At 42.5% G+C, this 288,358-nt stretch overlaps 5 protein-coding genes across 17 annotated transcripts; 4 read left to right on the top strand and 1 right to left on the bottom strand.

Moving 5' to 3' along the window:
- Positions 1–6,002: 6,002 nt before the first annotated feature.
- NPS (neuropeptide S) lies at positions 6,003–21,239 on the top strand. 2 transcript variants are annotated; one of them, XM_027655270.1, is made up of 6 exons: positions 6,003–6,283; positions 12,004–12,138; positions 14,750–14,814; positions 16,084–16,267; positions 17,275–17,356; positions 19,505–21,239. In XM_027655270.1, exons 4-6 carry the CDS (start codon positions 16,185–16,187, stop codon positions 19,712–19,714), a joined length of 375 nt encoding a protein of 124 aa, XP_027511071.1. In that variant the 5' UTR covers positions 6,003–6,283; positions 12,004–12,138; positions 14,750–14,814; positions 16,084–16,184; the 3' UTR covers positions 19,715–21,239. The 2 variants fall into 2 exon arrangements, with proteins under 2 accessions (XP_027511071.1, XP_027511072.1); XM_027655271.1 differs by lacking the exons at positions 6,003–6,283; positions 12,004–12,138; positions 14,750–14,814; positions 16,084–16,267 and adding an exon at positions 17,082–17,148 and having other exon boundaries at positions 17,284–17,356.
- A 41,926-nt stretch (positions 21,240–63,165) lies between these two features.
- On the top strand, positions 63,166–66,782 carry FOXI2 (forkhead box I2). Its single transcript, XM_027655194.1, has 3 exons — positions 63,166–63,625; positions 64,051–64,315; positions 66,436–66,782. The coding sequence occupies exons 1-2, from the start codon at positions 63,166–63,168 to the stop codon at positions 64,245–64,247; spliced, it is 657 nt and encodes a 218-aa protein (XP_027510995.1). The 3' UTR covers positions 64,248–64,315; positions 66,436–66,782.
- Positions 66,783–92,704: 25,922 nt separating this feature from the next.
- CLRN3 (clarin 3) lies at positions 92,705–103,029 on the bottom strand. The gene is made up of 3 exons (XM_027655342.1): positions 102,681–103,029; positions 95,944–96,123; positions 92,705–94,131 (listed from the first exon to the last, which is right to left on the bottom strand). Exons 1-3 carry the CDS (start codon positions 102,907–102,909, stop codon positions 93,857–93,859), a joined length of 684 nt encoding a protein of 227 aa, XP_027511143.1. The 5' UTR covers positions 102,910–103,029; the 3' UTR covers positions 92,705–93,856.
- Positions 103,030–111,958: 8,929 nt separating this feature from the next.
- On the top strand, positions 111,959–211,604 carry PTPRE (protein tyrosine phosphatase, receptor type E). 8 transcript variants are annotated; one of them, XM_027655291.1, is made up of 20 exons: positions 111,959–111,978; positions 176,755–176,864; positions 184,123–184,225; positions 184,470–184,543; positions 185,921–186,057; positions 190,419–190,509; positions 190,767–190,843; positions 190,945–190,981; positions 192,087–192,184; positions 193,286–193,405; positions 194,336–194,496; positions 197,641–197,776; positions 198,274–198,423; positions 200,205–200,298; positions 200,717–200,793; positions 202,026–202,160; positions 202,930–203,055; positions 203,951–204,111; positions 206,948–207,083; positions 208,914–211,604. In XM_027655291.1, exons 2-20 carry the CDS (start codon positions 176,762–176,764, stop codon positions 208,986–208,988), a joined length of 2,091 nt encoding a protein of 696 aa, XP_027511092.1. In that variant the 5' UTR covers positions 111,959–111,978; positions 176,755–176,761; the 3' UTR covers positions 208,989–211,604. The 8 variants fall into 8 exon arrangements, with proteins under 8 accessions (XP_027511092.1, XP_027511088.1, XP_027511087.1 ...); XM_027655287.1 differs by lacking the exon at positions 111,959–111,978 and adding an exon at positions 121,450–121,569; XM_027655286.1 differs by lacking the exon at positions 111,959–111,978 and adding an exon at positions 121,450–121,573.
- Positions 211,605–217,119: 5,515 nt separating this feature from the next.
- On the top strand, positions 217,120–236,243 carry MKI67 (marker of proliferation Ki-67). Of its 5 annotated transcripts, XM_027655304.1 has the most exons (17): positions 217,379–217,483; positions 218,316–218,429; positions 219,777–219,858; positions 219,940–220,055; positions 220,508–220,577; positions 221,118–221,196; positions 221,974–223,440; positions 223,757–223,995; positions 225,097–225,499; positions 226,701–226,816; positions 228,170–228,341; positions 228,426–228,560; positions 229,718–230,120; positions 230,181–230,634; positions 231,306–231,372; positions 231,805–234,816; positions 235,609–236,243. In XM_027655304.1, the coding sequence occupies exons 2-17, from the start codon at positions 218,338–218,340 to the stop codon at positions 235,746–235,748; spliced, it is 7,047 nt and encodes a 2,348-aa protein (XP_027511105.1). In that variant the 5' UTR covers positions 217,379–217,483; positions 218,316–218,337; the 3' UTR covers positions 235,749–236,243. The 5 variants fall into 5 exon arrangements, with proteins under 5 accessions (XP_027511102.1, XP_027511105.1, XP_027511104.1 ...); XM_027655301.1 differs by lacking the exon at positions 217,379–217,483 and adding an exon at positions 217,120–217,248 and having other exon boundaries at positions 229,718–230,634; XM_027655303.1 differs by having other exon boundaries at positions 221,136–221,196; positions 229,718–230,634.
- The last annotated feature ends 52,115 nt before the right edge of the window (positions 236,244–288,358 follow it).

Here is a 288,358-nt window from a genome sequence, read left to right as displayed (position 1 = left end):
ATTAACTGCAGATCTCGGATCCACCTGCTCTGGTACTGCAAAAACACCACTTTTGGAAGTTATTTTTGAAAACCAGTGACTGTAAGTGCTCTGGTAGAGGCAGGGAAAGGGCATTTTAATGATTATATTTCATAACCATCACTGATGTCACCTAAAATCTGCGCTCTTTTCCATCACCTTGAAATTAATGGTACATATTAAAGTAGCTTTAGTGGTCCTGGAGTGGCCCAGGGTTGTACCAAATGTGTCACAGAATCATTAAGGTCGGAAAAGGCTGCTAAGCTCCAGTGCAACTGTTCCCCCAGCACTGCCAAGGCCACCACTAACCCATGTCACCAAATGCCAGATCCACTAGTTTTTTGAACAAAACTTGTACAAAGGCAGCAACTGATTGCGGAGGGAAAGCAGGAGAGTGGGGAAAAAAAGAAATGAATTGGAGTTTTAAGCATTCAAGGCCAGGTTGGAGCAAGCTGGTGTAGTGTAAGGTGGGGAATGAGATGGTCTGTGAGGTCTCTTCCAACACAAACCATTCTGTGAACCCATGATTTTCCATCCCAGACCCATTTCTAGTGGTTTTGGACTGAAATGCTGCCCTAGAAAACATAGGGAGATATGGGAAAGCATTATCCAGTCGGGAAAGATAGTAGTGGAGAGTTGTAAAGCAACAGATGCTTCAGCAGCAGAAGGTGAGCTGTCCTGGAGGAGGGCTGGGCAGCAGGGGTGGTGGGTCCATCACACAGACATCAGGAGGGGAAGCTTGCCTGGGTGCAGAACCCAGTATAAATCCAACTGTGAAATTTTGACTGATTGGGCTTCTTCCTTGTTGTGGGAAGTCTGGATGAAGAAGATTTATCTCTTCAGTGAGATTTAGTTCCTTTTCTGTCTTCATTCACGATGTCCCCTGGCACTTCACTCACTGCTGGTGAGAGGTGTCCCCCAGGAAGGGAGATGCTGTCACACAGACATGAGCTACACTGGGTTTGTTGTGACCCCTGGTGAAATCTGTCAGGAGAAGGACCACTGTCCCCAGTTGTCTGATGTTAAATACATTCCTCTTCCAGCTGCAAAAGAATTATCATTATGATCAATGTTCATGCAGTGCTTTGTGGCTGAGGACACCTGTTTTTTGGCAGGTGCTTTCTTAGGATTGCGTGCTGAAGATCTCCTCTGAAAAATTTGAGGGCAGCCAGGGACACTGTTTCTTATTTGTTAGAATGCAAAGTGCAGCCTCCCCTCTTCCCTGATTGGGATGAACTGCAGAACAATACAAGTTTAGCTTTGCCTGATAGTGCCTCACACAATTATTTCATCCATCATTTCTGTCTTCACTGTTCTCCACGTCTCAGAGAGTAATTCTGGAAGGGTTGAAATTCCACGTTGCAGTCTCTGCTTTGTTGTTTCTCCTCTTTTTCCCTGTTTGCCATGTGAATTGGCCACAGACAGCAATTAAGACCTTTGGACACTTCCAGACAAACTCCTGTTACTACAACAAACAGCTGGCAGTAGTTCCGTCTCCTGGAAAGCTGGAAGGCTCATTGCAGTGTCTGTGAATGGCCACAGACTTTTGTATATCAGCAGCTTTTGCAGAGCCAAGTTCTTGCAAACAAGTTGTGGAAGCAGATATTTGGCAAAGCAATTAAAATTTGTGAGAACTTTATGACTGTCAGTCCAGGTGTTGGGCTATTTGACTCTTTTGTCCAGTCCTAGTGGGAAATGCCTTCATTTTCCAGTGCTTCCAAGAATAATTGATGTTACTGTTCCTGATCAGTTTTGAAATCTTTCTTTATGGATGTTATTATGCACAATTTTTTCCATTCTTTTCTGTGAAAAGTAGTGTATTCAGTACAGTCTCATGCTCAGGCTGTTGATATAATTTACCTAAAGAAATGCAAAACAAGTTGCTGGAAATCACAGAATCATATTTTAAAGGACATCACTGCCATTGCTTTACCCAAGTGTGGGACAAAGCACCCTTTACTTCTCATCTGAGAACGTTTTTTAATGTCAATGCCTTTTCTAACCGGCTTCTCATTGTAATGATTTCTCCTAAATTATTTGACAGGCAATGAAAATCCACCACTGCTGAAATCCTAGAATTTTCCATCATCACTGAACCTTCAGCCAGCTAAACATCACCTCAAAAGTCGTGGGCTCCCACCCCTGCTCCTATCACAGAAGTTTTCTACTCTCTGTCCCTGAAGAAAACTGAAGACTGAAAAACTGTATTTTCCAAGGTAATTTCTTTAATATGTACTTTTCTGGCTGCAATTTCAGGCAGAAAAGATGTCCATCCCCATTTCTGTGGGCAGAGGAAATGCATTAGGGATGGACAGGGATGGATGGGAATGGTCAATACCTGCTTGCTGCAGACAAATGGAGTCCTTCATGGGACTTGGTCTAGGAATAAGTTGAAATTGCTTTTCTGAGGACATCTTACTATTAAAAGTGAGGAGCTGAAGTCTTTGGGAGAGTGTTTTTCCAGTTCTCTGCCACTGCAGGACAGAGCTGTGTAAAACACAGTTGTACTGGCTCGAAGAAGTTTTGTTTAAAGAGATGCAAAGGTCACAATTAAACTCAAAACATTGCAATGATCCTAATTATGGAAATAAATGTAGGCTCTGGTAAGAGGGATGTACCACTGCAAAAATCAATGATGGAGTGCAGGATAAATCACACAGTCCTAGAAGCAAGTACAAAGGACTCTGTAATAGAGACACCCTGTTTGAAATTATAATCTCAAATAATTTAGGCACCTCATTTGCAATTGCATATTGTTTTCAGGCACTTCCAAAAATTCCTGAAGCTCTCAGCTCTTTCACAAAGGAATGTGCTTCATAAAGTGTCTGTGACACACACAGCCCATATGTTTGTTGACATATGGACTCTGGCTATCAAATTTAAACCCTTTTTAGGGCTAAACACAGGACTGTGATGTGCACAATAAATATTGATTTCTGTTTTTCACTTAACACAGAATAAAATAATTGCATAAAGCCCTAAGGCCTAGAGCACTGATGGATTTTTCCACAGGCAAAGGCAGACAAAAGAACACACAGAGTTTTCCGGCAGCACCCCCAAGGCAGCAACATCACCTTTTTTTTTTTCCATGGAGGTTTCAGTCCAGGCATTCTCTGCTTTATGTGCAGAAGAACAGGAAAAAGGAACAGTTGATGTGATGTGAAGAAAACCTGTGATTTTTTTAGGGGTTTTAACCAGCATCCTGAATTCTCCCTAGAAAATCCTGATGTCTTTGACCTGCTAACCCTGGAAATGTGCACAGGCTGCTTCTCCAATGCTGTGTGATTTTCCAGTGCATTGCTCTCCCTAAAACATGTGTAGGGATGTTTATTTGCAGAAAGACTATGAACAAAAATGTAATTATAAAAAAAAAACCCAACAACAAAACACCTATTGTTTGTCCAACAATATGTGAAAGTCTTATTTGATTACTTTCCATTCTGTTTGTTTACTTGCTTGGCTTCATCATAAAGTATTTCCTACCAAAACTACAGAATTTCTGTTCAGATCTATTTTTTTAATTATCTTTTTTTCTCTTTGACATGGGCTCTGATACTCCAAACACTAATTTTCTACTGTCTGCATTGAAAAACTGTTCTCATGGAGCTTTCTAGTGAGATCCTCTCTGCTGATGGTGTGGAGCTCTCGCGGGGTATTTCAGCTTTTGCTTTCAGTAGGAAAAAAAAAAGAAGGTAAAAGTGAATTTCAGGCCTCTGCTATGGCTGTTCTGGCACAGTGATTTTCGCTGTATTACCTGATTTATTGCATGTTCCCCTTGCATTGCTTTGGCAGTGCTGGGTTGTTTGCTCAGAGTGCCCAAACACATGGAAAAAGACAGATATAGGTCCTGGTTTGGTGGCATCACTGGCATTGCTGCATCACTACAGTATTTTGAAGCTGTATTTGTTTTTAAAGTGAGTCTCCAGAGCAGGTTGGATATCCAGGCACTGCTGCTGGATGTGGATTCCCTCCCTGCAGGCAGTGGATGCAGCTCCATTCCCTCCCTGCAGGCAGTGGATGCAACTCCCAGCCCGTGGTGATTCTGGTGCTTCCCTGCCCAGTCTGAAATAGTTTTTCCTGCAGGGAAGAAATCCACGTTGCAGGACACCATCTCTCTAATTTGACAGCCTTATTGGCAGCCCTTGCTGTAAGGCCAAGGAGTTATATGAGCAGGGATGTTGGAATTGCCATCCCAGCCCCTGGAAGTCTCCCTTCGGTTCACTGGGAGCGCGTTGGCAGCAAGGGCTGGAGCAGCTCCATCAGCCTCTGCTGGGTGTCTGTCAGAGTGGAGCCAGGCCTAATAAACCTGCTCAAAGCTAATGCTAGACCAGAAGAAAATGTGCAAAATAGAACCTTGCCTTGCTTTGTCTTGCCTTCCCTTTTTCCTCCATGTTTTCTTTCCTCCTTTCCTTTTTCGTTTCCCTTTTTCCCTTTGCCATACAAAGAGGCCAGTTGGTAACAGGGCCCATAAAGTCCTGTGTTCTCCCCAGTATCACCAGCTGTGAACTAAAATATGTGGCACCTTCCCCCTGGGATGTGATTAATTATTCTTCATTAGCTATTATTATTTTCTCCTGAAAATCTCAATCAAATCAAGCCAGAACTGAAATACTAGGAAAAAAATAAAAGGAGATGCAGTTACACTTGAAATTTATGTCAGGAATCAGTTGGATACAGATTCCTGGAAGTTTAATTTGGTTCGTGCAGTGTTGAAGGACCTGACTGTGTTTTTAGCAGCATTTTGGGTCAGCTGGATGGAACAATCCCTGCCCAGGCCTTGTGATGACTCAGCAGAAACCCCAGGGCTGCCTTGTAAGGCTGCTCTGCTCATCTAAGACTCCAGAGGATTTTTGGATGTTCAAAAATTTAGGCACATACATTTTGGCAATATAAACAAACCCAGCCCACCATTAGGAATGGAAGACTCAATTATATTTTACTGTTATATTTAACAAGAAAGATGCCATATAAATTAGTAAGAATGTGTATATACACAGTTTAATAAAGTTATTCACACCCCCAGAATGTGGAGTTTATAGCCTTGTGCAATGTAATTATGTTTATATGAGTATGAGCATCATAAACTGCAGAGAGTCACATGGCACTGACTGCTGAGGCTGTGTGTAACTCTGCTGATGCACAGGACCACAGCTGAAACACTGAACATCACCCTGCAACTGTGTCACAGGGACCAGAGGGGAAGGTGGTTTGGGTTGTTCATATTTTTGAAGTGTAGAACTGGAAAAAAAAAAACAACACAAGAAGCTTCCAGACTGGTACTGCCCCGACCTGCTGTTTAATCATGGAATCCTGGAATGGTTTGGGTTGAAAGGGACCTTGAAGATCATTTTGTTCCACCCCTTGCCATGGGCAGGGACACCTCCCACTAGCCCAGGTTGCTCCAAGCCCCATCCAACCTGGCCTTGGACACTTGCAGAGATGGGGCAGCCACAGCTTCTCTGGGCAACCTGTGCCAGGGCCTCACCACCCTCACAGGGGAGAACTTTTTCCTGATATCTCATCTAAATCTATTCTCTTTCAGTGGGAAGCCATTCCCTCTTGTCCTTTCACTAGCTGCCCCAGTGAAAATTCCCTCTTCAGCTCTCCTGGAGCCCCTTTAGGCACTGGTAGGGGCTCTAAAGTCTCCCTGGAGCCTTCTCTTCTCCAGATGAACACCCCCAGCTCTCCCAGCCTTTCACCTTTTTCTTCCATTAAACACTTTTCTCCTTCATTTTTTCCATCCACGTGAACTGAATGATCCCAATGATTCCTTCAACATCCCTATTTGTTTCTTTTTGTCCCTGGCAGAGGAGAGGAGCTGGAAATGGGGCTCTCCCAGTGCCTCACTGGGCTTTCTCCTGCCGCTCTCCAGGCTGCCCACAGCGTATGAGCCAGTCAAAGAGCAGAACAGGCTCTTTCCTGACCTCAAAAACCAGTCAAACAACCTCAGAGACTGAAGACAGACCCCAGTAAAGGCCTGGTAACCCAGGTTTTGAATCCTGTAGGGATTTCAGACTTGTTTGGCTTCAAGACTTGGCTCTTTCCCAGCAGAGCAGCGGCTGCAGTTGATGCCCCGGGAGCCTTGAGCACAGGATGGGGTTTTTTAGCCTCTATTGCAAAGCCTGAAATTTCTCTCTATTTCCTTGTGTTGCTTCTCTGCCCGTGACCTAAATTATGAGGAGAGGATATTAAGCCTGGATTTTAACTTAAGAGCTGACTACACCCACAGGAGGAATTAAAGACCAGTGTTGTTCTTTGGTTGAAGGTAAGCAAGCAGTGAAATTGTACTGGATTCCTTGTTTAAACTGCTGCCAGAAATAGGAAATTTTGAGCAATATTTTGCTCTTCTTTATTGCTCTTTGTTCTCTAAAACTGGTCCAATACCCCCACCATATTTCCATGGCAAGGGGTTGGAATGAGATGATCTTTAAGGTCCCTTCTACTCAAACCATTCTATGAATCTGTGATATTTAGGCACAACACAGTCCTCATTTGACTTGTCGGTTTGTTATTTTGTAATAAAATGTCATCTAACCTTAAATTCTTCCCCCTTCCTGCTTGCTATTAAACCTGATTTCCCCCAAACCAGCATTTACCAGTCCTTACTGGAATTCCTTCACCTTTAAGTCTGTGGGGTTTTGTGTGCAATGTCACTATTGTGGTACCAGAGAAAACCTTGGGAAAGGAATGTGGCAGAGCTCCAACATCTTGGATGAGTCCTGAATTGCTCATTGCTGTGAGAAAGTGCAAACAGAGATTTTACCCCACCATCCATCTGGGCCTGGCTCGTGGCTACCTGGTGGCTACCAGTGCTCCTCCTGTAATTACTGAATGTATTCTTCCTTAAAATAGGTAAAAAATATCCAAATTTAAAAACATTGAATCTAAATAAATACTCTCAGTCCTTGAATAACCCCATCTCCTTTGATTATAGATCTTTTCTCTCTACTCAGACAATTCTTCCACCTGCTAGTAATAGGCTAATGGATTTAAACCTTGTGTCCTTGGCTGAGGAGTGAGGTGCTTTAATGCTCTGTGACCCACCTTTACTCTTGCAGGGCACATTTGGTTGGTGTTGGACCGTGAGTCACTTTATATTGGATTTATCTGTGAAAAGAGTTATTTGATTCCTGCAGGTTCCAGCCTGAGTTTATCCCGTGTCAGGATTTTCTCCTGACACTGCTCATGGACAAGGTGATAATCTTGTATCTGAAGGCAAACATATAGAATACATTTCAGTGATCCCATGGAGTGGTTTCCCAGGCAACTGTAACGTCTTCATCCCCAGCAGGGTGCAGGCCTTGCCTGGCCAGCTTCCCTCCGTGCTGGAGAGCCTGCACTCCACAGACGCGCCTCGCCGAGCTTCCCGGAGGCTGGAAAAGCAAATGTGCTTTGGATGAGTTTGGGATATTCCATCTCCAAGTTAACGTCATTCATGGGGCTGGTATTGTCCAGAATAAACTGCTCAAGACACGTAGCCTGGGCTACAACCTGCTGGAGTGGGTGATGGATTCTGTGAACACAGAGAAAAACTGCTCTCAGGGGGCAGAGACAGGCAGGTGAACCAGGAGCTGCCCCTCTCTAAAGAGAAATATTAGTGAGACAAGAGACAAAAACCCCACATGGCTGAAATTGGGAAGGGGAGAGGAGAAGGTCCCCTGAAGAACTGTCTGGGATGTCTTATTGTGGCCTGTCAGTACCTAAAGAGGCTCTGAGAGAGCTGGAGAGGGAATTTTCACTAGGGCAGGTAGTGAAAGGACAGGGGGGAATTGCTTTAAACTCAAAACCAGTGGGTTTAGATTAGATAGTGGGAAGAAGTTCTTCCCTGTGAGGGTTGGGAGGCACAGGTTGCCCAGAGAAGCTGTGGCTGCCCCATCCCTGCAAGTGTCCAAGGCCAGGTTGGATGGGGCTTGGAGCAACGTGGGCTAGTGAAAGGTGTCCCTGCTCGTGGCAGGGGGTGGAAGGAGATGATCTTCAAGGTCCCCTTAAAACCCCAAACCATTCTGGGATTCTATGAAAACATCACTTTATGCAGCAGAAGAAAACCATAGTAAATACATTTTGTTTTGGTTCTGAGTCCATTCATGTGGAAAACAGGACTAAGCACAGAAGGACAGTGGAGAACATGACACTGCATGAACACAGTGTGCTCCTCTTCAAAACCCCTCCCCAGCACCTGTTTGGCTACACCACCCCAAATGTGTCAGTGGGGCTTCGGGGGAGGTTCTAAGTTAGAAAATAGCCCTGGGAGATGCAAAGTTCTCAGAGTCTGTGTCTCCCATCCCTGACATGTGGAACAGAAACATCCAGTTTAGAGCTTGTGAACTGCAGGGACTGTAAAGCGACTTGATGTGGCTTGAGAACATAGTTTGGCACTGAAAAAGGAGAGGTTGACTCTGAGATACACCAAGAAACCACAGCAGGGCTGAGCTGTGAATTGTTCCAGGGGAATGGGAAAACTTTGGGCTGAGCCTCTTGGCCACGTTATTATCGGTGTCAGGCCCGTGGTGCAGACTCGCCCCGAGGGCACACACTGCAACACTTCCACAGAGCACATGTTAAGAGACTTTGCCTTCCCATCGGGGGCCTGCAATGAGTTGGATCAGAGTATTTTTAGCTCTTGTCCTGTTGGCTCAGGCAATGCTGATATTATGGAGTTTGGCAAGGCAGGGAACTGTGGGGTTATTTGAGTTTCAAGGGATCTCTTACGTGTAATGTGGTCATGTCGTTCCGGCTGTGGTAACTGGGACTGTGGGAGCTTCTCTTCCTCAGCTGCTCATTCATAATTTGTTGTGCTAGTTGGAGCATCTCTGATCTCTTGAGGCAACGAGGAAGGGCAGGAGCCCTGGGCAGAGATCCCTGAGCTGGTGGACCTGGTGCTTATGAAGCACCAGGGAAAGCATCACCTTGTCCCTGGGGCACATCCTTATCCCCATAAACTCTGGGGTCCCACCACACCCCTTCAGTGCTGAGGCCCAGCTGAGTGGAGCACATGGTGCTTCCACAGAGTGTTAACTCAGCTGTGCTCCTTGCCTGCTGCAGAGCCAAGTCCTCCAGCTCCTGCTGCTTCTTAGTTTTAAAATGATGCCCTCAGCCCTTTGAAAGTGCTGCCCTGTCTCTCCTCACCCCTCACAGCTGGGACACGCTCAGACTTCGTTGAGAAGTGCAATATTGAAGTCCAGCATGTCACTTTTGCAGTGTACTTGTGAGCTGGGAATTGGGCTTAAAAGCGTGAACCTTCCGTGCTCAAATGAAAGCAGGGGCTGTCAGCAGGAAGGGGCTTGGGAAGGAAGAAAGAGGCACAGGGTTTTTGAGCACTATATGTTTGCTCTTGGCAGTCAGAGCAGTGCCAGGCTGAATGGAGAGCTGCTCCTTTTCATGTACTGTGCCTTCAGAGCTTTTCCTGGGAGACCAGAGCAGTGAAACTCTGTGGTGAGTAGCTGGAGAATATCCACTGTCCTGTCACAGGGAACAATCCTGATCCTCAGCATCTGTGGCCTTTCTGTTCCTCAGAGAGTAGGTTATATGAGTTTTTCTAATATTGGATTTTGTGTTTATTCCTACTAATCTGTACTCTTGATTAAGAAGCTGATTGCCTCCAAAGTTGGCAGCTGTGGGGAGGGGTAAAAACCCTGAAGACCCTGATGCTAAAAGGGGAATTCAGGTGGTGGAGAGAGGAGGAGAGATTAGGTTTGCAATTTAGGTATTGATGCAAGTAATAGAAGAATAAGAGAGGTAGACATCAAAGCATCATAGAATCACAGAATGGTTAGAGGTGGAAGGGACCTTAAAGACCATGTCATTCCACCCCCTGCCATGGGCAGGGACACCTCCCACTAGCCCAGGTTGCTCCAAGCCCCGTCCAACCTGGCCTTGGACACTTGCAGGGATGGGGCAGCCACAGCTTCTCTGGGCAACCTGTGCCAGGGCCTCACCACCCTCACAGGGAAGGATTCCTTCCCAATATCTAATCTAAACCTACTCTCTTTAAGTTTGAAGCCATTTCCCCTTATCCTGTCCCTCCAGGCCCTCGTTAAAAGTCTCTTTCCAGATACAACTTCTTGAGGAGTTACATCACACACCAAAACATAATTGGGCACGAAGAAATCCTTGCACAGAGCAAGAAAAATCCAGTCAGCTGCAAGAGACTTTCAGTGAGGAAACTGCAACTTCTGTCTTTTGGTGTGTGATATTTTTGGATGAAGCCTTTTCTAAGGGGGAGAGAACACGAGGGAAAATCAGGCTCCTTGGTCGCTGGTGTTCAGACAAAAGGCACGTCAGCCTGGGCACCGAAATGTTTGACAGCCACATTACCTCTGCTGCTTGAGGACCTTTATAAGCAGTGATAGTCGCCAAGAAATCATCCAGACCTGGCATTTTCAGAGGCTACAGAACAAGGCAGGCTCAGAGTTTGATTTTATCTTCCTACTAGCAAATTTTAAAACTCGACATGACTCTTGCTTTAGGGCTGGGTGCCTGTTTGTTTTCTACTTGGTGGGTCATTATGGAGAAGATCCCTCCTTTCAAAAGGCTTTTGTGGGAAAGAACGACTCCTTCAAAGAGCCTGCAGTATCCTTGTTTATTTAAGTGGCACAGACAAAGAGAAAGAAAACAGCAATGAGCTAAAAGAGCATGAAGGACAGATGGAAAACGCTCTGCATTTTGGAGGAAAAGAAGGTGTGTCCTCTCACCTCCTCCAAATGATGAGAGCTGTTCCAGATGCAGCCACTTATTTCCTAAAGGTACTTTAGGTCTCGTGTCACAAATTCAAAGTGGCATCTTACCCTTCTCCAGAAATGCCAACAGCTAATCTGGGGAACAGCTGAGATTTCTCCCTCACAAATGTTTGCCTGTTCAGAAGGAAATTGAGTCACCTCTGAGTTGTGATTTGGAGATTTTTCTCATAATTCTCTGCCAAATGAGAGGTAACTTCGCTTCCAACCCAGCTGATCAGGACTGTTTGTGGAGGCAATGAGCCTGTTGACAGATGTTTTGCATCCAGCTGACCTGTTTTCCATCCTGAAGGTCACTCTGGATTGCATAAAATCCTGCTCAGGTGGGAGCAATTCCCCCCTTTATGTGCAGCCTGTAGGTGCTCAGTATCCGGATGAGCTTTCAGGATCCTCTGTGTCCCTTTCTGCCCTTGCAGTTGTTATGGGTCTGCGGGTTTGTGTCCCACATTTTGCCTCCCCACATAATTCCTGGGATAGCAGTACTGCCAGCTCTGGCTTTTGCCCCTTCTTTCCATTCATAATTGACAAAGTGTTGTTGCTGTGACATCCCAAGGACTTAGAGAGCAGGAAAAAATGGTTTTGTACTGAGATTCTGTAGGTGAAAATACACAAACTTGCTTGAGACAGAATATTCTGCTGGCATCTTAGCATAATAGAAAATACTGGGTATGTTTTCCTTGTCTTCCTTAGCCTTATCCATGAGAGAACCTTGAGATACAGAGCAATAACACACATAAAAAATTGCGCCCTTCAAAGCCACCCAGCTCTTCCTCCCTATTCCTTACTATTTATAATATTTATGTTAGTTTTCCTTGACTCCTTTAAAGTTTGATCCCTTTAAAGTTTGATCTTTCCTTCTAAAGTCACATCAGACTTTCCTACATCCTTTTCTCCTCACTCTCCTCAAAAAACTTTTGCTTTTTCTTGTCTATTTGGGCTCTTTTCTCTTTCTGCCTTCTACTTCAACAGCTATTCAGACTGTCTCAGATCATCGAGATCTTTGTTGCATCTGAACAGAAATTGGGGTTTGGCTTTGACAGGTGTCTTTTTAGCTCAGCACTGACATCTTTTCTTAGGCAGCAACTTCCTGCAGGATCTATTTGAGACGTTTCTGAGTGCATAAATTACATTGGCATGTACAAATCAGCGCAGCAAAAATGTTAATTACTGCCACTTTTCCCTTGCTGAGCCTCCCCTTAACGGTTTGAGCAACTTTTGTCTGCTCTGCTCTTTTATTTTTTTGTCCCTCCAGATAAAGTATCAAATGGCTTTAACACTTGGTGATGGTGCAGAGAGAGCAAGGAGAGCCTGTTTTTCATGTTGTACTTCATGCAGATTGTTTCTCTGAAGGCGTGTGAAGGAACCTGACCAAGAACGCAGGAGATCTGTAAGTCTATAAATTGCTGCTGTGTTTAAATACATTTTTGCCAAAAACCTTATTCTTGCCATTCCACGTGGGATGTGGCACGAGTGTGGTGGCATCAGCAGGAGTGGCGTGGATGTTTGTGGCCTGGCAGAGGGTCTGTGAGGTGCCACGTGCTGTGGGATGTAAGAGCCGATGACGTTTGGCATCACTTCCCATCATCAGTGTTTGACATCAGCAGCAGCTCTGCCCCATGCTGGGAGAGGGATAAGGAAACTCAAGCTGTCTCTGCCCACACCATCTCTGTGTATGTTGTAACCAAGAAAAGGAATATATATAATTAGAGAGGATGATTTAGATTTTCAGATCCTGAGGATGGTGACTATGACACAGTGACAATTCCTGGATGAGATGGGATCAGAAACGTGACTTTAGAGCTTATTTCTCCTCCTGGCATGGGGAGGATCCAGCTGCAGCTCCATCCCCTTTGCTGTGACAGTGACATGCACAGCCCTCATGATGCTGAAGTGCTTTGAAATGAGGTGGAAAAAGGGATCCTGACGTTCACAGGATCGGTATGTCCACAAATCTTGGACCTGTTCCTCATACAGCCCTTGCTGCTCCCCTCGTGCCTGCTGAGCATCCATCCAGGAAACCCAGGCACTGCTGTGGATGGGGAGGCAGCACTGGCAGTGCCTTTCCTGCCTTTAATGCCTTCTGATTTTCTTCCTCTCCTGGATCAAACCTGTGAGTCAGAAGGTGCATTGCTGGAGCCTTGACCACTGCAAGCTCAGGCTTAGAGGGGAGTGATGTCTGAGTGGGATTGCATTAAAAGTAGGTTTTAAAAAGGAGCCATGTATCTTTTAAGCGAGGGCTAAGTGCCACGGCTCAGTTAGGAGCTGTCCCTGCCTGCAGGAGCTCGAGCAGTGTGTCCCTGACAGGACTGTGCTCTGTGGGCAGCAGCTTTAGCAGCCAACATGACATTCGATAAATGTGTCCCTCCTTCTGGAGAACTTCTGAAGCTGAAGCAGGAGCACAAAGCTGGTTATCTACACCAGCCAACACAGGCCTCAGTGGACTGGGAAAATATGCACCTGACCTTTGATGAGACTGTTGTGTCCTCCACAGAGAGCACGTGGTGAGAACACCTGGATGGCACAGGAGCCAAGGAAATGGCATGGGAGCCAAGGAAATGGCAGAGAGGACAGTTCCAGGCCACAGGCACGAGTGCCACGTGCCTGGGGACTAGTCAGAGATGGTCAGGCACCACCTGTCAAATATCCAAGAGCAGGAGGGAGGCAAGAGCTGTGTCCACCACAGCTGCACTATTAGACATTAGAACCCCTTGCCCCTGTCAGCAAGGGCTGGGCTCTGTCTGGATCAGGGAATGGTTGGGTTGGAAGAGACCTTAAAGATCATCTAATCCCACCCCTACCATGGGCAGGGACATCTTCCACTATCCCAGGTTGCTCCAAGCCCTGTCCAGCCTGGCCTTGGACACTTCCGGGGTGGAGCAACCACATCAAAACTGAGTTTAAGGGGAATTAGAGGCAATGCACAGAAACAGTCAAGTGTGCACCTCCAGCAGCTCCTCAGCTCCTTTGTGCCTCTGCAGATGAGATCCCAGTGGTGCAAGCAGAGGTTTGGTCATGTCCCCTCACTGGCAGTCAGAACACAGCAATAATGACCAAAGGAATAAACCTGCTTCTGACTCCTGTTTTTCTTCTGTCTTCATGTCTTGCTGAGATCTTCTATTATCACTGAGCCAGGAACAGATTTATATGCTGGGAGCATGATTAGTTTCCATCTTGCACCTTGCAATGGTCTCAAAACAAATGGTTTCTCAATGTTCTTGAAAGCAACAAAAAAATTGAGCTCAGAGCAAAATGTCCTGGAGGCTTTCTCCAGAAAAGCCATGCTGAGGTTTCACTGGGACCATCCCAGAGGAAAACAACAAGATTTCACACCTTGCCCTTATCCAGAGCATGAGCCTGCTGTTCATGTTTGGGGTTATACCAATGGACCACAGGTTTTGGTGTGTTCATCAATTTTGATTGTTTTGTTCCCTTAGCAAAGTTAATTTAAACATTTAATTAACATTAAAAATTTAATTTAGGTTGACTGCTGTGATGGGGGAAGGACATATCATGTTCTAAAGCTTATAGACCTGTTAAGCTCATTAAGTTGCAAGATTTGAGAGGCTCATCAGCAATTTTTTTATTGTTCCATACATTTTTTTGTGGGAAAACCAGAGGAAAGCAGTAACAAGGTTCAATACACTGTTCCTTTAACAAAGAAGCAGGAGGGAAGAGGTGATGCCATGGGCTTTGCAGGCAAGTGGAAGATATTGCTGCTAATTTATTCTCCTAAAATGCAAATTTTATGGATGCTGGGAGTTTTTATTATGGTTCTTAATGATTCCCATGACCTGTGATACCTGCCAGTGAACCTTAACTGGGAGCAAAGCCTCCACCTGGGTGCCCTGCAGACAGAGGAGAAGCCAGAAATGTCAATTGCCACTTGTTCTGTTAAACCTGATTTCCTCCAAACCTGAAGTGGGAATATATAGAATGTATCTGAATCTCCATATACACTTTCTGCATGCAAATCACAGTTGTGGTGTGTTAAACTGCAGCCTGAAGAGCCAGGAAAAATAAACTGAAAGAAGGGAGAAGCAAATATGAGGGATTGAATCTTCAGGTAAAACCACTTCTGTGTGTCTGAGGGGTGGGCAAACCCCTTGAGCCCCATTCTGGGGCGGTGATGTCTCAATAATTCTTACTTGTCTAAGTGCCATCTGCATCACCAAGGAGATTTAGGTTGGATATTAGGGAAAATTTCTTCCCAAAAATTATTGTCCAGCCCTGGCACAGCTGCCCAGGGCAGTGGTGGAGTCCCCATCCCTGGAGGGATTTAAAAAGCCTGTAGATGTGGCACTTGGGGACATGGGTTAGTGGTGGCCTTGGCAGTGCTTGGGACTTGGTGGTCTTGGGAGCTTTTCCAAACTAAACTCTTCCATCTTTTTATGTTTTTTTTTCATGCGAAAGCTGTTTGTGGTTGGTCAAAGCCTTTGAAAAGGTGGAATCTTCTCTTGGATTTCATGGGGGGAAAAACCCAAACATTACTTGGCTGTCTCCTATAAGAGCCAAGTCCTCTGGACCACATGAAACATCCCTAAGGAGCGTAACCATCATCTTTTTTCCTTCCTCAGAAAGTCACACAGGAGCTCTCTTCCCACGATGTTTGAAGTTTCCATAACATGCTGCTTTGCTCCAGGTTCTACAAAGCTTCATCCTTTCTGAGGTCTCCCTGGAATCCCCTGGGAGCTGCTTGGTGGCCTCACTTGGTTGTCCTCCCATCACCTCCAGCTCATGCTGGAGGTGCCTATGGAGAGTTTCTGTGCACCTCTCAAGCTTGTGAGCCAGAAATGTGGCCCAATCCTCTTTTTTAGAGGGATGTGATAAAGCTGAGCACAGGAGGTGCTGACCAGGCACAGTGGAGGGTCACCAGGAGCTCAAACAACTCATGATTTAAAAAAACTAAGTTAGCAATGCACACCAAAGTTTACCTGGAGAGTCTAAGGCTGAACATGGAAATCCTGAACTTCTATCACAAGCCTGTTCTTGTCTCTCATCTTCACAAGCAGAGTTGTGTGAAGGTTAATTTTATATGAAAATGGAGTTAAACTAAATGCAGATGCAGTGAAAGCTGACACCAAACTAAGCTGGAGCAGAATCCGACCCAAAGTGCTTTTCTTTGCAGCAGAAACACGGACTAATCCTCTTATCCTTGGAGTTGGAGGTCCTGTAGAGTGGGAACGGGAGGCTCGATTCAAACCAGAGGATTTTCTCTCTGAATAAGAGGACACAGACTGAATATGCAAATAGTGAAATGTTCTCCTGATGGGTTTTCTTAAGGGATTGCTGAATGCAAGGTTTAAATGAGGCTAATTTATCCCTGTTTCTATAGCCCTGCTGGTCCTGAAGGATCCTGAAGTACTTCACCAGCAACTACAAGCATGTCCTTTTTAAAAGTCATTGAAGAGTCATTGGATTATATCAACCACTGACATGATCAGCACCACCCTGGACAGTGGGGAACAAATTGTCAATCACAACCTGGGATCACACCATGAATTTTTCTATGAAAACTGGTAAAGACCCTTACATGCCTTTCTCCCAATCTTACCTGAAGATCTTCCAGCTCTGTGCCTCCTGGAATTAGGTGCATCTACATCAGGAGATGGACTCTGTACAGAGAAACCACACAACCCCCTAAAATGTCACAATTAAATTTGTCGCAGTAACAAATTATGCTCTCAGACAGCAAACATTTGCTGCATTGGAAATTAACACCATTTATTAATCCTACAGAAGATTTGATTGAATAAACTTAATGTCAGCTAAGATATGTCTGCATGTAACAGAAGAAATAAGTGTCCACAGGACTTTAGTTCAAAGAAAAACACTTTAAATTTGGGTGCATTAGAAACCATGCATGTAAATAAAAAAAAGGGAGGAGAAAAAGAAAAAATTATATATATATATATTGTTCTATATTGTGGCTGGTCTGAGTATAATAAGATTCTTTAAGGAACTTTCTACTTAAAGTGCAGTTTTAGTGTTTCTCCCTCGCTGCCAGGCTTTCCAAGGTCTTAACCTGATCTATTGGAAGTGGTAACAAACTCTCAGAATGTATTTTTGAAATCCTTAGACCTTTGCCCAGGTTTGCTGTGATGATCCAGACGTAACAATAAACCCTCCTGAGAGACATTTAATGGGACACTTTAAATGAAATCACTCGGTGGTTCCGTAATGGCAGCTGAACGTGTGTTCTTGCCATTTGCCCATTTAACAAGAAGAAAAGGCCAAACAAGGGCCAATTAGTCATAATAAAATCAGCTTTGATGACATTTTCACTCCTGAACTCTGGTATAAAATGGTCATCTAAGAAAGAACTGAAGGGATGTGTGAGGAATTTGGTAGTAGGACTGCATGTACATACAACACGCTCTCCTGAGTGAAAAATGAGCAGGTAAAGACACTGCTGGTTACTTGGTTTATGGAGAAAATATGCTGGGTTTCTGTGTTTTTCTCTGTATTCACCTAGTTTTGCTTGATTTTGGTTCAAATTTTAATTAATCTCATCTTTTCTTTGGAGTCTATGCAGGTTAAACTTTGTTTTCCTTCTTTGGATCTCAATGACATTCGTGTGCTCGGGTTACCCCATTGGCCCTTCCAAGGTAAGTCACACTCCCTGCTTACTCCAAGATGAGATGCTTCATTTATTTTAAATTACTATTTTATTTAAATTAGTTTTGTTTATTTGAGTGCTTCTTTGTTGTTGTGTTTTTTTAATGAAATGAAAGAAGTTCCTTGTATTAAAGCTATTGGTTAATTATCATTACCTAATTTCCCTGGAGTATAACCCAATTTTTGCTTTAGTTATTAATAAAATATGCAAGCCTCTAAAATAATCATGTGAGAGATCCAGTGCATATTTAATGTGGAGTGTGGGGAGCTGAAATATTGTATGGAAGAGAAAAAAACATAAATCTCTTCATTTCATCTAAATTCCTCATCTATATCAAATAGGTACAATTAGATACATGTATTAATTTGACTTGTTTATAAAAAAGTTAATTTATTTGTCAGTGGGTAGGTAAAGTTGTAATTCCTATATGAAGCTATGGAGAATTATTGCATAGAATCAGGAGCAGAAAGTTGATTGAACTACGAGAGAAAGTAGAACAGTCTGTAAAGCTGAAGTGAGCAGGTTAGTTAAATATTAATATCCTTTCCATGACAAATTGCTGGCCAAACCACCCAGACACTATCCAAGACTTTCCCAATGTGGAATGAGATATTTTATTTCTAATGATGACCAATTTCCCTCCTTTGGACAAAGCCTTCCCTAGATCCCTGTGTTTTATTGCTGTAAATCACCTCTAGGAGCCACAGTTCATATTTCTGTGTTTCCTCTGGTGTGTTTTGCATCATTATCTTTTCATTAAGGTGATCTGCTGTTGTCAGAATTTCTGGCTACTGGTTATTTTATGGATGTGAAATCCCTGTTATCCTTAAAGTATCCATTGCCTGGCTCATCTCTCTGTTTTACTTTTGTAAATGCTGAATCATCTTTCATTTCTGATCATGGATAGTTTGGGCACAGCTTGATCTGAGCAGCCACTTGTCCTCCTGGATCTCTTTATGGCACTGATATCATAGGTAAAATTGAGTTTAATTACTGCAATTCATTGAATTTATTTATTTGATTTCAAGATAACAGTCATTTCCTCAGTAAGGGAAGTCTAGGGAGGTAGCAGCTAAAAATTCAAAGGGGAATTTCTCTGTGCCTGGGTTGTTTTTTTATAAAAAAGTGTTTCTTCTTGTTAGGGAGAAAATTCAGTCTGGGGAAACTCCTCATCTGTGACAGAAGGGGCTGGGACTTGCTCTTGGTTGTTAAGAATCATTAAACAAACAAAAAATACAAAGTACTAAACAATATTAAATAAAAGCAGTAGAATACTGAATTAAAGCTAGTAAATCTAAATTTTATTCCAGTGAAGGTAAGGGTTAATTCTGAGGCTTTGCATGGAACTTTTAGAGATGGAAGAGTATTGGTTTTAGATATATAATCAACCAGCTGGGAGATCAGCATATGGTGAAAGATGCACACAACCACTATAGACATGCCAGGAAATGTTTTGCTTTTATAATTCAATGATAATTCAAATGCAATTTAATGTAAGGGTAGTTTAAATCTGGAAAAGTTTCTATGTTATCCTGTAAAGTGCAGGTAGAAGGAATGTGTCCAGAAACCTACAAGGATTTTTATCCAGAATTTTTAAAATTCCTATTACTAGATTTTCATTATTAAACTTTACTACTACCACAACCACTCATACCTACTGGAAACCTTCCTCTCCCAGATTTCTGCTTTACAGATATTTTTGTTTTCTCTTACCTGTCATTTAAGCTACATAACTTCACACAAGCTACGACAAGATTCCATTTCATTGTTCACTGAAAAAATCTCATTTTACAGCAATAAACACGGATGCCATTCCAGGGAAACTGTGTCACATGTCACAAGTGGTCACCATCACAGAAAACAATTCATATAATACTGTGAATGTGATTGTATCAGTATTTTATACCAGAAATGCAGTGAAGATTTCTGGAAAACGATGAAAAAAATCTGATTTTCAGTTTGAGAAATCCTTAGCAAATAACAGTTCATCCTTGTCTTAAACAATAAATTGTTTCTGTGTTTCTACTTTGCTTTTCATAGCGAACAAGCCCTGGCAAATACACAGATCCATAATTTTACCTTGTCTTATCTGTCTTTTTTTTTTTTCCCCCTTGTTTGCTTGGTTTTTAATCTCCAGAGCAACAATCCTTTTTATTTGAATTGCCAGCTGTATGGAAAATCTGATTATTGCCTGCTCCTGCTGAACAGCTGCTTAGCCAAGGTGGGCAGGGATGAAGAACTGGCTCTTTTAAAGCCTCACCTGGAGACACCTCTCGACAAAAGGTCCTTTCGCAACGGCGTGGGATCGGGAATTAAAAAAACTTCCTTTCGAAGAGCAAAGTCATGAACAAGTGCCCGCAACCACGGCTCCCATTTTGACATCTGATGTTTAATTTTGTGCTTAAAGAGTTATTTTGATGCTTTTCTAGGATCAGACCAGCCCATGTCCTCAGCTTGTAACCGGGTGTTTGTTCCCGAGCGCTCGAGCCGAGCAGAGCAGATGGGATTGCTCGGAACGGGCTTTGTTCCCAAAGTTACAGTGTCATAAAGTTTTGTCTTGGAATGAATGTTTTCAGTTGGTTAATTCCCCTTCTTTGTAGAGCTACAGATTTAATCAAGTTGCTTTTGATTAATACCAAGATAATCCTATGCTATGAGTAGATGTGTGTTCGCAGCCTGTGGGGAGGACGGAGAATATTATTCCCAAAATCCCTCCTCTCTGCCATACAGACAAACACAAGGCAATCCTCTGCTTTCCTGTCCCAAATCACATTTACTTGAAGGCAACTACTCTGGCAACTTTAATACACATTTAAAGTACATTTTATTTCAGATTTCCAAAGATATGAAGGGCCACTGATGAAAGGCAGAATCAGGCTCTACTTGTAACTTCCACTGGCTTTTTAATATAGTTATTTAAAATGACTTTAACAGGGAATAATCTCTGGAGACGTGTCAGCTCATTTCCAGAAGGGTCCTGGGAAATCACTGTAAGGCAGGGTATCAGCACTGCTCCCTGTGCCTCAGTTAATTGACTTCAGTAGGCAACACACAGCTGAGGAAATGTGCCAAATGTGGGATTTTTTTAAATTTCCTGTTAAAAAAAAAAAAAAAGAAAAAGGTAATTTTGTCTGAAAATAGGTAAATGCGGGATGTAAGAAAGGTCATCTGCTGAGTTACACATGTGTGAGTTCTACCTTGTGGCTGTTTCCTCCAAGTGCTGTGATGCTGGCTTGAAACGTGGCAGAGTGTCCATGCAATTCCTTTTGCATTCAAAGCTAAGATACTACTAATAAATCAATAGATAGATGGATGTTTTCTAATATTTCCCTGTTAAAGATAATAACCCAGGAGATCATTATTAACCCTACAAAATGGTGGTTTGGTATCATCACCTCCATGGTGCCCGATCCTGCGTTTTGTGCCTCTGAGCCCGTGGGGAAAAGTGACCCGATCGTGGAGCTCTTTTGGTGGGATATCAGGTTTCTGGATGATTCCTGGCTGATTCAGGGAGATTAAACACACTCCTGTCTGTGTTTGTCCAAATTGAAAGGTTTAATGCTTCATATTTTTTAGAGCTGCTTAAAAATTTGGGCTCCTTTGGGGTAGTGCTGGTCTCTAGGTTTCTTAGCTCTTGCATCTCTTTGTCGAGCGTCTCCTAGAAAACATTAAAAATTTATAAGGAAAATGTCAGATATTTGTTATTCTCATGAACTCTGTCTTCTGTACTGTGAAATGAGCAGGAAAAAAGCAGTGACAAAGGAATTCCACTGCAGCAGGACATTTGTCCTGTTCCACTCTTGGCTGCTGTGATTTTGGCCACAGCAGTCTCTTGCAAATACAATTGTCCAACTCCAGCAGCATCCAGGTCTCTCCAGAACTGCTCAAGAAGCTGTGGCTGCCTCATCCCTGGAAGAGTCCAGGGCCATGTTGGGTGGGGCTTGGAGCAACCTGGGCTAGTGGAAGGTGTCCCTGCCCATGGCAGGGGGTGGAACGGGGTGATCTTTAAGATCTATTCCAACTCAAAACATTCTGGGATCCTGTGATTCCATGATTCCATGATTCTGTTCTGCATCTGTGCACAGCTGTGAGGATGGAGATGTTTTGCCACAGTGCAGCTTCCTGGCGTGGTTCTGTCCTGCTCCTTGCAGCTCACATCCCACCCAACTTAATTTTCAGGAAATAAAAAAAACTGGGACAAATTCAGATTTACGTTTTTCTTGCCTTTCACATCCATTTTTGTTAACATTTTTCTACATAATCAAATACATTCCTGCCTTGGTAACCTGGGATGAGCAAGGTTGTCTGGAAGTCAACAGAGCTCTACATGGAGCTTGGAAAATCAGCCTCTTCCCTTTCACTTATTGTGCAGGATGAAAGTAACTCGTTTAGTGTTTGGCATTTGCCCTGGAGCAGGGAAGGGATGCAGAGCCAGGATCCTGCTTGCACAGACCTTCATCCCCTTTTATTGAAAGGATGGGCTGCAAGAAAAAACAGCTTCTTGGCTGCAGGAAAAAGCTCATTATTTATGATTTAGCCATTCCCTGACAAGCCACTCCACCTTGAGGGATCTGCATAGACAAAAAGATCATAGGAGGAGGCCACCAAGAGCCATAAGTCTTGTACTCACCTAAATCACACTGAGCAAGCCTGGAAAATGCAGATCATGCAGCTGACTTGCAGGAGTGGTTCTGTCACTGCTGGGCTGATCTTGCCATCACCACCCACTGAAAACTCAGGGCTGCCACTGATGAAATGCTGAACTCTTCCCTGAACTTTAAAGGTGGCTTTATTTTGAAAGAACAGAGAGTAACATCAGTGATCTCTGTCAGAAAATAAGGATCTAAGGGTGCTATTGCTGAGCACATTAATTTTTATGCTGACAGAAACTGGAAATATGGCATAAGATGTCTCTTTTTTCAGTAAAAAGAGGACATAGGGCTGGCTATAGGGATGCCAACCTACAGCATAATAAATGTACTGCCAGGAATTATATTCCTTTCTGGAGAACAGGGATTCATTACACTGTGAAAAGATATTTTGTTGACTTTCTTTACTATTTTTCTTAGTTAACCTAAAAGAAGGAGAGAAAATAAGAGAAACAGAGGGTGGGAAGAATAATACTTTGTCTAGCGATTGAGGAGAAAATTGGGAAGTTGGGAATGGCCTGGCCAGTCTTGGCCTTTGATAATAATTCAGTCTGTGACATCAGACAAATAATTTATACTGAATTTCTGCTACTGAAAAATAAGAAACTGTCTCCATCAAGCCATCTTGAGCAAGCAGTGTCATGACTGATGGATTTGGGAAGGGCTTTGGAGATGTTGGGGCAGAGAAGGGTGGTTTCCACAGCTGGAGGGGCTGGGAGAGAGGTGTGAGCTCTGCTTCACCATCAGTGTCACCTCCAGCCTCCCCTTCAGCATGGGACCAAGCACCCTCTGCCCATGTCCATTTTGTAACTCCCAGGGAGCCCTGTGGATCCCACATCCAAGCCAATTCCCAGGTTCACGGCCTCTTTTCAGCAGCACTGTCCATTACTCCAGCTCCAGCCGAATAAATGGAGGAGATGCTCAATCCCCACCAAGGCTGAGAGAGAGGCATCCTCTACCCCTGCACCTTCAGAGAGCAGCTGCTGCAGTTTGTTCCATCTTGAGCAAGTAATCCATGTATTTTCTTAATTTTTGACAGTGCATCCTTTGGTAAAACAGATTAAAATGCATTTAAAGGACATCCAGAATCCATAAGGATTTTTTTTACCTTACTTTGCTCTAACTTGTATCCACCTTTGGAGGCTTTGGACATACATTTCCACTAATAATTGCCTGTCTGTGGGCTGTGGGAGCCACCACTGAGCTCAGCAATCACTACTTTGAGCAGCCCCTGTGTCCTGAGCCCTGGGGTTGGGATGAAGCTGCCCTGTGGCTGTCGGAGCTGCATCCCCATCCCATCTCCACACCTGGAATGGCTCCTTGCAAAGAGCTGGACATGTTATTGCCTGTTTCCTGCTCCCTAAAAATGATCTGTGCCTCTGAAGGAGGCAGCTGAGGTTCCCAGTAGGTGAAACTCAGAACAACAAATCCAATAAAACGTGAACGAGCAAAATCTGCCCGAAGACAAGAAGAGGAATTAACATTTTTTTTCTTCTTCACAGATTATTGGCAAGAAAGGCAATTAAATAGCCTGATGTAATAGCATCTAATTAACTTGCAAGACTGAAAATTCCTTGTTGTAATGACATACCAATACTTGGTTTTCTGATTACCAAGCACATATTGAAGTATATATATCACACTGAGATTTCCTAATTTGCTATTATTTGCCTGTAAATGGTAATTTATTACCTTAAAATACTGAAAATGAGAAAGGAAGAAGTCTCTTGCTGCTTTTAGCTCTGGATATAATTTTGACCTTAAGAAAGAACAAGACAGATATGAGAGAGTATATTAGATGCTATTATTACCCTAATAAAATAGAGATAAAAATCATAGTGCAGAAAGACTCTGAGACAACTATTAACTATTTGTCATAGAAAGAAAATCAAAATTTAACTTATCAGATAGTCTGGCACTTTAAAGATTCATCATGAAAAATTACTTCTAACAGTGAAGCATTTATGCAATATGTCACTGATGAGCTGTCTGCTTAAATGTTTAAAGAGTTTGGGAAAAGACTGAAAAAATGTCAAAGATACGCTTTTTATTAGTCTGGCAGAGAGCTTCACTGTATTTAAATTTATTTTTAAGAGTGAAACACTATGGCATTACATTTTTCTTTGAGAAAACAAGCTGAGCTCATTGTTCTACCCCAATGTGAGATGGTTGGTGAGCACAGCCGAAGTGAGGATGGAGCTTTTTCCCTGAAAAAATGACGCAGCTGTACATCAGACATCACCCCAGAGCCCGGGGAAATTTTGCTGCCTTTGTGGCAATAGAAAGACTTTTTCTCCTAATCCCCTCCTGGATTTGAAGTCACTGGGTTGATTATGCTGGAAATGAGGCATATCTTAACAGCTTGATCAGCTGAGCCCCATCTCCTCGAATCCTTCGGTGTGAACCTTTCAGGAGACATAAAAGGGCTCAGTGTGAGCAGAAATGAGCTGTCAAGTGCTGCTCTCGAGGTATCACCCACAACTCATTGGGGGCAGCCGAGAGAGGCTGAGCTCCTCGACGGGCTTTGGCTCAGGCGTTCAGGGGGAGGGAATGTTTTGTGTTCGCTCCTCACGGCCGGTCCAAGGAGCCCGGAGAATCTCTATGGCAACCCTTGAGCACCTCACAGCAGCTCTGTGCTCTAACAGATTCCTCTGCCCACAAAACACCCTCACTGATCCCTGTGGTTTGTGCCCACTGTCTGCTCTAACCCACCAGGTCTCGATTCAGGCACCAGAGCTCAGCTGGCACTTCCAAACCGCAGCCAAATGCGGAGCTGGAGCTCCACGAGGAGCCATGGCCACTGTGGTTGGCTCTGTGTCTTCATTAGCATCTTAATTAGCAGCATGACACTTGGATGAACCGAAGGAACTGGGGAAATTTATTGTTGAACACCGAGATGTAAATACAGGAGTCAGTATTCCGGAGTCATTCCAGTCCTCCCCCCACTACTTTGCTGTTTGTTTTAACTAAAAACTACACTAGCAAGGAGATGGTGGTTATGCATTTGCAGAGGTTGCTTTTTTTCCCCCCCTTTATTTTCAAGTAAAAATCATAAATTAAATGAAAAGAATAAATGGATCTCAACTCATAGAGGGAGATTATATACAAATAAAATGACCACTGGGGGGGGGGAATAATTTCCATTTAGTGGTATTTGCTCTTTTTCACTGACTATTTCATGGATAATCCTCCACAGTACTGTTTTAGAATACTTTTATAGTAAATGAAGACCCAGGGTCATGATATATTTTGGTAGGAGCCATCTCCTTTGGTAGGAAGCATCTCCTTTCAGGTCATAACTTTAGTTGTCTTAATTTTGAACTGTCACACTGATTATATTAATGCTTTTTTTTTTTGTGGCAACTGAATAGCAGTTGGGGTGACCTTCCCCACTCTCAGAAATTGTGAGAGATATCAAATGTTCCTGGTTTGAAGGCATAAGGGCTTCTGCCTCACTCCTACATATTTTGGATTAAAGAACCTGGCTTCTTGGACCACCTTTGGGTTCCCATTGTTGTGACAAGGGATGTGTTTGGCTCCGCTGGTCTTTCTGCTTTGTAGTTTTAGTCAGGTCTTCAAATTAATTATTCCTTCCTGTTGAGAATGTGGATCTCATTATCCTCCTGGATGATGGGAGCGGCACAGTCACGAGCATATTTTGTGCTCCTCAGCGATGCCTGGCAAAGTACACCCTGTGAAATGCCACTTGGTTTCATGTTTCTCAGTTTTTAATTCATTTTCACGTGGCAAAATATGGCAGAAATAATTGTTGCATGAGACACCATGGCATGTCAGGAAGGATGGTAAGCCATCCATCTAATTAGGCAGCAATTGGTGCTGGCTGGAGTGGCCATAATGTGAGGAAGCCATGTGGAAGTCAAGGGGAGAAGTTGTTTGACTGCTCATTATTGACTCTGTGTCATGTTTGGCATCAGAAATCATGCAGAAAGGGGGTTAATCCTGAGTGCTGGAATCGAGCTGCTCTCATATGTCTGCCCTCAAGATGTGCAAGACAATCGAAAATCCTTTATTTCTGTATCTGTCAACAAAATAGCTCAATTGCAAGAAAGCAAACTTAATGCAATATTTGTATTGTCTTGTAAAGACTCAGAGAATGGTTTGGGTTGGAAGGGGTTCATCCCACCCCCTGCCATGGGCAGGGACGTTTTCCACTATCCCAAGTTGCTCCAAGCCCCATCTAACCTGGCCTTGGACACTTCCAGGGATGGGGTAGCCACAGCTTCTCTGGGCAACCTGTGCCAGGGCCTCACCACCCTCATGTCAATTTAATAATAAAATTTAATAATTACAGCCACTTGAGGCAATGTAGGAAAATTGGCTGGAGGAGCCTTTGGAGTGATTTAAGGCCAAATTCTGATTGCTGGACTTCATGAATTAGGCCAACTGATGCATGGAGATCCTGTTGATTACTTTACACAACCTTAAAAGAAAGAAGACAAATGACCCATGTGGGTAGAACTGGGATATAAAAAGGTGAAAAAATAAATTTCTTTTCCCACTTGCAAAAGTGGGTTGGTTTTATACTTTATTTGCTTTTCTGCAGAGGCCTGCAATAATGTAACTGGCTTTCTCATAGAATATTCTGAGCTGGAAGGGATTCACTGGAAGGGTCCAGCTCCTGAAAGAAGCATCCTCATGGATGTTTCCATCTTCCAGCAGCTGGGCAAGCTCCTGTGTCAGAGCACAATCTCCACTTCAAATAGATGCAACTCAACACCACTAAAGCTTTCAGCAGCCCAACCAGTTTCTCTATTTTTGTGTCAAGCTGGCCTTTTTCCAAGCTTTTGCCACCAAACTATTGCTTCTGGAGCCCAGGTGCTTTGTGATGCACTGCTGGAACTTCACATTTTCCCAGTGTGAGGAAGGTGTGTGAGGATGAGCTCTGCAGCAGGATCAGCTCTGCTCTGTGGTGCTTTACTCTTTTGCATGTCAAGCATGGTGCCAATTTGCATATTTGGGTACTTGAACTTTACAGATCACTCCTTATGATCAACAAATAAGGTGTCATTTACGTGCTTGTGTTAAGGAAATGAGTTACATTTCTCTTCACAGTGTTCTCAGGATGAAGTCAGATGTTTTGGCACAGTGCAAGCTCTCATCCCCGGCTCGTGCTGTTTACCTGTCACTGAGATTCTACCTCTGAGCCTGTAACTGCTTAATTAATGATCCCATAGATGCTATAGGCTTAAAAAACTGGATGTTTGGGTCACTAGCTGAAGGTGATATTTTGCTAAGCCATATTCAATTATTTAGTTTTTTATTTATGTAAAATACCTTGTATTTTAGATTAATATAGTCATATAGCATTAAAAAAGGCAACAGAATTTTTAAGGATCTCATGGCTGAAGACAGTTCCATTTGAGAAATTAGAAGAAAAGTGCTTGTTTCAGTGGTTGCAGTTAGTGGTGGAGTATATGATGTAGTTGTTCCTTAATGGTTATTAATATATGAGGGTGGTGAGGCCCTGGCACAGGTTGCCCAGAGAAGCTGCGGCTGCCCCATCCCTGCAAGTGTCCAAGGCCAGGTTGGACAGGACTTGGAGCAACCTGGGCTAGTGGGAGGTGTCCCTGCCCGTGGCAGGGGGTGGAATGAGATGATCCTTAATGTCCCTTCCAACCCAAGCCATTCTGGGATTCTGTGATGCCACCACACCATCTGCATTAGCTTATTAAAGCTCCTCCCCTGCAGCACAGATAGGGCAGGGAGAAGGTCCTGGCCCCTGGCACCTATAGGACAACATTTCACTTCATAAGAATTCCCCAATGCACATCCTTTTCCACATGAGCCACCTTGATGTCCATATGTCTCTGACAGGACCAGAATCTTCCTTTTCAGCTGTTGCCAGTAGCTTTTATCTATGGCAATAATTTTTTTTCTGTGTTTCCAGCAAATGGAGAGATTTTATTTTGTGCAAACTTTGAAAGAAATTAATCCTCCTCATTATCATGGAATCATGGAATGGCTTGGGTTGGAAGGGTTCCCATGTGTTTCATACCATTAAAGCACGTACACCTGACATGGAGCCATTAAAAAATGGGCCCATTTCTCCTTTCTTTTTGGTAGGAAACTTTTCCACACCTCCTGTGTCACCTTGGGCAGGTTACTGAGTATTTCTGCACTTGGGTCTTGAAGGAAAAAATTATGAACTTCTCCTTTTTCCCTTCCTTTGTCCCATTGATGAGATTTTCTGCTCCCAGGGCTAGTAGACACTTTCCACTTGGAATTTGTGTGGCATCCAGGAAGACCAAATTAATTAAGAGCAAATAAGTGGTGTGTCAGCACTACTGTAGTGCAAACAATAACTAATTGTGGGAATTATGTGATGGCATGATGGAGGAGATTTACAGAGGAGAGAGGAGGGTCTAAATCTGGATCTCTGAGTAAATCCCATATTTTGGAGATGTATTTTGTCCTGCAACTTGCCTAAGAAAAAAGTTACCAGAGAGGAAAAAGTCCATGACATCTCTATACTTTAATTTTTCTTCATTTCTTCATGATCATGAGCTAAGTTTTTTTCATTTCGTGGGTCTAGGGATGGGAGATGTGGCACTTTTTTCCCCTGAAATTGCTGGGGGTTAGCATTCCATAATTATTTTTGTCATAAAGATGAATCTCATCCTAAAAAAGTTGGAAGCTAACAGCACCTCAGCTTTGATATATGAATATTACCACTTTGAATGTGGGAATGGTTTATGGTTTTATGACTATGAGACATTTCTTAGTCTCTGATTCAGAAACACATTTCCTACACATTTTAAAGCAACTTTTGGTCTTTGACTTTTTTTTCCTATTTTTTTTTTTTTGGCTCGCCTTTGATTTCAAAGTGAGTTTAAGAGATTGTAGGATTTTAGAGATATTCATCACAAAATGAGTTGTCACTTTTAGCCACTTCTAGTTTAATACCCTGCAGTGTCAAGGAAGGGCTGCATCGCATTAATTCCCACAAATTCCAGCTCAGAAATCATGGAGCAGCTGCAATGTGAAATAGTTAATGTGTGTTAGGAGTTTTTTTAAATCTACCCTTCTAGATGTACAAAGATCATGCAAATGCCGTCTTTGAGAGAAGATATTCACAGAACTGTAGTAGTTTCTGAAATGAAAATAGTATTGTTTTATTTGGAACGTGTTTCTGATCTCACCCCCAGCCTCCCAAAGCGCTGGTGGCTCCGCGCATTGCAATGAGCTGGTTAAAACACGCTGGGAAAAAAAGGCAGGAAAATGGAAGACTGCCCTCTAACGTCAACAAAACCAAGCAAAGGGGACTGCAAAGGCAGCACAAGGAAGGGGGGGGAGGAAGGGGGGGGGGTTAGGATTAGCTGCAACTGCTCTGGATAAACAGCATTTTAAGTAGAAAAGTAAAGGAACGTTTGAAAATGTGGGTATTTCAAAAGCATCAAGTGCAGTTGAGATGGCAGGACCCAGAAAAAGCCAAATCAGAGCCTCAAATGCTGTTTGTTTAGCAAATCCTCCCCCAGATGAGGCTCCAGCCATTTCCTCACTGCCTTTCACAGGATGCAGATTTGGTGTGATTGGGTCTGTGAGGGGAGGGCTTATGGGCAAGTGGGTTCATTTTAGCAGCAAAATCAGCTGGCACTGGGTGGCACAGAACGACCTGGAGCTGCTCTGTGGTGTCAGTGGGGCAGTGAATAGCTCAGAAAAGAGGGCCCATGGTTTTCTGGTGTTGAACACACAAGGAAACCCATCAGATGATGCAGAACCTTGAGGAATGTGGCTGTGAAAACATCTCAGCAACAGCATAACCTCACATTTGTGGGACAGGAGTTGTCCTTTAGGGGACAGGAGCTGTCACTCAGACTAACCAGGGTCCAGCAGAAGGTTTCTTTAAGACCAGGCTTGAGAGGGCTCTAAGCAACCTTCCAGTGGAAGGTGTCTCTGTCCATGGTGAGGGTTTGGAACCAGATGGTCTTTAAAGTCTCTTCCAACCCAAACCAGTCTATGGTTCTGTGAGTCTGATTTTAGAGCAGTAAAGTTACACCATCCCATTGCTGTCAGCTCCTCCAGCTGCCTCTGTTCTTACAGAAGATACTTCAGGAGGAAAAAAAAAAAAAAAAAGTACCATCAGCAAGAAAAACTTCAAGTGTTAATTTATGGTTGTCTGAAAAGCTGAGCAGGGAGGTTGGACCTGATGATCCACTGTGATCCCTTCCAACCTTACCCATTTCTGTTCTTCATGGAAAGGCAGACTCTAAATCTAAAATATTTCATGATATAATAGCAGTTGTCAAAACACACAGATTATAAAATAAACATGTAGTGGATCTGTTACCACTTTTTATTGCAAAAAATGTACTATAAAAATGCTGAAGATACCCCAAAGAAATGAAAAATCAACAGTTGCATTATGAATCAAAGATTATCGAACACAGGGCATGAGTTGGGTGTGAGGTCTTGCTCTACTTATACACACACATTTTTCCTGCCCTTCTGTGATTTCTACACCACCATATTTTTGGAGTTGTTTTTCCATTGCTGACCAGGAGCAGATTTCTTGGTTGTTTATGGTATTTCTGATTTCACACGCTGGTTTCCCACCCACTGCTACTTATCCACAGAGAAGGGTTTGGGGAATAAACATGAAACGTGTTTCCACAAACCCTCCAGAGTGCAATGCTTAATTTTATGATCATTCAGCCAGCTCATAGGAATATACACAGGGGAAGAACACCAAGGTGGATGTAAATTCAAACATGATTGAAACATCAATCACTTACTCACTGAGAAATATTTACAGTGGGTTTTTAACTTGACAAAGGAATAATGAAACATGCATCCTAGGGGGTTTTATGGGCAAATTTTAGTCCAAACATTTACAATTTATGCAGGAACTGTTTGCTCATCAAGTATTGAAAAAGGCCAGGAATGAAACAAAACCCCAAAGGGGCTTGAAAATGGTCTGGCCAGAAATATTCTCCAAACAGTTTTCCATTGGAAAATGCCAGATCATAAAAGATGAAGCGATCTGTGGAAATCAATCAATCCTGACAAGTCACAGCAGGGAAGATTTCCTGCCAGCTGTCAAACTCCCTGCTCCTCTCTCTTTTAAGTGTCAGATCAATGATGTTCACCCACCTGAGCACCTGGACAGGTGGTTGGGAGCTGCCACATCCCATGTCCTGTGTCTCCCCAACCCTGGAAGCCATGAGGAGCTTCAGAGCCATTGCAGTCAAGTGTCACTTCGACCTTTCTGTGAAGCTGAATGACAGATTTCCTCTTTTGAAGTGACATACGCAGGCGTGTTTGGTTTTTCCCATTTATTAATGTGTATTTTTAATGTCAGGAATCCTTGCACTGGTGTTTCTCTTGTGCAAGAAAGGAGAGGAAAATCCAAGCTGAAAACTGTGGCATAACCCAGAGAAAAGATCTCCCGGATTCACAAAGCATTTGGACTCTAAAAGACCAACCTGGCTCTAAAAGACCAGCACATTTCTTGAAGTCAATAAGTGTTTATTCCTTGTTTTTCAGTGGTTCTCAGATAATCCAAAGCAAGCTGAGCCCTCCTGGTGCTAAAAAGAGAGAGAAGTGCCAGCCTTGGAGAGCTGCCACATGGATTGCCATTCCCAAACTGCAGTGCAGGTACTCAGGGTGGGTCAGGAGGCTTTCCTAAACCTCATTATATCCTCCATGGAGGGATTAGCCCTGCAGCTCCTGCACCTGCACTAATTTAGGGGCGATGGGGGGGATACAACAGTTGGGATCCACAGTTAATGACCCTGCTGGCTCTGCACCCAAGATGCCGGAGGTGTTTCTGGAATATAAGAAGCACTTTGTTGTTTGTGGTTTTTTTTTTTTTTTCATTTTAGCTATAGCATGGTGTGTTTCCCAGACATAAAGGAGGTGTTCCAACGCAACTTGGCATCAGTTTTGGGTACATATGTGTAGGCTTAAGATGCCCGTTAGCAGATGGAGCTGGTGCAGATGGCACGGCTGTCACATATGGGGAGGAGTGTTTGAGTCCTTGGAGTAGGAGTGTGATGTTATTCTCAATCAGAGGGGTCAGAGTAGCTTTCACTTGTCACTCAGGATTCTTGGTACCTGTTATTTCAGGCTGGAAAACTCCGTAAATATCACATGTCAGGGCTCATTGCTGGAAGCTGGAGAGGGATGGGATTGTGAGAGGCGTTTCCAGCTAAGGCAGCCTGTGTTCTGTAAGTTATTCCTGATAAATGCTGACTAATTGTTATCTCTTTTTTAATAAATCCCATAAGGAGAGATGCAGCTCCCCTCCACACAGCTATAGGCTGGTTTAAATTAAGATTCAGGAGTGATGGGAACATGCCATTACTGAGTGTGTGGGGAGAGCAAGGAAATACTGCCGTGCTCTCGCTTCCCAGAAGCAATTTCTAACCTCTCTTTCCAAACACAAAACCCACTAGTGGGCAGAAACCAATATTAAATCTGTCATGTTTTTATTTCCTTCCAACATCTCTGTTTGAAATCTAAACTAGCTTGCAGAGAAAAGCAAGGAGCCCTCTAACACAGCAGAAACAACAAAAGGCAATAAAACATCTCTGTGCTCTCCTGACATTCCATAACCTGTTAAAAGCAGAGTATTCCGCGGAAGTGACTGAGGGGGTTTATGTCTTGTATGGATTTTCTTCGAATTTAAAGGAAGGAAACCAAATAACAAGGAAGATTCTTCCACTTTAATAGCTGAAAGAGTGAATTCTCTGGGAAACGAGTGGGATAACTTTTATCTTTTCCTAATGAAAACACTGCCACCAGCTGGTTAATAAATGGTTTTGACTAGAGCTTTACATAGAAAGAAGTATATTGAATTTTTAAAGTCGATGTGATATTTTAGGTCAATATGTTTTCAGAATAGAAAGTAATTAATTATCTGTATGCTCCATTAGTCAAATAAAAGTACATGATAATAAAGCAATTAATGTTTTTTTTACCTTAAGTAAATAAATAAACAAAAGTGGCCACTACATGAGATACCTTTAACATTTTCCATCTTCATGGACTGGTGTGACCATCTCAGACTCCACCACGGCTCAGACACCTCCAGGTTTCATAACAGACTATTTTTAAATTATTAGTGAAATTATTTGAATCAAGGCCACTTGAAATCTCTTAAAATGAATTTGCTTTTTCAGATTCATGTGTTTTTTACTGATGCCCAGCGTTCTGTCGAGTTGGAGCTGCCATTGGAGCTGCCATAAACCCTGACAGCTCTGTGCTATGATGGCAGCATATGGTGCAGTCATGGGTCTTGGTGCCAAGACTTTTTGGGTGGTGCCACAAAAGCCATCAACTCTTGACTCCTGATTTTGCTAAAACATCAGCAGTGGCTTCGTTCAGCAGCGCTGACATTTCAATTGCCGTGTTTTTACTCCCACATTTGAGACAATTCATGTGTTCAAAATGATCATTTCAGGTTTTCTGCAGAAAAATGCAGTTCAGCTTTTTTAAAGTTGCCATAACAATCACAGGGAAGAGAAATCTTGTAAGTAGAGGTTCAGGCTTGGAGGAGTGATTCTGTGCTGAGGAGGGATTCCCAATTGATCTTGTGTCGGAGAGAAAGTGGATATATTGGATATATTGCAGTTCCAGACATTGCCAGGCCAGCAGTAGATGTGTTTCATACTGGAGAGCATCATTTTCCTTGCAAGTGATGATCTACATTGGCCCCAGACTCAGGTAGTGACTATTTGTGTTTGTGGTTTGTTTGTTTGTTTTGTTTAGGTTTTATGGGATTTTTTTTAAATCTCTTTCAGCAAGTTGAAGCCATGAGGAATTTCAGGGCCCCAAATTTTGACCTGAGGAGATATTTGTTAGCCACCAAACCTGAGTTATCACAGAATCATTTAGGCTGAAAAAGACCTAAATGATCAAACCCACCCTGTGCCTGATCCCCACCTTGTCCCCCAGCCCAGAGCACTGAGTGCCACGTCCAGTCCTTCTTGGGACACTTCCAGGGATGGGGACTCCACCACCTCCCTGGGCAGCCCCTTCCAATGCCTGAACACCCTTTCTATGAAGAAATTCCTTCTGATGTCCAACCTGAATCTCCCCTGGCACAACTTGAGGCCGTTTTCTCTCATCCTGTCCCTTATTCCCTGGGGCATAAGGGAATAAGTTCCAAATTCCCAGATGTTCCAAATTCCCAGATGCTTCCAGTCAGTTTTCTTACATTTCTTTAACTTTTCACTTTATTAGCACTAAATCCTAATGAATTTTTTTTCTAATTTGTAGCAAAGCCATAAACTTTTCATTTTAAAATTAAGAAGAAAAATGGCATTTGTTTTACATGGCAGCATTTGAACTGAGCTATAAAATAATAATATAATAATAATAATATAATAACATAGCCACGTAACCGTCTCTGATGTGCAACAGAAGCACCACTGGAAGCTGTATGGGATGGATGGCATCTGCAGGTTACACAGTATTTCTCCTCCCAGATGCTTTAGCCAAGAAGGAGGACCCCCAGTCTAGCACAGCCTCCTGCAGAGAGGTTGTTCCAGGCACAGGGCTCCTGCCACTGAGGGAAAACTCTCCACTTTAATGGAATTTTTCCTAATTCTTTCAGGACTTTGAAAAATACAGTGGGAAAATATCAACAGGCCCATGGGATGTACGAGTACTTGCATCACTCCTATTTAAAAGCTGATTTTTCCACCTTAAATTAAATGAACCTTTTAATTTCCTCCTGTGTGTTTAGCACTGTCACACAGCATCACCTTATCCATAATTAAGGCTGAATTAATATTCCCACTGAAGCCAGCCTGAAGTCCTCACATCACACATTTAAACAGTGGATTCTTCCTCCTGCTTTAGCACAGGGAATATTTAAAGGAGCAGTTGGGTTTTCTTTTAAAATATTAAAAGAAATGTTTACTACTTTGCGCAGGGTTTTGTTCTGGGCTTGTTGCTGGCTGTGTTGTAGGATACCCATCAGGGATCTGCAGAGGATTGTTGGAGGGCACCCAGGAATTCCTGCTTGTTGAACTCCCCTTTCCCACTCATATCAGCGTGTTCCTCTCACACTGTGGGGAGCCTCTTGAAGCTGCTCTGTTACCTTCACAAATGAAACAAAAATTCAATTACTGGAAAGATCAGCATCCATTGCTTTGGTGCAGCCAACCAGTGGAAGAGTTTTTATTGATTTCTTCAGAATGTCAATATCACAGTAGAAACATTGCAAGAGAAACAACCTTTTCTTTTCTCTTAACGTGCATACAAGCATACAATTGAAAATAAACCCTCAGACCTCCTGTTTTGAAATAGAACTTTCAGCAGTGTGTACTCAGAACAGAGAGGTGATGCCAATCCTCAGTCAGATGCTCCTGGAGATGACTTAAAGCTTTCCATCCATGGATGAAAGTTCACCTGTTGATGAAATCTGTCTAATATTTGAAGTCAAAGATCCAGAACACCTGGGGGGTGGAATGAGATGGTCTTTAATGTCACTTCCAACCCAATCCATGTGATGATTCTCTGATATGTTGATCTTAAAATCTCTTAGAGTCCCTTTATTAATAATTAAATTGTGATTACTTGTTACCCCTTAAGGATAAAGTCTTAATGAGGAGCAGAGCAGATCTCTGACTGTGATACCAAAAACTTAGTTGGCAATTACAGATCTTGGTTTCTATCAGAGTTGAGGTTTGTTCTTAACATATGAGATGGGCATGATTGTCTTGAGAGCTCATTAGGCCTAAACTAATACCCCTTGCCATCAGCAGAAAGCTGAGTTGGCTGAGAACTGGGTCAGATCTTCATCCATGTAAGTCCCTCCACTGAACTCTTTGCAGATATTTTCTTTACTTAAAAGTAATTCCAAGTTTGCATTAAAAATATTTACTTCTTGTACTCCTAGGCTGTGATCTTTATGTTCTATTTGTATGTATCCTTTATTTTAGGTAAAATCTTCCATTAGTAAAGGTAAGAACCAAGACAATAAAGGAATTTAAAACTCAGAACTTTTAAAGCTAATTAGATTATCTTGGGGAAATCAACATAATGCATTTTTTTCCTGCATAGACTACAGGTTTCTGCCAAGTTTTACTCTTACCTTAATACTACCAAGTCTTAAATTAATTTATGTTATTACTTTTAAAGGTGATAAAACTTTAAATGACTCCAAGTCTTCCATGAGCCCCGTGGTTTCCAGCCATAGGAAACCTGGGAGCTCCTTGTGGTGTATTATTCTCCCTAAAAAAAAACATGTGCTGCAACCTTCCGTGATGTGAGACCAAATTAATTGCTTCTGTTTTCCTTGGAAACAAACATTTCTCTAATGATCCAATATCTCATTAGGCAGCACGAAATTACTGTTTTTGCTGAAGAGTAGTTTGCCCAGGGAGGACCTCCTCAGCACCTGCTTTGTCGTGAACTGATGGTAGGTATGGTGCCTTAAAACATCAGAAAACTGAAATTATTTTGCTGTGCACCTTCCACACTCTAGATCTCTCCTATTCTTCATATCCACTGACATGCCTGAGTGGGATATCACTGTTCAGCAATAACAACAAACAGATTCAAGTCCATCAGCTGCAAAAGGTTTCCTCTGGGACGGAATTCAGGACATAAAACATTTCACAGCACCGGTGCAGATTATGTGATGTTCTCCCAATAGACCAATTAATTTCAATAGACCTCTTGAAAAATAAGGTAGTGCCAGTGGAGAGAAAAAGGGAGTCATCCCCATGAGTTCACAGAATCACAGAACATGCTGAGTTGGAAGGGACCCACAAGGATCATCAAGTCCAACCCTCAGCCCTGCACAGGACCATCCCCAAGAGTCACACCATGTGCCTGAGAGCATCATCCAAACACTCCTTGAGCTCTGTCAGCCTTGGTGCTGTGCCCACTGCCCTGGGGAGCCTGTTCAGTGCCCAGCCACTCTCTGAGGGAGGAACCTTTTTTCAATATCCAACCTAAACCTCCCCTGACACAACTTCACCATTGCAAGGCGAGTGTAAGAGTTAAATCCCGTTAAACTCCCGTATGGAAACTCTCCTCTGGGAGGAGAAATTTCTCTCTTCACTGTACTGTAATCCTGCCTTAGAGGGGAGGATTAGAGGAGGATTAAGCTACAGTGAACCAAGGTCACTCTATTCCCCAGTGACAGAGTTCACACAGAGATTTAGTACAATTTGGAAGGCACCCATTGACTTCCTGCGGCCTCATGGGTTTATTCCATCCTCCTGAGCCTGCCTGCATAGACTCCACCTGGGAGTTTCAGAAACATGGCTTTAGGGGATGATCCTTAAACTTTCTGATCTCTAAGGGCATTGCTCTTGGGATGGCCACAGGAGAGGCAGGATCTCAGCTGGCTGCAGGCAGCTCTTTCCCTGCTCTGCTGGTAACCAGAGGGAGGATGGAGCTGTAGGTGCAAACACAGACACCTCGGGAAGGACGAATGGCAGTTTCACCGAAAACCTCTTCGTTTTACTGATTTCACGCTTTGATTTCTTTTTTTTCCTATTGTCGGGGTCTATTTTAAGGAGGCTCAGGGGGGACCTTCTCACTCTCTGCAACTCCCTGACAGGAGAGGGGAGCTGGGGGGGGGGGTGTCGGGCTCTGCTCCCAGGGAACAAGGAACAGGATGAGAGGAAATGGCCTCAAGCTGTGTCAGAGGAAGTTCAGGTTGGACATCAGGAGGAATTTCTTCGTGGGAAGGGTTACCAGCCATTGGAAGGGGCTGCCCAGGGAGGTGATGGAGTCCCCACCCCTGGAGGTGTCCCAGGAAGGACTGGATGTGGCCCTCAGTGCTCTGGGCTGGGGAACAAGGTGGGGATCAGGCACAGGTTGGACTCCATGGTCTGGGAGGTCTTTTCCAACCTCAGAGATTCCCTGATTTTGGAATCTGATACATAAGTCAAAATATATTGCCTGCAGCAAATAAAGATCCAGATCTCATTCTGAAATTTAAATTATTCCACAAGGAACTAAAAAACTTGTCTTTTCAGTGTAAAATTCGTTCTGGGGAGATATTTAGACACCTGCCTAGATCATTCCAGAGTCTAATGTTACCACTCAATTAGAGAGTTTCTTATCAACAAAAAGTAATTGAATATTTGAAGTCAATTAAACAGATGAAGTCTAACTCAGGATATGAAATGGCCAAATCTAAACTGAAAATGTGCTTGTATATATGAGGCAGATAAGTGCATTTTGCTGGTTTGAATTACCTGGTAACTTGTGAAGTGTCTCAGGGTAATTACACTTTAAAATTGATGCTGGTGTCTCTGACAGGCTGGGTATATATATCTTCTAAAGTACAGATTACCAGCACATTGGAGAACTCTGTGTTTTACCATAGTTTATTAGGAGCTACACAGTAATACTAATTGCAGTTATAATTGCCATGAAGTCTGGCAGAAGAAATAGAGCATTCAAGGCATGGATTGCAATTGTTCAGCGGACACAGAAACGAGTGGGGACAGATTTTGTATTACAGAAAAGCTGGTGTGGCCCAGGAGGACACATCCTGGCTGGAGCTGCTCATGTGGGCTGGGAATGGTGCTTGGGGCTGGTGCAGCCACCTCCAACCCTTCACTTCAATCTCAGTCAGCCCAGAAACCATCCACGTATATGGGGCTGAACCCATTTTTGGATTGAGCGTGTTGTTGATCCTTCAGTTGATCCCAGCAGAACTTTGGATCAGATCCCCGGGGCAGCAACATGAGTTGCGCAATATGGACTGTTTAATATTCATGTTTCTCTACAGATCTCATTAACTGTCCTCACATTAACTCCCTGATGGACAGGGTAATTGGATACTTTTCATTTTACAAAGAGAATATGTTGACCTTCAGTCAAATTCAAACAGACACTTTAGGGGAAGATTTAGAGTGTTCCTCTTGGAAAATGAAAATTGTAGTGTGTCAGGCATTGCAAATATCTTTATTTTCTCTCAGTTGTTTCTGAGGCTTGACTTCTGATTCAGCACATTAACACCTGCAAGAAAAGCTGCTTTCCCAATGTTCTTGGCAGATTTCTGCTCAGGATTATTTCAGATTGCAATGTTTTGCTTGCTGATAAAATGTTAATAAACCCATAGGCTCCTATTCCCCTTTGATAAAGGAATTAATAGAATAAAAGATGAAATACTCTCTCTTAAAAGATGTTTGCATACATTACACAGTTGTGAAGCTTTCTGAAGGTTGTTCATACAAAACTGAAAACAAAGCAATGCTCACTGATGGTTTGTGTTGTATTTTAGCAGATTATCAGCTAAGCATCACGTTATGAGTTGGCTTCTTTTCCCAAGTCCTCCTTATGGATACCTGGTCAATTTTAAATACAGAACAAGACTACATCTCCACATTTAGAAAAAACAGTGGGCTAAAAGCCCATCTGACAAGCAGCAGAAATGACAGTAGTGTTTAGCAGAGGCTTCTCCAAACAAAGCTGTTACTCCTACAAAAAATTCCTGACAAGCCCAGAACAAATATTCTCACAGCGAATTGACTTCTGAGTTACATGAACCAAACACTTTGAAAAATGCTGTGTGTTGACTCAGTCAAAGGTTTTCTCCACTGTTAATAAACTTGGCTTTTTCAGTCCTCAAAAGAGCTATTTCTGTGTTCTTCTGTGTGTCCTTTGTGTTTTCATTGCAGGAATTTGTTAATATAGGAGTAATCAGTAAACTCTTACATATTTCACCAATGAAAAGCCTTTCCAAGACTACAATGGGCTTTGGAGCAGCACCTTAAAATGATACCTTAGGAATGAAAATGTTTTCCCTTCAGACATCATTCCAGATCTCCCAGGCTAACAACCCCCACTGGCTTCTGTCATGTTTCCCATGGTAACATGAGCTTTTAGAAGAGGGAAAGAACTATCCTGAGGGGGAAAAATAACAAGAAGAATGGAAAATACAGGCTTGTGAAACCACTTGTTTCCCAGTGACTAAACAGAGAGGGTGTATTTCCATTATGTCTTTCTAATCCAGGCCAGGAGAGGCTGCAGGCTTCCATGTGTCATCACACACGTCGTGCTTCAAAAGAGGTTTCTGCTTCTTCTCCCGAGTGACTCCTGCCTGACACACAACAGCAATAAATGAACAAATATGGGGGGTTTGATGTTATGAGTCAGAAAAATAAAATCCTCCAAAAGAAAAGCTGAAAGAGGCTCCAGAGAAGGTTTAGCCGCAGATCTTGTGTTGCCTCCAAGCAAAAACACATTCTTCTAAATACCAAGTTAGACAACCATCCTGCTGTGGCAGCAGCCAAAAGCAGTGCTCAGGACTGGAAATGAGGAGGTCTGGTCTGTCTAGACAGCTCCTGGAAGATCAATTAGGAATTCTCAACATGTCTCTTGTTGGTCTCATTTTGCCTCATTGTCAACGGACAAGAAGTGGTTGGTGGTTTATCCCCCTGAAACAGCCTCCCTTAGTCATCTCTTATGTTAAACAAAATCAAATCTTTCAGCTTTTTCACAAAAGGCATGTTTTTTTGGAGGGCTGTTAGGTGTCCCTGCTGTCCTCCAACCCCTACAGCTCATCTCTGACCTTTCTTAATTATCTCTTAAATTACCTCTTAAACATCTCTTTTGTGGCAGTCACAATCCTGGCTCATATTTCATATCCTCTCTCCTCCAGTAGGTCTTGAAGTATCACTGCATGGAAAGCTACTGCCCACCTGAATTTCACCTCTCTGAATGTTTCCGATTTCCTCCCTTCCCTACAGTAATCTTCAGTTCTGGTTGGTTGAGTTCTTTTATATTTTGTAACATCAAAATTTTTACATCCAAGTCATAAATGAAAATACCGAAGAAAATTAGGTAAAGAAGAGATTCCTGAGGATGCACATTGAATATTTCCAAGTGTAAAAGAAGAACCACAGCATAGTTAGGGCTGGAAGGGATCTCTGGAGCTCCTCTAGTCCAATCCCATTGATGAGTTATTTTCTCAGGGTAGAAAATGGCATTTTTTTCCAACAAAACCCCAAATAATGGGAGTCCTGCCATTACTGCCAAAGATCCTGTAGAGCTGGAGTTATTCACTATTCACTCAATGAGTTGTTTACATGAATGTTGTTCCACATCACCAGTGCTCCTCTGCTTGCTGAGTTCCTGTCGCCTTCATGAATGTTTGAGAATCCATGGAAATGATGCTGTGCTGATCTCAGCACTCAGACACGTCTGTCTGTGCAGGGAATTCCATAAATAGCACATTTTGGGTGAGCAGCTCCAGTGCAGCCCAAGACAAGAGGCTGACACAGACTTTTCCAGCTGGGTTGGAATTGATTGGTGGCAGAAGCTCCAGGCTTTCCAGCTCATGCACAAGCAGCACAAACATGATCATTGTGTGGATGGTCAGCCTGGGGTGAAATGAGTCCAACCTTCATTGCTCACCCTTCAATCCCAGACTTTGTACAATCCAACACATTTCCTTATGGATGGACACGACACTTTTGTTTGGTTGGTTTATTAACTCCCACAAGAGCTTATTACAATGGTCAGCAAATGACACTGGAGGATAAACAATTTCACTTCCAAATGAGAGTCCAAAGGAGGACAACCAAGATGGTGAAGGGCCTTGATTTGAAGCCATGTGAGGACACTGAGGGCACTTGGTGTGTCCAGCTGGAGAAGAGGAGACTGAGGGGAGACCTCATTGCAGGTACAACTTCCTCAGGAGGGGCAGAGGAGGGGCAGGCACTGAGCTCTGCTCTGTGGGGATCAGGGACAGGACCCCAGGGAATGGCCTCAAGTTGTGTCAGGGCAGGTTTAGGTTGGATATCAGAGAAAGGTTCTTCCCCCAGAGGGTGGTTGGGCGCTGAACAGATTCCCAAGGGCAGTGGGCACAGCACCAAGGCTGACAGAGCTCAAGGAGTGTTTGGATGATACTCTCAGGCACAGTGTGACTCTTGGGGATGGTCCTGTGCAGGGCTGAGGGTTGGACTGGATGATCCTTGTGGGTCCCTTCCAACTCAGTGATTGTGTCCCTTCTGTGATTCTGTGATTCTGTGCTGCTTCAAAACAACAAGACATGAACCATCATTAGCTTTGTTTTTGTCTTCTTCTCTTTCTACTTTTTAAAGCTTTTGCACGTAAAGCAGCCAGAATCACTCCCATATTTTGAGGCAGGTGACATTTCTCTATCAGATGTTCTAGTCATTGATGACTCCAGTAATGCTCTAATTATGTGTAGTGAGTTGTCTCTAAGTGCTGTATGAAAACACTCCCTGCATCATTACCCACCTTGTTGTTTACTAAATGTCTTTTATAATCCTACAGGGGCCCAAATGAAGGTTGTGTCAGTGATTGCAATCGGAATTTCTATTTTTAGGGACTTATAATTCAACCATTTATTTTCACTTCAGGCTGAAATTTGCCATACTGATTCTCAACTGAGACTAAACTTAATTACTAAATTTAACAGAAAAGTTCAGTGTGGCTTATAGAGCTCGAGTGTGGCTTTTTTAACATTAAAGGAGGCAACATTTTCCAATACCTTTTCTTTTTAGCAGACTAGAAGACTTAAAGGAAAGATCTTAAATCCTGAGGTGCAGATTTTAGTCTAGATCACAGAATCATAGAATGGTTTGGGTTGGAAGGGACCATTAAAGGCCATCTAGTTCAATCTCCCTGCAATGAGCAGGGGCATCTTCAACTAGACCAGGTTTCTGGTCTTCTACATGTGTGGACAAGAGAAGGGGTGTGGACATCATCTATCTGGACTTTTGGAAGGTGTTTGACATGGTCCATGGTGGGTTTTTTTGCCACAAATCTGAAATTCCCACTAATATTTACAAAGTATTCCAATACACTCATTTTGAGGGGAATAACACAATGTTGCTTTGGGTCCTCAGGAATTATTTCATTTGTGGTACGTGTTGCTGGGCTTTTTGCAAAGTGATTGCAATTGAAAGCCTTTAGTTGCTCAGAATGATGTTTACTTTGGTTGTCTCCCATGAAGGTATAAAAGAAAGAAAAGGGAATTTCTAGAATAGAGTGTCATTTTCACACTGTGCACAGATCACAAGCTTAACTGTGAGCCAAAATTATTTTAAAAAAATGACTGTATTAAACATTCTGGTTGTTTTTTTTTTTAAAACCCAATTTTGAAAAATCCCTAAATAGATGGAAACTTCAATTAAACTTGTGCTGGGATTAAAAGTTTTATTATAGCCCTACTCCAGCTCCACAGCAAATCTAAAATAAATTTACAATTTAAACATAACACAAAGAAGTTATTGGTTTTTTTACAGGCATGCACAAATGTGATTGGCTGCAAAAGGATGTGTGTTGCTGGTGGAGTAATTAGAGTGGCAATTTGACACATTGGCAATGTCTAATATTAGTAATATTTGGTCAAGTGTTATAAACAAACTAGAAATAGTCTGGAAGGATCATGTAGTGGCTGACTCAGCTGGTGCTTCCCAGAACATTTCTCATCAGTACATGACTACAGAGTCATTTTTTGGAAAACTTGATGTAATTTCTCATAATTTTGCAAAGGAATTGTGAGGTGGAGGATTTCCACTCGTAAAGCACTGCTGTGGTGACCCGGTGGGAGCCATTTCACATGGGGAAGAACAACAACATGTGCTGAATCCCATGGAATGAGAGTGCTCTGGAGAATTATCCAAGACCGGAGACCAGTAGGATCTCTCCATGACAGTTCAGTGACCTTTGGAATCCACTCTGCCATTCAAAGAAAGCCATGGCTGGTGATTTCACGTGGGAAGAGATAATAAATATAATAGGAAAAGGAAAAGGCACAGGTTACCCAGAGAACCTGTGGCTGCTCCATCCCTGGAAATGTCCAAGGCCTGGCTTGACAGGACTTGGAGCAACTTGGGCTAGTGGAAGGTGTCCCTGCCCATGTTATCATCTGAACTGGATGATATTTAAGGTCCCTTCCCACCCAAACCATTCCATGATTCTATTAAAGAGCTACTATAGTTTTATTAAGAGTTTTCAGTAAGTCAGTTAAATTACATACCAGATTAAATAATTTATTTAATTATCCATCTTAAATTTTAACCAGAACTTTCAGTCATAGCCCTCACATTTAAGCAGTGCCCTTCTCATCCTCCCCTCCCCCCTGAATTATGCAGGTTTAGTTTTCTCCAGTGACTTGAGTAATAACATGGTAGTACATTTTACAACAAGCCTTCCATTATCTCTTTGTTTGTTTCAAAATAGATTTATAAAAATGTTTTTCTGAGTGTTTCCAATTACAAGAGAAATCTGTACATCGTGTGGATGCCTCACATAATTCACCCAATAATCTCAGCAGTCAATTAAATTTTAAATGTTTCTCCATTAAATACTTATTTTACCACAGTAAATAATTTAATGTGTTTTCATTTAAAAGTGTCTCACATCACAAAGTTTTCAATCTTCTTTTTTTTTTTTTTTTTTTAATAAAGTCACACCATCCTACTTCTTGAAACTGAAATAAAAGAACTTCTGCTGAAGGATTTTTTGGCTGGTGCATTTGCTGCTGTAACTCTGCACATGGATTTGCATTTGCCATCTGAGTAATATGGAAAAATAGAAGGAAAATAAATTAAAAAGCAACCCCTCAAACCTGAGATCAATACATAGAACTGAAATGCACTGACATTTTAACAAAACCCTGAATCAATTCCTATCCTGAGTTCCTATCCAAAATATGTATCTACTTTTTGTCACAATTGGTTACAACCAATATAATTCAAATCATGGAATTCCTCTGATGGACTTGGATAATTATCCAGACCCATCTCCTTCAGTGGTGAATCTTTCTATGCTTGTTCTTACCAAATAATGCTCTTAACTTTCTGTTGACTTTGTAAAAGAGAACTTCATTGTAAAAAAAATATAATTTAAAAATCACTGATCCCTGGGAGTTTCCTTTTATAAACAGACTGAAAGCTGAGGTTTCTGCAACCAGAAATCTGCCAGGTGACTTTGGTGACAAAGTGGGAATGGATGAGAAAAATATTTAGGGAAGGGTTGGAAGGATATTTTTATCATAGGATTCTATAATGACTATAAAATATGACATTTTAGAGTGAAAAGACAGTACTGCATATCTGGTATCATGGACAGCATTTCTTTAGCAACTGAATAAGTTGGTCTTAAATAAATGATGCATGTTTGGGTGTGTCTACAACAGGATGGGGCAATGCCAGCACAGAGGATTGTCCTTGTCTGGAGCACATCAGAGAATCCCAAAATGGTTTGGATTGGAAGGGACATTAAATATCATCCAGTTCTGATGATGCCATGGGCAGGGACACTTTCCACTAGCCCAGGTTGCTCCAAGCCCCGTCCAACCTGGCCTTGGACACTTCTAGAGATGGGGCAGCCACAGCTTCTCTGGGCAACCTGTGCCAGGGCCTCCCCACCCTCACAGAATTCCTCCCCAACACCCAATCCAAACCTACCCTCTTTCAGCTGTTCAGGATAACCACTTTTATCACCACCAGCTTTGCCCGTTGCATGGCTCCAGGACAAATACAAATATTTCTCTCTCCTTTTTTCTCTTTTGTGCATCTGATCTAGACCACTGGAAACCTAGACAATGCAGGACTGCAAAAATTCAAACACATATCCCTCTATTTGCTTGGAATTGATTTTGGCACATGGAACAAGACCCTGCCCATTAAGATGTCTTTAAATATCCATAGGCCTTGGCCAACATAAAACTTACAAGTCAGGGTGGGAAAGGTCAACACCAAAAAGTTACTGGTGCTAATTGTTAACAGACTTTTGCAGTTAGGTAAAATGGACTAGAAAATATTTTGCAGTCAAATATGTGCTGGGAATTAATCTCATGCATTTATCTCATTAATTTCATAGCATGAGTTATATTTTCTGAACATCATTCTTGGGTATAAAGTGCTTATCCCTCCATCATAGTCTTCTCATCCCCTTTTTTGTCACAGGCCTCACTGGCCTGGATTACCATAAACTCTTTGGAGCTGGGATAAGTGTTTGGACAGCATCCAGCATGGTGGGACTGCTCTGGATTGGAGCATTGTCACTGTGAAAACAATACTCCATAGCAATCATGTGCAACACATGGAAGATTATGATAAGAATGTCTTTAAAGCCCTTTAATGAGACAGGATTAGGAATAAACTGTTGTCCTGCAGAAAACGTTATCGAAACTTCATGGATATTGGAGCAACTTAAAGGAAATTGCTTATTTCTAATTAGCTTGTATTAACTGAAAGCTTTTCATAAGCTAGTGCTACATTAAAGGAAAATCTTTATGTTGCCATTCATAGCCGTTGTCCTTAGGCTTTCTCCTATGGAATAACTGCAGAGGTTTAGAAAGCATCGTTTCGAAAAACTTACTTTAAAAATATTTGGACTTAAAAATAAAACAATGTTCCCTGTAGATAAAGCAGAGGAATTGATTAACAGGGATGAAAGGACGTTTCTGGACAAGGTCCCACTCTTTCAGCAGAAGGGTGTTTGGGGAGAGGATTATGTCCCTGTCTAACCCAAAAAACCAATGCTGGGCAGAACTTTGGAATTTCAGGCTTGATGATGTGCATCAAGCAGCAGATTATTCTCTTACACTTTCTACACTTAGTAAACACTTTGCAGTGCTCCAGGTGGAGGAACACAAAGACATCAGCAATATTTTTGAAAAAAACCTTTATTTATTTATATTTTTCTTCAGATTTTATTGGTGTTGGCCAAAGAACCACTTTGGAAATGGACAGGTTGTCTGACTGGATCATATCCTTTTGTGTTTGCTCGCCCTTTGGTATCTTTTTAAATCTAGAGACCTTGGCACTGTGGTTGAAGATTCCAAGGTTAATTTTCACTTGGTTGGTGGACATCAGAATTTCAGTTCACCCAGGAATACTCTCGGAGTGAAGGTTGTGGCTGGGATATTTTTCCAATATATTTTTCCAATATATTTCCTGCTTTTCTCACTGCTTTGGCTGTAGGGGGGGAGTTCTGCACAAATGGGAAAGCTCATTTTATTCTCCTCTCACACAACCAAAAATGACCTTGCATGGTGGAAAATGTAGCTGAGGAGTGAAAAAAGGGCAGACTGAGGAAGCAGCTTGTGACAGATGATGCTTCTGTAAAGACTGAAACAAACTGAGGTTTGAGGTTGCTCAGAAAGTAGAGCTGATGAGTAAACACTGCTAATAAGTAAAGTAAATAAGTATTTGGCTGTATGGGAGTAAATAAGCTTTACAGGATAATCCCAGACAAGATTTTAATAGTTTCTGTGTGCAGTTTGGTATGCAAGAGGGAAACAGGAGAGAGCTGGTCTAAACACAGCTCCTGATTCACAACACTGTGTCCTCACAGCTCCCAGGCATCTCCACCCTCGATGGAAGCTCTTGCACAGACCATCCCATGTAGTGACAACATGTTTTCTTCAGCCATTTCTCTTCATTTCTCCTGTGTCCTGGCTGGAACACCTGCCCAGGCTTCCCCCAGGTGTCACAGTGGCATGGGACAGGCAGAGATGTCCATGTCCCTCTCTCTGTGTTGTGTCAGGGGCACATAAAACAACCTGATGGAACCCTGGTGTCACTTGTCTTGAGAATTCACTTCTTGGCCATGAACCTCCCTGTTTTGGTGGAGAGATGAACTGAGGGCACGGGAGGAGGCTGTGTCCTTCCTGTGGGTTAAGCCAACAGAGCAGGGCAGTAAATCTGTTCCAGCGTATGAGAAATGTGTATTAACTGCTTGATTTCAGCATCTCTGAACTCCAGCTCTGCACTGCACCATGTCCATGACTGAGATCTGAGCAAGAGGAGTGCCATCCTGTGCTGGCAGGGGTTTGTCCCCTCCACCCTCCTGCAGAGGTCCTGAGAAGCAGGACCTGAGGAGCTCCAGCCCAAGGCAGCTCCTTCCTTACATCAGTCACCTTGCTGTTTCTCTTTCCCAGCAGTGCCAAGTCGCCTCTATTAGATCCTGAGTGCCAGAACCGATTTTGGGAAGTTTTCCATCTCTCTAATTAGTTAAAAACAACTTCTGCAACACTGGTGTTGGGCCTGTGTTTGCTCATGATAAAAGCCAACCATTGTCTCTTGAGTGTTAAAATGGAAAGTGTAGGTGTTCAAATGAGCTTATCATGGAATGGTTGGGTTGGAAGGGACCTTGAAGATCATTTTGTTCCACCCCTTGCCATGGGCAGGGACACCTTCCACTAGCCCAGGTTGCTCCAAGCCCCATCCAACCTGACCTTGGACACTTCCAGGGATGGGGCAGCCACAGCTTCTCTGGGCAACTTGTGCCAGGGCCTCCCCACCCTCACAGTGAATTTATTCCTTACATCTAACCTAGATCTATCCTCTTTTAATTTAAAACCAATCCCCCTTATCCTGTCACAACAGTTTGGTAACCAAGGCCACACAGTGTTTTTAGAGCAGGGAGACGACCTTGGTTGGGCTTTCTAAAGAATCCCTTACCTTAGTGAGCAGCACATTTGGTTTGGTGGAATAAAGTAGTATACACAAAAATCAAGCAAAAGACAAAGAGATCCCACAATGAACAAGAGGAAATATGACACAAAAGTGAAGTTGTGAGTGCACAAAACAGGTCTCTTCCAGTTGTTTTCAAAATGCTCTGAATATAAATACAGGAGCACCACAGGGCACCTCCAAACCAAGTAAAACCTCACAGAGGGTGTTAAATTAAAAGCAAACATGAGCTATAAGCCCTTTAGCTGAGCATGGAGAAGTGGAAGCTCCTGCTCTGGACTGCAGCCAACAGGCACGAGGGGCGTTGGTCCATGTGCTGTCCATGGAATTGCAGAACACACCATGGAGAGCAAGTGGGTCACTGCTGCATAAACTTTCATGCATCCATTTCATGTGCTTTCCTTCCTGTGCCTGCCTTCACATAGAGCCCATTAAGTGACGAAAACTGTGGATTTAGGATTTTGCTGGTTTGGGTTTAGTGTTTTGGGGCTTTTTAATTTTCTTTTTGCTTACACATAAAATAATTGTAATAGTCCTTAAAAGCTGGTTTTCTCCTCTTTAGCCAACTGCTGTAACAAGCATGTTTCAAATGCAATATTTTCTTTAAGAATAGCAACCTCACTGTTCAGGAGGTTTTGGCTGTGCAGCTGGAGTGCTGAATTTCTGCTCCTGTGAACCCTTCATGGTTATAAGATTTTATTTAATGTTTGTTCAAACAACCAGAATAGAATGATCAGCTCCAAACTTAGTGTTTTTTTCTTCATTATCCTGTACATAAGGGAAAAAAAAAACAATCAAGAGACCAGAATTGAACTTTTTGGGGAAAAACTTCTCGGCAGAGACTTCCTACCTGTCTCACTCCAGTGGCAGTGTCATGATTGATAATGAATAAGTTATAAATTCCATAAATACTTAAATTTTTATACAGCACAGTCATACTACAAGCAAAAGGAATGATTTATTTCTATTCCTGGGTGCTGCTGCCCTGTGGATTCCCAGTGAAACAGGGTCTGAGGCTGTGGTTTGTGCTGCCAAGAAGTGAGCAAAGTGCTGAGCTCTCTTCCATCTCACGTCCTTGATGCAGGTGGCCACATCCTTGTTTCTTTCATCTTTCATAACACAAAAGGGAATGCCGTGGGAACACACTGGCTGCCTTCCAGTGTGGGAGATCTTGCACTGAATTTACAAAGAAGACTTTGGAGAGAAGATTTTGTGTTTGCTTTGTCATGTCCTGCCTGGGTTGGCCCTTCCTCTAAAAGGTTCTGCTCTGTTCTTCTCCCACAAGGTTCAGAAAACAGGAAGTTATTGTTATTCAAATCACTGCCATTCAAATCTCTTTCTTGACATTAAGAAATTACATTTGGATATTCTGCTGAAGTAAATCTTAGATCACAGAATCACTGAGGTCGGAAAAGACCTCTGAGATGGTCAGGTCCACCCTGTGCCTGATCCCCACCTTGTCACCCAGCCCAGAGCACTGAGGGCCATGTCCAGTCCTTCCTTGGACACCTCCAGGGATGGGGACTCCACCACCTCCCTGGGCACCCCCTTCCAATGCCTGAACACCTTTTCCATGAAGAAATTCCTCCTGATGTCCAACCTGACTCTCCCCTGGCACAGCTTGAGGCCGTTTTCTCTCATCCTCTCCCTTGTTCCCAGGGAGCAAAGCTCGGCTCCCTCCTCCTGTCAGGGAGTCGCAGAGAGGGAGAAGGTCCCCCCTGAACCTCCTTTTCTCCAGACTGAGCCCCCCCAGCCCCCAGTGTCTGCATTACTCTGATGTAGGATGGGAATCTCCATCCCTCCAGGCCTCCTCTACAGCTGTGACCCAACAGGTCACCTCCCAGCTGGGAGGAGCAGAGGGGGTCGGGGTGGGCTCACCAGGGCATTTGCTTTATCACACTGTGCCCCATCATCCCTACAGGCACATTATGATTCTCAGCAGCTACTCAGTTTTATGACAAGGAGAATTTGTGGAAGAAGGTCAAAGAAGATTAATAAGGGACAAGGTATCTAATAACTACACAATAGTAGACAAAAATAGGAGAATGATCACTGCTCATACTGTGCTGTTTGATCTTATTACCCTGCATTAGCAGAACTCATAATTTAAAACTTTAATAAACTCCCAGCCTCTTTGGGCCAAGATATATGTTGCTGCTGGTTTTATTAGCTACATAATAGGAAGAAGCTTTATGCAAAGTAATTACCTTGCATAAGCAAACACCTAATCACTCCAGGAAAATTCTTATGAGGAACTAAAAGGGACAAAATCAGACAAACTGCAACCTTGAGACAATATGTTTTCACCTTCAGGTTTATTGCTGTAGGGTGGAGGTCACACTCTGTCTTGGAACAGATGTCAAGGAAATAGAAGACTCCAAATATCAAAGTTCAAATATCATGGAACCGTGGAATGGTTTGGGTTGGAGGGGACCTTAAAGATCCTCCCATTCCAACTCCCTGCCATGGACAGGGGCACCTTCCACTAATCCAGGTTTCTCCAAGACCCATCCAAACACAGGGCAGACATCACTCAAAAGCTGAGAGAGGTCATAATCTACTGAACTCTCTTTTTCTCTTTGTTCCTTTATGTTTCCTACAGCTTATTAACTCCTGATTATTGCCTTAAGGTGCAGTAGGTTATTAATTAATCCATGAATACCTGGCAATTTTCTCTCCTATTACACAGCATTTATGTTTCTTAATATCCCTTTTCATGTCCCCCAAGCTAAAGCTCAGGTGTTGGATACACCAAACATCTCCTCCCCACTGCAGGTGCTGCTTGGCTGGGACAGGTATGGTAGAGAGGCACAGCTGTGACAGCTCCTCTGCCTTTGGCACCTATAGACAGCAGCTCCTTCCCTCTTTCCCATCTTATCTCATCGAATTTGGGGTTCTTTTTGCCCCAGATTTTGCCCCACAGCTCCTTCTCTCCCAAATAGTGCAGGTGAAGGGGATAAGGAGTGATCAGCTGGGGCTTGAGAAATATGCTCTGAACCAGCTGTGGGGTTGGGTTTGATTTCCCTGTAGCCTCTCTCAGCACCAGGGGAGTGGGAGGCAGGCAGGTAGGCAGCAGGTACATCTTTTCTGCTTCCAACTTGGCTGTGGGAGAGGGACATGGCAGAGGATTCAAATCCCAAAGGGCAGGCAGTGAGCCTCAGTGCCAACCTGGCTGTGCAGGGAGGCAGAGCTGGAACCATCAGGTTTGGAGCCAAAGCCAGTGAGTACCTTTACTGGAGGCAGAGGGAAGGATACACAGCATGATTTTATGTTAAATCTGCAAAGCTTTAGCTGGAACAATCATTCCCTTGTTAGCAGAATTTGCCTGTGCTGGGTAATGCTCCTGTGTGCTGGTAGAGAAGAGACTGGCTGGTTTGTGCTGGCTGACAAATCCACCTGGATTTAAGGATAACGAAGGGGGGTCAGCAAAGACTATAAAATGATCATATTATTCAGTTTATAAAAGAAAAGTGGGTGGCAGATGCTTGTCATGTCAAGAATGCTGCTGCCCTGACATGCATTGAGAACAGCTGGGTAGATCAGCAAGGAGGGGTTATGCAAAAAGTGTGGAGTTCAATTTCCATGCATTGTTTAAGTTACTGAAGCTAATTCACTTTTCCACCTGCTACTTAATTTAATTTTCATGCATATCATGGCTGGAATACAGCACCATCCTGCCAGAGGTCAGGTGAATATCTGAAAAATAAAATTACAGAGAACACTGATTGCTTTATTACAGGTTTTACCTTTGTTTAAAAAAAAGAATAACTGTTGAGGGGATTGTTGATGATTTAAAATGTTTTCACACTTTTAGAATAACAGAGCTGGTATCATGATACAAGACAACCATAACCTCTGTGTGTCCTTGCAGAATTTCAGTGTTTAATTGGGGACTAGCAGAGCAATAAAAATTAGGAAAAGGTAAATCCTTTGCACTGACTCATATCATGCAAATATTTTCCTTTTGAGGCTTGAGCTACTCTGGGTTTAGGTTTTACCAGAAATCTGGATTATGTTTTTGTTACATATGGTGACGGTTTGGTTTTGTGTGTGTGAAAAGGAAAGTTTTAGAGAATCTATTATTTTTTTTTTTTAAGTCTTGTTTTGTAAACTTTGGGGGAAACACACCAATTAAGATATTCTTAGTCTTTTAGATGTAAAGATATACTTTTCCCAGTTCAAAAGTTAGCTGCCACGTTTCTCACCCTGAGGTGTTCTGACACAGCTAAGAAAATGAAAGAATGATGAACAACACCACAGAGCTTTTAACAAGGAAACGTAAACTAGTTAATGGTAAGTAATGCAAAAGTCTTACACTGTGATAATAGTCAGTAAAATGTTTGACTAATCCTTGAAGTGAGTGGGTTAGACTGGGTTTGCACCGTGGTTTGAGCACCCAGAATATGTGCAGTAAGAGATTGTAAAAAAAATACCTGGAGTTTTGGCTTTAGTTCCATATCTCCCATAAAATGAGAGATTATTTTTGTTGGTTTAGCTATGGTGAGTGATCTGATGTATTTGCACAGGTGGTATCTGTGCACAGACACTGTCTCTCAGTTTCTTGGTGCTTAAGATAGTGTGGTTCTGAAGGTCATGGAATCACAGGTTGGTTTGGGTTGGGAGGGACATGGAAGATCATCTTGTTCCACCCCCTGCCATGAGCAGGGACACCTTCCACTAGCCCAGGTTGCTCCAAGCCCCGTCCAACCTGGCCTTGGACACTTCCAGGGATGGGGCAGCCACAGCTTCTCTGGGCAACCTGTGCCAGGGCCTCACCACCCTCACAGGGAGGAATTTCTTCTTAATATCCCATGTAAATCTCCCTTCCTTCAGCCTAAACCCATTCCCCCTTGTCCTATCACTACGTGACCTTGTGAAAAGTCCCTCTCCAGCCTTCTTGTAAGCCCCCTTTAGGCACAGGAGGTAATCAAAGCAAGAATTTTCTCCCCTTAATTCAGTTTTTGCAGGCACTCAGCACCAGCCCCGTGTCCTCCCTCCTTGGTAGCCCAGGTGTGTCTTGGGGGACTCCAAATCAGTCCAGGGCCCCCATCCTCCCTCACTGGGAATGTAAAGCAGCCCATAAGTTCTCAAGCATCACCCCAGGGTTGCTCACTGCAGGCTACCCTGTCTCTGGGGAGATGGATCACCTCTCCATGACACCCCATCCCATCCATCAGCACAAGAGCCCAGGCATTCCTGAGTGTGCTGGAGCTCTCACACCACGTTACACCAATCCATCACCACTCCAAGCTGGTGCCCTAATGATATATTAGTGTAATAATCTGAGCAAGGCAGCCCAGTGATCTATTACTCAAAAGATGGCACCATTTATGGGAGGAAGGTTCCAGGAAGATATTCAGTATAATTACAGCCTGCTGGCTGACTTTTACCAGTAAGAAAGTCAGCCAATGTTCCCAGTGGATAATGGGAGCTACTTTCTGAGCCCAGCTTGGAAATGCTGTTATTGAAAGGAGGTTTTTGTTAGTGCAGTGATTGTTCACTCCTGGCCCATTTTTAATTTGATCATTTGGTGGAAAAATCTATATATCAGTCCCTCTAGAGGCTGCCATGGGTTCCTTAAAGTGATTTATTTTTTTAGGGCCATATTTCTATTTCTGCTATTTTATGCATGTTCTTCCTCAGTTTTCTAACCTGCATTACAACAATACATATAATAATTATTTTATGTTATAAAAATAAATATTTATAATCATAAATATTACTTGTAACCCATCCTCAGAAACAGCCCTCATTTGTTTCACTCCCAGGCTGTTCTGTGGCACTTTGGTACCTTCCTGGTGCAGTGTCATATGAGTCAGTAAAAATTAAAATAATTTTGCTCTCTCATTTTTTCATTGGTTGGAAGTCTTCTCATTACAGGAAGAAAATAATATTTCATATTTATAATGAGCACTATACTTTTGCACAGTACAATTTGCCCTGTTAAATCCCAGCTTTGTGAATCTCAGCTCATCTCACCTTTTTAGAACCACAAATTATTTGTATCTCATGAGGACAAATTTAAAACATTTCAATGAAGAAAAACTGCAGGTTGTAGAAAAATTAGAAATAGAAATTAGCCAGTGAACAATAGTTCTTTTTATCTCTCTGACTTCTGTGAGTCAGTGAATCCCATTTCTGACGTGGCTAGGAGAGGCTGGAATACTGCAGTGTGAGGAGAAAAATAGAGCTGAGGCATCACCTAGACACTGAAGGGCAATAAAATAATTAACCAGCCTGGGGGTGGTTTTAGTCCCTTTCATTATGAAAGTTTTTTTCCAAAGAAATGTATGAAATGATGTTTAACATTGTAATATCTATAACAATAATTAATATCACCGGTGCTTCTGTCCAAGGCCTGGCCGTGACTTTACAGGCAATTAATTCCATGAGGTTGGAAGTGTTAGTGCCATCCTTTATGCAGAGATCCAAGGAAAAGGGGGCTTAATTGGCTGAACCAAATCCATTAAATAAGTGGGAGGTGGGATCTGTGATTTTGAACTGTGTTTTAGGGACTGGTACAAGATGATGGAGCAGGAGCTGCCCAGCAGGACACGGATCACACCCTGTGATGCCCCTCTCCAGAGTGTCCATCCCTCCATCCCACCTTTGTGCCGGGATCTGAAGCAGCACAACAAATGTCTTGTACAAAGATGGGTGGGAAGAGTGTGAATTTGTCACTGTGGGGAAGAGAAGGTGGTGCTTTGAAGGGAAAAAATAGCCCTTGGGGAGTTTAGGAGTGAGAACTTGGGCTTTGTGTAGCATCAGGAACTTACTGCACCTGATGCACAAATATTTTTCTTAGTGATAACATCCTTCATTCCTTTGCTGTAAAAAAGGTTTCACTGAACAACTCATTTTGTATTTTCCTACCAGTTATTCTGGATACAGCAAAACATGGTCTAAAATAAATAAATCTGTTGTGCCAGAAAGCATGAATTCTCCTCAGAGTGAAATCACAGACCTGCTGAACCATGAATAGGATTTCAAGTTGATTTTGTATCACTGGATTATTTGCAGGAATTACTGTATTTGTGTTACAATGTGCCTTGAATCAACATTATTTGTTATTTACTTTTTTATTTGTATTTGTACTTTTGAACTGAAGTGCAAAAGGTGTCTTTAAAAAAAAAGGCTGTGAAGAGAAAAGACTTTTTTTGGGATTATCAGCAAATTCTGTGATGTACAGTTAAAATACTGCTGGTTTGGTCCTTGTGCTCAAAGTGTGACCGTGATTTATGATGATAATATATGAGGAATACATCAACAGAACAGGAAACTCCAATCTTGACTGCAAACCTTCTCTTTTCTAGATAATTTTCCTGTATGATACAGAAATTTCCTGTGTACATTTTTTGTAATGATATAATTACATTTTCATTTACATTCATGATATAAATACAAGATTTCTTCATGATATAAGTGTTTATCAGTTATATCAGTTGCCTGTTACAGCTTTTCTACTTTCAGATCCTCAGATTAGGCAGCAATAGCTCTTTAAAACAAGTGCAAAATGTTATGTCAAAATTTCTCTGAGGCTTTGTTAAGGGTCAAATACCTTTGCAGAGCAGCAAAGACAGTTTTGCAAGGAAGCAAATCCCTCTTATCCTGTAACAAATGCAAGGAAGCCACCAGCAGAAGGTCATGAACTGAACAATATTAGCAATACTCTGTGCCAATGAAATGAGGTTGGATTTATTGCAACTGTTGATTTGTTTTTACACCTCTTGAAAAATCACAGAATCATAGAATGGTTTGGGTTGGAAGGGACCTTAATGATCATCTTGTTCCAATTGCTATGAAGGGTTAAATGAAGAGTTGAAGGTGAGTGGCTGAAAGTACAAACACTGCAAGCAGAATTTTTTTTAAAGCTCTCAGGTGGTCAGTAAAATTCTCATGAAATTTGACTCAGTCTTGAGGAAATGGGTTAGTTTGGGCTTGAAACAACTGCCAGAGATGGTAAATCCAAATACAATTGCATGGTAGTAATGAAAGTGGAGAAACTACCAGAAACTGGAACTCTCTCCCATTTTTTAGCTCTCAAAAGAAAGCCAAGAGTCTCCAACCTTCTGTGAACTCTTCTCCCTCCAAGTGACCAGAGTGGTGTTTCCATGTGATGGCAACAGCCCCGGGAATGTTGGTGCAGACTCATCTCTGCTGTAGTTTCCCTCTGTTGTCCTTCAGCACATAGCGCAAACTTCTGGACAGATCCTGCCTGCAGAGGGGAGCACAGCAGCAGGAAAAGGATGAAGAGCCAAGGATGCTCCAGCCTTTGGTGGGGTTTGGTAACCCCACCCTTTGCCTCCAGATACTTCCTGAGCACCAGCTGCAGGAATGAGGTTGGACTGTGTACATAACACCACCAAAAAGATTTTTTTTCCCATTACTTCAGTGAAATTTGGGTGGAAATCAGGAATGTGGACAAGCTGGCATCCCTGGCTGAGCAGATATCCAGCTCTCCACTCTGCCCAGCTCCCAGCTGGCAACCTGAATCCCTCTTCCACTCTTTGATGGATGGGCTTCCTGGCTGGAGAAACAAATGGGTTTTGTCCATGGTCCAGCACAGCAAGACTCAGCCAATCTGAGAATAAATCACTGAGTGTGACGTAAACACTCATAAAAGCCTCTCAGAACCAAAGCAGCTCCTCGAGGAGACATTCCCTGCTCTGTCTTTCCATTAAACAGGCATTTTGCAGTAATGAATAACCTACTTAATAACAAATGGAAAACACCAGCCCTGCAGAATCAATAATGGGGTTGCTTTGGGATCTGTTGCAGCACCAGATGATGCTCCCTGGACACTTCCCTCTCTGCTGTAGGACTCCCAGTGTGTGGTAATTTCCTCTGGGAAAACCACCAAGACAGGGACCCAGAGGAAGTGGTTGGGAATTTTGTGACAAATGTGATGTTTTCACTAAAGATGATGAAGAAATCTTTCATTTTCTTTGTACTCACAAACACATGGAGTGTCCCGTTCTACAGCCCTCAAAAACCCTACCCCTGAGCTGTGATTTTCATTTAGGTACTGACTTCTGAAAGGTTTGTACTATTATTTGGGCCACATAGTCATAAACAAGCACCTTATTTTACATATAATAAATTAATTAATTTCCATTAAATTAATACAATATTTTTTCTTTATGCTTTTCCTCAATAAAAGCAGATAGAATCCTGTTATGTCTGAAAAAGTTATTTTAAGTGGTTTTAGATATTTGTGAAAGGTGATAACCATAATTTAGGGGTGTTTTTTGAGGTCACAGTATTAAAGCTGGCTGGAGTTTTAGGTGGAAATAGGTGAAACACAGTACCAGTAACATATTAAACACTCTGGTCTGAAAAATATACAGCACATGCAGAGCATAAAATCACAGATTTTGCTAAACAACTCAACTCTCTGGAATGGAAGAAAAAAGTATTTAATTTAAAAGAAGGTAAATAAATCAATGCATTTTCCACTTCTTTTTTTTTTTTAATATAGATTTTCCTGGCTGGCTCTTTATACTCCAGACATTAGGGAAGGCAGGGAGAGCTTGCTGGAGCTGCCTCCTGGAATATTGCTCCTCTTCAAATTGCTGGTGAGTGATTGGGATCACCTTTGCTCCTTAATGAGGCTGCAGGGAATTTGTTTTTCAATACAGCTCCTTCTGGATTCCAGGTCTTGATCTCTGATCATTTTAATGAGAAAGAAAAAAAATAAATGACCAAAGTCTGAGCAGTGGGAAGGAAAACTTAATGAAGAAATGTATGATCTTGTCATGGTGTGAGGATATTAATACTATTTTGTGCTTGTGCTTGTCAAGCTGGAATATTTTACCTAGAAAGGAGCAAAACTAAGCTATATTTTTTTATATAAAAGCATCAATTTGTATGTGCAGCTTATAAATTTACAAGGGACAATTTATATATGTCTTTGGTAAACTTCAGAAATGTTAAAACAAAATATTGCTGGTGGCTCCTCATTTTGTAATTTCTTTTTTTTTTTTTTAATAAATTCCTGCTTTTCTTAAGCAGAGATTAATTCTTTCTCAGGTGAGAAAAGAAGGAGCTGCTTACTGAGGAATTAAACACACTCATTTAAGAAGATAGATGGATGTTATATGCAGTCTTTGTTGCTACAGGCCATGTCTTCTCTTTTCTGTGCTCATCACGTGCCCAAAAGTTAATTTTCTGTAGTTGCAGCTCCTTTGCTGTTTTCAAAAGTAATTTTTACATCTGCTCATAAAAAATAGAAAAGGGTTTTAGGTGTTAAATATGAACTGAAATATGAGAAATTTCTTGCAGACCATTTGTGAGCAACCTGGGGTAGTGGAAGGTGGCCCTGCCCACGGCAGGGGGGTGGAATTAGAAGATTAAATCACTTATATGTGGTAAATATCTGAGCTGTTCTAGTGAGTTTTATAATTTGACATCTGCTGATGCTAAAACCTTCTGTATTTAGAACCATGGAATCATTTAGGTTGGAAAAGAGCATCGACTCCAACCATTAAAGCACTTCCAAGGCCACCACTAACCCATGTCCTCCAGTGCCACATCCAGGTCTGTTAAATCTCTCCAAGGATGGTGATTTCCATGGGCAGTGTTTGAGAACCCTTCCAGTGAATAAATTTTTCCTGATATCCAACCTAACTTTGAAAAGCCTTGGGTGGTAAAGTTTATGGAAAACCAGGGAGGAGCCTCTCTCACCCTAAATTCCCATTAATTGCAGAACATGAGAACTGATACAAAGTTACAAAGGCTGTAATGTCTCTTCTCCATCCAAGGTAAGCAAGTGAAATCCAAATTACTTATTGGTTTTTTTTCAATAAATGAAGGAGAAAAGCTTAGTTTTCATATTGAAAAAAAAATAAATTAGAAACTTTTTAGAAGTTTCTAAAAGAACACTAGAGTTTCAAACCTTTTCATTAATTAAGAATTGCTCTTACAGCTTTTGTTGATAGATGGGCAGGAAGAAAATGAACTGATTGCATTGAATGTCAAAAGGCAAACTTTGATAAAGGTAGAAAAAAAAAAAAAGGTATGAAATCCAAGCCATAAATGCTCATGAACAATCAGAACATCAAACAAATGAAACAATTTAGCCATGTAAAGAATATGAATTCAAATAATCAGAACACAACACCTCAAGATTTGAATTCAATGCCAAAACCTTTGGTCTATGCAAATTCTATTATTTTGAGACACAAAAGACTGAAATAGGTATGTAACATTTCTCTTCTTGAAGCCATTCTTAACACAGGGTCATGAAAAGGGGCTCCCTCACCTGTCAGGAGTTACATATCAAAATAAATGAGAATACAGTGTGAAATTTAAATATGGCAAACTAGTGGATTTGTCTGTCTTATTGGTTTCTTTTGAAGAGCAGTATTTCAGGATTAAACCATAATTGCTGACATTATATAAATTTTAATTTTATAATTAATTTGATTAATTGCCACAGACTGATTGACCTGGAAAATGTCCATTTTTTACCTAATTATTGTCATTATTGACCTGAAAACTGTAGCTAATATTTATTTATTTGCTAATAATTATCATACCAAGTGAGCATGGTTGTATTGAAGTCAAAATAATATTTAGATTTCTATTTATGATGTTTTCTTTCTGTTTTGATAAACTCTGAATGCTTCATTTCAGATGACTTGGTTGTTCTTTCTCATCATGTGTTTGTATTTCACCCTCTCCACTTCTTATTTGAAATGAGAGGAGTTTATTCTAACATCTGGTGTTTCCAGAGAAATCAAAGTGACACTTTTGGTGCAAAACACCCACATTTCAATCAGCTTCATCAGGAAAGTATTGAAGGCTTTGTTGAGGTGAATTATTGTATTTAAATCTCCCAACCAGCCTCTGTAAACTCCACTCCTTCAGGTTTACTGTAACTATTTTAGTAGAGGAAAAAACAGGGAATTTATTCCCATAATGCAGAGGAGCTAATCCATGAGGGATGGTGCTATGAGGAGGAACTGTGCTGCCTGGAATTCCTTTTCTTTGCCAGGACTTTACAAAAAATGTAAGGTCTCAGATAGACTTGTAGTGATAAATAATTGAGGCTGGAGATAATTGAAAGCTGGAGAGACTTTTGACAAGGACATGTAGGGACAGGACAAACGGGAATGGCTTGGAACTGACAGGTAGATGGGATATTGGGAAGAAATTCTTCCCTGTGAGGGTGGTGAGGCCCTGGCACAGGTTGCCCAGAGAAGCTGTGGCTGCCCCATCCCTGGAAGTGTCCAAGGCCAGGTTGGACAGGGCTTGGAGCAACCTGGGCTAGCGGAATGTGTCCCTGCCCATGGCAGGGTGGTGGGACTGGATGGGCTTTGAAGTCCCTTCCAACCCAATATCGGTTAGAAATCCGCCTGTCTTTCCTGCTGGGTCGCTAACGCACCCCAGTTTTTGGGCTTTGTGGCACAGAAGGGCAGGATGGGTGCCCGCAGCAGGAGGAGGGGGGCGGACACCCCGCAGCTCTCGGAGCCGGTCCCGGTGCCACTAGATGGCATCGCCGGCCCACGATTGACCAAACCCGCCTGCTTTTCCCTGGGAATGATGCCGGGATAAGTCAGCGGCGCTCCCTGAGCTCCAAATCCCGCTCCTTAGACGACTCGCGCATTTTGTCGGGCGTCGCTGGGAACGAGCGCGTCGCCCGGGAGATGAAGGACGCGAGGACGGAAAAGTGCTGGAAAAGGTCCCGTTAAGCGACGGCAGCGTTTAAAAAGTGTATCAGAGACTTGCCAAAGACACAGCAGAGCTTGTGCCCAGAATCAGAGAATATCCCGAGCTGGAAAGGACCCACAAGGATCATCGAGTCCAACCTTCAGCCCTGCACAGGACCATCCCTAAGAGTCACACCATGTGCCTGAGAGCATCATCCAAACATCCCTTGAGCTCTGTCAGCCTTGGTGCTGTGCCCACTGCCCTGGGGAGCCTGTTCAGTGCCCAACCACCCTCTGGGGGAAGAACCTTTTTCTAATACCCAACCTAAACCTGCCCTGACACAACTTGAGGCCATTTCCTGGGTCCTGTCCCTGGTCCCCACAGAGCAGAGATCAGTGCCTGCCCCTCCTCTGCCCCTCCCGAGGAAGTTGTAACTGTGATGAGGTCTCCCCTGACGCCACCTTGACATGCTCCTTACCCTGTCAATCCAGGTGAAATGCTAAAGAAATGGAAAAAAGGTTGTAAAAAGCTCCACATTCTGTAACAAGAAGTATTTTTTTCCTGTGGGTTAGAATATCATCAAGGAGCTAAATTATGTTTGGGTGTTTACCAGGGATTGCTGCTTCCTAGTAAACGGTTTCCTGCAAAGCAAAAAGAAGTCAGCATTAACAAATATGTGGTTTTGTGTCCTCGGGTGTCAGCTCAGCTGAGAAGGGGACAATTTAATGAGCTCTCTGTGGGCTTGTAAATTGGTATGTTTGGAAAATATATGAAACAAAATCCTCTTGTTTGCATGGTAGATGTCTACAACTTACACAAAAATTCAGCCAACCGACATGAAGTTTGCCACGAGGCACTAGACTAACACAAATAATATCACTCTGCTGCTCTGCTTCAACATGATGGATACAAACACAAGTTACACCTTTCCCTGACACACAGACAAGCAATGCAATGGAAAACAAAACAGCAACATCCACAGGCAGCCATTCTGGTGATACCTGGAGGTCAATTTGCTGCTGGATGTCTCCGGGTAATCACTGACAGCAGGGAAATTAAATAACTTTAATGTTAGGGGTCAGGTTGTTTCCTGAGTTATTTTCATTGAAATGGAAGGAATATTGCCCCTCACACTTTTGAGATTTGAAGGCAGATCTTCTATAAATATGCCTGAAGTAACTGATATTCAGATGAATGCCTTGCCAATGGTATGAAGGCTCTTTTTAATTCTGCAACGTGCATATGTGCTTGCTTACCTTTATCCCTTTTCCTGACTTGCTGGTAATTTCCTTGCTACATGATGAGGCTCTTGGGGTTATGAGATTTTGTTCATTCAATTGGAAGAATATAGAAGGTGGGGTCAGATGGCTCTGATTTTCCCAAATTTAGGGAATCATAGAATCCTAGAATAGTTTGGGTTTGAAGGGATCTTAAGATCACGTTGCTCCACTCCTTGTCATAGGAAGTGATACCTTCCACTAGCCCAGGTTGCTCCAAGCCCCGTCCAGCCTGGCCTCGGACACTTCCAGGGATTGGGCAGCCACAGCTTCTCTGGGCAACCTGTGCCAGGGCCTCACCACCCTCACAGGGAAGAATATCTTCACAATATCCTATATAAACCTACTCTTTGGCAGTGTGAAGCCATTCCCCCTTGTAGTTTCTCCCCATCTTTCTTGTGGGCTTGTTTCAGGTCCTGGAAGGCCACAGTTGGGTCACCCCAAAACCTTCTCTATTCCGGGCTGAACAATACCAGTTCTCTCTCACAGCAGAGCTGCTCCATCCCTCTGATCATCTCGGTGCCTCCTCCGGACTTGCTCCAACAGGTGCACATCCCTCCTGTGTTCAGGTCCCACCCACCTGTTACTCCCAAATCCTCGCCGTTTCCCCAGGAACCCCCACCCTCCCTCCATCTCCCCATCCCCCGTGTGCTCCGATCCCGCTGCCCCCGCACCGGCCCGGCTCTGCGGGGCGGGGCGGGCCGTGCTGGGGCGGAGGGGCGGGAGGGGGTCCCTCGGGGGGTCCGGCGGCGGCGGGCGGTCCTTAAGCGGTCTTCAGGAGGTACTTAAGCGGGGGTCGGTCGGGCCCCACGCTGCCCCCGTACAATGCACCCCTTCGGGCCGCCCGGGCCGCCGCCGCCGCTCGCCCGGGACCTGCTGGATGCCGCGGGATGCTCCGCTCCCTTCCCGGCGCCCCGGCCCCCCGCGCATCCCGCCGCCAGCCCGTCCCTGTGGCCGGGCGGCCCCTGCTCCCCGTGCCCGCCCGCCGGGGCGGTGCTGCCGCCGGGCCCCGCGGGTGCGGGCCGAGGGTGGCCGGGGGTGTCCCCGCTATCCCCGCTGTCCCCGCTGTCCCCGGCCCGGCCGCCCTACTCGTACTCGGCGCTGATCGCCATGGCCCTGCACAGCGCGCCCGGCCGCCGCCGCACCCTCAGCCAGATCTACCAGTTCGTGGCGGAGAACTTCCCCTTCTACCGGCGCGGCAGGGCCGGCTGGCAGAACTCCATCCGACACAACCTCTCCCTCAACGACTGCTTCAGGAAGGTGCCGCGGGACCAGGACGACCCGGGTAAGCACAAGAGGGCACAGGCTTAGGACAAGAGGGCACGGGCTTAAGCTGCGCCAGAGAAGGTTCAGGTCAGGCATTAGGAAGAAATTCTTTGCAAAGAGAGTGTTTGGACATTGGAAGGGGAAGTGATGGATGATTGCCCCGGGAGGTGATGGGGTCACTGTCCCTGGAGGTGTCCAAGGAACGACTGGACGTGGCACTCAGCGCTCTGGGCTGGGTGGCAAGGTGGGCATCGGGCACAGGGTGTACTTGACGATGCTTGGTTGTGGCACTCAGTGCCACGGTTTAGTAGACAAGGTGGTGTCGGGTCAGAGGTTGGGCTCGATGATCTCAGAGGTCTCTTCCAACCTCGTGGATTCTGTGATTCTGTGAAGGGCAACCCCGGACGGCGGGAGCCCCGATGGATCCTCCTCTCTGCTTTGCAGGCAAAGGCAACTACTGGACCCTCGACCCCAACTGCGAGAAGATGTTCGATAACGGGAATTTCAGGAGGAGGAGGAGGCGGCGGGCGGAGGGGGCCGGAGCGGCGGAGGCGGCCGGGGGCGGCGGCGGGGGCGCGGGGGTGGCGTGTCCCCCTGGCCCCGATGCCACCCTGTATGGCCGCGCCGGGGGCCAGCCCTGACTGGAGCCCCCCGGGCGCACCCAGGTGCACTGAGGCACGAGAGAGGAGTATTTTTGTAACGTGTAAATGTAAGTTTTTATATAAAATCGATAATTACAGGGAGGTGCGGGAGGACGGGAGGGGTGTGGGTGCTGCCTGCAGGGCTGGCTGTGGATGCTGCTTTCCCTCCTTTTTTCACTGTCTCTTCCCACCACCTTGGAGAGGCTTTAAACTCCTGCCATGCAGGTGTCCAGTGTGGTTTTCTCACCTTTCCATGGCCAGGATTAAAGCAGAGTTCCCTGCCAGTCATAGCCCTCCTGGCTTGGTTCAGGAAGGTAAGTGATGGGTTTCAAGCCTGGATGTCCCAGATATGCCGGGAGATGCTCCACAGAGACAGGCTGAGAGGGCTGGAATTGTTCAGCCTGGAGACAAGAAGGATCCAGGGACACCTTAGAGCCCCTTCCAGTGCCTGAAGTGGTGCCAAGAGAGCTGGAGAGGGACTTGGGACAAGGGCCTGGAGGGGAAGGACAAGGGGAAATGACTTCACACTGTCACAGGGCAGGGATAGACGGGAAGGAATTCTTGGCTGTGCGGGTGGGGAGGCCCTGGCACAAGTTGCCCAGAGAAGCTGTGGCTGCCCCATCCCTGAAAGTGTCCAAGGCCTGGTTGTTCAAGGCTTGGAGCAACCTGGTCTAGTGGAAGGTGTCCTTGCCCATGGCAGGGGGTGGGACTGGATGGGCTTTGAGGTCACTTCCAGCATAATCATTCTGTGACTCTCTGGTTCTATGACAGAGCCAGAGGGATGTGCCCTCACCCCAGCCCCTGCTCCCAGGGAATATGAGGCTGGCATACAGCTCACCCAGCCCCATCCCCTGCAGCGCTCCTAAATAAACCCCCTTTTTTTCCCCAAAAACACAAGCTCATCTTTGTGTCAGCCTGTGGAGCTGACAGAACTTGTACAAAGAATTCCAGATTTAATCAAGCATCTCAAATTAAGGCAGGTCCCTGCTGAGGAGCTCCTTAATTGCTGGTTTTCCTGCTCATACCTTTGCCCATCTCCCGTGGGGAGCTGGTGGCCTGTGGTGTGGCTGTTTTGGTGCCACCCGATCTCTGCCCCCAGCACAGCCCCTCACACACCCTATGGCTTCCCGAGGCACCTGTGCTTGAGGCTGCCATGGAAAACACCTCGGATTTATGCACAGCATTTCATAGAAGTACTTTTTAGGAAGCTTTGGGAAAATGCAACATGGCACCAATGGGCTGCAGCCACGGTGGTGACGTCTGAGCTTTTTATTTAATAGTTCAAATGGGAGGATTTTGGTCAAACCCCCCCTTTGCTTATTAATACCTGGTGCCTGCTCCCTGCTTTTGTTTTCCTCTTGTTTTTTGAAGAAAACAAATACAAACTCTTGCCTTTCCTTCCAGGCTCTCTGTTTCTTCCCGCCTCTTCCTCATTTATGACCAAAATACATTTTTCTTAAATAAAAAGCTAAAAATATTATTGTTGTTTCTTACAAGAAAATAACCCCACATAGAAACCTGTATAATTCAATTTTTTTTGTGCATTATAATGGGGCCGTGCCAACAAAAAATGCTACATAAACTGTCTAAGAACCTAAAGCATTTCAGAGATTCAAGCTCCTGATGGAAGTGAAGATTCAGCTGTACAGGCCAAGTTTTTCTTGGCCCCAAATGTAATACAGTGTATTACAAAGTATCTGGTTTACAAATACCCAACTTTAGTAGATCTGGAGTGAAGGAAAGAGCAAACTGAACTTATCAATCAATATCCTGTATAGGTTTATGTAGATAAATTTATTGTTTATTAATTCCCTTTTTGAAAGAAAATCTTCATACAAAAAAAAAATCACTTTGACATAAGAGAAATCACTATCGTGAACCACCCTTTAAAGTATTTCAGACAGAATCTCTTTGTCCATGTTATTATTTTCCAGGGGTATCGAGTAAGAAGAGATTTAAATTATAACTGTTGTTTCTTTTTTAAAGTGAGTAGGATCCTATCAGAGGGGTCAAGCTGCCTTTGGATGTGATATTCATTCTCCAAGGCATGGGCACACACTTTTACATAGGAAGGATGGAGAAAACCCTGGAAGAGCCAGAGGAGCCTTTCCAAAACACAGTGAAGACACTGAACCTCAGAGCTGGGCAAGAAATTATTTCACTCAACCCACATTTTCTTCTGCTTCAGGATACGAAGTTCTAGATGCAACTTTTTGGGCTGAGCTCTGTATTTTCACCTTGAGACTGTTTCTCCTGGGACAATATCCCATTGCAGGACCCTGGAAATGCAGGAAAACACAAAAATGAGAAGCCCAGGAGGCTGCAGGTGCTTCAAGCTTTCCCAGAAAAGCCTTTGTTAGTTCACCTGGGTCCTGCTTTGGGGAAATCCATGGACAGCTCAGTGAAAGGATCCCACTCCACTGCCAGAACCTTTCTTCAGAGACTGTTTAAGGTGATGATTCAATGTGTACATGGAGGCCATCATTTGTATTTCTTTGTGCTCCTTTTGTTCTCTAATTCTACTTTTGTGTCTTGAAAAAAAAAGGAGATTTTTTTAAATAAATCAGTCAAATGGAGCAGGGAAGTTGTAATCCCTGTAAGAAAAACATGGCTTGAGGGAAGAACTGCCTCAGGTAATGAGGCTCTGGGCTAATCGGGCAGTGAAGGCTTTAGTGGAAAAGGGTGATGGGATGCTGGGATGGGTGGGATCTGTGGTCCAGCCTTGCTTGGACCAGATTCCCATGGAAGCCCAGAAACAGCCTCATCAGGGTGGATTCCTCAGGAGGGTGTCTGAGAACAAGGAGCCAACTCAGGATCTCGGATAAGGCTCCAAGGAAACCTGTCCACTTTGGAAATGCAGAAGGGCTGAGGAGCTGGGCCTTTTCACTTGGGGAGTTAAGTCAGATGTCAAAAATGAAGTGTCCCTAAGAGTACAATGCCCCAACAACCTGTGACACACACCCCTGCTGCCACCCACACCCTTGCTGTCACCCACACATTTACTGCCACCGACACCCTGGATGACTTGCCACTGTTATTCCGTGTCTGTGTGAGCTCAAGGAGTCAAACGTGTAAGAGCACAGGATGCTCTTGCATTTAGATATAATTTCTGATATCTCCTGTTCTTAGATACATTAGAAATCCAGTGGAGTGATTCTTGGTGTGTGCTGTGTAGGGCCAGGAGTTGGACTCGATGATTCTGATGGGTCCCTTCCATCTCAGCATATTCTCTGACTCTATCCTATAACTCTTGCTGGAGTTTAGAACATATTGGTTCCTCCTGTGGTGTCAACTGCAGGGATGGGTGTAGCATCAAGGAAACAGCATCTTTTCACCATTTCCCCCAACAATAAACTGTAAGCAGGGTTGAAAAGGCTTCACTAGTTGAGAGACTACCCAAAGAGACCAATAAATTGTGTTCATGGTTCATTTCACTGGAGAATTGGACTTATATTTAATGCATTATGGAAAAGCTCAGGAAATAACATAATAACATAACAGCACTCTATGCTGTGCTTGTCACAGGGGAAGCTGCAGCACTGGCAAGAAAACAACAGCCTTGGTTCAATATTCAAGGATGAACCCATGGAAATGAGGATCTAGGCTGTTCCTTTATCCAGCATGATAATTTTGATGATTTCTTTACTCTAGACTAACACGGTGGCCTATACAAGAAAGAGAAGGGGCTGGCAAGCACTCATAAGTCATGTTTTTGGGAGAAGGCAGTGATGCCCAGAGTGCAAGGTTAATCCATGATGGGTGGTTGGCAGGTGATGTGCTGAACATTTAATTCTTGGGCCATGGCTTGAGCCCAGCTTTAGGTCTGAAGCCAAGCAGGTTGGATGGTTCACTTCTACTCTTAGCACACAATAACTGTCTTCACAAAAAACAACCACTCATCTCTCACCATCCCTGGCAGATTTTCCTCCCAAAAAGGGTTGGACAAAGCTTGGCAGTGCAGACTGGCCTCTGGCTCACAGGGGTGAAGGGGATTTTCATTGCGTGCAAACAGTGCCTGTGGGGTGTCTGCTGAATTAACTTGGAGGAACGGAAAAGAAGTCTAAAGGCACATTCCCAAAAAAAACACGGGGTCTGTCCTTGCAATGCTCACTGGCTGGGCAGGGAAAGGCAGACAGTGGCTGGAAAGGAGAGATGGAAGTTTCATTTCTTAAGAAATTAGTCTGTGCATTATTTTACTGGTTTTAATTCCTTATATTTTAGTCTTAGTTATATTCAAATCTAGTTGCAAAAGCAATAAATCTCTATTTTTAGAGTGATTATCACTTAGGAGGAGCCCATAATAAATGCAAACAGGATGTGATAAATCAAATTTATTTCTACTTTTGATTCAATTTTCCATCCACTCCAATACTTGCATGTGATTCATCCTTGTTAAGCACCATGACTTTCCTGTGCTTTACTTGATGACAACACTGCTTCCCAGGATTTTTTTTGTTGGCAAGACAGAACAGGGACTATTAAATTTTCTACAGCTGTACTGTGTGGGGAAAATCAATACATAATAAGGTTTCCACATTCCAGTCACTGTCTTGGAGTCAGCAGGGCAAGGGCTGAAGGGAAAGCAAGGTGTCTGTACTTGTTACATAAAAAATAACAGGAAACTCATGTTTTTCAGGAGTTGTCTAGAATTCCATGCTGCAGGACGTGGCAATTCTAGTCCTGTAGAAAAAAACAGGGACAAATATGGAGTGGAAGCAGGTTGAACGTGAATGACTCGTCTTGTACATTGTAGCAAATCACCTCTGTCTGGTGTATCTGCTTCCTTGGAATTGTGTCCTGATTCCTTTGGTGTCCTGGTGTGTCCTGATTCCTTCAGTGCCCTGGCAGCACCTAGAGGCCAAATTCTGCTTCTGGCCAACACCATCTCATCTCCGTGTGCTCCCTGGGTGACATCAAGGTCCTGAATTTCCCTGATGAGGGTCCTGGATCTGCTGCTTTTGGGATGGCAAGAAGTGCCACTTATATGGCACAAGAGAACCCCCAGTGTGAATTTGAGGTGTTTATCCTGCTCCAGACATTCAGCTCTGGGATTTCTTCCCTGTGAGGGTGCTGAGGCCTGGCACAGGTTGCCCAGAGAAGCTGTGGCTGCCCCATCCCTGGAAGTGTCCAAGGCCAAGGTTGGACGGGGCTTGGAGCAACCTGGGCTAGTGGAAGGTGTGGAACTGGATGATCTGTAAGGTCCCTTCCAACCCAAGCCATTCTGGGATGCAGGCACCCAAATTTGCCAAGCCCAGGTGTCCTTCCCATTCTGCTCAGGGGCCCTTTGAGGTGCTGAGCTGCTCTGAACAATGCTCTCAGCTTCCTCCAAGAGCAGGAAACTTGTGGAGGGGACCAGTTTCAGTGAATGCTGAATGAAATACTGCAAAACTAGGGATAGTAGAGGAGAAATGGTATCATGAAGTAGGGGAAAAATTGAATTATAATAAAAACACTCCCTGGTATTGGCTCCAAGATCATATGGCTGCAATAGGGACCAAAACCACTCTAATCCTGCCTGCAGCAGTAGCATTTAAAAGTCCAACTCATGTCTACCAAAAAGGATTAACATGTTTTTTTCACTGATTTTTCTTTCAAAATGGCAACACAAATTAGCAACATTTTTCCTTCTTTTAAGGAAAATACTTATCACCTGTACAACCACATGGAAAAAAGGAAAATTTCTTATTTCAGGGTGATTTCTCCTGGGTTTGCTGAAGGATTTCATACTATTATCTCTGTTAACAGCTTATTTCGTTCGCACCTGTCAAGTTTTGAGAGAACTCTTATTTTATTTTATTTTATTTTATTTTTTATTTTAATTTAATTTAATTTCATTATGAGCTAAGCTTACAAAGTGTTGCTGCTCATGCTGAGCCCAAAGACACTTAAGGCTTGTGAGTTTTCCAGCATTTTGTTAAGATGAACTTATGAATATTTCTTCAGACTGAGAAAAACCAATGCAAAACCATTCCATGTGAAGGCAATTAATCACTAGTGAGGCTTTCTGACATCTTCACAGCAGATGATCAGCATAGACTGCTTTTAAAATAAACTTAGTTTTTTGCTGTTCATTTCTAGCTGGGATTTTCTTACCTTGAAGTGTGTGGTGAAAGATCAATATATTTTATCAAGCATTTTATGAAATCCACCCTGGAGCTTCTCCTTTATATTAAGACAATTTTCCTACAGTTTGAATGTAATTAATGGCTATTTAAAAGCTCTTTACAGTGCCCATGTGTTTAGGTGAGATTTCTGTAAAAGGGACTTGCTCAGACCTTGTAACATGTAAAACAGGAGCAAAAAGAACTGACAGCTCAACTTCAGCCCCTTTTTCCTCTCTGTAGTGTCTGAAAGAAAAGCACTATCAAACAAACAAAAAATCACACATGGAAGTTGTTTGGGGAAAAAATGCCCTTTCCTGTAAGTGTGTCTCCAGGCAATATAAAAGCTGTGTTGGTTCAAAAATGTGTGTTATATCCACACTGAGATGCACAGACATTGCTGACAAGGAGATAAATTGATTCTTCAATCATCTGGTCCTTATCTTTTTTTTTTTTGTAGCCCCTCCAGGTTTTGGTTTGCACTCAGTTTTTGTCCAAAGCCATTTATCTCAGTGTTTGACTCCTGCCTGATCCCTGCTCCAGTGGCTGGGGCTGCCCAAGGCGCCCATTAACCCCCCATTCCCAACCCCTTCCATGCTCTGCTACCTGGGAACCTCCTCCCTGATAGGCCTTGGGGCTGCCCATGGAAAGAGAAACAGCTTTAAGAAGGAAGAAGAGGTTTTAATACCATAATTGAAGGTTTCAGATTCATATGAGCCCTTTAAAATGACAGGCTTCCTTTTTTTTTTTTTTTTAAGTTACACATCCCATCCCTTCAGGTTCCTCTTGTAAACTTGCCAGGGATCACAGCATTCCCTTAATTTTTTTTTCCCTCACTTTGGTTTCTATAACAAGATAAGCTTCTCATGGTTTGTTAAGCTAAAATACATGAAAGAGGATTTTAAAGCTGTTGATTCAGGATAGGAGAGCAGGTAATCACAGTTTCTTACTCCTTGTTACATGTAGGCTTAGAGGAGAGATTTTGGCCTATTTTAGAGGAGGATATTGTTGAGGAAATCACACCTGTTAAGAATAACATGTGCTTAAATTAATTCCCACTGAAGCTGTGAGATTTCACAGAATCACAGGATGGTTTGAGTTGGAAGGGACCTTAAAGATCATCTCATTCCAACCTCCTGCCATGGGCAGGGACACCTTCCCCTAGAAAAATATCCAGTATTTAAAGTCAAAGAGTTGCTGAAAGCAATTTCCCTGAATGAAGTTATACTGTGAGTAGGTGCATTGGATTCATCACAAAAATTAAAAACTGTGAAAATCCTCACAGAAAAAAAGCTTTAAAACTGCTCCAATGCAAGGAGGTGAACAAGATACTGCCCTAGAACCCTTCAACTCCATTGCTGCTCCCTTTTAAGAGTACTCAGGGCTTTTATTTTAAGTAATGGCTGTTATTCAATGAATTTTTCTTTCAGCCATCAAGTACCAGCCATTGGCAAGACTGTGGTAAAGGAGAAGAAATTTTCAGGCAATCCTCCTTTTTAAAGACAAATCTATATGTGCAGAAGTCAAGGCTGCTGGCAGGAAAAGGCCAGTGTGAGTGTGGGCTCTAGGAAGCTCCTTGCCCCAGTCCCCTTAAACTGTACACAGTTGACCTCCTTATGTCAAAATTTATTAATGGAAAGGCACATGCAAGGGAGTGGGAATTGTTTTCTGTGAAGGATAAAAGCTTAAACTCTTCTGGTGTCCTCTGTTTGCTCTCAGCTGTTCCTCTGCTCATGGTCCAGCCCAAGTTCTCCAGACCTGAACCACAAAGGACATCCCAGATGAGGAGTGGTGTCAATACTATGATATCCACTGGACATGCAAATAGACTGGAGATTTCCTCTCCTCCTGGGCCACAGACATCATCCAGTTGGCCTCATATCTCAGGTCCCTCTCACATGTCGAAGTCCTCAATGTCCCATTGATGAATGAGTTGAGAGTGCAGAGGAGGCCATGTAGATGCTCCAAGAGCTGGAGCCCCTCTACCATGGAGCCAGGCTGGCAGAGCTGGGGGTGTTCACCTGGGGAAGAGAAGGCTCCAGGGAGACCTTAGAGCCCCTTCCAGTGCCTAAAGGGGCTCCAAGAGAGCTGGAGAGGGACTTGGGACAAGGGCCTGGAGGGACAGGACAAGCAGGAATGGCTTTCCCATTGCTAGAGGGCAGGGTTAGATGGGATATTGGGAAGAAATTGTTCCCTGTGAGGGTGGTGAGGCCCTGGCACAAGTTGCCCAGAGAAGCTGTGGCTGCCCCATCCCTGGAAGTGTCCAAGGCCTGGTTGGATGGGACTTGGAGCAACCTGGGCTAGTGGAAGGTGCCCCTGCTCATGGTGGAACGAGATGAGCTTTAAGGTCCCTTCTAACCCAAACCATTTGATAATGATGATGGAGTTTGACTGAGTTTCAATACTTGGAGTCAAAGATAAATTGATGTAGCTCAGGCTTTTCCTGTCATTGCAAATTGGGGCACAATGTGTATAAATTCACAATAGATTTTTTTAATTTGCATAGGTACAGTCCAGAAAAAATTCTAAACACTGTAAATGAAGAAAAGCAAACAAGAAAAATAAAAGAAAGCCAACTTCACACTATTACAGACACCAACTCACATTTTTTTCTGGGGAAAATGGAACCTGAAGTCTGGATCCATGTCTGTCCTCAAGTAGAGTTTTCTTGGGTTTGCCAATACTGCGGGATGAGACAACTGCAATTTGTAAATCCACCTTTTACAGTGCAGTGAAAGACCAACCTGCTAATCCCAAATAGTCAGAAAATTGCACATTTGGCACACATTACATTAAAGTATTTCTTTGTTCTTAGCTTTGCAAAGGGTTTCCTTGAAACACTGAGTCAGAGCCATGGGTACAGGGGAAAGGTGGTTGAACTGCTGAGACACAAAGTGCAGCTTTAAAAACAGGAAATTTTGAGGATGCAACCTTAATCTTTGCTTTAAAAACATAAATCCATTTTAATAATGTACCTCACTTTTAATAATTACATATCTTTAAAAACAACATCACTTGTGGGTTTTATCCACCTAAATTTAAATGGAAAGTTCTAACAGGGATTTAGTGACAAAGTGATGTTAACACTTCATTTTAGCACTCAAACCCAGGGATATTAAGGATACAAAATAAACTGGCATTTTCTATCTGTATGACTCATTAACACTTCAAGTTTCTACTCTTAGGATATAATCCTTTGTTTCATAATGATACATAAGTGAAAAATTTTGATACTTTAATACACTATTCTCTTCTTTAACAACTAATTACTACAATTAGCTTCTTGTGTAGTTAATTCCTTCTCCTCCCATCTTCCAGCTACATACTGTGAGAACAAGCAAAATACTGAAAAAATATTTGTGCTTTTTCCTTTCAGTCCTTGAAAGGGGGTTGCAGAGGAACAACCCTTAGCTTTGTAACCGGGAGGATTATTTAGACTTAAAACTGACTTAAAATTTGTCTGGGAACTATGAGGAACAAAGGCTGACGGGGTTCAGTGAAAACCCCTTTTTGTTGCCCAGACTGTGGGTGTGAGGACAAAGCTTCACCGCTGTGGGGAGGAAAATGGGATGGATGTTCCTAAAAAGCTAAAAAGGATGAAATGCATCACCTGATATCTGAGTCCAACAGTTCTCTACAACCCTGGCATAATTTCACCAGCCTCAGGTGACAGTAGCACTCATTTTTCAGGGGGCCTAGTGGAGCTGCAGAGCTGCACACCTTTGGCCAGGTCACTGCAACTGAGCTCCTTCTGCTTTTGTTTCCTTGCTCTTTGAGTTTCTGTACTACTTTGTAATGTGACTCAGCAAGACACTTTTGTTTTCTGGGGATAATTCCTGTGTTGCATCTTGATTCCTGCCAGATCCTGGTCTGCCCAATCCTGCACACATTTTTAGGCTTATTTTTTCTCTCCTACATAAAGTCACAGTAAAGTTGTATTGTTATTCAAACTGAAAGAAGCTAGATTTAGATGAGATATTAGGAAGAAATTCTTCTCTGTGAGGGTGGAACTGGCACAGGTTGCCCAGAGAAGCTGTGGATGCCCAATCTCAGGGGCTGTGGTCCATCATTTCCAGTCTTCCTAAGGTTGTTTCCATTCTGGGAATTTGTCAAGGACTTAATGGCATTAATAGGCTCGGCAATCCCTTGTCCTCTCAGAGGTCTGATGTGGTGCAGCTCAGGGGGCTGGAGGTCTCCTTCATAGAATTATAGAACCATAGGATGGTTTGGGTTGGAAGGGACCCTAAAGTCCATCCAGTTTCACCCCTTGCCATGGGCAGGGACACCTCCCACTAGCCCAGGTTGCTCCAAGCCCTGTCCAACCTGGCCTTGGACACTTCCAGGGATGGGGCAGCCACAGCTTCTCTGGGCAACAAGGGGGAAGAGGTTTTCATGAGTATGAAACTTTTCACTCCTTTGAGCTTGACACAAATTCTGTATTTGCAGTTTCCTTTTTTTTCTGAGCATCTAAAAAAAGAATTTGTCTCTCCAAGGTTTCCCACCTGTACGTTTTGGAAAGTTTAATATGATTTTGTAGCCTCAGAATTGGGTGGGAAGACTGCAGAGCCTTAACCTCGTCCCTGCAGTGGGTGTCAGGAGTGTCACAGTGTCCCTCCTTCTGGTGACACATCTGACCAGGACACCCCACCGGGTGTCTGCACTTCTCATCGCTGGGGTATAAACTTACAGACAGATATTTTTGGGGTTAGATGTTCCCTAAATGCATCACATATCATTCAGGTGTGACATTTATCATGCTGCGTTCTGGAAACAGTTCATAGCCAAGAGTACAATGATGACTTTTATAATTCAAAGTGACCCGAATCATGACAATATCTTTTACCAGTAGCCATCAATTTTCACTTCCAACAGCTTTCTACTGCTGTCTATAAAATAACTCAACAAAGGGGGTGAGATATTTCATCCCTCTGAAATTTTATCACACTCTGGAGATCCTGAAAATAATCCACATTCTCCATATTTTTCACTGCAAATGACAGCAGAAACTCATTAATTCATCTTGTAAAGAAATACAGGTAAAACTATATTCACTCCTTCTGCTCAGAGACATGATGTGATGCAGGAGACTGGAATGACTCTTGAAATCCAAGCTACTTTTCATTGCATTTATATTTTACTGACATAACTAAAGTTGCTTAAATGAATACCTGTTGCTGCTTATGCCACAACCATTGAGATTTTGGTCTTCTGTGTCACATCCCTTAAGGCAAAACAGTTCTTTTCACAGAATCATTTGGGTTGGGAAAGTCCTCTGAGATCATCAAGTCCAACCTGTGCCCAATCCCCACCTTGTCACCCAGCCCAGAGCACTGAGTGCCACAGCCAGTCCTTCCTTGGGCACCTCCAGGGATGGGGACTCCACACCAAGGCAGAACCTTTGAATGACTGTGTCTTACCCAGAAGATATTTCCAGTACGTATCAGTGAAACCAAAACCCAGGAACCCTGAAGCAAAGAGTAAAAGCTGTCTCTTAAAATAAAAATAAAAAAAAATAAAATAAAAAAAAAAAATTAGACTGCTGGGAGTAGAGAAGTGGTAAGGAAAAAATCACCCAAAAGCACCTGGCTGTGAAATCAAAATCAAGCCAGGAAAGGCTCATTAGTAATTGTGGTACCAGGGTGGTCCCATTAGAGGTATGATGTTTTGATCTTGATGCATTTTTGTGGAAGAAAAATTATTCAGCAGCAAGGGTGGAATTCCTAATGCAATATTTCATTAGGTCCCCTTAATGAAAGGGATTGGAAAACAGCAGAGTGAAAAAGGTCTGTAGAAATACAAATATGTAATGAGGAGCTGACTCCTGCCCTGGAAATGAAAAGGTGATGGTGGAATCGAGAGCACTGTCAGCTTAAATGAGGCAGTAATGGCTTTGGCTGGTACCTCCAGGGCTTCAGAGAGACTCTCTCAAGATAATTCACTGTTAATTAACTTTCTCTTTCCCCAGAGGATCTCAGTGCCCAGTTGTTTTTAGACTTACCTAGATAATTGGGTTTAATTCTCTTTCCTGAGTTAAAAGTCACAAGTGGGAGGTGAGGGAGAGAGCTAGGATTTCTCTGCAACAATGTGGGCAAGAGTAGGTTGTAAGGGAATTTCTGGGAATAGAAAGGAGCTTGTGCTATTCTACAGTGATTCAAAACAAAAGTCTAATAACACAACAGACTTACATTCCTCAGAGTGTTACCTTTTTCTTTTTCTTTTCCTTGGCTGTAGTACTTCAGGTTTCTTTAAATGATGTTAAAGTCTTGTTTGAGGAACACCCTTTTGGGAACACTTCGTGAGACGGGTGCCCAAAGCTGAGCCCTGGGGATTTGCTGTTTCACATTTCCTTTTCTGTTGGAAATACATTTTGTTTTTTTGAGGGTTTTTTGCTTTTTTCTTCATTACACCATAAGAAATGATGTAATTGACATGGATTTTTAGGAAACAGTTCTGCTTTGTCCATATTTTGAATAGGATTCATCTCAACAGCTGAATTAGGCTCATTGCTGAGGCTGAGACAAGATGCTTGGGGTCACCTCTGCCCTCTAAATGTCTTGTTCCTGAAGTTTATTGTATCTTCAGGATGGGCAGTGTCAGGTAGGCTGAAATTTTAGACCTGACTGAGGATATCAACCTGCTACAGGACAATTTCACGTGGCCTTCCAGGGGACACCCATATTTTCACCAACTTACTGTCACCATGAAAACAATATGTCAAGGTCTACACTGCCACAGATTGTACAGAATGAAATAAAGTCTTATTAAAAGACTGTGCCACCTATTGCAGGGCACCTAGTGAGGTCCAGCTTCCCTTAAAAATACCATATAGCTGGAAAATTTCAGGCAAAATCCTGACAGCTTGCTTTGCTGCTTGGTGTTCTGGAATGATTTAAAGCCTGGAATGCGTCTTGCCTGGTGGAGAGCAGTATTTGATTAAAAATGTCCTGCAGCACTGGTTCATGACTGTTATTGATAGTGCCATGTAAACAGTCCTTTGTTTTTTCCTCTTGTCAGAATTACATGCCATGTTGGAATTTTCTTGTGACAACATAACAAAATACTGGCACTTGTTCTTTATAGCCCAAAACAACAACAAAAAAGGCTAATAGAGGGCCCTGCACATGTCTGCATCCTTCCAGAAGGACTCCTGAAAGGCAAAGTTGGTATGAGTGACGTTATTTTAGCACCACTGTTTTTTCATAGAATCATTGATGGTTTGGGTTGGAAAGAACCTTCAAGACCATCCAATTCTGATGATGCCATGGGCAGGGACACCTTCCACTAGCCCAGCTTCCTCTAACCTGGCTTTGGACACTCCCAGGGATGGGGCAGCCACAGCTTCTCTGGGCAACCTGTGCCAGGGCCTCCCCACCCTCACAACCAACAATTTCTTCCCAATATCCCGTCTAAACCTAATCCTTTTCAGTTTAAAGCCATAATAGCAGTGGTATTGATCTGTATCTCTTGTTCTCTAATATTTTGACTCTAAATCAATGCTAAGCCTGACTAACTGAAATCAGCCTTGTGGTGCCTCTGTGGAGAGACAAAGGAATGTGACAGCCAGACACTGTCCTGCCTCAGGTGAGGAGGAGGGTAAAGCAGGGCTATTTGAATTTACCTTTTTTTCACAGCAAAACAGCAAGTGCTGGTTTGCTCTGGGAGGTGGAAGGGGGATTCATCCCTGTCTCCTCCTCTTCCAACATAATTCTTAGTGCTCAAACAGATCATGTTTGCTGTAACTCACAGTAAAGATTTATCACTTCTTTATCACCTATTCTAGAGGAGATGTTTTTGCTATTTTGAACCCATTTTGCCCTGTATCCTCTGTTACAACTGGCTGTTTATAGCAGAAGGATGGTGCTGCCTGTTGTGCTCCTGCCATTCCCAAGCAATCACACATTTTTACCTCGTGCTCTGAAGGTATCACTTGCTGTAAACATTTAGACATAAAAATCTTGTTTGGGTATTTTCCACAGTTGTAAAACCCATCAAGATTCCTGTACTCCCTCCCAGTGTAACAGCTGAAACAGCTTCAGACTGTTTACTGTCAATATAATCCCATGTAATAATATTTTGCTGCCTTTTCACCTCTGGCCCAGGCACCAAAATACAGAAACATCACAAATGGTGAAGGAGTTCGTAGTGCTGAAATGTTACTTTCCTTTTTCTGCTTCAGGACTCTTGATTTTTTGATGGAAAACAGATCTCTGGCTGAGGGGAAGCACTTGGGAGGGAGAATTTGGTTTGGTTTGCTTTACTTCAGCCCAGGTGTGTTGTAAATCTGTGTGTGGGCTCCTGAGGCTCAGCTCACTCAGCTAGGTGATGCCTGGTGGCATTTACTCTGATTTCCTCCAGATGTACCAGACTTGTGGGCTCCTTTACATCCTACATGACATCCTGGGTGGATATTTGATACCTGGGTAAATCAGATGGCATCAGACAGCAATATCTGCCCAACAGAACTGACCCCAATAAAGCTTAGATTAGTAGCATAGGCCTAAAATGAAAACCTGCTTTCCCCAGGGTGGAGTATTGGTTGGGGTTTGAACTTCCTGAATCTCTGATGTTGAGGTGAGATGAAAGACAATCTGGAAAGCTCTGAAGTGACTCTGAGGGCACTGAAGAAGGAAAATGACACATCTGAAAAGTGGTTTTAAGCTGAAGGAGGGTAGATTTAGATGGGATATTAGGAAGGAATTCCTCCCTGTGTGGATGAGGAGGCCCTGGCACAGGTTGCCCAGAGAAGCTGTGGCTGCCTCATCCCTGGAAGTGTCCAAGACCAGGTTGGATGGGGCTTGGAGCAACCTGGGCTAGTGGAAGGTGTCCCTGCCCATGGCAGGGGGTGGGACTGGGTGGGCTTTAAGGTTCCTTCCAACCTAGACCATTCTAGAACTCCATGAAAATGAGAGATCTGGAAAATAATTGGAGATCTGGCTGCTACCTTCTTTTGCTCCCACACAGGCCTTCATGTGTGATCACTCCTCACAGTTCCTTGACTCATTTCTTTTTTGTCTGAGACAGGAATTACTTGACGCTTTAAACTATTGATAATGTGGCTGGAGCCAAGGTGAAAGAGCTGGAAGGTGGTAACAAATGACTGTCATAAAAGAGCTATTTAATTTACCTTTACTCAGAAAATTCCTCTACCTTCTGGTTTTCCAGTTTCCTTAGAAACTAGGATTTCTGGAGATTTTGGTACTGATTAGAAAAAGAATGACAGTATTTCTCTGATTTTCTGCCTACTGAATGCAATGCATTGATATGGAGGTCAGGACCTTGCTTCATTCTATCAAAAATATTGCAGTGCTCAGAAGTTCCTTGTTTGATCTTTTAGTTCAGTTGCTGAAGTGAGTTTCAGAATAGGGGAAGAAAATTTCTATATTGGTAATGAAGAAAATCTGTTTTACAGGACTGGAAAGTCAAGTTTAAAACAGTTCCCTCTTACAGATGGGGATATAAAAGGGATATTTTTTATTTCCATGGAAATATTTCTACAGTTACTTCTATAAAGCTGCTACCTCAGGGTAATTTTCTCTTTATTGAATTCATATTTTTATATCCCCAGAATGTTTTATTTCATAGTGGGAAGCTGAGAGCAAGTAGGAGTGTGCACATGTCTGTGGGCTGTGACAGCAACGTCCTTCCCATGTCTCACCTGCAAAAATAGGGAAAATAGCTAATCTTGATGCAAAATGCTGAGTAAGTTAAAGCCAGAGTGGATGAGAACTTGAAAAGGCTTTAAATAGCTCTGAGTTTCAAACACATTAATTGAAAATCACAGTATATTCCCATTCTGGTAGAAAAGATCATCCACCTCCTGGAAGTGCAGTGTTATATTGCTGATTTCTCAGAAGTGCAGTGATGTGTCATGTCCTGTCAGATACAATAATACTCCTCACATAAAGCCCAGTGCTAACTGGGTACAGTTCTGGGCTGTTGTTCCCAGCTCCTGTACTTTCCAGAAGCCCTGGAAGTGCGGGAAGGGAACCTGGCAGGGATTTCACAGCCTTGGGAGGCCAACCCTATCCTTCTTCCCCAACATCTGGAACTGGCTCCAGTGAAAGTGCCCAGCTGATAGAGCAAGAGGAAACAGGCCTCAAGCTGCTCCAGGAGAGGTCTGGGTTGGATATTAGGGAAAATTTTATCATGGAAAGGGTTGTCCAGTCCTGGCAGGGATTTAAAATGGAGTCCTCGTGCCTGGAGGGATTTAAAAGCCGTGTGGATGTGGCACTTGGGGACATGGGTTAGTGGGGGCCTTGGCAGTGCTTTAATGGTTGTATTCAATTACCTCAGAGGGCTTTTCCAACCTGAAGGATTCTGGGACTGCAGGAGAGAGGACAAGACACACCTGACTCAAGGCTATGTGGGACTGAGCAGCACAGATGCTGGAGACTGAGGGAGTCCCCAAGGCCCAGCTCCTTATTCACAACACTATTTTCCTGCCACAAGTGTAATATTTTGGTAAAGAAGCTTGGAGGCTTTGTCTAAAAAACTTAAAAGTTTTTTAGATACTTGGCTTTCTTCTGTCTGCATAAGTAGACATTTCTGTTAGCTGATGATATGGAGAGGAGTGAATTTCTGTGGCAGGAACATACAAGTGCAACATCTAGAACATCTGGAAGTGTTGATCTGGCAGAGAGACTGGACAGCAGGGGCAGGGTGTATGTTCCTGCAGAGATAACAGGTTCTTCAGGGATACAAGATTCCTGCAGAGAGACCCCCTGGGCTCTGAGTATCACCCCATGTGAGGGGATGCAGCTGGAGTGGTCCCAAAATCCACTATTCGTCTGTGTGTTGCTCAGGTTTGTTAACACACTTTGTCATGAAACAAAATCATATTTGTTGTGCCTCTTAATCGAGTCTAATCCAAACCTGCAATTATACTTTGTTATGAAGTATTTTAAGAGAATATTAGCAGACAACTGTACCCCCTTTTCAGGGTTAAGAAACACTTGTTTGCTTTGGTGGGGGGAAGGAGCAGCTCTGGAGGAAACATCTTTGTTCAGCCCCCTTTGCACACCTGTTCAATTACTTGTCACTCAAGGAGAAGAGAAAACTTCAGATCTGAAGTCACATAATCACTGCAAAAACCTGTGGGGAGAAACCAAATACCTTGGGAAGAGTTGCTGCTGGCCTCTTGTAGGGTTTGAAGTGTTGAGAAGTGTCTGAGAGAGGTGTCAGTGCCAAGATTAAGAGGAAGTTTCCTGAGGCAAAATACTTGTGGGTCTTAAAATGTTTTCTTTTGCTTTCAGAAAGTACACTTGTCCAAATGTTTCCCACATGGGCTGAAATTCTAGTTTCTCTAGGACAGTATAATTTCATACCTGGCACCAGAGGGTGAAACACATTTTGTAGATGGGCAGGAGGAGGGGGAAGTGAACCTTGGAGTCAGGGGGTCTATAAATCCTGATGTTTTAGCTCAGAAACCATTCTGACTTTATGCTCCAGTGAGCACTATTTTCAGAACCTTTACTTACTTGTTTTCCTCTTTACCTTTGCTTGTTTGAAGTGCCATTATATCCACTTCAGCTCAGTGGATCCTTTGTCACTGCAGTAATATCAAAACAGAAGTGCCAATCTCAGATAAACAGAGGAGAGGTTTTCAGCCAAATTGCTGCTACTGAAACTCTTCTTTATTTTTATTTTTCTGACTGTCATTTGGACAGGCTATATCCTGGAGGGGTGAAAAAAGCAAGGTGTTTTTCTCCATGTGATCTTAGGGACCAGCAAACCCTGAATGGGAATGTCAGGTGCATTTTCCCACTCCCTGGATGGGCTGCAGAGGTGTGTGCAGTACCCAAGCCCCTCTTAACTCAGGCAACACCAGGGCTGCCACTGCCTGCATAAAACAAAGCTTTGCATGGCTTGCAGAGGAGCTTTGGTTCCCCAACACACCATGGTTTTGTTGTAGGATTCTTTGTTTTAAGATCTGCTGGGGAGTTTTGGGTAGTGTAGTATACTACAGCATAGCTTGCTAAAGAAAAATAAGAAAGAAAAAAAATACAGAGAAAAATACAGCCTGTGGGTTAATGAAACTTCCAATCCTTGTGAGAGCCTCTGGCAGTGCATATTTAAAGTGCTTAAGCCAGCCACTGGAAGCAGAGCTCTGCTGGGCAGCACTTGCTGGGCTGATTCTTGAGTCCTGACCTTACAGCATTCCTCCATCCTTCTACTCCCTTCCAGAATTTCCTGTGCTCTTTCACCCCTTTCCTGGACCTCAGTGACCTTTACTGTTTCTTTATTCTTCATTTCACACTCTTGTGTTCATCAGAGGCTCCTGTAAGCACCAGAGTTTAAACTTTACACCCTCTTGTTCTGGAGTGCTCTCGCACTTACCTGAGTCTCCTACTGGTGGGTAAATTCTTTATTATACACTTTTAAACACACTGGAGACTTTTTAAAAAATTTAGTCACAGAATTTCTGAACTCTTAAGCATCCAAGGGCACTGACATGGGTGATGCTGTTCCATTACACTCCTGAAATGAGTCTGCTCTCTGAAGAGCTGCTCCCAAGTACACTGTGGCTCTTGGGGTCAGTGTGAGAATCCATTTATCCCCTTAAAACTATGTGGATGATTTTTCAGGGGCATCCAGCTCCTCTGGGAGTTATGGCCAAGATGTCTTGGATGTATAATGAGGTTTTTCTAACAGTATCACTGTCTTTGAGTGCCTTTAATACTCTTTTTTTGTTTGATATGAGCTATTTGGGTTTTGTGCCTCATTTCAGCTGATTGATGGCTTAGCTGATAAATTTTGTGTGGTTTTTGTTTGTGACATTTATCTGTGAACTAAAGAAAAACTCTTCTGAGTCAATTTTATAATAAGGCTGAAGCAGATTCAATGTCTCTTAACAAGACATCCAGGATGGGAAAATCAGCAGGAGTCCTCCTAATTTTTTCATGCCTATACACAGGAACTATAAAAGTGGTATAAAATGCAACAATGGGCTTGCAAAAGCCAACTGTTCAGTTGCCTGGATTTACAGGAGAAACCTGAGTGTTCTTCAGCTCACTGGGATGTGAAATAACAGTCAAGTTGTGGGGATCTGGCTGGTGATCTGATCAAACACTGCCCAACCTCCAGACAGGAACATCACCAGGGGATACAGAACCTCCCATGGACCCAACGTGCTCAGGGTGGGCTGGGAAACAACTCAGCAGTGAAACTCTGAGGACAGGGGGCAGTTAGTCCAGGAGAATGGTAAATCCTTGCTGATTTACCATGGAATGGTTTGGGTTGGAAGGGACCTTAAAGTCCATCCAGTCCTACCCCCTGCCATGGGCAGGGACACCTTCCACTAGCCCATGTTGCTCCAAGCCCCATTCAACCTGGCCTTGGACACTTCCAGGGATGGGGCAGCCACAGCTTCTCTGGGCAACCTGTGCCAGTGCCTCACCACCCTCACAGGGAAGGATTCCTTCCCAATATCCCATCTATCCCTACCCTCTGGCAGTGGGAAGCCATTCCTGCTTGTCCTGTCCCTCCAGGCCCTTGTCCAAAGTCCCCCTCCAACTCTCTTGGAGCCCCTTAGAGCCCCTTCCAGTGTCTAAAGGTCTCCCTGGATCCTTCTCTTCTCCAAGCTGAACAATCTCAATTTTGCCTACAAGTCTTGAGCTTGGAATTTTGGGAAAACCAGAATTAAACCCAAACTCTTCTGTTGGAGTTGTACTCCATTTACAAGTTCATAAACAAGTTAGAAATATTTAATACTGTCTATCACATTATTCAGAGCACATTTTTCATATCTTGGCCTACACCCTTTCCATCTGGTCATATCTTGGCACCATGAGGTGCTGGGAGGAAAAAAGATCCCTGTCCCATCCTGACACTGACAGATTGAGTCCTTTTATTTGCTAGACTTTCAGTGTAAGACCCACCTGACATTTCCATGAAGGAATGTACTGGCTTCAATATCTTCCTCTAAAAAGGATTTGGAGGAAGCAGCTCCCTGCAGGCAAATTCCCCATCCCTGAGCAGCACCTGCCACTGGGGGAGGAGGAGATCTTGCCTCTGCACAAAAGCATCACCTAAACCTCTTTACATTCATAAATATGTCCCACATTTACTTGTGTCTTAGTTTGATGTGCTATGAAAACTCACTAAGTGTTGAAAATAGAGGGGTTTATTTTTTTTCAGCCATAATTAAATCAACTCCACAATGTTTTCACATCAGAGGGATCTTCTTTTCTTTAATGAAATAAAGAAATAAAACCATCCTTGGCTTCAAGCTGTTCCACAGCTGAGAATGAGAGTGCTCTTAGCCTTAATGAATGCTAACAAGCACCTACAGCTGCTTGAGATTTCCAAGAGAGGAAAATCTCACAGACTAAATCCTCCTTCAAGATGCTTTATGACTTTCAGATGAACATATTTGCCTTGAAATTCATCTTGGGCACCACTCCATGTACACAAAGTATGTTTGTCTATACTATTTTTGCTTTCAGAATTACCAGAGAATATTTTATATATGAAGAAGAGGGTTTCTACATCCCTTCCAGTGTGTGGTTGGCACTTCTGTGTTTCCTAGAGAAAAAAAATTTGCTATTTAAATTATTTTGGACACATGTAATAAATCAATATAAATGATGAAATAAAACTCTGGGCTTTATTCTTGCAAGTCCATGCCAAGGAACATTTTCTTGGAGTAAGTGATGACAACCTCTTTAGAGAGAAGAGGGATGAAGAGTATAATTTACAGAAGGGGTCAGGGTTCTGTTCCCTGACTCTCCTTTATTGAGGAAAACCAGAAGGTTCTACCCTGTTCAGGTCCTTTCTATACCTGACTGTATTTACCTGGTGCACCCCCTTTGATTAAGGACTTTGATACTCTCTTGTATCCTGTAGTGTCCTCTCGGCCTCACCTGTGCTGCTCAGCAATGAACTGCCTAAAAGCATTTTCAACTTGCATATCTTTAAAAAATGGTTGAATAGTCACCCCAGAATTCACCAGAAGCCACAGATCCTTTTCAATAACCTTTTCCTTTGGTTTAAATAGTGGAAATTATTTCCAAATTAAAAGTACTCACCCTCTGGCTGTTGAAAAATAATTTGAATGCACCCTCGCTCGCAGGATCCTTTCCCATCTGTGGGCATATTTCATTCATTATCTCATATTAAACCCAGAGCTGCCATTAAAATCTAATATACTGCACAACATTTTGGCTCTGCAGGGAGCACTGGGACAGTTGTAACAGAAGCGACCTAAAATGGCTTTTAACACTTGACTGGTGTGTCCATTTAAATGTGGGTTTGAATGATATCCCTTTGTGTTGTTTTCTCTCCTGTGCTAAGTTTCATTTCCAGAGGGATGAAGAGTCAGGGGAGAGAGGGGGATGAGTAACTACCAAGATGGTATCAGTGAGCAAAGTTTAGTGCTGAGAGATGGGGCCCTCTCACCTTCTCATATTCACAAATGACAAATGAAGATGGATTATTATGGATTATCAGTTCTCTTCCCTCTACTGCTTTATTACATCTAACATACCATGCCTGGAAAATAGCAACTTATGGGCTGAGAAATGTTATAAGTTAAACTGTTCCTTGAGAGGTATGTTTTCCAAGTTGCTCCAGCTTTACAGACACTACAGGTTTGTTTTTGTGGGCCCTTCAGTGTTGTTTCTTTCTAGTTTTCTTGGGGATTTTACAGCAGCCTCAAGGCCAACACATAACTTGTGTTATACACCATGACCCTTTTCATTTATCCTCTTTTGCTGTTGTTTCCTCCCTGCAGACAGACTGTGAAATCTGATAAATACAGGGGTTTGTTCTTAAAAGCTTATTTCTTAAATTCAGGTGGTAAAACATCCATTTAAAATACTGTGTGAAGGCTGCAGCCCCACTGGCCCAGACAAGTGTCACATCCCTTGGATTGACCTTAACCCAGTTACCTGGGTGGGGTGTGTTGAGGGACAGGTGAGGACCTGCTGCTTTACACAGTTCATAGAATCCCAGAATGGTCTGGGCTGGAAGGAACCTTAAAGATCACCCAGTTCCACTCCTGAATGGGCAGGGACACCTTCCCCTATCCCAGGTTGTTCCAAGCCCCGTCCAACCTGGCCTTGGACACTTCCAGAGATGGGGCAACCACAGCTTCTCTGGGCAGCCTATAAAAATATAACAACCCTCAGGGTTACACAGCACTTTGATACCACTTCCCAGAGCTGTTGGGACATTTTGCAGACAAGGTTCACTAGGGCAGCTTGATGAGGACAACTGGTCTTCATGCATAACATCTCTGTTGAGCTTGGTCCTGCCAGGATCTTCTAATTAAATAGGTCCTTTTTGTGTAGTTTCAGTGTATTTATAATGCAACAGTGATCTAGATCTGGTAATAAGTGAGTTTATATACAAATATTAGTGAGGATCTTGACCATGGGTAATTTGAAGTGTTTATAACTTGGCTCATGTGTTTCTTAAGACTGGTCTATATTCCCTTAGGACAAGGAGAAATGGCTTCAAGTTGCACCAGGGGAGGTTCACACTGGATATTAGGCAGAACTGATGCACTGAAGAAGTGGTTAAACATTGAAACAAGCTCCTCGGGGCAGTGGTGGATTCCCCATCCCTGGGAGTGTTCAAAAATTAGTGAATGTGGCACTTTGTGATGTGTTTTAGTGGGTATGGTGGGATTTGGTCAAAGGTTTGACTTGATGATCTTGGAAGCCTTTTCAAACCTTAATGATTCTATGATAGCCGACTTTTTAATTACTGTGTTTAAGCACTTGTGGGTTTTTTGTTCAGCAGTATATCAGTATGGCAGGAACAATCTGAGGTGATGCAAATGCAAAGGTGTCTATTCTCAGTATTTTTATATTAGTTCAATTTAGGTAGCACTGGATTTGTTTTAATTTTGTTTACTTCTCCCCAAAAGCTGCAAAAGTATCTGGAGAACTTGGCAGTTGAAGCAAAAATTGCTCTTGACTCTCTCCAATCCCTGTAATCTTCTCTTTAAATGGAGGTGGGGAAGGGAAGTTGAGATTAGTGGGGATATTTTGATCCCCATCTGTTTCCCCTTAGAGGATAAACATGAAAGATCCTCATTATTGTCATGTTAATCTGTTCACAGCTCAATCCAAATCCCACTCAAGTCAATGAAAGTTCCTGTTCTTTCCTCTTTCCCCTTACTTTCCATAAAACTGGAAGAATGTTATTCCCAACACAGAAAGATACAGCAGGAAAGCAAGTTTTCAGTCACTATGCTGGACATGCTTCTGCTGGAAAGAGTCAAAAATCACTGAAAAGCTTGGGAAGAGGCTTGAAAAGTCAGACTAAAATTCTGGGAAGTGATTAATTGAGCTACTGCAAAGTTAAGATCATGTGGGGGCAGGAGGTTCCCACCTGGGCATTAGAGATGTGCCTACTCTGTGTCATCCCTGTGTCATCACTGTGTTTTTACCAAATTGTTCAGTTGCCAGAGCAAATTTTCTTTTTTTTTATTGACGAGTTGGATCGTGGAATCTTTGAAAAGTTCATTTGTTGCCTTAGCAACAAATTTGAAGTTGTCTTTTTCTTGCATTGAACATGTGCTAACAGAAAGAAGGAATTTTCCTCTTGATTTGCTCCAGCACAGGTTGTTGAAGTATTTCCTGCACCAAATAATGGTGTGCAGAGACCAACAGAATTTGCATTTATGACCCAGCTGTGATTATTTGGCACTTTATATGAAATTATTTTCTTCTCCTTGCCCTGACATTTCGTATATGAAACCCTCAGATCTGTAAGGGGGCCACAGGCAGATGGTGTCCAGGCTGGACCCCAAAGTCCTTAGGAAATCAAGCTGTGGTTTTATTATAATTAATATTTTTCTTTGAAGTTCCTGTACTTAGGAACTGGTTTTATTGGCACTGGCAGCTTCCTCGGGCACATCAGCACATTGATGCATCACCCTGTTTTCCAAAAGTCTGGGATCACTTCCCATCATCTCAGTTCCTCTTCACTGGGTGACACCTGTCTTCTCAAATAATCCCATTTAGCAGATGGGAGATGAGTCTGATCCTTAATATGTGAAAACACACAGGAAAGTAGCCAAAATAACCTGGAATTTTTTTTGTGACCAGTGCAGGCTCTCCAAGGGAAAGATCACTCAGCAGAAGCTGAGAATCTTAAATATAAGAAAGTTTTCCTGAAAAGTCTCCTTTAATAAATAATGGTTTTTTACTGTTCCTTTAAGTATATTTTCCATATGGTTTTTGTTTTGTTTTGTTGTTGTTTTGGAAATTTACCTCTTTTAATACTGGGAATTAACCAAAAAACCTTTTCCAGTGCATGTACAATTAACCCATCACTCTGCTGCACCCCCTGTGCTCATTCCCAGGGCACCCACAGAGTTGGGGTGTCAATTAGAGCCTTAAAATTAATGTATAATTTGGGTAATGTTTTTTATTCGTTTGGCTCTTTATTTTATTTTTTTCCTGTATCTCAAAAGAAGGAGGGGAAATATAACATTTCTTTGCACATAGAGTTAGGACAGGTCTCCCTGTCCTTCCCTCTCTGTTTCACTGTCCCATTCACAGGAAAATAAAACAGAAAAGCAAAGCCAAGGCTGGCAATGAATCCTAGGAAGGAGCCTGCTGCCCTCTCATGGCTCCCGAGGCAAACAGCCTCAGGAAAATGGGAACAAACACCGGAGAGGATCCCCCTTATTTTCCTAGAAAAATTCTCCTTTAGGCACAGGAGCAGAACCCAGATGTTCACCTGAACAGGAAGGGATAACTCAATGTCCTGAATTATTGCAGCAAATGCTGTTTTGTGGGGTTTTATTTCCTATATTTCTCATTCTTCCAAGAGGTTTTGATGTGGTTTGGTACCTGCTTCTCCAGTAGAAGCCCATTAATACCTGGAGTTCATGGCCCTGAGAGAACTGGGTGATTCAGGATTGTTTGTGTGTCTAAGCCTGGGTTGGATGGGATTTGGAGCAACCTGGTCTGTGATGATGAGATTAAAAGGTCACTTTTCAGGTAAGTGGCTTCCATGGCTTTGGAAGCACCTTTTCCAAATTACAAAATAGAAGAGTTCTGGAATTATCCATCTCCTGAGGAGAGAGCAGGTGGACCATCCAGGACAGAGCTGGTCCTGCAAGGGAAATACGTGAGATGAACAACAGCAAGCAAAGTCCAGGTATCTCTTGGCTGAATTAAAAGCTCAGGAGAAGGGATTGTGCATCCTCCCATCAGAAGAAATAAAAAAGAGGAAAATACAAAAAAGAAAGGATGCAACCTAATCCAACCTTGCATTAGGTTTTAGGATATCAAAAAAGAATTGGGCTGGCTCTTGCCAACCAGGCAGCCTTTGGAATGAATGGAGCTGTGTTCAGTGCACTTATCCTCCTAATGAGGACAAATTCTGGCAGTTTCCCCTCAGGTGAAAAGGGAAAAGCTTGCACTGTCAGCCTGATGCACTCCTGAAAGAAAAATCAAGCTCTCATCTTATCTAAACCCGGGGTAATTTTACACATTCATCACTTGCCAGTAGCTGAGTGTTGCTTTTCAGCAGGAGCTGTGTCTGAGCAGGTCAAGGGAAGGATCCTGGCTGAAAGATGAATCCCTGCTCCAACATCAGATTCCAGCTCCCAGCTCAATGGGGCCAAGGCAGGGTGTGACCAACGTGCTCCTTGCCTTGTGCCCCAGGTTTGAAGGTGGCTCAGAAAAATGCCAAAAGCTGAGCTTGAGTGGAGAGGAACAAGAGGTGGATTATCCAGCAAGGCAAACAGTGGCTCCCACCTGCTTCCCTTTCTTCCTTCTTTTTCTCCTCAAAGGAAAAATCCAAGGCAGTCCCTTACTCCCAATCCGTGCTGACATATCCACAGTGGTTACTCTGATTAAATAAGTGACTTATTTTTCTCTGGCTAAATAAATCCCTTGAATGCATCTATGATCATTATTGCACTACAGGCTTTAAAATAATCAAATATAACATGAACTTGATAATACATTCTCACCTTGCTTTCTGTAGGGGAATAGGATAAGGAGGGATGGTTTTAAACTGAATAGGAAAGATTTAAGTTAATCAGGAAGAATTTCTCCCCTGTGAGGGTGGTGAGGCCCTGGCACAGGTTGCCCAGAGAAGCTGTGGCTGCCCCATCCCTGGAAGTGTCCAAGGCCAGGCTGGACGGGGTTGGAGCAACCTGAGATAGGGGAAGGTGTCCCTGCCCATGGTAGGGAGTGGAACGAGATGAGCTTTAAGATCCCTTCCAACCCAAACCATCCTGTCACTCTTTTTATGCAAGATCTACTTTAGCTTTTTGGTTCACTCTAAAAGTTTCACACTAGATAAAAGTTACACCAAATGCAGAAACAGTAGAAATGCAGAATAAAGGCAGCTTTTCCTTTGAAACCACAGAAGATCCGCAATACCCAGTAAATTATCAGTCACCTTAATGTTTAGCAGCAGCTGAAAACATTTAATAAGACACATTGCAAGCCTCACAGCAGGCAAATGCAATAATTTCTGATGTAGGCACAGCTACTTGACAGCACAGCAGAGGCTGCTTAACTTCACAATTACAGAAAAAAAGAGACAGCGCAGCTTTGCTGTTACCCACAGGCAAAGAGACTCAGTCAATAAAACCAATCCCTGTCCCCCAGGAGCAATTCTGCTAAAGAGTCATCCAGCTCCTGCTATTTAAAAATCTCAGCTGGTAGGAGAACTGCCAGAATTAACAATCAATGTTCTAAATCAAGCACAGGATCGCCAACACAGTAATGATTTTTACTACAGAGAATTAAAAATAAATATTCCCCTTGCAGCCCTGAGGCAGGTTTAGGTGGTGGGTGAAAGGGAGGAGAGCCTGAAACTAGAATGACCAGGAAAGTATTTCATCAAATCCCAGAATGGTTTGGGTCGGAAGGGACCTTAAAGCCCATCTTGTTCCACCCCCTGCCATGGGCAGGGACACCTTCCACTAGCCCAGGTTGCTCCAAGCCCCATCCAAACTGGATGGAGATGCAAAATCCAGAGGCACCAGGAAGCCAAAGGTGAGATGGACACGTAACTCTTCCAGCAAGTCAAACCACTACTCCTTAACTATGGGAATTTCTTATGTTTCAATTGATATTTAATACTTATAAAACTTTCAGGGTATTTCTGAGTAGATTTGGGTGGAAGGGACCTTAAAGCTCATCTTGTTACACTCCTCTGCCATGGGCAGGGACACCTTCCTCTATCACAGGTTGCTCCAACCTTGTCCAACCTGGCCTTGGACACTTCCAGGGATGGGGCAGCCACAGCTTCTCTGGGTGACCCATAAATTATAACACCCCCCACTGCACACAGCCCTTTGCTGTGACTTTGCACATGTTGGGGCATTTTAGGGAAATGCAGGGTGAAAAGCTGGTGGTGGGTCTGTGTGTTCCCTTCTCCTCACGTGCCTCGTGCTCCCCCAGCCGAGGTTGGGTGAGTTCAGCCATGCAGGGATGTGCAGCCCCTCCCGGGGGCACCACGGGGAGCTCTCACCTTCCTTGGCCTCATCCCCCCCTGCTCCATCTCCATCAGCAGCATCTGCCACGCTGACACCCTGGCACGAGGCAGAAAGGGGGGTGGCAAAGGGCTGAGAGGATAATTTTGAGCTTGAGAAGGGAAATCCTGTCCTTAGTTTGAAGTAAAACATTCAGAGAGAGAATCTCAAGGCAGCTTTGTTAGCCACTTACAACTTCAACTCCTATTTAAATCAGATTTTTTAGTATTGTGATGACTTTGATCTGCAGTTCACATCAAAGCAGGGGAGTTCTTGTTATCCAGTGACTTTACAGTGCCACGTTTCCCCCCCACCTCACATCTGCAAATATCTGTATGCAAACAGGAGACCTCCAGGCTGATTTTTAACAGAGCCTCTTGCTTCAAACAGGCACACAAAAGTAGGATTTATTTTGTTTTTCGGCTCTTTCATAGGTATTAGTGCTTCAGTGCAACAGAAATTCCCAGGCAGTGGTAAACCACTGCTTTCTAAAGCAGGAATTCTTGCTCCTCCAGTGTTATGATTTTATTTCTCCATGAGGGCTGCTCTGAATGTGAGTGTGCTGTGAGATGGATGCTGGCTGGGCCCAACAGTGACAGCTGAACGCTGAAACTGTGTGAAAATTTTTGCAGCCAAAGCAAAACTGGCAAATCTTTGGCTTTTTGCCACTGCAGCACCCAACTGTTTCACTGCAATGTTTAAAGCTCTCACAGGCAGGGCTCTGTCAGCACTGCAGAGTAGGTAACATCCCTGACTTTGCTGACCTCAAGTTTTAGAAACCCTCTTTTATTTCTAATTTTTTTCCCCCATTCTGCCCTCATCACTCTTTCAGCCAAATGCATAAGAGAGATGAAAAATCCCCCTGCTTTGATTCCTTCGATAGAGCACAGCTGCACCAAGTGTTGTGTGCTTTCATCTTGAAACTTTATTTTTTGAGATAAATAGTGAGAAGTCACCTCTTGTGTCTTCTCATCTCCTCTTCAAAATGCTTTTTTATCTCCACGAGCACCTCTGGTATCAGAGGACAGATACCACACAGGGCAGTGAAAATCGTAATATGAAGGAAAATGAGTCTTTTTTTTTCCTTTTTAAAGGAACAAAACCAGCTCTCCCAGTTGAAGAGGAGCAGAAGGTGCTGGCCAGTTTTGCACAGTGAACTTCTCCTGGGACACGTGCTCCAAACATGGTTTTGCACTGTGACATCTGTCCCAAGGTCACATTCATCTGCTCACTGTCCCCTGAGGGAACAGGAAGGGAGATCCCTCACTTCTGTGGAGTTCTATAGTTGTGTGTCTTTATGTGCATATTAAATACTAATTAAACCAGGCATGGGGATGATCCTGGCTGTAAATCATCACTAATAAACCCCCTTGTTGAGACGCTATGTCAGGGCAAGGTGACGGCCTGGGTCGTGTGTAGGTGAGGGGACAGGCACACCTGCCCAAGGTGTGGTTTTGCCCTTTGCTCTTGGCAGGAATCAAAGGTCTATAAACAGCCAGAAACAGGATTTTCCTAACGTTTCTACAAATTAATAACTTGTTGATATTAGACTGCTGTGCTGTCACAGAATTATAGAATTGTTTAGGTTGGAAAAGCCCTCCAACCATTCCCCCAGCTCTGCCAAGGCCACCACTAACCCATGTCCCCAAGTGCCACATCCACATGGCTTTTAAATCCTTCCAGGGATGGAGAATCCACCACTGTCTTCTGTGGACTTTGTCCACAAGTGCTCACACTCCTGCCCATGAACAGGAGCCTCCCTGAGTTCCTGTGGTCACCTGGGCAGCTCCACAGGGACTTGCAGGAGAAGATCCTTAAGAAGAGAAAGGACAAAATGAAGCACCAACACCTTAGTGACCATTTCTCATCATCTCAAGGGATATTTCTGCCCCTTGAGAACTCAAAGGGTGAAGCAGAAGGCAGCTAAAAACAAAGTGGACCACTGTGTCTTCAAACCAATTTGTTAATTGAACTGCACACACAGTTCAGTTTGAATGGAAATCAGTTGTCCACATTAAATAGTCATTTTCCTTTGCACCCTCTGTTCTGTGGTGTCCTTAAAACAGAATGACATCTTTTGGTGCATTTTCAATGGGTCTTTCCTGCTCTTTCTTCTTAGAATATCTTGCATGGTCATAGAAATATATGATGATGAGAGAAGCAATGTTCAGGAAAAGGACGAGCAGCATGATCCAGTAGGAATATCCATAACTGTGCTGAGATTTGATGTGCCTCTGCAGAGAGGTGGAACATCCATGGGCCAGTTCTTCAGACAGGCTGTGTGCTTCTACGTTCACAGGGAAAAGTATCATGGCTATAAGTATGAGGATTCCTAGAAAATAGAAATACAAATATTAGAGGTGAAACCATAGTGATATTTAAGTAGCTGTTCGTAAAGAGTCTACTTAAATTGGTTAAATACCTGCACTAGGACAAAATATTTTCCACTAGTAAATTATAAGGGTATTTATAGAATTTTTGTCTGACCTAATATCATCTGCCAGGTGTGTTGAAATAGGTAATGATACCATCTTTTAAAATTACTGGATTCTCATTGATTATTCTTAGACAAGGCCATTTAATTTAACTTTTTTTCACTGAATTTAATGCTGATGAGTATAATGTATTCATAGATTGTCTATTTGATATGACCCCAAATCCATGTGGTGGGCAGTATCACAGCTGGATAAACCCTGGTCTGGGTTCAGGGTTGGCCCAGCTTTGCTCAAGAGCTTAAATTTAGAGACCTCATGTTGTCTCCAACTCAAATTATTTGATGACTCTGTTAGGAGCCAAAATTCAAGGTCTTCTTATATCTGTATCTATTTCTTACAGCCTTCCAAGTGTTAAATGAATTCAGTTACTTTGACATTTAGCTAAATAATATTTTTACATTCCTGCTTTCATTGTGCTCTGAACGTTGGTGGAAATAGTTCCATTCCTTTCCTCCAGGTACATCATCCTACAAAAGTTCAGGCTTAAACATGTTCAGTTTTTTTCCAGGAGGACTTTCAGGCCATCTGGTAAGAGAGTTAGGAACCTCCAAGATAACCTCCCACATCAAATGATGTGTGATTGTTCATAAAAATACACCCACAGCAAAATAGGCTTCCAGGTCACAGCACTCACAGGACTGTACAAAGGAACCACAACCCTCAGCCAGAATGGGGGTTTATTTTCTCACCAATATTTATTTTTGCAAGTCCATGGTCCTTTCATTTCAGGTCAGAGCTTGCAGGTTCAGGGTGCTCAGGAGAGGAATAACCTCCTCATGCGACAAGACAATGATCTGCTTGCCTCAAAAGTGAGTAATTGTCTGATTTAGGCATTTGTTCCCTTTTCTTACTGCATTTCACAGCTGTTTCTGCACCTATCTTTATGTGATGTGTTAAAAAAGAGGGGAGTTTCATACCCCCACCCGTACTTGCTATGATTAAATTTATCTATACAATTCCCTTTCCACCAAGGTCTGATTTTGATGATGGTGCTGCTGGGGACACACCTCCCTCCCATCTGCAGACCTGAAGAGCTTTTGAAGGGTAAAATGCTCTTGTTGAAGTACCCTGTAATCAGATGTCTTAAAAGGAAATTATTCAAGTGCAAACCTATTATCAGAGGAACACATAATCCTCTTGAGACAAATTGAGTGTGAGAGCTGGAATCATTGCCAGTGCATGACCAGGAGGGCAGGAGGGTGTGTGGGGAGCAGCCAACCAGGTGAACATGGGCTTGCACCTTCAGGGAGCCCTTTGTCAGGGTTCAGGCTCTAATGACTCAGTGTCTCTACCTTTTTTTTTATGCTTAGGGAATGTTAAAACTTACTTTGATCTGCAAAAGTGTCTTTTAGAGAGGGGAATAAAGTTTGCCGTGGCTCAGTCCTTCTAACTGCTGCTCCCCATACATACTATTATATAAATATAATTTTACTACTATATGATACAATTTTACTGGTACTTAAAAGGTAGTTTTCAGGTGTCCCAGAAGACACAGGTAAAAACTAAACCTACTGAACAAAATGCTTTTCCAAGTGTTTCCTTTTCCAGATATGTATTTCTTAACCTTGGAATCAAGGTATTCATCCAAAGGTTGACAGGAAGTGGGATGGGATGGGATGGGATGGGATGGGATAGGATGTGTTACTCACCACATATGGAATTCCAGGTGTAGACTCCAATGGGTCCCAGAAATGTCTGGTAGGGATTGCTGACAGCATTGGTGCAGGTGAATCCAGAGCTCAGAAGGGAAGTCAGTAAACTGAGAACCAGAATCACAATAATGGCAACGTTGGTGCTTCTTGTCTTGGTGCTGCTCAGGGAATCTGCAACTGAAACACAGGGGCTCAGCATGGAGAAGGGACAGGAGGAGAGCACACAGCCTCAACTTGTGCCAGGGGATGTTTAGATTGGATATTAGGGAAAATTTATTCACTGGAAAGGGTGGTCAGGCACTGGAAAAGGCTACCAGGACAGTGGTGGAGTCCCCATCCCTGGAAGTGTTCAAAAGACACGTGGATGTGGCACCTGGAGACATGGGTTATTAGTGCTGGGTTAAAGGTTGGGATTAATGTTCTTAGAGGTGTTCTTCAATCTTAATGATTTTATGATAATCAGCCTTCCCCTCATGGTCTGGTGGACTCTGACAAGTCTATGACTTACTGATGTGGTTGTAATTAAAAGCTGATAAACAGAGACTTGATTGATCTGTAGAGATCAGGATGTAAAGGAACACAGCAAGGCACAGCACATGAACCCAAAGCCCACATGGGGTGAAGGTACACAGGGCAGAAAAAAGTGCATGTCTGCTACTCCTGCAGGCACAAAAACCTCCTGGGCATTGGCTGGATAGGAAACTTCTCTTCCTTAATAATTCTGTAAAAATTTCCTCTTGACATGGTCAGACAGAAATTTTATGCTTAACTGGACCAGAAAACCAGGTGTTCCTCTGCCCACGTCTGGTAAATTCCATAATTATTTAAAACTGTTCCAATTGCAGGTTATTCTCTCTTAGTATGGCATCAGTTTCCCTCCCATGGAATAAATTTGACAAGAGGAACAGCTTCTAAGGGAATAAAACTCTCTCAGGAAGGGCCAGGTGGATTTGCAGGAATAATGTAGCTAAGCACGGTCATACATGGACAGGTGAGGAGGGTTGAGCTCATACCCTGAGTGGATCTGTCTCTATGTCCTGCAAAAAAAAAAAAAAAAAATGGTGGAGGCAGGCCTTGCCTCCTTCTTTTAAAAGAAAGGAGCAACTCCTACTTTGGAGATGTTTTTGGATGCCCTGAGACTCCTGACCCCGCAGCTCATCATCAGATCTGCTGCACCGTCCATCCTTTACTGCAGCTTCACTGTGGTAATGTTCCTTTTCCCACTTCCATTGCTCTTCCACCCCTAAATCCTCTGAATTTTAAAATTAATTTCTTAATTTGGGACGAGCTGGGGTATTGTGTTCAGGGGGGGAAAATCCCTCCCTGTTGCTCCCACCCTGAGCTGAGCAGTTCCTCAACTACTCAGGGTGAGTAATTCTTAAAATACAATTCCTCAGATTTTGCTTGGCTCGGGCTTTTAAATTAAGAGCCCTGTTCACAGGCACTGTTTCTCTAAAGGAGGGAAGATGGGAAAAATAAAAATACAAATCTGGGGTATATTTTTTCATCAATTCAATGTGATGAAGATTTCTGTGCAAGCTCAAACACCCCGTGTGCATTATATCTCTAAGCCTACATTGGCTTAAAATAATAACTACAGCAGGCAGGCTTGTTTAAAATTAAGAATAGGGAGCACATTTGCTGGCCACTGATCCTGCAGCTTGTGTGGAGCTTGTGCCTGGTGTCCAGGGAACGACTGGACGTGGCCCTCAGTGCCCTGGGCTGGGTGACAAGGTGGGGATCAGGCACAGGGTGGACTCGAAGGGCTGGGAGGGCTTTTCCAACCTCAGGGATTCTGTGGCTGGATATATGGAGTGTTGTGGCTCCCACAGGGCTGAGCTTTGTGGTCACATGGTGGCCCTGGAGCTTCTTTTCTCAAGGTCTCCAGCCAAATGCCAAGGAATCAGATCCTGGCCCCTCTCCTTTTGGCTCCAGCTTATTACAGTTCATACGCACAGGTCATTTCCCTCTATAGTTTCTGGAGCTGCAGGAGTGTCTGGCCATATGTTCATGGCACATGTTCAACCCCTCCAGGACTGCCATCAATTTTATTGATTTTTTGCCTCAATCCTTGCAGTCATTCCATAGGTTGCTGATAATAAGAGACACAATATCCTCAAAGTGTAATTGCAGTATAGCCATGTTGAGATATATTATTTTCCTCTTTTCAATTTAAAGATTGAAAAAGCAACTGCAATTTGCCTGTGGCTGCCTGATATTGTAACAAATACAATGACAATGTTTTCCAGTTCTATTCAAATGGGTGTTGTGATAGACAGATGTGTAGGAGAATTCCCCTTCTATTCTGCTTTTAACACAAAGCCATTACTGCAAAGTGTTCAGGTAGTGCCTAAATGGGAGAAATCATAGCAGGAAAAAAAGTACTAAAAACCCCATAAAGAGAAATAAACATCATAAAAAGAAGAGCTATTGGGAAGAAATGAAAAGGAGAACTTCTCTTTCATTTTATGTAATAGTGCAGGTAGAAGTTAATGTCTGTTTGAGGCAAGGATGTGTTATGGAAATCAGTTGTAAATGTAAGCAATTTTCCTAGAAGAACAGGAAAGAAGGGCTTCCAGGGGCTATCACTCAATTAAATGGAAGTGAGCACGCTGCTGGATGTACCTGCATTCAGACTGAAGCAGCCTGGGCATCACCTCGGATGTATTTCTTGCACAAGATGTAAGTCTGGAGCCAAACCAGCCAGGCTTGTGTAATTTCCCTCTGGCAGCCTCACTTAATTTTATCACTCAGAACATCTCCAGGATTGACTGGCTACACCTATTGCAGCCCCTAATTGATCTTGTTTATCTCTGACAGTGATCAGCAGCTTAGGGGATGTCATTTTATCAGACTTCAGCTGTTGTAACAGCACAAGGCTAAAGGGTTTAAAGAAAATGTTGTTTTCATGGCAGCAGATTTTTTTTTTCCCTAAATAAAGCAGTCTGTGCAAGCTGAAGGAGCTGATCTGTTTGAGTGAGGTCAATAGTAACCTGCAGCATCTGTGTAAAATAACCTCATTCTACAATGGAAACAGAGGGGTTTGCCCTGCCCAGGTCTCTCCTTATTTTCCCGTATCTTTTTTTTTTTTCCCATCCTTAATTCTTATATATTTGGATAGAATTTCCCAAACTTCTACTGACCTGAGTCAGCCTTCCAAGCAGTGCTGATCTGGCAGCTTTTGTGAGCTCTCTGATCACTTATGACACACAACAAATTTTTCATTAAAAAAAAAAAAAAAAAACCAAACAACCAAAAAACCCCAAGCAGAGTTCAACTGAGCTTCCCAGTTTTCAGGAGATCCCATAGCACACCTGGAAACTGATTTTCAGGCATTTGTCATGTCATTTAAAAGTTAGAAAGCAAATTGATTCTTCTCTGCTCATAGAAAATTTCAAAGGCTTCCTCATGTGTCGTTGGCCTTGCTGGCTGCAAACAGTTGGATAAATCCTGATGTTCCAGGACTCTTCTGGGTGTGCCTCTTCCTGGGCCTTGCTCAACTTCTACATGGACACAAGCAGAGCTGTAAACAAGCTCTTACAGGCTGTTACATTCGTAGGTGGTTCCTCGCTAAGAGAAATCATTAAAACAGCTCATGAAGACTGTAAGGACTTTGGTTATTAAATAACTTTTACATTCTGCCAGACCATTCATCCCCAGAGCCTGGGAAGTGGCTGTTTTGATTTATTGCTCTATTAAGGTTGTTCCTGGCAGTCTGTTAAAGAGACACCCTGACTTGGGCAGGTCATGCACAGCCAAGGTGCAGAAACCATGTTTGTCTTTCATCTTTATGCTCAGAAATTTCTTTTAATGCTGTGCTTTTTACAGGAATAAGTTAAGTTTTTTGTAAAGGCTGTTGATGACCTTTTGAATGGCCATTAATAAAAAGCGACCTGGGCTATTGCTAACAAATATTTCATATCCCCAAGCTATCACCTTGGATTTGCTCTTCTATAATTTCCATCCTCCTTTTCTCACACCCAAATATGACAATGCCATTTGAGAAACACACATGGGGTGCACAGCAGGGCCCCCCAGCAAGGACACAGTTGCTGAGGGATAGATCACACTGTGAGTTAAAAGGATGTTTTTAAGTCCTCTTAGTGGTGTCTGAAACATTAGAGTGGAGAAAGCACATCACTTTATTTCTCCATAAAACAGGAAATCAATTTACTTAAGAATCAGCAAAGACAAGACACTTACTGTCCTAGGAGGACCTGTCTATATGAAGTTAAAATAATATGTATGCAATTCTGTGAAGTACTTTTCCTATTTCAAGTATGTATGGAATAGGATCATAGAATAGAATGGTTTGGATTGAAAGGGACAGTAAAGACCATCTCATTCCAACCCCTGCCATGGGCAGGGACACCTTCCACTAGCCCAGGTTGCTCCAAGTCCCATCCAACCTGGCCTTGGACACTTTCAGGGATGGGGCAGCCACAGCTTCTCTGGGCAACCTGGGCCAGGACTAAGAATTTCTTCCATAAATGGCAATATAAAACATGACAATAATGCCTAGTATAGAGCCTAAGAACTAATTTAAAATCAGTTAATCTCCCCTTGGATATGTGCCCAACTGAACTAGGGAGGGATGTGGGCAAACCCATCTTTGGACTGTTCTTAAAGCATCACTTTCCTTCAGCAGCTGTGGGAAAACAACTCCTGAAACTCACTTGTTTTGTTCATCCCTAAATAACTGATATGTGAGAATAGAGATAACTTCCTCTAAATGTTTATCTGATAAATGATAATCACAAAGCCCTGAATCTGGTGGGGGAAAACCCAACACCACTGAGACGCACGTAAACCATGCAAGAACCAAAACCCTTCACTGATACAAGTGTTGGGTGAGTCCTTTTCATTGATTTTGATCAAAATTGACCTGTTGGTAACACCCAGGCCCTGAGACTGGGCTGTGTGAGCCACTGTACAGACAAAGAGAAGACACATGCCCTGAATTCCAGCCAACCTGTGTCCTCACCCTGCAATCAGCTCCTGCTGGGAGGACTCCAGGTTTCACACAGAGCCCAGTTAAAATCAGCAGCAGCCTGCCCACATGTCACAAGGTTTTGGACTTGAGCCAACTGCCATAGAGTGCTAGAACCATATAGAAACCATTTTTATTAATGCATATTTACTCTTCTAAAAATACTGTGATTATTCTGATATGACTGTAAGTAAGCCAGGTTTAAATGCCTTGTGGGTTTGTGTGGGTTTGGGTTTGTTACGTGACAATCTCAATTCACGCTCCATGTTTCCCTGGAAGTGCTGCTGTGTCCAGGTTTTCATGGCAATCTAAATGTTCTCATGACAACATGAATGTTCTCAAGAGAACTGGCTTGTGTAACACAGCTTTGCCACCGTGGGAATTCGGGTGCCTGTTTGTACAGGGACAGTTTCTGTGATAAATTAAGCTGGGAAAGATCTAGGAGATGGGAACCACCTGCAGGCTTAGATCTGCTGTGCTCTGCCTTGGTGGCTTCTCTGGGACATCTCACAGCAGCCTACCAAAAAAGGAAAATATTTCTTGAAGTATCGTAGAATCCCAGACTGGTTTGAGTTGCAAGGGACCTTAAAGCCCAGCCAGTCCCACCCCCTGCCGTGGGCAGGGACACCTTCCACTAGCCCAGGTTGCTCCAAGCCCCATCCAACCTGGCCTTGGACACTTCCAGGGATGGGGCAGCCACAGCTTCTCTGGGCAACCTGTGCCAGTCTTTTATCACTATAACTGTAAAAAAAATTATTCCTTTACCACTTTAATTGTAAAAAATTTGTTCCTTTTATCTATTTTAATTCTATATCTCATGTTTTTAAAACTGTTGACCTACTCTTCGGATTTTTGTTAGGTTTCTTCTGACTGGCTTTTTTCCCCATTCACATGTGTCATCAGCATTATTGCTTTGAACGTGGTGTGACAACAAGACAGATAAAATGAGTGCAAACCCTTGATCCTTGCAACAGCTTTCAGGCTTATCTACCTTTGGGTGTTGTTTTACATGTTTTGTTCTTTTTCTTTCAGGAGTCTTAAAACCTTTTTCTATAAAATGATGCTAATTTGGTAGCCGGTGGAAAATGTTTTAAATCAAACAATAATTTAAACATAATGAAATTAAAGGAAATCCTGGAAGATGAATTAGGTTTGTAAATCCCTAAATAAAGTTGTAAGTGTTGCTTTTCTGTTCCTCACTGAAAACTTCTGCAAAAAATGAAAGTCAATTTTACATAACGTTCCCATTTTTTATTTTTCCCTCATTCCAAAGGGAACGAGGTAATTATACAGGTGATTAAAATGAGTTGTTAATGTCAAGAATGCTGTAGAATTTCTGTGCTTTTTTGGGGTCTTATATCATACGAGTTAAATCCCCACACTGTTCTACAGTTGTTCTTGGTCTCACTTTAAGTATTATAGTTATAGATGAACACAAGAATGAGGTGCGAGTCCTACGCCTGACACTGATATGAGCAAGAAGATTTTAGGTTTACATTAGATATTGGGAAGAAATCCTTCCCTGTGAGGGCAGTGAGGCCCTGGCCCACGTTGCCCAGAGAAGCTGTGGCTGCCCCATCCCTGGAAGTGTCCAAGGCCAGGTTGGATGGGGCTTGGAGCAACCTGGGCTAGTGGAAGGTGTCCCTGCCCATGGCAGGGGGTGGGACTGGATGAGTTTTAAGGTCCCTTCCTGTCCATCCATTCTGTGACTCTCAGATCCATTTCCAGGTGTAACACCACTCACCTTGGAAGGTCTGTTTTGACACCTGAAGTCCTGCTTCAACAAACTGTTCACAGGTGCCCGTGAAGAGTCCGTAGTCGAGGCCGATGGTGACGCTGGTATTGGAGCGAGAGAAGAGAACGTCGCTGCTCACCCACTGCTGCGTCGCCAGCACCACACAAATCAGCACGAAGGAGGAAACACAGGTACAAAAAGCAGATGCAAACATGGTTGTTTTCTTCCTGGAAGGCATCTTGGCAGAGATTTTTCCACCAGTTCAGGATATTTTGTTCCCTTTAGTCCAGCTACCATGGGGTTGTTTCCTTCTCCTTGCTGTCCGGGCTCTGTGCTCACAGAGACTTACCCTGGTAAACTTTAAGTGAACAGCAGTGGTAATAAAAGTGTAAAATAATTGAACTTTGGTCTGGGGAAAAGGTGTTGCCATAGTTACACCACCACCAGCCTGGCAAAGGCTGGTAGGGATCACCGTCAGATTATTTATGATCCTTGACAAACCAGCACTTCCCAGATCATGGCTCTGGGCTCATCCAGAGCCTCGGCGTGTTCCCAGCTCACCTCATGCCTTCTGGGAGAGTTCTGAGGTTTTTCTCTTTAAAATCCTGATAAACAGGTTGGAAAGATGTTTTTCTAAATCTGTATCTAATGTGTTACGGTAAAAAGTCACAAAAAGTTCCTTCTCTGTTCAAATTCCCAGTTTGCTGAAGATCAGACCAACTCTCCCTTTTGCGAGACCTCCTAAATTCTTTAAATTTGTGAAAACACTGCATTGGTCTTTGGTGGGGTAACGACATTCTATATCCTGTCAATAGATTGTTTTCTAAGAAAGAGCCTTTTTCCTCATTAAATTGCACATATTTTCTGACAATAACTCCTTCCCCCCTTTTTTTTTTTTACCTTCTTTTTGTCAAGGAGGAAACCAATACCTTGAACAGGGATTCATTTCAATGAAGTAGTGGATATGTAAAGGGAGCAATCCTGAAGAAAATCTGTTCTGGACTATAAAGCAAGAGAATATATTAATTTCTTCAGCCCAAGTTGAATTAAACAAAGACAAAAGACAGTAAGAAAATGATATCAAACAGAACCTACGTTGCTTAATTAAAAGACTGAAGCCAGATTTCTAGAATTTGAGGTGAACTCAGCACCAGGGTCCCTGTTTTTTTGGGATGAAACCTGAAATATAAATTAATAATGTATTGTCAGGCTAACAGAGAATCCATTAGATTTTATTTCTATTAGTTATAATGTCCTTATTCCACATTATACTAAACCCGAGCTCCTGGATGATCCAGAGTTTTTTAATTAACCTTTGGGGGGAAACTAAATAAACCTGTGGAGTTCTTGTCCTGAAGCTTCACTGGTTTGCACTTTAACGACAGGGAGAGATTTTTGAATTTTTTATGAATTTGAAATGGCAAAGAATTTCTTGGGAGGAGAAAATCCCTGTTGTGCAATGCAGTGTTATTGTACTGTGATTCTTCTGGTTTTATGATTTCTTGACCCAAAACTTTAAAGCACTAATTAGATTTGAAATCAAGGTGTTTTATTTCTGCTCTTTATATAATATGGTCTTGTGATTACTTTTTTCAAATTGTATAGGATTTAATAATACTTTTGAGGCAATTGGTTTAAAGGATATATACATATAAATTTTAAAGAATATATAAATTTTATTCTAAATAACCTATATTCCTAAATAATCTATAATTTATATTCCTAAAAATCTATATAAACTATATATTTAGGAATTTTATTCCTACCTAATCTATATCTATGTAGCAGAAATCAGTCAGGATTTGGTTTAAGCTCTGAGGAGTAAAGGGAGGTTTCTCAACCTGTCTAAAGAAATAAGAAACAAGAGGCCTGCCCCCATTTCTGACCAGTATTCCAGTTAAACATTAACCATCACAATACAGGAAAACTTTGTTAGGCTGATCCAACTCTACAGGTTCATTAATCCAACACTTCTATTGGTCCTTTATTTGCACACAAAGAGCATAGTCCAAGAATTTACAGTCCAAGGATATTTTTTAATAAACTGAGGTAAAAACCATCCCCTATGAAATATATTTTAAAAAAATATATATTTAAGAACTGATATTTATCTTGGTAATAACTTGAAGAGAATTACTTTTCAGCTCCTGCTTGGTGGTTTTCTTTTTCAATTTCAACAAACTGAGTATCCACACCTTTAAAAATACCCAATAACAGAGACTAAGAGCAGTGACGAGGCTGTAGATCCTTTCTGAGCAATCTGACTAAATTATATTTAGTTTTTGGTGACTCAGCTCAAATTGTTATGCCTCAAATCACTGAAACTCTCCTGTGGCTCAGAGAATTGCTCTGTAAATGAGACCATAATTTGCCTTTTTCTTGCCTGTCACCTTGCAGTTTATCTGTTCTCTGCTGAAGCTACAATTCCTTGTGTCTTCTGTTTTTCCCCTCACGGTTACCTGAAAAAACATCACATAACTTGGAATGAAAATTGATGTTTGACACGACAACCTCATCACTTGAGAGAAGGGAGAGACTGGGTTCCTCTGACTCAGAGAAAATATTTCCTGATCAGCACCTTATAGACTCTGCCCCCACTAAACTGACTCAGCCCTGCACAGGAGTCAGATAGAAAAATCAGATTAATTGGTTATGAATCAGATGGGCAGCACAGGGAGCTGGAATCCTTTGCTATATAAAATCACTCATTGCCCTGTATTTTGAAAGGTAAAATAGGTATTTCCCTTCTGTTTATGTACAAGTCAGTTTGCTTTAAGCAATATAAATATAACATGAAAGCCTTTAAATGCAAACCTTTCATATCCATCTGTTTTTTTAATGTGACAGACACATTCTTACATTAAAAAAAAAATAAATTACATGGTGGTCTGTGGCTTTGCCCACAGCTCCTGAGGGACCAGAGGGGGAGAAATCCTTCCCTGTGAGAGTGGTGAGGCCCTGGCACAGGTTGCCCAGAGAAGCTGTGGCTGCCCCATCCCTGGAAGTGTCCAAGGCCAGGTTGGAACTGGTCTAGGGGAAGGTGTCCCTTCCTATGGCAGGGGGTGGAACTGGATGATCTGTAAGGTCCCTTCCAACCCAAACCATTCCTGGATTCCAGGATCCTGTCTCCCAAGGGATGCTGACTCTGACAGACAAGATGTGAGTGCTGGCTCACAGGTAACTGCTCTCAGCAGCAGCCAGGGAAATTCAAGGTGAAGCCACTGAAAATTATCTTCTGCTCTGCTGCAACCACAACATTTGTGACAGTTGCTGGTGGTTTAAATTTTCCATGTTCAGTTTAAATACTTAATTTAAAAACAATAGGCAGGTGTCAGGATGACTTGGCAGTGTGGTTGGCAGGAGGTTTTGCTGATATTTGTTGTTCTCCTTGGGCGTGACCCTTGTGGCCCAACCTTGTGTAGCCACAAAGACTTTACATCCTTTTTATTTCCCATTTTCCATGTCTACTTGCAGAGGAGCTCAGCTGCTTCATCCTTCAGCTGCTCGTAGTTCCCAGAAGAGCTGATGAAGCTCCATACAAGGCAGAGGATGTGCAGGATCAGCCCATGGATTGCATTTATGTATTCCAGGATCAGCCCATGGATTGCATGTATGTATTCCAGGATCAGGCCATGCATTACCAGCGTTGCTTTTACCTCTTCTGTGGTGGATAAATTATAATTAAACCAAACTATTGAATACTAAGGATGAGATTGATTTCTTTCTCTGGTAGTTTGCAGCCAGAATTCTGGGAGCTGCTGGAAACAGGGGTTTGTTTATGCTTTTTGGGCTGGGTGAGGGAAACGGGATAAAGCACCATGAATTTTGTTGTAGCTGGAGTTGAAAAATTGGAAGCTCAACTGACCTGCAAAATTATTGCAACGGCTGTTTGGAAAACTGAGAGGGATGTGATCATGATTTTTGTGGATCCCTGCCCGGAGCTGCTCTGAGGTGGGTTTGTACAACTCCATCTTTTGATTTTGTTCTTCTCTTGCTCTGACCTTTTTTTTCCAGCACTTTTGAAAGACAAAGCAAACAGGCTGGAAGTGTTGTTTGGATTTCTTCCCAGAAAATGACTCGAATGTCTCAGCTGAGAACTCCATCACGAGATCTTATTGATCTCTGAGCTCTGATGCTGCAGTGTTGGTTGGTGTGGGAGGGACAGCTGGAATATTGTGCTGCCACCTTGGAGCAGGGTCCTTTCACACCTGCAGTCAGCAGGAACAGGCACTGATGGTTTCCTTATTGACAGAAAAAAGGTGGAAGATCCCAAAGACACCACACTGGGATCAGGGCAAACACAAAAAGCAAAATCCTGTTTGAAAATGGTGCTGCAAGAGCATCCCTCAGTTCACAGCCTGGTAGAGCCTGCTGGGGCTGCTCTGGGCTCCTTGGACAAGGGCCTGGAGAGACAGGACAAGGGGGAATGGCTTTCCACTGCCAGAGGGCAGGGCTAGGTGGGATATTGGGAAGAAATTCTTGACTGGGAGGGTGGTGAGGCCCTGGCACAGGTTGCCCAGAGAAGCTGTGGCTGCCCCATCCCTGGAAGTGTCCAAGGCCAGGTTGGAGCTGAGCTCCACTAAAGCCTCTAAGATGTCCCAAGTATCTTTTTTTTTTTATTCCAAAAGATGATTGCACAACTATAAAATAATGTGTTTAGGTGTTAAAATGCTGCTTTCCTTTATGACTAAGTAGAAGTTAAGTAGTCAAGTACAGTTTATTGAACAGTGGGGGAAAAAATCCTCCTGGCATTGTAAGAATCAGAAATTATGGCCTTTGAAATATTCTTACTTTAATAAAATGTGGCTTTGAAGCTCCTTCAAGATTTGTAGTATTTAAAACAAACCCTTGAGGTGGAGATTGAGAGAAGAGCAGGCAGGGCAGGCTTTCCTTTATTGCAATTTCTGTAACAATTATAAAGATATGTAGTTTTGAATACTTAAATCTATTCCTCTGTACTCATAATTTTAGATTCCAAATGTAAAAACCTTAGACAAATAGCCCTTTGAAGTCACTAAATTAGCTACTGCTGGGATGTTATACAGCCTCGTGCTTTTGCCCAATTATCCACACTTTAAAGAGTTTTTCTTGTATTTTTAGACCAAGATATATTTGCAATTACAGAAATCACATCTGCGTCTGTTATTCGCTGTCCTGCTTCTGATTTTCTGACTTTTTCAGCACATTTCCAATTTGTGTTCCAGTATATCAATAAAAAGACAGTCTTACCATGTTGCTACCATGTTGGAATACCCAAGATAAAATTCTGCTGTTCAAATATTGCCTCTTTCCTATAATTTATTTCCTGAGTTCAAAGCAGAGGAGGCACCTCTTTGTAACAGAGAGTAGCAAAGTAACTATAATTGCTCAGGGCCAATTTTCTAGCACTTCTGCAGGAATAATGTTACTTCCATGCTGCAAAAGAATGGATGCAGGTGCTGGGTCCAGCCAGAAGCTGTTGGAGGCCCTGGAGCATCTCCGGCAAATTGGAAATGAGGGTGAAACGGCTGCCAAAGAGCTGACATTTCTGAGAATGTGTTTGATTGGTGATGGAAAGAGATGAACAGACAGATGACCAGCAGACTGTGAGGTGGATAGAAGCTGCTGTTGGAGCTCTATTGGGCTAAATTTGGGAATTCTCTTATTTTTGCTACAGAATTTCAGTCTTTCAGTTTCTTAAATTTATTTTCTCAGTAAGCTTCTACCTTCTGTCAAGGTTGTTAAATTGCTGTTAAATTGCTACTAAATTGCTTCAAATCCCACAGCAGCTTTGATTTTTATCCCCTCCCCTTTTTCGCCACCGTAAATTCTCTGCAGACCACTGAAAATTGGGTTCAAGACACTTCATTCCTCCGACTCCCAGCTCCTAGACTTTTAATCTGCTTTTCTGCATAAAACACTATATGAGAACATCCTACCATATTGTTTTTCTCTAGCCAACAACTGAATATAGAACCAGCCTCAGGCTGTTGGCTCCAGCTCATTAGTATTTCCTGAAAAACATAAGTGGCATAAACCAGGCCTAGAGACTCCTGGATGGGATGGAAGGAAGCTGAACTAGAAACACTGGTGTGGACTAGCAAGGCTAAATTATCAATATCATTATCAATTTAGGACTTGAGTGTGAGGTGCTGGGGTAAGAAAGATTGGATGAAGTTCCTTTTAAAACTTTATTTCACAGCTGTACAATTTTTTTAGATATTCCCCTTCTCTATGGCAAATCTCTTCCCCTCAAATAATCTATTAATAATTATAATGTTCATGTTCTTTGGTGCTTTATTGTACAACTCGGTTTCACATTTCTTTCTCATGACTAATTAATTTTGGAACCACATTATAATAGTACTTCTAATTTCTGTGCTAATAGAAAGCGCAGTAATTTTTTCTAATATGTATAATAATTCCATTTACTTTATTGCTGGGATATAAGCAGTGATTTAAATTAATATGCAATTCCTTGGAAATGGTTACTAGGGAGAAAATTGCTGACTTGCAGTCATTTGAGCTACAAAAATGTTCATTAAAACCCAACACCTCCCTGGTGCTGTGCCCACTTGCAGTGCCATGGCTGCTGATAGGATTTTAGCCTCCTCCTAAATTGCTGTTTCCTAGTCAACATGATGCCAAAGGGACATAATTAGGCTCTGATTAAGTTTCCTGCAGAAGACACAAATATTCACAGATGTTCTGATATTTCTGTCCCAATGGGTCTTTCTGTACAACCCTTAATTCTCTGACATCCTTTGGAACACTTAAAATAAATGTGGTTTGCACAGATATGGGGGTTCTGGAAGTAATGCACAGAATCATGAAGGTTGGAAAAGGCTTTTCAGATCACTTGGATCTCTCCTGGAGGAGGAATTTCTGCTTCTAGGAGACTCTTCTTAATCTGGGATATCCTTTGGGAAATGCAAATATGGTGTGCATGGGTGTGGGGGTTCTGGAAGTAACGCATAGAATCATTAAGGTTGGAAAAGGCTTTTCTGATCACTTGGATCCCTCCTGGAGGAGGAATTCCTTCTGCTGGGAGACTTCTTGCTCTGGATACAAGAGGCAGCAAGATGTGCCTTCAGCCGCCCTGATTCTCGCCTATCCCTCAGTAATCCCCTCCTCCCTGTCCTACTTTTCCACCTGACGTTTCTATTCTGGGTCTCCGTGTCCCGGTTCACAGTCCCGGTGCAGCCTCGGCTCCCGGAGGTCCCGTCGGAGGGGACGGTGGGTACCCAAATCCTCAGGTGTGTCCCTTCCCCCCCAGGACAGCGCCACATTAACGGGGGAAGGTGAGCAATGAGGGGAAGGATCCTGGGGGCTGTTTGGTCCCCACAGCGAACTCCTGGACCCCAAAACGGCAAAGGGATGCGGGACAGGGGGCGGTCCACCATCGCTCCCGCTGCCCGCGGGGAGCCGGGCGCTCTGGAGCCCCGGGAGCGCGGGATGGAGCGAGGCGACTCCAGCATTCCCAGAGAGCGGGCGTGGCGCGGGTGGTGCGCGGGGATGTCTCGGCGGTGCCGGTGACAAGGAGCGGATCCCCAACGCCGCCGTTCCCCCTTCCCGGTGCCGCTCCCGCTGCAATGCGGGCGGTGTCCGCCAGACGGCGCCGCGCGCGCCGCGCCGGCAGCAGGATCGGGGAGCGGGAGCGGGATCGGGATCCGGAGCGGGAGGAGGAGGCGGCGGCGGCGGCGAAAGGAAATTTCCTGCCGGGAGCCGCCGCCCCGGCCCAGAGCGCCTGCCCGGGCGGCCCGGCCGCGGCCCCAGCGGCCCCGCGGAGCCGCCGCCGCCGCGCAGGTGAGAGAGGGAGGGATGGGATGGGATAGGGTGGAATGGGATGGGAGGACGGGGAGAACACCCGGGATGCCGCGCCCGCAGGTGCCGGGAGAGCCGCGATCCCGCCGGGCGGGGGGAGCGGGGGTGAGCCCCGGGCTGCCCCCGGCGCTGCTGCCCCCGGCACGGAGCGGGGAGCCCGGCGCTGCCCGCGGCCCGCCCTGCCGCCAGCGCTGCGCCCGCCGGGGAGACACCGCGCCGACAGCCCCGCGGCGACAGCCCCGTAGTGACACCCCGGCGGTGACAACCCCGGCCGGTGCCTCCGCGCCGGGTCAGTCGCGCCGGGCGGGTTCGGGCGATGCGGGACGCGCCCGCAGCATCCCCGGGTCGAGGGCGCATCCCCCGGCATCCCCCGGCATCCCCCCTTGTTCTGGGAGACAGGGGTGCGTGTTTCGGGCTCTTCCCGGCTCCCGGGATGGCGCTGCCGCGTGAACTTCGCCTTTAAAGCCGTTTATCTTCTCTCCATCCCTTGCTGAGGTGAGCGGGGTTAGGGGCACACGCGGTGCTCGGGTGAGCTGAGGGGTGATGTGGCTGTGTACAAACTCTTGTAGTCTCTCTTGGCCAAGATTAGTGTTGTTTACGCCTCCTGTGTTTCCATTTGTGCCGTTTATTAGTTTGGTTTCACCAGACTTTCAGCTGTCTCCCATCGCTGGATTTCATTTCTCACTTTAATCGTGGTTTGTGGAAAGGGTTAATGGATATTTGCAGTGTTTTTTATTTGGGAAAGGCTGTCTCCTATTTTTTTCTAATTTTTCAGTGAGGTTCCTCTCCATGTGGCTTATTTCCATGGAGTGAAGTGCTTTGCTGTGTATTCAGCTGTGGAGCTGTCTGTGTCTGATTTGGATGGGGTAGAGACTGCTGAGTTGAAAGAAATGACATCTTTTATCGAGCTTGTTTTCCTAAATAATAAGCCTTGGAAACTAGAAATAAAGAGGTTGAGAATTGGAAAAAAAAAATTTGTTATGTGCGTCACAATCTTTATTTCTGTGTTTTAGGCTTGTAAATTAAAAAAAAAAAAAGTGAATTCTAATGAAAATTAATGACATTCAGCTGGAAACTGGGTGTGATTTACAAGAGATTTATATGTAGATATAAAGTGCCAGGAGGCACTTTAAGTTCCCATTTAGTTTTGCTGGGGGATAAATGAAACCGTTTAAGCCTTGGTGTGGGAAGATGAAGGGTGGTTTTGGGGGCACCAACTCTGTCTTGTTCTTGCCCAGGTGGAAGTTGGGCTTTGATGGGAGGAGACCCTAATGGGGTAACAATCTCTAATTATTGTTGATGACGGGGTGGGATGGGCTTGTGGGACAACCTGCCTCTGCTTTGTGCTTGGGGTGGGGGCACTTGGGAGAGAAAAGGAGGTGGGATGGAGGTGGGACAAGTGGAGACCATGACGGGGAGGTCTCTGAGAGGAGCGGGGCTGTGCTGGTGTGGATACAAACATCATATATGGGAGCTCTGCATCAGGGGAGCGAAAAGAGTTAAGGTAAAAATGTTTGTTTTCTCAACTGATGGAATCATTCAGTTCTTTTAGAAATGTGGGAGAAGAAGGGAAACAAAATAATGAAGGAAACAAAATGGTGTGGGCGTAGTGTTTGATTCCTTTAATTGGCTCTGTCTGTGCTTGCAAATAAAGCACTTGTACAGGAGCTCTGTCACACCAGCCAGCCTTGCTCTGCTGTGACTGGCACACTCTGTATTCCTGAAATGCACTGAATGTGTTCTTCCAAGTCAAAGATAAAATCTGAATTCTTAGTTTAAAAGCTTCCTGTGCCCCTGACACCTTTAATAAACCCAGACATCTTTATGTGCTTCAGAGCATTGTGCTGATGCTGTTTGGGCTACAACAGTTCATCCTCAGCCTGTGAAGTGCAGGTGCAAAGTGGATAATTTTAGCACATTTAGGTCCTAGTTAACTTTTGTATCTTGCTTTCTCTTCTTGTTTCCACCTCACATATTTATGTTTATTTATCTGTTATCAAGCTCAGTTGAGGTTTTTCACCTCTGAGTTAAGAGCTGACCTTTGACAGGAGAGCTGTCTTGAATCCCTGGATTTCCTTGCTCTTATGTTTTTTTCCCTCACCCTCTGTTGCATTCCCAGCTCCTCGTTTATACAACTTGGGTGATGGCAGAAATTCACCATGTGGGTTGAAATTATGGGAACCTGGAAAATGATTGTCTGGGGCCTCTGCTGGTTCAAGGTCCGTGTAAGACCTTCCTCTCCCACACAGGTTCCCGTGGAGCTGGATCAGAGGATGGAGCTGTGGTGCTTGTGTGCACAGAGTGGGCTCTTCCACCTTCCCAGCTGCAAGGTGACAGCAGTGACTTATGGGGATATTGAAGTTTGTTTGTTTTCTGGAGCTGTTGGTTTAGGGGCCAAAGCTGCAGAGCTCTGTTATTAACTGAACTACTTTTAGAGTGTTACAGTGCTTTGACCAGTTTACCTGGTGACCTTTTTCTCTGTCATTTAAGAGGTTCTGTGAAGGAAAATGGGTGGACTTGGGCTGACAAACTGCCGAGTGAAATAGAGCTGGAGGAAAGCAGTGGTGCAATTCTGCCTTGTCACAGATGTCCTTGGTGTTTTCTGAGAAGTCCAGTGTATGTGTTATCATGGAAACATGAAATGGTTTGGGTTGGAAGGGACCTTAAGGCCCATCCAGTCCCACTGCCTGCCATTGGCAGGGACACCTTCCCCTATCCCAGGTTACTCCAAGCCTCGTCCAACCTGGCCTTGGACACTTCCAGCCACAGCTTCTCTGGACAACCTGTGCCAGGGCCTCCCCACCCTCACAGGGAAGAATTTGTTCCTAATATCTAATCTATATTTACCCCCCTTCAGCTTAAAGCCATTGCCCCTTGTCCTGTCACTCCAGGCCCTTGTCAAAAGCCCCTCTCTAGCTCTCCTGTTATCAGTAAAGTATTTATATACTTCTTCATGCTTGATGACATCATGTAAATTTGTTCAAGGTTTTGGAGCAGGTCAATTGTACAGCAGTGAAGAATTAAAAAGAGCCAAGGCAAGTGCTGAATGCTGTGTAGGATGAAAACCAGGAAGATCACAAGGAGCACTGAATGTTTGTCATGCTGATGGGGAGCACAGTCCATCCATCCCTCCTTGCTGGAGGGAGTGGGAGGTTCTGCAGGAGAAATGGCTCAATTATATAGAGAACCTGAGGATTATGTGGGTCAGTGCTTGGAATGATGCTGTCACTGTGTAAATGTGATACTGTATTTCATTCTCTATCTCCAAAATACTCTTCAGCATGGACTTATGGCAGGGCTTAACACCATGTGGAGATCCTGTGTCTGAAGGTGGGATCAGAGCACTTGCAGGCCATCAGCAGTGAATGATGATGTTTTAGTGGGAAAAAACTTACCTTTACGTAGCAAGTTAAAGTGAATTACTCTATATCTGGACATACCCTGAAAATGTCTGAGGGGAAGAGATTGAAAACAGATGTTTTTACTAGAAGGGGCTGTTTTCATCAGTGTCAGGCAGGAATGGACCAGCAGAGCGGTGGTGGCTGATTGTGTCATGTGTAAAAAGTGTGGTAAGAACAACTCAGTGTGATGGCTTTAGTGAATCATCTGTGCAGACTCCAGCTCAGTTCCTTGCCCTGCATCCAGCACCCACTGGGATGCTGCAGCTTTCCAGCTGCATCCTTGTGCATCCTTCCTGCATCCTTGTGGTCTGGGAAGAGGCAGCAGAGCAGCCAAACCAAGGGCTGCCCTTGGGGGTGCCTGCAGTGAGCAGGACTATTTCTTCATAGGCATTTCATTATTGATCTCTTGATACAATATTAATGAAAGCAGAATCCCTCTGTAACCCAAAATATAACCTGGTGCCCGGGCACTGAAAGTGTTGTAAATTGGATTGATACATTATTAAAGAGTCCTGAATTATGTGCTCTCGGTGGAGCGTCTTTTATAGGGGTTCCCTGGAGGTGGTGCTCGTTTTGTGGGCTGGGAGCTGTCCTGGGCAATGACTGGGATATTGCTTTAACTGATTTGTGATGTGGTGCAGCAGAATTCAGGCTGAATGAGAAGTGGCTGTAGCCACCAGGCTGCTCAGTGCAGCCTTTCTGCAGCCTTTTAACTGTAATCTTACCTTTTTTTTCTCATTGCCTGTGCCCTTCTGCACAAGGTTTCATCCTAGTGTTGTTTTTATCCTGACTAATATGTATTGTATAATCCCAAATGCGGTTACAAATCCTATAAGAGTTAATATTTAAGGGAAAAAACAAAAAAGTTGCTGTATTTATTCCAAACTCTTTGCTGAAATGTAGATATCTTTTCTGGTTTCTTGTGCAAATGTACTTAAAACCTGTGTAAGCCAGAGCTGAAATGAGATACTGATAAGACAGAGATTAGGAGGAGCTCAGCAGCAGCATTTTGTTGAAGTATTTGTACAGGATTTATTTTTGAGTTATTCACATTATGGAATGTATTTTTAAGGCATGTGTGCAGTGTTGTGCCTTTTAATATTGCAGGTATAATAATTCCATCAGTGACATCCCTTTGGCTGCCCAAATCCTGTGTGTTGTCAGCAGAGGATGCTTCACCCACCACATCTCCTGTCAAGCAGCAGTGCTCTAAAAATGCCCTTTTCCCTTTGCTCCTGGCAGTGATTCAATGCTGAAGTGGCAAAGTAAAAAGCTGGTTACAGAGAACTGTCTGTGTCCAAAGGTGTTTCCTGGCTAAGGAAAGAAAGAAAACTGGAAAGCCATTTGCTGGGGTAGTTTGTTGCTTGCAGTGACAGCTGATTATCACTGGGAAATATAGCACAACTCAACTGTGGATTTTTCTATCACTTTTTTCCTCTCTGTAAAAAGGAAAAAGGGCTCAGTCCTGAAAACTTGACTTATCCAAGATTTACTTTCTAATATAAAGTAATAATTTCTGGTAGGAATGAGAGATCTGAGTAGGTAAAAGCAAAAAACAACTAAATCAGGTGGAGGTGACATGAGATATAAACAAAAAAAAATATATGAGGGCTGGAAGTGACAGTTTTTGGGTTATTGCTGTTGAGAAGAGGCAGCTCTTTCACCAGGAGAGTGAGGATGGCTCAGCAGCTGGAAGGAACTGTACCAATAACAGCTGTTCTCTGCAGATAACACACACAAGCAAGGATGCACCAACAGGAATCACCAGGAAGAATGAAAGCTTGGAAAGGCTTTGGATCAATAGTACTATGAATTTTATAGAGAGACCAAATAGCAGATTTACAAGGGAAGAAAGTGAAAAGTGTGTTACTTGTCACTTTAAAAAGATCGGGACAAAATAATTAGGGAAGCTGGAGGAGAAACCTCTTCCTTCTAGGTTTTGTTGCTCTGGAGGTGCTAGAAAATAATTCAGAATGAATTATCCAACTCTTCATTCATGACAAGATCTTACCCTTTTGAGACCAATGTATTTCAGGTTCCCTAAAGGTTGGATGTTCCTTTAATTGTTGTGGGTTTTGAGTTTTCTTCCTCTTCCCTGAAATCAATCTCTTTCATATGAAATCACTTCTAAAGGAAGCTTGGCCAAAATGGAGCATTACTGTGGTTCCTCATGGTACCCCTTATAAGGGACTGATTGAAGAGCAGCAGAATAATTTCAGTTATCATCCAGCATAACCAGACTGGGATGAACTGTGGGAACAGAATGCTTTTAAACATCCCTTTCCCATGGACGTGGTGTAATGTGGATTGTATAGTTTGGTTTGTTGTTGGTTCTTCCTGGCTTGTGATCCTGAAACCCAAAGAATGCAGTGTCCCAAGACCTGCTGGTGTCCTGTCTGTGTATTCCCAAGGGTGGGACTGTGCTCCCTGAGCTCCAGGTCTTCTTTTACCTTGGCATTCATTCCTATAATTTGTTACCTCTCTTGGTTCTTTTAATGGAATTTTTTATCCCAGACAAAAGACAAGTCTGTGTTGAGAGGAACCCATGTAATAACAGCTTGAGCCAATGATGAGAATTGGTGGTTAAAGACCCTCCTATTTTCCCTGTATTTGATGAAGGTTCTGTAAATATTTCCTTACCAAGAGCTGTAATTCTTCAGCTTCAGAGCAGTTTTCACTACTAACCCTTACTTCACCTTTCCTATTTCCTTCAGTAAATTCCATTTTATCATCTTTTGCCCTTTAATCTTGTCATCTTTGCTGTTTGTCCTTGGATGATTATTTTCCTTTGCATTCCTAGCCTTAGTTTCTGCTGGAATATACTGGGCATTGCTTGAGCTACAATGCTGTGCTTTTCATGAGTATTATCATGAGCTGTTGATTTAAACAAGCCATAAATAATGTTTGTCCCTTGTTCTGTGGGCTTAGGTGTCTCAGGCACTGAGTCTTTTTAACTTAGCTTTGAGTTTCATGAATGTATTCAATCATGCTGCACAATGTCTAATTTTTAATTGCTAACTGTTTAATTACTTGACAATATTAATTTATCTGCAGTTTATCTTTCTACTAGTCTGATACAATTGGGCAAAGTTTGCAAATTGCTACTGAGTGCAGGATTGTGGTGAAAGAGCTTTCATATTGCAGGAGAAAAGCCTTTGTGTAAGCAAGTTAAAATGATAGATGCTTTTCCTGTTAAATATAGGGATGAGTTTAAATGGGTTCACGTTATCATTTTGTTTGCAGATGTCAAAAGCTCATTAATTTTAAGTCAAACTACCCGGCTTGCTGCTTCAAATGGCTTTTAAATTACACATATGCTGATCAATCTTGAAAAGCCCAAATTAAAAACTTGGCTCAGGGCACGTTTCAAGGCCACAGATACAACACTTAATTCTAATCTGTTTTTCACAGGCAAACCTCCCACCTCCAGCTCTGGTTCCCGGCAGAACTGGGGGGAGAGGAAGTTGTAGAGACTTAAATGTTTCTGGGAAGGCAGGGAGGAAAGGAAAAACTGGAAATGGGGGACTATATTTAAATAATGACCTATTTGCAATACTTAAAGCTATTAGAAACAGACTAAGGGAGGTGCGATGTTGAGATAATTGATACTGTTATAATGCAGCATTTTTCAAGGAGAAACCTGGAATCCTGGGGTCAGTTTTGGGCCCTCATGGCAAGAAGGACATTGAGGGGCTGGAGTGTGTCCGGGGAAGGGAACGGAGCTGAGGAAGGGTCTGGAGCAGCAGGAGTGGCTGAGGGAGCTCAGCCTGGAGAAAAGGAGGCTCAGGGGGGACCTTCTGGCTCTGCAACTCCCTGACAGGAGGAGGAGCTGGGGGGGGAGTTGGGCTCTGCTGCCAGGGAACAAGGGACAGGACAAGAGGAAACAGCCTCAAGTTGTGCCGGGGAGGTTTAGGTTGGATATTAGGGAAAGTTTCTTGAGCAAAAGGGTTGTCAGTCATTGGAACAGGCTGCCTGGGGAAGCAGTAGTACCACCATCCCTGGAAGTGTTCAAAAAACCTGTGGAGTGGCCCCTGGGGACATGGGTTAGTGATGGGCTTGGCAGTGCTGGGGAATGGTTGAACTTGATCTTAGAGGGCTCTTCCAGCCTAAATGACTCTGTGATTCTATCCCACTGTAAGTCCCTCTAAGTTTCACCTGAGCACAGCATGGCTTGAGCTGAGATATGCAATGATCTTGGCAGTCAGATTCTTCATGTTTTCTTTTTTTAATATCTTTGACTAGTGAACTGCGGAAGTTATTTAGAAGTTGTGTGTGTGTGTAACTTGAGTTGTAATGTGTACTGAAAGAGCTTGAGAATTGCTGTACTACATCAAACTATTATCCCTTGAAATATGGCCTAATTTATCAGGATCTTCCAAGGAAGAAACCTGAATAATTTCCTTGAAAAATCACTGAACCCTCAAAACTTTCTCTGTAAACAGTTCTGAAAGCCCTTGTTCTCACTAATTAATACTTTGCAGGATGTTGGTGCCGAACATGTTCTTTAAGGACAGTTTTGCTCTGTTTACTGTTACTGAAAACAGATTTAAAGAGGGACAGACCCTCCCTGAGCTCTTTTCCCCAGGGCACCTCATCCCAAAAGTGGGACTCTGCCATCACTGGGAGTTGTAATCGGAACCAGCTCTGGAGCGTGGGAAAGGAAGGAACTGTCCCGATGGATGCTGTTTGCAGGACTGTGCCCAGCTGTCTGGGGGCCGGGGAAAGGGGGAACACAATGTTTGGTCAATTTTTTTCAGCTAGAAATGCATTCACAGCTGTCTGTTGGTTTTCTGAGGTGTGGGATATGCTTTTTAAAAAATTTTTATGTTTTCCCGAATTTACATATATTTGTAATTCTTAAATTCAATGACTTCCACTGACTTGCCTGGTCTCCTAAAGCTGAGTATAAACCATGATGTTATCTTGTACTGTGGCACAGCCCCATGTCCATCCAGCAGTGCTTTGGGCAACTTTTACCATCTTAACTGACCATATTATTATGCAAAGACGTGTTGCAAAGTGGATGGATTTCTGTTGATTCCTTTAACATATTTATTTCTCCACGTGTTGGTGTGTACCTGTCCTGCCCTTTCTCCGTCCTCCTTCTCTCACCCCTTGTTGCACCCAAGTAATTAATCTTCTTATCACTGATTGATCCACCAGGTTAGATTTTTATTAAGCTGCTTGTCAAATAACAGCTGTCAGTGACTGAGATGTGTGACAGTTACTTCCCCAAGTTACCTGTGCTCTCCTGGAAGTGAATGTCTGAGTTCGCATCCTCATCCCTGTAATAACCATCATGTGGCTGGTAACAGGAACACCCTCTTTGTAGCAAACACAAAGTAAGGGCCTGATGTGGTTCAAGAGGTTTTCAAGTATCTGGGCTCTATTACAGAAAATGCCATCTCCTCATTTACTGCTCTCTGTGGGTGTGTTTTGTGATGGCCAGGAAATAGAGGCTGATGTTTGAAGGTCAGGACAGCAGACCTGTTGATGTGTTGATAGATATCTGGTAGCAGACTTTGTGGAAGGACTGGTTTGAAGACATGCCTTTTAAAAAGCAGATTCATAGAAAATGTCTGTATTGTCTTTTTTAAAAGTCTTTTAGAAGGACCACAGAAAGCTAAAAGACTTGTCTTGCAAAGAATATGTCCTTCTGATAGTACTTCCATGCTTGGGATCACACACTCTATTAAAGATGGACAAATTGAAGTCTAAGCATTGGATTTGATGATCTTAGAGGTCTTTTTCCACCTAAATTATTCTGTGATTCTAAGGTCGGTGGGGAATAGGTGCTGTGTTGCACATGGAGCATCAGAGTTAAAATTGGCGCTGGGATATTCTGTCTCGCTCCCAGTATTGGATTATCCTCTTAACAAGGAGAATAAAGAGCTCTGTAGCCCCTCACAGTAGTGCTGTTACACAGTGTGTGGGTGTGACCTTGCATTATTTTCCTGTGTTTGGGCCCAGGCCCAACTGGGGTGGGAGGAGGCTGTGGCCCTTTCTGGCAGAGCGGGCTCAGCCCTGGGGCTGCCTCTGCATGGTCACTTGGTGTTTGCACACACACAGAATGCTGGATTTATGTAGATAAGAAACATGTATTTACACTGAGTGGGTTTAACACAACTGCTTTTGCCATGATCAGAATGGAAACTTGATGGTTGAGTAAATTTTCAAACTGTTGTATCCATATGGGAGACACAGTGCTGTTCACCTCAACCTCAATGTCCTGTTTAACACTGTGTTTTTCCAAGATTAATGTAATGTATTCCTGTGTTTTTCAAAAGCAAATTATTTGTGACTGGCACATGATAAAAGCTTCTAGGAACCTGGATACATTGCTATTTGAATATTACATGTATTTCCAAGTTTGTAAGCTTGGGTCTGTGAGATCTCCAGCACTGTACACTGAAACTAGGAGGTTGGTTTACTTAAACTCTGTCCTTATTGTAGGGATAATTTGGACAACCTGTGGCCTTCTGCCCCATACTGAGAGTCCTTCTTGTCACTTGTCCTGCCTTGTCACTCTCTCTTGAGGGAAGGGAGATGGGGCAATAAACTGGTTGAGTTCCAGTGTTAGGTAATGTATATATTTTATACATCTATTTGTGTCTATACATATATAGAGATTGATTCTTCCCACCAAAAAAAACTCATCAAAGCCAACAGAACAAGACAAAAGAGATTAAATATTTTTACTGTGCTATTTCTAGTATGCAAATAACAGCAGTCACCTCATAGACAAAGTACATGGATGGTTTGAATGGGAATCAAGCTAAAGCAAGGTGGGATTTTAAGATTTGATTAGAAGTGAAAATTCAACCTGTTTTTTTTTTTAATTCCCAGGGGTGGAAGGGACTTGTGCTGGGGAACAGAGCTGTTGGGGAAAGGCAGGATGAAGAGAATTGTGAATTCAAGTGAGGGCTGTGATGATGCCCAGGTTGAGTGGCAGATGGGCAAGGTGATAAAAATCCCACCTAAGGGCAGGGTTTGAAAAGTGGGAGTGGGTTTGCAGGGTCCTGTCTCTGCTCATCACCTTCCCAGGGTAACCAGGTACAGAGCAGAAGTTGCAGCTGCTGAGGGTGATGGGCTTTGCATAATTTCTGCTTTGCATAATTAGAACCTGTATCCAGAGAACACCTTGCATGTGTATCCTTCTGTGCATAAAAGACTTTGTCAGAAAAGTGATTTTTAGAGCAGGATCTGCCCTCATTTTTTAATGACTTAGATCTGGTTGTGCTGTACCTTTCACTCGGGTATCCTGATTTCCCGACTGCCTTTCATTTCAAAACACGCCATGGCTTTGATGGCAGTTATTGAAAGTTGCTTCAACATGCAGGAATGAAACAAAAAAGCTGAAGTTTTAACGAAAATATTGTATTTCTATGGAGTGTTTTCCCCTGGAGGTGACACAAGGCCATCTGTTGATGTCCGGTAGGCCCAGCCTTGAGGAACCACAAGCCCCCATTGTGTTGGCCAACGCGCTGGGTTCTGGAGCTGAACACTGGGGCTATTCATGGGGGCTGGTTCAAGGGCTCACAGCAACCTTTATCCCTGCACAGAAACCAGAATTTTCCTCAGGGACAGAAGCAACAAAGCTCAAGGGGAAAAATGAGTGTGTTCAGCACTGGTTTGTTTCATCCCATCAACGGCAAGGCAGGAGCGTAGAGAAGTCCCTCTTCCCTCAGCCAAAGGCAGGTGATAGAAACTTCTGAGCATCTGGGGCTTATGGTTGTGTTTTATATGTGTGAGCTTTATTTTTCTCCTAATCTCATTAGGTCAGAAGGGCATAATGCTTTTCTTAAAGATCGACCTTTTTATTATCATTTTATTTTAAAAATACTGTATTAATTCTTTATATGTTGAGAAATTGTATCTGTGGAATATAAATGAAGCAAAATATTGTGTTCTCAGGTAGAAGGGGAACTTTTTAAGCTGCTTTCAGCATCTCAAATCAATAGTTACAGTGATACAGCACATAAATACCAGTAGTAGTACTATATTTGCTGGGAATTGGTGGCATGTCAGAATTTGCCACTTAGGGATTTGTAGCAGTTGAACAGTAGCTAATATATTTTCCAAGGTATTAAAGAGATTCTGTTAATTTTCAGGACCAGAAAGAAACAACACTCAGAAAGCACAGAGGCATTTGGGGAATTTGGAACTCCGTGTTTAAGAACTCGCATGGGAACCTCTTAAAACCACCAGGTGTTTTGTAGCTTTTTATATCTCCCTGGAAACATATAAACAATTGCATCATGTCCCTGCTCTTTGATCAGAGTCTTTACAAACTGTAACTCTTGTTTAATTGCAACATGGGATATTTGGTAATAGGAATTTGGGAAATAGTGGGTACTTAAAATAGCTTCAAACTTAAGTAAATACAGAATCAAATTCCAGTTGTTCTGGGATAGTAAGTAGTGGCAGTTGGGAATTGTTGTAGTAAAATTATTTTGGGAGTTGTTGGGATTGCAGTGGTGTTGTGTTTCTTTAGTTTGGGTTGGGGTTTTTTAAAATTTATTGTAATCATGACCAAATTTAAATAATGGAGCAAGATTCATGTTTGAGACAGTTGATGTTGCTGGATCCCGAATATGAGATATCTCAGTAGCAAATCCCCGCAGCCCAAGTTGCTTCTGAATTGTTTGTCACCTAATAATTTTATTTAATTCTCTTCTCCAATTCATGCAAACATGTATAAAATACATTTATGCTGATGAGTCTTCCCGTAGGAAGAACAGGCAAACAAGGCATGGCCTGTTTATAAACGTCTGGAATGCTAAAATCATTTGTGGGTTTTGTTTCCAAGCAAACAAAGTCGGGACAATGGGGAAAGGATATTGTTGTTGGGCCTCTGGGACTCTACCAGTGCATTTGATTTTGAAATAGCTTTTAATATATCTGACCTGATATCCTGAGAAGTAGAAGAAAATTCCAAGTGGGCAACTAGCTTTCCTTGTTTTGGAAATGTCTCTGCTGTTGTTGTCTGAGGTTGTCTGGAGTGTCTGCCCATGAGCTTTTGGCCAGATAGGATCAGATTTAAAATCTGTTTCAGATCTTCTGCTTGGATCTGAATGAATGAGGAACCTGGATCCTAGAGGGGACTAAAATTATCTCATGGCCTTGTGATCCAGAGATAGAAATCCAAACTATTTCTCCTTTTACCCTCAAATAATATTAGCAAGCATTATTCTGTAGCTGCCTGTCAAAATTGGATTTTCAAATGTAGTTTCACGTTACTTGGATGCCCTGGAGCAGGCAGGGATCCCTCGCTCCTGCCGGAAGGAAAGCACTTGAACAGCACTGGAGCAAGTCAGTGCAGTTTGATGCTACCTGGGTTTAATTTAGCAGATTTGGGGCATTTTCCAAGGTTGTTTTTACAAGAGAAGGAACAACTGTCTTTCTGGGAGTGCCGAGCAGTGGTTATTGTGTGTGGGTGGGCCGTGTCTGGGCAATGTTATGCCTCATTTCAGCTCATCCCTTTGGGGAGACCTTCCCATCACTGATGTCTTCAATAACGTTTTTACTGGTAGCATTTAAAAGAAAAATTCTACCGGTTTTCATTTTCCTCTCACGATGTTTCTGAACGACAAATGGAACAGATTTATTGCCTGTTCTTGCTGAGCTGACCTCAGTTGCCCGTAGCCCACGAGGACCAGCCAGGAGCCAACTGAGTCTGTGCAGATTCTATTTGAGCAACGCTTCTGCTAATCTTGGAATAAAATATTTACTGGTATTGTGGAATAATTCATGCTATTGTGAAAATAGTGGTTATATATAAGGATGTGGAGCTGCAGGAGTGAGTCCAGAGGAGACCATGGAGATCCTCCAAGGGCTGGTGCCCCTCTGCTCTGGAGCCAGGCTGGCAGAGCTGAGGGTGTTCAGCCTGGAAAAGAAAAGGCTTCAGGGAGACCTTAGAACCCTTTCCAGTGCCTAAAGGGGCTCCAGGAGAGCTGGAGAGGGACTTTGGACAAGGACCTGGAGGGACAGGACAAGAGGGAATGGCTTCCCACTGCCAGAGGGCAGGGTTAGATGGGATATTGGGAAGGAATTCTTGGCTGTGAGGGTGGTGAGGCCCTGGCATAGGTTGCCCAGAGAAGCTGTGGATGCCCACAAGCAGCAAAAGCCTTTCTAAGCCAACTGATTTCCAGCTCTGTGGCATTTATAGCTGAATCCATCTGTGGAGGCTCATTCGACCACCAGTTTTTGAGAGAAAAGTTCATCTGAAAGACAGGCTCTGTAATTTGAGCCTTTTGAAGACAACCAAGTCACAGAGAGTGTTTTCTTCATGGAAAAAGAGGCAGTCTGTGCCAAAAGCTGGGCAAAGCTCACCAGTATTTAAGGAGTGGAAGTGACTGGAGCAGCTGAAGAGCCCACGGAGAGTCAAGTCTGTCTTTTGACTTCAAAACCCTGTCATTTGTGGACTTCACTGTGTAAAAATGTGTGTAATGCACTGGAAGTTATGACACTCTGCAGGTGACAGGAGTCACTGTGTTAGTTGTCATCCTCAGCCCTGAGCAACTCTGGGAGATCTCAGAAAATATATCAGTGTCCATTATGGGTTTCAGCTTGGAATTGTAGAACTCCTTTCTCATCATAATTTGCAAAATAGAGTCCACATGAAATCTTGTGTTTTTGTAAGGAGATTGATCTATTTTCATTTCACCCTCCCACTGGTAGTTTTTGTTTTGCATCTGGATTTCTGGTTGTTTATCCAGTCCTTTGAACATGAACATGTGACGTGCTCCTGGAGCCAGCAGTAATAATGACTCAAGGAGGAATGAAGTTCACCATTTCTTTTGGGATATTTGTATAGAAGAATAGCTGAAATAAGCAAAAACTGATACAAGCTGGAGTTTCCATCTCCCACATTAGACAAATAGCAGTTCTGGTTTCCACAGAAAGGGATTGGGACAGCAGCATTCAAGTAAAAAGGTCAAATCCCTGTAGCACACATCCAAAATATTCAAATGAAGGAAATCTTGTATAAATGCAAACATGAAATGCTCCCTGAGGGCGGGAACTTTTATTTATCCCCTCAGTGCTGCAGAAAACAAACTTGGAACCAATTTCTGCTCCTTCAGGCATCACTGTGAGTCTCTGGAGGATGCTGTCCTCCTTCCTGCACATTTCCAGCTCTCCCAAGGAAGAGTCCTCTCCAGATGGCTCAATATGTGAGGCTGGAAGTTTCTTCTGCACTGAGGCAGAGAAACAGTTTATTCACATCGTGTTTATCCTTAAAGAGAAGGAAGAAAATGGTGTAGGTGAACTTGGCATCAAAACACATCTATAATGAAAATTGACAGTCATGTGGGGGGAAGTCACATCTCTGTGCAGCAACATGAGATGACAAAACAATTACTTGATCTTGCTGATTGATTGTGGGATGGTTGGGGTTGAGGAAAGGTTGGGCTGGGATGAAGATGAAGGCAATACTGAAATGTTTCCTGCTGTTGAGGTATGATATTGTGAGAAACCCCTTGTGATAAAACTCAGTGCCTCAGAAATGAGGGATTGTATGTGCTTATCTGGAAGTTACCTTTCTTTCAGGCTGATAACATTCTGAGCTGAGTAAGAATAGAAATTGCCATCCAGCGCCTCGTGTTATCACACTGGGAACAGGCTTTGCAGTGGATGGAAAAATATATTCTTTAAGTAATATTTAACACAATCTATCATGTTTCTGAAGTAGAGCTACAATTATATGGGCTGTGGAAGAGGGAATTGAAGGAAATAACTTGTTCACTCTTATCAGTGATCCCCACTGTGTAGATTGTGCTCCCAGTGTCCACTGCCTCGGAGCTGACCTGGCAGCAGGATGGGGAGGGGGTTCATGCTTCTGTTTCCACCGCACTGGGCAAAATCATTCTGAAATCTGTGGAAATCGTTATTTTCTGGAGCTGTAGGTGTGATGGCTGCAGGACCTGGCATTCCCTGGCTCCCAGAGGAGCTGCCTCACTCATCCCAGGCGGTCTTTCTGGCTTGTTTATCTTCCCTTTTGCCCCCAGGGAGCCATTATGGGAAGGAGATTTTTAGACACGAAAAGTTACAAACTAAACAGAGAAGGCAGACAAAGACTGAAATAAATGAACTAGCCATGGTGTTGTTTAGCTGATTTGAGTGAAGGCTGTTGTGGTTGTACAAATGTCTTCTTCCAGTAAAAAAATTAATAGCTTTCTGCCTGTTCTCAACTACTTATTCATGGCCCTGAGCTGCCACTCACTGAAAATGTAGAATGTTATTTGTGGGCTTTAAATCACATCAGGGAAATGTTTCCTTCTGGAAATTGCTTTCCTAATTTTTTTTTTTTTTCATTTCTTAATTTATTTTAAGCCAGGTAATTTCTTGGCCTGGCTTACAACAAGTTATGCCAGCACTGGTGGTGATGTGGTGCAGAGCTGCTGAGGGGGTTCTCAGCTGTGGAGGGAGGGGAGAAGAGAGGAAGGGGGGAAAAAAGGAGCCTTTGATCTTGGGTATTGTTTTTCTGCTGTTTGTGTTCGTGCACGTGCTGCACTCTTGTTTTTTCTAGTGCTGTGAGCTGTGCTTGCTTTCAGTGTGACTTTGAAAAGTGTATTTCACTGTGGGTGTGGGGTGGCTATGGGGTGTTTTAGATGTCTGGGTGTTTTGAGTGGCTGTCGGGTGTTTTGGATGGTTATGAGGTGGCTGTGGGGTGCTTTAGATGTCTTTTGGATGTTTTAGATGGTTCTGGGTTCTTTTAGATGACTTGGGTGTTTTAGATGGCTAAGGGCTGTTTTAGGGGGTCGTGGGGTTTTTAAGGTGGATGTTGGGTGATTAGGGGATGTTCTGAGGGGCTATGGAATGTTTTAGATGGATGTTGGGTGACTGTGGGGTGTTTTAGGGGGCCATGGGGTGCTTTAGATGGTTAAGGGATGTTTTCAATGCTGTGGGTTGGATCTAGGGTATTTTGGATGGTTGTGGGATGGCTATGGGGTGTTTTAGATGGTGATGAGGTGGCTGTGGAGTGTTTTAAGCATTTGTGGGGTGTTTTAGATAGTTATGGAGTGGCTGTGGGGTGTTTTAGATGGCTTTTGGGTGGCTATGAGGTGTCTTAGATGACTTTTGGGTGGCTATAGGGTGTTTTGGGTAGTTATGGGGTGTTTTAGATGGTTATGGGGTGGCTGTGGGGTGTTTTAGGTGGCTCTGAGGTGTTTCAGGTGGCTGCATTACAATGGGTAGTCATGACTTTATAGACACCACAAGAAGCCAAAAGTAAAGGAATGGACCAGGAGGAATAATAACCCAGTTATTCCTGACTCATATGAGGAGAACTGTGCCTGTGACACCAGGGAGGGCTGGGGTGGAGCTGTCTCTTCCTTGGGCAGTGGCAGGAGGTGGCCCAACCCACCCTGCCCTTGGGGCAGAGGGGATTGGCATTGCCCAAAACCCAAATTCTCAGGTCAATTTGTTGCTTTCCCTGGACATCCCTGTTTGAGGGTGCTTTTGTACCACTGAGCTTGTTATGTCTGTGCTTCATGTGACACTCCTCTGGTTGTCCCCCAGCCCCCAGTGATCCTTCCAGAATGTCATCAAACCCCAGTGTTATTTCTGGACGTTGCAGATAAAGTTGTTTTCGAGAGGTTTAACGCCCCAGATTGATGCAGAGCTGAGTCATCAAGTTTTGCTCCTCTTAATTTCTTAAATACCTACTTAAAGCTCTTTGATGAGAAACACATCTTGGCTGTTAAAGGAAAATAATCCTATATCCTCTGTGTACATCTCCTTCACAATTCCAGTTTCTCCTCTGGCACCAAAGGTAGATCCAGAGCTTCTAAAGCAGAACCCAAAAATGTTTGCTGCAAACACACATCCCTTGTTAACCAGTATTTACATAAAACATGCTGACACCACTTTGGGGAGATTGAGTAGGATGCTTTCTCAGCTGCTGAGATTTGCACACGAGATGGAAGATGTTTTGATTAAAAGAAGGGGTAGCTGAATATTTTTTTCCATTTATTCCCATGTGTCAAAATCAAAGCAGCTTTTCTCCAGGCACTTTGCCCATTTTCTTTTTTTTTTTTTTTTTTTGTTCCTCTTGTTCAGTTGTTTGGATTTTTTTTCCCCTCAAGTTTGAGATTTTTGTAACTTTCTCTTCGTGGAGGAATTCAGTTATTTAGTGAGATAACTACATGTTAAAATACCTTTGAGACTGAAATAAACACTATTACTGGGTTTAGATTCCTGTTTATTTTTAGGAGGATTTGTAAATTCATTCTTTTAGTTATTGGAGAGGGAATGGTCAAGTGGGGAGAGGCAGAGGGCACCCAGTGAGACCTCACCACTAATATCATCCTGCTGTAAGAACAACAGTCAAATAGTACTTTATTACATTTTTTACATATTTTTATAATTATTTTATTATAAACTACTAATTTATTGCATTAATAATGTCTATTTTACTCCTACACATTGTGACTTTTCTAATCTGGGGCCATTTCTGTGATAACGTTTTATTATGTGGTTCCTTAGTTTATTTTTTGAGCTGTATTTTAAAAGCCTCCTGCCAAGGAGGAGAACTCCAACTTTTTTAATCAGTGTGGAAATGAAATTTTTAAAAGCATAAACCAGAATCTTATCTGGTTTTGTTCCCCTGCAGTGAGGAAAAAACCTTTCTCATTTCTTTATTGTTATTTGCTCCGTGTGGGTGTGAGTGCTTCTGGCCGCTCAAACTGGAGCAAAATCTTTTTTTAGAAACTAGAGTAGAATTTTCATAATAAACCTGATCTCGTGCAGCTCCAGAGCCTCCTTTGGGGGGAAGCGAGGGAAGGAAGCTGGAATTAGGGAGGGATATAAGCACTGGAACTTCAAGGATCCGTATTCTAAAAACTCTCTGCGGATTTGCTGCTGCCTGGATTAGAAGATCCTTTAATTTGTTTTTAATTAAAATGGTTTTCATTTATTCTGGGTCTTTTTCAAGGGTCCCAAGGCACCTCACAAACTTGTGGTGCTGTATATGAAATGCAAAATCCATATTCATGTACTGCTGAGGCTTCACGTGGAAGTGAAGGATGAAAAAGAGTCTTAACCCTCCTTTTTTCTCTTGGTACTTTTACAGCCTCAGTTCCCTGTTACAGAGGGAGTTTGAAAGCAGTGGAGTTGTACATGTTTGATCTCAATGGGACTGGAGTCCAAAGTGTAAACACTGACCTTCCATAAATAGCTTATCTGGATACTATATTTAAATAGCCAAGGATTTATTTGTGCAACCTCATTCAACTGGAGGGGAAAAAAGGTCATGTAGATACCTTTCTCTTTTCTTTTCTTTTCTTTTTTTTTTTTTTTTTTAAGGAAATGCACCTATTGTAGAAAATTCCAAAAGAAAATGATAGATTAAAATGAAAACTGTTGCATAGCTTGTAAGTATAGCTAGGTTATGTTAATTTTCTTTTAAATAGCTGATCTTAATATACAGTGTAAGTGTTTGGAAGTGAAAAAAACCCTTTCCTAAAGATGACTTTACTGTGCTACATTTTCCTTGTGTACTCTGGAACTACTCTATACTCAATAACTACTAAAGAACTGAAGAAATAGGGTCACCAACTGGTAAAAACTCAATGACTTGTGTGGTGGTTTCTTTCTTTTTGGTTACTTGCTGTGGAATTAAACCTGATGATCAGCACAGAAACCTGAAGGAGTTCAAGGAGTCTGGATAATGTAGTTGCAGGGATAAATTCGATGTGCCAGGTGAGGTGACGGTGACAGAGACATTACTGAGAGAGCAGGAGGATGGCAGGAGCAAGGATACACAAATGCTGAATTTTTCCAGAGGCTGGAAAAGTTGCTGTTGAGTAGAACAGATGCTGAGATTTCTTGTCATGCTCTTGTGAGGTGGAGGTTGGTCTCTCCTGCCAAGGAACAAACCATAGGACATGAGGAGGCAGCCTCAGGTTGTGCTAGGGGAGGTTTAATTTGAATATTAGGGAAAATTTCATGATGGAAAGGACTGTCCAGCCCTGGCACAGCTGCCCAGGGCAGTGGGGGGGGTCCCCATCCCTGGAGGGATTTAAAAGCCGTGTGGATGTGGCACTTGGGGACATGGGTTAGTGGTGGCCTTGGCAGTGCTGGGAACGGTTGGACTCAGTGGGCTCACAGGGCTTTTCCAACCTAAACAATTCCATGATTCTGTGAGTTTAGACAGCTCTGAATTCAGGAAGGCACATTTTGTGAAGCCCCACAATCTGCTGGAGGCAGAAATTCTCCGTGTGCTTTTGCATGACGCCGGCAGTTGTGCAAATTCAGGGACTGCTCCATGAGGTTTTAATATCTGATCATTAAGAGGGAAAAATAGAACAAAGTCCTTAAAAACAATATAGACGTGTTTATTTAATAATAAATAAAATGGAAAAAATGTGTCAGAGGAGAAAACCTTGAGCTTTTTTGCTTGCTTACAAGAGTGTCAGAAATCTCAGTGTTCAAGTTCGGGGAAGCAAAATGCCATTTTTGACATTGCACTGTTGTTTGGGGATGTTACACCAGAATTGTGAGCAGCAGATTTTCTCATAATACTGGTTTTGTTTTCTGAATGAATGCAGCAGTGTTTGCTCCTACGGGGGAGTTATTCATGAGGAGTTCACAGAGCTCACCCAGGGTCTAGGAGGAGGGCAGAGGGCTGCGCTCAGCAGTTTGACTGAAGATGGGATTTTTGAGGCATTTTTGGGGGCTAACTTTTGAAATGTTGTAATCTTTGCATGGATATCTGATGAACAATTAAATAAACCCCACATGATTTAGTTTTCTGCAGCAGCTACAATCCTGTAACCTGTTGGCACTCATGTCCCTGTCCAGGTAGGGTAGAGGTGGTGCTGGTGGAAACTGGTTGAGTAGCAAGAACTGAGTGATCCCAGTGAACAGAAAACTTTGACTTGAATGATTTCACTCCCTAATCATAGATCACAGAATGGTTTGGGTTGAGAGGGCTCTTAAAGCCCATCCAGTCCCACCCCCTGCCATGGGCAGGGACACCTTCCACTAGACCAGGTTGCTCCGAGCCCCATCCATCCTGTCCTTGAACACTTCCTGTGATAAGGCAAAATTTGAGTGTTTCAGGTTTGAGGCTTCTGGGTTTATTTGTTTAATTTCTTCCACCCTTGTTTGCCAAACCCGTTCCCCATCTCATGCTCTTAAGTCAAAACCATAAACTCTCAGTGTTATTTTCTGCTATAACTAATCAATAAGGATGACTGGACACTTGAAGGCTTATTTTTGAGACACATTGTTTCCTAAAGGCAGGTATTCTTCCTCCCTGCTGTGTCCTCTCCTGAATTAGATTCCTGGTGGTGGAGTCTTTTTTCAGACCTGGAGTGGCTGGTTTCCAGTGAGGAGTTGCTTGCAAGCTTTGACCTGAGAATCCATGGATTTCTGTTTTGTGGAAACACCTGAGGCCATAGGAAAACTGTATATTTAAAGTACAAATGGCACTTACAAAGTAAAGCTGAACAAGCCTTTAATTTCTTTTTTTCCCCTGTTTCTAGTGGACTCTTACCTTGAGTGAGGGTTTGACTGAAGGATAAAGATGTTTATAACCATCTTATGGAACCACTGTGTTCTGCTGCTCTGTAAATAATAGCTGGGGGGTTGTGTTCATCTGACACCAAGGAACAAGCTGCTGCAGGGTGATTTCTTGTGGAGTTGTAGCCCTTTGAGATGATGAACTTGGCGTCAGCCATCCACACCCAGCTCAATTAAGAGCCAGTTCATACATTTGTGGTGAAAACCCACAACAGTTGGGCATTTGCAATGAATTTCCAACCATCTGTATTGCATCTACTGTGTTCCATTGTTTCATCCAGGCACAGATGTTGGAAAAATGACTGAAAGGAGTGATGCAGAACTCCAGAACAAATTGTTGTTCTCCTTGAAATGAGGGTGGTGTCGTCTTGTTTTGGCTCTGGGGAGGTTGGGTGAAACGGGCCTCCTAGAGGAACATCAGACACTATAACCTGCAGCTCAGTGTGACCCCAAACCCTATGTGAGACCTTGCTACTCCATCCCTTTAGTAGTGCTACCACCCTGTGGCATTGGTGGGAATTAGGATCTCCAGGGAAATGGCATTTGTGTGTCGCTGCCCCTCGGAGGACAAACAGCATCAGAAGTGCCATCATGTTGGAAATCCAGTTGAGGAGTCGTATCCTGTTGTCCTGATGTGCTGCTTCAGGACTAAAGGCTGCAGAGATGCCCATAAATTATATAGACTTGATGAACAGCCTCATGGGCTTCCCCCAAAACAGTGTTCACTGCTCTGTTGTATTTTGAAGGCAAGGAGAAGGTAGATGCAGAGGAGATTCCTAGAATAACCCATGTGACTGCTGAGGGTGTTGGCCAGGTCAGGTCTGGTGCAGCTTCACCTCTCTGTTATAAGCAGGAGTTTATCTGTGGGTTTATTTAAAGCTGGATGTGCAGTGAGTGCCTCAGTGTTGTTATCATCTCGTTCGTGCGTGAGAGGAAGTTCCTTAATGAGCACAGAGCAAAAACCATTTTCATAATTAGTGTTCTCAAATAAATTTATGAAACACTGATGACTTCACTTGGCAGTTCCTGGAAAACCTAATCTAAAGCCCAGCTTTCCACAGAGGATTGGCCCAAGTGGTCTCCAGAGCTCTTTGCCAACCTCAGCTTTCCTATGATCAGTTTTACAATCAGTTGGCATGTTTCTTTCTGGACTTTCAGCCTTTTCAGTAGATAAAATTAATTAATTTCAGGCAGAAAAAGGTGCTTAAAAGAAACCTTGTGGGGGGTGACACATGTAAACTGGATTCAAGGATTTATGGTTTTGGGGCTTTTTGAGGGGAGGTTGTGGAATTTTAGTGCAACCACGAATGCAGGGTGAGTAACCAGAATATTTGGGATAAATGCAGTTGCACTCCTGTCAGTGAGAAGCTGAGCTGAGCTGTTTGTGTTCCTGCTCAAGGAGGTGCGTGGCATTTGTGAGTTCGTCTCCCTTGAGTGCTTGAGGCAAACAGTCAAAACATCAGCAATTGCAGTCTGCTGGAATAACTGCAGGTCTTAAAGCATTTTATATTCATCAAGAAGCAATTTCTGTTGGCTTTCTTTTTAAGATTCAGTACAAGAGTTGAATTTAGTTAATGTAGCCCTGTTTTTGTATTCTGTGTGCATCTACAACGTCCTAACAAACATCCCTAGTACATCAAAAACATGCAAAGCCTGACCTCTGAACACAGTGTTTTCTTCCTGTTTATGTTGGCCCTGGCCCTTCAAAAAATTATTTATTTTGTGATGCAGATGATTACCAAATAAGTTCACATCTGTGAACTTGTTTGAGGTAGATATTGAAACTTGGCATGTTCTGCAGGTTCTTGACCTTCCAGGAGATCATTGAGGACTTTTGTGTGATATCATTGTCCTATCACCGGTGACACGTGGGATGAAAATTAAATGAATGAGCTCCTGCAGGGAGCAGGCTCTGGAGTCAGATCTGCCCAGCAGCTGTTCCTTGTTTGATCTATACAAACGTGAGAGTGAAGGTCTTTACACATCATTTTCCACCGAATGCTGTTCAGCCAGGTGTTCCTGTGGAACATCTCTGCCGGTGACCTGGAGATGGGATGAAGGGCACACTCAGCAGGTCAGCAGATGGCCCTTGTGTGAAGGGCAGGGACGCTGTGCAGAGGGACATCCAAAAGCTTCCCGGTGCTGGAAGAGCCAAATTCAGGGGTGTGAGGATGTGAATTAAGAGTCTGGAGGAGAAGGGTTGCAGGGTGGGGAGGGGAAGGTCATGGAGAAGACTGAGCCAAGCTCTGCCCTGAGGTGCAGAGCACAAGGACAGGAGGCACAAACTAGGTTATATGAGGAGAAATTGCAACCTGTTCTATGGGTTGAAGAAAATTCCCTGTGGGGGTGGTATGCGGGAGCCCAGGGGGTTGTAGCATCCTCTCCCTGGATGATGACAAAGATCCTTTTCAGCCTCAGTTATTCTGTCTCACTGAGCATTTTTGTCCACCTGAAAACCTCTCCAGGAAGCTGGACATGCAATTAAGTGACTTGCTACTGTTAATTATGAATTAGGAAAAAAAAAAGGCAAAAATGAGTCCTTGTAATGACTTAGGAAGGGAATTCACATCTGTGTGCAACTCCAACTGCACTTGGGTACATATAGAATATACTTGGGTATATTCTAAAACGCTGGAGAGCCTGACAATTTTTATCATCAATCTGCTTCATTTTTTCATTATTTTTAATAACTGTGATTAGTCTAAGCAAATGTTTGACTCTTCTGTTCAGAGTCTGTATTGACAGAATAGTGGGGCTTGTCACAGCAGGTGTTTGTGTGTTTTCTGGGAATTCACTGTATTAAAACATCCCGTGGTTGCAGTTGTTCCCTGAAGTATGTTTTAAATTAATTCTCGTGAAGTAGGTGCACTGTTATGCTTCTGCTTTTAGCCCTGCTCTTAGTGGTGCAATATAGGAAATAAAAAACAAGTCTGATGATTAAGAGGAAGGTAAAATTTTACATTTATGTAATGTTTAAATTATCAATGCTTATAAAGGTGGTAGGGCAGAGGGAGAGCTCAGCTTAAATGTGGAAAAGCTTCTTTTTCTGTAATATAAATCTGATATGTTGACTGAGTGAAGTAGAAGCATTGTTATAGTCCATTGTTTAATGATTTTTATGAAATTAAGCAGGGAACCTGATCAAAAAATACCAGGTTTCAGTACTGGTCACTCACTACCACCCATCCTTGGGACAGAGTTCATCTCCTTGAGCCACTGTGGTAGTATTTTTATCCAAAATTGTGCTTTTCCTATCCCATTAAACCAGGATGTGCAACACCAGGAACAGTTCATAAAGAAAATGAGTTATATAACTGTAGGTTTATGTGGTAGCAATGACAGTTTGTGTGTGTGTATGTGTGTGTATATATATATATATATATATATATATGCCTGATCATAGCTCTACATATATGAAGGCAGACACACAGTTCTACTCTGGTTTGGTTTTTGTGTTGAAAAATAAGCTAGTTTGGGTCAAGTCAGTATAGTTATGTCTTAAAATCTATCTACTCTTGTGTTTTCAGTGATGCATTTTGCATATGTGGCTGAACATCCACTAATTAAACACCTCAGAGTTGTAACAGTCACGAGTCTTTTTTATGATTTTCTTCTGATCTTTTTGTTGAAGCAGGGAAGGATTTCCCTTTGCAGAATAGGAGCAGAAACCTCTGCAGGCATCAAGTAGAGATGGAAAATGTATTTAGAGTTAGCCCTTCCTAGAAGGAAAAGGTTGGGAAGCTGCGAGAAAGTTATGCAGATTAGTTTTGAATAATATCCTGCTGGGGGAATGCTGTTGGTTTAGGAAGGCTGAGGAATGAATCACTGGAATTGCTCCTGAGGGCCCTTTTGGGCAATATTTAGAAAAGTGGTTCATTGCCAGTGCTGGGAGGTGGGGGGACAGAGCTCTCAGCCATCTCAACCAGCTCCCCTGGGTGCAAGATCTGGTTGAACTGACCCCAAAACCTCTGCATTTTGGTCAGAAATCACCTGACCTGGCACCACGTGGCAACAAACCTGCCTGGGGACCTCCTTGCTTTGATCTGTGCTTGCACTTTACAGATGGTTTGGGTTTCTGGCAGCGCTGTGAGGAGGGATGTGCAGAGAGACAAGGACCTTTTCAAAGCCAGCAAGTTCTTCTCAAGATCTTTTAATCTGCTGAGTTGAGAGATGTCCAATTCTGTAGCTCTCTTCCCTATTTTTTGACCAGTTTGCATCGGTCACAATTGAGTGGTGTGAGATCCTTCTCTGAAATCTGATCAGGAAATGTTAACTTTGACCAAACTGAGTATCTTTAAACATGCAGATTTTGTCACCTTCCTGTTTATCCTTTTTCCAGATCCCTGAAGAATGGCATTTCTTTTATTTCTGTTGTCCAGGCACCAGCACAGCTCCTCATGAAACACCACTGTGAAAACCAGTAAGTAGTTAGAGCAGAAAGAGGAAAGGGCAGAAAAATAGATTTATCTGCTCACAGCTCCTCACCTGTGTCCCGTGGTTAAAATACAATGAAATCAAGACCTTCAGTTTTACATTTTATAAAAATGGTCTTTTGGATGTGTCCTCCATCAGTGTTAATTATAGTGGGCACAGTTTGGGAAATAAAGAGAAAACCCCCCAGTGTTTTGTTGTTCCACCTAAATTCATGTTTTTTGTCATTACTCACGAAGCAGAAGTTTTGCTTTACTACCAGAGAATCGAGTTGTACATTGTTTAAAAATTACTCCCTGCAGGTTCATCTTTTGCTGGCTCAAAGGCACTTTAAAGAAGGCTTTGCCTTATCTCAGTAGCACATCTTGGGAAGTCATTTAGTGAGCAAATTGCCAGTTAATTGCCTTGATCTGCTGTTGAGAAAGATGCTGAAAATGAACTGTTCTTAATCATGATATCAAAATATCAGTTCTGTTCTATTAATTAGCATGCTGGGAAATAGGATGTGTTTTTTAAGGAAGCTACTTAAGCTGATCTGGTTTGCTTTTTATTTTTAGTTAATGCCTTTAGTTGGTTCCCTGAAAGAATCAAAGCCCTGGGCCTGTGTGTGTGAGAGGGAAAATGAAGTTTCCAGGGTGAGCAATAGATGATAACACTAAGGATTTTTCCATAAAAGAAATTTTGAGGTATATCTCAGGATTTCATGCAGCTTTGTTGGCTGGAAAGCTTCTGTTCAGACATAGGGGGTTCATCTCATAGGATTTTTATGGCATAATTTGCACTTCTCCCACAAATGCACTTTCCTTTATAGTCTTTACTTGACCTGTGAATAAAAGGTCTCTTGGAAGCCAGTGTGGTGTGATTTTATAGGTTATTTGGTTTTCTTCTTATTTTGAAGTGCTTTTTTGCAGACTAGGATTGACTTAGTGTTGACCTAAATTTACTTACCGTAAATTTTGTTGGTAATTAGAGTTGGCTCTCTGCTCTCCAGAAATATATCCTTTATTAATATATATCTTTATGCAGCTTGGTTCTGTGATATGGCCAAAAAGCCAGGAGAGTGAAATAGATGCAAAATCAGCCTGAAATGAGATGCAGTCCCATTATTTTGTCCAGTTTATTTTTCAGCAGCACGACTGTGGTTCTTTGGTGAATCTTAAAGAATCTTTGAGAATCATAGACTTGTTAAGGTTGGGAAAGACCTGTAATATCAAGTCCAGCTGCTTCCCAGCCCTGCCAAGGCCACCACTTACCCATGTCCCCAAGTGCCACATCCACATGGTTTTTAAATCCCTCCAGGGATGGGGACTCCACCACTGCCCTGGGCAGCTGTGGCAGAGCTGGACAACTCTTTTGGTGAAGAAATTTTCTCTGATATCCAAATTAAACCTCCTGTGGTGCAGCTTGAGGTTTCCTCTCGTCCTGTCCCTTGTTCCCTGGGAGCAGAGCCTGACCTCCCCCTGGCTCCACCTCTCAGGGAGTTGTAGAGAGCGAGAAGGTCCCCCCTGAGCCTCCTACTTGAGCATGAGGGACAAGAATTGAGGATGTGATATTTTTTTGAGAACTGCTCCTGTGCTGCTTCTGATAAAGCTGAGATAAGTTTTATAAGGCAGGTAACCTGCACATCAATGGCTTGAGCTGGAAAAGCAGATCACAGGCACAAAATGTGCCCCAGGGCGGCTGTTTGTGTCTGATGGCTGATGTGACAGGGAAGGAAGGGATATGTTTCAGACACACTGCAGAGGTGTTGGTAAATGCAGCTTGGTTCTGTTTCTCTCCCTGCAGATGTGTATATATATTTTATTTTATCTTTGCTGTTGAAATGTGTGTGAGACGTGGAGAAGCCCTTGGCACCCCAGCAGTGCCTCCTGCCACTGGGATTTCTGGGATAATCCTTACAGGAGTGAGCAGCTCTGCCAGGCATTCTGTGCTCGGAGCTATGTGAGCCAATTATCCTCATTTTCTTCTCTTCATGGAGAGAGATTGACTTGAATCTCACAAAATCAGAGCTACCCGTTGTCGGTTCTGCAGCTGCCAGAAAGATTTCTGGGCAGCAAATCAGTTCAGCTCTTCCATCTAACAAGGCATTGAGTTCTTGATGAGGCTTTCTGAGAATCACGAACTCATATCTGCCATTTTTCTGATTTTTCCACTGTTAGCAATTGCTAATAATGTCTAAGGAAAAGGCTTTATGGTTGTTGATCCCACGAAGCTCATGGGTGAACTCTTCCCTCTCCTCTTCCTGCCACCCTTCTCAAAATGAGCTGGTGTGGCTTCCCAGGATGTGATTTCCTTGTTTTTCTATATCTAATAGGCTTTAAATTTGCTTGTCATCTCACAGGGTAAAACTCTTGGTTCTTTTAAATGCCTGTAAATAGTTCTCTAGAGCCTGCTGAGCTCTGAAAAGATAATATGGTTAAAATCATTCTCACTGGGAGATAAAAACCTGGTTGCTTTTTCCAAAGGGACCTGGTTACTTTTTCCAAAGGGACTTGTTCTGTCAGATTTGTGTGTCTTTTTAAACACAAAATTTCTGTTCTTCCTGCTTGTCAGATGTTTCCCTACATGAATGAACATGGGGAGATGGGATGTGGAATTTAATCTTCTGCAAATAGGTTGAAGGAACCCACTTCAAGGAACTCACTTTTGGGGATGAGGAGTGAGGGGCACCCAAGCAATGGGAACAGTGTCCAAGCCAGATCCTGGCAGGGTGGAAGGAGTTGAGCTTCAGTTTCCCAGGTTGGGTTTTCCCATGGCTGGGGAAATCTGCTGTGGGAATCTGCTGATGGTCCCTTGTAGGGAAGAAGGAAAATTGCAGTAAAAAAAATTCCCTGTGACTTCCCCTTCCCTCCTCCCCCAGTATTTGCAAGTTGGGTGTGATGAGACCGAGGGCTGTACATGGAATATTTTGTTTACCTGTCCAAAAGAAGATTTTCTCTAATATTTCCAGGGATACAAATACACAGCCAGGTCCTCAGTAGCGGCTCTCTTGGAAAAAAAAAAGATGATTTCACTTTGTTGCAACTTCAACCAGTCATTGATCACCCTGAAAGTTTATTTTCCAGTCACAGGAGGAAAATGTTGATGTTTTAATGTGGCCAGAGCCTCTCAGGTTATTCCATTGAATCTGTGGGATGAACACTTATCACATGCTAAAGCAAAATACTCAGCACTCAGGGTTTCCATCACTGGGGTGGGACTATACAAACTGAATGTATTCTATAAAAAGCTCACCCTTTTTTTGGCTGATACATCCTCAAAGACAAGTTTGAGAGGCAGAACATTCAACTGAGCTGAAAAAATGGATCCTTTGGGGTGGTGGTGTTTGCTCCTTGGCATCTCTGCATCAGTTGGGAAGCAGGTAAATAAAAGGAAAATAAAAATAATCAATTTATTGATGCAATTTAACAAAGTGTACCTGTATTTCTAAGTGTGTGTTACCTTTGGGACCACTGAAGGGAAATTCAGATGTTGTGGGTTTTCTGTTTTGCCAGACAGGGATAAATCTTTCCAAATGGTGCTGGGACTGCAGGGAAGGACCAGCAGGCAGAGGACTGGGCCAGCTGAAATACATCTAATGTGCAGGTCTTGCTGAAATTTAACTTAGTTAGTTTTAGATTGAAGGCCTGAAAATTAATCAGAATTACTTTTATAGGCTGTCCATTGATTGACTTGGAATAAGCTCTCCAGGAATACTAAATAAAAATTAATATTATGAGGTGAGAACTGTAGAACAGCAAAATATGAATTCCTTGGAGGAAAAGAATTGGAAATATAGTTTGGATCTTCTTCCTTAGTCTCCTGGGCCTGTATTTTTTTACCCTAAAATGTACATGTGTGTGACTTGTCTCTGTGAAACTGGTTTTATGGTGTAGACTTAAAAGGATGGGGGTGGATTTGTGCTTTGAGTGATTGTGGACCAGAATGTACAGGGGAAAAAACAAGATAACATTCACTGGACCAGAAACCGCAGAGAACTAAGAAAGTGTTTTAAATATTCACTGCTTTGAAAGTTTCCTTCTTTTAGAGAAATTGATTTGTTACAGTGTGGGAACCAGTTACTCCAAATTTAAGATGAAAATGCAAAACAAACTGAAGAAGTGACAATATTAGTATGTGTGTGTTTGTAAATTATAGTGCTGGAGATTTTGGTGGTGCTGTTTTAAACTTGTTTCATCTGAAAGGGTTATTAAAAGGAAGTCAGGTTGACTGGTTTAGTTTCATATCCTCTGAGGGTAAAAATGTCATTTAAGTAATTTCAAGGTCTTTCTGTGTGGTTTTGGTTGGAAGGGACCTTAAAGCTCATCTCATTCCAACCCCAAGCCAAGGGCAGGGACACCTTCCACTAGCCCAGGTTGCTCCAAGCCCCATCCAACCTGACCTTGAACACTTCCAGGGATGGGGCAGCCACAACTTCTCTGGGGAATCTGTGCCAGGGACTCACCACCCTCACAAGGAGGAATTTATTATCTGTATAATATTCCCTGGTAAAAGCCTGAGAGCAGCCAAGCACCGGGCAAGTGTTAGGTCTGGATTAGCAACCACAGTGTGTGTTTTGTCTGGGACCTTGGGACACCTCAGTGTCCCCATAATCCCTTGACAGGGAACAGAGTCATTGCCAGGAGCCTCGTGGTGCCTTGGCTCGTGCTCCTCCTGGAGTGTGAGATGTGCCTTTCTGTCATCCTTGCTTCTTCCCCCCCCCAAACACCCCCCTGCTTGTATTTTATCCTCAATGCTTAGCATGGAATAAGTGACCTAAACATGATGTCAGGGCCTGGCCAGAGTGTGTTTGTGGATCCTCCACGTGAGTTGGGGCCACCAGCAGGTTCCCAGTGGCACCAACAGATGGCTCGGGCAGATGCAGAGCCCTCGCCAGCTTTCTGTGTTCAGAAGATGCCATAGTAGACACTGGGGGAGAAAAAAGCCTCCTTTCTAATTAAAAACAAACCCAGAAATGTACTGTTTCAGAAAACAACTGGTTTTACAACAGGAGCTTTCCGAGCCCATGATTTTGGTGGATGCTGCTGGTGCTTGGCACCGACGGAGCAAGGGCAGGACGTGTTCCTGGCAGACTGTGCCGCGGTGTGGGCTCTGCTCCTCTGCTGGTTTATTTGTGAAAATAAAGCCTGCAGATTTGGAACTCTGTGTCCTGCACAAATGCTGGGTTTGTATTTGATTTTTAAGCTAACATACTTCCAAAATAGAAATATAATTCTCTTTGATCTTAGGTCCAGGATACAGCTCAGTCCAAAGAGCTATTCCCATGGTAACAAGCCACACTTGACCAAGGGGTATTTTCCACCCAAAAATATTTTTGGATGGAATTTCAGCATCTCTAAATGTGATGGTCAAATCTACAGCTTTGTGTTTGACTCCAAGGAGGTTCCAAGTGGGACTGTCCTGTATTTTCTACCCATGGTGTCAGACACAGCTGTCAGGGGCTGGTGGGAAAACACTCTGCCATTTTTTTTTTTAGTCCTGTCCTCAAAGAAAAGCATTCCTTTATGCAGAAATCCAACTTGCAGAATAAGGAAGAGAAATAAATAATAACAAAAATCCTTTAGAAATTCAAAATGATGTTTTTGTGAGCTGTAAATACCCTGATCAGCTCTCAAAACTCACTTGTGCTAAATATTTCCCAAGAGGACGTTTCTATATTATTGCTGTGATTACTGTGCTGTTATTCACATACAGTTTTTCTTCTGTTCCTTAGTAAATATGTTCAAGAGTAGCAATTCTTTTTAATGCCATGTCTTGATAAGAATTTTTAAGGATTTGAGTGCAAACTGGCTGTGGATGTTCAGTGCTTTGCCAGGGATTTAAGATACATGAACATTTTACGCACCAATGCCATCAGGAATTCCAGTGATGATTTTGAAACACATTAAATAGTAAAATATCAGTTTATTCTGCAGAAAGTTTGACAGCAAATGCATACTGATGCTGACACCAGCTGTCATTGGAAAGTAAACATTCCTTGGGTTGTTTATTTGTAGGCAGCAGGAGCGATGACAGCAGCCCATAGGAAAATCAATAGCTGGATTTTCCATCAGCCACTGCCTCTTGCCAAACTGCTGCTCCTGAGTGATGCTGCCTGTTAATTAGTGCTGTCAGTGTCTGAGCAAGAGGGAAAGGAGATTGTGAGGGTGGTGAGGCCCTGGCACAAGTTGCTCAGAGATGCTGTGGCTGCCCCATCCCTGGAAACATCCAAGGCCAGGTTAGATGGGGTTTAGAACAACCTGGGATAGTGGAAACATGTTGCTGCCTATGGCAGGGGGTAGAATGAGATGAGCTTTAAGGTCCCTTCCACCCTAAAACATTCTGAGATTGTGTATTAGGAGCAGATGTCTCATCCCAACATGCTGCTCCCATGGGATCCAGGCAGGTTTGCCTTCCTCAGTATCTGAGGGAAGATGTTATTGCAGTTACAACTTCCTTGGGAGGGGCAGAGGAGGGGCAGGCACTGATCTGTGCTCTGTGGGGACCAGGGACAGGACCCCAGGAACAGCTGGAGTTTTGTCAGGGCAGGTTGAGGTTGGATCTCAGGGAAAGGTTCTTCCCCAAAGGGTGGTTGAGCGCTGAACAGACTCCCCAGGGCAGTGGGCACAGCACCAAGACTGCCAGAGCTCAAGGAGTGTTTGGATGATGCTCTCAGGCACATGGTGTGACTCTTGGGGATGGTCCTGTGCAGGGCTTAGGGTTGGACTTGATGATCCTTGTGGGTCCCATCCAACTTTGCATATTCTGTGATTCCATGATTTTCCTCCCTTGTGGTTTGGGGAAGAAATCTCATCATCCTTTGATTTATTTCCCATCCTATTTTCCCAGGCGCCATATATCCAGATTGTCTTCCTTCCCTCTGAGTGGTGCTTCAACCTTTCTTTATTGCTTTACATTTAATGCTTGAAATTATTTGCTGATTAAATGTTACATTGCCATTTTCTGATTGAAGTCCAGCCCCTACCAACCTCTTTCTTGTCTTCTTCAAGAACAGAAATTGAGAAGGGCCTAACAAGGACTTTGTTCATGATAAGCAATGGCAAACTGGGGCCTTTTGGCCTTGCTGCTGCTGCTGTGGGGAATTCTTGGACAGGCTGTGATTTCTCTTCCAATTTGAGTTGAAAACTGACTTTAAACCTCTGATTCAGCGTAGATTTGGTCCTGGTGAAGTTCCAGAGGAAATAGGTACCAGAGTTGCCCTATTTTCTGTGCTGGTCTTTTCCCTCAATGGGTCTTCCTGATTTTCCTTAAATACAGACAATTCCAGTGGTATCCCAGAAACCTGCTGACATCCATCTGCTCCCATGCCATGCAAGTGTTTCCTTCTCCCAGTCTTGTTTACATGTGCTGGAAGTGCATTTTTCTCTATTCTTTCACCCACTCGCTCCCTCCAAACCGTGTTTGAAGCAGTGAGGCAGTGATTTACTGCACAAAAAGAGGGATTATAGCAAAAGGAAGGAGGAAGTGTCATTAATTGCGGAAAAGAAGTGTTTCTTGAAGTTAATTGAGGTGTAAATGAACTTGCTTTGCTCTCATTAATGTCAGTGAAACTGAATATGCTATTTGCTAATTGCAGTGAGGGCACACAACTCTCCAGATCCAGACTACTTTGGATATTTTTAGTTGTTCCTTTAGTCATCAGCTTCCACTTTTGTCTGTTCCAGGCACTGGTGGGAAAAACACAGCAGCCCTTTTCTCCAGCAGGGTCATGCCGTTCTGAGGAGACAGACTTTTTTTCACTTCTTTTTTTTTTTGCATAGAGGGGGAAAGCACAGCGTTTTGGGCTCTTAGAATTCTTGTGGTGCATGTTTATTCCGATCACAAAACTGTAATGTTTCTTTCTCAAGGTGTCAACTTCTCGAGGACTACTGGATAGGTGTTAAGCAGGTCTGAGTTTCTCAGTTGAAATAAGAAAACATTACTCGTGATAAGCAGCTGAATATTTTCTCCAATTAAATTTTCTTCTGTCTGAAGTGCAACACTGGCAGCAGGTTGGAACTGGTTGATGTTTAAGGTCCCTTCCAAACCAGTCTGTGATTGGGCAAAATGTTCTGTAACACACCTGGAGATGTGCCTCCATCTGTTGGCCATTTCCTTGGGTTTGTAGTGCATTGGATAGTCACCAAAAGTCAAAGCAAACTCAACCATTCTTGGCAATTTGACAGTGGAATTGCTTTAAAATTACTTCAAAACCTTGGCTGGATGAGGCCAAGTGTCACATCCAAGAACTGCCTGATTTATGAGCCTCCATGTGGTTCTTGGTATCTCTTAAATGCCCTAAATGAAGCATTTGGATTATGAGGGGAAAGTATATGGTGAAAATGTATAGAAAGGTGGTAAAACTCTTCTTTCTTGCTGGAAAGACACTTTGCTCATTCTTGGGCTTGTTAAGTGGAGATAGGACTGTGGAGCTTTCCTGGAGATGGTGGTGATGTAAGTGTACAGGGAAGTATCCAAAGGTGAGAAGAGGTTGCTGAGAACACCCATGGACATGAGGGAAGGTTGAGTTGATCTTGTTCCTTTTCCCTCAGTTGTTGGCCTGTACTCACTTTTATCCTGTTATTAGCAGTAAATCTGTGGTGGTCTGAGTGAACTTCTGGAGTGAACTCAGAAGACTGATCCAAAGATAACTTTTGTGCCACAGCTTTTTGTAGCTCCTTAAATCTACAGGTTACTGTGAAAGTAATGAAGAGGAAATTCAGTGTTTTAGCAGAAAGTCTCAGGAACTTGGGCTCTGGTGGGGTCAGTTTATTGGGGCTGAAGCTCTCCCTGGCTGAAGGCCTGTATTATACTATGGCTCATCCACAATACATAATATTTGCCAGTTTTAGGGAACTTTAGTCTTTCTCTCCATGTAAAATTTTTCAAACTGGTTTAAGGTGCTGTACTGGTTTGTAAACCTGTACTGACTGTAACAGAAATTAGGGGGAGCAAACAACAGTCACAGCTGAACCCTCAGTGGAATGGGATGAGGAAAGGGGAGGAGCAGCCACTCCTGTTTCCCATGTCAGGCTCCAGCAATAATTGAGTATATTCAACTGCAGTCCAAGGGCTAAAGCGAAGTTTACAGCTGATAGGCAAAGTTGGGATGAAAAGGGAAATGTCACACACAGACAAATGTACCAGGAGTGTTGAAATGGTGTAAATGAGGTCTAGAGGAAGCTGAACCTTTCATTTTTATGTGCTCTTAGTCTGTGGGCTCAGAAAAGACCTTGGTATTGTAAATGAGGGAATATCAACCTCTCAGGTGGTTATTCATGATGATAATGCTGTAAGAGTGTTTGTCTCCTTCAGACAAGCAGCTGAGAGATCTGTGTGGTGTTCATTGGTGTGGGCACTTACTGTAACCCAGTCTGTGCACAACTGAAATTAAAAAAGCAACATATTTATTATTTATTCAGTATTATTCAATAATATATTGTTAAATATTAGTTGGTAAAATTATTCCAATAATTTTATTCAATTATATTTCTTGAATATCTGTAGTTATTTAATATTTATTATTACAAAATTTGCTGTCAGCATTGGCAGCACTTGAGCATATGTTTGCTGTCAGCTTGGCTTGCAGATGAAAACCTTCATGTTCCAAACCAACTGGCTCTTGTGGGCTCTGGATATTTGGGGGGGGGGGTGTAGCAGCCCTGAGAGCTTTGTCTGTGGGCAGACTCAGTGGTGGAATTCTTGTTTCAATGCTGGGGATTCATTTTCCTTTAGCTTCTTAAATATTTTCCTAATAATATTCATTATACCCCAAAATTTTTAGTGCATACACTTATGTAGTAAGTTTATAACTTATTATAAAATTATTTTGATCACTGCTGTGTTACCTGGCTTGCTGAGCACGATGTTTAATGATCTTTCTAAGGTGCAAGAATCACTTTGCTCAGCAAGACAAGGGGGGGTTTACACCCAGCCAGGCGTCTACTCCTTGTGCTGACAGTGCTGATGTGCAGGATAACCTAAATACACACTTTTAACCAGCTTCAGCTGAATTGATGTGACCTCTTTTCTTTGAAATGTGATCAGTACAAGGGAAGGAGGCAGCTTTTGTTGTTAATTTTTGTTTTCAATCTGTCCAACCCCCTTTGTATTCGAAGGGCAATGCGTTAAACAGGCTTTGTTGTTCTGGGGCACGTGGGTACAAATGACACGTTGCTGCAAGGAACTGCACACACAAACCAGTTCATTAAGGACATGTGATCTTGAAATAGAATCATAGAATTGTTAAGGTTGGAAAAGACCCCCAAGATCATCAAGTCCAACCTTCAGCAAATCCCACCGTGCCCACTAAACCGTATTGCAAAGTGCCATGTCCACTTGTTCTTTACAACACCTCTAGGAATGGGGACTCCACCATCTCCCTGGGCAGCCACTTCCAATGCTTAACAACCCTTTCCATGAAGAACTTTTTTTCTAATATCCAATCTAAACCTCCCCTGGCACAGCTTGAGGCCATTTCCACTCATCCCTTGTTCCTTGGCAGCAGAGCCTGACCCCCCTCAGCTCCCCCCTCCTGTCAGGGAGTTGCAGAGAGTGAGAAGGTGACCCCTGAGCCTCCTTTTCTCCAGGCTGAGCCCCCCCAGCTCCCTCAGCCACTCCTGGTGCTCCAAACCCTTCCTCAGCTCTGTTCCCTTCCCTGGACACGTTCCAGCCCCTCAATGTCTCTCCTGTTTGAGGGGCCCTGTTTTGAGGTCCCTCAGCAGTGCCAACACTGGGGGGTGGTCACTGCCCTGATCCTCATGACTCCACTGGAGTCATATGATTTTCCATGATTATGAAAGGAAGAGAACAAAACCAAACCCACAGCTTGTTGGGGACTTTTCAGTTTGTCTGTGTTTTTTTTTTTGACTTTTAGATTTGTAAGCATGTCTTGGCACACAATTATTTTAAGTTTGGCATCAGGAAGTGTTAAGTTAACACTTACTCTGACTTTCCTTAATTTAAGAATGTATTTTTTATTGAAAAGAGCTCTAGGATGTAAACTGGTTTTGGTTGTATTTTCATTTTGTATTTTCTAGTCTAAAAGTCGAATAATGTGTACATAGTGGGTGGAAATGTATGTGTACATTTACACAGATCAGGGATCTGATCCTATCCTATTCTGTCCTATCCTATCCTCTTCTTCCAGGCTAAAGCACTGTAGGTGATGAGATCTTGTACCTTTGTCTGCCTCAGTTGATGAGTTGAAGTCTGTTGTTCCCTATTACCCCTCTTAGTAATGGTGTCATCTAAAGCCTGAACTTGTCTGAAAGGAGAAATTGTGTTGCTTTGGGTCTGCTGAAAGTAAGTCTGACTGGAAGTTAAATTAATATGAATAATGGGTAAAAATGCATCTCTTGTTCCAATTCAGCAGGAACTTTGCTGGAATAAATGCAGAATGTCCTCAAGTAGATTTTTTTAGTGTGTCCAAGTTGTACAGAGCAACAGGAGCGTCACAAACCTTGTCTTGGTGGGAAACAAGAGGATGAGAAGTGGATGGGGATGAATTCCACCTCTAGAGGTTTAGGAAAATGTTCCTACTTGGACTCTACTAGAAGCTGTGGGAGAGAAAGCTCCAATTAATGAGGAAGGGGCAGAGATTTCTGCTTGCAAGTTAATGTATCAACTCATGAAGCACCAACTGGTTGCAGCTCAGCCCTGTCCACCCCAGCAGGACATGGATGCTCTGGGAGGGACCTGTACCAAGGGCTCCTCTCCCACTTTGCACCATGACCAGGTGGGAAGCCACAGAAACCCGGAGCAGCTCTGCTGCAACATCACCATGGCAACCAGCACAAATAAGGGCCATTCTAGGAAAAGAAAGAGAGGAAATTTTGTTGCAGCCCAGAATTATTATTTGTGTGTGATTGCAGCCCCCTTTCAAAGTTTCTCTGCAGTGGAGATGTGATGCTCAGGTGAAGGGACTTGAAAGCTTCAAGAAAAAGAAATGGGATTGAGCCAAAAAACAGAGAAGAAATGCTGCATTAATTAAATTTATAAAACTATTAAATGCAAGATTAAAAAAAGGCTGTTGCAGTCCTCAGGTTTGTGTGCAGCCCCCATGAAATGGAAAATCAGAACTCTGTGATTCTGTGAGTGAAGTTTAAGGTCTAGTTATTTATTTTACAACACTGGAGGAAATATCTGGTCATCCAGTAATTTTCTGAATGTGATATCCCTATATTTTTAATATTGGGCTCCTTTGCTAGTCCTCAAGGTATCAGTTCTCTCAACTTCTTTATACACAGATCTTTGAAATGGCTTTTTCTTCTTTTTTGCCTTTTTAAATTTTTTTTAACCAGGAAGTTTTTAAACTATTTAACAGAGCTCAGAAACATGTAAATAAAAATGAGGAATTCTATAATTGCAAAAGCAGGGTGCTGTTGAGTCATGGCTTATTTTGCATGGAATTACCATTTCTTGTCCTCTTGAGCTACAAAACTGCACTATGTAAGAAAATACCATATGATATTGCATATGGCATTTTAATAACACATATTTTACAGAACTTCTGCTTAGCCAAACGCACAAATGTGAGATGGAAAACTTCAAGGACGTACTAAAATTTCTAATTGGAAATCAAGTTTCCTTGGGATGCTGGATAAAGATTTTGTTTTATTTTGTTATTTGTTTTATGTTATTTTAATTTTTGTTTTAGAAGAAGGGTGAATCCTGTGCCCCTGTCAGGTTGGTTATTCCTTCATTGGCACTTCCCAACCTTGACAACCTCCTTCCTTTTCTTCCTCCTTTAAACCCAGTTAGTGACAACTCTTTCCCAAACAGGGGTTCAGGTGGAGATTAGGGATCTTTCCATGTTATTTCTGGCTGCTGTATTTTCACTATTCATCTGTGTTGGTGAGAGAGGGGAGAAAGAAAGACAGGAGCGTAGATGAGAGTCTGCAACCTCGCAGAAGAACTGGAGAAGGCATCAGAGGCTGAAGTGATACTTGGAAAGTGGTTGGATTTGTGTGTGTCTGTTTTAAATGAAAGCTTAGATGTTTTAACAGATTAAAGTTGATTTTATTCAAGTTCATAATGTTGGTGTGGGGGTTCCCAGTGTTAGTGCTGCCGGACTGGATGGTTGGAGTCTTGTGTTTATCTTCTGGCTCTACACAAACCACTCGTGTGTTGGTTTCAGAGCCCACATCCATGTGTTTTTAGGTCCTTAAAGACCCTCAAAGCTGCCCAGTGAAATTTTCCAAAGTATCGAAGCACCAGACTTCAGATCTAAGATACAGGATTTTTCCATCACTGGAAGTGTCCAAGGCCAGGCTGGAGGGGCTTGGAGCAACCTGGGCTAGTGGAAGGTGTCCCTGCCCGTGGCAGGGGGTAGAATGAGATGAACTTTAAGGTCCCTTCCAACCTGAACTTTTCCTTTATAGCCAATTTTGAAGGTGTGGTGTTTCACACTGTGGTATTTAGAAATAAATATGAACTGGTTATAAATTATAAATGTGGATGCTGTGAATTTGTCTGTGGGAAAACTACTTTTCTCATAGAAACATTAGATTTTGAGGGAACTCGCTGAAATATTTTTAGCCCTCTACATAATTTAGGAAGTTCTGCTTCCACTGTAGTGTATAAGAAGAGTTTTTTCCAAGGTTTATTGTGAATTCAAGAAGGTAAGGAGCAATCATTACTCAGACAAACATATTAACTTTATTTTTTAAGTGCAATCTTAGCAATCTTAGCATTCTGCTGTTTTCAAGAAATATATTTTAATTTAAATATATTTCATTAAATTTGCCTTTCCTAAGATGGAGAACTTGGAATTGGCAATAAATACCTGACCTCTACCCCTTCCCTCTCTTTATTAACTTTTGAAGCCTGTGGTGGTTTTCCTCTGTTTGCTTATACATGGCAATAAGTTGACAGTGAGATCCATCAGCTCCATTTCCTTCCTGAGAAAGTGGAATGTTTTAGGGTTTTTTATGAATGTGTAGGTAAAATGAATATTGAATATACATAATTTTGATCATTTAAACTTATTCTTTTCAAAGTTATCATTGCTGCTATGATATTAAACCAGTCCCGGGGGAATGGTTGGACTCGATGATCTTAGAGGGCTTTTCCAATCTTAATGATTCCATGATTCTGTGGAAAAAAAACTGTTTTATTTTTTGATCAGAGCCCTGCCCAACATTCCTATTTGCAGTGCAGTGTAGTTCCCTGTCACTAAAAGATGGAGAAGAATCCCTGGACACACTTCTAATAGAAAGTCATGTAATATTTCCTGTAGCCTGAGGTTGAACTGCATTTGAACGAGAAGGCCTCCAAGGACACTGTACAAGTGTGAACAGTGTTTGAAGTTATATTTTTTCCAAAGAACTGTGCCCAGGTCAACATCAAACCAGAACGTTTTCAGCTGTTCTTGAACATTTCTGAGAGTGCTCTGTGAGTTTGCAGTTGAGCCCTCAGAATTATTCTGTGATTATCACATTAGTGATGAGATTATGAAAGACATGTCTAGAACAGCCCCAAAGAATACTTAAAGATAATTTTAATGCTTTTGGCTTAAATTTCCAAGGGCTTTGCTGGGTTTGCATGGAGAATTTCAATAAATATGTATTGGCTGTATTAGCTTAAGTGGTTAGAAAAACACAGTGATGGGAAGGGATTGTAATCCTGTGCTTAACAAGAAGGGAACAGTATTACAGGCTTAGTGTTTCCATTGCCACAAGCATTAGACTGCTTTCCTAATGGGACACGTTCTTTCCTCAAAGTTGATTGACATATTGAATATGGGGAATCCCTATTTTTGGGTATTTCTAAAGCATTTCAGCAGATCCATTCAAAATTTCTGCCCAGCTGCCATTTTCCTGAAGTTCTCCTCAATTAAAATAATATAATGAGGTAATTTATATGTGGTCACAATGCAGATAGTTTTTGTATAGGATATTTACCCTCCAGAGTTGAGTGTGTGCTGCAGAGCTACTCTGCAATGCAAATGAATATTGAAGTGTTTCCTACAAGTGCTGATAGATAAATTCACTTTCCTTGGAAAGCAACAGATTGCCTGGATCAGAGTTTTTGTCCTCATTTAAAATGTCATCCCCTCCTCTTCCCCATTTCTCGTTGGTCCCTTGCTTTTCTGGTACGTATTATGCTGCTTTATTACCAAATGAAAATTGGTTTACTTTGAGATAAACAATATACTTGCTGTTGATTAAAAGGAATTAAAGATTATAGGAGTATAGAGACAAATAAAAATCCTAAAAATGTCTTAGCAATGAGTGTTCCTGCATCACAATAGTATTCTTTGACAGTTATTTATATATGAAAACTCACTGTTTTCTAAGTAGTTTTCATTTTGATGAAGAAATGAGCTATAAAACTGCACTTTCAGGTCCATCTGTGCATTTTAGAAATGATATGGGAATGTTCTCCTTTTTCAAGGGTTATGGTGATGTTGAGTCAAGCCCTTTGTGGTTCAAAGCACCAGTGCTCTGGATTTTACAGCTGTTACATTTCAGAGTCTGTGATTTCATAGAATCCCAGAATGTTTTGGGTGGGAAGGGACCCTAAAGCCCATCCAGTTCCTCCCCCTGCCATGGGCAGGGACACTTTCTGCTATCCCAGGTTGCTCCAAGCCCTGTCCGCCCTGGCCTTGGACACTTCCAGGGATGGGGCAACCACAGCTTCTCTGAATAACTTGTGCCTCACCACCCTCACAGGGAAGAATTCTTTAGGATTAATGTTGTGTCTTTGAAATACTAATCCTTGCCTTTTGAGGTGATATCTTAGAATTACTGAAGTGATAAATTTTGCTTGGAATAATCTATTTAATAAGATCAAATGCCAAGAGAGATAAACTGAAAATTAGTGATTTATCACTAAAAAAGTATTAGAACCAAGTGCCATGGACACACTTTTAGGAGAAGGTTCTAAGCTTCACTTTAGCAGGTCCGTGTGTGCATTGTGCTGTTATTCAGTTTTCTGAGCCAACGGGATATAAATATCCAGGAAGGAAAACAGAAGGTCGAGTGTGAACTGCTCACATCAGAAGAGGCCATTCAGCATCTTCCAACCTTCGTTCTGCTGATCTCTGATGAGAAAAACACATGTTGGTTTTTTTTTATTTCATAATGCAAATAAACCAACCAAAAAAAAAAAATTCCCTGAGTTTATTGGGACTTGGAATAGTAAAAGGTGGGAGTTAGGAAATGTGTGGATGGAGTATCAGGGATGCAGGGTTGGTACAGCCTGGGGCAAGAACAGTGACTGACACCAAATCCTTACGCCACATTTTCCCAGGAAGGGGTTTTAAGTTACATTTACAACTGTATTGAAGAACATAAGTGAGAATGTGCCATGTTTAAATGTGGGGTTTTTTCCTGCAGATAATATTTCCAAGGAAACTCAAAATGTTATGACACTCCCAGAATTATAACTGCAGCGGAAAGAGTTTATTTTCTAAATATAGTGGTGATATTTAATTTATAATCCTCTCCTCTTCTTTGGGGCAAGAAAAGCTCCCTCTCCTCGAGTTTCTGAGCTGGTGAATATGACTCCTGAGTGTGTGGGCAGCAGTGGAAGTAATTTGTAGTTTTAGATGCTGTTCTCCTACCCATCTAAAATTCTGTGGGATTCTGATGGAGCAGGGCCCAGTTTGCCAACAGCACCCAACTGGAAGGGTGACTGGTAAACCTGGTGATCTACCAGAGGCACCTGGACCAGCAGGAACCTGGTGAAGCTCAGTGGGGATGTGCTAAATCCTGCTCCTGGGGGGGAATCCTGCCTGCAGGAATGCCACTGCATATTCAAATCTGCTTTGGGACCTGACTTGGGAAAGCTGCCCTTTGCTGCACTAACATGATCCATATTTGTCCTACATTAGTGTTTTAAACCTAGTTTTTTAACAGAAGCTCTTGTAAAAATGCTTGGCATTTCAGTTTGGCTGTGTGTATGCAAATATTCATAGTGCCTTAATGACTTTGCTCCTTTTGAATAAATCAGTGGGTTTTCAGTGATATTTAAAACCTGCTATGTGGTGTGTGATGCTTCTACATTTGAGCTGGAAGTAAAACCTTGTGGGAAGGTGGGTGGTGATGACCTGCAAGGTCTCTGGTTGTGCAGGGGAAGCTTCTACATCTCTCTGTCAAGCTTCTGCATCCCTTTTGTGGTTTTGATGTGTCTTGAGTTGAATGGCAAGTACTGTAGGATGGCTGTCACACAAAGGTGGATATAATGTTGTCTTCTATAAAAAAAACTATAGAACTTACGGGTATTTATGGCACTCACAGAATTATAACTGCAGCAGAAACAGTTTATTTTCTAACTATAGTGGTGATATTGAATTTATAATCTTCTTCTTTGCGGCAAGAAAAGCTCACTCATCTATATATAAATGTATATAAATAAATATTTATATATTCTATATATAAATATATAAAACTGTGTATCCATACTTTTATAATTCTATGAGCGTCATAAATGTCTGTAAGTTCTAAAGTTTGGCTCTGCTGTCAATGCTCATGATGTCTCTTCCTGGCTTTCTTGTCAATAGATTGATGCATTTCAGATAATTTGCACTCTTTGGCACAATTTTGTCCTTTATGGATGTGTAAATTTTGGAAACAGGCCTAAAAATAGATGAAGCTCTTTTCTGATTATCCAGACCATGTCAGCCTGGTGAGGGTGGTGCAGTCATCTCACAGATTTATGAGAAGATTATCTGTCCTTGCTAAGGCTGTGTATAGTGGGACTTCCACAGCTGTGAGATCCCTGGTGCCTAATCAGATCTACAACACAACATTTATGGCATAAATGTGTTGTTTTAATGAGCAGTGAGTAAATAGATTATTAAATTCAGCCAGGAGAAGAGAAGGTTGTGTGGAGACCTCACAGCACCATCCAGTACCTGAAAGGCCTACAAGGAAGCCAGGGAGGGACTTTCATCAGGGGTTGTAGTGATAGGACAAGGGGGAATGGGTTCAAACTGGAAGAGGGGGAATTTAGGTGAGATATTGGGAAGGAATTCTTCCCTGTGAGGGTGGTGAGGCCCTGGCACAGGTTGCCCAGAGAAACTGTGGCTGCCCCATCCCTGGAAGTGTTCAAGGCCAGGTTGGACGGGGCTTGGAGAAGCCTGGGCTTGTGGAAGGTGTCCCTGCCCGTGGCAGGGGGTGGAATCAGATGGTCCTTAATGTCCCTTCCAATCCAACCACTCTATAATTCTATTTCCCTTCAGGCTTTCAAATCTCCAGTTGACCAGCAAACGTATTTGTGGCTTGAAGGTTGCTACTTATGTTTAGGTGGCATTGAAGAAAGAAAAATCCTGATGTAATTATTTAGCAAAGCCCTCAGAACTAAATAAATAATGTGCCCTTGGCTGCCTGATCTAATGATACATACTCTCCAGAGACAAACAGCTCCACTGCAGAGAGATTCCTGTATTTTGGGTAAGTGGAACAGTTTTTGGAGAAGGCGGGGAAGTCATTGACCTAAATACATGTTTATCTGAGAACTCTTCCATTAAAGGGAGGTTTTTAGTCCTCTAAATCTGTAGGGGGTTTGGAGATGTTTAAGGTTACAGGACCCAATAAATTTGCATGGATTTTTCTTGCTTTATTCTGTGTTTATTACACAGTTTCAGTTTGTCATTGGTTTGGTCGTTTGTATATTTTAACGTGAACTCAGCATGAAGGTACAGAGCAGATCTAAAGTGCGTTGTGTTGGACTGAATATCTTGCTTTTTGTTAATTTTTAATTAATATTTCAGTGATTTTTCTGGCTGTAACAGTTCAAATTTCCTTAATACTCAGAAAGCCCACATGCAGAACCATTTTTCTTTACTCAGGCAATCCTGTCAATAATTTTTTACATACCATGAACAGTGACTTTTCTTTTTGTTTTCTGATGTTCTCACATTTGTAAGTGGCATCTCTAATGCACTGAAGTGGCTGCAAATGTACTCTCTGGTGTGTATTTTAGTTTTCTTCCACTTGAACTCACTTGCTGCTTCCTGTCAGTCCCTCTCCCTGCTCTCAGCTCCCCCCCTAACCTGCCTGTCCCCAGAGTGCCCTGAGGCTGCTGCTTGTGGTGTGGAGAAGAATTGGTGATCAGGGAGGTGTAGCAGAGGCTGGGAAGGGGGGTCGAAGCAACCATGGGTGTGTTTGCAAAGTCCTTGTTTCTTCTGCAAAGCTACAACACGAAAAAACGTGGATTTCTTGTGGAGATTCTGGCGTGTCCTTCCCTGAGTTGAAGAACCATTTGTCGTACAGGGCATGGCTGTAGGATGTTGTTAGTCAAGTTTTTGTGAGGATGAAAATCAAATTAAATAATAATTTCAGCAAATTGTGCTACCTGTGGAGAATTTTCCAGAAATCAAGGATGAAGAGAGGTTTATCTTGGAGGCAGAATAACTTTTTTTTTTTTGTCTAAGAGTGATCTGAGTGTAAAGGAGCTGGGTAAGGCAGCAACTGTGCCTGTCACAAGGCATCCTGTCATCCTACAGATGTATGGAGAAGAGGTGTGTATTTGGGGAGAGAAGTTTTGTCATGTCACTTCAAGGAGCAAAAGGAAAAATAATATTTTTAAGGAAAACTTTCTGTGGACTTGCATAAGAAATCATGAACTTGGGCTGTGCTCTGTGTGCATACAAGGGCTGCTCACAGATACCAGCAGTAACAAACCTAATTTTTGCAACTATAAAAACTGTGTAGCTTGTTTTTTTTACTGCTCAGCTTTGTTTCTGATTAATTACTAATTGATTAAGTTCCTGCAGATCGGAACCTGGGGCTGTTGTCATTGACAGTTGGGATGCTCAGATGGTGGTACTGGGTTTTCAGATGGAGAAAAAAACCCAGTTTAATAATGTTGGAGTAGTGAAATTTATATTTTCATTCACAAGGAACAATTAGAAGCCATCCAGTATTAGATAAAAGTTAGGGAAGAATTATCTGTGTGCTTTTTGATGCTTCAGCCTTTTCCTGCCTGAAATGAGCAGCATTGGGGCAATTTAATTAGAGAAGGCAAATGATTTTTTTCTGAGGTTTTCTGTATATTTGGAATTACAGTTGAGAATGAAAATATTTTTTCTAATTAACAGAGTTTAAGTTTTCCAATTTTCACTTTGATACTCAGTGTCCAGATGCTCCTGATGAGCAGGGATATCATTACACACTTTGATTTTCTGCACAGACTGATTTAGGTTGGAAGGGACCTTAAAACTCATCCCATTCCAACCTCCTGCCATGGGCAGGGACACCTTCCACTAGCCCAGGTTGCTCCAAGCCCCATCTAGCCTGGCCTTGGACACTTCCAGGGATGAAGCAGCCACAGCATCTCCCAGGGGCATAATTCCGAGCCCATAATTTCTAGCAAATTTGAGTTCCTTGCTTATGGTTACTCCAGCTTATGGTTTCTGCTACTTATGGCATCATAGACCAGAAACACAGAGCAGTTTTGGTGCTTATTTCCCCTCTAAACACTTTTTAAAATACGGTTAAAATGCTGTAATGTGATATTTATTGGTCAGTTAGGCCTTGCTTATCATTCTCGAGAGCAGTAGCACAAAAGCACTGGTTTCCACCAGCTTTTTTTGAATTACTAGGAAAATAGGTTTAGGTTATTATTTATTTTTTTGGTAACACCTTAATATGCTCAGTACCTCGGTGTAAAAGGTGGTTCTGATGTGTTTAATTGCTGTGCTCCTGCTTTTCGTGACACCTGGCAGAATAATGGAAACACCATCACAGTGTTCATTCTAAAGATGAATTCACTTTTTCCCTGACCTAGTCTTTGCCCAGAATGGCTGTACCTCTGCCAAGAGTAGATGTGCAACACCAGCTTCCTCAGCAGGGGGCTGGATATGGAAATTAAGGAATTTTGTTGGGCACACTGCTGTCAGAGAGCTCAACAAGCTTCAGGAAGTCCTTGGAGTCATAGAAAGACCTAGATGTGTGTCATATCTCTCTATCAAACACAAGCACAAAAATGTAGAAATTGTAATAGAAAAAAGGCGATTCTGCAGTGTTTTAGCAGCTCCTGACTCGTATCTAACAACTCTTCCTCAACCGGAGCAGGGGTGGGCTTGGTGGTAAACGAAACAAAAATACAACTGGAAATCTTCAGTTTTGTTCTGAGCCTTTTCCTATCTTAGAAAAAAAAATAAATGTGTGAAACTGGAAGGATTATTTCTGAGAAAACTACTGCTCTGGGGGGCCAGAGGCTTGGAGAGCACAGCTGGGGAGGTGGATCAGCAGCAGGACAAGGTTTGCACGGGGGGCTTGAGGAGGGGAAGGATCTGGACTGAGAGAAGTGGAGGGGAGTCAAGAATTACCACCAGGAAACTCAGTGGGGCAGTAGGAAACACTGGCAGAGTAATTTTTTTCTGTTTTGTGTGTTTAGGTTGTTTTTCATCTCTCTTTGATGGTCTTTTAACATGTTTGTCAGACTTTCACTCTGTATATTGGACATTTTGCCATTATAATTGATGGTGTTTTTACATAGATTAGTTACGTGGTCCCAAAGTGTGGCCCAAACACCAAGAAAAAGGGAGCTGATTAATGGCTTGTTGGCTGTGTGTTATTTTATTGGGTGTGAATTTATTAATGTGGATTTTCACTGTTTGATCAGAGCTTCTCCAGGCTGAGGGCTTAATACAGTTTCCCATGGGCTGTGCATACAAAATGGGACAGTGAGCAGAGAACTGGGCATGAGAGATGCTCATACTTTTGTTTTCATCTCAGGGAATCATTGAATGGTTGATTTGAGTTGGAGGAGTCTGTAAAGCTCATCCAGTTCCATCCCTGCCATGGGCAGGGACACCTTCCACTAGCCCAAACTGCTCCAAGCCCCGTCCAACCTGGCCTTGGACACTTCCAGGTGTGTGACATTCACAGTCTCTCTGGGCAACCTGTGCCAGGGCCTCACCACCCTTTGAATAAAGAATTCCTTCCCAATATCCCATCTAATCCTGCCCTCTGCCAGGTTGTAGCCATTGCTCCACATGGAAACCTGAGATGGTGAGATGGGAGCTCTGGGAGAGAGTCCACCTTTCCAGCTCTCACTTGAAGGGGTGACAAATCACTTTTTACAGCTCATCAAGAACCAGGCTTTGCAATATGAATGTCACTGCTTAAAGGAACTACTATGAATCCATCAATTTGTAAGGCTGTAAAAGTGACATCATGGTGATGAATGGGAGGCAAGTTAGATCTGGAAAGGACATCTCTGGTGGTGTAGCTGTCGATAATTTATGCAGCTCTGTGTCTGTTATCAGTGCAGCCATCAGGGATCATCATCTTTTTTGGTAGATTTGACCCCAGCTCTCTGTATCTTTGATTTCAGAATCATTTATCTGAAGTGAGGTTCAGCTGTCATGTACTTTGCAGGTGATACTGAGCATCATTTTCACATTTGCAGCTCAATTTTTAAACTTAACTGTGCCAGTAGTGGTGTGGAGAGAAACTTGAGAGGAGGTGAGGAGAAAAACACCTTTATCCTTTTTTCTAAACTTGAGATAAAACTATTTTTACAGCTGATTGTCTGTATTGTTCAACTTATACTAAAGAGTGCCTGTAACCTTTAGTAAGGTACAGGGAAATGATATATAACAGTGTAGGGTGTTTCTAGACCCCAAAATCTTCCCTATTATTTATTTTCTTGGTGCTTCACCTCCTCCCAGCTCCCTATTTCTTGACCCCATTGCAAGGGGATGTTGCTGAGAGGGTGAAAAACTCGAGTTTTCTTTGCCTGTTAGTTAATTCCAGAGTATTTTAAAGGATATTAGATAACACAACAAAACATTTAGCATGTTTAATTCCAGTGCACTGAAATATATTATAAGCCATGGGAGAAGGATTTAATTCATATGTTTGAGTTCAGCTAAGGTTGGTCACCTTCTAAGCTGGTCTTAGTTGACTGAGTTGTGTCCAGCAAGCTGAACTTGGAAAATACTCTCTGAGCTCTCCTTACTGAAATTTATTTTAAGAGAATGTGGCCACCATAGTAAATTCTGAATGGTGTACAGGTGTTTTAAATGGAAATTCCAAGAGCTGAACTGCGCCTTCCTGCCCTACCCCTTAATCCTTCTTTTTTTGGACTGATTTTTGGCAGGGGAGCAGCTGCCTGAGCATCACATGTGTCTCAGGGAGGATTTCTCCACAAAAGGATGACAGTAATTTGGTTTTCTCCTTCAATATCTTTCCATTTCTTCAAATGGAAAGGACAAGCTTAAAGTTTGAGAAGGCTTTAGACTTTGAAAGATGCTCCAAGGACTCAGCTCAGCCCAACACTGTTCTATTGGATTTTCTTGAATTTTCCCAGTCCAAGGCTGATCTGAACTGAAATAACAGAAAATTCCAGTGGAAAATTTCCACTGTAGTGGGAAAACCACTACAAAGGTGGTTTCAGTGGTGAATTGCCCTAATAATCTGTATTCTGGGGAAGATTTGGGAGTTCTGCTGAATTTATCCTCCCCCAGCTGCTGCAGAGCTCAGGGTGTCAGACCTTGATAGCAAAGTCATTTTTCAGCTTTCCCAGCCTATGTCAGCATTTTCCTCTTGAGGTTCAATTTTTTTGTTGTTGCTGTTGTTCCTCTTTTATGATACTAATTCTTTTTCAGACTGGAGCAAAGAAAAATCTTCTCCCCCCTGCCAAGAACCCTCAAAATCCTGTGTTAATGCGTGAAAAGCTGCAGATGGTTCATTCAGGAGGGATTGGATTTGCTCAGTGCAGGCCCAGGGCATGTGTTAAAGCTTTCAGCACTGTTTGCAGAGATGCTGGAGCTGGGTGTGCATGGGAATTCCAGGGATGCAGACTCTCAGCATCCCAAGGACACTGCCTGGAGTTTCTATGGGCAGCCTGGAGTACCCGCATCCCTGGGATTTGATGCAGCTCCAAGAACTGCCTGTACAACCACACTGCAGGCTCAGATTTTACATCTCTAAGAACTCCAGGGCTTGCTTTTTAATTTCAATAGTAAATCTAGTTTCTGTTTATTTCCTGAGGCTCCAGGCTGTAAAGAACTTTCCTAAACTTAGAAATTCACATTGGTAATGATCTTTTTTTGAGATAAATGACTTATTAGCAGGGCCTGGGCCTTAATGGCTGAGAAAATCAGATGCATTTCGTGTCCTAAAGCCGTATTTAGAATTAAAGCTGGTGCTGTTGATATCATAAGTTTAGTTCTATGAAATAAATATATCAGCTAACTTAGGGAATGTCAGAGGAAAAGAGGAATAGCAAACCCTGGTGACAGATGCTCTGATATATTCGTAACACAGGCCATGCTGTTGCTTCAGCTCTCGGTACTGGAGGAGCAGAGAGCTGCCTTCTGTCCCTGAAACAGCCTACTCCAATAAATAATTGGAATATCAGGCTTTGGATGAAAGCTCAGCAAGCAACTCCTAGAAAAACAGATGTTCCCCTGGAATCCCGGCGCACGTTTCCGAGCGCCGTTGTTCCGACCCGACACCAGGCACGGAACAGGTGTTCCATGGAATTGTCTGGGGTGGAAGTTCAACATCTGGCACGTCTTGCTTCGTTGGGTTTGTAATTGTTTTGTACTCATTTAATTTCCTGTGCAGCCTGGCTGGTCAACGGGAAGGGCTGGGCTTGGAAGGGGCAGGTCTGCACGAGCAGGCCTTGGATTTCATTAACCTTGGATGTGGGTGGCTTTTTCCTGGGAATGCTGCTGCTCCCGGGAGATTACGTGAAGGATAAATATTATGGAGTAGCTTTTAGTAGTTGAAGTTTTAGTGCTTCTTTGTAAAAAATTGGAGAGACAGAGTGTTATACATGTATAAAAATACACATTTCCGAAGTGGAAGCTGCAGGGGGGAAAAAGGCTCCAAAGACTGTGGATTTTTGCTGTAAACCTTAGTGTGTGTTGGTTTGAAGCCAATGCTTCCTGAGAGCCCCTGGGATGTAGGGAGTGACAGTGGTCCTGTGTTTGCCTCACGTGATCAGTGGCTGAGTTTGAACATCAAGAGCTCCTGTTGCTTCAGCTTTAAAAATAATCCCCAAAGTGACATTTATCATGTTGCTCTTGTGTTTGGCAAGATTCTGGTTCCTGCTCTTGTCAGTGTGTGGATACAGCTGGTTCAGTGTGAGGAAGCCATATCCAAACAACCCCACAGAGGGGTGTTTTCCTGAGATGGTTTGGATTCTTGGCTGTGGGGGAATGCCCGTGGCTTGGTGGTGGTCACTATTGCCTGGCTGGCAGCTTGGGGTGTGGATGGTGCATCCTTCTGCTGACAGGAGGGTCCAGATTGGCCAGGTCATGGGCTTGGGTTATAACAGGAGTCGAGAGGAGGCTTGAGCATGATTATAGAAAATATTCTGTGCTTAAAGAAAGGGGAGAGCCTCAGGGAATGAGGTCTGGTAAGGCATTATTTCAGCTGGAAGAACAGGTACCTGTCTGTCTGTCTGACATCAGAAAGGGCCAGAGCTGCACAAGCTCTGCCAAGGAGGCTGTGAAGAAACACTCCTTGTAAGCAAAGAGATGTGAAACCCACCTGCAGTGCCTGTGTCACCTGCACTGTGAAACTGGTCCTGAGCAGGTTGGGACAGATGCCAGGTGAGCATAATTTTTAAATTTGCTGCTTGATTTTTAGGTTTAACTGTGCCAGTAGTGGTGTGGAGGAAAAAAAAACTTGTGAAAACCCTTATCCTTTTTTCTGAGCTTGATAAAAAAACTATTTTTACAGCTGATTGTCTTTATCATGCAGCTTATACTAAAGAGAGTCTGTATCCCTTAGTAAGGTACAGGGAAAAGATATATAACAGTGTGGGGTGCTTCTAGACCCAAAATCTGCCCTATTATTTATATTCTTAGTGCTTCACCTCCTCCCAGCTCCCTATTTCTTGACCCCATTGCAAGGGGATGTTGCTGAGAGGGTGAAAAGCTGGGACTTTTCTATGCCTGTTAGTTAATTCCAGAGTATTTTAAAGCATATTGGATTACACAACAAAACATTTGGCATGTTTAATTTAAAATACACTGAAATACATTGTAATTAATGGGAAGAGGGTGGGTCCTGCCTGTTTTCAGTGCTGCAGCTCTGCAGCCCCTGGCCTGTGCCTGCTTTGCACCTCAATTTCACTGGCTCAGCCATTGGTTGGGCTGTGCTTGTGAGTTTGATCATTAAACTGGTTCAGATTTCAGAAAAAAAGTAAGTTTTCCTTCCTCCCCCCCGCTGGTTTTTGCCCGGTGTGTTGGCAGTGAGATATATGGTTGTGTTGGCGTCAGTAGGAGTGAGCTGGGGGTAGAAGACAAAAGGGATGAGAGTGTGTAAAGCCTCGTGCTATCAAAGCCTTTGTGTTTCAGAGCAGCTGATCCAGCCCCTCCGGCATTGCCTGTGAGCTGTGCCTGTGTGTGCTGGAGGAGGAGGATTCACAGAAACATGGAACAGTTCGAACTGGAAGGGAACTTTTAAAGTCATCTAGTCCAACCCCCCTGCAATGAGCAGGGACATGGACTCGTTGAATAATTGAGATTGGAAAAGACCTTTAAGATCATCAAGTTGTCTTCAACCAGATTGGGTTGCTCCAAGCCCTGTCACACGTGGCCTTGGACACTTCCAGGGATGGGGCAGCCACAGCTTCTCTGGGCAACCTGTGCCAGAGCCTCATCACCCTCACAGGGAAGAATTCTTTGGGATTAATTTTGTGTCTTTGAAATACCAATTCTTGTGTTTTGAGACGATATCTTAGAATTATTGAAGTGATGCTTTCTTCCTTTCAGTCTTGGCAGCTCCGTGCCCAGTGGACCTGCTGGAGGAGGGTATCAGCCACGTGCAGATGTGGTGCAGAGGTGATGAGAGGAATTAGAAACCTTGAAACACAGTGGTACCATCACTGTTCCTCCAATTATACAACTGCTAAAAATATATTGCTGTACATGGGAAGCAACTTAAGCTTACAATCATGAACTTTCTCTACTCAGAGTACATATCAGTTGCTTTAACTGCAGAGTGGAGGGCTCTGTGGAGAACACTGAGCAGGGAGGAGGAGTTACCTGAAGCAGCAGATTTGAGCAGCTCTGACCCGTCTCACCACCGTGCTGACCTTCCACACCAGCCAAAGAGAACCTTTACTATTAACTTGAATATCAGTCTCCATTTCAGTCTTCATCTTTGATTAAATACTTCTGTCATTAAATTCTGCCAAGTGATGGAGTTGACCCTGAAAAACATGCCCAAGAGTTGGCTGCTCACCTTTTCCTCCCAGGTAACAGCTGCTTTACCAGGTGTGCTCCGAAGGGCCTTTCTAGTGCTGTCTCCTGCCTCTGGGGTCCTGGGCCACCAATCTCTAAGGACCTGGTGTGGAAGGAGCTCAGGTCGTGGTGGAGTTAGAGGAGCAGAAGGAGGATCAGGAGTGAACTGGTCCCATGTGTTATGGCCAAGCTTAAAATTGGCACTGAAAGCAGTGTCAGAGCTCCCCAGCACAGTTAAATGCACCATTTGACTTGGGAACCTGAGCGTTCCTTTCACTGCAGGGTCATTGTTTGGGTTTGGATTTCTGCAGTGCAAAACTGTGCTAGACTTTGGATACATTTGTAAGGTTTCCAACCTGCTGTGCTGAAAACTTTAAACCCTAACCCTGCTCCCTTCCTTCCTGTATTACACCTCTTGTGTGTTAGGAGTGAATTCTCACGAATCCTGATGTCGTGTTCTCCTTTTCTGCCTTGTCTGACTCTCTAAACAGGGCACACACTTCTGCTTTTGGTTTTTCCCTTCCTCCCCTTCTCTTCTCCAAAATGAAACACTTCGCTGCTGAAACGCAAGCATTTAATCTGGCCATGATGCAGTATTTAAATTCTGTATGTATTTTCCATTGTATGTAATTAGTTTTTGTTTTCAAAATGCAATTTTAAATATTCATCCAGATCTATTACAAAGGAACATCTGTATGATGATACATTTTCTGCAGCTGAGGAACAGAGGAACCACTGGGAAGGAACCAAAGGCAACTTCTCAAGTTAATTGTAAGATTTTATTGGTGTTTCACTCCACTGCTCAAGGGTTTCTTGTGCAAATCAATCTCAAACTGCTTAATTTATGTATGAGCCCTGCTTGAAAGGCAGCACAGATTGATCTGCTGACAATGCACAGGGAAAGGTGACCCTAATTTGTGACTTCAGTCACAGGCCTGTTGGGAGAGGGGGATGCTGGAGACTTGTGAAAATGTAAATGCAGATTTTTTGCTTTGGCTCTAAAGGTTCTTCATCCATGTTCAGTAAAACATAATTAATGTGGGGTGTAGGTGGTTGTTTAGTATTACAAAGATGAGGTGTTAAAAATCAGTCAAAGTGTTTTTCCTCCAGCTTTGTTCCTCTAAGATTTTATAAGGAAGTCCTGAAACTTTCTTGTTGGCCAGTGTTGAATTATTTGATTAGTCCCTCGATTAGTCTGACAAGTCTCTTTTTCCTTCTCCATATTTCTGTGTTAATGAACTCACTCCTTTGGTGAGCTCACAGGTAAAATTGTAAATAATTCAAAATACAGCCTTGCTGCAGACCTTTATTTATCTAAAATGAGCCCAAGAAGGATAGACAATTAATATTTATGCAGCGAGAGACACATCTGGAGGTGAAATAGGAGTGTAAAAAAAAAAGTGGCATAGACCTGATAGCAGAAAATATGTAAAAATAATAATATGATGAAATAATACAATGGTTTTTCCTTCATTTTCCCCATAAGAGCATTCTGTACCTTAATCTCAACTCAGTCTTGATCTTCCTGTTGGGTGTTGGGCAACTCTTGACGTGTGAGCATCCCCCGGGGGCCGTGACTGCCGCAGGGGTGGCTGTGGTAGCCATGGCCAGGAGTCACAGCTGCTACCACCAGCCCTGGAGTGACAGCCACTTCCTTTCCCTGTGCTGGGGGCCGTGGGGACGGTGGCAGTGGCCAGGGCTTCCTGCTGACTCAGCACTGACATCCTGCCCCGCCACCTCTCTTGGAACCGCGAGGGGCAGCTCGGCCCGCGACAGGGATCCTCACTTCAGCTTGTTATCTGGGTGTCATTTCTTCTCTGCTGAGCATCTGCCTCGAGACTCTAAAGTGTCTTTTAGGATTTCTCTTCTGATGTAGAATTCCCAGTGGTCTGGGGTAGGAAAGGGATTGACAGGGCAAGGCGAGGTTGGCAGCAAGAGCTCAGGCAATTTATAAACCTCCCCTGCCGAAAATCAGACGAGGCCTTTTCTCCCACGCTGTCTTGGAGTAGATTGGCTCCTCTCTGTGCTCTCCAAAGGCTGGGCTTAGTCAAATGTTCCTCAAAACAATGGTGCTGGCGAAGGGGGGGCCAGGGGGAGGGCTGGCTCCTCTCTCCTGATAAGCTTTTCTATATATAAAACTGCGTGGCTGGCTCCTGATATGAGATGTTCTACTGGCTCCTGATAGCACTGATGTGATAGAGAATGCTCTGTTAACCCTTTCATTCATTCAGCAGTAGTTGGAGGTGTCACTTGCTGTCCCCAAGTCGTTTTGCTGATGACTGAGAGCAAGGCTCAGCTCTGAATTTCATGCACTGCATTGCAGAAACCGCTGCTGCTGCAACCGGGAGCGGCAGCGAGGAGGAAATGGTGAAAGCGGCTTCAAAAAAAGGCATAAGTCCAAGCCCAACTGCAGGGTAGAAGTAAAAAAAAAAGGAAACAAACTGAAAATACTTTGTTCTCCCTTTAAAAATGTCGTAGAACAGAGATTCACGTTAGGGGATTGGTTATGGGATGAACCTGAAGAAATATGGTGTTTTAAATACTCCAGGGAAATAATTCAGCTCTTCTTGTAGATCAAGAAAATTTCTTTCAGCTCGAAAAATACTTTTACAGCAGGTTTTGTGCTTTGCCTGGAAGCGGTTGGTGGAGAATCGCGTGTGGAGTCACCTGGGCGTGGACAGTGGGTAAGGTGAGGTTAGTGGGGTGGTGACACTTGTGTACAGGTGGGATGGTGCCCTCCAGCTTCCAGGATTTGCTGTTCTGCTTCCCAGTTCCTGCCTGTTCTGCTCTGGCTGAAGCTGTGGTGAGATGGGATTTGGGCTCAGACCTGGCATTTGAGGTCCAAGTTGTCACTGCAGCCAGGAGCTCTCCCCCCAGAGCTGCAGTTTGCTGGCTGAGGCATCGCAGTTCAGATGTGAAATAAATCGACTCTCTGGGGGTGAAGAGGGAAGAATCAACTTCTTGTGAATTTTCTGGTTTTCGGAAAATTTTCTGAAAAGACTTCTGGTTTTGTGGAGTTGTTGTTGTTGTTCTGCTCCTTTGCAGCTGGACCTTCATGAGATGACTGAGCATGGTTGGTCTTATGTGTCCCTGAGGGAGATGTTCCTTCAGGGGCTCTGTCTGTGAACGTTGAAGGTGGGTGAAGGAATGGGGGAAGGGTGGTGGATTAGCTCTCCTCAGCAGCAGAGGATGATGGAGATGGCTCCTGCTCTGCCTGGAGTGAGCTGGGAATGGGCAACCAAACCTGCCAGTGCCATGTGGTAACATGGGTGCAGGGATGGGGACTTGGGCTGTGACAAGGGAAGGACAAACTGGCGTTCAGGTGAAGGTGGATGTGAAGTCAGTGGGAAATTCTCGCCTGAGAACAGGATGGAGCCATCTCTGGGTTTGGGTTGCAGAGGGCAGGAGATGATGTGTGAGCAGGCACAGGGCATTGTGTGGGTCCAGTTTGGGAATCATAGAATCATTAAGGTTGGAAAAGACCTCCAAGATTATCGAGTCCAACCTTGGAACAATCCTCACCTTGTCAACCAGACCAGAGCACTGAGTGCCATGTCCACTCATTAAAGGAGACAAGATCTGGAGGCTTCACAGCTTAACTCAATTTCCATAAAATGACTGACACTATTAAATGTCAGTCCTGGAGAGTGTTGGAAGGGTGTATAGGGAGTGATGTGTCCTGCCATATCACACTTTGTCCAGTGACAGTATAATATGCCTTATGGATTTCAGTGGAACCTGTAAGTGTGGTGGGCTTGGCCCTGCTGGGTTCGTGCTTGGACTCGATGATCTTAGAGGGCTTTTCCAACCTGAGTGATTATAAGTGCTTTTGTGTTGTAGTGGGGTTTTACCCCTGTCTCAGAGATGATGCTCAGAAGCATGTTGAGAAAAGATGGATGTGATGGAACCTCAACTTGCAGAGCAGCTGTTGATTAGAAAAATGAGACCCTGAAGAGTGCAGAGGTGTGGCCTTCACAGCAGCCTCAGTTATTTATTGTGTCTGTGAAGGCTTGGCCTGCATGGGGAGTGTTGTGTTCATGGAATTCAAAGCAATCTTGGCTAATTTGGGGAATGTTGTGGAGAGGAGCCATCAACTGCACCATGGAGTTGGTGAAGAACTTTGCCTTCACAGGAGAACCAAGGAAAGGACCTGTCTGAACCTTGCCATGGCACGATGCCAAAATAAATGAACGTGTGAGGCAGTGACTGTTATCTGTGCTTTGGGCTGATGTGGCCTTACCCAGAGCATCAGGGCTTTGGGAAGGACCGTGGGCTGAGAGAGTCCTGAATGGAGTAATGAGAATTGCTGGAGCTTGGGAATGATCTGTTGGGAGAGGCTGGATGAACTGCTGCTGTTATTGAGTTTACAGAAGAGATGGTTAAAGGAAGATGCCTGTCTTCAAACAGAGAAGGCTCAAATGGGAATAGTGTGGAATCCATCTTTCTGGGAGTAAAGGAGCAGTGGGCTGAGTTTAAAATAAATTTAAATAATTAAAAATTAAAGAAATTGTGAAGGACTGGAATGTGGAGCTGAGGGATGCTGAAGAACTGGAGATTTGGGTGAACGTTCCAGAGTAACATGTCAGGATTGGGGTAGGTCCACCCTGAGGTGAGGGAGTAGCCTGGGTAACTTGTCAAGGACCTTCTGCCAAAAAGGCCCTTTTTGCTTGGCCATATTAGTGAGCGTTTTGCAGTTATACTGATGTATTTAGAATTAATCCTCTTGCACTTGTTAGGCACCTAAATAAAACATGACTCATTTAATTAATTACACAGAAATCATGGGACTTTACACTTCACTTTAGGTAGGAGTTATTTTATCTCCTTTAATGATTAAAACCTCAGCTCATGACACGAAAATGTATGATTCTTAAAAAAATATGGTTAGGGGATTTTTTTTTTTAATTAATATAGGTATTTGTATTTGGTTTTGGTTTTTTGGTTATTTTGGTTGTTTACTTTTTTTTAATAACAGAAGGAACTACAGGATGCTTGTTTATATTTTTGGGAATATTTAAACATTTTTGGGAATATTTTCTATGCATCAGGTAAGAAATAGTGAAATAGTGTCCTTGGTGTATTGACTTTGGAACTATCTGACCACTTCAGAAATGCAACTGCTGAGACGGTTGTTTCCTGCAAAAGCTGGTCAGGCAGGGGCAAAAACTGGCTTAAGAGTTCTTTAAAAAGTGTTTGACAGTAAATATACATCTGGGAGAGAATGCACTAATCATCTTGACCTTTTTTATTGCAGCATGGAAATAGAGTTTTGAATTTGAAAATAATTTTCATCTCTCTCTCTGAAGTTGTAGTTCCTTTTCACTTTTTGTGTGCTCTTTTCCTACTGTTGTCCCCCTGTGCTGGCACTGCTGAGGCCCCACCTCAAATCATGGGGAGGGATTTGGGCCCCTCATGACAAGAAGGACACTGAGGGGCTGGAGCATATTCAGGGAAGGGAACAGAGCTGGGGAAGGGTCTGGAGCACCAGGAGCTGCTGAGGGAGCTGGGGGGGCTCAGCCTGGAGAAAAGGAGGCTCAGGGGGGACCTTCTTGCTCTCTGCAACTCCCTGACAGGAGGGGGGAGCCGGGGGGAGTTCGGGCTCTGCTCCCAGGGAACAAGGGACAGGAGGAGAGGAAACAGCCTCAAGTTGTGCCAGGGGAGGTTTAGATTGGATGTTGGGAAAAATTTCTTCGTGGAAAGGGCTGTCCAGCCCTGGCACAGCTGCCCAGGGCAGTGGTGGAATCCCCACCCCTGGAAGGATTTAAAAGGCATGTGGATGTGGCACTTTGGATACATGGGTTAGTGTGGTCTTGGCAGTGCTGGTGAATGGTTGGACATGATGATCTCAGAGGGCTTTTCCCACCTGAAGGATTCCACAGTTTTTGTGATGTGAAAACTGGCTATTCCAAGCCTGACTGCACAGTTTTAGATATGATGTCCTAATACTTTCGCAGCCTTTGCGTTGCTCCATTGAGAGTCACTCAGACACAGAAAAGAAATCTTTCCTTCTTTTTTGTCCCTTCATTTCCATAACTGTGGGGCTGCAGATAATCCCTGTATGCAATACATGAGTGGGCATGGGTGTATATTTTTCCAAAATTAAGGTTGAAGTCAGAGTTCATTCTGTTCCTGGTTTTAAACACATCTAAGCCAATTCTCTTTTTCATTCAGTTTATCCCATAGCATATTTTCAAGATGCTTTAAATCTGATCCTGATGAGCAATAGCACCAAAGAACACAGGGAAATAGTAGAAAAGAGATCACTATCCCACTCAACACTGCTGCCTCCTGGTGATCATGGAATAACTAGGGTTGGAAGAGACCTTTTAAGCTTATGTAGTCCAGCCCAAGTATGACTTGTTCATCTAGTCCAACCCATCTAGTCCTGGGTGCCTTTGTGGAATCCTGTTGACTGAAAAATTCCCCTCCATTTTTAAGGTGTGAAATGTCACTTTGTAAGGCTGGAATGTCCCCCCCCCCGGTGTCCCCACTGTCAGTTAATCCTTGTTGGAGCAGACTTGCTAATGCAGGGCTTAATCTGCTGGTGACAACCTGTGATTTATATTCCCAGGAGACCCCAACCTTGCTAATTGAAATGGATTTGAACTTGTGTTCACCATGCTAGGCTGGGCTTGGAGACTCACTGAGAAAGACAGATAGAACCAGCTCTACTGGGTCAGTAGAATTTAAAAACTATTATTACAAAAGTGGTCATTCTTGTCTGTATTCAATAGGTATCTTTCAGCATCAGCTTTTTGAACAGATTATGTATTTTCTCTATAAATCCTGATCTAGTTTATGAATGAGTGTCCCACAGGTGGCTCACCTGCCTCTAGCACATCAAAAATCATCATTTCTTGTCTGTCTGCTGCCAATTTTTGTCACCCACATCCTCTGTGCCACATCTACTGGCCTCCCCTTACATGAAAATCAAAGCAAATATATTAATTTGTCCACCTGAATTAGACACAAAGTGACTAAGCAAGAAAGACAGTCTATCAAGCTTGATTATTCCAAATGGAAATTCATTTTATTCGGTTAATTGGTGCTTTGCCTCGCTCAGTCTCTTACGTGTAAGTGATTATTCTGATTTGTAATTCTTAATCAAATTATTTCCCTCTCCTTTAGATGATCTTTACTGAGAGTGATCATGTAGAATACTTGAGGAATTTTTACTGTCAGATGTAATTTTGTGAGCAGTTGTGTTATAAAGAATCTTAAAATTAGATATTTATCCCTTTAATTCTCTCGTTATTCCTGAAGTGGTCAGATACAAAGCTTGTCTTGTTGTACAATATAATATATGTTCAATATAATAGGCACAATAAACCCAACAGTGAGCATGCTTTAGACAATCCTATTAAAAAATTATAGGTTTTTATGGTGAAATTTAACTTTTCATGGCAGAATGTTTTCTAACTTGTTGTGTAGCTGAATTTAGGGAGTGTTTCCCAAGCAGAGAGGTGCCTGCCTGAGTTTTTTTGCCTCTTGCTGGGCTGCACTGAACATGTGTGCAAACATCTCCACAAATACCTGAAGTCCATTTCTTTTTTTCCTCTGGATTTTAGGACTTCTGGAGTCTCTGAGGCAGAATTACAGGGAAATAAAAATAAGAATATGAAAACTCAATATGTTTTTTTTTTTTATTTTTGTTTTTAAAAGCAGGTCAAAACATGGGAGTTGAACGAACTTCTGGAAATTTGCTTTGTTGCTTAATGTATAACTCCAAGTAGAAAGTCATTATGGAATGGTTACCCCTTACAGGAGGAATGCTGAGAACCCCTAACGGGAGGAATACTGAGAAGCTGATCCCAGCTGGTGTCCTTAGAGTGGTGGTGTGATGGGTGGGATGTGCTCCCCGTGGAGCTGAACCCCGGAGCCTGAGGTCCTGTTGCTCCACAGGCTTCAGTGCCAAATGCCCAAGATGGGAATGGTGGTGGAGGGCTTGGGTTTTGGCTGAGGGGTCTGTGGGACTCAGCACCTGCCTGTGATGACCTTGGAAACACATGTAATGAAGTGTCCAAGGCCAGGTTGGACGAGGCTTGGAGTAACCTGTGCTAGTGGAAGGTGTCCCTGCCTATGACAGGGGGTGGGACAAGATGAACTCCTAAGGTCCCTTCCCACCCAAACCATTCCATCTTCGTACAAGTTCCTGCTGTTTCCCCCTGTTGATTTTGAAAAGGAAGGAGCATTTCTTTTTCTAGTTATTTTGTAAAATCATAAATTCAGCTGAACAATTTCCCTTGGAGTGGTGCAGTAATGATTGCTCACCCTGATGACATAATGGTGCAATAAAGTTGTAACCAAAAACGAGGTCATGCGGGAGCTATTCCAGTTAAACTGTAACTTGGCACTGCCTGGTGTGCTGGGATGGGTCACAGAGTCACAGTCCCTGACTTTCCTGAGGCCAGAGCTTGAGGAAAGAGAAAATAGCTGCAGTCAGCCCAGCTGGAGGTAAGAGCTGCTCCTGTGCCAGGGATTCCTGACCAGGGGAGCTGCTGCCCTGCCGGCTCACTTGCTCCAGGTAGGGAATCCCCCAGCCTGGTAGAGATAAGACTGGGGATTAGGACTTGTAGAATCACAGAATGGTTTGGGTTGGAAGTGACCTTAAAGATCATCTCATTCCACGCCCTACCATGGGCAGGGACACCTTCCACTAGCCCAGGTTGCTCCAAGCCCCATCCAAGCTGGCCTTGAACACTTCCAGGGATGGGGCAGCCACAGCTGCTCTGGGCAACCATGTTCTTCAGAGGGACCAACAGTGTTTGGAGTTTTATGGGTGAAAAGCAGGAAGAGTAAAAGAAGAGCCAAAGTATTTCTGTCTTTCTTCTTTTTTTTTTTTTTTTTTTTTAATTCTTTATTAAACTCAATTTTTTGGGTAGGCACTTTCTCTTGCTGTGACCAACACCTTAAGTGCCAATGCATTGGTCAGCCTACAGTGCCAGTGCTTTCATGTCTCTCATGTCTCTCATTTTTAATCCTCTTTTCTGAGTTGATGGTGCTTATCTTTGAGAATATTACTTTTATAGCACTAAAAATCTGGGGCATGACCTGAGCTACAGGATTCTAAAGCCTTGGGGGGAAAAAAACAAATCTCAACAGTCTCTCCACCCTCCTCTGTGTGAGCTGGGATGTGTCACTGTTTTATTCCTGCTTTTGGAGGACACAGGGGATGGGTATCAATTTAACGTGCTCTGAAGCAGCTTGTGCATCAGATTCCTTGGAAAAGTCTCACAGCTGTAGCAGGGCCACGTGCCATGACCAAGGTTTTATTGGCCTAGTTTCTTAAAGCCCAGGTTTTACTTCTGAGCTGTCAGGTCAGATGAGGATTCAGTTCTGCGGCCAGAATAGAAATTAACCATGTGTAGTAATCCATTAATCCCTGAAAACAATGCTGTTTGTTCACATTTTGGGGAACTGGGCTGTCCCCTGTGACATCCCTGTGGGCTGTGTGAGAAGTAGTGGCAGCGATCCCGGAGCTGGGAAGGGCTGTACAGAGGTATCACACGCTCCCCAAACTTCTGAGCTGATCCCTATTGAATTGCATCTAAATTCCAGGTGCTTTGCCTCCTGGGACAGAGAAATTGTGGCTGTCCCATCCCTGGAATTGTTCAAAGCCAGGTTGGGTGGGACTTGGTGCAGCCTGGTCTAGTGGGAGGTGTCCCTGCCCATGGAGGGGGTTGGAAATGGGTGATCTTTAAGGTCTCTTCCAACTCAAACCATTCTAGGATTCTGTGATTCTTGGCAGGATTTGAGTTACCTGTACAATTTTACAGTGATTTTTTAATCTTTTTTTTTTTTGTCATAGTATCAAGTTCTCTGTTGGACACAGAAGTGTTTATATGTAACAATGCAGCCTTTTAAATCTGTCTTTGCAACAGGAATCTCTGGCACCTCATTCAGATAATGAGATATAGCTAAATAATAGTGGTAATAATAATAAAATACACGGAGTAGTAATAAACTACCAATAGTAGTAATAAATTACCAAAAATATTAGTCTATGGAGTGGACTTCAGGACTGAAGTGCCTGAGCCATTTAGAATAGAATTACAGAATCATTAAGGTTGGAAAAGACCTCTGAAATCATCAAGTCCACCCTGTGCCTGATCCCTACCTCGTCCCCCAGCCCAGAGCACTGAGTGCCATATCCAGTTGTTCCTTGGACACCTCCAGGGATGGGGACTCCACCACCTCCCTGGGCAGCTCCTTCCAATGTCTAACCACCCTTTCCATGAAGAAATTCCTCCTGATGTCCAACCTGAACCTCCCCTGGTGCAGCTTAAGGCTGCTTCCTCTCATCCTGTCCCTGGTTTCCTATCAGAAGAGGCCAACCCACACCTATCCAGGGAATAAAGGCTGGAGGCAGTGGGATGTAAGCAGATAAATGCCCTGTATCCCATGTGGATATGAAAACAGTTCCTATTTCTTTTACAGGAGGGGCAGCAGTTGCCTCCCAGCAGAGCTGTGTAATAATGACAGTGTGTCTCTACCTGAATCTTTTGCTTCCCACTTCTATCAACAAGAGGCTTCTTTCATAGCACACGGTTGTCCTTTCTTGTTCAGCTGTGCTTTTCTACCCACCTGTTCTCTCTGAGTTGTTACTATTTTTTACTTCTTGTTTTAACAGGCTGTATCATGACATTGTACCTTTGTGAGGATGGAAGATGCTGCTGTGTCTGTAGCTGTGGGATTTTTTCATTCAAAAAATTTTGTTATTGCATTCCTGTGTGTGGTGGACATAAATATAAATATACAGTAAAGCTCAGGGTGCTTTTATGTGATTGCAACTCACTCACCTCCCCACCCACCCCAGTCTGAAGAGAAGTAGTTCCAATTTTTCTCAGGGAACAAGAGACAAGACAAGAGGAAACGGCCTCAAGTAAAACCTGGAGAGGTTCAGGTTGGAAATTAGGGAAAATTTCTTCATGGAAGGGGTTGTCAAGCATTGGAAGAGGTTGCCCAGGGAGGTGGTGGAGTCCCCATCCCTGGAGGGATTTAAAAGCCAAGTAGATGTGGCACTTGGGGACATGGGTTAGTGGTGGCCTTGGCAGTGCTGGAGGAATGGTTGGACTTGATGGGCTCAGAGGGCTTTTCCAACCTTAACCATTCCATGATTCTGTGAAGTTTTAGGGTCTTAAAGGCCTTTTTCAACTTTAGTGATTCCATGATTCCCCACTTGGTCTATACAGTATTTGGTCATGCTGAGCTCAGTCCTTTGCATCACCTTCTGTGCTGCAGCTCCTGAATTTCCTGTAAGTTTTAATCCTCCTTTCTTTAGCAGTGGAAATGCAAAATGCCTTGGTCAAAGAGTGAGATCTCACAATTTGCATAATCTTTGTCGATGTGTTTATTTTTAATAAATTGTGAGACTTCAAAGTGTGCTCCAGTTCCACTTTATCACATCCAAGAGAACAGATTCAGGGTGTCTGGCATGGAATTGGCATCTGTAAAACCCTCCTAACAGTGATTTTGTGGGAAGTGTTGATGTTCCTTCCACCTTCCTGTCTCTTGGAATCCTGCCAGCAGCTTCAATTATTTTGTGGGATTTTTTTTTAAGGAGCTGGATGTATTTTAAGGATGAGCCAGTGAACTAAACGCTGCCTGGGAAAATCAGGCAGCAGAGCCACTGCCAGAATTGATTACTCGAATTTCCAGTGGATTTCAGTAGCCTTTGCTGAGGATGTGAAGCATCCCAGGATTCAGCACCTCTTCCCTGGCAACACAAACCCTTTCCCTATTGATTCTACTTTTATTCTGGCTTTATTCCAGATTTCCAAATCCTCCTTATTCCTTTCTTTCTCTTTGGTACACATTAATTGCTGCTGCATGTCCTGAGCTTCCAGCATCCTATTGCTTTATACTTATAAATATAATATAATTGCAAATTGTAAATTTTGGAGGTTTATATATAATGCTAAATACAATGTAGGTACATTTTGCAGTCAGGTGTTAAACATAATTAGTTATCTAATTAACTATCTAATCCAAGAATGGGATTAGATAGTAAGACATTTAGTCTGCTTAACTTATAAATAGTAGCAGAAGGAATTGAGTGAGTAAATTGGTCAGCAGGAAGCTGAACCGGAGAAAAAAATACATTTAAGAAAATAAATTTTGATGGTAACAATGCTTTCTATTATTCTTTCTTCACTTATTATGTTAGAGAAAAAAATTCATTGAGCTTCCAGACCGTGTATCTAAAAAATACCATGTGTGTGCTGAGTTGGAATTTACTCCTGGGTGTAGGACTGGGTATAGGAGAGGCTTTGAATAAGGTTCACTAAGTAACAGATGTGTGAATGGCAAAAAGGTGGTGTGAAAGTTGTTGTTACAGGAGATTTTTATACATTCGATCTTATCCAGAGATCATTTCAGGTGGATTATCCCACTTTACATGGAAAGGAAGGATTTTCTAATGGTTATTCTAATAACAACCAAGTTCCTGGAATTTTTAATCTGTTGTTAGGCCGGACTGTGGAATACCTTGTGGAAATTGTAATATTAAATGTGTTTTACTGTATCAGGGAGCTTTGTTGTGCAGTATTTGGATGGTTATGACTTCAGCAGTGGATGCAGAGCCACCATCTGGATGTGTCCTGCCATTTACAAAACACAGAAAGTAACATTTGCGTGAAAACATTTTTAAATCAAGCACAACTGGTTAGTGGCTGAGATGGCAGCCTCTTATAAATAATATGTTCATTAGAGACCGGATAAATACACAGCAGATTAATAACAACAGTTCTTTTCCACCTTGACTTTGAAGGTTTGGAGTATTTCTAAACCAACTGATTTATCTACATCTGTTAATTTCACTGAAATTTTCAAAGCAACAGCAGGTTCTCATCACACTTTTCCTTTAAACTTTCCACACTGGAAATTATTTTCTGGTCTCAGAACTCTGAAATTCTGTGTTTTGAAAACTTTGGTGAAATGCCTTATAGGGATAAGGAAGCTCTGAAAAGTGTGTGTTAAAGGGACTTTAAACTTTATGAGGTTACTGGTCTGCTTGGTGGTTAAAACTTTTCCTCTTTGTTTTGATCTCAGGGAATTTGTGATGCCAAAATTTCATTGGAGTGACATGTTCAAGGAGTGACTGGATGTGGCACTCAGTGCTCTGGTCTGGTTGACAAGGTGGTGATGGGTCACAGGTTGGACTTGATGATCTTGGAGGTGTTTTCCATCCTAAATGATGCCCTGATTCTGCATTGGCCTTGTGGAGGAAAGTCCTGTGGATCCTTCAGACATGTTCTGGCCATACTGGGATTTTGGGCTCACAGTGCTCATGCTCTTTGTACAAGGTCTAATACTTGCAATTAGGGCAGGAACCACCAAAAATAGATGAATTTTGCATTTATCCTCAAGATTTATGTTTCTCCTCGAGATTCCAGCTGCTGGTACTTAGGAATTATCTCTGGGAATACACTCCAGACTCCTTGACTCAGTGTCCTCAGCTACCCTGTTTTATAGGTGGAGCTTTTCTGCCCTGATTTCTGTCATCTTTGAATCAGCTGAGCGTTACCTTCCTCTTCTGGGATTTGAAACATCCTTAATGAATTTTTAGTGTGCACAACTGGTATTTTCCTTATCTTTCTGCATCCATACTGGACATTCAGTGATAAGGCAATGGGAGCATGTAAAACAAGATTTTAAGTAAATTTAAACTTAGATTAAATATCACTTTTTTTCTTTTAGCTTTGTTCTGACATGAGATAAAAATAGGTAATAAAAATTTCACCTGAAAATTTACCTTTTGCCTTGTTTGGTTTTTTTTTTTTAGGTCCAGGATGGAACATTCCTGCTCACTCCTGCTGCTCTGTGTTAGTTTTCTGTTTGCACAAGCTCTGCCACCCAATGGAACTGAATTTCCAAAACCAACCACAACAACCAGTAAGGACATCACTTATTTGTGGGGATGGGAGTGGGTGTGGAAAAGGACTTCTGGTGACGTATTCCTGGATAGTTTTCCAGGACTTTGACCCCACTAACGTGCTCCTGATCATGCCAGGTGACCTCTGTGTTTGGTCTCCCTTTGGCTGGTGCTGATGTTTTACTTTCTCTTTCCCATTTATGGGAAAAAGAGGGGAGAGCTTTGGGAGAGGTGGGGAAGCCCGAAGTGTCTCCTCCTGGCTGGGTTCCAAGCTCTCCACACCCCAGGAGCTGTCACTGTGCATCTCCAACATGGTGGGATGGGGACACAGATAATATGAGGTAAATTATCAAATAGACAACAGGATGAACATATTTAAACATAATGAGTAACTATGACCCATATATGAGTTCTGTGTTTTCTGATGATATAAACTGCCTAAGGCAGGACTTGAGGAGGAGGGTAAAGTGCAGGTGTCCTGGGTAGATTATGTCAGGTGAAAAATAGAGGAGTGTTGTTCCAAGACCTGAGAACAATCCTTTACTCGCTGGTCCACCACAGCATCTTTAATTCATCCTCATTTCTCTTTTCAGAATTTCTTCCTCTTGCTTCAAGCCCTCCTACAAACCACATCCTAACACGTAACAGTCCTGGGGAGGGGCTTATTCAGGGGAAATGAAGTTTTTTGGAGGAAGTGTGAGGCAGTTTTTTGAGGTTTCCTGAGGCAGTTTGGATGGGGCTTGGGCAGCCTGGTCTGATGGAAGGTGTCCCTGCCCATGGCCGGGGGTGGAAGGAGATGGGCTTTAAAGTCCCTTCTCACCCAAACCATTCCATGATTTTGTGAAGATACTGATTCTATTCTGTTCTTTGATGAGATGATGTATTTTACTTGCACCTTGTCCTTATCCTTCATAATCCTGTCTCTCTGCCTTGGAAATCCCTGTTCTGGTTAGTGGTGTTGCTCAGGCAGTGACAGTGTGTGACGCTGAGCTCCCATCAGAGAGGGATTTCTGGAGGCAGAGCTCCTCCATGCTCTTGGTTGAAGGGAGATAAAGCTGCTGATGTTCCATATAAACAGTGTGGTGAAACCTTGATAAGTTTTCAGGTGACTGTTGTTGACACCCAGTGTTTTATTGAAGGATATTTGTGCAGTTTATTTGCTTTTAATCTACCTGTGAACTTTACACCCAAATGGAAGGAGAGCCAAACAAGAATTAAGTGCCAGTCCTGGCTGATGGCCCTTTGAGTGTTTTGGTCCTTAGTCGTAATAATTTAAATGGAAGCAGGGGAGATTTAGAACAGATATTAGACTGAAATTCTTCCCTGTGAGGGTGGTGAGGCCCTGGCACACTTCCTGGAGAAGCTGTGGCTGCCCCATCCCTGGGAGTGCTCAGGGCCAGGTTGGATGAGGGGCAAAATCTTAGTGTTGTTTTGCTCAGTGGTTTCAAAACAAACAAATTACTGCTATAAATAAAGATTTAGCTAAGTGTAAATATGCTAATTAATTGGTCTGCTGAAGTGTTGTCAAGTAGCTGTCGACCCCTGCTTCTTGTCTGGCACCTGGAACAGCAGAAAAACCAGTTACTAATATTGGTCTGAATATGTAAGAATATGGGAATTGAGAAAGGGAAGTAACTTGTAAGTGATGTGACTTCCCAGAATTTTAATACCATGAGCACAAAGGCAGTTTTGCCATCGATGTTGTTCATCTTCAGAGCTTAATTTGAAATTGTGTTGCATTTAAGTGTGATAATATGGATGAGAGTAATCTAATCATCCACATTTTAATTAAATCTTAATTTCAGTGATATGATTTAGAAATGATTAGTATGACTAAACTGTTTTTCCTAAATATCAAAGCCTTCCTTGCTTTGTAGTGAGGAACAAGGAAGGGTTTTGTCTGACAGACAAGTACACTCTGAAAAGACATTGTTGCAGAAAAAGTTCCAAGATAATAGGATTATCTAACACATTTGATAGCCATTGAACTAATATGGTATTTTTTAATACAAAAATAAAGATTTTTGATTGAAGCATAAAGAAAACTCCATTTAAAAGACTCTGGAAAGAACTAAAGGTTCCTAAAAAAAAAATCCATCTCTCCATGGTAATTTGATGAGTGATCCCAAAAGATAAGATGCTTTTGATTCTGAAAGGAATAGTTATAATTCATTGCATATCATTATTTTAGCTGACTTGATTTTTTAAAACATTTGCTGAATTAAAATGCCAGCTTTATTTTTATTTTAAACATGGTTGCCCAGTCTGGATGGCTCCATTTTTAACACTGCTGCCATTTTGCTTCCTACAAGAATACCATGAAATTGCCACCATGAAATTTCCCTTTCATAAAATGAAAATATTCTGGGATTTATTGCACTGCAATTTAGTGGAGAAATTGCCCTGACATTTACTCAAATTATTCAACTGTATTAAAAAAGTACAAAGCAAAGAATCCCAGAATGGTTTGGATTGGAAGTGACCTTAAATATCATCTTGTTCCAACTTCCAAGCCAGTATTTATTTATTTGGATTTGTATAAATAAATATAAATATATATTTCAAATAGATACAACTTTATGCTCTCAAATACGTGTTACAGACTGTTTATACCTGACACTGTCCGTAACATTCACACAACTCCTGGTAACTTAAATATTAATTAGTTCTCCAGTATTAATCATAGTCAGGATTGTTTTGGTTTCTCTTGTATTTTTACTTATAAAGTAGTTTAAATGTGGAAGCAGCCTGGGAATTGCAGTTGTAAAGCTTTTAAAACCTTTCCAAATGTTTTAATTCCTTTAGTATTTACTCAGTGAGTGTTTCATGGGGTTTGTGCCCATCTTTACAATTCCTTTCCCAAACCAATGTATGAACATGCAGAGGAAATGAGTTTATTGTGTGAGTTGGAGTTTGAAAGGCAGCAAATGGGGCAGCTTTGGATGCCCATTTAATGCTGGTTTAAACTGTCAGGAAGTCAGTGGCTGTCTTTGAAGATGGGATTATTTACCCCTCTGCTCTGCTCTGCTGAGACCCCTCCTGCAGAGCTGCCTCCAGCTCTGGGGCCCAGCACAGGAAGGACATGGAGCTGCTGGAGTGAGTCCAGGGGAGGCACCAGGATGATCAGAGGGCTGGAGCAGCTCTGCTCTGAGGAAAGGCTGAGAGAGTTGGGATTGATCAGTCTGGTGAAGAGAAGCTTTAGGGTGCCTAATTGCAGCCTTCAAGGACCTAAAGGGGCTCCAAGAGAGCTGGAGAGGGACTTTGAACAAGGACCTGGAGGGACAGGACAAGGGGGAATGGTTTTTAACTGCCAGAGGGCAGGGTTAGATGGAATATTGGGAAGAAATTCTTCCCTGTGAGGGCAGTGAGGACCTGGCACAGGTTGCCCAGAGAAGCTGTGGCTGCCCCATCCCTGGAAGTGTCCAAGGCCAGGTTGGATGGGGCTTGGAGCAACCTGGGCTAGTGGAAGGTGTCCCTGTCCATAGCAGGGGGGAAAATGAGATGGTCTTTAGGTCCCTTCCAACCCAAACCATTCTGGGGTTCTGTGATAGCCAGAATAGGACCCAGAGGTGGCACTTCCATGCTGGATTTGTGATGCTTATTTCAAGTCAAAACTGAGGCATCATCAGAAAATGAGATTTTGAAGAAGGAATCTGGCTCATTTTCCTTGCTATTTAAATGCCAAAGGGATGCTTTGTGGGTAGATACTCAATTTCAAGAATTAGTTTGAAAAGCAGAACTTCAAAAATAGGTGGGTTTGGATTGAGGTTTGGACTAGATGACTTTTAAATGTCCCTTACATCTCAGACTGTTCAGTGATTCTGTGACTGCAGTGGCAGGTGGGCTGTGCTTGCTTTGGCTGAGTGTGATTCAGCTCTGAGGTGTTAAACACAGGCACCATTACTGCATTTACTGCTGCTTGCCTCCTGTGTTCTGCATGCTCAGGGCACTGGTTTCCCTTTTCTACTTGTCTTTTTCCTTTGCCCTTCCTTTATTTAATATATTTTCTAAATTTGGGGTTGTGTTTCATATGTACCAAACACAAATCCTGGTTATCAACTGTGTATCAGCTGCTTCCTTTCTGCAGCCAAGACATGGCAGGGTTGGGGTTTTCCCTTCCAAAAATAGCATGAGCGGGCTTAGTGTGGACTTTGTGATATCCCCTGTTTGATATGTTTGTGTTATCTCTGTTTTTTGAGAAGAAGATCAGACTGTGCATAAATAGAGCTGCTGTTGTGGGATTTCTCCTGTGCTCCGATAAACAAGATCTTGTCTGTTCTTTGTCAATCACCAGAAGAATTTCAGGTACCTGATGTGCTGGTGAGGGCAAACCACACACCTTGTCTTGCTTACTTGCTTTACAGGAAGGGGAAAAAGGTGTTTTAAACACGGTTTTATTCATGGGCCTTTTTACCCTTCGTGTCCTGCTTAAAGAGGAAACAATCCAGGGATGAAGAGAATCAAAGTTTGGGAGGGAGCATCACGGGGCGGTTACTGCTCTGCACACACTGCTGTTGGTTCCCTTTTTTCTTGGGGGTGGCTTTGGTTTTGACACATGTGGGAAGTGGGAACATCCTCACACTGAAGGAAATGCTGATACATTTCCAGGAAGAACCCTGGGCCAACAGCACCAGGAATGACATTGGGAAGGACCCATGAGTCAGTCTGGGGGGTGGCAGGGGAAGCACAAGGGGTTGTCAGCACCCTGCTGGTGATAATCCCCCTCTGTCTCAAGATGAAAGTCATTGTTTCATTATATCTCTAAAAAAAATACCCTTGGGAGGATCTTTGTTGTATGGCTGCGAAGATAAATCCCTGTGGTTTTGGGCCACAGCTCTTGGAGTGGGAGCAGTGGAAAAGTTTCCCTGGCGGTGGCTGCAGTAGAGATCAGGTTTGGAGGATCTACCTCTTCACTGTGCATTTTTTCCCAGGGTTTGGTTATTAATTTTTGAAGCAGCACTGATTAAAAATTTATATCAGCTCTGTGTTTCAGTCTCTCCTTAAATCCCACTTGGTCTGTAGGCAGCTGTGTTGGCCAAAGATCTTTCAGCCTCTACAGTGGCCTAAGCCCAGTTGGAACTTTCTCATACAATTTTCGGGCTACATTTATATCAATGCAGATATTAAAGAAAATACAGCTAATAAAGAAAGCTGTTTAAAACCACAGATACAGGGGGTGAAGCTGTTGGTGAGCAACTGCAAGGCTTTGAGAACAGATGTGCTCATGTACAGGAAAGAGGGGGCTTTTTGTGGGGTTTGACCTAATTTACTTGTGAAATGGTAGGAGGAGAGGTGAGATCTTGGGGCAGGGAATTGCCTCAGTCGTGGCAGGGGTTCTCTGTCCTCAGCTAAAGAAATGGAGGCAGTAATTTGACAGGAGGTTGAATGTCTCTTGTGCTGGGTTGGATTGAGGCTTTTAGTGTTTGCTGGGAATCAGTTTTCCAAAGACACCCCAGAAATGTGGTGTGAGGTACATCAGCTCTCTGAAAGGACCAGATGGGTGATTTTTTTGTGTTGTGTAATGGACTGAGGGAAATTTTAAATCCCTCATGATGCAAACTTGTTGTTTTTCCTCCTCATGTCATGAGTCTTGATATGGAGCCAAAGAGAACTAACACAAACCCCCTAAATCCTGGAGGGTTCCAGGATACTGAGTCAGAAATTTCTAAGCTCCAGAAGTGTCTCCATTTTGTATGAGGGGGAGGGGACAAAAGTATGTATTTATTTGTTTGTTTCTCTGTCAACACTTGGTTTCCATGCAGAGTTGCTCAACACCCCACAGAAAGTGTTCATCTGTCTCTGGTGATTCATGTTTATCCAGACACTCCTTCCAATAGTGATTTTCTGAAACCCTGCCAAGTCATGGTTTCTGGTTACAATTTTGTCATGCCTGTCACTTTTTGTCTTTATACACCACTTAAATGTCAGGTTTTGTGCATTTTATTGCCTTTCCTTTCTTTGTATTATTGTCTTGACTTAAGATATCTTCTTTCCTTGGATGTCCCTAGTTCACTTGTGCCTCTAAAGGAATGTTTTCCATGCCCCAGTACTCTCTTTGAGCATCCAGAGAGTTCCCAACTGCTCACAGGGCACCAACCAATGTATGGTTTTGCAGGAGTGAATTCCAGGCAGTTGGAATTTCCTTTCTAAAATTTTGCAGGTGTTGTATACTCCTAAATATTTTATAGAATCACAGAATGGTTTGGGTTGGAAGGGACCTTAAAGATGATCTCATCCACCCCCCCTGCCATGGGCAGGGACACCTTCCACTAGCCCAAGTTGCTCCAACCTGGCCTTGGACACTTCCAGGGATGGGGCAGCCACAGCTCCTGTGGGCAACCTGTGCCAGGGCCTCACCACCCTCACAGGGAACAATTTCCTCCTGATATTCCACATAATCCTGCCTTCAGGCAGCTTTTAGAAATGGTAAAAAACTCATTTAGAAGTGTGTAAATGCAGTTTAAAAGGGAAATAATACACCACACCAGCAGCAACCAAAGTTGCCTTAATTTTGGAATTGTTGGAATCATGGTTGTAGGGTTGTGTTTTGCTTCCTGAAGGTTCAGGCTGAAAGTTTTGCTTCCTTAAATAAAACATGGTGGGTTTTTCATGATTTTAATGTGTTATATGTTGAATTATTCAGTAGAATTAAAAGGTTACAGAAGCATAATGAAAGTGAGAGAGTCACATACATAAAACACTGTTAACAGAAGGGTGAGACAGAGTTTATACCAGATATAGCAAGATATATTTTTTAATCTCCAGTCTGAGTATTTGTTGAACATGTCATTATTCCTACTTGTTTGTATATATAAGTGAATAAAATCTGTATGAAAGGTGGCATTCTTGGGTGATTTGTCTCTAATTGAGAAACAGCTGATGCACATTAGGGCATCAAATCTTTAATAGGCTTCAAATTCAGCTTAAAACCTTATACCTGTTCAACTTTCTCTGAGAACAGGTAAATTCTTTGCTTAACTAATCATTAAAAAAAATATATCCTTGATTTTTCTCAGTAGGAGGTGGTTCAGTTCTTAAAAAAGAGAAAAGGGAGGAAAAAAGAGGAAATGTAAAAGAAAAATTGAACTTTCAAGGTGAGCTTGAGAAGTTAAAAGGGGGGGGAAGAGAAATTGTAAAAAAAAAAATAAAAAAATTGAACTTTCACTTTGAGTTTTGCCTATAGTTGTGTAGAACCACAGATTTTTGATGCTCCAGGCACAATTTCTGTACCAGCTGAGGAAGCCTGTGTCAATATTTCGTGTTGTGTTCCATCCACAGACTCCACCGAAGAGAACAACTTGCACAAGGACCTACTCACTTCTCTGCTGATTCTGGGCCTGGTTGTCATCATCTTCCTGGTGCTGGTTGGGTATTTTTTCAGGTAGGTGTGTGTGTGGGGCCATGCAGGCAGCAGTTGCTCAGCCCCGTCTCGATGTGACCTCACGAGGAAGCGAAAGGCGCGCGGGGAGAGGCAGAACCTGCAGCGCAGACCACGGGCTGCGGCACGGGGAAGATGAACAGAAAGAGTTTCTCTAGAATTACGTGGTTGGTGAAATAATGGTGTGGGGAGAACTCTGGTTGCCTACCAGCGGCGTTGCTCAGACGACCTGGTGTCTGTGTTTCAGGTTCAGGAGACACAGGAAAGCTGTTGTGACCTCCGGGGACAAAAAGATGCCGAACGGGATCTTGGAAGAACAAGGTATGGAGAGATTTGGTTTCAGTTTGTTTCTGTGCACACCCCCTCGTTCTCTAGTTCAAGATTATTTATTTATGTCTCCTTATATTTATAGTATAAGTTACAGGATTGTTGTGAAAGTGAAAATAGTTGGAAAAAATAGAATCCCAGAATGGTTTGGGTTGGAAGTGACCTTAAAGATCATCTCATTCCACCCTCCTGCCATGGGCAGGGGCACCTTCCACTAGACCAGGTTACTCCAAGCCCTATCCAACCTGGTCTTGGAGTAGAGATCCATATTTAAATATGTCTATATATAATCTTAACTTTCAGTTTTTGGTTTTAAATAATATTCACTTCAAGTTGTGATGCAACAAATGTTTCTTTGTAAATGTTTTTTGGGCTCTTTATAGATGTTTTAGCAGGATGCCAGCTGAGGTCCAGGTTTCTGACACTGATATTTGTACTTAGAGAAAGAATTGCAGAATTACTTCTTCAAATGGGGAAAAAAGGGGTCTTAACTCTTTGTGAAATTACTGGCTGGTTCCTGAGTGTGAAGATAAATCAACAGAGTGAAATAGGGCAGTTTTTTAAGCTAATAGCACTAAAATAAAACACTCTGAGAGTTAAAAATGTTTTCCTCTGGCTTTTTAATTGTTCTGGGTTTGTTTCTGTGCCCAGGGAGCCCCCTGGGTACGTCACTCTGTGGGGCTCAGCTCAACCCAGCAAACACAGAGGGGCTGGACAAGTTATTTTAACCATAACCAAGAAAAAAATGATGAATTTAATGATAAAAATAATCAATCTGTGTTTTGTGGAAGTTCCACTGGGCTATGTGTGACCTAACAAGTGGGTTAAACAGGGTGGCAGTCAGAGGGAAAGTCAAACCTCTAAATACACCCCTCAGCTTCCTGCTCTGCTGGGGCTTGAAATCAAGAGCAACAGCTACACCAGTCTTGGTGCAGAGTTTCTGGTGGCTGCCAAGTTAAAGATAGGTTTGGATTTTTTTTATTATTTTTATTTCCCCTTCACAAGTGAAATAATCTCACAGCATCTCTTTGGTGATAGATGCCAAAAGCTGTCCCTGCAGTCCCTGCTCTCTGTCAGCAGAATGAACTTTCTCCTTTTCCTAAATAAAACTTGGTCACATTTTAATCCAGTGTAAATACAGAAATCATTCATTTCACCAGGTTCTTCTTGATATGATTAAGTTCTTAAAGCAACTTCTTGGCTTATGATTTGTTTTTTATTTCCTTTAAATCAACTTTATCACCAGCTGAAATCTCACGTGAGAAGTTTGGTTTGGCATCTTCCAGCGTAAAGATGAATTTGTAGTTGGAAATATCTTGGTCTCTGTTGCTCTGGACGTGCCTTTAACATGCACTTCCCTTGTCCTGACAGAACAGCAACGGGTCATGTTGCTCAGCAGGTCTCCCTCAGGCCCGAAGAAGTATTTTCCTATTCCGGTGGAAAATCTGGAGGAGGAAATACGGATACGCTCGGCAGACGAAGGGAAGCTCTTCCGGGAGGAGTTTAATGTAAGTTCTCACACGTGGGTTAGACAGATTGATGGCCAAAAGCTGTGAGGGGGAACCAAAATATCTGCAAATATTAGTATTTTTTCTAAGTGTTTGGTGGTGGTGTCTCAGAGCCTCAGCACTCAGAGTGTGTGGTACTGTTCACAGGGGCCCTGCCATGTGTGGTGACCCTTTATCTGGGCAGAATCTGGAATTTAACTGCTTTATAATGCTAAATTGGTATTGTATGAACTATTTGACACTTGTGGTAATGTTTAAAGAAGGTGTTTAGTGTTTACCTGAAAGCTGGAAGAGAAGAACATTGAACATGAACCTCTAGCACTGATTTTCTTGATGGTGGTGGAGGGTTTTCTGGGTGAGTCTGAGTGTTTCACCTCTATGGGGAAGTACTTAGAGGAGAACACAGAGTGTGTGGCCTTTAATATCACCCTGGTGAGGTTTGACTTTTTCTTTTCCCCCTGGTAATTTGACTTTTTGCTCTTTGTTATCATCCCATCACTTCCTTATTTGCAGCTCCTGTGCCCTAACACACAGTTTCTATGAAGGAGCTCAAATTTTAGGGTTTCCCTTTGAACTGTTGCCTTGGTCTGTATTTTCTACCCACAACCTGAGCTGCAGCCACATGTGGTCGTGCAGATGAGTTGTACCTCGAGTCTGTGGTGACCTGGGCCACTTCCTATGGAGAAATAACAATGGGACGAGTCTGCATTTGGGGCCTTTTCCATACTTTCCATTATTTCTTTTCACTATTCCTTTTCATTTTCCTCCACAGCAGAAGCAAGTTGTTCAGAGCAGTAGCTTAAATGTCAAGCAGGGATTTGTGAAAGCACATGTTGATTAGACAGGCTGTTGAGTTACCTCCTTAATTGGGAGCATATTTATATCTGCAATTTGTTTGATGATATCTTTAAAACACATAATTTTCCCTTATCAGAGAGGGAGCATTGTGGAGATATTTATCAAAGCTGACAAAATGAATGCGAAAACTATCTTGACAAGGTGTGTGCTGGTGGATTTTGACTCTCCTGATTAATTTGCTCTGCAGTTCAGAGTGAAACAAACCATCAATTTTAATTTTTAAACGCTGTTTTGCTTGGATCATTTTCTGCCCCGTGCTGTGAGTTTGTGAGATTCTGTCTGCACACAAAAAAAACTGGGGTCTGCTGCTCGTAAAGGGTTGGTGGTACATGAAGTTTTCTTGATGCTTGATGTGGTTTTTTTTCTCCCGGCTGGAATGGATGTATGAGCTGTTTGCTCAAGCCTGAGAGGGGAAGGAAGGTGGAAAGACAGTTGGATATGAGAGTGATTGATGTTTTAGAGTGAAGCAGAAAGAGTGACACACAGAGGTTTGTTCTGCAGCACTGGAAGGAAAGAGGCAGATAAATCAAGACCCTTCAGCAGACATGTGTGTGATGACCCCTCCTGCAGAGCATCCCCCAGCACACAGCACTCACATGCCCCTGGACTCAGCTCCATCCTCCAACTTGCTGAGGTCACACCTGGATCTGCCCCGTGAGGCCACAGCTGCCAAATCCTGCAGCTTTACAGAGTCTTCCCCCTTTGCACAATCCTTTTGTTGAGAGCTGCTGAGCTGTGGTGGAGCCTGACTGGCCCGGGTTGCCCAGAGAAGCTGTGGCTTCCCCATTCCTGGAAGTGTCCAAGGCCAAGTTGGATGGAGCTTGGAGCAACCTGGGCTAGTGGAAGGTGTCCCTGCCCATGGCAGGGGGGTGGGACTGCATGGTTTTTAAGGTTCCTTCCAACCCAAACCATTCTGTAATTCTGTGATCCTGTGCTGAGGATACACCAGGGATCTCTGCCCACGGTGGTTTTTGCTTCACATGGCCTGATCCAACACATCAAGGGGTCAGGCATCTCTGGGAATGCAGAGATACAGAGTCTCCAGTGTGAATTTGAAGCGTATTGGCAAGTCCTGTGAGCTAGCAGTGGCCAGGGATGTGCACCAGCAGAAGAAGTTTGGTCCCAAGTGATTTTTTTTTTTTTTTTGGTAAGAGTAAAGTAAGTGCTGATAGATGAAGACATGCAGGAGGCAGAAAGGATTTTTGAGGACAGTTCCTGATTTTTGAGGACAGTTCTCTTAGATTTATGTACCTAATGGTGTTCTTGAGTACCTTTGAATTTGTCCTTAAAACCTAAATTACCCTTAAGAGGCACATTGCACTCCTTGTACACCAACCAAAATAGCAGAGGCTCCTGCTACTCTCTAGTTGCTTCCTTTTTTGTTATGTGATTCCTTTGTGCATGTTGGGCACTGGGAAGAGTGTGTTCTTTCTTCACAGGAATGAAAGGAAACAATTTAAATAAAACCCCATTCCTTTCTGTAAGGCCCCTTACCTATGTTTATCATCCCTAGTGAAACATGAGCTGGATGTTGGAAGTTTGGCATGAGTGGCTTATTGCCTTGATTTTCTGAGATTAATTACTGGAAAGCTTCCTGTAAGAATTTGCTGTTGAAATTTTAATTTTGGCTTGATTAAGAAATCACTGTGGCTCATTCAGTGGAAAATAAAGGAGAAGATTATTCTGGATTGAGCCTCTCAGAAGCTTCAGTGAGATTTTTGGGTTCCTGGGAAGTGGGGGCAGATCACAGTGTGGTGCAGCAGATGACCCAGTGCCACCAGGACTCAGTTCCTCGTGACTGGGGGGGGTGATGGAGAGGACGTGGTGAGGTGCAGCCTTGATGAATCACATCCTGCACAAAGGGTGGGAGCTGGAACTGGGCTGTGCCCTGGAACTGGGGTTCACCACCCACCCTGGAGCTTCCTACGGAGATGGCAGGGCCTTGCAGGGGTCAGGAGCAGGGAATGGAGAGATAATTTTGCCCAAGATAATTACTTCTCATCCATTTTTCACATGAAGATGCAGAACTTCTGTGACTGTTTGCTGGGAATTTGTTACCCGACTTTATTTGAAGAAATCATGTTTAAAGAGATAATTATTTCATAGAATCAGTGGCTTGGGTTAGAAGGGATCTTAAAGATCATCCAGTTCCAAACTCTTCCATGGGCAGGGACACCTTCCACTACTTGTTTTCATACAAAACTTAAGTTTCTGTGGTTTATAAATCATAAATGTATTTTAATCAGCAAAATAGGCTAATTATATACCACAGTCTTCATTCAAACAAGGAATTAAGCAGTTTGCTAAAAACACCTTTTTTTCTCAAACCTTTTTTAACCTTTTCTCTTCTTTCTTTCATATTCACAGGTTTAAGTGACATAAAAAAACAAAACAAAACAAAACAAAAAAAAAAAACACAAAAACAAAAAAACCCCACAGCAACTCAAACCCACAAATGCACATTGCTGTTTCCTCTGTGGTGGAGAAGTCCTCCCCACACCCCCTCTTATCCTATGTCACCCTGGCAACACCATTGCTGTTTTCAAGGGGGAATTCCAAGCCCTGCCCTCTGCCAGCCAAGCAGGGATGGTTTGAGCTGTACCATCGCTCACCGCTTTTTCCCCTCGCCCTGTGTGACTCAAGCTGGGTGGTGGGAGGTGGAAGAGTGGGAGAAGGTGGTTGTGCATTCCCAAACCACTGGGATTTTACCTTGGTGGATCCACATGCTGACACTGAGGTTGTAGGAGTTCAGTAGAAGGATCTTAATGAAACTCAGTTCTGGTTTGGTCCATTTGTAGTGGTGGCATCTCAGCAGCTTCTGCTGTGGTGATGAAGCTCCACCTTGGGCATTTCCTTGTTTTCATCTTCATCCTCTACCTCTTTTTTTTTTTCTTCAGTTTGATAACTCTCCTAGACTGTTTTTGTTCTGGGGCTTTTTAAGCCTGACTAAATTTATCTGCACTCTTAGATCTTACTGATGACTTGCAGAATTCGACTCTTGCTCCTGCAGCATTAAAAAAAAAAAATAATAACAATTTATTTTTTCTTCTCCCTTTCTACCAGAGTTGGGCCTTCACCTGTGGCCCTGAGCAAGATGTTTGGTATTTAGTGTTCTTAGCAGTGAATATTAACAATCAAGCTCTATTTCTGTTGTTGAACCAACTGTTGTTGTGGGTCTTGGTGCTGTGAGTCACTGTGGACAGATGGCAGCTTCAGGCAGCAGCTCAGAGTTGAACAATCTTCTAAAGAACTGTGATCTCTGGTGGAAAAAAATATACTTACTTTTCAAAAACTGCTGAGCTCATTTTCTGTAGCAAAATCTGACAGGGTGTATTTTCCTGTTATAGAGTAATTCAAGTTATTGGGGGAAAAAAAGTTGAAATATGTTTAATTGTTAGATGCAAGGAAAAATGTGAAAATGCAGATTTTCCCTACCCTGTGTGCGGTCAAGAATTAGTTGTTTTCTAACACACTGACTTCTGTATCTTTTTGGTTTTTTTCAGTCATTAACATCTGGATATGTGCAGGGAACATTTGAAATGGCAAACAAGGAAGAAAACAGGGAGAAGAACAGATATCCCAACATCCTGCCATGTAAGACATTCCCTTTTCTTTTAAATCAGACAATTAATTTGACACTGAGCAGGCTGGTTGTAGTGGGTTTTGCTGAAAATATTCAATTAATAACAATTTTGCTGGTCACAAATGCTCTTCATACCTTGTATGTGTCCAACCTCTCTGATTTGTGACATGTCTCTAGTAGTGGTTTAGGAACTCTGTGCTTATCCAGGCCTCCTGCTTGCAAAGAAATAACATATTTCAGAGTGATTAACCTGCTTGTTTTCTTTCAGATGATCATTCCAGAGTGATTTTGACCCAAATTGATGGAGTCCCAGCTTCAGACTACATTAATGCATCATATATAGATGTAAGCTGACATTTGCCACTGCAAACTTTGTGACCTAAATAAGTATTTCTCTGCTAACGTGTGTTGCCATTCCATTTTTTAACTGATATTTATTTCCACAGGGTTATAAAGAAAAGAATAAATTCATAGCAGCACAAGGTAACTTATTCTCATTTCTCTGTTCTGTACATTTTAGAGCTGAAGTTTCATTTTAGACGTGTTTTAAAGGTTACTTTCAGCTGCAAGAAGTGGTCAAACATGAGGTTGGATTTAGAGGTCCCAGTTGAAGTTCAGCTGAAGTGTGTGTGAGGTGACCCAGTGCCTTTAGACCTGCAGATACTGCTCTGAGCAGAGGCTCATCTTCTCCTCCCCACCCCAAAATTGATGTCTCCTGACAATACATTCTGTCTAAGCAATCCTACCACAGAAATCAGCATTTCCACAGGAATTCTTGTGCTGTATTTAATCATAAATGTGGGTAACTTTGTCACATTCACAATCTCAGACACAAAGCAAGAGCTGCTCCAGCCTCTCAAAATACTCCTCCACGATGAGCAGCTCCCAGACAGGGGTTTGTTGTGGTCACAGGTAACGTGGACCTTGCCATAGGGAAAGCTGCAAGTAGAAATCCTAAATGTTGCTCCTGCCATTGTCTACTTAAAAGATTAAGTAATATTTAAGACTGAATACTTGGAGCCCCTTCCAGTGCCTAAAGGGGCTCCAGGAGAGCTGGAGAGGGACTTGGGACAAGGGCCTGGAGGGACAGGACAAGGGGGAATGGCTTCCCACTGCCACAGGGCAGGGTTAGATGGGATATTGGGAAGGAATTCTTGGCTGTGAGGGTGGTGAGGCCCTGGCACAGGTTGCCCAGAGAAGTTGTGGCTTCCCCTGGATCCCTGGAACTGTCCAAGGCCAGGTTGGACAGGGCTTGGAGCAACCTAGTCTAGTGGGAGGTGTCCCTGCCCATGGCAGGGGTTGGAACTGCATGAGCTTTAAGATCCCTCCCAAACCATTCTGTGATTCTATGAATAATATTTCAAGGGAGGAGAGATCTGCTAGAAATGTAGACTTGGGGGCATATGATTGTGTGAAATAAAATATGGGAGTTTTTAAGGAATATGTGGTATATTCAAAACCTGTGCAGGGTGTAGCAAACACAGGTATGGGTAGGCACCCAGGATGGGGTTATTGTGAATTAAATAAGTATTTCTCTGATCTGCTGGTCCCCATAGCCCTCCTGAGCATTGCTGTGTTCTGTCTGCAGGGCCTAAGCAAGAAACAGTCAATGACTTCTGGAGGATGATATGGGAGCAGAAGTCAGCCATTATCGTCATGTTAACCAACCTGAAAGAAAGAAAAGAGGTAAAGAACTTTCAGTTTGCTCTGGGGTGTCCCTGTGTACTCCAGAATAAGTTGGGGCTGCTCAGGCTCTGACCAGTTGCATTTCTGACCACTTCCTTCTCTGGTCCCTGCCAGCACAGCTGAGTTTCTGCTCTAAAAATGTAATTTTCATTTCTAAAATACAAATGTCCATCAGTTGTTCTCAAGGAAGAAGTTCTGATGGCTCATTGTGTCCTGCATAGCCCAGAGCCAAAGGAAGATTTGTGTGGTTTTATCCCAGCCTAAGGCTGCACTTGTGGGTGGGTCTGGTTGAGAATGAAGGTAAAAACCCTGTGCATTTTCAGAATTCTATCTGGCACATCCACAAAACAACTAAATATTAAAGCTGCTTCATTCCTGTCCCCCGTTCCGCCTCTGTTACGTGGATGGGCATTCCTTGTTTGCCTCTTCTCAGTTCTACTTTTGCTTTATTTTCCTGCACTTTTACTGCTGCTTGATGAAGCTCAGACATCAAAGGCAACCCATAAGGACCCATTCCCAGTATAAGCAGCCAGAACTGTTAATTCTGGGTGTTCCTTATGACTTCAAATGACTGCCCAGAGAAGCTGTGGCTGCCCCATCCCTGGAAGTGTCCAAGGCCAGGTTGGATGGGACTCAGAGCAACCTGGGCTAGTGGAAGGTGTCCCTGCCCATTGCAGGGGGTAGAATGAGGTGATCTTTAAGGTCCCTTCCAACCCAAAGCAGCCTGTGCTTCAGTGATTCTATGAAATAAGGTCTGCTCTGCATTTCTCACTGGCTGCACCTAAAGCTTGAAAATGGAGTCAAAACATCACAGTCTCACACATTTGGACACCCCCTCACAAAGCAGCCAAACTGAAACAAAAGCTGTGTAGGTCTAACTAGGTTAAAAGAAAGCTTCAGAGCTGTTCTCACCTTCTCTGCAGAAATTTAATCAGTAGCACCAGCAAGGTGTTAAAGCTGCCTTGTGCCAGATGAGAAACCCCGATACCCATATTTATACACCATGTTCTCAGATAACTCCCTTTTTTTTTTTTTTTTTTAAGCATGACCAGCAGTGAAAGCAAACTCATCATTATAAAACTCACTGTGGTTTTCATGCAGGAAAAATGTTACCAGTATTGGCCTGACCAGGGGTGCTGGACTTATGGAAACATCCGTGTGTCCGTGGAGGATTGTATAGTGCTGGTGGACTACACCATCCGCAAGTTCTGCGTGCAGTCGGTGAGGAGCAACCCTGCTCTGGGGGCTTCTTTTTAATCTTTGGAGAAAACTGGTACAATTTCAAATATTTGCTGCCAAGACATTCAGGAAATGGATTAAATAAATTTGCAAGTGGAGGAAGACGTGGTGCCTCTCCGGAGCGGGGTCTGCCTGCGTAACATTCGCACGATTCATGGATTCAAAGAGGTTCTGCTGGATTTTTGTCACCAAAGGCCATAGAAAGTCATGCCTTGTGACTGCCAGGAGGGTGCACAGGAGCAGGGACTTGACTTTTTTTTGGGGGGGACGAATTGCACAGATAAATAAGTGAGCAAATTTGGGTATTTGGGGGGTAGGTGTTAGTTGGCCAATGTCAGCCAGCATTGCAGCGTGACTTTTGTTGTATCTGTGATCTCTAGCACAAGTGAAAGCTTTAGATCCCAACAGAGGTGGTGGGGATGGCTCTGCTCTTGTGCACAGTGTGTGGCCTCACTAGGGATCAGTGTAGGCAGCAGTTGGGTATTGAAGGTGAAGCACTTCTTTCGTTTTTCCTACTTGATCTGGCCAAAGCTGGCATTTGGCATCTCACACCCGTGCAAATCCCAAATATTTAGACTGAATTTTGTGAGTTTTGGCTGAGGCTGCTAAAAAAAGTGTTATGAGGATTTTATGGGTGAAAAAGAACTTCACATTAGATCCATTATTAACATAAATTGTGATTCTTACCTTTGGAGTCCTTTCCTGGGATTATTCCAGTTTTCACTGCAAAGGCGCATTAATAATATATGGTAATTTCACTTAGCATTTTTTTTTACATACACTGTAAACTTCTAATCCTCAAATCAGGCTTGAAGTGTTGCAGGAATTAAAATCATAAATAACCAGGGCAGTTTGTGTCTAAATCTTTGCATGAAAAATGAGATGTCCAACAGTATCTGTGTGTTCCTGCAGCTTCACGATGGTTGTAAAGCTCCAAGGCTTGTCACACAGCTTCACTTCACCAGCTGGCCAGATTTTGGGGTGCCTTTCACACCTATTGGGATGCTGAAATTTCTGAAAAAAGTCAAAGCATTGAATCCTGCCCATGCTGGACCAATTGTGGTTCACTGTAGGTATGTATGTGCTCCTCAAGGCATTCTCATAGCTTGGTCTGGAGTTATATATATATTTGTTAGGTATAGATATGTTTATTTGCATATTTATATTATTTATTTACGTATTTATATTAAAGGCTAATAATATGCTGAGCTTTTTGAGAGTAAAGGGTATAAACAACTTCAAAAGATCTGTCTTTGCTGTCACTTCCATGCTCAAACAGAAGTTGTTGTTTTGTTGTTTGTGGGATTTTTAAATCCATGAGTGATATCCATTGTTTGGTACAAGTATGTTCCTTGTCAGAAAAACAGACTCATAATACAAATTTGTGACCTTTGCCACTAAATGCTCCTCTGGGAATTCATTCCCCACTTCTCCCACAGTAGAATTACAGTTTCCTATGTAAATTAGCCATTGAATACCTAAAAAGTTTGGAATAAAGACTTCATTCAAGAGACTTAAATGTTGCAATTTTAAGAATGTGCTACATATGAATACAGAACATATTCCCACTCGTGGGTCACACACACAGGTCCTACTGTCAAAGGCTTGTGCTAAACTATTGAAATCTTGTCTCAATGAAGCTAAACCCAAACTCCAAATCAGTTTTAAGACAATAATTGCAATCTCTATAGCAATTGTAAGCTCACAAATGAGCAAGAAGTATCTTTTCAGGAGCAATTATTGTAATGAGTTTAGAATGAAAAGAAAAGAAGAGCAGCTTTGTCTTTCAGGGTCTCATTTTTAAGGAAAAAAGGTTGTAGATTCATCTATTTGTCTTTTTTTTTTTTCCTTGCTTGTGTCAGACATTTAGAAATACTCCCTTGAAAGAGAGTGTTTATCCTGACCAAACCAGTGTTGATGTTTGGTTTATATCCAGTTCTTGCCTTGCTGGGATGCACCTTCTCTCCCAGGTGTCATAAATAAGAGGCTTGAAAAAAATCATTCAGTGGAAAAATCAGATTTTAGTTGTCCCACACTCTTTCCTTTGAGAAACCCACTGTATTTTTATAGCTCTTTGCTATGTGTGGAGATGCATTTTTGGGCTTGAGCTTTGTTTGTCACCGGCAGGAAATGCTGTACTTGGCTTAATGAGCAGGAGTAGAGACAAAATAAAGGCAAATATAAAATATCTTAATTAAAATCTGCAGAAATTTAAATATAATGGGCCAAGAGAGCATAGTGTGACCTGTGTCAGCGCTGGGGCCTCAGCCTATGTCAGAAATAAAGGAGGAGAGAGGTGACACTTAATTTCCTTTGGAGCTCAGGATGTGACACCGTTGAATTGTTGGGAAAAGGAAAGGGAAGCCCATCAGGAGTGAGTAACCATCCATTTTTAGTGAGCTTTTAGAAAAATATTACCCAGCCACTGTGACAAAACCAGCTCCATCAAAATCTCGTGGAACTTAATAAAGCACTAATTTGGCATTTGCAAGGAAAGAAGTCAAAACAAGGGCAGGGCGTGGCAGGATTTTCTGACAATTTTTTTATTCCATAAGTTTTTAGAAATAATTTTTTTCCATGAACAGATGAGGATTAGCTGAGTAAGGGATACCCTGGAGGAGGTTAAGGATGGATAAAATCAGGGAAATTCTGAGACAAATGTCAAGATTGGTGAAATTCCCAGCTTTAGGAAGGATATGCAAGGATGGCATTCAGAGCTGGTCTGAAAGAAGGGAACAAGGGGATGGAGCAAGGATGTGTAAGAAGGGACTGTGGCTGTAAAGGGAAGGGAAGTGATGGAGCTGAGTGTGGGGCTGAGGAGGTGAGAGCTCCCAGGAATGAGCAGTGAAGGAAAAATGTGAACCGGACATGGGTGACCCATGCTCAGAGTGGTTCCCAGGATGTTTTAGGAAGAGGAAAAAGTCTATAAACTGGGAGTCAAAGAGTAGGACATGAGGGGGACTCGTCCTTGGTGTCAGAGGTCAAACATGAATGGAAGGAAGCAGCAGGGGTGGAGCCTTGGCCACTATGGGGTGGTTCATGGCCAGTGGCTGGAGGGACCAGAGGGTGGGAGCACTGGATTGAGACGGGTGGGAGTGAGCACAGTCTGCAAAATGGATGATTAAATCCAAAGGGGTTTGGAGGCAGAAAGTTTTAGTGAAAATTTGGTGAAGCTCCATGGTGAAACTCCATAGATCCACTGGTGTCCATCATCCCTCCAGCCCTCTGGAGGGATGGGGGGCCCCTCTGGGGCTTGGAGGCTTTGATTTCACGTGGTGTTTACTGTTAAAAGTGTGTGTGACAGAAAAACTAAGTTGTATTATGAACACAGTATTTTTTTCCTGGTGGTATTTAAAACCTAATGTTTCCTTGCTGAAAACTGTGTCTTTGAGCTGGGGATGAGGGGAGACGTTTTTATCCTGTTCCTGGAGGTGTTTGTGGCCATTCCAGCAAAATAAACCAACTAAAGGTCAAAGGAGAGTTATTAATGCCTAGCACAGGATGCCATGCCCTTTTCCTCTTGAAGGAAGAGCTGAAAGTCGCCGGAGTTGTGTAATTTCTAATGATCGCGCTCCCTCTCGTGGCTGTGAAGGATATAAAACCCAAAAAGTGTTTTGGGATGGCTGTGTTGGGGAATTTGGAACTAAAAATTAGAGGGGAAAAAAATTAAACTTTCACCTTAGACTGAATTATTATAGATGGTCAGTCAGATTTTTTTTTTCCAAAGGTGTTTTTAAATATAATTCTGATGTTGTTAAGCCTGAGCTGGGAAGAGGGGAGTTTTTGTGTTAAAAAAAAAATCACCTTTTTTTTTTTTAAATTTTCATTTTGTTACTGTCATTGTTGAAACGAAGAATGGAGAGGTTTAGATTGGGTATTAAGAAAAATTCCTTCATGGAAAGGGTTGTCCAGCTCTGGCACAGCTGCCCAGAGCAGTGGTGGAGTCCCCATCCCTGGAGAGATTTGAAAGCCATGTAAATGTGGCACCTGGGGACATGGGTTAGTGGTGGCCTTGGCAGTGCTGGGGGAATGGCTGGACTCGATGGTTTTAGAGGGCTTTTCCAACCCTAAACATTCCATGATTCTATGAAATGTCACATTTCCCAGTGACTATTTCAGTTTGGTCTGAGCTCGAGTTCTGCCTGTAGAACTTAGTGCTGTAGCAATTCCGGCAGGTGGGTGATTCCAGAGGTTTCTGTGTGCTCTGTCCCCCCCAGCGCTGGCGTGGGACGCACGGGCACCTTCATAGTCATCGACGCCATCATCGACATGATGCACGCGGAGCACAAGGTGGATGTGTTCGAGTTCGTGTCCAGGATCCGCAACCAGCGGCCACAGATGGTCCAGACTGACGTGAGTGGGCTTTAGTTACAGCTTTTCGTGGTCAGAGAGGAAGATGCTTCTGTATTTCCACTCCAGAATGTCCTCTGCTGTTGCATGCCTGGGTAAAACCAGGTTGGATGGGGCTTGGAGCAACCTGGTCTAGTGGAAGGTGTCCCTGCCTATGGCAGGGGTGGAACTGAAAAATCTTTAAGTTCCCTTCCAACCCAAACCATTCCAGGATTCTGTGAACTGGTTTAGATTGGGAAGAAATGCTTCTCTGTGAGGGTGGTGAGGCTCTGGCACAGGTTGCCCAGAGAAGCTGTGGCTGCCCCATCCCTGGAAGTGTCTAAGGCCAGGTTGGAGCAACCTGGGCTAGTGGAAGGTGTGGAACTGGATGGGCTGTAAGGTCCCTTCCAACCCAAACCATTCCACGGTTTTATGATTTTTAAATGAGATAGGTAAGGCCCAGAATTCCTAGTTTCATCCCTGCTTTACTGTATCCTCACCTGCCTCTCTGTCTCTCCCAGATGCAATACTCCTTCATTTATCAAGCCTTACTCGAGTACTACCTCTATGGGGACACAGAGCTCGACGTGTCATCCCTAGAAAAACACCTCCAGACATCCCACAATGCGGCCCCAAACCTGGTGAAATTGGGGTTGGAGGAAGAATTCAAAGTAAGTATGGAAGTCCTTTGCCATAGGATTCTGAGATTTAAACCAAAAAGATTCAAGTGTCACCTTAAAGGTCCATAAAGGGACCAAGTTGTTCTTTTGGGGTTGCTGTGAATGGTCCTGTGGAGTGGATGAATGGGGCCCTTGCTGAACATCCTGTTCTGGGAATGCTCATTCAGAGCTGTGTTGTTGTACAGGCCTCTTCCTATTTGTTTTTTGTTTGTTTGGAAAGGAAAAGTGGAGTGATTCTCTGGGTCTGGTCTGGAGGCCAGATCAGATAATGCTGGAAGAGGAAACTGGATTACGTGTGTCTAATTTGCATCTCAGTGGGATTGTTAACTCAGAGGTGGCTGATAGGGAGAATTACAGGGAATTTTGCTGAATGTCCAGAGTGTCAGGAAGGTAAATTAAAAAAAAAAAAAGCATTTGTGTTTAGTAGAGAACCCCAAATGCAGAAAACAATCACACTGGCTGTGTCTGATCATTGTTAAAATAGATTTTTAGTGTCCTGAGGGAATAATTAGAACTTTTTTATGACTTTGACCATCCTAAGATATTTATCCTCCATAAAGATCTAAAGTATTAAATGACATCTAGGTGTTAACTGGAGTTATCTCTTTTCTTTGAAGGATTAATTTAATCAGTAATTGGGAACTGGGAAAAGGAAATGACATAAAAATAAGTCAACAAGTTCAAAAATCAACAGTATTGGTCTTTCTAGGGAAGGAAGCAAAGCATTGTTTCCTATTTTTTTTTTTTTTAAATTTCCAAGTTTTTGCTGGGAAGAGTGCAAACAGAGAACAACATTTAGTTCTGCCATTTATTGTGAAAAGCACTGGGATGGCCCAGGAGCACTGAGCCCACCTGCACCAGTCAAAAGTAGAGTCATTTGTAACCAGTGTGAAAGTCCTGACATAAAATCTATTGAACACAGAATTCCAGAGTAGCTGAAAAGGGATTTTTTGGAGGGTAGGGGTTTCTTTTTAATACTTTTTTGTCAATAATTGAGGTTTTCTGGACTTGAGATCTGCTCCTGAAACACAGTGCCTGTCAAATACATGCTGAAAATCTGCTTGCAGCTTGAAAAGTAAATTAGTTTTAATATAAATTGAATTTCTGTTGGATAGTTGCTGAAATGCAGGTGTGTAACTGATCACTTTTTGGTGAGTCCCAGCCCAGCAGAGGCAGTTTGTTGTTGTGTTTTCTTGCACAGTCTTATGGGTGTGTAATGTATATATTACTATTATTATTTATATGTACTATAAAATAATCACTAGGGCAAGAGCAGTGTTTGTCTTCTCTGTCCTGGGAATGCTGTCAGCATAAACTGAATAAATAATAAGGAACATTGGTCCATTCATCAGCAAAAGCTTGACTAAATTGTGTATTAGGTAGAAATGTTTCCCTTTGAGGGTGGTGAGGCCCTGGCACAGGTTGCCCAGAGAAGCTGTGGCTGCCCCATCCTTGGAAGTGTCCAAGGCCAGGTTGGATGGGGTTTGGAGCAACCTGGGCTAGTGGAATGTGTCCCTGCCCATGGCAGGGGGTGGAACCAGAAGAACTTTAATGTCCTTCCAACCTAAACCATTCCATGATTTTATGACTATTATCCTTTCTTAATTTTTATAGACAGGACAATGAAGTGGCTTTTGTGAAAAGTCAGTGTCCCTTTGTGTCACTGTTTTATACCCAATAAAGACACTTTAAAGCCTTCTGAGTGCAGATATGGTGAGTGGGACCCACTTCTATTCCAAGGAGTTTTCATCCTGGTTTGCGTTTTATTCTAGAAGTTAACAAATGTTCGGATCATGAAAGAGAACATGAGAACTGGGAATCTTCCAGCAAATATGAAGAAAGCAAGAGTCATCCAGATCATCCCATGTAAGAGGCCAACTTTTATATACAGAAACAAGTGCTGTAAATACCTGGTTATCCCAAGGCTGTTGTGACTACACAGTGTCTATATGTTGGCAACACATCAGAGCACAGCTCTCCTTATAAAATATATCCTTATATATTCTTATAGAAAGTGAAATACTCTTATAAAGCACCTGCAAACAATTTAATGAATTGATTTTTACTTCATTGATATAAAATCTGTTACAATCAGGTGTTTTGGATTAAATAATTCAGCAGTTTCATCTTTTAAACCAACCTATTTTATGTGGGATTCTTTGCATATTCTTTGTGAAATTCCAAAATACTTGAAAAATGAAAATTTCAGAGGAAAGATTTTGGGGTTTTGTTCTTTCACATGTAGTTGGCAAAAGCAAGACCTGTTTTGGTTTTTTTTCCCTAGATGATTTTAACAGAGTGATTCTCTCAATGAAAAGAGGACAAGAATATACAGACTACATCAATGCTTCCTTCATAGATGTATGTATAAACCATTTCTGTGTATTTAAATTTTAAATCTGATATTTTTCTGTTGCTGATAAGTCTTTTTAGAGACACAGTTGACTTGGCTTATGAAGAACATGAGCTTTTTTGTTTGGGTTTGGCTTATGGGAGTTTCCAAGTCCATTCCTCATCTGGTGTTTTCAATTTCAGTTTAAATGATTTGTGGTTTAAACATTGTCCTTGTTGTTAGATTTATAAATTAAAGCTTTTATTAAATTCTGACAAACAGGCAATGAAACAAATTAGCTACACAACTGACATCCAGCTGTTCCATTATGTGCTTCAGGTTAACAGGTGTAAATATTTGCTCTTCTGAGAAACAGAAAAGTCTGTATTTAGCACAGGGAAAGGCTGTCACAGTGTTTGGGAGCCAGGGTTTACCTGGGCAGGCCTGAATTAATTCCAAGCTTTCTTCCCAGCTACCTGTTGGAACCTGGGCAACCCAGGATTGTGTCTTGGTTTTATTTCAGTATGGGAATTAGTCATTAAGCAGTAAAACCCCATTATCAGCTGAGGATTGTGGATGATCCCATCAGTATGGAAATAAGGAAGGGCTGGATGTGGCACTCAGTGCCGTGGTCTAGTTAACATAGTGGTGTTGAGTCATAGGTTGGACTTGATGATCTGAGGTCTTGTCCAACCTGATTGATTCTGTGACTTTGTGAAATGAAACTGTATCTTAAAATTGAGTTAAAAGTTAATTCTATAGAAAAGCCTGACAGCTGCTGCTGTTATAATGTCATTGTGAAACCTTTTCAGTTCCCTCTTCTTGCAGGATTTCATCCCTTCAGCCATGACTGTAAAAATTCACCTCAGGATTGTGAATTTAGGGGCATTTTTAGAATCACAGATCATTTAGGTTGGAAAAGCCCTCTGAGGTCATCAGATCCAACCATTCCCCAGCACTGCAAAGGCCACCACTAACTCATGTCCCCAAGTGCCACATTCACATGGCTTTTAAATCCCTCCAGGGTGGGGACTCCACCCCTGCCCTGGTGGGCAGTGACAATCCTTTCTTGTGGGGAAATTTTCCCACATCTCCAATCTAAACCTCCCCTGGCACAACTGGAGGCTGTTTCCTCTCATCCTGTCCCTTGTTCCCTGGGAGAAGCCCCCATTTAAGTGGTGATCTCCCTCTGCCCATCAGCTCTGTCCCTCTTCCCTTGTCCCCTCCCATCCCAACTCGTGCTCTCGGTCTCTCCCCGCAGGGCTATCGCCAGAAGGATTATTTCATCGCCACCCAGGGCCCTCTTCCACACACAGTGGAGGATTTCTGGAGGATGGTGTGGGAGTGGAAGTGCCACACCATCGTGATGCTCACAGAGGTCCAGGAGAGGGAGCAGGTACGTGTCCCGTGTCCCACAGCTCCACAGCAAAGCTCTTCCTGTTCTCACCTGCAAAATTAATATTAATTAATATTAATATCAGATAAAATATTTGTTGCCTACAAATCCCAGCAATACAAGGCTTTTTTTTTTTCTTTCCTTTCCTAAAATGAGCACTTGCTTCACTATTTGGTGTGGGCCAGCGTTGCTGCTTTTGCTTGAATTTTTAGAAAACCCACCAAAACTACCAAATATTACAGTTTTTAAAAGCTTTGAGTTCACATTAAAGGATGCCTGACATGAAATAGTGGTTTGGGATTTGGGAAGAAGCTGGACAAAGCTTTTGCATAAACTGTCCTCCCAGCTGGGCCAGTATAAGCTCCAGTGGCTCATTCTGAACCTCTCCTTGTACATCAGTAATTAATGAAGAGATTCCTGCCTATCTCCGTGTGCTGCAGGTTGGAGATTCCAGGTTCAACACTGCATCCAGGGTGTTCTAGTGCTGAGAAATCCTTTTGCTTTGTGATTTTGTGAGGTTTTTAACAATATTGCTTTCAGGAGTTACATATGTTTTAAAGCAACAACTGCCATCTGTGCCTTCTGAGCCCTTTTCATCTTAATGGTTTATATTACAGAAACATTTTATTACTTACTAATAGTTATTAGTGCTTGCAATACAAACTGTTTAGAGCAGTGCTGGATGTCACCTCCTATGTCAGAGATTCATGACAATGTAGAGAACTGGGAAAAAATTCAAGGAATGTTTACAGTCCTCTGGATTTTGCAGGAAAAATGTTGCCAGTACTGGCCATCGGAGGGCTCTGTGACTCACGGAGAGATCACCGTGGAAATCAAGAGTGACAGCCTGTTAGATGCCATCAGTGTGAGGGACTTCCTGGTCACATACAGTCAGGTAATCCTTTTAAAATTCTGGGAGGTAGTTTTTCCATTTCAAGGTATTTACAAATATGATTTTGCATCTTAAATTTGTGGATTTTTATCTAAGCCTCAATGTGGCTAATCTGACATTAAGAGGAAACTTAAATGATACATTTTTGCTTAAAGCAAAATCAAAAATTCTGGTCAGTAAAGCAGGTGAGTTTAGGGAGGGGTTTAATTGTTTTGTTCTGGCTGTTATTCCCAGATTTTCTACTGTCTCCCACATAGATGTAAAGGAAAATTTGATACAAGATTTTTCATAGAATCACAGACTGACTTGGGTTGGAAGGGACCTTAAAACTCATCCCATGGGCAGGGACACCTTCCACTATCCCAGGTTGCTCCAAACCTCATCCAACCTGGCCTTGGACACTTCCAGGAATGGGGCAGCCACAGCTTCTCTGAGCAACCTGTGTGTGCTTTTAGTGTGCTTTTAATCAAGACAAGGCCAATAACTGTGAAATTTCAAAGTGTTGTGCAAAGCTGAGTCCATGATTTGGGTTGTCTCAGCAGCACTTTGGATTTGGCCTGTACAGAAGGAAAGTTTTCAACTGTTCCTACTCAGGATGAACAATCTCTCAGTTGAAACAGATGAAACAGCTCTGCAAATCCAAAGGAAAATTTTAGAGGGAACTTACGAGCAGAGTGGTTGGGGGATTTCAAAACAGCCCTGTCAGGTCTGCACAGCCAGGATAGAGCCATGGAACATTAAAGTTGGAAATAAGATCATCAAGTCCATCAAGGTTCATGATATATTATGGATCAGGTTGCAAGTACTGTAACAGTGCAGAATTTATGCTATAGATGTTCAAGGAGGGTGTTTATTTTGAGGTAAAAAATGGCTAAATGTGGTGTTTTCCTGCCCACAGGGTAACCAGGAGAAGCAGAGCAGGCTCGTCCGGCAGTTCCACTTCCATGGGTGGCCAGAAATCGGGATTCCTGCGGAAGGGAAGGGGATGATTGACCTCATTGCAGCCGTGCAGAAGCAGCAGCAGCAAACAGGGAATCACCCCATCACTGTGCACTGCAGGTGAGTCCTCTCTGGGCTTCAGTAACCTGGGGTTTGGACTTGAACTTGGGTTTGTTAAACTCTGAGATGGTGCTCAAATGTTCTGTGCAGGGGAAAATGCTGCTGGATTTTACAAACTGTCAGGAGAATAAAATATATCCCTAATCTAAGCTCAAGGAAAATGTGCCCCTGTCCTTGAGAGCAGAGAGAAAACAATATTTTAATAATAATTAATGATAATAATAATAATTAATGCTGATTGGAAGCTTGATTATTACTTGGGACATGATAATGTGTTTGTCCTATGTCAGATTTTCACTGTTTGTTTTTCTGGGTTTTCTTAATTGTGTGCTTTTATTGGACCTTTTTTTTTACCTTTCTTTTTGAATGGTATAACTTGTGCTTTTCATCTGTTTTTTTTTCAAATTATATTTTGCAGAGTGTGGGGTTTTTATCAGTCTTAAAATTTGTCTTTGCTCTTTCCGTAGTAGATCTGCTGATTTAAAAACAAAAAATAGCAGTAAAAGTGGTATAATGCCATTTCCTCATTCAGAAATCATGAAGATTTCTGGAAACTTTTCCCTATTGAATAAACATTTAAAAGTTTTTTTGAGACCTTTATTTTTTAAGTATATAAAAATACTGATACTTTGTATTTTCATAGCAGGTTCCATTCAGCACTTTGAAACTTCTTTGCTTTTAATTTTTTTTTTTAAATTTTATAAATCAATAAAGCTTTTTCTGTTTTCTGGTCAAGACAAAGTCAAGTTGACAGTACACAGGGACAGGCTCAGTAGAGTTTCAGAGCCCTAAAGATCATGACACAAAAAAATCTTGTGTTGTCTCTGATTGCCCCAGAAATGGATCATTTAATTTGTTCTGAATTCTGGCCTTTTAAATCTCTTCTCTCAGCCATGTTGTACAAGATAAACTGACTTTCCTGGACCATTGTTTATCTTCTAGCAGTATATGAACGTCAATATATGTAAATAATTTTATATTTAAAAACACTTGTTCTGTTAATTGTGGTATTTCCTCCACCTGTCTGTGATCCCACTGAGAAATGCTTGGCAGCATTAACTGTCTTTTATTTTGCTCTGATTGAAGTTTCCAGGGTGCTCTTTCAGTCTCTGGTGTATGTTTGACTGTCTGAAGTCACCTGTATTTTCAAATACAGCAAAGAAGTCCTGGGAGCTTGAGCCATGACTTATATTTATTGGTTTTTTGGAATGTGATCTTATAAAAATATATATTAATTGTCAAAACTTTCTCCTCCTTGCCTTGCAAGTGTTTTGCTCCCTTGGGATCTGAGGGTTCCCCCACTCCACAGTGATGATATTTTGGGTTTTGTTTTTTAACACTTGATTTGAAATACTGAATTATAATTACAGTGGGTAAAATATCAAGGAGTTCTTACCAGTAATTTAAGAGATTAAAAACTAATGTCTTTGATTTGCCCAAATTAGTTGTGTAAGAATTAGTTGTGCTATTTATGGCTTCTACTTTTACAAGCTTTTAGACCTGAGGCCTTAGTTTAATAATTAGCACGTATTTTTCCTAGCTTTAAAAAAAAAAAAAATCTACTTCAATCCTTGTAAAAAGGATTAAAAAGAAAACAAAACCCAACCCACACAATGTATTCAGGATTTTAAATGCTGAAAATTCTCTCCTGTCCCTCCTTGAACGGCCTGTACCTCCCAGCTTTTGAGTTACCTGACTTCCTCTGTGAAGTCACACTTGAGTCTTCAAATATAAATGAATGTGATGTTATGAATAATTAAACACATTTCAAGTCTCAGTCTGATTTTTTCAGAGTGGTCACATGAACTTGTGAAAATTCTGTTCGTTTTTCCAGCTATTTAAGAACAGTTGAAGGAGCTGCTAAAAATGATCATTTTAAAGTAGAATCAAGACATAACCCTAAATAGTTCAGAAGGGTTTTGCTGAGTTGCCAACAGAGTTTGAAGTCCATCTGTTCTCAGTCCTCACTCCCTTCTCTTCCAGTGTTTGTCTGCAGCTGCCTCTAATAAACTATAAAAGGTTTCTGTGTTATTTAGAGGCCACTTAATTCTGGGGTTTGCCCAGTCTTTGCCCATTCTGAGTGTCCTTTGCCTTCCAACTTTCTGTTTCAGGAAATGAAATTTCACTTTCTTAACTTCTTTTATTTTAAAGGGAGTTGCAGGAAGAGAAGTGAGCATGCAAAAGGTAGTGCTGTGTATTTTCAGTATTTTCTCCTGCATTTCAAATGCATCCATAGTAAAAATTATTAAATTAATTAAAGTACCTAAATTTGTATGGGCTGTAAGGATTTGCTAAAAGCCTGTTTTCAGAGGAAAGAAGGAAAGTGAGCCAAGCACAAGGAGATGCATCTCTTTTACACAGGTAGATACAGAGAGGACAAGGGGGGATGATTGTAAACTAATAATGGAGAGATTTAGATGAGATATTAGGAAGAAATTCTTCCCTGTAACGGTGGTGAGGGGCTAGAATAGAATTCCCAGTGAAGCTGTGGCTGCCCCATCCCTGGAAGTGTTCAAGGCCAGGTTGGATGGGGTTTGGAGCAACCTGGGCTAGTGGAAGGTGTCCCTGCCTGTGGCAGGGGATGGAATGAGATGATCTTTAAGGTTCCTTCCAGCCCAAACTGTTTAATGAGTCATTAAAATCATTACAGTTGGATAGGACATTTTCCATCAAATTGCTTTGCACTAATGATAACAATAGCAATAATAATAATTCTTGTCCATACAGGAATATAAATCCCAACCTAATAGATGTATTTGGCTATTCTATGTTCCTGTTATTGCTCTTTTACCATTTTTATCCCAGTTTATGCCATGCAAACATGTTTTCCTTGCAGTGCTGGTGCAGGGAGAACAGGGACCTTCATAGCACTGAGCAACATCCTGGAAAGAGTGAAGGCTGAAGGGCTGCTGGATGTGTTTCAAGCTGTGAAGAGCTTAAGACTGCAAAGGCCACACATGGTGCAAACACTGGTAGGATGTTTAACAACCCAGATATCTGTTTGTAAATATTCTTAGGGGAGGAGAACAAAGGGGGTTTTCTTGCAGGTTGCCATAAATTATGCATGATGGCTGCGTGTGTACAAGGTATTATCAGAAATCTGGGCTTTTATATGGGTTTTTTTATAGCATTTCTAGAAACACAACTTGGCTAAATGTTCTGTGTCTTTTAGGAACTTAAGGCAGTTAAACCAAAATCTTTAGTGTTGCAGATGACAAAATATACAGTGAAATAAATGTTTTTTAAGCTATTTCTCACTTGTTCTTTCTTTCCTTAATGTGTCTGGTCATAAATCGGCTCAAAGTTGGTCACTGGAAGACAGAAACATGGAATCATGGAATGGTTTGGGTTGGAAGGGACCTTTAGAATTATCCACTTTCACCTCCTTGCCATAGGCAGGGACACCTTCCACTAGACCAAGTTGCTCCAAGCCCCGTCCAACCTGGCGTTAAACACTCCAGGGATTGAAAGTCCCATTCCTGGAAATGTCTGACTTGTTTAAAATCTTTTTTAAGTCTTCCTTAAAGTGAACAACTAATATGTGAAGCCTAGTCCAGATAATTTTCCCTATTGAATAAACATTAAAAAGTTTTTTTGAGACTTTTATTTTTTAAATATATAAAAATACTGATACTTTGTATTTTCATGGCAGCTTCCATTCAGCACTTTGAAACTTCTTTAGATACAATTATCTCAATCCCCGTTTTCCAGGTGGATGTTTTCTCTGTCCTACAGATGGGCAGAAAGGGGAGTTTGATTATCCACAGTTATGCTAAGACAAGGATAAAATGCTTTTTTGGGGGGTCTGGCTCTGGGATTTAATAATGTCAGTTGAGGGTGTAATTGCCACAGATATTCCCAGCTGAGCCTGTAGGAGGGCTCCTGCTGAGCTCAGCTTTCCAGCATGAAAGAATTCAAATGCCAGTTCTGTTTGTTATCAGTGTTGTTACAGATTTTGTAATCCAGCAAATCATGTTGAAGGCATATCAGCATGCCTGGAAAATCAGGATGTGTCCATCTTTAGGATGGAGAGGGCCAGCCAGCAGGATAACAGACAGGCTGGGAGAGCTGGGGGTGTTCACCTGGAGAAGGGAAGGCTCCAGTGCCTAAAGGGGCTCCAGGAGAGCTGGAGAGGGACTTTGGACACAGGCCTGGAGGGACAGGACAAGGGGGAATGGCTTCCCACTGCCAGAGGGCAGGGTTAGATGGGATACTGCAAAGAAATTGTTGGCTGTGAGGGTGGTGAGGCCCTGGGACAGGTTGCCCAGAGAAGCTGTGGCTGCCCCATCCCTGGAAGTGTCCAAGGCCAGGTTGGATGGGGCTTGGAGCAACCTGGGCTAGTGGAAAGTGTCCCTGCCCATGGGAGGGGGTGGGACTGGATGAACTTTTAAGGTCCCTTCCAAACCATTCCAGGATTCTGATTCCATGATTCTCCCTGGGGAATGCTTAGGAGCAGTTTCCTGCTGTAACAGGAGACCAGTGACAGAAGAGACCGTGAGCTGCTGGATTTAAATGAGAACCAGGTCTAAGAATGGATTCACTTTAAGGAGCATCACCTAGAAAGCTTAAAGAATTCATTTTAACTGCAGAGCAACAATCATCCTGTATTTGACATAAAAAGCAAGATAAGGGGTTTTTTTATTCAAAATAGTAAATACATAAATAGAAATCAGAACAGACCAGTTCTCAGCTGCTGGTCCCAGCTAGAACATGTTGCATTTATCATTGGGATTTGCAGAAGTCTCAATGTACTGAGACAACACAATCCAAGCACATTTTGATGTGGTTTTCTTGTTTTTCAGGAACAGTATGAATTCTGCTACAGAGTGGTACAAGATTTCATCGACATCTTTTCTGATTATGCTAATTTTAAATGAGAATTCTGCCTTATTTTTTAATTTGTCTGTACAAAATGTTGTATATTCTGTTAATTTATTCCATGTCATTTTGGTTGTTGAGTCTACTGTAAATACAATGTTGTGTTTGCTCTTAAAGTTGCATTTGCTGTACAGAGTTCTTTCTTAAATATAAATATCTTCTAAAGGGAAGTATAATGTTCCTGTACTGTATAGATCTGTAAGATGGGATAGAAATCTTTATTCTAAATAAGAGTAAATTCACTCTTGAGGGTCTGTTTCTCGAGTTTTGCCACTCATAATTATTTATCGATAATGTTATGTCCCAATTCTTGACGTTTTTGACAGGTGATTTATGGTTCATACTAAAAAAAAAGCCAGTTGTGGTACCTATGTCTAAGCATATTTTGGCCATAAATTTCTCTTCACTATGGAAATAGTTATTTATTTTTAAAGGCTGTTTTTAAGAGCCTTCAGATTGATGGCAGTTTGATTTTGAGTCTTGCTGTCCATAAAGTGTAAACACAGATTTGAATTTTTGAGTTAATATACCTTTCAAAGTAATTTTGTTCTTTCCTGAATATCACACTTTTAAATCAATTTAAAAAGACAATAATGTGAGTTTACCACTATTTTGAGAATATTTTACATATGTGAAGAGTCTATTTTGCAGCAGCTGAACTTGTCCACTCAAAGAGCAAGGCCAGAAATGGAGTTAAAGCTTTTCTATTTACAGGAGCAGAATTTCCCACTTCTTTTAGCAAAGGCAAAAGAGATAAACTCTTATTGCTTGATGTGATTAAGAATATTGGAGAAAACATTTTACTAACAGTTTAATGCCAGAAACATTGTGTTGAAGCAAAAAGTTCTTACCCTCCCATATATGTTATCAAAAAAGGACTGTTTCGTTTCTCTAAAGGGGGTGTATGATTGTGTACAGAAATATATTTTTAATGGAAGTACTACTGATAATAGAATTGGTGAAATAACATTTCAAAGTCTATATTAGAGCCCCGAACAGGAGGTTTGGGGGTTAGAAAATCCAAAAATCACAGGGCATCCGAATGTTGAATAATTCAAAAGTGGATCTTTCCCACTCTTTCCAAGGCACCTATGACTTGAAGAGCACAAAGGAGGTGAATCTGTACTTTAATTACATAATTAGTATGCAATTCTGTCTTGTCCAGTTGGGCTTTTTTGATGCAAACATAAAAATTATTTCAAATAAGCAGCTTCCACTGAGCATTTCCCTGCTGCTCCTGAACTATATTATCCCATTTCTGATAAAAATCACATTGTACCAGTGCAAGGGAACAGGAAGGTGTCCACACCTCTCCTTCCTTGTCATGCTGGATGGAAAAAGTTGCAGGTTAGGAATTCCTAAGCTATTCCCACGCTGCTTCTTGTCTTCCCATCGATGCACTTCTGTATTTATTTGTACAGTGAATTTTGCACTTAAAAAAAAAGATTGTTGAAAGACTAAAACCTTTGTTGTGAGTCTCTATGAGAAGATACACTCAAGCCACAGTGTTGAGTAATGGAAATGAGCTCTGAGGAAGTTTCCATTTACTGCTGCATGCTGAAAGTCCATCAAAATTTACAAAAGCCATCAAATAAATTCAGTGTGGACACAGTGGGGGTTTCAGAATGATTGTTTGTAGCACAGGGAGACTGAGAGAGGTTAAATGAGGACGGAGAATAATGCAAAGAAATTCCCATTTTCTGATCCTGATGTCAGGATCTTTCCAGGCATTTAGTTTGGATAGTAATTTCTCTGTTGGACAGATTTTGGGGTCCCTTGGGTAAAAACTTGGATTGGAAGCTGTCTCAGGGCAACAGTGATTTAGTGTGATGTTGTTGGGGTCTCACAGCCCCCACAGCAACAGGAGCTGCAGCACAACAACCAGTAGTAGGATGGAGTTAAACTGAAACTTTAAATACTCAGTGGGTACTCAGATTTTAGTTGGTAACTGCATTCAGATTTCTAGGAGGAGAGAGAAATACCTAAAATATATTTCAGGAGTCACAGCTAAAGCTCCGAAATGAGTTTTTCATCATTTGGAAAGCTTTGCTTCCCAGTCCTTGTGTCCAGCCTGATCCCTGGGGAGCTGTGTCCTGGTGGAGATGAATTTTCCTTTAAATTCCCTTACATTGCATGGAATGGCTTTCAAAGGCCAAATAGTTGGATTGGAAGTTGTACATTCTGATCTGTCTGTGGTTTTGGTCACTGTGTGACTTGACTGTTGATGTGTTCAGATTGGTTCCAGTTCACCTCAGCATTTAAGCTTCACGACATCTTTATTCCATAATCCGTGGGGGTTCCATGGGTTCCATGTTCCTGGAGCAATCCCTTAAGTGCTTTGCTGAATTGGGCCTTAATGAAGAATGCATATTGTAATTACAGTGTTTTTTAGGCTATTTTTATGTATCAGTTTTTTAAACTTTTCAAACAAGCCTGACCACCCATGTTCAGTATTTTGAAATGTTTTCCTTTCTCTCATCCCATTTTTCCATGTAAAGTTATGGAAACTTTTCTGTATAACCAAAATGTATTTAATTTGTCAAATCTTTATAATATATGGATGTATTATACAGTTTCAGCTCTTATTATTTCCTTTTATTACATTTCTAATTTGATCTCGCTGTGTTTTTAATGCCAGTGAATGTTGCTGAATTATTTGTACATGCAAATCACAGGATCTAATACATTCTGATGCAAGAACAAAGCTTCCTTTTTATTCTCAAACTGCATTACTTCCTTTAAATCTTTGAATTTCATTCCTCTGCTGTGGGTTCATTTGAATTAAGTATTCTAAAAGAGTTGAAATCCATTATCTAGATAAGTATTTTCAGTGCTTATCTGCAGCTGGATGTGGGGAATAATCTGGTTCATGTTGGGGCTGAACATATAAAGTGTAGAAACTCATGGCAGCAGCTGAAATCCAGGTCTTTCCAAACTGTGTGGATAAGTAGGATCTGACAATGCAGAGCTTTGACATGTCTTTTAAATATAGTGAAATAATACAGTGATAAATTATGGTGTCATAGCAAGATAAAAATAGTAGCTAAACTTGCAGGTAAGTTGAAAGTTCACTGTAGCGAACAGCAATTTTTAAATTCATTTCCACAAAGCTTTATATTGGACATCTTGCTAAAAATAATCAATAAGGCCCTGCTGCTGTAACAAGGAGGGAGGTTTGAGTAAACCAGGAGTAACCATACTCAGAGATTACAATCCTGATGGAAAGCTTTATTTGCCAAGTAGGATTTAATGAAGCAATATTTCTCTTGGACCCCTTTGGCCCTGTATACCCAACACCTCCCATCCTACCTTTTCACTGCAGGTAATTTTAGGATTATTGTTTCTACAGTTGTTTGGAAGAACTTGTGCTCTGCATGTCCCTCCTGTGCACTGTTGTAACATTTGCAAATGAGAGGAAACGGCCTCAAATTGTGCCAGGAGATGTTTAGATTGGAGATTAGGGAAAATATTTTCAGGGAAATGGTTGGAAAGCATTGGAATGGGCTGCCCAGGGAGTCACCATCCTTGGAAGTGTTCAGAACATGTGTGCATGTGGCACTTGAGGACACTGGTTAGTGATGAACTTGCTGGTGGTGCTGGTTGACAGTTGCACTTGGTGATCTTGGAGGTCTTTTCCAAACTTAACAATTCTATGATTTGAATTTTCCATTACGTGTAAAAGCTATCAATTTTAACTTTTTAAAATAATTCCAGGTGAGCTGATAAAATGTTTTATGTAACTGGATCTTGTACTTTTAGCATCTCTCAAGGTGCACAGCTTGAAGTTAGCTTGGTGTGAGGACAGACAGATGCCTTGGGGTGGTTTCAGAAAATAGAAGACTCTCAAGTATTAATCAGTTATTAATTAATATTTTTAAATAGAAATAAATATTGCTAACTGTAATTATTGATTACTACAGCTCTGCACAATTTCTACAATGAACATATGGATGTTCTTATACTGCACTGATGGTAAAGTGTTTTGTTTTGGTTTTTTTTATTTCTAAACGTTGCAAAGAAATGCCATAAAGACCTTGTACTTCTTTATCTTGTGAGGAAGATGATTCTGGTTTTAGAAACTCAGCTTTTAGGAAAAAAACCACACTTGAATTATAAACTGTTCATGAAATATATTTATTTTAATGGGTTATTTAAACAATATAAACTAAGGCAGATCAAAGACGTGTTTGTTCTGTTTAGGGCATATATATCAAGTCCAAGCAATGCTTTGCCTAATACAGAAATTATTCAATGCACAAATTGTTCAATTGAGAATTTTTCAAGCAATTGAACTTCACTGTGAGTGTTCTTCATCTGAGGTATTAAAGGATTAGGTTGTAATTTAGATCCTTTCGTAAGAGCTTTGTTCTAATGACTTTTATACATTTTCTGTGCTGCTTTGCACAAAGTAGGGGAATTACTGAGTTATTAATCGAGTTGAGACTTTGCCAAGGAAGTTCTTTCCATAAATAATCATTTTATTCTTTCACCTGTTTCCATTGCATGAAAAACTGTTCCAGTGTTTCCCTGAATGTCACACTCAAACTGTCCATAAACTTTGAACAAAAGATCTGTGCTGTGACTTCTTTCTAGTTGGGTGGACACAAAGAAAGGAAAACTCTCCCAGTCAGGAAGATCTTGAGAAGGAATTGTTGAGCACAGTATTTTCTAGTTGAGATTTTTATAGTAACCTTGTCCTTCCAAAGCCTGGAGGGAGCCTGACAGGAAAGATGGAGAGAGTTTACAGGAGCCTGGAGGGACTGGACAAGGGGGAATGGCTTCAAAGTGACAGAGGGCAGGGGGAGATGGGATAGTGGGAAGGAATTGTTGTCTGTGAGGGTGGGGAGGCCCTGGCACAGGTTGCCCAGAGAAGCTGTGGCTGCCCCATCCCTGGAGGTGTCCAAGACCAGCTTGGACGGGGCTTGGAACAACCTGGGCTAGTGGAAGGTGTCCCTGCCCGTGGCAGGGGGTGGGACTTAAAGTCCCTTCCAACCCAAACCGTTCTGTGATTCTGTGATTCGTGGATCAAGTAGAAGTTGTTTCCAAGGAAGCAGCACCTGGTATAGCTTTCCTCCCATGTTTGTAAGTACTCAGGTAAAGTATGTATTCTATACTTTAACTTAGATTGATTTCATTTGCTGAATCCAGTGGAATCTTTCCTTGGTCCTAAAAAACAAGTGTATAAATGGCTGACTCGGGTGTGCAAAAGGACTGAGTGGGTGATGCAAAATCCCTCTTAAGGTCACCCTTAGGATTAAAATTGATCTACTGAAGTTGATTGCAAAACTCCCTGGATTTACTGACTAAGAATTTTCTTCCCAGATCAAGCACATGGTGGGATTTCTTGGGATTGCCCTGGGCAGGGCCAGGAGTTGGACTGGATTATTGTTGTGGGTGATTTTTTAATCCTTTGGAATTGGCAAATCTTACACAGATCCAGACCATGTCCAGTCCCGGGTATGGACTGCAAAGCATTAATTTATATTTAAAAACTGACATAATTTTGATGTGTCATTGTGTCATTTGCTTCCCAGTCATCTTTCCTGGCTTTGGAGCCTTTCTGTGCCTATTGAAAAGCTGCTTTTCAAGATGAACTTTGATTACTGGAAATAGAGATTTTGTTTAAAAATATTAGTGCTTCCCATAATGATCTTTCCCAGTTTCTTTCTGGTAATAGTTTATTATATTCTTTCATCATTTTAAAGAGAAATGTATTATTTCAAAGTATTTCTTAAATGTGGATAGAAACAATTTTGGAAAATATGTCCTATTTTTTTCATAAATTTATGCAGATTCTTCCCACATAAAATAATTTATCACAATGAGTTTCTGTGCATGAATACAAGCATTCAAAAATCTTGGGTGCAATAATGTGTCAGTGCAATAAACTCTCATTTTAAGAGAGGAAATCTATTGCAAAACTTTAAATTTCAGGCGTTCATCACACAATAACTCCTCGTCTCCAGATTTGCCTAATTATTGATTTATTTAATACCTATATACCTTATAAAAGCCCTAATTTAGTAAAATTTTTAACTGGAACTTGTGTTTTTTAGTTAAAAAGCAGTGGTGCTACAAATCTGTGTAAGTTTCATTTAGGGCTTCCAAACCACCAGTTCAGACACTTGAACAAAACAGGATCCTCACAGGAGGAGTTAAGATGCTGATTTTAAAGGAAATTCAAGCACTGACTTAAAATAAATTATTTTTCTCTCCATTTTTGACAGTTGACAATTTTAGTTCAGCATGGATTCAGGTATATTTGTCTGCTTGTGCTCCCCCTAAATTAAATGTTCCCAAATTAACCCAACAGCAAATTCAAGCCTTGAAGAAAATGCCTTTTATTTTTTCCCCTCCTGTAGATCTCCTTTTGCAAATATTTGTACAGGTGCTATTTCAGAGAGACAGATTTAAAGCCAGGCTTAAAATCTGTATTATAATTTGTGTTTCCCTGTAAGTAGTGCTGTGTTTGCAGGGACATTTCTCCCAAAGGCAGTGACAGTAAGTGCACTAATAAAGCACTGTAAATCATGTCAGAATATACAATTATTGGCATTGGGGAAATTTATTTAGTTAGTTAGTTTGATCACATGTGGGCTGGGAGAGAATGTAATAAATTCAGCTTTCAAAGAGTTTTACTGGTATAAACTGTTTGGTTTAGATACAGCATTCAGGAATAACTGCTCTTGTAGAGACCCCCAGGAAGGATCTTACTTTAATAACTCTGTATTAGCAATTATACCCAATTAGTTATCCAATAGAATCCTGATTTTTGAATGTTTTATATCTAAATTAAACGTTGTCCAGTAGAATAAAGCTATAGTGGAAAGCTGAAATAATAGTAAATTGTTATTGTTATTATTATTATTTCCTGACTTGATATGCTGAAGTAAATTAAAATCCCACCTAAGCTTATAAAATAGACTTCCAAGTAATTTAATTGAAAAGAAATAACATTTAAAAGGTTTCTTCTATCTGTGTCATATCCAAAGTACCCTAAAGCCATCACACCACATAAACTAGTCTTTGAGGCAAGCTAGATAATGAAATAAAATAGTAGTAATATCAAGAGTTCTTCTTTGGGAAAAACTGGGTAGAGGAATTTTACCCCCTGAAGCACAAAAGGCTGGATGACCTTTCTCCCCCCGTATCACTTTCCCTCACGCATGCACAGAACTTTAAATTGGAATTAAGGTCACTAGATTCCATATCTCAATAATGTGTAGTTTTATTATTTTTTTTGTTGTTGTTGTTTTTATTATTGTTATTACAGATTCAAGCATGGGCACAGGTAGAGGTACGGGCACAGGTTCAGATACAGGTTTAGGTTCAGGTGTGGGCAGAAGTTCAGCTACAGGTAAACATACAAATACAAGTTTAGGCTTAGGTTCAGAGTCAGGTTCAGGAACAGATACAAGTAGAGATGCACATACAGATTCTGATACAGATTCGGGTACAGGTTCAGGTAGCAGGGAGGGTATAGGCACAGGCTCAGGTTCAGGCATGGGTACAGGTACAGGTATGTGTGTGAGCACAGTTTCAGTTACAGGTATAGGCACAGGCAAAGGTGCAGGTTCAGATACAGGTTCAGGCACTGATATAGGTACAGGTTCAGGTAGAGGAACATGTTTCAGTTACAAGTTCAAGTACAGGTAAAGGTACAGGTACAGGTTTAGGTACAGGGAGAGGCACAGGTTCATGTACAGGCATAGATACAGGTACTAATATGGGTACAGGTTCATGTAGAGGCACAGAGGCAAGCCCAGGTTCAGGTTCAAGTACAGCTTTATGTTCGCGTACAGGCACAGGTAGAAGAACAGGTTCGCGAATAGGTACAGACTGAGGTTCAGGCACAGGTACAAATGTGGAGGCCCGTGAACAGGTACAGGCTCAGGGACAAGTGCAGGTTTATGTACAGGTTCAGGTTCAGCTCTGCCCCCCGTGAGGATGCCCCGGGGGCCCCTCAGCGCTGCTTCCCCCGCCCTGAGGCGGGAGCGGTTCCCGGGGGGCGGAGCCTCCGTTTGAACTCAAACCGCCTCCTCCGCCCCCCATTGGTTCGACCGCGCGTCGCGCGCCGCCCCTTCCACCAATCAGGGGCCACCGCGCTCCTTTTCAAAATCTCAACCGTCATCAGCTGGGTTCGTTTCTCCTTCCGCCCATCGGGCACCGGGCAAAGCTAAAAGAGTCCGGGGGCCCGGTGCCGCCTGTCGCGGACGGGCGGGCTCGGGGCGGTCCCTCAGCCACGGCGGCTGCCGGCAGGTGAGAGCGGCGGCGGCGGCTCTCGCTTCGGTCCGCCTGCGCGGTTCCGGGGGGCTCTGTTTTGGTGCGCGGCGGAGGGATACACCGAGAAAATACGGCGGGGGGGTGCGAGGGCACAGGGCTGGTGCGTGCGCGGGAAGGGCTCAGTCGGGGCCGCGCCGTGAGGGGAGAGGGGGGAGGGGGAGGCTCCGCCACACGGGGCCCTCAGCGGCCGCCAGCGCTCCGAGCGAACCAGGTACGGCTGGGCCAGAGGGTGAGGGACCGGGGGGAGACCGGCTTTGGGGAGGGGGGCCGCGGGGAGGGGTCGGCCCGCATGACACTCCCTGCTCGGTGGCTGCTTACCTCACCATGATGGCTTTTGACCCCTCCTGGGGGTTTACTCACCCCTTCCTCGGTGTTCATGTGCCCCCCGCCGGTGGCTGTGGCCGCCCGGAGCCCGGGTTTGTAAATTTTGGCTTGTGCAGCCCATGTGGGTTTTTTGGCCTGTAGGAATCGGTGAGTGCTGTGAACAGGGTGCTCTGAGTGCAGGACAGCCAATATTGTCGTTCCCCGCAAGGCACAGGCAAAGGGGACTCCTGAGGGCACTGTCAGGCTCTCCCCAACCTGGGGCTTGCTGTCAACAAGTGTTTTATTCGAGCAAAAAATTCCAGAAGGGTTTCTCTTAAATGCTTTTAATTCCCTTGCTGCTTTCAATATAGAGTATTTTTATACAGGCTCCTTTGAGGATCGCTTGTGCTTCGTGACACTCTCGTATCTATACGTGAAATAACGCAGGTTACATGAAAGTATATAAAAAGTGTATCTGGTTGTGCAAATGGGTTTAAATCAGTTAAAATCCGTTTCTTTTCCTTCTGCTTCAAAGGCTCTGGTGGGTAGCAAATACTTCTTAAATAAGTAAAATAGTCTGACTTTACATAAACGTATTCCCAGTTTTCTACACCCAGAGACACATGGAAACAGCACTGAGGTTCTTCTGTCCATTGGAGTTTGTTGAACAAAAGTAACGTATAAAAATGTTACTCTCATAAAACATTATTGGGATGAATAATCTGGATGTTCTTTTCCAGGTAAGGTTCCCTACATTCCAAGATGCCGCGCTACGGGAAAATTATTGTCATTAAAAGGAATGGGACTGATGGAATTGTTTTTCCACTCACCTCGGCTTCTTGTTTATTCGGAAGGTGAGAATTTGTTGAGCACTTGCACACATCGAAATAATGAGTGATGTTTTCCTGCAGATTAGATCTTTTAATACTTATTTGCAAAAATAAATGTTTATTCGTGAATGATGCACAGGAGAGGGAGGGAAGGTGATCCAGAAAGTTGAACTTCTCTATTTGTTATTGCTTTTTGTCCTTTCCTTGCCAGAACTACTTTTATCTGTCATCTATCTACCTATCTATTTATTTATTTTAAGTTTCTGGCCAAAGGATATCTGAGGAAGGGATTAAAAATAATCCACAATTTTTGAGATTGTCTTACCTAGAGGCAGTTTCCAGATAACTGACAAGTGAAAATAAATCTTTATTTACTTTTTTGTACCTCAGAACCTCACTAATGGAAGATGTCAACCAAAACTAGAATTAGTATTAAGAATTTATACCTCCTTCTCCAGTCTTGAAACTAACTTTGATATACTCACTTGAGTGATAGTGGGTTTTGAGCTTGATCCACCTTTTACATTGAAAGATAAAATTAATGTACCCAAATAGGATGTATGAAGACTTGACTATATTATGATCTTACTATAAATAGACTGCAAGTAAAATATTTTTATTTATCTAAACTAGGCCTGTTCAGTGCTTTACTGACTGATTATAATTGTAATTATTCAGTCCAGAATCACATCCCACGGTGAAAGTCTGTGAGAAACACTGCAGTGTCAATGAGCTGCCCGGACAGATGATAATTAATGGTGCAAACACTAATTTCAGGTACAAATTTCCCCAGGTACACTAATTTCACCAGGTATTGTGCACAGTAGGTGTTTATGTTTCCTGCCTAAGACCTACAATGCATCAAAAGCAATAGAGGTTATCTTAAAAAAAGGAAAGACAAAGAAAGTCTGTACACTTAGAAACATGTTTTCCTTCCCTCACAACTTTTAAGAAGGTAAAAGTGCTTATCCAGGTGAGGCCAAAGGTCCAACTATCTGTTCTCAGGTCAGTAACAAAGGGCTAAGACAGAGCTTAAAAGCATGTGCTGATATTGTATAGAAATATTCCACAAGTCTTAGGGAAACTTGAGAAACAATCTCAAACCACCAGCTGCTGTTGTAGTTGTGTCTCTGCTTGTTGTGATCCACTTATGGAGAGTTTGGATATTTCACATATTGTTTCTGACACAGATTCTCTGAAGTGTGAGCTGCTATTTTTTGCCACACTTCGAAGATTTGAGGTAGTTAATTTTCTTCCAGTTTTAGAAATCGTGCTTCTGTACAATTATTAACTAAAACATTGGGAAATCCCGTAATTCTAGAGCAGATTTTTCTGTGTCTCGTGTGAAAGTCAAACTGTATTTCCCCCCAGGAAAACAGAGTGTGACATCCGCATGCGACTGCCCTGGGTCTCCAACGAGCACTGTAAAATCGAAATAAATGAGAACAAGGAGGTAAGATCTGCATGTTTTCCTGGAATGAGCATTGCCTTGTTGCATCTCAGCAGGCCACTGAAATATTTGTTCTATTTTCAGGCAGTACTGACTAATTTGAGCGCAGTAAACCCCACACAGCTGAATGGGGTTTGCTTTGAGCAGCCTGTTCCTCTGAAGCACGGGGATGTCTTGACTATTATCGATCGTTCTTTCAGGTGGGTGCCAGTGCCAAACTGTTCATTTGTTGGTCCAAGAATGTCACTTCATGTAGTTTATTTATTTCCTGTTTCTTTACACTTGATTTCATATTTCTTTACTTGTTTATTACTTAGTCCAAGAATGTAACTTAATGTAGTTCATTTTATATTTCTTTACCAAGTCTTTGTCAGAAGACAAGATTGCTTGAAGATTCTGGGGTTTTTAATCACTTATGTTAAGCTAAATCAATAAAGATAAAACTGTCTTCAGAGATTGTTTTGACTTTGTTTCCAGTGTAGTCAGTTTTAGGGATAAATTTAGCAGTATTTTTAAGTTGTTAAAGCCTTTAAAAGTGACTTGTGTATTGTTGGGAGGGGAAAACTATTTCTCGATCTTTTATCTTAGTAATGGGAATTTAGTCATCAACTCTTTGACAAAAAATGGGTGTATTTTAAAATATTTCTTTCAGATTTGAATATCCACTCCAGTCAACTCCAAAGAAGAGGTGTTCCAGGTCTCCCAAAGATGAAACTCTGCAGGTAATTTTGTGGCCGTGGGCTTTTTTGTTACAAGTACATTGGTGTTAGTAGTGATGCAATATTTTATTTCTTTGTTCTATTTTCTTATTAGGAGTAACTTTTCAGCCCTAAACTACCTTTCTATCTGAAAATACAAATAAACTCCTTCAGATAAGTGCTTTAAAAAATTTAGTGATTTTAGGCTTGTCAGTTTTTGCTAATAGATAACTAATAATCTATGATGTTACTAATGCAAGCAGAGCTATAAATCTTCCACTAAGTCTGTTATGAAGGGGAGATTGAAATCTGCTGGTTTATATTCTTATGCTACAGCTGCTTTTAGAGCTAACAATACTAAAACAAGACAAATTTCTGCTCTGGGGCCTCAAAAGTATTGGTCAATGTTCTTAAATATTGAAATATTCTGGGATTTCATTTGAATACTTTTAAACCTGTTTAGTAAACAATGTGTATACTTCTATAAAATGTTTTTCAATGTACAGTTAAAAGCTGAACTGTAAAATACTTGTTACTGGGCTGTAATATTGTACAAATTTACAGGTTCTTCATGTTCAGCAGGTGGCAGAAGTGGAATTATTACACAAACAAACTTCAGGATCTAAAAGTCTTGGTGCTTCAGGTTGGTAACTGGTTTATGGGTTTTGTTTTCTTGTGTCCCCTTAACTGCATTCATTCTTAGCATAAGAAGGAAAACAAGATTCAAAAGAGGAAAAAAGGGCATTTTAAGACTCTTGAATCTGACACCACTTTGCTGTGGTGTGTCATTATACCTACATGCTCTGATTTCCCAAATCTACATCCTGCCAGGAGAAATCACTTGATTGCATCCCAACAAATTGGCAGGAACAGCCTGGCATAGGCAAAATTCACAGATATTACTTTCAGTGATTTGTGCACATTCAGTTTGGAAAGGAAGGTCAGTTCACCAGCTTTGCAAGTGCAATACAAATGTGAGTTGAAACTGGTATTGGAAACAATTGCTTGTTACGTTTTACTTTGCAGAGGCAGCAAACGCTTAATATGTGGCAAATTCACCTTTTTGATTAAAATTTACCTTGCAGTTCTCTGCTAGATCACTTTTCAGCAAGTATTCTTTCCTAATAAGACACTGAAATAAGTATAATTTTGGAGATACATATTGAAGTAATTGTTTAGATACAAAGTTTTTGGGGGAAGGCTTTTTATCTACAGACGGGTTTGATTTTTATGACAAATATTCCAGTTTTAAAAGCCCAGGCTGTTTCCAAGTGTTCCATTTCAGTGGACCCTTGTTGACTGCCTTGGGAGAGGAATGGAAGGAATTTTTAATCTGTATTTATGGAACTTATATTTGTAGTTCTGCAATTTTTAAGTCACTTTCTGTATTACTTTTTGTTTTGCTTTGCTTCCTTTATAGATAATGCTGAATGTGAAGAAAAAATTGTCAATGAAAATAAACAAACCACAGAGGAAAATGTATCCAAAGCTTTACCTGTCAAACCAAAAACACCCAAACCTTCACACAGAATACACCAAGTTATTAAAAAACAAAATGAGATGTCTCCCTTTACTAATCTCTATGAAAAGCTGAAACGTGAGATACAAATGAAAGAATCTGTGCAAAAGGGAAATGACTCCCAACAAGCTGCAAGAGAAGGTGGGGAGAGTGTTGTGCCAGAGCCAAGTGCTCAGATTTCATCCCCAGATTGTGATCTGGGCAGCCTGAATAAAGGAAAAGAAAGAGGCAGAAGTGGAAATATGGAAGAATGTGTAATTGTAAGAAGTGAAGTGAACCCCTCAGGGTTTCAGCAGCTGGCAGCTGGAGGAAGTGCACCCAGGAGGAGTTTTCCCAGGAGGAGTTTTCCCAGAAGTCTTCAAAATTCTTTTTTGCAGGAGGTGTTGAGAGATACCAGTCAGAGTCGCTTGCAAAACCCTGAGGAACTGAGTACACCAGTCACATCTAAAGGTGCCAAGGTTACTCCCAGCAAGGAGAATGGTGAGAATTCCCTGTTTGCACTGCAGCAGTGCTCCATAGAACGCTTGGATTCTTCAGTTAGGGAGAAAATACACATCTCTACAACTCACACCCCAAAGGTTTCTGAAGCAGATAAACATGTACTGTCCACACCAAGGCCCAGGAGGAAGAGCCCTCGGTCTCCTTCCAAGGAAATCACTGGAATGAATCCTGTGAATGCTGATACTCCAACCACCCGCCGGCGTGTGTCACTGAAACCCAAGCGTCTGTCAGAAATTCCAGCTGAAACTCCAAGGGAAGGTTCAGACATCACTCAACTGCCTTTCCCAGAAAACAAATCCATGAAACAAAGACAAAATAGCAAGGGACGCCCATCAGGAACACCTGCACAAGAAGTGCTGAAGGAAATCAGTGATCAGGCAAACTTTAACTCAGAGGTGGGACTTTCTGAAAGTCCTGCTGCTTTCTCCAGTTCCAAGAGTCCCAGAAGAAACAGCAGGCAAAGTAAAGAATTAGACAAAAGTGTCCATACAGAGACACTGGCTTTGGAAGAGTTAATGGCATCTCCTGCTGGTCAGACACCTGGATCTGGGAGGAAAAGGGGAAGGCCAAGGAGCTCTGAGAGGAAAAGGGAAAGGCCAAGGAGCTCTGGAATGCTGACTGAAACAGCACTGGAGACAAACACTGTGCAAGAACATCCTGGTAAGACTAGAGACAGAAAAGAGAGTGGAACTCCAGCAGACCTGGCCATGGAGGGGCATCACCAGAAACAAGACTTGAAAGATGCTGGTGATATTAGACCACGTGGGCTGTCAGCAAAGAGAGGTTCTGGAAGTGCTCCTATGCTGGAAGAAAACAAGGCTGTCCCAGAAAAAAATACTTCTGGCCTGTTGGGTGGAGAAGACTCGGGTAAATACATTTCATCCACTGTCTTGTTTTTATATTGAGAAATTCTTAAAACACCTTTCTGAGAATTTTAACACTTACATAAAATATAGAACCAATTGCTGACATTAGTTCTAAAATATGTAGTTATATTTGATCATAATAACACTCGGTAATATAATTAAAGTTTCCTGCATTAAATCTATTTCTCTTTAAGGTAAGTTCCCATCTGGTTCGTTTCCAGCTTCAACATGCACAAGGAAACACTGTTTTCCCTGTGGGTTAAAGTGTTGACTTGGATTCTTAAATACATAGAAATATTTTCAATTGTACTTTTCAGGCAAGACAAAAAGGTTGTCTCAGAAGAGGAAAAGTGATGATTTGCTCCTTCAGACTTCAGGAAAAAGAAAGAGAGTGTCTTTTGGTGGCCATCTGAGTCCAGAACTTTTTGATAAAAGTTTACCTCCCAACTCTCCCCTTAAAAGAGGAGCTCTTCCTGCCAGGCTGAGCTTGCCCTATGGAACCTCACCTCGTGCTGTGCTGAAAAAGGCTCAGGGATTGAAGCTCTTCACAGACCAGGTAAACTTTAAGACTACTCAAGTTGCTAAGACCATTACTGTTAACAGAACTTATCAATTCTAATTTTTTTAAATTCTATTATTTATTATAATTATTTCAAAATTAGTATCAAACCTTGTTTGATGTATGTTGGTGTCACAAGTGAGTGTTTTAGGATACTCAAAGAATCACCAGCAAAGGCATTGGCAAAAGCAGGTTTATTATGAACTGAAAGTGCAACAAAGTTCATGGGCAAGGTCACTTTGCAATTTACTGGATGGTTACAGCACACAGAGAAAAATCAGATTAAAATCAATCAATCTGAAACTGAAATCTATGTAAAAGGATCCAAGAGGAGGCCGGGCATGGAAAAAGGGTAAAAGGATGGGAAAGGGTAAGAATAAAAAGGCCTAACTAATGGGATATCCATGCTACTTAATCCTCCTGATCCAGTCCCCAGGATACCAGTCCCATCTCTCCCTGAACCTTTTGGAGAGCTGAGGGTCCCTCCATAGGACTCGTCAGAGGATGGAGACAGGAATGCTGACCAAGCAGGTTCAATTATTATTCTGCATTGATAATTCCAGTGGTTTGAGGGACCACTAAGGATTAAATAGCACTTGTTTCTGTGGATTTGATGGCATAGGATTCAGTCTTAGAAATCTGTGGAGAGGAGCTTTCACCAGTCCTATCAGGAGCCTGGGAGGTAGTGGGAGGTACTGTGAGGGTTAAGTTAGTTTTTGTTGTGCCAGTACACATTGTTACAGTTGTGGGTACCTTACACTCCTTCCCTTTCCATACTTGGTTTCAGTGGGATGCATATTTGGGTTTAAGTGCAGTTATGAGTTACCACAGAGATTGTTACAGATGAAAGAAGTGAGAGTTTCAACCCTCAGTGGGTTGAGCTTGTTGATATCTGTGTCCAATTTGGTTCATTCTGGCCCTGGTTGCTTCTATGAGAAGGGTAAGCAGTCCTTCAGTAGACAACTTGATATTCAGTGGAGATGTGCTGAAAAACTACTGCATTAAAAAAGAAGAAAAAAAATCCCAAAATCCACCATGTGCTAATTCTTTGTTGTTGGTTTTGGTTTGTTTTTTTTGTTTGTTTTTTTTTTTTACCAGGAAGAACAAATGTCACAAAGAAGTTTGCCAGCCCAGAAGTCCCCAGCTGCCTCCTCCCCTTCCTCAGGGAAGGCAGCACCTCAAGTTCCTTCAGGCTCTCCAGCCCCTTACAGAAAAGGGCGTTTCTCCATTTCCCAGCTCCCGGCACCACTCCCAATCCCAGAGGAGAAGGATTCTGGTGCACAGGACCTGAATGCAAAGGAGAAAAGTGGTGTGAGAGTGAAAACACCTCAGTCTTCCCTCATTAACCAAGATGACAAAACCTTTGCATCAGCTACACCTGCCAAAGTAACCAGAAGTGCCCAAGTGGATTTGAAGGGCACTTCCACGAAGAGAAGGAGCGGGGCTGTGGGAGTTCTCCATGCAAAGAGAAGAAGTGGTGCCTCCTGTGCTAATTTATTGGGTTTGTTTCAGCAGCTGCTTTGAAATATCTATTTTAATGCTTTAAAATACAGAAACAAAACTGAGGTAGGCTTGTTTTGTTATGCAGAGGCCACCAAGAGGTTGATGTGTCTTCTGACAACTGTGTTGGGCTTGTTGGAAGCAACTGGGAAGTGCAAAATGTTGCATTTTCTTGTATTCATAAAGCAAACTTACTAAAACATCTATTAACTCATGTTTAGAACACAAACCTTAACGTTCAGAAGTTGAAAAATGGTAAAATTAACATCCTTTTTGCAAGGTTAGTTTCCAGTGCTTTTTCAGATAATTTCCTGGGTGCTGGGTATTTTTCTCTGCATCCAGAACACCTTTGCAATGACAGCTTTTCAAAGTTCTTTTCATTTACAAACTTACACAGCAATTCTAACAGGTCAATACTAATATCCTTTTATTTAGGAACAGCATTCCCATTTTATTTCTACTTAAATAACTGATTTCTTTTGTATGATCTCTGTCTTCTCCCAGCTTTTTTTCTGAATTAAAAGAGGCAGATATCCTACAAACTTCCAGCTTCATTTATTACACAACTATAACTAATTCCCTGATCCCTCTGTTGTGTACAGAATCATGCTGGGATAAAGGTAACCTTGCTCTGGGAATTTTTGGAATGTGTCATAAGGAGAAGGTGATACAAGAGAAATTATGAAAACTGTGTAGATCTAAATGCTTTAAGCAGTATAAATAGAGTTTTCTGCCCATGAAATTCCTCAGAAAGGTGGTGAAAGACAAGCTGGATATGCTCTACTTCTAAATCATTTCTCTGATGTTAAATCTCACCAGAGGAAAGCTCATGGATAACGAATGAGTCTGAAAGGCTCATGGCAAGTTTTTTTGGGAAAAATTCTCTCCTTGCAAAAAGAGTGAGTATGGAACTGGGTCAGTGTTTGGTTCCAGGATCTCACATCTCTTTGATACTGTGTGGAGCTCATTGTTTTGTTGTGGAAAGTCATCCTGAGGAAACTTGGCCACTTGTTAAATTGAGGTTTTCCAACTGGAAGTGCTTCAGAGAGCGCTTTTGGTGTTGTCAGATGATACAACAACCACTTTCCTGTGCTTGACTGCATTGGAAAATCATAAAATCAATTGGAATCATAAAGAAATAATTGTGAACTTCCTTTTAAAAAGCTGAGAGTTAAAGTGGTTATTTCTCCCTTACTTTCTAGTTGCAAAATCTTGGGCAGAAGTGGTAAAATTGGGTGTTGCAAGACCACAGTCAAAGACTTCTAAGAAAAGTGTCCAAAGAGGAAGATCCCTAAAGAGGATAAAACAGCCACCAAAGGTATTCTTTTCCTTTTTCATGCTCACTTTGTTTCCTTGCACGGCTACCAAACAGCTTGGATATATTTTGCTACAGAAGCTGGAGGCTTCTGAGCTCTTGCTGGGATGTTGATGGGTGTTGATGCCTTTGTCATGGTATGTAAGGAATGTAGGTTTTGTTTAAAAGGAATCATAGAATCGTTAAGGTTGGAAAAGACCTCTGGGATCACTGAGTCAAATATTTCAGCAATAACATCCTCCCTGAGCCTTCTTTTCTCCTGACTGAGCCTCCTCAGCTCCTTCAGCTGGTCCTGATGCTCCAGACCCTTTCCCAGGTTTGTTCTCTTCACTGGACACTCTCCAGCCCCTCAATGTCCTTCCTGAACTGAGGGACCCAGAACTGGACACGGCACTCGAGGGGCCCAGCAGTGCCAGCACAGGGGCAGTCACTGCCCTGCTCCTGCTGCCACACCACTTGAGATCCAGCCCAGGTGCCACTGTCCGCCTTGTCCACCTGGGCACACCTGGGCTCGTGGTCAGCCGTGGTCACCAGCACCCTTTGCCACTGGGCAGCTTTCCAATCACTCTTCCCTTTAGCCTGGAGTACTACATGGTGCTGTTGCAACTCAGGGCAGGACCTGGCACTTGGTCTTATTGAGAACCTCCTGCAGTTCCGTCAGCCCATGGATCCAGCCTTTCCAGATTCCCCTGCGGATCAACCCTCCTGCCCAACTCAGTGTCACCCATGGGTTGATTGAGGGTGCCCTCCATCTTCAGTAAAGACCTTGAACAGGATTGTACCCAAAACTGATTCTTGGGGAACCCCATTAGTGACCAGCCACCAACTGGAGATGGCACCATTCCCCACTCTGGGCCCAGCTGTTCTACCAGTTCTTAACCCAATAAAGAGCACACCTGTCCAAGCCATGGGATGCAATTTTTCCAGGGGAATGCTATGGGAGATGGTGTCAAAGACTTCACTGAGATCCAGGTAGATAAATCCACAGCCTCCCCTTCATCTACTGGCCAGGTCACCTGGTCATAAAAGGTCAGGTTGGTCAGGCAGGACCTTCTTTTTCTAAGCCCCAGCTGGCTGAGCCTGCTCCTTGGTAGTCCAGTGCGTGCCATGTGGTCACACTGAAGTTGATCTGTTCTAGAACCATCCTGAACTCCAGGATCAGGCTGATAGGTCTGTAGTTCCCTGTGTCCTCCTTCCAACCCTTGTAGCTGGCACTGGACAACCTCCAGTCATGTGGGACCTCCCTGGTTAACCAGGACTGATGATGAGTGATGGAGAGTGGTTTGGCCACCTCTTCCACCAAGCAGAATCTTTATTTAATAACTCTTAATTTTCTGTTTCCTATTGCCTCTGCAGACTACAGAGAGGAAAATAAAAGGTCACTTCAGCACAGGTCATGCTGAGTCACCTGCTACAATAGTTGTAGGTAGAGCTTACTCCACCACGCTCAGATCAACTGGACGGGTCCCTAAAGTGGTAAAAAATCCCATCCTGAAGCTCAACATGAATATGGATGAAAGCTTCACAGGTGAGGTTTTAGTCTGCTGCTCACTGCCACGTGCGTAGTTCTTGTGTCAAAACATGTGCTTACTTCTCCAAATACAATTTCTAGGAGTGCCTGAAATGTTTCAAACTCCGGAAAATAAGAGTGAGAAAACATTACCTTTGGCTGCTGCTCAGAGTGCTGATTTTACACCAACCTGTGCTGCAGGGGACATTTCTGACTTGCACACCCCTGAAGAATCTGGTATGTTTGTAATCTAACAAAAGGGATAATTAGGGTGTAATGTGTGGTAGCTGTGGTCTCAACCTGGGCAGACTTAAAGTATTGAGATTGTCACTTGAAAAGGGGCAGAAAAGATGAATTTTCTGTCCGACCTGTATTAATTTATTTTTTTGGCTGTCAGCATCCCCTAGGAGATCAAAGCTTTTTAATGTCCAAAGCAGTCTGTTAGCCTCTCACCTAATGAGACCCTTCGCTTAACAGATTCACTGAGACAGGCAGGACATTTGATACCTATTTATAAAAGGACTGCACAGAACAGCAGTAGGAAAACCCCTCAGGTTTCTCCTATGAATTATTTCAGCGTCGGCAAAACTGTCAGCACCTAAAAATGGACTCACTCAAACAGTTCACGAAGTGACATGTTTATTAATACAAGTTCGTGACAGTGTCTGGGGTTTGCTGTATCTGGAATAGGCTCTAACTGCCAAAAAAAGCACATTTGAACTGTGTAGTAATAATAATAATACAAAGCATAGGCACACATGCTAAAGCAAGAGCAACTTACAGCAAAGTAGTAAATAAAAATGTTGAAGTAATATGGAGCAAAAGTAGTAGTGGATAGGTGTGAAGCAATCGCTCACCCCACGGCATCCTGAGAAGGTGGAGGGAGAAAAGGTAGCCCTTCGATTATCTCCACAGCATTGATGGAACTTCTCCCCAATTTTTCCTTATGTCCAATCTCTCTTTATACCTTTTTCTTTAGGAAGTTTGAGTGTCTGTAGTCAATAAACTAATTTTTGGGGTGATAGATGGAATAGGCCCAAAGGTCCACTTCCCGAATTCCTGGCAGATAGGAAGTTTGCAAAAAAAGACCAGTGTTATCTCCATATCACTCCTTTCTTCATTTTAATACTTTTATCAGTTTCTGGGAATGTCTCCCCAGATGCAGGGTTTTTCCAGGAAGCCATCAGAAGCCTTTTTTGTGTGACCTTATCTATCACCTTACAGAGATGAAGCATCCATAACCATAAAACAAACCATTAATATTAATCATGTATCAAAAGAAAATTTTGTTGTTCCAGTTAATTTCTGTGTAGGTGATTTTCTTATTCATTCTATTGGTATGAAATTTAACTGTCAAACTATTGTTTATTACATAAATCTACTACTTATTTCAGGAGAGATGATGGTGTCACCCTTAAATAGTTCAGATGCTTCAGAACAGAAACAAGAGAGTCCAGGCATTTGTCAGTTGCTGAGAGAGAAGTCATCTCTAAGCTCTGTGTTTGATGAAATATCCACAAAAACTCCTGAAAAAAGAAAATCTGTGCAAGAAGATAATATTAATGTGGATAGTTTATCAATCATTCCAGAAAGACAAGCATCTCTGGTGAAATCAGGAAGGAAAAGAAGGACTCCAAAGCAGAAGTTGGAGCCAGTTGAGGTCACGTCAGGCATCAAGGAGATTTTAAGGACCCCAGAGCAAGGGTCAGAGACAGTAGAGTTCTTTTCTGGCATCAAGCAGCTCTTGAAGACCCCAAAGCAGAACACAGAGCCTGCAGAGGCTTTGTCAGGCATCAGGCGGCTCATGAGGACCCCGAAGCAAGAATTGGAGCCTGTAGAGGCTTTGTCAGGTATCAGACGGCTCATGAGGACCCCGAAGCAGGAATTGGAGCCTGCAGAGGCTTTGTCAGGCATCAAGCAGCTGCTGAGGACCCCGCGGCGGAAGCCAGAACCAGTGGAGGACCTGTCTGGCATTAGGCAGCTCATGAGGACCCCACAGCAAGAGCCAGAACCAGTTACAGATGAAATTGCCCTTAAAAGGTTGCTGAAGACCCCAAAACAGAAATACTCACCAGTTGAAGACATGGTTGGGATCAGCCGCATTTTCAAGACACCGAAGGAAAAAGTTCAACCCATAGAAAACATGTTTGGTATCAGCAGATTGGTGAAGTCTCCCAGACAGAAGAATCAACCAGTTGAGGATTTTGTGGGGCTGCAAAGGCTCATGGCAGAGCCCAGGCAGAAACGTTCTGATGGTGAAGTGGACTATGCTGGAATGACAGAAATGTTTGATATACCAGAGGAAATGGAGGTAAAATTCTTTCCTTACCTTTTGGAAGGGATGTGTTTAGACTTCAAAGCCTGTGGTTGAAATGAATTCTTAGGCCTCCTAGTATGACTTCACGTATCTTGGAGCATTTTATAGACAGCTGCCTTTGCCTGTGTTAATATGTATTTTCTTTGAGGGGGCCCTGTGTAAGTAGCTCCTGAGGTTGCTCTGAGTGACCGTTCTGACCTTACAATTCACAGCTTCATCACTTGTGTCGTTTGTGAATTTTATTGGTGCTGATTTTCATGTTCTGTAGATAAAATGTTGAGTATCACTGGGCTTAGTGCTTAGAACTACAATAAAACACTGCAAGACACTCAATTTTTCTTCAATACCCCAATTCCCTTTGAGCACTCATTTAGACACTTGTCAACCAATAGAGTTAATGTTACTTTTTAACTCTGCAGTGTTTGTTGCCTTTCACTTTAAAAACTGCTACACCACTTTAGATGGCAAGAATTGTTTGCTATATTTGTGTGCTTTTGTCAGATGTATGGATGGAGTTATAAAATTAGTTGATTTCATTTTTAGGGAAAAGAATTTGCCAAGAATTTTTACAAGTATTACTATACATTTTGTATTGGTTGGCTCTATAATTTCCTGTCCTGTCAGACAGGCATTTATTGATTATTGATTATTGTTTATTCCCTTAGGTCAGATCAGTAATGGATTCTCAGCAAGATTCTGCACCTCCTTGTTCTAATTCCAGTCATAAACATGGTGAGTACACTTTGTTTAGAAGAATAATGAACGTAAAAAGTAATACATGTTACCATGAAGTTCAAATCTTGTTTAAAGCTCTCAGTGAGCTCTGCTAATTCCTGAGCTAAGATCCCTTTTTCCCTTGAAGACAGGTGAACATATTAGTGTGAAAAACCTGACGTTAAGGTTTCCACTTCAGATTATCTTTGCAAAGACTTTCAAGAGCATAGTTGAAAGTGATGAATGATACCTACCAAATAAACCAAAGAACTTTGATCAGAAGTCTGGTCTTTTCATGTAGTAATTGGTTAAAATATTTATTTATTTTTAAATTAAGATATTGTGTGATTTGTTTGAGAAAGGTGACTGTTAGGAAAATGGAAACTCACAGATACTTTGATCAGGCATAGTAATGTCTAACTTTTCTTTGTGCTCTTTACCCTGTTCTAGAAAATAAAGGAAATATTCCCCAAGGTGAAAATACTCCACAAAAGGAATCAACTAGTGCGGATCAGTCTCCCCAGAGACCAAGAAGGGGCAGGCCAAGGAAGACTGTTCATCATGCTGCAGCAAAGCAGAGTGAAAAGGATGTGAATTTAAAAGAATTGCAAAGTCTGGATACCTCCAGCACCCAAGAGGAGATGAGAGCAATCACACCTGAAAACAAAGGAAGAGGAAGGAGAACAAAGCGTTGCCTACAAGAGGTTGTTTCGAAGCACCCTGATCAGGAACCACATGGAGCTACTCAAAGACCAGGAAGAGGTAAAAGGAGAGAACTGAAGGAGTTGAAACATCCAAGTGAGACTCTTGAGTCTGGTGTTGAAGGTTCTTCAGTGCTACCAGAAGAGCCTGCAAATATGAAACAGCCCTTGCAGGAGTGTGGTGTCGATGACATGTTAGAAACTGGAGATGATCCAACCAAAAAGACAGGACCTGGTGACATTCAGAAGGAAAATTGTCAGCTGCAAACAGGTGTAAATGAACTTGATAGCAAATCTAATGACAGTGGTATAGAAGACAGTGGAGAAGTGCTTCTGTCACCCAGGAAGAGGACCAGAGGAGTAGAAAACACAGAACCACCGATTCCACCTAAAAGAGGACGAAGGGCTAGAAATGACCAAGTTAAACAAGATCCTTCAGCAGAACTTCATGGAACAACAAGGAGGCTTCGTAAAGACCCACCAGCAAAGGTTCTACAAAGAGATGAATGGACTTTTGACAAGGATTCTGAGGCTGTCACAGCAGAAGAACCTGAAAAGGGAACAGAACTTGAAGTACAGGTAACAGAGAAAAGAGTTAAGTCTTTAAGAAGTACTAGAAACAGAAAGCACTCAGCTGAAGGAAAAGCAAACACTTTTGGGGTCACACAGGACATTCAGAAAACTGAGGAAACATCAAATCAAACTGAAGCACAACTACACATCAAGAATGAGATGGAAGTATCTCAGGGATCTGAAACAGAAAATGCTCAGGAAATTACAACAGAGGCATCTCAAAGATTAAAGACAGAGTCACCATCTTGGGAGACAAACAAACTGCCAGTCACTGCTGTGAACTTGGAAGCAAACAGAAGGGCAGCACAGGAAACAAACAGGACGAGGAGCAGGAGAGGCAAAAAAGACTCTTTGGAGCAAAAGGCTGAGGAATTTACCGAAGATGGGAGCAACCTGAAACTAATTCCTTCTAAGTTGAGGTCAGACACAGAAGTGGATGAATCTCTCAAAGATTCTTTGGGCTCTGTTTGTGTCAAGAACACATCCCAAGCTACAGAGGACCAGAACAGCCCAGCTGCCATGTCAGTACCTGCTGCAAACAGTGACAGTCTTGCTCCTGACCATCAAAAACGGGCAAGAAACCAACAGGGAATACTTAAAGCAAAGCAAACTGAAATCCTACAGGAGAATCCAGCACAAAGAAACAGAGCAGTGTTTAGAAGAGGTAAAAAAGTTAATTTTGAACTTGGAGAAAGTAGTTTCAAAGAGGTTGAAATAAAAAGCAGTTTACCAGGGGATGCTGAAGGAATGACTGACAACAGTCAACATGAGAATTTGGAAAATCCTTCACGAGTGAGGAGGGGCAGAAGAAAGCAAGTTGATTCCATTCCACAAACAGCCAGTCCTACCTTTATGGAAAAACAAACATTAACTGCAGATCACAGTGAAGATGAGGCTTTTGTGAAGGAGCAAGATGCAGTTCTGGAAGGTGCTCCCTGTTCAGTAGAAGCCAATCCACCGAGACGAGGGAGAAGGCGAGAGGTTAGTGCGGCATCACAGACATCGAGATCTCCTTCTGTCAGAACGAGACGTGGGTGGCTGGAAGGAGGTGATAAAAAGATGACTGTGAGGGAAGATGAAAATCCAGCTTTGGGAAATAAAACTTCTCAGGTAAAAGCAAATGCATCAGCAAGGGACAGAAGGAAGAAGATTGATCTTGCAGCAGAGGCAAAAAGTTCAGCTCCTCTCCAGAGAAAATGTGGCTTGTCAGAGACTGATGCTAAAGATGGGGGAGCTAATGAAGAACAAAGTGTGCCTTTGGAAACAGTGTCCTGTGCAGAAGAGAAGCCATTAGGAAGAGGCAGAAGGAAAGAAACTGCACTGGCATCACACACAACAAATTCCATTCCTCTTAGAGGGAAACGTGGTTTGCCAGTGGATAATGGTAGGGAAGACATGCCCAAAAAAGAGCAAAACATTCCCTTAAAACCTGGTGATTCATCTGTAAAAGAAAATCAACTGAGAAAAAGCAGGAGGAAAGAAATTGCCCTCAAAGAAGCCACAAGCCCTAATCAGGGGGAACAGGTCCCATCAAAACAAAGTGGTAGAAAGAATGACTATAGGGAAGCAAAAAAAGTGAGTTTGGAGAATTCTTCCCAAGAAAACAGGGGTCTTTCAAAAGAGAACTCGAGGCAAACAAGCACTTCAGTGGCTGGTATTTACACCTCACTTCAAGGTTTGCCAGAAGATGGTAAGGATGGAGCTCCTGAGGAACAGCAGAGTAAACTTTTAGAAGGAGCTCCACCTGCAAAAGAAAATCTATCAAGAGTGAGCAGAAAGAAAACAACTTCTTCCACATCTGAAGAAACTCCTTATACTTCTCTCAGGGAAAAACCTAACCTGCCCAAAGGTAGAGGGCAAAAGAGGATTCTTAAAGAAGCTGAAGCTACACCTCCAGAAAATAATTTGTGCCGGGGAAGAACAAGGCAAGTGAGGAATAACAGGAGGGAGGTACAATTCACATCAGAGGCAGCTATTTCTACTTCTCTCCATGAAAACAGTGAGTTGCCTGAAAATGGAAATGCTCTGGAAACTGAGAATTTGTGTGTGACATCCACTGGTTGTGAGGGCAGGAATCAGTCTGGAAAAGGAAAGGAGGGAAACCCTGTGCCACAGGCAACGTCCACTTCTCGCAGAAGGAAGTGTCAGCTGCCAGCAGATGACTCGGCACCCAAAAAACTAAAATCAGGTGAGTGAGAATTTGCTTTCTCTTTTCTAAGGGTGGCAAAGTTATGTGCAGATACAGCAATAATATGTGCAAAGCTCTGTGGGCTGATGTAGATCATTGAATCAGAGCCATTCAGGTTGGAAAAGACCTCAAAGATCCCAGCTCCCTCAGCCACTCCTGGTGCTCCAGACTCTTCCCCAGCTCCCTTCCCTTCTCTGGACACGCTCCAGCCCCTCAATGTCTTGTGAACGCACCAAACCTGGACAAAGCACTTGAGGTGCCTCACCAGCTCAACACAATCACTTCCCTGCTCCTTTTGGCCACCTAAAGTACTCCCTGGAATTTTCAGCTTAATGTGATATAGCTTAAAAACTACCACGATGCAAATATTATCAAACAAATTTTGAAATAGAAATGACAGCGACTCTTTGGAGCTCCATATTGAGGAATTTCCTGCCATAAAACTTAGATTTTCATGTTTGCAGGACTTTCCTTGGGTGTTGGTGATGTTTCAGTTTTACATTTCAGTGGAAGGAATTTTACCTCAAATGGAAGCTAATTGGTTTTGGTGCTCTCATTAATGTTAACCTACTTTCAGAAATAGCTGTAAATCCTCAGGGATGCAACTTAAAGGATATTGGATGTGCAGAAGAATGGGGTTTGTATCTGGTTTGTTGGATTCAGAGATGTAATCTCTGGAATATTGTCAGTAGGGACATTTCCCTTAAAAACAGTGAAAGTGAAGATCAAATTTTATGTGAATTGTTTGGTTGGTGATACAAATTTACAGTTAATTTTTTTGTGTATAAATAGGGAATGATGAAACCGGATCGCTGGGAAAAGGAAAAAGGAACAAAACTAAGGAAGAACTTGGGAAAGAGAATGTGAGGGCAGCTCAGACCTCTGGAGTCATGGACAGGAAGACAAGATCCAGCACAAGAACAAGGAAATAGTTTTAAGAGTCCCAGAACCAGTTTTTTAAATCAATTCAGTCATTCAAATTCCAGGGATTTTTTTTTCAATGTGAATTGATTTGCACTCAGATTTTAAGCTCAGATTTTGATAATTCAGTCATTCCTTTATAAAATGTGTTTCTTACCATGTTTTTTTAACAGCTTTGTCTATGTGTGGTGGTTCCTGAACCAGGGGTGCTTGTGCAAAGCTGCAAACATAAAAATACATCTTGTTAGACCAGTATTTATCCAATTTTTCTATTAATTAGTACAGCAATCAGGAAGCCTAATTACTGCCAGGTGAAGCTATTTTCTGCTTGAATTTTCATATGCTTAAGTTTTATTTTTCATTAGAGCTCTGTAAATATTCTTTAAAAAAAACTATAGCTGTATTAGAACTACTATACTGAAATTTTGATAATTTTTTCTTTAAAAATTAAGTTCTTTTTACTGAAAAGTGGAGATTTGCAAGTCATTAAACTTGTAAACAGTTTGGGACTTCTGTGTGTTTGGTGTTCCTATGAGTAGCTAAGAGTGTATAATTACTACTGTCTTCTCCCAGGTTTATTTCAAAAATTCCTTCTCTCTGGTGTGGTTTGGAGATGGTTTTTAGGACCTTTTATGGGTAATTTGTCTTTGAGGCTGGTGGCTTCTTGTTAATTTGTTAAATGCAGAAACAGAGAAAATTCAGCCTGGACTTGGAACTTCTTGGGAGTTTTTAGACCTGAATTAAAATCCTGAAAGTTTCTGTGGTCTGTGAGGAGTTAGGGATGTTCCTACAGTTGGAATCATAGAACTGTTAAGGTTGGAAAAAATCTCTAAGATGAAGTCCAACTGTTCCCCAGCACCCCCACCATGTCCTCAAGTGCAACATTCACATGTTTTTTTGAGCACTTCCAGGGATGGGGACTCCCCCTCTGCCCTGGGCAGCTGTGCCGGGGCTGGACAGCTCTTTCCATGAAGAAATATTCCCAATATCCAACCTAAACCTCCCCTGGCACAGCTTGAGGCCATTTCCTCTCCTGTCCCTTGTTCCCTGGGAGCAGAGCCAGACACACACACCCCTGGCTCCCCCCTCCTGTCAGGGAGTTGCAGAGAGTGAGAAGGTCCCCCCTGAGCCTCCTTTTCTCCAGGCTGAGACCCCCCCAGCTCCCTCAGCTAATCCTGGTGCTCCAGACCCTTCCCCAGCTCCGTTCCCTTCCCTGGACACCCTTCAGCCTCTCAATGTCCTTGCAATGAAGGGCCCCAGTTGGATTTTCCACTGACCAGGACTAGTGGATGGAATATCCCTCCCTCTTCACCCAGTGTCAAATTCAAAATGTTCCTTGTGTCCCAAGTCAGCCCTTGGTTATCACTTTAGGACTGAGAATTCTCCAAGTATGAGGAACGTCTTTACCCCAAAGGTTTCATTGTCCTGTGGCACAGGATTGCTGATTTTTTTTTTTCCCAAACTTTCAGGTCATGAGGCTTTGTGCATCTCGTCACAACAACACCTGAATCAGAACGTCTGGGGTGTTCTTAAGGGTTTTTTGGAATTGTGCCTCTTTTATTTGATCTATATTTATGCTAAATCCCAGCAGGATGAGCAACTCCTCCAATTTCCTCTTACTCTACAAAAGGGTCTTTCTCCTCACTTTTGCAATGAAGACAGGCTGGGAGAGCTGGGCAGGTTCACCTGGAGCAGAGAAGGCTCCAGGGAGACCTGAGAGCCCCTTCCAGTGCCTAAAGGGGCTCCAAGAGAGCTGGAGAGGGACTTGGGACAACGGCCTGGAGGGACAGGACAAGGGGGAATGGCTTCCCATTGCCAGAGGGCAGGGATAGATGGGATATTGGGAAGGAATTGTTGGCTGTGAGGGTGGTGAGGCCCTGACCCAAGTTGCCCAGAGAAGCTGTGGCTGCCCCTGGATCTCTGGAAGTGTCCAAGGCCAGGTTGGATGTGTTTATTTTCTGTTACGGTAAAGTCTTTAAAGAGGATTTTAAACTAGTGTTTTGTAGGTAAACTGAAAAATATTTTTGTTTTTCAATAGGATTTGAAGATTAGTGTTCTGTGCACTTCATTCTCAGAAGAAACAGAAACCATGATTTTGAGTAAATCACATCTATTTAACACAGAAGGGGAAAAATAAATTGGGGGGGGGGGGAGAATATTAATAAAAACTGACCCAAGCAATATAAAGCACATCAGAAGTGGAAAGTGGAGTATGTTTTGTGGTTTGTTTTTTGTTTGTTTGTTTTTTCTTTTGGTGGGTTTTTATTGTTGTTGTTTTTTTTGGTTGTTTGGGTTTTGGTTGTTTGGTTTGTTTTTTTTCTTCAAAAAAACTGTTTCTCAGCCATGGCAACCCTAAAACTTTAGCCCTCAAATCTCAGAGGAAAGTAAAGTTCCACCATCTCCCCTAAAATGAGAATGATCTCTGTGTAAGCACCTGCCCAAATGCCATGGTTGGGAAGTCAAGGACACACTGAGGAATATTTTCTGATGCCAATAAGTGGTGTGGTCCAGGAAAACCAGCAGGAGAACGAGGTAAGTGGCTGATGGATTTGATCCAAATCTGGATTTGGTTGTGAGAGCACTGTAGACACACAGACTTTGGCTTTGCTCCCGATTCAGAATGTTTCCAGAGTAGATTTCCTTTAGAGCTCTTTTGTAGAACTGATATTTAACATGAAATTTAACATGAATTCACATTGATATTTAACATTAATTCATGTATAAAGATGTATTGTGTGGGCAACTGTATTTTCCACTCAAAATATGTGACACTGCAAATCTTCCTCAGAAGTTTTGCTGATGAACTTCCCTGGAAGAAGCTTTTAACCAAGGGGTCACCCAAAGAAATAAGACTTTTCTTTCCTCTAGGAAATTTCTTCCCTAGAAAAACTTCAAATCTCATGATTTCTCTAGTGTTACGTCTTCGCAGTTGGTTGTGTGGCAACACAAATCTAAAAAAAAAAAGAAAAAGGAAACATGGCAAAAAATGTTCAGCGCCAACTTTTCTGCATTGTCAACTTTTTTTAATTTTTGGTCTGGGCCCTTCTTTTAAGGAAAGAAAGAAGAGAACGGGGCATAAAGTCAGGAAGCAGAGGTTGTCTTGCCCTTAAAATTATCCATGACTGTGCCTGCATTTACAAGTTGCCAGGGAGATATATATTTCTATATTTTTTGGTCTACGAACTTATTTAAAAGGTAATTTGTCAGGTGCTTTTGAATGAGTGGTAAAGAAGAAATAAGTACTTTAAACCTTGTTTAAACAGGGAGAGCTGACTGTTGATGATATTTAATATCATAGTCTCATGGAGTCACTTATGTTGGAAAAGCCCTCTAAGATCATTGAGTCCAGCCATTCCCCCAGCACTGCCAAGGCCACCCCTAACCCACGTCCCCAAGTGCCACATGGCTTTTAAATCCCTCCAGGGTGTCTATTATTTAAGCAGGAGCATTATTTTTCTAGGGGTGTTTGTATGAACTTCCTTTTGATGTGTTTGTCACCCCTGGGCTGTCAGTTGTCACTGATCTAAGTTCACTGTGGGAACCTACATACTCTACCTACACTCTAAATTTAATCTCCACACTTATTAAAAATAAATTACACAAATAAGATTGAAAAAGCAACTTGATTGTCGTGGAGGGTTTAAAAACCTTCAAAAAATTCCTGACAACAAAACTGGATTTTAATATTTCAAACCTGCCTTCTAATCAATGCCATGGTTCTGTCTGCTCCTGCCACTCTCCTTCATATCCAACATCCTGTCAGAACACTGCAAGTTCTCGGCTTCAAAGAGTTTCTTGACAGCAAGATCAGCTGCTTAATTACCTGGAGTGTGGAAAGAAAACTTGTATTGGTCTGGATTTTCCACCTTTTAGTTTTCTCTTTCCGTGGCTTCCCTCTCCTGACGTGACATTGGGGTGTTAGGAGAGAACGGGGTGAGTGTCGTTGTTAACCTTGAAGCCGAGTTGTAAACACTACCAGGTTTGATAATTTCCCCAAGGCTGAGATCGGATGGAGGCAATTCTCAAAGATTAAAAGATAGCAGGTAATTGAGGATCTTTGAGGATGTTGTCTCCACAGATTCCCACTTCAGCTTCCTTCCCTGTTTCTTTAGAATATAATTTACGGCTGGTACTCAGAGGAGGTCACAAAAAAAAAATACCTGGAGACAGGTGGGAACTCACACCCCATTTAAAAATTGCATGTGAGGTTACATGCCATCTAAAAGTCATAATTAGGGAATTTTCTCAGGCTTGCAACCAGAGGCACACGCGCTCCAAAGGCTGGAATTTGCGGAGGCAATAAACTTGAGGAGCATCTCCTGAAGTAACTTTTCCTTCTCTGGTACTAAAAAAGGGAATGAAAACCCAGCTAGAATTTAAATGTCAGGTGTCTTGGGTCATCTGTGGACTTTTAGTGGTATTAAAGGCAGATATTAATATGTTTTTGTGGTTCATGTGAGTAGGAGGTACATGAGCCTGGGAAAACCACTGTCATCATGACTTGCCCTCACCAAGTAAAATAAAATAGCAGTGGACATTAACACTAAAAATTGGCAAAACATCTGTATTGGAAAACTCAAAAAAAAATACTGATCTGATTTTCAGTATAATAAATTAGATTTTTTATTTTAATGATTTAAAAAAAAATATTAATGTGGCACATTTTTTTCCAGAAAGACTTTTTAAATTCCAGTGTGTGGCTAAAATACACCCTTGTAGTCCCAAACTGCTGTTTGGTAGCCACAACCTCTACAGAAGAGCTGGCAGAAGTGGTGATGAGTAAAGCATTCTATTGTATTTCACTGTAAATATCAGTTTTAACAACAGACCTACGGTCAGAATTGGGAATTAAAGGTGGGGATACCATAGAAACAGGGAAGGAAAAAATATTTTGCAGCATTTAACTTAACTTACGACTTAATCTAAGAATTCATGATTTGCTATACTATAACAGTAACTTATAAATCTAAAGTAATTAAGAATTTAAGAAAGACTGAGCTTTTCTTAACCACCCAAGAATATTTACTGTGTAAATCTCTGAAGCAGAGCGCACTGTCACAAATCCTTGCTTTTCTTTGAGGGACGAGATATCCCACCAACAAACCAAAACTGTGTTGGGTGAACTTTGTAATTAATATTTTGCATGTGGTCATAAAACTCTGAATGACCCATTTTTAAATACTGGGAAATGAGAAAACCCTCTAGGAGGGTCAGCCAGATCAGAAATCAGACATGAGGCGAGTTAAGGGCCAAATTCATTTTAATTGAACCCACTGAGAGCGTGTTTTCAGCCAAAGCCTGCACCTAAGTTTACAGTAGAACTGAGGCTTTTATCAGCCTAATGTAGGAGCTGGACCAGGTTAAAACCCCTCTCTTGAAGCTGAGGTCTCTCAGTTTATGACAGTATATCTCTCTATATCTATGTAAAGTAGGAATGGAGTGTCTTTTAGATAAGTGTGGCCACTACTTTGTAGCCCTTGTCTTAAAACGTGTGTGATTAACACCAGCAAAGTCAAGCCCACCAATTAGCACCAGCTAATTTTTCTCCTTTTCCAGTGTGTGTTCCTTTGTTCCACTGTACACTGTTCATTAGTTGGTGTCCCTGATGCCAATTAGGGAGCGAGGCAGCAGAACGACTAATTTGATCACCCAGGGACTCGGCTCCCAAGGTCCCCGTGTAGTCAGAGGAGACACAGCAGTTCCTCCAGGGCATGCCAGCCTGGGTTTGTGCTCTCATTCCCCCTCTAGAGAAGCCAACTCCTTTCCATTAACTAAAGGGAAAGACTTGCATCCCGAGGCAAAGGATGGCCCTTCCCAGCCACGCTCCTGTTTTAATAAAGGGAGTCCCAGGCAGAGTTTGGCTTTGGGTTTCAGAGCAGAGGCAGCTTCTCTTCCCCAGTGCACATCACCTGATGAAACATGGACACCACCATCCCACTGCACCTTTTCCTTGTTTTTGTCCATAGCTGTCCTGTGCTGATCCACAGGATCAGTATTCTCCATAGGCACAGCACTTCCCTCTTGGCAAATACTGTGTTTCCTCAGAACAGCACAGACCTCACCAACACAAAATCACAGAGGAATGGGAGAGGGATGAACCTTTTTCCATGAGCCAAAATTGTTAAGTAATGTTGTATGTAGCACCTATTTCATGGAATTATAGAATCATTTAGGCCGGAAAACACCTTAAAGGTTGAGTCTAGCCACAAGACCCACCCCACAGACCTTTTCATTCTGTAGTTGTAAAAGTCAACTTTGAGGTTTCACTTAAATTGACCATAAAAAGGAAAAAAAAAACAAAACAAACCCTTTGCGTTGCACAATGTTGTTCTCCTTTATTGCCAACTTTTAAAAGTCCAAACCCTGTGTTAGGATCTCAGAGCTGAGCTGGGCTGGTGTGACAAGGCAGAACGTACTGAGGTGCATCCTCCTGGAGGGTTTGGGAGAGCCCACACAGCCCACCCTCTCTCCTTAGTGCCTGACCAGTGACAGAGCTGGAAGGAGAGCCAGCAGTGAGTGGATTTAAAACCTTTTCATAGTTAAAACTGCCTTGTCATTTGAGTAATGAGCTCTCTGTGCTTTCTGATGGAAAAGATTAGCAGGGAGTTTTATTTTTGCTGGGGTTGCTGACTGATCTGCTGAACCACTTGCAGCCCAGGTGTGTTGCCAAGTGAACCCAAATTATTAACCTTAATACAATTTTTAAACAATTATTAAGCTAATCGGATGCAAATTAAACAAAATGAACCTATAAATATATGTGTTTTTCAAATTAGTAATTGGATTTTTTGATGATCTTTGGCTTGACATTGATAAGCTGCTTCTCATAACAGTCTAATTAGGCAATATGTAAACTTTGGCATTCGGTTCTGTCCTAGTGGCTTTTTCAAATGATGTTTGTAAAATTTGCAATTTCATATTACAGATTAAAAATTAAAAACTGCAGGAGGCTAACATTAAAATGAGAATTCATTTCATGGAAAGCCCTGTAGACAAAATTCACCCTAATAGAATTGTGCATAAGGGGCTGCAAATCATGATCTATAGTTACACAGGGGAAGGCTTGTCAAAACCAGTATTGTTGGCCTGTAGTTCTATTCACAGTATTAAACCCATCAGTGAAGTCACTTTGGGGAAAATGTGAACATTATCAAAGAACAGTAAATTAGCAAGAAATTAAAGCATATACCCTTGCATTTCCAAAACAAAAGATCCCTTCATTAAAAACCTTTCATCAGTGGTTTAATATTCATAGCAGTAATTTGCATAACTAAATCAGTTTTCACTGATGAGAGACGACCAAAGTTTTTTTTTTTTCACTAATTTCTTTTTTGAATGAGCTCTCTAGTTTTTTGATTAAAATTTCACACCAGTAGTTGAGCAAAATTGAATACATGACTTCACCCTATTTGTGAGCATCATCTTTTTAAACACTGGGTTAAAATGTTGCTACTGGGTGAAAAAGCAATGGCCGGCGTTGCTTTGTTCACCTTCCCAGTGTCTCTCCCTCCTGGCCTCTCATCTCAGTGTCCCTGTAAAATTTCAAACCCAAAAGTTTGAGGTCAATTGGGGTTTTATTATCTTTTCCTTACTCTCATAGCTGTAGACACACACAGAACAAGGAGATGGCACAGATGATATAGGAATAAAGAAAAGTCATCTGAGTACACGTGTTAGGAACTTTCCAAACTCTCTCTGAAAGCAACACCCCTTCTCTAGGTCCTTTTTTAATGGTTTCCAAAGACCAATTCCTTTGTGAGAAGCAGGAAGAGAAGAGGAAACACTTTAGCCTTAGGGAATGAAGACAGAAAAGTCTTTTTTAGTTTATATCAGTTTTTTTCTCAGTAACTGTTTCAAGGGGTCAATGGTTCGACTTGATGATTTTAAAAGTCTTTTCCAACCTTAACGATTCTATGCAAAATACATGTATATTGTGCTGGTTTGCTAACCTTTATTAGAAATTATTTTGAGAAACAATGAGATTTAATTCTGTCTGAGTCACTAAAAGATGCAGTGGGCAACCATATTTACATGTAGGTTCTCTGGGCAGTGATTTATACAACTGAAATAACTAAATTTGTTTGAATCATTTGTTGTGACCTCAGTCACACCACAACTACACTGACAACGGGACCCTGCAGGTGCAGTTGTGGTGTTTCCATCACATCAACTGATTTCAAATAAAATAGTTTCAAGCTAATAAATATCCATGTGCAGACCGGACAGATTAATTAGGAGTTAATAAGGCCAAATTGGACAGGGCTTGGAGCAACCTGGGCTAGTGGAAGGTGTCCCTGCCCATGGAGGAGGTGGAATGAGATGGACTTTAAGGTTCCTTACAATCCAAATCATTTTGGGATTCTATGATTTTTGGCTGGATTCTATGATGTCTGATTGGATACTTTTCTTATGAAAAAAAAATAAAAATAGCCATAACCTCGCAAGGTCTTATTTCACTGGGACAGGCATGACTGAAGCCCATCAGTAACAAACATCCTGGACTTTGTGAGCTGGGACTCTTCTACATTTAATGTAATGAAAAGTATTTCTGTTTAGATAGAAGGGTAACCTGCAGGTGTAAAATCAAATTGAGAACTTGCCTTAGGAGTAGGGACTGTATGGACACAAGGCCTTTATTTTTTCAGGATCGCCTTTGACGTTTTGGATGTCAACAAATAATACTGAAGCAGATATTGACAGGCTCTTCAAACTTCTTGTCCCATTTTTAAAGAAAGGCCTTTAAAGAGAAGGACCTTGTCTTTATAACAACACAGGTAGGTATTTCTTGGATTTTCTGTGTTTTTCTGTTATTTCTTTGAATGATTCATTGCATGACAAGAACTATTTTATCATTTACTTTCACTCCAGAGTGATATAAACAGTGTCCAACTGTGAAGGAATGAAAGAAATCAAGATGATTAACAACAGTTGCTTGTTGTTTCCATTAATCAAATCTACTTCTATGAATAAGCAAAGTGTGCCCTTTGTTGTTTCAAAAGGCAGGACAGGAGTGATCATCAAGGTGCTCCACTTACCAGTACCTGTGCATTGTCATTAAAAGTTCCTTAAAAACAGTGCAAGTGAATCCTTCTAAAACAAAGATATTGTAATGTATCTGCAAAGATATATCACAGGACTCAAGCTGGTGAAGTTATAAGTGTCTCCCCTGGGAGGGACCCCACACTGGAGCAGGGGAAGGCCTCCTCTCCCTGAGGAGGAAGCAGTGGCAGAAGAAAGGAGTGATCCCAATTCTCTCTGTCTCTCCCCGTCCAGTTGAGGAGGGGAGTGATGGAGCAGCTTTGGTGGATACCTGGCATCCAGCCAGGGTGAAACCACCACACCTGGTCTCTTGTCACCCCTCATTTAGAATATGTCACATCAATTCATGGAATATGTTGTCCCACAAGACAGCCTGTGAGAGCAACATTTCATTATTCTTCTGGAGAGGGGGATTGAGCCTTGCTCTTGGTGCTCCAGGAATTTCAGTTGATGATATTAAGGTTGCATTTTTAAATATTTTTCATTAAAATTTAGCAAGGAAATTTCTGTGGGAGTAAATCCATTAAATTAGCACCCCATGGGCTGAACTCCTCCCATCATGCCCTGATGCCAAGGAATGTGTTTGTACATAAACCTGATCCCCTCCCAGTCCAAGCACAAGAGTCATTTCTTCACAGAGTCCTGGAATGGTTTGTGTTGCAAGGGTCCTTAAAGCCCATCCAGTTCTACCCCCTGCAGGGACACCTTCCAGTAACCCAGGTTGCTCCAAGCCCTGTCCAACCTGGCCTTGGACACTTCCAGGGATGAGGCAGCCACAGCTGCTCTGGACAACCTGTGCCAGGGCCTCACCACCCTCACAGGGAAGGATTTCTCCCTAATACCTCATTTAAATCTCTCCTCTTTCTTCAGCCTTGCCCATTCTAACATAAATTCTTTACATGAGTAAAGTAGAACAAACTTAACTAAATACTCCTCCAAAATCCAAATTGTTAATAAAGTCTCCCTTTTAAAAAACAAACTAATTTCCATCACCATGTTCTGTGTTAATCATCAAAAGGACAAGGCAGAAGAACAAAGACAAGGACAGAGAGATTTGTTATTTTACTTAATTATGTAACTACCATAAGCTAGATAATACAGTGCTGATTGTAGTTTAAGGATCTATGTAATAGTGGTAAATTTTGAGACAGAAATTTTGTTGTTAATCTGTAATTGGCTTATTACTAATAATTTCTTATATTACTTATATTAATAATAAATCTAATATTGCTTGTATTACTAATAAGTCTAATATTACTAAACTAGAGATTTTGCTAAAAAGTAGATTTAAGTGTATGGCCTCCCTCAGCTGTATCTTCTCATAGGAATTAATCATAAAAGTGTAAAATGCCCATTTTAAAATGTGAGCTGAGACATTTGGGAGGAGGTAAGTTTCCAGTGTGTGATTGTGTAAAATAAACCTTGTTCTAAATATCATTCTCTTCTATTTTGTACCTCACTGTTATGAGCTTGGCTTGCCACAATGCTCCACACAAAACTTTTTTGTGGTTGGAATTTTTTCTAATAGAATTTCATCTGGATTTCTAAGGAAATCCTAGTGGTAGCCCCTGACCCAAATGTACATCAAGTGCTGTTCCCCCATGGCCCTGGCCTATTTATTGCTTTCCTAAGTACTCCAGTTCAAACAGGAGCTCAGAACAAAATTGAAAATGAGCTTGGGGTCTCTTTCTACTCCCAATTTGTTCACTTCCAAAACCACTACCCAATTTAGCAGCGTCTGCTCAGGAGAGGGCAAAGGCTGGAATTACAGGGATGCAGGAGGGCAGGACTGGAGTGTGCTGGCAAAACAGCATGGAAGAGCTTTCCTAGTACTCTGTAATTTCTCAGCTGTGACAATTAGCATGTGAAGGCAAAAAAGAAGATTGTTTTTTTCAGTCCCTGCTCAAAACATGCCTGTTTAAATGTGTGATACACTCTGGCAGCAAGACAACAAAGTTATTGCAGATAAATTGCTGTTTATCATGGTGCTGCTGGATTGTAGAGGTGGAAAACACCTGAGCAGGAGGTGGGATTGCATTTTCTCAGGAAAAAACATTCCTGTTTTCATTTGTCTCTTATGCTGGAGGAAATACTTGTCAGGTACATAATTAATAGGTGCTTTACTGCACAGAGAAAAGGTTTGTGGTCGAAGCAGAAGGTGCTTGACACCTTCACTGCCCACTGAGGTCCATGAGAGTTGAGTGCCCAACACCTTGCAAAGTTTCTTTGTAGATTGACTGGTTGCTCAGAATTGAAATATTTTATTTTATTTTATTTTATTTTATTTTATTTTGTACAGAGTCATGGTTTGCTTTGAAGTATTTGCGTGGATGCCTGTCAGAATGGAACAAAAGTCATGTTAATATAGGTAAGTGAATAGTTTTTGGGAAGAAGGCTGAAAATGCAAAGGAGAAGTAAAAAAAAAAAAAATCTTATTTTCTTCTCTTATCCTAATGGAAAATCTTGAAAAGAAAATGTGGCACTAAAATGCTGCTTAGATTTATCTCTTTAGTAGCCTTTGTTTACCAGTCTCAGCTGTCTCCTGCTTCAGGTTCTTTCCTGGCCTCAGCAGTTGCTGTAGATCATCTGCAGGTGATTTTGTAAATACCTGTGAGCAGTTTAATTGCTTTTGGGTATACAGGAGGCACATGAAAACTTTGCTGCTGTAAACTAGTAGTAAAATCAACTAATTAAAAATAACGAAGTAAGAGAAGCAGTAAAATCAAAGACTTAAAAATAAAAACTTGCTTTTTGGTTTGCTTGAGGTGTCACTGGAGTGGCAAAAGAAAACATTTACAGGTATTACTCCACAACCATTTTTTTAGGTTCTATTCCCATTCTCCTGACATTTTCCCCTTAACTTTACATCAATTCAATGTCAGGAGACTCCAAGCACTAAGCAAAGCAGGTGCTTGGTCTAGACAGAAAGAGAATCAAACTTTTTTTGCTTTTAATTTTTTAATAATTTATAATTTTAATTATAAATTATTATTATACTAGTATATTAATTTTTATAATTTATATTTTTAATAATTAACAATTAATTATTTATTTAAAAATAATCTTGCCTTTGAAATATTGAGGTGATTTTATTTCATTTATGCTTTTAAGGTACACTTATTAAAAGTGTATATACTTGAATCTGGGATTTATATAGATATATATTGATTTATATAGATAGCACAGGAAACAGGCTTCCTCCAACAATTAGTTACATCTACAACTGCCTCAACTACAAGTGTTTACTCTTCTCAGGTAAAAAACCAATCTCTTCTATGCACAGATATAAATATTTTTTTAAAGAATGTAATAGGAGGGAAGACTTCAAGAATTCAGCATGAAATATGTGGATACAATTCTGCCGAATAAAGGATGGATTTGGCTTCAGAAAAGACGACACAGTTAAACGTGAGTGGGGTATTTGTTATAGGGCTTTTAAGCTTCTTACAAAATTGTAGGATATCATTTTTCTCAGAGTCTCACCTTTCTCTTTTGGACAACAAGGCTTTAGTTGTTACAGGCATTGGCACATTAATACACAAATTGAGGTTAAAAACACTCAAGCATTTATAGCTCCTTTCTGTTCTTCCCAAGTCCTTGTCTCACTGGGATCAGCCTGTGAACAACATGGAGGTTTTTTTCCCCCTCCTTGTCATTTCTTTCTGGTAAAATATAATGCCCTTGAAAGAAAATAATAAATGTTTTCTGCCAGCTGTGACTGTCAGAACACATATATTAACTGGAAATTCTGAACTGCTGTTTAGGTTTGTTCACTGCTTTTGTCTTACAACAGACAGTTCACTAAGTACTCCCAGGGACCAGAATTCCCCAGGCATGATCCATCTGTAGGTCCTTAGGATCACGGGCTGTAGGTGTTGTCACTGACACACCACAGCAATGAGGAGGAAAGGAAGCAACAAAGTTGTCACTTTGATGCCAGAATGTGATTTGTCTGTGGATTTGATATATTCAGTTCCACAGCAAATCCCCAGTTCTGTCCTTTTTGGATTTCCAAAACACCCCCCACTGGAAATCTCTCCCTTAGAATGGTTTCCCCATCTCCCTGTCCTGGAAGTGCTGCATAAGCAGAACCTTTTGTTCATCACTTCCCAATACAAATGCCAGCAGATCTTCTCCAGGGAGAAAGCAAGTCCAGGCTTGCTGCCAAGTGCTTTTACCTTGTCTTAGGCCCTGGCATTGTTTTATGTCTTCTTCCCAGTTCTTATAAACTCCAGGACCACTGGGAGGCTCACACAGGTCTTGGACCACGTCACTTTGATAACCCAGCTCAGGACAGGCAGTACTGACCCAAAAAGTGACAAATTTCTTGGACAATCAACTTGTCATCCTTCCATTCTTTTCCAAACTCCTTTGGAGTTTGGAAAAGTGGCTGCTGTGAATAGGGAGTTACTGTATTTTATCCAAAATGTAATGAGTTTAATGTACATAGTTCACAACACTCCTCAGATCAAAGCCTGCCCAAAACATGTGGTAACACAACAGACTGTGGCTGCCCTGGTCCAGTCTATCACTGCCTTGATTCTGAGCACACATTAAGTCTTCAGAGAGCTGCCCTTCGGTGCTTGTTCAAAAGCAAAAATGAAGTGTGGTACTTTCTGTGGCCAGAAATTAATTTTCCATCAATTTACTTCCTCTACAATCTCCATTTCTGTAAACGTTGTTGTCTATGAGTGTCTGCACTGAAGGTAAAAAAAATTTTCGTTTTTAAAGCCTGTTTTAATTGTTTTTTTTGCTCCAAAGAGCACTTCAAGAAGAAAAGAAGTGCTCTGGAAAGTCAAGCCTCTACTCAGAATATCTGTTCTGTCTCTTTAAAGGTAGTTGAGCTAAATACTAAATACTTTGGTCTGTCAGGGCCAGTTTGAAACAGGTCACAGTAGGTAAAACCCCATTCTACTCTAATGGGATCCTGGAGGTACACTGGTCCCAGTGATTGAGGTGGTTTTAATTTCAGTATTAAGGGTTTCACTACCTCCTCATGTTCTGTTTCATTCCCACTGTTTTCCCTTTTGTAAAAGTGATTACAATGGGTGAGAAATGATAGGAAATCCCACCATATGGTTCCTCCAATACACCAAAGTTCCCGTTAATTGTTGCAATTCTGTCTTAGATTGGGGCATCTGTATTAGTTCTACTTCCTTTCAAGTGCCTGCAGGAACTCCCTTGCTGTCTGCTGTGCACCAGGTACCCAGAGATTTTACTTCTTTACTCGGTCCTTGGTATTTTTCAGGTGGAATTTCAACTTCTGCTTCATGTAATGCTTCCCATAGTACTGCTGCTTCCCCTGCCTTTTCAGGGGAATCTCCTCCAGTTAGGATATCACCTATACACTAATACAGTTTTACATCTGGGCAGAGTGAGACTGTAACAATACAGAATTGCAGCAGGAGCATTTGTGGGTGAATATTTATACCCTATATTGGATCCCTCCCCTGTAAAGGCAAACTGTGCTTTATCCTGTTCGAGTCCTGCAGTCATGAAATATTGTCCTTAACATCAGGGGCAGCCACCCGAGCATGAGGAGCCCCTGTATCAGTGTCACAAAGAAGTTAAAGGTGCTGTAGTATCACTTATTTGTTGGTTATCATCTCTAAAATGCCACTGCCCACAGGTTTATTATAAACTGAAAGTGCAACAAAGTTCATGGGAAAGGTCACTCTGCTTCTTACTAGGTGGTTATAGCACACAGAGAAAAATCAGACTAAAATCTAAAATCAGTCAATCTGAAACTAAAATCTATGTAAAATGATCTAAGTGGAGGCTGAGGATGGAAAAAGGGTAAGGATGAGAAGATATAAGGGAGAGCCTCCCCTTGAGTAACAAGGTTCAGAGTGGACCCCCCTTGCCAGACTTAGCCCTGGGCTTGACCAAAGGTTTAAGCCTAAAAGTTTAAAAGCACTTAAACTTAACAGCACTTAATCAATATCCTAATTTAAACAATTTAACAAAAGATTTTATGGAATTTACTATAGGCACAACACCAGTTCACAGGCCTAACTTATGAATGTAACGTACTTAAGAACCTGAGAGAGCAACATTCAGAGGAAATTTGCTGAAGCATATTCACACTTGAACACACACAGACCTAAAGGAGTCTGCACAGGTACCTGTGAAAATTCCCCTTGGATCTGATGAGCAAAGGCTCACATTGGTGCCTTTGCATCTCCTCAGCAGGCGAAGGATTGAGCCTCCAGGAGTGGGGATGTCAGCCCAGGCTCCATCGGGGGTGGTCTTCCAAGGATAGAAACTTGAGAGTTCGCTGGCTCTGTGAGGTCCCACTCAGAGGGAGATGCTGTCACAGCCCACTGTGGTCCAGGAGAGCTCAAAGGGTCTCACTCAGGAGCCCCGTTTACAGGGTCTCAGGAGAGTTGGCTTTGGTTGTAGAATTTTCCAACCTGGACACAATTTGGGGCAGGACCCTTCTCTGAAAGTTCAACAGCAAAAAATATTATTCCTCTGTTGTTGTTATTTAGGCAAGAAACAACAGTTTCCAACGCTGTTGGTTAAAAACCAGGAGCTGTTACCCAGCCTAAATTCCTGGTGGCAGGCAGTGTTTCTGCTAAGCTTAGTCCACGTGCAGTTTCTCAAGGCCAAGGCATTTCTGAGATCACAGCGTGACCTGGGAGGGGTGGGGATGCACCAACACGGCCAAATGTGTCAATAATTTGGAAAACATTACTTAGGGCTGCAGCCAGCTGTGTGACAGAGGTTCAAACTCTTCTGAATGAGCCTCTCTAGGCTTGCAAAGGCACTGCCATTTGCCTTTTAGGCTTGGGGGAACTGCAAATTCAAAAGGTGCCAGTGTCTGTGTATGTGATTCACAGTGGGATGGCAGGAGACAGATAGAAACGGTGCCTGTCTGTAGGAAAGCAACCACCAAAAATAGTAGTCTGGTGTTTTTTCCCAAGCTCTTACAGTATTCACATTAAAACAACAAGTGGTACTGAGCCCGTTTCTAGGCAGAATTCTGAATCATGGTCTGCTGGGAACGCTGGCTTGCACACCTATGAAATTGGAATTTGTGCAGACTTGAAAATAAGCTTGCTTTTAATACTGTCCTTGTTCTCTTTTTCATGAAGTCTAAAGAGAAAGGTCTTGCCTGCCTGTAAAAATTGCAGTGTTATAAATAATTTGTTCTGTCCCTTTCGAGACCGTAAAAATGGAAATGTTTGCTTTCAGCCGAGTTTGGTTTTTGTTGACTCAATTTGAGAGCTGTCCAGATAAAAATATGACCTAATATATTTTGACATATTTGCTTAGAATGTGTGTGACATCAGCTGGCTGTTACTATCTTAGCAAATGTCAGAGTGATGTCATGCAGTCACTTGGTTTTAAATGAATTCAAGATGAAATATGACTCCTCTATAGGTTGTTGTGTTATATGTGAAGCTGCACATCAGTTTGTATCAGTTTAGAAGTATTTCAAGTTTTGTTGCAACAGCAGAAATATCTGATATCAAATAGATGGGAGAGATAAAGTACAGATCAAAACAAGGTCTTCTTCAAGATATTTATCACTGCATGCTTTGTAATTTTAATTTATATTTGCTGTCCAAGTTTTTCTATGGTCTTGACATTCACAAATACAGCCATTGAATATTTCCATGACTGATTCATGGCAGAGTGTAAATCACCCAATTAGTGCCTCTGCAGTTTTGCTGCACTTACGCTGAGAGTAGGGGAATGTGAAGAGATGACCTCAGTGCCTTAAAGCCTGACATAAATATAAAATCGTGAAAATGATCTCACTTCTTCACTGATAGGCCAAATTCATATTGACAGTGTGCTTAGCATTTCTTCATCTGTCCAACTCTTCATTTCCAGGGAATGAAGTTGTTCCTTAGTTGAAATAACAGTAATTTTGGCTGGTTCAGCCTGCTCCCAGTGATACCCAGATACAAACAAAACCAACCCAAAATTCATGCCAAACCCATCATATTTGTATGTGATCTCCTGTTTATGGAGTCACAGGTTGCAAAAGTCACAAATCAGCTTCAAAGATTTCAAAATTATCATAAAGTACCTGTTAAGACAAGAGTTGTGCTATGTTCTTCTTAGTTTTTTTTTTTTTAATTTTTTAAATTTTATTTTTAGCTTTAGCTTTTTTTAGCCTCAGCTTTTTTTAACCTCCTCTCACTCCTCACTACCATATCCCAGAGCTCACACCTGTTTCCATGTAATACTCCTTATTCCATGGACTTCAAAGAAACCACAGACACTTTGCTCCAGATCATTTTATTGTTGGTTTTGTTCTTATTTCAGCCTTTATCCCCTTCATCTACAGCACACCATTAGTAAAAAATCTTGCCAGGTAAGAGGTTCTTAATCTAAAAATCAGATTTTGTGTGATTATTTCTCTGCTATCTGTCACCATTAGGTCCTTTGGTTGAATTAGGAGCCCTGTGTGTAGGAGCATCAGTCTTGGACCTCAGTTGAGGTCAAGCAGGAGGAAAGTCCACCAGTTAAACTCAAGGCTAGAGTTGCTGAGCCCCTGGGAAGGACACAGCTCTGCAGAGGGTGGTCCAAGCCCACCTGTAGCTCATCCCCAACTCCCCATCTGTGCTGCTGTGCTCTGCAGAACATGATCTGGGGAGGTTTGCCCATGGTCTTCAGGTGGCCTGTTTGCTCAGTTATCTCCATTTGGAGCCATCACAATTCAATTCTGCCTCTGCAGCTCCACTTAGGGCTGCTTTGATATTTCTTTACCTGCATAGCTGCAAATATAAATCTCTTCAAGACAGGCCAAGCAGAACCAAACAGACAAACCCCAGCAGGCCAAAATGCTTTTACCTCCATGTGCTCTGAGTCTGTAATGACTGATCCACAACCAAGTTCATTGATTTTCCTATTGCACCTTAAAAGACCACTCTAAAAAGGCATCTAATATGTATCTAATATCTAACTTTAAAAAGCATCTAAAATCAGTGTGTTATGGATCTAAATATCCAGGGTGATGCACACTTTGGAATTTACAGTGGGTGCAATCACTTATTTAATGGAGACTTTGATTGGATGGGAGCAGTGACCAAATGGACACACTTCCATAACCAACAGAAAGGCTGGGAAAAATAAATCCCCATTTCATAAACCTGGTAAAAGAAAACTCTTTTAGTAGGTGCTGTAGGACACCAATAGGCATCATATGAACAATGAGTTCTCAGTAAGAGGGAGAAAGTGTTCTCTTCAATTTATTTCATTATCCAAGATTAACTGGAGAACAAAGTATTTGAGCTTTGCTTGAAATAACTAACTGTGAGACTGGGTGGTTCTTTACAAATTTAAACTCCAAAGAAGATCCTAAATGAATTTTAAAAAAAGTATTTATAGTAAACAGCTTCCTGTCACTGAACTGAATCCACAAGTTGCTCAAAGTGGTTATGTCATGGACAAGTGCGAAAGCCCTGGGAGAGATCTCCAAGCCTTCCTGCTCCGAGAAGGAAACTGAATCTCACCCTGGAAACCTGTAGTTTGAGAATCACAGACTACTGAGGTCCCTTGCTCAGCTCAGCTCTGCTGGGGAACTCCAGGAGTGCAGTGATAGCACAGAACCAAGTGACAGTGGTGGCTCAGTCCTGGCTCAGGGGGTACATCCAAAGGACTTTTTTCGCAAAAACAATGATTAGACATTGGAAGGGGCTGCCCAGGGAGGTGGTGGAATCCCCATCCCTGAGGGTGTCCAAGGAAGGACTGGACGTGGCACTCAGTGCTCTGGCCTGGGTGACAAGGTGGGGATGAGGCACAGGGTGGATCTGATGATCTTGGAGGGCTTTTCCAACCCAATTGATTCTGTCACTGGTCAGTTCCTTCACTCCTTATTTATCCTTATTCTGGGTCCTATTAAAATACATATTTTGAGAACTTCACACTTTAAATTCTCTGCCTGTAGATCTCAAAACTCAGTCTCTGTAGCCATGTGGAGGCAGGAGGAGCTCTTGGCACAGGTGTGCTCACCAGCCAGGGCCAGAGGAGCAGAGCCCTGGCCATTCCCACACGGATTCCTGCCAGCCAGGGCACACACTCACCCCACAACCTGGCCTTCATGCTCAGATATTGATTAGCAAAACAAACTCATTACAAAACTGAAGAATTTACTTTTGATCAGTTTTGTCCTCCCCCAAGGAAAATTCACAGGGCTTTTTTGTTTGTTTTGTTGTTTTTGTTTTTGTTTTTTTTTTTTCTCAGATAGATAATATTTTAGTTCTCACATTTATCTTACTAGTGACCATCTGGTATTTTTAGCACCTTTCCTGGTGCTGGAGATTGATTTCTGTAACGATTCCTGCGCAAACTGGCTCTAATTATTTGGATTATTTTTCCTTTTCTATTTTTATAGTAGATTAGATGCTATTTTTTGGTGTTGGCTTTGGGTGTTTGCTTTTTCCGCAACAAAAAGAGAACATGCCTAAATGTAAACAACTGGAATCCTTAGTTGGATTTTTTTTAAAGAAGCTTCACAAAGCGTGTCATGCCATGGATACTGTGGCTTTACTTGTGGCGCTATGATGGCAAAAAATGTATTTTAGGAAGAATTGTGGCTTTCTGTGGATTCCCCAGCTCAGCTGATGAGTAAGGACAGAGCAGCCAGGCTGCATGGGACCAGATCCCACCAGAGACATTCCCCCCTGGAGTGATGGTGTGTCTGTGCTCCCAGGCCCTGCTGTGTGTGCTGACATTGAGGAGAAGGTGCAGCTTTTCCAGAGACCCCTTGGAGCAACTCTCCAGACTCTCCTCAAGCTGGAAAAAGCAGAGCAACACAAAGACTGTGGCAACGTAGAGTCACCTCACTTCTTGTTGGCTTTTGCAAACAGTGCAAAGCCTGAGGTTGGCCCCCAGATGTGGCTTTTGTTGCTTTGGGCTTATCTGTGCTTGTACCAGGCTGTTCTTTGCTGGACAGATCATGAGGATGCTCAGAGGGATGGGCTGAGACACAAACCCCTGACACAGGAAGGACATGGAGCTGTTGGAGCAAATCCAGAGGAGGCCATGGAGATGATCCAAGGGCTGGAGTCCCTCTGCTCTGGAGCCAGGCTGGGAGAGCTGGGGGTGATCACCTGGAGAAGAGAAGGCTCCAGGGAGACCTTAGAGCCCCTTCCAGTGCCTAAAGGGGCTCCAAGAGAGCTGGAGAGGGACTTGGGAAAAGGGATGGAGGGACAGGACAAGGGCGGAATGGCTTCCCACTGCCACAGGGCAGGGTTAGATGGGATATTGGGAAGAAATTCTTCCCTGTGAGGGTGGCACAGGTTGGCCAGAGAAGCTGTGGCTGCCCCTGGATCCCTGGAAGTGTCCAAGGCCAAGTTGAACGGGGTTTGGAGCAACCTGGGCTAGTGGGAGGTGTCCCTGCCCATGGAATGAGATGATCCCTAATGTCCTGTCCAACCCAAACTGTTCCATGATTTTATGATTCCAAGAAGCCCAGCTGGCCCTTGTAACTTCTCCCCAGGGCTGCAGTCACCTCCTCAGCCGTGGAATAACCTCCCATGCACTTGTGCATTGTACTAGTGGAGAAGATCCCAAGAACCTCTTGGGACCTTATTTTTGTGTCAACTTCCTTCTGCATCCTGCTAAATGTTTCTAGTCTGCAGTTCTGTTTCATCATTCCTACATCAATATTGAAGTTTAATATCAATATTAGTGTGAAGTGCCTGTAAAGGTTTGGAAAATAAGAATCAGAAAGATCAAATATTTTATTTATGCACAGTAAATTTTTAAAGTCTCCCTTGTGTTTTGATCCAAAATGCATATTATTGGACAATTTAGTTTCCAAAGTCTTTCTGTGATGTAAGATTTATCAGGTGTCTGCCATGGGCTGATAGAAATATGGGAAAAGTCAATGTTGCCCTCACCTGCACCCCGGGCAGTGCTGTTTAAAGGTCTCCGCTGTTCTGGGGTTCCTCTGGTAAAAGAAACAATAATTACAAACTCTGCAGAGAGTGTGGAGCAATGAATAGTGTATAAATGGGATCTGTATTCCCTGATCTTCTAAAACTCCCCCCCGGCATGACCTCGGGGCTCCTTCCTGCTGCTGCTGCCCCAGGAGCTGCTCTCAGTGCTCCAGGGGTTCAGGTTTTTCAGGGAAATTCACTGGTTTCTGCTCTTAGGAATAGGGAAAAAACCCTGTAAGAATAATTTATTTTATTTATTAATTTAATAATAATAATAATACAATAATAACAGCACAGTCATAATAATATAAAAACAACCAGAACAACTACCACCACCACAATAATATTAATATAATAATAATAGTATAACAACAACCACCACAACAATTATGATGATGATAATAATAATAATAATAATAATAATAATAATAATAATAATAATAATAATAACAGCAATAATAATAATAATAGCAATAATAATATCAGATAGACAAAAAATAATGCTTCCTAATTTTTTTATTTCAAAGGCATCATTTTCCCTCCTATACCTTTGAAATACAATCTTCTAGGTAAGAATAATAATGTAAATATGAAAAAAAAACCACCTCTCTTCAGAGAAAAATATGTTCATCCTCAGTGATCTTTTGCAAGTTATTGGCAGATAAACATGTGTGCCCTTAATTACTAATTAGTGTCAAATATCACTCCCTTCACCTCCAGGTGAAGGCTGGAGGAGGTTTAGATTCTTTGGTCATCATCTTTTATATAAATAATCCCTGTAAAATACCATAATAGTTACTGTTAAATCCTGGGAAGTGGCAGGTTATGACAATTTTATAAATTTCTGAGTACTTAAAAATGTTTTCTATCCATTTCTTCTTGAAACCGTACTTTATGACAGCACTTTGTTATGAGGGGAGAATGACAGAGACTTGCAGCAGGTCTCTGTTTCCATCTCTTCTCCTATGTTTCATTTCATACATTCAGAAACTGAGCCAAATTCCAGGCCAACTTCAGCCTGTTCCAGCAATGCCTCCATTGTGTGTCTGGCAGTGACCAATTCCATAACAGTGCTGGTTCTCCCAGAAAATTTGCTTTGTGGAGAGTAGCTTAAATTATTATTGTGGTTTAATATGCACATGTATATAAACATGGTATCCTAGAGTCATGGAATGGTTTGAGCTGGAATATATTTTAAACGTCATTTTGTTCCACCCCCTGCCATGGGCAGGGACACCTTCCACTAGCCCAGGTTGCTCCAAACCCCATCCAACCTGGCCTTGGACACTTCCAGGGATGGGGCAGCCACAGCTTCTCTGGGTAACCTGTTCCAGGGCCTCACCACCCTCACAGCCAAGAATTCCTTCCCAATCTCCCATCTAACTCTGCCCTGTGGCAGTGGGAAGCCATTCCCCCTTGTCCTGTCTCTCCAGGCCCTTTTCCAAAGTCCCTCTCCAGCTCTCTTGGAGCCCCTTTAGGCACTGGAAGGGGCTCTAAGGTCTCCCTGGAGCCTTCTCTTCTCCAGGTGAACACCCCCAGCTCTCCCAACCTGGCTCCAGAGCAGAGGGGCTCCAGCTCTTGAATCATCTTCATGGCCTCCTCTGGACTCTCTCCAGCAGCTCCGTGTCCTTCTGTTGGGGACTCCAGAGTGGACACAGCACTGCAGGAGGGGTCTCACCAGAGTGGCATAGAAGTGGGAGAATCACCTCCCCCAAAATACACAGACATATGTATATATGTGGATAGATCAGTATCTATTTATATTTGTGTGCCTGTGTGTATATAAATGCCACTCTCCAAATATCTTCCTCTTTTCCTCTTCTAGGATGTTGCTCAGTCTGCCTGAGTGTGGCCAGCAATCAAGTTTTTCTTAAATCACCCATATCTGGCTGAGGTTCCTGTTCTTAATTTAAAGTCAATGACTAAACCTCCTCATGGCAGAAAATATTATGACTCAGATTCCCTCGAGTGAAAAACAAGAAGGTGAGTACCAAGCACCCATGTCCCAGGATGGAGCTCAGGTAGGTCTTGCTCTCAGGATTTGGGTTTTTTTGTTTTACACAGGACCAAGCATGTCGTCATCAGTAAATAAATAAGATGATAATAGATTTATTCTGGGCAGACAGACAGGAATTTCTGCTCCTATATCCCACATGACAGCAGAGAGCTCTGCGGTCACATATGACCTTCCACTAACTGTGTTCATGTCACTTTTACTTTTCATCATAAGTAGCTACAACTAGGAAAAACATCTCAGACAATATAATTTTCATCATTTCTATCTGAAAGGCTTTAAGGGTTGGTTTGAACAACACCTCTTTGCTATCTCTGGGGTGTCCAGTTCCAAGGGAGATGCTGCTCACAGCCCACTGCAATCCAGGAGACCACCAAAGGCCTCACTTAGGACCCCTTGAGTTCCAAGAGAGTTGGCTTTAGTCAGTCCTAACAATTTTCCATCCTGTCCAAAATTTGGGTCATTAAGTATGCAAAAATATTATTTTATTGAGGTTTTATTGAGGCGAGAAAAATCAGTTTCCCAGGCTGTTGTTTAACAACCAGGTGCTCATTTTCCAGCCTGAGTTCCTGGGATGAAACAGTGTTCCTGATAAGCTCCGGAGGAGCAATATTGCTTTATTTATTTATTTTTTTTTTAACTGAGCAATGACTTTTTTGTCATGGAAGGCACCAGTAGGAGTTTATTTCTTCTCTCAGATAACTCCAAAGCACATGTAGAAGCTTTAAACTTACCCCTCGTGCCCTTTTCTGCCAAGGATTTTTATTGACATGTAGAGAAACAGTTTGTGATTAATCAAAGTGTTCATTAGAGCCATTTATTTTACAGGGGAGCAGCACTTCGGTGGTTTTTGGAGGTGGTGGCAGTGACTTTGCCTGATCAGGATCCCTGTCCAAGGACTGCAGGATAATTATAGGACTGCCATCATTTGCATATTGCCAGGATGCTGCCAGTAAATATTAATGGCTTACTTTTTGTTCATTTAGCCTGTGTTTTTGAAAGATGCCTAAAAACAAAAAGATCATATCTGTATGTTGTTTTTTAATTTATTTTCACCTTTTTGTCTCCTTTGGAGACCCCTGGTGTATCAGCACTTTGTTTACCACAAATTAAACCTTAGCTGATTGTTTACCAGGCTGAAGACCCTTGTGCATTACTCCAGCACTTTCCCTTTTTTTAATAATCACAACCTGGGATTCATTTGCAAGAGGCCCTAATCTGCATGAGAATTATACAATTAACTTTTGATTAACCACCTAGTTCTTCTGGAAACCACAGTGTATAGGACACTCTGCATTTAAATAATTTGCCTTAAATTGGGAGCAGGCCTTTCATTAAACCGGTGAGTTTGACTAAACAACAACATTTGGAGATAATCAGGGTCAAGACAATAGGCGAGGCTGCAAGGCTAGAATGTCATCTTTAAATATAACAGCTGAGATAAAGGCACCCAGATTGTGCCTTATCAAAACACAAAAAATCAAAGCTCTCTCTTGTCTGTGGCAAAATACCAGGCCCTGGTGTTTAGGGCGACCATTGTTTGGGCCTATAAGTGTTGCAGGATTTGCATTCAGAGAGCCGGGGCTGACACACATTACATCACGTAGGGTACTTATCTCGGAGTCTGACAATAATTATCAGGAAGAATATACTCAGAATGACTTTTTTGTGATTTTTATGCATCCCCAACACAAGGAAAGGGAGATAACAGCATTATGAAAAAGGGGAGAGTCTCCAAAGGCTCTCCCTGGAGCTGCGTTCTTCGATTAAATTTGCCGTGCCACTCTGGTGTGCTGAACAAGTGGAAAGAAAGACTATGAGGCTTTTATAGAGGGTAATAATAGTCCTGAACACAGCCCTTACCAAAAGATAAGATCCATTGTCAAAACAAACAAAAGGAGTAGTATTAAACACCACTTGAAGAATATATATGAGCAAAGTTTTAAATCCTTGCCTTTTTTTCATACCTTGAACCTGGCTCTGTGGTGTGGCCATCTTCTAACCAGGCACTTTGGCTAGTGTAAAGGCTTTTAAGGTGTCTTTTCCCTCTGTCCTGTAATGGGAGGGGGTTGTGATGAGGTCTGTCCATGGATCCAGGAAAGAGACTTAAAACCATCACAGCCCAGGTTTGGTGTCTGCTCTGTGGGGTTTTTTTTTACGTATTTGTTGCCAACACAGAATTTTGTTCCTACAGTGCCTTTGCTGTAATAATTTATGGCTCAGTTTTCACAGGGTGACTCTGGTCTTGCATCAGAGCTCATTTCCAGCTCAGCACAGGACAGTTGAGGGTGATGGACATCAGCTACAGGACAAGGGGGAAAGGCTTCCCACTGCCAGAAGGTAGGGTTACTTGGGATATTGGAAAGGAATTTTTGTCTCCAAGGGTGATGAGGTCCTAGCACAGGTTGCCCAGAGAAGCTGTGGCTGCCCCATCCCTGGAAGTGTCCAAGGCCAGGTTGGATGGGGCTTGGAGCAACCTGGGCTAGTGGAAGGTGTCCCTGCCCATGGCAGGGGGTGGAACTGTATGGGCTTTAAGGTCCCATCCAACCCAAACCATTCTAGGATTCTGTGATTCTATATTAGAAAATAGTTGAGTGCATTTCTCAGCATCCTCCCTCAGTCTCAGCAGTAAAAACACATGAGAGCTTTTCCTGATCCTGTGTCTTTTGTGTCCATTATCCCACTGCCTTTTACAACATGTGTGTGTATATACATACATACATACATACATACATATATATAAGCAGTGTGAGTGTGTTTTCAGGAGAAACAGCTCAGTCAGTGCAGTCTCTGCACCTGCTGAAGCAGCGAGGGCTGAACAGATTTTAGCTCAGCTGCTGCACCTGCTTTTCCTTCTGCTGCCACCCACGTGCTCCGGAGTCTCTCCAAGCTGACTCCTGGAGACCTGCTGGCAGGAGAGGGACTGAATCATGCTTCCCTTATCTGGGGATTGATAAACTTGTTTTGGGAAGCAATCAGTGAGGCAGGACTGGAAAGGAGGAGGAGGGAGGAATGTGGGAACGTGGTTGGAGTCCAGGGAAGTGAATGATTCATTTGGTACATCTGAAAGTTCAGAAGTTCAATCCTGACAAAGCTTTGGTGCTTCACATCAGTATCTTTACAAAGCTGTGACCCTTTCAGGTCTTTGTTTCAACCTTCTCCTTCCGTTTCCTCCCCTCCCCCTGCCCTTTTTTCCTTTACTCCTTTTATTACTTTCAGGGGACCCCATTCTTCTCCTAAATTGAATCCAGGTCCTTGCTTCTGTTCCCTTCCTGCTTGTTTTACCCATTTTTTCCCCCAGCAGACACTGTACCTTTTCGTTACTGCATTGTTGAGTCACTTGTGGTATTCAATCCTTTATAATAATGGATATGCCAGTGATGGAGCATGTCTCATAATGCACAAGCAGTCCCAAGCACTCAGGAATTGAGGTGAGTCCCCAATTTGGATTAAAAATAAGATTGTCATTTGGCTTAAAAATAAGATTGTGGAAAGAAAAATGTCATTTGTGTCCCTGTATTTGGCTTTTCTTTTTTATTTTTTATTTTAATCTTATGGGTACTTAAAGAAAAAAAAAGGCAAAGGAGAGGAATGTGAGAAGTACAAAAGCATAGCTTTGTGAGTAAAGCAAAGTATCAGGGGGCTTGTGATTAAATCTGTATATAACATTTGAATGGAGCACCAGAAGATACTTTATTTCCTGAGTAAATCAAAGTGCTTCAATATGAAATAAACTGCAAGTGTGTATTTATAGGCTGCTCTCAGCTGCTTCTGTAGAGCATCACCCCCCACTACAGGGCACACCAGCAAAGGAACAGCCATGAAGTTTAAGGCTTTCTTTGATTTTGGGGTTTGGGGTGGCTGTTTGATGAATGACCTGACAGTGGTTCTGAAGCTGTTTCTGTAGCTGCTTCTTATAAGATTTATGAGTGATGCTACAGATCTTCTGTGCATGTTTTTGGGTTTATGGAAGAATGATTAACAGGCCTTCTGCTGATACAAACTCGCTAAAAGAGGCATTCCACACCACAGAACACCATGCCCAGTATGGAAACTGGGGGGACTGGCTGCTGATCACTGCTGGGGAACAGGCTGGGTATTGGTCAGTGGGTGCTGAGCAGTTGTATTGGGCATCATTTGTTTCTTGTGGGTTTTGTTACTCTCTCTCCCTCTCCTTATCATCATCATGATCATCATCATTATTTTTATTATTGTTGTTGTTGTTAAAGGGGAAACATTCTCATACCATTCAAGGAATCACCATCTCTGGAGATGTTCAAAAAACATGTGGATGTGGCACTGAGGGACAAGGCTTGACAGTGAACATCTGCAACTCTACTCTGGGAAAACTAATAGAGCTTCTAATCCTAATGTGAACCCAGCAAATCACAGGGAGAGACTCAAGTCCCTACCAGCAAACAAAAGTCCTGATCATTTAGTGATAGACAATGTGAAGACTATGACAAACCTTGTTTTCACTTTGTGCTGTCAGCATGGCTGGAATCCCAACTCAATCTGACTGGAAAAAGTTTCTCAGCTCTACTCCCAGTTTTTCTTTGGCTTACCCAAGAAGACCTACTTTCTTTTCCTACAAACATCCAAGATCATCCAGACTTTCAAAATGCATTTGAATTCAGTTAAATGAGCCAGCTCAGGTTGTATGAGACTTTTATTTGTCTGGTCTATGTTAAGTATCTTTGCAGGACTGAAATGATCTCTGCAAAGTTGCCATTAGTGATTTCATGCTTGTCATGAACTGTAAAAACTCTTCTTTAAACCAAAGTACAACTCAGCCAGGACAACTTGACTTTCCTCAAACAGCACCAAGACCTGGCACTCACAAGTGGATGCTTTTCCCACTTCAAGACAATGCCTTCATTTGTCCCAGAACTTAAATTTAAAAAAGAATTAGTTAGAAAACAACATATACAGAAAAAAAGATGCTCTCTTATTTTCTGACAGAGTGGAGAGGCCTTTGGGGGATCTTGAAAGCATCTACAGCCAGAAGGCATGTGAGAGGTGCAGCAGGAGGACAGTCTTGCAGCAACAGCAGAGCCCAGTGACATCTCCAGATGACAGTCTGGCAGCCAGAGTCAGGAATTATTATGTTTAAAAAATTGTTGTAGCAAGTACAAGGGGAAGTAGGAAACCTTGGAGATATTAGAGTGTGATTTTCAAACAAATCTATTTAAATGGGAGTTTTCACAAGAATTTCTACCCTTTGCCCTGCACTAATCCCGGGAACATGGTGGTTGTGTATGGGAGGAAGAGCTTGTTCTCCTCCTGTGAGCCCTTCCATTGGTGGAAGACCTCCATTTTGGTCTCATATTGTCTGATATTCCTTCTCCTGCACTTTCCTGATTTATTACCTCTTCTTTTCCCTCTCTCTACCTGACAACACCACATGTGCAGGGATCAGGGAAGAACATGCCAAGTGCTGAGCTCCTGCTGTGCATGAGCAGCTGCTCTGTGGATCGGGTGGTGCTGGGCTATCTAGCAAGGTTTAGACCTGAGCTGCTCCCAACAAAGCAGCACAGCCAGGGAGGTCATGGTTAACAGTATTCCCATGAATTTGTTACAGTGGAAGGACTTATGTGACCTTGATGAGGTCAGAGAATCACAGAATGTGCTGAGTTGGAAGGACCCACAAGGATCATCAAGTCCAGCCCTCAGCCCTGCACAGGACCATCCCCAAGAGTCACAGGATGTGCCTGAAAGCATCATCCAAACACTCCTTGAGCTCTGGCAGTGCCCACTGCCCTGGGGAGCCTGTTCAGTGCCCAACCACTCTCTGGGGGAAGAACCTTTTCCTGAGATCCAACTTAAACCTGCCCTGACACAACTCCAGGCCATTCCCTGTGTCCTGTCCCTGATCCTCACAGAGCAGAGATCAGTGCCTGCCCCTCCTCTGCCCCTCCCCAGGAAGCTGTAACTTCAGTGAGGTCTCCCCTCAGTCTCCTCTTCTCCAGTTGGACACACCAAGTGCCCTCAGTGTCCTCACACAGCTTCAAATCAAGGCCCTTCACCATCTTCATTTCCCTCCTTTGGACACTCTCTAATGGCTTCATATCTTCCTTGTATAAATAGGTTTGTAAATTTACAGGATTGTCATTCTCACCCATAATACAACATGGAATTTTCTTCCTCTCTAACACTTTTCTGGGGCTGGGAAAGCATTAGGGATACACCTGGGTGTTATGAAGTCATTGCCTCCCTAAAAGTCCAAACCTAACATATAAAATTCCATATTTCATCTTGTAAACCATCCATTAACATCCTCTCCTGATTAGACATTTTTTAAAAGCCTTTCTCGCTAATACTTGTCATTTCCTCCCTGTATTGTCTTTTTTTTCTCCCCCTGGAAAATCTAGAGAAAATCTTGGAAATATTAGAGTATCTATGATTTAACCCCAAATATACTTAATTTGGATTTTTCACAATAATTTCTGCTCTTTACCCTTCATTAATGACCAGGAACATGTCTGTTGTTGTGTATGGGAGGAGGGTGGAGAGACTTATTTCCACATTTTAGAATCCAGGTACAAGGCTGTATTAAAATAACACTTTTTACTGATAAAAAACGAAGTTCATGGGTACATTTACAAATAATAGCACAGACACTTGTTATCTTCATATCTCTGTCATCCAAGTCACCATTAATTGGCTAAAACATTGAAGTCATCACTTATGACCACTTCATTTGTAATTCTGAATGACAGGAAAGAGGAGAGTATTGACAAGGCTGACAGTGAGTTTGGGAAGGGGGATTTCTTGAGAGGAAAGATCAGGAGTCCGATTTTGGTCACTTTAAATTAGAATTTGCATGAAGACATTCAGGAATTGGCATCACAGAGAGAGTCAAAGGCAAGGCTGAATGAAAGGAGACAAATTGTGACTGGGGAGGTAGATCTGAGCGTCACATGTATAAAAATAGACATTGAACTGTCTACAAGGAGAAGATGCTCAGGTTTTGACCTCATTGTCAGGAGAAGCAGGAGGTGTGTTTGTGGGATGTTCTGCAGAAGAAGGTGAAGAGAGCAAAAGAGGAAAATGAAAACTGAAGGGCAAGAGGAAGAGAAGCAGAAATGTCCAGAGCAGCTCATGAATCCTGTGGTTTAGTCAAAGAATGAGTAAAGGTTGCTGAAATAGTTTGAATTGAATTGAAAGATTGTTGATAGAACTAGAGAACTGGCCTTCATTTCCCTGAGAAAGGAAGTTTTCTCACTGCTCTATTTCAGAATTGTTCTGTCTTGAGCCACTCTGGACTCTATTTCAGATTAACTAACAGGTGAATGTATTGTGGAGTTTTATAATGTGGGAATAAAAGCTTCAAAGCTTCTGTTGTTCTGGGTGGATTAGACAACTCAGAGATCCCTTCCAGCCTCAGTTATTGCATCACAGATATCAATATTATAAATACACAATAAGGCTATTTGAAATACTCAGTAGCTTCTGAGCCATATTCAGACAGATTTTTGTTGGTTTATTAGCTTGCTTGTTTGTTTTTTAAGGAAAACTGTCTTTCAGTGCAGGAAAAGGTGATATCTGTGTTATAACATACCAAGGTGGGTTTAGGAAAAGAGCTTTAATGTATATACTATCAAAAGATAAGCTTTGTTTCCCACTGCAGCAAAAAGGTGAGGGATGAAGAATTATTCTTGTAATTGTACAGGTAGGGAAATGGGATGAAGAAAGTGAGAAGCTCAAGGTCACATCCAGAGTCTGTGGCAGAGCTGGAAACAGAATCCAGGCTCTTTACTCCAATCAATACATTAATAATGTCAATGACCATCTCACCTCCCTTGTGCATTCCCTCAGTCAGGATCTTACTACCTTGTTAAAGAGCTTGTGTGATTAATCAGTGCTGCTGGAAACACCACAGCAGGTGCAATGGTACCATTTTTGCAATTAGAGCTCGATTCTCTCTCAAATTAAAGAGGATGAGTAGTGCTGATGGCATTGGGAAGGTGCTCCTTGGGAAGAGCTAAGGTGGGGTTGAGTCGTATTTCATGGTCTCTCACCTTTAAACTGTCTTGCCTAGCCCTAGGAAAGTCAGAGAGTAGGTGATGTATTTCTGATTGCTGCCTTTTAGCTCTGCAAAATAACTCCTAAAGCCGGTTTGGAATTGTTACAGGAGCATCACTTACAGTGGAGGTGCTGCCAGTGCGACCAAACAAGAGCAGATCCGATAATAAATGATTCCACAGCATCTGTTTTGCACTGCTTCCAATTTAACAGGAGAGAAAAACTAATGAGTTGACAGATTTGCTGCTGAGCAAAAGTTATTGGTGAGTTTGAATTCACAGTGCTCGTTTCTTTTTGCAGTTGTTTTACATCAAGTCTCATTTTTGACTTCCTGAGTCAGAAGAGCTTCACTCCCTGTCTGGCACTGAGTGAGAACTGTATAGTTGCACCCCAGCAATGTCAGAGCAGGGGTGCATAATTCTCATGCATTATCACGTTATTTTTGCTATCAGTTCAAGGAAAGGGACACTTGATTCATCTTCTCCTATATATTGATTCCATCCTCCTTTTAATTTAGCACTGCAGCAGGCTATTAGCCTCCATTCACATTTACAATAAGATAATAGAATCTGATAGCTGTTCTCCCAATCCATTATGGATGGAGGATAAAATAGTTTTGTTTCTGTTTGTAAGGATCTATTGACTTACTCTCTGCTGCATTTATAGCAGTTGCTCTCTCTAGTACTGTATGTCTTAATAGGTGGAGTATTGATGAAAGTTCCCTCTGAAGAGCAGAGATAAAGGTTTTTTGGTCTGAAAAGGAGCCCAGCTCATTGCCTGGAACTTCTATTGTCTGTATGAAGACTTGTGGAAAACAAACCCCACCTCTGTCCTCACCATTAATCATTCTTTTTACAGTTCTCAGTCTACAAACCTGAGGAAGTTTTCTGCTCAGGATCCCTCAGTCCATCAGCATCCAGGGGTCTTCTAGATGGACCTTCAGCCACATCACCCCCACTCCAGCTCCAGCACAGCTCATTCTGAACAACAGATCCTTGATCAGACCATCCAGACCAACCTGTGGACATGAGAGTGGCTCATTTATTTGATTTCTGTGTCGGTGTCAGCCTGTCTTGTCTCACCCAATACACAACTGCTGCCTCAGGATTCTGTGAGTTCTCAAAGTCATAGAATCCCAGAATGGTTTGGTTTGGAAGGGGCCTTAAGGTTCATCTTGTCCAACCCCCCAGCCATGGGCAGGGACACCTTCCACTATCCCAGATTGCTCCAATCTGGCCTTGGACACTCCTAGGGATGGGGCAACCACATTTAAATTCCTGGGCAGATACTCAAGAACCCTTTTCTTTCATTCAGAAACCAGTGATGTTCTTTTAATTCTTATTTTGGGATGGTCTTTTGAAGAATAGATGCTGTGCCTGCTTCTGCAACTGCAAATCTTTGTGGGGTAGAGAGGTGGTTTCACTGCTATTTAAAAGCAGAAGGGTGGAAAAGAGAAGAAAATGTCAGAGATTTTGCTAAAAGTGTTTGAAACCAGATGTATTTTGTCATGGTACCTGCAGAATTGGTGGCTGCCCCTCCATCTCAGCCTATGTGGAGCCCTGTGGGGTGGTCAGGAGTCAGAGTGTTGCAGGAGAAAAGAGGGGTGCTGCAGCTTCACCCAGGCCTGCATCTGATGGGAGCCTGAATTGAATATGGTCCTGGGTCTATGTTGTGGCCCTTCTGTGCTCAATCACAAAAAACGCACAAAGCCAGGAACAAATATTCTATACCCTCCTATGCCTACCCATAAACCAATAGTTAATTTGCAAAATGGAAAATGAGATCTAACAGTGGAAATCTTTAAAAAAAACCCTTGCCCCAGACCTGTCTTTAACCTGTAACAGAGTTGCAGGGACCCATTTCTGATTTATTTCTCTTTATATTTCTCATACAGAGTGAAGTAAATCAAAGATTAATAATATTTTTATGTAGCTAGAAAAACCAGAGTTTTGTTCTGTGCAAGAATACACTTTTTTCTTAAAAAAATAATTAATATAATGTGTTCAAAAGTCGTGGTTCTAATTGTTCCTGCCATGGAAAAGGTACAGAATTAAATTAATACATAAGAGACTTGTTTCCTTCTGCAGTAACTACTCATGTTCTTTGAAAGGCTGTCCTTTTTTTTTTTGAGTTCCTTATCTGAAAAGGTTTCCCATGTCTTCATGCAAGCAGTTGTCATGCTTTAGAAAAATCACAAGCAGCAAAAAGTCAGAATTGTCAGTTCAGAAGACACTGCTTTTTCCACTGGGTAAAACTGAGAAAGCAACGCTGGCAAACGATCTTTAGGAAAGGAAAAAAAAAACCCCGATGGAAACAGCAGTGGAATGAAGATAAAAAGGGTTGCAGGCTTTATTCTCATTGAAGGTTGGCAACAGGAAAGCTGTTGGAATAGAAGAAGAATATCTGATAGGTCATCTGTTGTGTAATGAAGAATAGAAGACAGGAGACAAGCTAGGAGAAGCAAGGTGATTCCAAACCTCAGAGGAATGGAAGATCTTATGAGAGAAACATGAAAGCAATACCTTTATAAACTGACCAAATTTAATTTACTATCAATGAGCCTTGTAAGACTGTGAGCTGACAAAACCCATTTGCAATGTTGTGGGTAAGGCTGAAGTCATACATTTTTCTCTTGTGGAATAATTTTATTACGTATTCTTTTTTTTTTGTGCAGGTTTTCTGATTAAAAATTACTACTAAGATGTCAAATATTGCCTTGTCCTCTGATTTCTGGGCTTAGTTACCCAATAGCTGATCTTGCCTCTCCATCTTCTTTAGTCACAATAAAATGCGTTTTCGAAGGGCCAACAAAAGCAGATAAATATGTTGTCATTTAATATGCACAATTTTCTGCAAAATGTCTGTATTGCTCTACTCTGGGTGTTCCTGGAGAGACACTGTAGCTGTCAGGATGTTTTGTGGCAATATTTTAACTCCTCAGCCTCATGATCAATGAGCATCACAGCAAAGGCATTCATGATTTCAGGGAGGAAGTCAGGAAATGCTCTGGACAAGGTTGTGGATGCTTTCCCTCTAATTTGTGACACACTGAGAGACATGAAAACTGGGTTCTTTATGCTGGGAAAACGTTAAGATGGGATGTGATAAGAGCAGATTGACATTGGATTATAAATGCTTTGGGTACCAACATCAGCAGGCCAGGAAAGGCCTTCCTTTACTGTGTGGAGAAAGAGGAAGTGGTTTCTAAATTGATTTTCAATCTCAGTGGTGGGTCTCAACACGTCAGTGTGTTTCTGAGGTGATTTTTACAGGCCTGGTAGGAATGTGACAGGTTGAGAGAAGAGAAGGCTCTGGGGAGACCTTAGAGCACCTTCCAGTCCTAAAGGGACTCCAAGAGAGCTGGAGGGGGACTTTGGACAAGGGCCTAGAGAGATAGCACAAGGGAGAATTGATTTAAGTTGGAAGACTGTCAGGAGAATGGATTTAAGTTGGAAGAGTGTCAATTTAGATTGGATATTGGAAAGAAATTGTTGGCTGTGAGGGTGGGGAGGCCCTGGCAAAGGTTGCCCAGAGAAGCTGTGGCTGCCCCATCCCTGAAAGTGTCCAAGGCCAGGTTGGACAGGGCTTGGAGCAACCTGGGCTAGTGGAAGGTGTCCCTGCCCATGGCAGGGGGTGGAACAGGTTGAGCTTTAAGGTCCCTTTCAACTCAAGCCAGTCTGATTTCATGAGCCTCTGCATCTTCGCTGTTCCTGAATGGAGCTGTTTGCAGTGGGAGAAGACCTGATGTTTTGTGATTATGAGGTTTAGTTCAGGAGGAGGAAGAAATCACCAAGTCCCACCAGGTTCTGAGCTCTGTAGGCATGGGATTCATTAGCAGGACTTCTCTCCAGTTTTCCACACCATGGAAAGGAGTGGGATTGCTTCATGCTTCTATGGATCTCAACATTTCTTCGCAGGAAAAATGGGTGCAGAAAGTGGAAGAGAGGAGAAAGCTTCCTATTACAGACAACAACAGGCTTTGGAGAATGTGGCTGGTTTTAACCCTGACTCAAAGGGTCAGATCTGCAGTAGGAGAAATCCCTCCTCCTCAGTTGTGGAAAAAATGGCTAGAAACTCTGGGATTCATTTTATGGAGGGATTGAGCTGGAGGGTTGAGCACCTTTGGCACCACAGGTGAGCCCACAGAGATGCAACTTGAGAGACACCAGAGCAAAACACCAATCAACTTCTACATCCTGTAATATGGAAAAATGTCCATTTTGTGATGTCATAGTGGCTCAGTAAACCAAAGGGTAAGAATGAGTTAAAATGAGTATTGTAACTCTATTTTACAATTGGAATTCATTGCCAGAATAGTTTCTCAACTCATTGTAAGAAGCTCTGTGCATGAACACTAATTTTATTTTGTCTTGTTTTACAGATCTAATAGAAAAAAATCAACTAAATTAGGCTAAACCACTTGATTCTGCTACATGCTTTTAAATACTGTAAAGTAAGAAGATTATGTTACCCCCTTCCTCATAAATCAGGATTAAACTTGCATTTTCAGGTTTTTGTACCAACAAAATCCCCAATTTGCTGAGCTCAAACTCTCTAATCTGGAGCCAGAGGCCAGAAGAGGAGACACACTTCGGAAGCGGCAACGACTGCGGGATGTTTCTGGGAGAATTAGGACTTTTTTCCTGAACTATCAGTGCACTTTTCCTCCTGCCGTGGGAAGAGTAAGTTTCTTATCTCTGTAACCACTTTGTTTTCTCAGTGTGGTCCTTATTTCTCGCACACTTGTATTAGAATTGGAAAATTTCACCTGCAGCACATTGTGCATCCATTAAAATCTGTGCCAACCTCCTCATATTATTTTTAAGAGAATGTGAGTTTTCCTTCGTCAAATTCCGATGGGCAATGAATTAAAAATGACAACTCTATATACGGCGAAAACAAGAAAATAAAATATACAAAACATTGCTAATGATGAGTTCTTGAAAAATTTACCAGACACATGGTACCCAGGGAGCTAAACTCATTAGCAGAAAGTGATAGGAGAGCTGAGATACTCCAGGATAAGGCTCAGGCACAACATATTCAAATGAAATCTCTTTAGTAAAACAGTTTTGTTTCTTTCCCTGAAATATTTGGCAAGAGCTTGTCTCTCTTTAAAAAAACCACAGCTATCTGGGAGGTTACAGCATCTTGTTAATCAGCCATCCTGTTGTTTACATGCTCAGGAGCTCTTCCCTCCCTTGGGAAGGAGAAGAAGTTCCTAATGATGGGCTGGAGACTTTCCCAATGATGGGCCAGATATTTTCCTTGTTTTATCAGGTGGGACCTCGTGTCCTGCTTGGCCACAGCCCATTCTTAGTCCCTGGATGATCCTTCATGTCACCCTCTCACTCCACAGAGCCAAAGGTGAGTTACAGATCTGGCTGTGCTGCCAAGTGACACAAGCTATCTATAAAGTGCCAAGCACAACATCAGCACTAATAAATTGTAATAATTAATGATATAATAAATAATAATCTGGGTGACCTCACTCCTGACATTGGGTGTGTTGGATGACAGAACACTCTGAGCCATTAACTCTGTGTGGCACTTGAATGCTGACACCTTCTAGAAACAGACAATTGTTTCACACCTCATTTGCAAACTAAAGGAGATATGGAATGAATTAAACTTCCTGCAAACACTCAGGAGGTTTACAAAGAGTCCTATCTCTAAGTCTACTGTACTATTTGCATAAAAGAATTCAGTATCAATGTAATTATTAATGATAATTCTAAAGTAGTTGTGCTGCTTCAGAATTTTTCAGATTAAGAATGTAATGAATTAGTAATAAAATCCTAACACAAATTTATTCCTAAATACAATTTCCTTTCTGGCTGTGAATCTCCTTGTATTTTTTACAAAAGATGTACTTGTTGGAACAGCTTTTCCCCGTCGGTGTGGTTTAAAGATGCATGTCTTCCACAAAGTCAAATTTCTATTAGCAGCCACTTCGGAAGCAGCCTGGCTCTTCTTTGGGCAGCAGGAGGATGTGACTGATGTGTCCTTCCATGCCCTAATGACAAATGCCTTCAAGGTATCCACCTCATCCTACGTGCAATGCCGGTGGCATGGAGGAGGGCCAAGACTTGGAGAACTTGAAGAGACCAATGGCATCCTGGCCTGGATTAGGAAGAGTGTGGCCAGCAGGACCAGGGAAGTGATTCTGCCCCTGTTCTCAATGCTGGTGAGGCCACACCTCGAGTGCTGTGTCCAGTTCTGGGCCCCTCAGTTTAGGAAGGACATTGAGGTCCTGGAGCAGGTCCAGAGAAGAGCAACGAGGCTGGGGAAGGGACTCGAGCACAGGTTCTATGAGGAGAGGCTGAGGGAGCTGGGGTTGTTTAGCCTGGAGAAGAGGAGGCTCAGGAGTGACCTCATCACTCTCTGCAACTCCCTGACAGGAGGCTGGAGCCAGATGGGGGTTGGTCTCTTCTCCCAAGCAAGCAGCAGTAGGACAAGAGGGTACAGTCTTAAGCTGTACCAGAGGAGGTTTAAGTTGGACCTTAGGAACAAGTTCTTTACAGAGGGAGTGACTGGGCATTGGAATGGGCTGCTCAGGGAGGTGGTGGAGTCACTGTCCCTGGAGGTGTTTAAGAAGAGACTGGATGTGGCATCAGTGCCATGGTCTGAGTGACAAGGTGACGTTGGGTCATAGGTTGGACTTGATGATATCAGAGGTCTTTTCCAACTTTGTGATTCTGTAACTTGAGCTGCTGCTCTCCCCAGCGAAGCCCATGAGCCTGCAGCAAGACCCAGCCCAAAAACCATGCCTAAGTGAGAAAGTCAGGCCTGTCTGCTCTGGATTCTGTGCTGGCTGCCTCCATGCTCCTGATGTAAATCCTCCACCCTCTGAACTGCCTGTGATCACCCCCCTAATCATTAACACACACCTTCAATTCTCTCCCTTTTCGTGCCATTAACTCTGTGTGGTGCTGCACATCTGCAGACCAGGGAGTCATTAGGAGAGATAAGATGAGTCCCAGATGTTGAAGAGACATGGTAGCATTTTGTGGATTACAACTGGGACAAATAAACCCCAAAGTCTGAGCGTTTATTTGGCAGCAAGTTCATTTCGTTACGTGGAGGTGGCGACAGATTTTAATTTAATGTATTTTTTTCAAAGCCCATCTCTTGAAATTGTTTTCTCTTGGAATAATCTTGAAATAATTTTCATCTGGGGAAGGTTGAAGTCTAGCTGCAAAGTAAGAAACACTTCCATTTTCTCCTCTCATCTTTTCTCCTGTCTCTCCTCGAATTATCCTCTGTGCCTGGGATGCTGCTACAAGTGTTGGTACAAATATAGCACTTTCCGAGTTGTCAGCTATGGTGAAAGATGTTTTTCCTGTAAATTATAGAGCTTTGTCATCAGCTCTAGAGCAGGTTACAATTTTCTGTTGATAATTTTGATAATTTTTTGTCTGTTTTGATGTTCTGTAAGATTAGAAAGAGCAAAATTTGGTGAATCTGGAAGTGCAGGAATATCTGGATGTTGGTTTTATCCAGAACAGAGTTCTGCTTCTCTATTTAATATCCAGCTATGAATATACCTCCCTGATTTGATGATGAGATCTGGCTCTAAGACTTGGTTTCCCACCTTTCAAGTGGATGTGATCACTTCATACCCACTAGTCCTCAGCAGGAACCAACCACTAAGCCCAATCCTTCCAGAGAAGCTGATGGAGTGGAAATTTTCCATAATCTAAAGAAAAATCTCTCCACTTTTGGCATCCTACCCTGTGCTAATTCCTGGTGCCAAAGGAAAAGCTAAACCCTGTGTCCCCATCCCAGTGATCCACCAGGTGACAACAACCCACCTTGGAAATGCCTCCAACTCTGCCAGGGATTAATCCATTACCATCTTTCTGCTGCAGGAAGGCACTTAAATGGGTGAAACATTGCTAAAATATTGATTCCTTGGCATGCTAAAAATCCCAGAGGAAGAAGCACTTTTGTCCTGGAATGTTCCCAGAGAAATTTTGCCCTGACAGGAATGTTTAATGGCATTACCATGAAAAAGAATTGCTGTTTGCTGAAAATGAAGATATGCTCTTATTCCATTCTCAACTTTGGCCTCCAGAGAACTAATTTGCCCAGACATCCTTTCTCTTGTATTTAAGAGCACTGGAGCTCACACTTTGCATCTGAATCTTGATTTGTGGGAATGACGGCTCTGGTAAAATTTTCATCCCCGAATGTATTTTTCTGAGTGATCCAATTTTCTGTTCAGATTATATTAGCATATTTAATATGAATAACAGTGGATTCCTGTTTGTTTAAAGCTACACAGGAGCTCTGGAAAAGTGGACTTGCTTGCTCTCTACCTCCAGCAGTGAGAGCTACTGGATGTGGTACATCCTAAGCACGGGCACAGGAGTTTGCTCTGACAAAGTGCTGGATTTCAGACCTAGAACTGAAAGGTTAATTGTCTTTAAAATGGTTTGCACATGGGCAGAGCTGAAAGCCCACATACTTATTTGACTTCCCTTTCAAGCTGGAGTGTGTGGAAAATGAAAATGCCCAAATTATTTCAGATTTGAGGTTGTAAATGCCTCGTTACCAGTAGTTTTGTGGAGGAAATACTCTTGGAGCAGCTTTAATTTATACCACAGAGAGTGGAAAAGCAAGATTAGCAGCTAATTTCATTCTAGTAGCACTTAAAAATTTGTATTTCCTTTGAAATGCTGTTTTAAGAGCAACAACAAAAGAATCCTGTGTTTTCCCATGGTGTGGGATCCCCCACTGGCAGCAGCTCCAGGTCATTTGGGGTCTTCACCTGTCACAAACCTCAACAGAAGACCTTAAGGGAGATTCCTGGTTGGATGCAGCAGTCACTCCTAGACTTGGAAAAGCTAGACAGTTCAGACAAAAGGCATGTGAATGTTTCAGATCTGGAAAAGGAAATTTTTTTATTTGTTGTAGGAACAAGTAAGTTTTATAAGTTCCTGGATTTTTTCTTCATTGAAGGGTAGGAAGTACTACTAAGATATACTTGGATTTGCTTTAGGAGGTACTAAAACCAAAAAAAATTGGCAAAACACTGTGGTGTTTGGTTAATGATTAGGTAAAAGCTGTGTTGAGAAGTAACATTGCAGGACCCTTTGGGGACAGATACCCAGGATCTGAGTTTCTAGTAAGGAAGGAACAACCATCTCAGGACAGGACAAGAGGAAATGGCCTCAAGTTGCACCAGGGGAGGTTTAAGTTGGATATTAGGAAAAATTTCTTCATGGAAAGGGTTATCCAGCCCTGGAACAACTGCCCAGGGCAGTGGTGGAGTCCTCATCCCTGAAGGTATTTGATACCTGGGGATGTGGCACATAGGCCACATATGGATGTGGCACTTGGGGACATGGTTTTATGGTGGCTTTGGCAGTGCTGGGGAATTGGACTTGACGATTTTGGATGGCTTTACCAACCTAAATCATTTCCTGATTCTATGAAGACTCTGAAAAACATCCGTCACCGCTCTGAACTGTCCCCCCAAGGGACATGGGAAGAGAAGGAATATCTGACATTTCTTCCTGGGATGCCTCACGAGAGCCCTGGCACTCCTCCCCACTGCTCTGTAACCTTGGGAGACATCATGGAGGAGACTGGGAATGCCTCAAAATCTGTGAGAAAATAATTTTCCCATATCAAGGAGAAGGTAGGAAATGTTTTGCCACCCAGCTCAGGGCTCTGGGACAGCTGCTTCTAACGTGGGGTCATTCATTATGTCATTATTTGAGTTGAGCTCTGGGGAAACTGTGAAGGAGGAAGTTATTCTTTATAAATTTGAATTTTAGTGTATCTTTTCTCAACTAGTGACTCTTCAAAAATCTCACTGTGAAATGTGCTGCAAGTGTATTATTTGGAAACCAGTTTGTTTTTTAACATTGAGGATTTTGCATCACGGAAAGCAGTTCTCAGCCTGCCCCAGCTGCCTCACGGAGGCATTTTGGTTCAGCTCTCCTCTTGGGAGTTTCCATGGTCATTTCCAGCCACTGGACCCAGTGACGCCTCAGGATAGGGCTGATTTAGGGACTGCCACTGCCACGTGCAGAGCACTCCTGCATGTCCCTGGACGTGGTTTTCCCTGTCCTCTCTCCTGTGTCTTGTACCTCCTCGATGGCTCATCCACGCTTGGCCTGGTTTGGAATTGAATCGTGACCCTACAAATATTAAATCACCACTTTCTGTAGCAACAATGTGCAGTGTTGGACCTTGGCTCCATCCTGATTGTTTGCAGATGTTGGGGATGTCCTGAAGAAATAATGTCTTGACTCATCCTAAAAAATGTTCACCCTCTGCACAAGCACTTTAAACTGTGATCTATGGAAGGTCTGTGGCACCACGTGCCTCTCCCTCCCACTAATATTTATTAATGTATTTATTTATGCTAATGTAGAGTGAGAATTAAGCTGTTTACTACCAGAAATTCTCCATTTTCCAGCCTGTATAATGCATTCCTACTTCTGCCAGTTGTGAAACTTCTCTGTTTATCAGTGTGTTGCTTCACCTTTTGTTCTGAGCAGTTGTTCCACTCACAGAATAGCTCCATTATCCTCACATTTGCCTGTTTGCTGTAATGAAGACAACTGGATTCCTAATAGTCTATTAAATGGTCTATTAAATAATGGAGCTGCTGGAGGGACCCTGGTAATACTGTACAGAGTGGCAGGGTAATAACTCTGTGATTCAGATGCTGCCTGGATTTCTCTCACAGCTGTTTGAAATGTTTTCTGGAGAGTTTTCATAAATCTTTCTACTTCTCAGCTGGCCTGTGGCCAGGAGGGATCCACTTGTTTTACTAGAACCTGAGATATTCAGCAGATGGGCTAAGTTCCCAACTGCTGGAACTGTTAACCCAAGATGTAGAAAACAGGCTGGCAGGACTGGCCACCTGCCTGAAGCTAAAAAATCACAGGAGTTATAAATCTGGATTAATTCAGTGAAAAAAAGGTGTGTATTTACATTTCTGGAGCAGAACTGCTCTAATGGTGCACTGATCTTGATCTGTGAATATCCATGGGCAGCTGCTTATATTTTAGTTCTGACCCAAACTAGATCTCCATATATCAGGTGCCTCAAAAGGCTACCGACTATCTCAATGCTTCTAAGGTTTAACCTTCAAACACAGAAGTGAAGAGGTTTTATAAGGTCTTAATTGATTCACAGACTGTGTAAATGACTTGCTCATGTTGAAGCAGAGCCTGAAAAATATGGTTCTTGACTCACACTCCGATATTTGAAGATCAAGACTTAACTTCCCTTGAAGAACTTGATCCCAAAGGCACACGATTGGTCCTGCTGAGGTCACAGATTTAGGATTTTTCTGAACAGGGGATTAACTCCCTACCTTGCCATTGGCAGTGGTGCTTGTTGTTGGACATCACTGCAGTCCTGATGTCTACTCTATTAAAATGATTTGAAGCTTTTTCCTTTTTTTCTTCCACAAAGAGAATAGTTTGTCTTTTTCCTCTGTTCTTCAGTTTTTCTCCCCCAGCTCTGAAATATTGCACTTACATCCCAATGTATGCATTATTACTCCAAATCTTTATCAGATATAGCACCATAGGAAGTCTGTGCAGTAAAATGTTGGGTTTTTTTCAACAAGAGCTCATTCTTTATTGGCTGATGGACCTTTACTGGGACATGATTAAAAATGAACAGTATAAAATCCCAACACTCCCTCTCTTTCTTTCCTGTTCCATCAAAGTACAAGCAGTTATGCACTAAGAACACTTCAAATGCAATGACAACAACCACAAAGGCAACTTTCTGTCCAGTGTTTGTGTTGATAAGAGATTTTATTGGTGTGACTGTGGTTTATATCACTAACACTTAACCAATTGTTATGTTCTGTGCCCCTTGAACTGAGCAGGAGGGAGTGTTGCTGCTTTGGGCACATTTTGATTCTTTTAAAGCTCCACTGGATTCTGTCTTACAGACCTTCTGGACTCAGAGCTGCTCAGAAGCCCCCTGCACTCTCAGGGTAAGAGCTTGTTTCTATCCTGGTTTTGGCTTGCTGTGAGTGATTGTCCTCCTGGGGGTTGGAATGAGATGACTAATACTTCTTTCAACCCAAACTGTTCTATGATTCCATGATTTTTCCATGATTCTGGGATTGTGGGGAGAAGAAATGACAGGGGTATCTTTTCCATGGTGGGATCATTTGACAGCATTGTTCCCTTTTGCCATCAGCTTTTATTTTGTGTATATATTCTGTATGTTTTATTCTATATATTTATATATCTCTTACATTCAACAGATAAATTAATTCCAGGACAGACATGACATTTCTTTTATAGATGAACCACCTGTCAATGTTTGCACTCATGGGTCTCATTTCTGTGGTTCTCCTCACCCAGGAACTCTGGTGGTGTTGAGTGACTGGAAAAGCTGAGATCCTATGAATGACCACCTTCCATCCTCTACATTTTTTATAGTCCTTATTCCTTCCTTCTCCATAATTTTTTCTTGTTATCTGAAAATCAGTGTACCTTGTAAAACTTTTATGTTGCTTTCTTTTCCTTTCACTTGTCCTAAGAAATTATTGGATATTTCTCTGAGGTCTCTACACATAAAGATTTTTGTTTGTGCTTTGTGTTGATGTCCCAACACTTTGTTTTAGTACTTTTGCTGTGACATCTCGTATATTCCATTTATTCTGCAGGATCCATTTTTTTTCTTTTTTTTTGTGCATTCAAAACTTCCTGGTGAACTTAAAATTCAAACTCCTGTGGACTCAAGGGATGAGAGACCTTCAAAAACATTTCAGTTCTGTCCTGTCCTGGGAGTGCATTAAATTGCTAATGGAGATGTGTCTTGAGAGCACAGAGGCTCAAAAATGAAAATCTTGGAGTGATGTCTTCAGAGCTGAGGTTAACACTTCTTTTCTTGCTGACTGCACATAAACCCAGCACCATCCCCTCCTCAGTACTGTGGTTCACACTGAGTTTTGATTGAAGTTGTGACATCATCCATCTGATGGCAACTTTACAATTATATATTTTAGGTATTATACTTGCAAAAAAGTGTAGTCAGAGAATGAGGTCTGTGTTGGGAGCCAGGAAAGGATTTTTTTCTGTGGTTATTATCTAATGGCACTGAATTCTGAAAAAATCTTGTCTTTATTTATGCTGGTTACCTGCAATTTGTTTGCAGCATTTTTTCAGATGGAAATCACATTTCCCTGTGTTATCAACCATATAAAACCATCCAATGGATCTGAACTGCAGTTGTTCTGGTTCCTTCCTAGCTGGGAAAGAATTATTTGGCATGATTGGATGCAGCTGGTGCAGCTCTAGGAAAGGGTGAAAAACTTTTTTGAAAGACTCTTCAAGATGGTTTTGATAAATTCAAAGTTTGAGAGTTTTTATTTGCTTTCCATTAAAAAGCTATAAAAGAGACAACTGTTCATATGTTGCAGGAGGAATTTCTTTACCCTGTTGAGAGATGGCAGATGGAAAAGCAGGAATTTTATGTTGCAGTGATAGCTGGCATGTTGTACATGTTAATGTCCTGCTTCCCATCTTCAACAAAACTCTAAATTTTGGGATGAGACAGTGGAAAGATTACAACCTGTTTCATGATGTGTGTTTGTGGTTGCTCTGTGTGTGTGATGACGTTTCCCAGACTCATCTGTGCACTTCCACCATTATTTTTCGTCACAGTTTGGAGAGGAAAAAGCTTTGGAGTTCCAATTTGGCTCTTTTATGGTTGTATTCCTGGTCATGGGTGGTGTTTTGAGCTGGTGGTGCCAGGGGCTCCTGTGTCCCCCAGTGTGGTGTTTGGGGATGTGTGGGGGGTGCTCAGGGAGCCCCGTTGGGGAGGTGTCTCTTTTCCCCCCTCTCTGACCCACTGAAGCTGCCCTTGGCTGCTGGAGGGTTTTCTCCACTGGTTGCTGTCAAGGCCAAAGGCAGTGGACACACTGAAAATAACAGATGTTCTTGTTGCTTTTGCTGACATTCAAAATCTGCCTTTTCTGATGTAACAGATAATTTTTTGTGGCAGCTGAAGAGATGAGATCCTTATTTCCCTGAACATCTCAGATGGATATGAAAGCAATATTTTGCTTTGTCTGATTTATGGATGTGTGTTGCCATTGCCAGTGGATTATCTGGATTTTTACTTGACATTGTGGAGACTTGTTACAGATGTACATTTATTTCTTTCTCCCCTGTCCCTGCAGAGGATTTGTTCATTCTGGCATACACCACAAGCTTTTGTTTTGGGTTGTGAAGAGAACAGAAAGGGTTTGTGCTACTGTTTGCATGAGCCACCAGAACTGTATCAGCTTTCCTTGGACTTGCTTAAGGTTTGCTTCTCTCCTCCAGGCCTCCTTCCACTTCAGATCATGACACTGGATCACTCCTTCCCTTTCCAGTTTGCCTTGTTTGCATTGCCAACATTTAGTAAAGCTCTATATACGTCTGAATGTTTTTTAACATCAGTTTTAGGTCATGTTTGGCGTTAAACATTGTCTAAGACACCCTATAGTTTGTTTATATTTATTTCTTTAGGCCAGCCTTTCTTGTAAGTGTGTTTTTGGTTACCTCCAAAGTCAGCACAGGGATATCCACCAAGGGAGTGGACCCTTGTCAGGGGAGGGCTCTTCCACCCTCACCCCACAGTCGTGTTCCTGTACCTCTTCCCACTTCTATGAATTTCAAAAGCAGGGAAATATGGCAGATTTACACCCCAGAGTTGTTTTTTATGTCACACCACGTGACAGGAGCTGGTGCTTCACTTGCTGCACACTCAGCAGGATTTGTCCATTCAAGAGATTTTGGTAAACCCCCAGGTATGGTGGGTCCTGTGCAAAACCACTGGACACGTGAGCCTGGACTTGTGTTAATGGGGGAGGAAAAGGGCTCAGGAGACCTGGGAGAAGCCCCAGTGACTGGATTTGCCACGTGCTTTGGGTGTAGCAGTACCTGGGTGTGAGGGATTGACTCCTATTCAGTAAAGGTTCATGCAGGACCTTGTCCTGGGAATCCTGAGGGCTGGAGCACCTCTCCTGTGAGGAAAAGATTGTTTAGCCTGGAGAAGGAAAGGCTCCAGGGAGACCTTAGAGCCCCTTCCAGTGCCTAAAGGGGCTCCAAGAGAGCTGGAGAGGGACTTTGGACAAGGGATGGAGGGACAGGACAAGGGGGAATGGCTTCCCACTGCCAGAGGGCAGGGTTAGATGGGATACTGGGAAGAAATTGTTGGCTGTGAGGGTGGTGAGGCCCTGGCCCAGGTTGCCCAGAGAAGCTGTGGCTGCCCCATCCCTACAAGTGTCCGAGGCCAGGTTGGACGGGGCTTGGAGCAACCTGGGCTAGTGGAAGGTGTCCCTGCCCATGGCAGGGGGTGGGACTGGCTGGGCTTTAAAGTTCCCTTCCAATCCAAACAATTTATTAGTTATAATTCCAGTTATTATTTTATAATTCAAACCATTTATTATTTTGTAATTCCATTTATTATTTTATAATTCCATTTCAGCAAGATGCAACCCCAGGACATTATTATTATTTGGATGGGCAAACAGGTAAGTTGAGGACAATCCCATTCCTGCTGCAGGAGGAGATTTCTCCACTCGCAGAGTGGTTGGAGGGGAGTTTTTTGGGACGTGCTGGTGCTCTCCACCCGCTTCTGCAGCGCAGTGGGAATGTGCAGCTTTCCCAGCCATCCACCCGATGGCAGCACAGCGATGGATGTCACACACCCGGCACAGCCACAGCTTCACCGCCCATCACACGCTCCGGGATAAACGAGAAGCAGCTTTTTCACAATCCCCCCAAAAATCCACATTTTTTTCCTCCCCGTCATGTTTTCCAACGCTTTTACTTAAACTCCTTGTTAAGATATGTATTTAGTAAATAATTCTCCTAGTTCAGGCTCAGGGGGAAATGCTGCAGCAGGTATAAAACAGAGCTCAGAAATTCCCAGCATGTGGCCAAAACACCCATTTTCTGAGTGGCTGAAACTGGGGTTTCCACTTTATACTCGTGCAATTGCAACTGCGTTAAGTCATGAAAGAGGGTAATACAATGTACCATCATTTTCAAGTAATTTAATCACGAAAACTAAAAATTTGGAAGCAAACAGATATTTTACTTAATAGAAACCATCTGCACTGTACAGTAGGCAAATTGTATAAAAATGAATAAAACTGTCTCTGGAGGCAAATGACTCAGGCACCAGCTTATATAATGAAGATGTATATGTGCCTTTTAGCATTTGCATTGTCTATTAGACGAGGTAAATCGCAGCCCTGGTGTAAAGGAAACAGTTACAGATTTTATTACCATCATATGACTGATGACAAAGGCAGGAATAGAAATAATTCCTTCAGAGGGGGCTTGTTCCAGCCCCCAAACAGCTTTGGACTGGTCTGTGCAGAGAACGCTTTGCTGATGGGGGGGTTATTGGGATGTTTTTGGACAGGTTGGTTTTCCTGGGGGAGTATTTTCCCCTGCTCGGGCTTTTCCTTGCTTGATTCAGGCCTGACTCGTTTGGGATTGTCCAGAAATGATTTGCTACTAGGCTTTTATTTGGCAGAGCTGGGTGGATGAGCTTTAAAGTGGTCCTTTAAAGCAATCCTTAAAACTGGTCCTTTAAACTGGTCCTTTGGACCACACACTTGTTTACCAGAGAGATGCTGTCCCTCCTTGCTGCTGTCTCATCTCTCTTCCCCTGTTGCTGAAGGACAGATTTCATTACTTTTCAAAATATTTATTCCTTCTCATTCAGCAGCTTTCCTAAATGATGGCAAATAATATGAATTATTCAATTGCAGGGATGGAATAGCCCTCCTCTACTCTGCTTTTAAATGAAGTTTATAAGAGCCACTTTGAGTGGCAGAGATTTAACACGCAAAATAAATGTGCCCTGTCTTGAAAGCTTTTACTCTTTCTCCCAAATCCACAAGATCTGGTGAGAAGAGCAGGAATTTTCTGCCAAAACATGGAAAATCCCACCCTCCCGGTGACATTCCTGCTCATACTTTCTCAGCTAGCATTTTAAAGGATAGGAGGGAAATGTGTGGGATGCAAAAACAGATTTATTTTTGGTTTAGGAAGAGTAAAAAAGGCAAAAGCAGAATCACTTTCCACTTGCATATTAAGGATATTTGGCAACGAGAACATTTCGCATTAACAAATATGTAAAGTGAAAATACGTCCCAAAAGATTAAGACTTCTGTGAATTTAAAACAAATTAGATGCAATTTCCTACCCCGATATTCCCACTTTCTGTTTTGCTTGGTGTTATTGCATTGCACAGATCCACGTGTTTCACCTGCCCTGGCACTGGAGCCATGGAGCTGCTATTTCATATGGAGGAAAATAAACACCCACCAGCATTTTGGGTAAAAAGCTCCTTATTTTTGTCTGAGCACTCCCTGTGGTGTTTGAGTGCACAAGTTCTTTAAAAAGGAAGGAAATACTGGGGATCCAGAGGCTGCTCTTTAGCAGAGAATTCCAGTTTCAAGGCAGACAGGTCAGATTTGAGGCTGAATTGTTTAAAGATGGATATAGAAGGAGAAGGTTCTCCGGGGGCTTGATGCCACTCTGGTCAAGGGAGTGAGTCATTCCTGACTTCAACCACCTGGATTAAAAACTCCCTGACACAAAAATACCCAGATATTTAGCCCAGACCTACTGCCCTGGGAAGGAATTAGGCCATCAGGTTCAGAGAAGGATCAGTCCCATGTCCTGAAATACCTTGTTAACAGTATTTGATTAATTAACAGCAGTTACTTTAACGAAAAGGAAAATATCTTTCCTTGCCCATGATCATTCAAATCTGAATACAAAAAAATTCTTTACTTGTTTTTTTTTTTTTTGTTTTTTTTTTGTGAAAATGGAGCTCACTTTGGGAAATCTTGCTTGTCTCCTTTTTGTTTTGCCGGAAGACGTATGGAATTTAAATCCTTACAGACTTTTAATATTCGAAATATAATATTTTATGTGTTGCTAAGCCACGGTTTATCTTTTTATTTTTAAATTTGGTGATTAATAGTGAGTAAAACATGAAACTCTGAGATGTAAAGAGCCCCAGAGTCCAAAAGCACAAAGGAAATGGCTTCAGAATGAAGACATTTATTTTCTTCTTGCTTCCATGTACCGTGGTTTATTTAGTTTCATGTGATTTGTGCCAGGACAAAGTGTGTTCTATAAACAAAAAAAGGGATAAGGTTAAACCAGTAATGAAGTGCAATGATAATAAAAAATACTGATGATAAAAAAGGACGATTAAAAAAAAGACGGGTGAAGAGTGTTGCAAGCACAGAGTGGATGAAGCAGTGAGACACCAAAACCCAGATTCATTAGGAAATTAAAATAACTGTGTTTGATGGGGGGAAAAAGAGGGTTCAGAACCCCAATCCCGCTCCCATCCCCGGTCCGTGAAGTGGGAACACCAGCCCCTTCTCCACACGATGGCACTCTTAAGCTTTCAAACAATCTCATCTTCAACTCGGCAACGTTTAATCCAAACCCTGTTTTTCTCCCCTGCCAAAAGCTAAGGAGGACTCCGCGAGGGAAGGGGGGGGGGGGGGGGGGGGGGGGGGCACGGGACACACACACAACTTGGAGTCCCCCTTGAAATACAAAGGTCCCAGGTTCTCCCCAGCCCACCTCACTCCATGACTTTGGGGGTGCATCCTAAGTGGATCCAGTAATGATCAGTGTGCTCCCTGTTCGGCAGGGAGGGACAGGGCTCCGTCCCTGGAGTGGCTGAAGGGCAGTGGAGAGCAGCTGGAAATGCTGTTTTGGATGCACTAAAAAATCTGTTAAAAAGCCCTTCTGCACAGCAAGGAGGCCACAAACTCCACAGCCCGAGAACCAGCTCGTGTTTGGACATTTATGGGGGAAAAAGGTCATATTTTTTGTTTTGTAGCTTTTTCTGCACAGCCCAAGCTATACAAAAGTCCGAAGCATGGGCTGGTTTCTTGAACAGTTTTTGCTGTTAAGTGCGTTTTAAAATCAAGGATTCTTTACCATCAATCTGGCAGCTTCTAGGGGGGGCTAAATTTCTTCCTTCTTAAAGTGTGTGTGGGAGGGGAAGGAGGCAGGGGGGTAGAGGGGGCAGATCCTGCCCTTCCCAGTGCAATTATTTCAATGGTGGTGTTGCCCTGTCCGGGAGGGATGTGTGTGCCTGTCAGAAAAGTCAGCAAATCACGGCACACCAGTACAGCCATGGAAGAAATTTCTGCTCCTTTCTCCCCTCTCCCTGCTGCCAGGTGGTTTTGGGGATTGTGCTCAGGGGGCTGGAAGGATTTTCCAGGCCTGCAGCCTTGTGGCACGTGGTGGTTGCCCAGGCAGCAGCTTGAACCCTGTTCACAACCCACCCACCTGGGTCTGTGCACAGGTTGCTGACCTGATATGTTTTCCTGGCAGGGGAAAAAACAAACCCTTGCTTCTTTGTTCCCTTTTTCACCTGAAGGGCTCATCTACCTATTGGATACAGAGCTCCAAACTTTTCCACCAGGTCTTGACCACCAGCATGTCAAGCCACTGTTCCTGCTGGTGCCAACCTGTTTTTAGAGGGAAGAGAGACTCTCATCACCATTTCACTGCTGGGAAAAAAAGGGGCATTTTATCACCAGGCGGGGCAGCAGCTGCACCAGGAGTGAAGCTCAGAGGGCTTTTGGCACGGCCCCCATGGCACCCATCCTCATATCAAGGACCCCCCACTGCCAGAGTTGGAATTAATCTTGCAAAACTGAGCACAACCCCTTATTGAAAACTCAGTATTAAAGGGTCACTGCATCACCAAATCAAGGGCAGCACATGTGGCAAAAAGGACAAATTTCTGAGTCTTTGCACATCACATGAGCCCTTTGTGAGGATGCTTTGCAGGTGTCATGTAACCCACATCCTAAAGGTACCAGTGTCATGTACATCCTAAATGCACAAGGGTAAGGTACATTCTAAAGGTACCAGCACATTAGGAGAGGGGCTGGTACCAGTTTGGGGCTCTGCAGGCAGAAGAGCTCCTCCCCCTTGGTGGGGTGTGCCCAATATTGGTGAATATTGGGATAGTAGAGGGACCTGGGCTGTGTGTGGGAAGCAAGGTGGGTTGGGACTGGATCAGGGCAGGAGCTGGGAGTGATGATTCCCAGCCCCTACCTGCCCTTGGATGCTTGTTGGCTCTTTCTGCTGCTTTCTGGCTGCCTGTGGGCTGTGGGGTCCTGTCCTTCCTATGGCCCAGCACCCATAGGGGCACTTCTGGGAGTGGCTGGGGAGAGAGAGAGGTTTCTGAGCTGTGCTAGATTATATCTTTCAAAAATTGCCAAGCTGGGGTTAGAGGGCATTCTCAAGGGAGTGTCCAAAATCAACACGATTATCTTGATTATTAATATTTGCATTGGCAGAACTACTGTAGATTTGTGTGGAGAAACACAGTCCCTCCACTGCTTATTGCTGTGTGGCTGCAGAGCCTGTTGGGCAGCAGCTCATTCATCTGCAGAGGGGACAATCTTATTTTTCTACATTTTCATAAATGTCAAGAGAGTTTAATGTGCAATCTGTGTTAGTGGCTGGCTGACATCATCTCTTTTGGGCCAAATCCTGCCACTGCCCCTAGGATGAGGTGCAGTGAGCCCAGTGCAGATCACCTGGATCTTCAAAGGACAAAGAGGATCTGTATTTTAGATGGGTAAGGAAAATTTGTGCATATTTGACCAACACTCCTAGGCATCCCAGGCACCTTAATTCATTATCTTTTCCATCCAAAACCAGTCAATTTTTGCTGAAACTCAGTCCTGTGTCACTTTTTAAGCAGCCCCACGACCTTTCCAAAACACTCCCTGGTACTCCAGAGGTTAAAAATAATTCACTCATTGAATCAATGCTTAATTAGACAAGAGATTATTTGTACAAACCAGGAAACAATCATTTGGGCAGAGTTCATTCTCCTGGTGTGTTCTGCCTTATTTTTCCTAAAGAAATTCTTTTGTTACGATTTTTGGGAGCGTGAGCAGGTCAAGTGTCATCCTTGGCTCTTTTTTGTTTCAAAAAGTGTTCTAATGCACTTAATAAAAATATGATGGAGAGACCTATTGCTACAGATACAATTTTCTACTGAAATTCAAATACTGAGTTAAGTTCATTAGTTACAAAACTCTAATTTTTTAATTGCTTAATACAACCTTGCTATGTTTTCTTGTTCATTGAAGTAGGAAATTGGGGTTTTTTTGGTAAGTATGTAGCAGATACGATACAAGAAACAATAGATCTGTGCCTGGGAAGAACTTGGTGTTGTCTCAAGTTATTTACAGAGCTTTTCTCTGGAAGCTGGGAAGGGGAATGAGACAGGGACTCTTCACTGCAATTACAACACATCTCTTGAGGTCACCTGCATTTTCAGTTACATGTGTTGCACAGGGAGCATAATTTATTCCAGTTAATTTTGGATTTGAGGAGCAAAACCACCCAGTGATTCATGTGGTGACTGCAGAAGGTTTGGGGTGTGTTGATGTTTGTGGTGCTTTCACTGTGGCCCAAGTGTGGCTCCAACAGGGCAGTTCCTCTCCTGGTTTTGGGGGTAGAGCTGATCTTCCCCTTATCAAATGCAGATGCTCAATGAATGGCAAAAGTGCTTTTAAAAGGGGCTCGTGGAACACTTTGAAAATATTAATTAGTGTGTTGAAGCATTCTGCATAGCATATCATAGT

This window comes from Corapipo altera, unplaced genomic scaffold (assembly GCF_003945725.1).
Source record: "Corapipo altera isolate COAL_440 unplaced genomic scaffold, ASM394572v1 180, whole genome shotgun sequence".
In the NCBI taxonomy this organism is placed as follows: Eukaryota; Metazoa; Chordata; class Aves; order Passeriformes; family Pipridae; genus Corapipo; species Corapipo altera.
This window is presented reverse-complemented; position numbering and strand designations above follow the sequence as displayed.

Bases quoted from the DNA above. Each gene is read 5' to 3' on its own strand.
- NPS (XM_027655270.1), top strand. From the start codon at position 16,185: ATGATCAGCACCACCCTGGACAGTGGGGAACAAATTGTCAATCACAAC. The intron at 16,268-17,274 runs GTAAAGACCCTT...TTTTCTTTGGAG, and splicing joins GAATTTTTCTATGAAAACTG to TCTATGCAGGTTAAACTTTG. The intron at 17,357-19,504 runs GTAAGTCACACT...TTTAATCTCCAG, and splicing joins ACCCCATTGGCCCTTCCAAG to AGCAACAATCCTTTTTATTT.
- FOXI2 (XM_027655194.1), top strand. From the start codon at position 63,166: ATGCACCCCTTCGGGCCGCCCGGGCCGCCGCCGCCGCTCGCCCGGGAC. The intron at 63,626-64,050 runs GTAAGCACAAGA...TCTGCTTTGCAG, and splicing joins GCGGGACCAGGACGACCCGG to GCAAAGGCAACTACTGGACC.
- PTPRE (XM_027655285.1), top strand. From the start codon at position 135,799: ATGAAACACCACTGTGAAAACCA. The intron at 198,424-200,204 runs GTAAGTATGGAA...GTTTTATTCTAG, and splicing joins GGTTGGAGGAAGAATTCAAA to AAGTTAACAAATGTTCGGAT. The intron at 204,112-206,947 runs GTGAGTCCTCTC...TTTTCCTTGCAG, and splicing joins CCCATCACTGTGCACTGCAG to TGCTGGTGCAGGGAGAACAG.
- CLRN3 (XM_027655342.1), bottom strand. From the start codon at position 102,909: ATGCCTTCCAGGAAGAAAACAACCATGTTTGCATCTGCTTTTTGTACC. The intron at 96,124-102,680 runs GTGAGTGGTGTT...CCTGTGTTTCAG, and splicing joins GTCAAAACAGACCTTCCAAG to TTGCAGATTCCCTGAGCAGC. The intron at 94,132-95,943 runs GTGAGTAACACA...TCTATTTTCTAG, and splicing joins CACCTGGAATTCCATATGTG to GAATCCTCATACTTATAGCC.
- MKI67 (XM_027655301.1), top strand. From the start codon at position 218,338: ATGCCGCGCTACGGGAAAATTATTGTCATTAAAAGGAATGGGACTGAT. The intron at 223,996-225,096 runs GTAAACTTTAAG...TTTTTTTACCAG, and splicing joins TGAAGCTCTTCACAGACCAG to GAAGAACAAATGTCACAAAG. The intron at 228,342-228,425 runs GTGAGGTTTTAG...TACAATTTCTAG, and splicing joins TATGGATGAAAGCTTCACAG to GAGTGCCTGAAATGTTTCAA.